Below are 288,358 nucleotides of genomic sequence, written 5' to 3'. Positions count from 1 at the left end.
CTCTGGTGATGAACATCAATATGGAAGTGTAAGATAAACCCTTTCTTTCCTCCCCAACTTGCTCCTTGGTCATGATATTTTGTGCAGGAATAGAAACCCTGACTAAGACACGGGCATAGCAAATTAAATCTAACCTTCTTCTAGGAAATGGGCTAGAAAGAGCCAAGGAATAACCATCATGGGAAGAGGCCTCTCAGGCAGCCTCAGAAGCCAGCATCACTTCAGTGTGATAGACAGAGGATGAGTCAAGAAGCAGCCAGGCACCTAAACAGAAACCTAAGCAGAACCAGTCTCTCAGAATCCCATAACTCAGTGGGGACTCTCCCTAAGACAGATTAAGACAGATACGATGCCAAACAAATGAGAAAGCAAAATAACAGAAGTCAAAAGTCATGAATAATACAATGGGACCATATGATTTGGTTGTGAACTTAAATGGAAATTAAATTTCATTATTTTAAAAACAAGACTCCTTTTGAAAAACTTTAATTTTGTAACAATTGCATAGATTCCCATATACATTCATACAATATATTTTATGCTCACCCTGTTAGCTTGCTTTGTCCCCATCCTGCTCCTGGTAAGTAATAATACCCTTTAATTAGGAAATATGATATACCTACAGTTAACTCCTATCACTCACTGCTTAGAAAGTACTCCGCATTGTGATCAGAACAGGGTGGGCTATGACTAAATTTGCCAAAACTCACAGGATATTTTGAAATATACATGAACTATATTTCAATGAAAGATAAATGTCTGCCCATGAAATTTAAGCCTTAAAAAAAAGAAGTCCTGAAGGGGTAATAATGAAAGGAAATTAAAGTGCATGCAGGCTAGAGAGATGGTTCAGTGGGAAAGAGCTTACAGTTCCTGCAGAGAGCACAAGTTCAAATCCCAGCCTCTGCTTCACATATCAGTCACCTATAATGGTAGCTCTAAGGGGATCTCATCTCTCTGGCCACTATGAGCATTTGTGCTCATGTACACAAACCTCCCCACAACATAATCTAAAATAATAAAAAAATATTTTAAGAAAATGTACACAGGCCATATGAGCAAAAGAAAACAATTGTGATCATCTTGGAGAAAGTACAGACAGCATGTAAGTCAGAACAATATCCAGTGCAGCAAATGCTACCATAATTTGTTGAAAACCAATGCAAACCTAAAAGAAAGACACAAATACAAATCTCCCAGTGCTATAGAACATCTCATCCAAACCTAAGGCTCCAAAGAAAGCAGCAGTAATAATCATACTGAGGAAAATTTTAACATATCATTGCGAATTATGGCCCAGATTAAGCAACCTAAAAACAAGATCACAGAGGCGTTTCGTTATGAAATCAACAAAGTTGAATTTGTGGCTTATCGTACTTTGAAAATGGGTTACTAATCTTTCACTAAAGATATATAGCTATTGATCAAATGTCTTTCCACAAATTCTCAAGTTGTGTAAATACAAATATCATACCAGCTCCTGTTTTCACTGACTACGTCATAAAACAGCGTTTTTAAAAGACTGCATTTCGTTTTAAATTATCTTGAATGAGGTGGAGGAGAACATGCACAAAAATGCAGTACTCACAAAGACCAGAGAGGGCGACGGGTCCCCTGGAGTTGTGATTACAGGAGGCTCTGAGCTGCCCAACATGGGTGCTGGGAACCAAACTCAGGTCCTCTGCAAGAACAGCAACGGCTCTTCGCTGCTGAGCCACCAAACTGGGCAGACCGCTCCACCCAAACTGATTTCCTTTAACCACTGTGAAATGTGAGAAGGAAATAAAACCTCTTCTTTAAAACAAATACCAATGGGAAAGTCAAAATTCCCGGAGCACCGACCACAGACCTTTACCCAAGGCTGCTGAGCATGATCAGAGGGCGCCCGCAAACTTTGCACGTTTTATTTATTAAGCCGTGCTCAAGAAAAAGACACTGCACAGTCACCTAAGAGAATTTAAAAAGAGAAAAGTAACTGAACTAATGGGGAGATGCGAGCCCCCTAAAAATAATAGAAAATATTGAAAATCATTGAAAGTATTGAGTTAGAAGAAGAGAGGAGGGAGAGAAGGAAGGAGAGAGAGGGAGGGAGAGTGGGAGGGAGGGAAGGAGGGGCATGGTGAGGGGGAGGGGCATGGTGGGGGGAGGAGAGAGACGGAGAGGGAGAAACAGAAAGACAGAGACAGAGAGTGCACAAACGTGATCATTAAATCTAGATACAGTCCTCAGACACAATGTAATAAAGGGGTGTGGGCCCTTCTCCTGTTGGGTCACATACAGTGTCTGCTGTAGTCTGTTGCTTTGCTTGCTTATGACACTTAAAAATATGAAGAAACTGATTTCCAGCTTCAGGGCTAAAGAAGAGCAAGCTGAGACCCACATCAGACAGGTGGCTACCGTTTACCATCACCCAAAGCTTCTCCTACCATGGCTGAACACCAGAACCTAGAGTATTTTAAATAAAGAAATACTGGAGCCTGGATCCTACCATTTCCCAATTTAAATCTCCTGATTGACATGGGGCAGCATTTGAGAGCCTCTGCAACAAACAAGAGGTTCTGCGTGTTAGAAATACGCATTCTCGGGACTTCCCTCATATTTAATGAATTAGAAGAATATGGAGTAAGGCCCAGTGACCCACGCAAGCTCTGTGCAACCCTCTGTGGCACACTCGAAGGCTCCTCAAAGAGTAGTCAGGGACCTACTGTAATCAGAAGTCTTTCCCGAGAGAACTTGATCCTTACATGGTGCCAATGGCCTATAAAATCAACAGCATAGTAGGAACCTGGAAAAAGCATTTTAAACAAACTCCTCTGGTAAGCTACTATGGTTCTTGAAGTTTAAGAGAGTACCGGGCCTGCAAAGGCTCTTGTCCTCCTGAGCCTGACTGCCTGTGTTTGATTCCTAGGATTCAGAGTGGACAGAGAGAACCAACTTCAGAAGGTTGTCCTCTGACCTTCATGTGTTCCTTATGGCATATGTTCATGTATGTACACACACACACACACACACACACACACACACACATACATACACACACACAGAGAGAGAGACAGAGACAGAGACAGAGACACAAAGACATAGACAAAGAGTCAGAGACACACAGAGAGAGAATGTTAATAATGTTAAACAAAAATATAGTAATAAAAATATTATTTTAATATTAATTAAATAGTAATAAAAAACAAATACTAATATTAAAAACATTTTAGACGTTTGAAATGACAGACTCACATTTGATTTGTGAACAAATGGAGGAATCTCTATATAGGTAATATGTTTGGATTTCTTGAAGACCAGACTTACCAGTTCCCAAGCATTGCACATTATGTTACAAGTAATCCATTTTTATATCTTCCAGAAACAGATAATTCCCATGCAGAGAGCCGAGTCTAACTTGAATCTGGCTCAGACTGTTGGCACAGCATTTGTCAAAATTAGGGTCTACCAACATCAAACTTCCCAGATAATTTCAAAGCTCCAGCCGAGACAGGGCGCAGACAGAAGCCGACCAAGAATGCTGTGGGACCAGAAAGATGCCAGAGAAAGACAGCATTTCATGTGGAGTCTGGCTACCAGCTCTCAAGTGAAATCAGCACTTACAGAGCCTCAAGGAGTGAGTCCAAAATGAGATCTGTTTAGTCTGTTTAGGAGGGATTTGTATGTGTCTAAAATGTTAAAGAAGCGACGGAGAAGAAACACACACACACACACACACACACACACACACACATACACACACATACACACACATTAAACCAGGCATGTGGTAGGGCTGAGAGAAGGTTCTGGTCTCCCACTTCATAAAGCACACTAAAAGGTTGAGACCGCAGAGGAAATTGAAACTGACCTGAGGAATAAGCAAAGGCACCGTCCAGGAGAAGCTCCACCCTACGCATGGGGGAGAGAATGCTGTGGGACCAGACACGCAGACTCATGATGTACTGCATCCTGCCATATGGAAAAGCAGGACAGAGAAACCATAGCAGGGGAGTGATGGCTCAGAATTGGTGATGGACTGGGAAACTATAGAAGAAAGGAAGAGAATTTGCTCCCAGCCGAGAGGTCTCAAATAGCTTGACAAAAGCCCAGCATGAGAAACACAAGAGTCATCACCTGACGTCCTCAGGAGGCGAAGGAGCTCCTGAAAGATGGATAGAGTATGACCCAGCACGAGAAGATGAGACTTGAACATGTGAAGGGCCACAGATGGAGGAAGGGAAATGACAGAGACCGACCACTGCAGCCTTGGTCGCTGGCCTGGTCCTGCGCCTGCCTTTCCAGGTATCAGTGAGAATGCTGAAGGGTGGAGACCGTCTCAATGAGCATGTCTACCAAGGATGAAGATGTGCCTGGCTTCTCTTCAGCAACGTGTATAAAAGGCTACCCAGGTTCTGATAAGGTTCTGTGCTGGTGTTATACACTAACAAGGAAAATGGGAAGTGAAGAGAGTTGGGAAGAGAAGTTTTCAGTCTCAGGGGAGAGCCCAAGGAGCCCGTGTAAGAGTGCAGAGGCTGGCGTGGGTTGCACTCTTAGAACAAGGGCAGGGACGTGCAGCCAGCAGGCACGGAAAACTGGTAATTCAGAAGACCAGAAGGATGAGACTGTAAGAGACAGACAGAGCCCAGCTTCGAGGCTGGTGTTTTAAACCACAGCACTCCAGAGGCTGAGGCAGAGAATCGTCAGGAGCTCAGGGTCAACCTGGGCTACTTAGTGAGCTTCGGTACAGCCTTAGCTACGTGGCAAGACTGTGTAGCCCAAGCTGTCCTGGAATTCAGTTTGTAGATCATGCTAGCCTCGAACTCATAGAGATACTCCTGCCTCTTTCTTCTGGGTGCTGGGATTAAAGGTGTATACCACCACTTACAGCTTGGCAAGACTGTCTTTAAAATGCACTAAGTAAATATTGAATTTTTGTATCCCTTGTCTACAGGGTTGAAGATCAAACCTCCTATTTTTCTCCTTGATTAGACTGCTGCTCTCTTACTTAGGACATTAGCGATAGAATAAGACAAATGTAGTGATAATTAATGATTATTCTAATAGCCAAAGCTCCTGTTTCAGTGTATGTAGCCAGCAGTCTGCCCCTTCAAACTCTTCACAGCGAATCCTCAGCTGATTGCCTCCTGCTTCCCCGGAAGGAAGATCTTAGCTAGGCTCAGCACTTTTAATAACATGAAAAGGACTGGTTGGGGGGACACACAAGTCCTCCCTCTTTCCAAACTTCCAAACTACAGAGCCAGGAGTGGCAGCTTCAGACCCAGAGATTTTTAAGACTCACTCATGAAATGCAAATTAAAACCACTTTGAAATGCCACCTCATGACAGTTGGCAAGGATACCATCAGGAAAACAGGCAAGACCATGGGGGAGGAGGAACACAAATACACCGTGCACTGGAGTGCAAATGTGTATAGCCACCGTGGAAACAAATTGGAAGTTCCTCAGGAAAATGAATAGAGGTACTATAGGACCCAGATCAACCACTCCTGAGTATCCAGTTCATCACACCATGGAGATAACAGCACATCCCTGTGTCCTGCAATACTGTTCACAGAGCCAAGCATGGTAACCAGCCCAGACACCCATTCACAGAGGCACAGTCACTGTGCTCATGGGCTCTGCTCAGCTGTAAACAAGAATAGAATCATGGCTTTGGAAGAAATGGTGCTAGAGACCATTGGGTAAAGAAGATGAATATGTATATGGGTGTGCGCAGATGTGTTTATGGGTGTATATATCTATGGTTGTGTGTTCATGTATGTATGGAAGGATGGGGGTAATGAAAGCAGAAGGGGGAGAGACCACTATTGATTAGTAGGAAGAGGATCATCGTACATAGGGAGGGACAGAGGACAACAGTGGTCCCAATAGATAGGTACAATGATGTGCATGTAGAAAGGTCATAATAAAGCTGGTTATTCTTCAGGCCAACTCAAAGCTAAGCTTTTACACCAGAAGTATTATGGAATGCATAGGCCATGCCAAGAAAGGTTCCCCTCCCCGTCTCAGCTCTACTCCTGAAACATTTCTAATTGAGAACTTACATGAGAGTGAGTTTTGTGTGAGTCTAAATTTGGAGGCCATGTGTATTGCCTCTGAGATATTTCTTTTTTTGCTATGTTACAAAGTGCCATGGAGCAGTGATGTAAGATGACAGACACTAATTTAGATCATTATTCAAAGAGTGGGTAAACTGGCCAGACCTCTGAGCCGGAAGGCACCGACCTGCAGTCCATCATCTCCCTACAGGAGAGTAGATACTAAAGAAGCTTTTGTCTAATGCCCCACATCTAAGGCAAGTCACATGTCCAAGGAACACAGAGAAACCAGAGATACATTTTTACCTCTTGATGAGGGGAGATAAAATGTTACATTGTAGGGCTATAGACAGTTGGCACTTGTGACCACCTGTGAGTCTTCCACAGAAGGTGAGCCATGGAGGGACTCCATAAGTCAGAACTTAGAAACTGTGGGCTCAACTATCTGTGGGCCCAGCATCTGCTAGGTAGACAACTTCTAGTCCACCTCAGAAGTGTGTGGGGAGGCATCTGTGTCTACTTGCCTCATTTTTTCTACATGCTTCTAGGCCATCAAAAGTGACTCTGCAACTCCAGGGAGTCATCATTTATCTTGCTTCCCCAGGCTTGTGCATTTGCCCTCACTATGCCAATTCCCTTTAAAGGCGGCCTTATGATAGAGCCCACAGGCTGCCCAGAGACCCTGGGGAATTAGGCTGCCTTTGAGGATAGCATATCCTGCTGATGCATTAGAGTGGTTCAAAGTATGATAAATTAAAGTTCTCGTTTAACCCAAAGAATGCATCTGTCTTTTGATCCACCTTCCAGTCTGACAAACGCTCCCTTCCCTATCACATTCAAACATGCACCCCCTTCAGAAGCCTGTAGAACCATCCCCTGGCACGGAATGGGTTTCTCCCAGATTACTCAAGCCGAGAGATAAAAGGGTTTAATGTCCCAAGTTCATTTTTCAGTAGCTAACTCACATATGCCCGACAAAGCAAAGTGCCTCAGCTCTTTATAAAGTTATTAAACTGTTATCCCTAATTCACTGGAGCTGCAACTCAGCAGCCATGATTCTGAGGTTACTTCCTATCAAATCTGCATTTTTGCAAAGAAAGATAAAGGCAGGCCAGCTCACCCAGTTACAAGGAAGACAGAGATGCTCCTGAAGGCTGCTGGGTATCAACATCTGTGCTCCATCCAGAAGACTGTGCAAGGTGATTCCTTACATCTCATGGCCAAGGCCCATTTGTTAAGTTTGCACAATCTGTGTAAGAGACCAGAGTCACCTGGCAGCAAATATAACCATTAAGCAGAAAATAGGGGATGCTCCTAGACACACCCACCCCAAGCTAAAAGTCAACAGTGTAGTGTAACACAGAAAAGGGGGTCTCCAAACAGTGCACACATCTCCAGATAAAGATTCGAGAGGGTACACTAAAGAACAGGGACAACATAGCATCATGAATTGCTGAATTACAGCAGATATTCTGCAAACTGTCTCCTTAGTTGCTTTTGTCTCTGAGCATCGTAGAGTAAATTTCATGAACACAGATGGCATGGCCTTCACACATGTTCTGGAGCAGAACCCGTGGCTCATAGATGATATAGCCAACTGGATGCCTTGGCCCCATGGGACAGCCTACTCTGCCTAGGCTGCAGTCCTGTACAGGGTGCTCCACACTGAACACCACAGGCACCTGAAAGCCAACAATATTTGCATACCTAAAAATATGTAAACTTGGAAAACTGTATGATTGTCCTGTAATCAGGCGTCTTTTTATGTTTATTTCATCACATAAAGATGGTATATTGGAGGAACATGACGAGACCCTTTTAGCCAGTGAAGGGCATTTAATAAAACGTGACTTAGAAACTCACCACACAAAGATCCTAACAGTCAACACTGTTGACCCATAAGTCTTTTTGTCCCTACGTTCACAGCTCCTGACCCTATAAACTCTGTCGTGCACCATGAAGCCACTAAGAAGTATAAACGAGTGAGCAGGTTATTTGTATAATTGCATTTTAACTCCCATTCTGCATTTTCAAACAGAATTCTATCATTCTAAATAGCTTGTGGACTGACAGGGACTTGATCTTATGGAATCAGATTCTCAGTCCAGGTTCCCTTATTTCAGGTGACTCTAGCTCATGTCAAGTAGACATAAAACAGATGAAAAATGCAGACCTGTCTGCTATATTACAGGTAAAGGCTAGATACTCTGCTCAGAACACACGGACAAGCCCAGCCTGGCCTGGAGACCTGTGCCTATGCTGGCCAGCTCCTTTTACAGCATACCTAGTAGCTGTAAACAGTACTTCTCCACTTGAGCTCCATGTTCCTGCCTACAGCTTGGGAAGAAATCCTCGGTTAACCAGGGGTCAAGCTGCTTCTAGGGACCCCAGAGGCAGTGTTGGCACCCAAAATGCCAGAGGTCATTCAGGCCACTGAAAATCCAGCAAAGACACTCTACAAGACCTAAAGACTCACTAGGCATCAGAACGCCATGTGCCTCTGGCCAGAAGACCAGAGAGAAAACAGAAACAAATGAGTAAAAAAAAAATAAATCCCAAAAGCACCCATTTAACGAAGAGAAACTTAGAAATCAGCATCTGAACCTATAATAACCAGAAAACCCAGATGACCAGAGGACATGGTAAGTCAACAACAGCCAGGACAATATGACACCACCAGAGCCCAGCTGTCCTACTACAGTAAAACCTGCATACTCCAACACAGCTGAAGCACAAGAAAATGACTTTAAACCTAATCTTACGAAGATGATAGAGACCTTTAAGGAGGAAATGAACAAATCTCTTAAAGAAGTACAAGAAAATACAATCATACCAGGTAAAGAAAATGAATAAGGTTGTTCAAGACCTGAAATGAAAATAGAAGCAATAAAGAAAACAAAAATTGAGAAAATACTTGAGATGGAAAACCTGGGTAACAGGAACTATAGTTTCGAGCATTGCCAACTGAATACAAGAGATAGAAGAGAGAATCTCAGGTGTAGAAGATATGACAAAGGAAATTGATACACTAGTCAAAGAAAATGTTAAATCTAAACAGTTTCTGACTAAAAGACATCCAGGAATCCTGGGACACTATGAAAAGACCAAACCTAAGAATAATAGGTGAAGGTTTTTAGCTCAAAGGTCTATAAAATATTTTTGACAAAAATTATAGAAGAAAATTCTCTAACCCAAAGAAAGAGATGGCTATAAACCTGTAAGAAACTTATAGAACACCAAGTAAGTTGGATCAGAAAAGACAATTCTCCCATCACATAAAAATTAAAACACTAATGTACAGAACAGAGAAAGAATATTAAAAGCTGAAAAGGAAAAGGGCCAGGTATCATATAATGGGAGACCTGTCAGAATCATACCCAACTTCTCAACAGAGACCCTAAAAACCAGAAAAGCCTGGAAAAGTGTCTTGCATACTCTGAGAGACCACAGATATCAGCCCAGACTACAATACCCAGCAAAATTTCCAATCACCATAGACTGAGAAAACAAATCCAGAAGATAGTAAAAAGAAAATTCTATCCTAAGGAGGTTAACTACATCAAAACAAAAAAAAAAAAAAAACATAGGAAATGAATCAATTCACTCGACTAAAACCAAAAATGACGGGAAATGAACACACACACACACACACACACACACACACACAAGCCAACAGCAAAATAACAAGAATTAATAATTATTAGTCATTAGGACACATCACAAAAACCATCCACCATGATCAAGTAGGCTTATCCTAGAGATGCAAGATGGCTCAACATATGAAAATCTGTCCATGCAATTCATATAAACAAATTGATAGGAAAAAGCCACATGATCATCTCGTTGGATGCTGAAAAAGTCTTTGACAAAATCCAACAGCCTTTCATGATGAAAATCTTGGCGAGATCAGGGAATCCAAGGCACATATTATACCAAAACACAATAAAGGCAACACACAGCAAGCCAATAGCCAATATCAAATTAAACCAAGAACTTAAAGCAATTCCACTGAATCAGGTACAAGACAGGGCTGCCCACTCTCTCTCTATCTATTCAGTATAGTACTCAAAGTTTTAGTTAGAGCAATAAAGCAACGGAAAGAGTTCAATAGTATACAAATTATGGAAGATCTCAAAGTATCACTATTCGAAGATAATATGATAGCACATATAAATGGTCCCCAAAATTCTACCAGAAAATTCCTACAGCTGATAAACACAATCAGTGAAGTGGTGGTATACAAATTTAACTTGAAAATATCCAGAGCCCTTCCACCTACAAATAATAAATGGGCTGGGAAACACATTAGGAAAACAACACCCTTCCCAATATCCATAAATAATAGAAAATATCTTGGTTTAACTCTAGACAAGTAAGTGAAAGTTCTGTATGTCAGGAACGTCAAATCTCTGAAGAAAAATTTGAAGACAACACAAGATGGACAGAGCTCCCATGCTCAAGGGTCAGAGGATTGTCATAGTAAAAATGGCTGTCTTGCCAAAAGCAATCTACAGATTCACTGCAATTCCCATAAAATTCCAACACAACTCTTTATAAGCCTTGAATGATCAATTCTAAGCTTCATATGGAAGAATACAAGAGCCAGGATATTGTAGGCCTCCTGCCCCTGGGATATTCAGGCACTGTTGGAGGCCAGGCCAGAAGAAAACCTACAGGATCAACTAACTTGGGACCATAGGGGCTCACAGAGACTGAACCACCAACCAGAGAGCATGCGTGGAACTGACCTGGGCTCTCTGTTCATATGTTACAGCTGTGCAGCTTGGTCTCCATGTGGTACTTTTTTAAAAGATCCATTTGCTTATATCTTCAGACAAACCAGATCAGATCCTGTTATAGATGGTATAAGCCACCATGTGGTTGCTGGGATTTGAACTCAGGACCTCTGGAAGAGCAGTCAGTGCTCTCAACCACTGAGCCATCTCACTGGCCCTCCATGTGGTACTCTTAAGAGTGGGAGCAGGGCTGTCTCTGACTCTGTTGCCTGCCTTTGGGACCCTTTCTCCCTACGTGGCTGCCTCATCTAGTCTCAATATAAAAAGATGGGCCTAGTCTTACTGCAATTTGATATTCCAAGGTTGGTATTCATAGGAGGCCTCCCTTTTCTGAAGATAAAGGAAGGAAGGAAGAGATGGCAGGGTAGGGGAAGATGGAAGGAAAAGGACTAAGAGGAGGGAGGGGAAACCTTGGTTGGGATGCAAATTAGTTAATTAAAACGCTTGGGGAGGAGAGGGTTTATTTCAGCTTAGAGTTTGCAGTCCACAATGAAGGGAGGTTAGGGCTGGAACTCAAGGCTGGAGCTTGGAGGCAAGAAATGAAACCTAGGCCAGAGGCCGTGAGGAATGCTGTGTACTAGCTGGCTCCTCATTGCTTCCTTATGTACTCCAGGACCACCTGCTCTGGGATGGCCCCGCCCACTGTGGGCTGGGTCCTTCCACATCAATCATCAGTTAAGAGAATGTCCTCCAAAGACTTGCCTACAGGCTAGTCTGTAGAGCAATTCCTTAGCTGATGTTCTTCCCAGATGACTCTAGCTTGCATCTGGTAGACAAGCAAAGGAATTGGCACATACAGCGAGTATAGAAGCCGGGGAGATTAAGGAGCAGGCGTTCAGTATAACCCATCTCTTTAGGACTGACTCAGCCTTAATCCCTAATACCCCACGTGACCTCATAACTTTGCATTAAGACGTCGTTTCTTAAAGGCTCCCTACTCTCGAAAACTGTTCTCAATGAAGCAAATGGTTGATAGGGAATATCTGTCTTTTCCACACTCCCGCCATGATGTCATCTGACAAAATCCTCTCCTGAGCAGAGAAGATATTGGGGACATGTTCTTGATTCTCCAAATTCAATGAGCCAAGTGAACCTTTTGTATATATATAAAAATATCCAGCCTCTGACATTTTGCTATAGCAACAGAAAATTGACTAACAGAGGTAGCAAATCCAACACCAGTGCCAAGGTTGTGGTACAACCTTTGTGCAGCATAAAGGAGGGAGGGAGGACTATGAAGTCACACCACTTCTTCCACAGCCCTGGCATCTGGGGAAAAAGCAAAGCGGTGATCACTGGCTCCAGCTGTCTGTGGCTCTGAATAAGCTCTGCCAATAATTCAAGTTTCCCCACAAAGAAAGGAGGAAAAATGAGTCTGTGGGTGTCACAGAGAGGGCCCTGGCATGGAAGTGAGGAGAATTGGGCGCTAAACTTCACAGTGCCAACTGGAACCGTGGGAACCTGAGCAAGTGACTTCAAACTCTGAGCCCCCTTCCTCTTCTCCAAAAAGAGGGCTCTGCGTTCAGTGATGGATTTTAAATCTCCAATTTTCCTCATAACTCCAAGATTTAATATTACTTAAAGCCCCCCTTTCCTTTTCAAAGACAGGCCAGAATGGGGCCTTCATTTCAGTGCCTGGTTGTGAAACTCAGGTGACATATTTCTTATGGAGAAAGCTGGGAAGAAACAGAGAAAGAAAGAAATCTCATGTGGTCAGAGACACAAGGAAGGATGGGAATAATAGCTGCAAAAAGGAATTCTCCCCCAACGCTATAGAAACCCTGAGCTCTCAGCCTGGGCATTTTCTGCCCACTGCCCGAGCTTGCCTGTGTCTTCCTTTCCCTCGTAGATTGAGTCCCAGCCTGCATGACAGCCTCATTTTTCACTGAATGCTCACAGTGAATGCTCAGCTGTAATCTCTTTTTGCATGCTTTGGTCCTAAATTCATAACTGGTGGAGCAGACCTCTGCAAGCAATCGCTTCCCGCTCCTCGCTGCTCTGCCCAGCAGAGCCGGGCAGGCCTCAAACCTCATGGTTTTCTCCCAGCTTCACACTTTGTCAAAACGCATCATGACTGACACAAAGAAACAGTCCTTGGAAACGTCCCCTTTTCCAATCCTTTTACTATATAATTGTTTGTCCTCTTCGAGGATTGGCCATCCTCAGAATAGGCCCGAGTCCTCCCCTGGATTGTTTCCATTTTAAAGCAGAATTCACCACAAAAGGGAAGGCCTTCCCACAGTTCAGTGCTCTCCCAAGCTCACCGGCATTGTCTGGATCTCTGCTTGCTCTGCCTGGGCATAAGTCTCCCCCACAGCAGTCTCCTGCCCCGTGACTCCAGGTAGCCAATCCCTTCCTCGTGACTCCTAAAATGTGGTTCCGTGAAGATAACCTGTAAGGGGCAAAGAAGGGCTACAGACCTCTAGAATCTTCTTTCCTTTGCATGTAGGATGATCTCGACACTTTGCCATCAAACCTTGCCCACCCCCCATTCTGCTCAGCAGGTCTTGGAGAGTCTAGTCTTTAGGTTCCTGGTCACCCACCATAACGTGCTAAGGAGTTTGTGCTTTCTCTTCCCTCTACCCTGAGTGCTCCTTGTCGACATTCCCAACACTGCTGTTCCCCTGCCTCGGATCTTGGGGTCTGTGCTCATTCACATCATCTCTGATAGAGCAAGTACCCCCACTGCTCACATGCCCTGCTTACATGCCCTGGCCATGCAGGTCCCAATTCGGACTGTGCCTCAAGCATTTTCTGACCATTGGCACCCAGCCTGCCCAGAATAGATCAAGGGGAATGCACCTGTGGATTCATAGCCCCAGGAGCAGCTTGAGTCAATACTTAGCACCTTGCCCATCAACAGCAACTGTGGCTCTGAGGGTTTGAGCTCCAGTTGCCTATGGGTAAACTGCCTGGCAGCATACCCTTTCTTGTCCCATGGTCCCACTCCTCTGCCAGTCTGGGACTTTTTGGTCTTGCCATTCAACTACTCACTCTAAAATATCTCTTCTCTCTCTCTCTCTCTCTCTCTCTCTCTCTCTCTCTCTATATATATATATATATATATATATATATATATATATATATATATATATATATATATATATGCTATCCTTATATGTGCTCTTATGTAGTATGAAAAAAATCTCTGCATGAATTTCCTGGTGTGTATCTGCTTATTTAAATGGGCATCTCTATGCAGAGTTGACCTTCGTGAAAGGAGTTTTTCTCTGAATGCAAACCGCATGGAACATAGTAGGTGCTCAAGAAATATGTTTGCTGAGAACTGCACAAGCTCTCCATCTGCAACCTACCCTTTGGTTTTTTAAGCAGCATTCCCAGTTCAAGGCTTAGGAGGCTAGCAAGCATCCTCCTGTGACCTGCTAATGGAGCCAGGAGCTCCTTCCTTGGAGGAACCAGAACATGATCTCCAGTGCCCTGGGTGTCACAGCCCAGATGATGCCAGCCTTACTCCTTACTCGCACAGATCTGCAGGTAAGTCATGCATGGGAGGAAGCATTCGTCTGGCAGCATATGTCTGAATTCTTGGGACAGTGTAACTATTGGAAGCCTGACTGCTTGACTCAATTTTAACTTTTCTTTCTATCACATGAAAAACACATTGTGCCCAGTGGCTGTCTCTCTCCTGTGGGTTTTTTTTCTGGTTAACTGGATCTTGGACTTCATCCTTTAATCAGTGAATGAGGTTGCCAGTTAGTTGACTCCTACAAGGCAGCTAAGTGAAGCTGTGTCTTTCTAAACAAACTTATGTCCTGAATACTCCATCACACTGAGTATCCTGGGCTGTACAACACCCCCGGGTGCTGATCACATCAGTGGTGCTGAATGTCACCCATGCCAGCTCCTCCATGCACACCCCATGCCTTGTCCATCCGTCTAATCTTCCTGAATACCTAGGATCAGAAATTACCATACACCATACCTACTAATTCCTCACTGTATACCCAAAAGTTACCATAGTTACCACATACAGTAGACACTCAATGCATGCACAGTGAGAGAATGTGCACTTGAATGCCTAGATCTCAAACTGCCAGAAGATGGGCCACTAAAGCGCTCCAGAATCACCCCTAATGTGTTTATAGGCAGCAGAGTCCTTTGGAGAAAGGCACTATGGGAAAGAATAGCCTGCTAAGAAAAGGCCACTGTGTTGACAGTGGGTGATAAATGGTGCTGGGAGAGAGGCTTGGAACAACACTGGGTGATGTGGGAACAGGCAACCACATCTTAGCTATAAACAAAGAGGCTCATCTAAGATCACTCCCAAGCCAGTACCTAGTTGCTATAGCTCTATCTGCCAAAGACATTAATGTCACCTTGTGATCACCCTAACACCCCAAGAGTCTCGTGCTCAGTGAGTATGAGAAGAGGACTTCGAGAGGCACGCGGCTAGGGAGGGTGGAAGACGCAAAAGCGGACTGGAGCTCGATGATGAATCGGAGGCATTTTGTAAACCGTAAATCGCTTCTCCGTACTGTATGTTTTTACGATGATGATAAATACTGCTGTTAAGTGTGCTCAGTGGATAATTAGTCCCAGATGATGTCCCATGTATGCGGAGTGTCCATGGGCTAGGAAGTTGGAGCAGAATATTTGAAAATGCAGGTAGATCGGGCTCTGTCCCTGCTCAAAACCCCCCAGAAGTTTCTATCTCACTTAGAACCGGAAGTCAGATTCCGCCCAATTATAGGCTGCATGTGCACTGTGGCCTGTCCACCCCTGCTGCCCTCTTCTTCCACACTCGTTTCCCCTTAGACAACCCTTCATGTGAATCTACTTGGGCCCTGTAGGGAAACACAAAAAAGCCCCCAGAGATCTGCTGGTTAAAGCAACAATGATTGTACCCCATTAGGATGTCAAGTGTCAAAGAAGACAGGAAACAAACGCAGTGCAGGGGAAGGAGGGAAATAGGAAGCTTCCTTTGGGGATGAGTTGGGAGTTAGTTGTCCATATTTCTCAAGCTCAGAGATTCTCACTCTACAGAGAACGGTCGGCTGACCTGATATGGACCCAGACTTGCCTTGTCTCAACCAGCCACAAGTTGCACCAACTCTTCAAACCGTGTTCAAAGGCTGTTCTTTGTGTGCAGTTTTCCTCATTGATTATAAATATGATCTGCTCACCTGGTGTGTTGGGACATTCATTCTCAACCATTTTTTTTCAACCAGACAGTTGCACAGTTCACAACTAGAGCCAATTATAATCTACAAAGGCAGAATTGCAGTAACTTTGTATCAGAAGAGAATGTGTAACTGTGGAGAACAGTAGGGCAGTGCCTTAAAAGCTAAAAACAGGAGGATGCATAATCTGGCCGTTCCTTTTTGAGGTGTACACCCCAGAGATTGAAAGCAGATGTCTGAGCAGACATTGGCACATTCGTGTTCACAGCCATGTTATTCACTGTAACTATTGATGGAAGTGAGTCAAGTTTCTGCTGATGAAAGGGTGAACCAACAAACAAGATGTGGTCTATCCACAGGACATGATGCCAGTCAGGATATGATGGAGAGAAATTCTCACATATACTGCTGCATGGGTGGAAGTGGAATATGTCAGACACTAAGAGAAAAGCACTGTGGGTCTACTTCCAGGAGATGATCACAAGTGTTGCATTCGTAGGACAGAGAGGGCAGTGGTGATGGCTAGAGACAGAAACAAGGCAGGACTGGGGAGTCCGTATTTAGTAGATAGATCTGAGTTTTGCATGATGCAACACTGTGAATGGGTTAGAGACCAGTTGTCCTCACTGTTTTTCTTGTTGCTGGGTGACCAAAAATGCATCTTAAGGAAAGAAGATGGTTGGCTCTGCCTCGTGAATTGAAAAAGTACAAGTCCATTATGACAGTGAAGAGATGCCCCAGCTGTGAGTAGCAGGAGCTTGCAGTTAGGAACTCCTCACTGCCAGAGGGCTAGGAACCAGAGCTCTGACTGTAACCAGTCTACAACCTTCCAACTTAGTCCATACAGCCCTATACCTGCTACCTGGGTCTCACATCCTAAAGGTCTCACAATACTACATAACAGTGCCACAAGCTGGGGATGTAGGTTGATGTCAAGGCAATGCGTGATTGGACAGTGGAGAGTGGGGCGGGGATAAAGGTTTTGTAAGGTGAGAGGGGGGAGGAAGGAGGAGATTCAACTTGGAAAACGGAGATGGTCCGTCTCTGTGTATGTGGCTCTGAGTAGCCATAAGTAGTTAAGTATACTTTCTAAGGGATGGATTTCTATAATCCATTTATCTTATCTAGGTGAGCTGTTTATTATATCTTTGTCAACTGGTTGTAAGCTTATCATGTGCATCTATTGTGGATTGAGAATTTAACGTGTAAATCTGATCGCTAAGTTATTGATTACCGAAGAATGATTTTACCGGGCTGTGGAGGGCAGTGTGTGAAAGCAATGGCTCAGAGGCAGTTGGAGCGTGCGGATCCGGCACAGGGCCCGCAGAATGAGATGTATGTGTGCCAGGCGTGGCAACAACCTGCCAAGAGAAAGTCAGTGAAAACAGCACCCTGGGGCGGTCGTGGTCCACCCAGATCAAAAGCAGCCAGGGCGGGCTGAGTGGACCGCGTGATAGAGACCAGGCACCTGGCTCCACACGGGAGCGCGCCCACGGAGTGAGACTGCGGGGGGGGGGGGGGACCGGTAGCTGCAAATTCCTATTTTAATATTTACCGCAACGGGGGACACCAGCCATCGGGATTCATGAGCCCACAGGGGACATTTTAGAACCAAACCACAATATCAATGAACAGAAAGGCCAAAAATTAAAGTTTGTTCTGCTCCCGTCACAGGGCAACGCTCCGTTTTATGATTCATACGACACTCAAATCAAGAACCTAAAGAGCAGTGTGAATATTTTTCATTGCATTTAAAGGAAGGGTATGTGTGCGTGGAAGTGGAGAACAGTTCTCAGAAGTATGTTTCCTTCCTCGGGAGGTGTCCTGGGATGACTCGGGTCATCAGTCTCAGTGGCAAGCATCTTTAGCTGCTGAGCATCTCACTGGCCCTTTATTTATAATCTTGAAGATTAAGCCTTCTCCCATAGTTACACTGGTGAGACTCACGGGCTGAAGCCCGAAAAATGTTACATGCCTTCATTTTTCCATAATGAAACCGCCATGTTCGGTAAGGACAGAAAAGTCGCAAGCATAGTAAAAACGCTGCTGTTCACGACAGTGCTGTGGCATGTGAGCGGAGGTGCTCAGTAGCACCTGTGGCGGATGGTATGTGTGACGCAAGGTGAACGCGCATGCGCTTAGAGCTAAGGCTGCAGTGAAGCCATGGGCTGCGTGAGTCTTGACCCGTTTGAATCTGAATTTGTCTTTGATCTCTGTATATTCGTTCAGCTTCTACTGGTGCCACCATGTTTGTACCCTTCCGTTCAGCGTGGGGCCATGACCTAAAGTCTAAGAAGCTAGAGGCTGGAGGAATGCCGTGTCCTTGAATGACTATGAACCTCCACTGCATTGTACGAGGTACTGCCGTGGCTCAGGCCTGCTGACTAGCCCTCCCAGCTACAGTGATTCTCTTACCTATTATATTGGGGGGTGTGAGCCCACGCGGCACTATACCTGCCAGGGTATAGACAGAGTTACCATGCCCGACATAATGAGAGGGGCTAGGGAAAACCAGCCTTCTTCAGTCTATAGCCCAAAACATCACCCACTGGGGGAATTACTGGTAAAAGGCAGTTGCAGAGCCCAAGCCCTTGAAGGTGCTGTGCTGTCTGGGCACGAGAGAACATGTTGAATGGTCCTCGTAGGCCCCGGAAACCCTGGGACGGGAAAAGCTCACCTTCAGTGAAATCAAATTCTAGCGGCAGTTTCTGAGAGTTCAGGAAAGGATGGAATTCAAGCTTGGGGGTGGGGAAGAACCCAGGGGTGAAGCAGCCGCTCCTGTCTTCCATAGGAGATGTGCTATGTGGTTGTGTTTTACACACCAAATATATGCTGTGCCTAGTTATTTCCTTCTTGTAAATCTGACTCTTAAAATTGAACAAGTCCCACAAATTGTCCTCTGACCTACACACACGCACACACACACAGAGAGAGAGAGAGAGAGAGAGAGAGAGAGAGAGAGAGAGAGAGAGAGAGAGAGAGAGAGAGAGAGGGGAGAGAGAGGGAGGGAGAGAGGGAGAAATGAATGGATACATGCATGAATGAGTGAATAAATGTATAATAATAAATAAATACAATAGACCTATCAGCAAATACTGAGCTCAGTTAATATTGATGTGTGTGCTATTGGAGTGGTGAGTTCTGAGGTCTACAACTTTGAAGAATAAGGTAAGGTGATTTAAAACAAACAAACAAACAAAAAAACCAAAAAGATTAACAATTGTACACATCTAGTTAGTTAGCCTTGACGTGTTCTGACAATTAGTCCAACTTTTCTGCTTGTTTAGAAAATTTCCAACAAAATGTTGGGAGGAGTAGGGTTACAGTGAGAAGAGTTTAAGGTGTCCAGCTCTCACCATCAAAATGTTAGGGTTGTGTGACCAGTTGGTGCCCTTAGAATGGAGATTCTCAAACTGTCCCACAAAGCACTGTGGGGAAGCCCTTCTACGAGCTAAAGTGCCTGTCCTTTAATCTGTGTCATATGTGACGTGTATTGCATGATCTACATTTGAAAATCATGTCGTCCTATTTAATACTGGGAGCACAAACCGCATCTGTGCTTGGCTGGGCACCACCGCCCCTGCAATCTAAAATGGCTGCACCCCACATGGCTGTACTTTTTTCAGTCCTGGTCTTCAGACCCCAAAGCACCTCCTGCATCAGTGTCCCCTGAACGTTTATGGCCTGTAGACACATCGGAGTTCAGAACCGAGAACCTCACGCATGCGGCCCAGTGTTCCACTGCCGGGCCCCATCCTCAGTCCTGTGACCAACGTTCTCAGATACCGAAACTGTTGAAAGAGATAACTGTCCGGTCATTTTGTGCATCCGGGTCAGCTGTCCTCAAAAGAAATAGGAGTGGTGAGTTAAAAATCTCTGGGTGCTTAGGACGGGAAGAAATGGTTGTCCTGGTCATACACACTTTTGGGCGTGCGGTTTAGGAAACCATCTACTGTTCGCTGTAAAGGAGTCAGCTGGCTTCTGGTGTCTTTAAAAAAAGGTCCCTGTAATTTAAAATATCTCTGTGTATAAAACAGTGAAACCCAGAGCGTAGTGACACTCTGCTAACGGTTCCTTTGCTTTTCTTCTAAGAATCAGGGAGTGAAAATTGAATGGAGAGAGAGAGAGAGAGAGAGAGAGAGAGAGAGAGAGAGAGAGAGAGAGGGAGGGAACAGATGTCTAATATCATTAAAGCTGGCTGCAAAAAACCCAGAACTCAGCTTGGTTTATTAATGCTCTATTTATCTTTAAACACAGATGGCTATTTTTATTGCTATTACTTTGTTTATCTGGTTTCAAGAAAGGTTAGTTCCAGGGGCAGATGCCTGTGTTATGGGAGCACATCCCTGTGAGAGGAAGAACAGGGCAAGGGCTTTAATTAGGAAAACCGGAGTTAGAGATCTTGGCAACTGTTTCCTGATCTAATGAGGCCAGTTTCAACCAAGAGCAAAAAGGCAAGCGGGACATTGATAAGCTTCTGCTTTCCTGCCTCTCGCCCTCCCCATCTGCAGAGAAAAAACACACTTTACTGCCTCCCTCCCCCACGCAAAATGGACCAGACAGATTCCAACTTCTAAAAAAAAAAAAAAAAAAAAAAAAGATAGCTGGTGAACAGCTGGTCATCACCTAAGCTGACCACAGCAAGAGCCCCCACATTGATGTCCTGGTTATGAGCATGTGAGCCTTCCAGAAACTTCCAGGCAAAGCAATTTCCACATGGCTTCCAGCTTTTATGGCTTTTATTATGTGATAGCCTGGCATTCTAGGGAAGTGGCAACTGTGTCCACAACTAACAGTCTGTGTGTGTGTGTGTGTGTGTGTGTGTGTGTGTGTGTGTGTGTGTTTTAAGCTGCAATTTATCTCCAAGTCACTCTTTTTGGAGGACTTAAATGGGATTATGGGCTAACATGTCCAGGAAATTCCTCTCTGGGTTGGACTAGGTGTACCCACAGTATGACCTAGAATACACCCCAGTACTGCCAGAGTACCCACAGTACCACCTGGAGAACCCACGGAACAACCTGACGTCCCTCTCAAAGTAATCGCCACCGGAGCCTCAGTGGATGAGTCTTCCTGTCAGCAGGATGACTCCTTGCTATTCATTGTCTTACCATTTAGTCTTCTAAAATCTATGTAGACACCAGAAACGCAAGTGTGTACGGACAAGACAGATGGCATGGGCTTCACAATCTAAAAATCTGAGCATGACAGTCGGTCACGTTATATGCCCTGTACCGAGGCCAGAGGCCACACACTTACCCTGTGTGTACAGTGAGAATCTTTAATTCTACCCCAGGCATCTTACAGAGTTGCTCCTTCTAGAACAAGGTCTCTGTCCATAGGGCATCATTTTCTCTTGATGATCTGGCTCTTGGTTTCTTCCCCGTTGTTATTATATTAGATTCTTCTGTGTCACTGTGGCCCTCACACCTGACAGAAATAACCAAAGGTTAGGATGTATATTTTGGATCTAGGTTTCGAGGGTTCAAAGGTTTCACGGGATCACTGTGGGGACCACCTGGTTGATCAGCTCAGTCCACAGACATGGAAGAGAACTTGGAAGGATGGCAAGAAGCACCTATCACACCCCTAAGGGCCTGAGCTCAAGTCCTAGCTCAAGTGTGCAGAACGTCCTAACATAGTGCCATCAGATGGGAACCAAGTGTTTAAGACATGAGCCTCTGACGAGTGCTTCAGAGTCATATCCTAATACTTGTGCCCCAGGCCAGGCATCTTTCCTCTATTCTCAAAATCCCCACTTTCATCCCATTCTTTCCAATACTGCAAACACCTCCTTATGTATCTATCACACCATAGTCCCTGTAAACTCACATGTTTCACAAGTGCACACCCCTCCATGACTACCAGTGTCTCCAATTAGCATACTGTATTAGCATATTGTAATATATGCAAATCACACACACACACACACACACACACACACACACACACATACACCACTTGCTAGCCTAGGCAAATGTGTATGTATACTTTCTTCCCTTTCTCCCACTATTGTTCCAGAATCTCCCCTTAAATAAGTCATGCTTTGGCTCATGGAGACTCTTGCCACCAACCTTGGTCTCACTGTTTCTCCTTTCTAGAAGGCGTTCCTTTCGCTCCCTTTGCAGGCTCAGCCCTGACCCCGAACACTGTCCTCACCTTTACCCCATCATCTCGCTATCCAATGCCTGCTTATCTCTCTCATTGCTCTTGTTTTCAAATCCCTATCCGTACGTTTGCTTATGGCACAGTTGTTGTTATCAAAGCATCCTTAAAGGCAAATCCTATACCTGGTTCATTTTTTCCCCCTAAGCATAGATCATAGAGGAGACACATTCAGTAAGTGCCCTTCACTGTGGAGTGGACATGTCAGGGCATGCCTTGCCTCACCAATGCCAGTGAGAAATAAGAATTGAGGAACCCTCTGGAAAATAACCCATCCTGAGGGAGCAAAGCTGAGGCAGCCACTCTTGGCCCCATAACAAAGCCTTAGTCATGGTGGCAAGGGCTTGGGTTTAGAGTATAATGCTTGTCTTTCAGCTTTGTCTGCCCACCCAAGAGCTTTTTACTGAAGGAAAAAAAAATCTAGAAGGTATTGGAACACAAACAGCCCAATTTTAAGATGCCTGGAGTGGAAAGTCAGAGTTCTGACTGCACTGACTCCCCACATGCTCCAGACACACAGGGCTGTCGCTTAGATGCTTTAAGGACAACAGCTCAGAAACTCTCATGGGAGTGGTAAGAGTGAAGAAAATCACAAAGACACAGGACCTGATAAGTGATGGGTCTGCACTTGGGGTTCCCTCCAGAGACCCCCAAAAGTAATTTGTGCAGAGTAAGGAATTGCTGCAACTAGGGTCCCTTTGATCGGGTAGATATGATACAAAGAATTAGCAGATCACATGGCTCAGGGGCCGGGAGGTAAGAGGGTAGGGTAAGGCACACAAAGGAATCGCCTCGGCCCATACAGCCATGGGTTTGGGTTGTGAGGATTAATTGGTTCTGCTGGTTTCTCCTGGTTCTGTAAACACAGTAGTACACTCTTCAGAGTCTTGTCGGTGTAGAATTAAACTGTCTCCCAGGACCATCCAACCCCATCATTTTCTCCTTCTGGGTTACATCTATTTCATCAACCCTCCAAGGCTGTCATACCTAAGTCTACTGAGCCAAGGGGATACATGTGCCTCACCCCGGGCCCTTCTGTTTATCATTGTAAAAGCGGGCTATCAGATAGGAACAAGGGGAAAACAGGGTCTGTGCCCTTGGAGTTCAGCAGCTGGTTGAAATGGTAGGAAAGGAGCTGAGGGGAACTGGCAAGACAGACTAGCCTGCCCTCTTCTCATGCCTGATGGTTATTAATTACGGTCCTGCCTTGACACAATCTGCTAGCATTCTGAGTAGGCGAATTGTGCTCAGTCTTCTTGGCATTTTTAAATGTAAATGAAAAATCACCCAAACTCTCCAAGCCAGAAGTGAGAAAGATAAATAACAGAAGGAACCTGGTCGTGGCCCGTCTGTCATGAAATTTCATTCGTTTTGACAGTCTACACAACATAATCAATGGATGAATGCTAACTCTACTTCCGTGCCTGTCCGTTCCAGTAAGTCATCAGCACAGCACAGGCCAGAAGGGGGCTACCTGAAGGGGCTGCCTATCTGGATAAAGGACCTCTTCCACGTTAGCACAGGGGGATCCGGTGGTACACAGCAGAGTCACACCAAGGCCACAGGTCCCGGCAGGGTGAGAGGAGGTTTTATTGAACCATTGTAAACAGCCTGTATGTGAGAGACAGAGCCACTCACTGGAGCTCTCTTCCAAGACTCAATGATTAAACATGTGCTGGGCCCTAGACTGAATACTGGAGATTTAAGAATCCATGAGGCAAATGCATTATAGTGGGAAAGGCCAGGGCAACAAGCACATAGGGATAGGATGGGTGTAGCTGGATAAACAGCAGGAGCAAGTTTCTCATTGGTCGTGGGGTAGAATAGGCTTTCTAGTCTCAGGGATGAGAGACATTCTGGAGTCTGGGGTCTTCTGTGACCGATGAGAATGAAGGTAAAGGCTCTTCCTTTCTTACAAAAAGCTCATGGTTAAGCTTCTGAGAGGGTAAGAATCTGCCCATATACATTGTAGGAAGGTGTTCATTGAATGAACGTGGTAGCTCAGTGGTGTCAGAGTAGCAAGAGTGGTCTGGGTTTCATGAGCCACAGGTTGTATGATAGGGACCTATTAGGATAAGAAAGGCCTCTGACCTCTAGAATGGACATGAGGATGGCAAGTTCTGAATACCTGGGATCTGAGTAGGAGAAGAACCATCTCCACAGAGGGGTTGCCAAGCCCAGGGGGTCATCTCCCCTTGGGTAAGCATAAAACCTACTCAGAATGACTTTCGGATAGGAGAATGGGACAGAGCCCTAGCAAGACCAGAGGAAAGCTTCCCATACGTGTGCGTGGGTTTGAAGGGTCTGAGGTCTGAGCTGGCTGGGTAGGATGCAGGAATATCTGGACACACTTGTCTATTCAAAGTATGGTGACCTATACAAAGTGAAGTGGGTGCCATGCAGAAGAACAGCTGGAGTGAGCAAGCCAGGAAGGTGCCACGTGGGACAGTAAGGACAAGAGGGATTGGGGACACTCCCTAAAGGGGGGTGAGCCAAATAAGCAAGCAAAGAAATGGAGACCTAGTATCTTCCTACCAGAGAAGAGAGGCACACATGGGGACAGAAAGACACAAGAAGCATACCCCATGGTGCTGAATGGTCCTGCAGGAGTCAGAATGAACACAGTTTCAACTCTCGGGACAGATGCAGAAATAAAGGCAACTGTGCACACATACGTAATCCCTTTCTGGATCTGTCCAGAACAGATGAGCGAGACAGTAGCACAGATAAGCCCATCTCACTTTCCAAGGTGTGGCTGAGAACATAAACCCTAGAGATGAGTGTGACATCTTTACCAGCACAAAGAGGGAAATGGTCTGGGAACGAGACTGGCACAGTAATTGTAAAAAAGACGGTATCATAAGAGTATCTTTTGAACCTCTGGATCCAGCTGTGCCTGAAACTCACTTGTGTACCAACAAGGTTATTTATTTGGTTTCTTCCTTCCTTCCTTCCTTCCTTCCTTCCTTCCTTCCTTCCTTCCTTCCTTCTTCTTTCCTTCTTTCCTCCCTTCCCTCCTTCCTTTCTTCACCTTTTCTCTCCTTTGTTTTTCTTTTCTTCTCTAAGCCAAGATAAGTTGAGTTCTTGTCACTTGTAGTAGACAGCCTTTCAGTTATTAATATTCTCAACAGATTCCTGATGACTGGTTTTAATCGATAACAACCTCATAGAATAGTAAGATGGATCCCAGTCATCCTAGTTTTTCTTCAGGTGTTACATTTCTTATTCATTGTGTCTACAATGTACCAGGTGCTGTTTAGAAAGGTGTATTCTAGGAGCCAGTAGACAGTACACATAAGCAACGAATTAGTAGCAACTAAATGGCAGAGTATAGATGCTGGGGGTGGGGGAAACGAGGCATGGTGTTGACTAGCAGTCCAGGAGCAGGACATGAAATCTCAGATAATGTAGATAAGATACAACACAGTGAGAAGGTTACATATCAACCAAGATTTGAAGGCATTGAACACACCAGAGGCAGAGCAAAGACTGGAGGCAGAGGCTTGTCTGGAATGTCAAGAAAGCACAAGACATCACTATAGCTGCAGCTGCAGAGAGAAGCTGGGAGTAGTGATCCAGGTATTATCTGGCTTGGGGACACTGACAACAGATCCTTGCTCCGGATCCAGTTTGGTCCTTACCTCTTGTTTCTCTCTTAAAGCTAGAAGTGAAACTTCACAGTTGCTCCTCTCCTGGCTTTAAACTGCTGCATGAGATGTAAACTTCAGGGATGTGTTGAGCCCAGTTAGAGAAAATCTACTTTCTCCTAGTCAACGGCATGCATCTGAGGTCGACCTCTGGGACATTCTGATCTACTCTACAGAATAGAACATTACATACTATTGCCTTGTCTCTTAACAGTTAATCTAGCTAGACCAGAGACCACTCTCTAGGAAGGCGGATTCGCCTGAAGACGAGCTAAGGATTATTACCCTTTAATGGGATGATGTATTTGTCCCTTCCAGAAGCCCCTGTGTACAGAGCTTCACTATGCAATACCACTAAGCGTGTTCACTCTTCTAAGTTCCAACTTAAAAAAAAAAAAAGAAAACAACTCTGTCCTTTCCTCCTTTCTATCATGTTTTCTTTGGGATCCTGGGATCCTGACCAAAAGCCTAAGCACGCTTTCCCTGATGCTTTGAGCTCCCTCACCCCTCTGCATCTCCCACTCTCCAGAGATGCGCCTAATGTCACCTAATACACCGACTTTCTCCCACTCTAACTTAAACGCCATTTCTCTTTTCCCCTTTTCCATCTCCCCACTCCTGCCATCTGCCAACATCTATAGCTTCTCTGTCCTGCTGTTTCTCTGTGATCAGTAATAAATTTTTCCTTGTACTTCCTCCCAAACTTGTTTCTAAACTCTTTTAATAATGAGACTCCGAACCCACAGAAGATTTCCCTGTTAACACTAGTGGGCTCAGCCAGGGCGAGTCGGGCTGTGGGTAAGACATTATAATCATTTGAAAGTGGCTGGTGCACATAGCATTTTCAGTAGCAAAGTGCCTGGCCTTGGGTAGTCAACAAGGAGCTGAAGGACGTTGGTGGGGAAGTCAGTTCAGAGACCGGGGATGGGTGACTCAGTGGCTTGAAGCAATAACACCAGGAGTCAGAATCATGTACTTGATCAAAGACATTGAAAAAAATCACTACAAAGTCAATGGGAAAGGCTACACCACACCTGGAGAACTCTGGGGACTAAAGGTCAGATCAGCAGTGGACACAGTGAAATGCCTCTGACTCATCAACATGGGGATGTTGCTAATCCATTATAAACAAGGAGGTGGTGTTATAAAGATGAACTGAAATGGTGATTTTATTCATTTTTGCACATTTTTTAAAACAAAATCAGCTAATATGTAATGGTTTGTTGGAGAAACAGCATCTCTGCTCAGAATTGCAGACAACCCCCACCCTGCTCCCACCACACACTCACACACTACCAGCAGTTTTGAGTCTCATGGAAGGGGAGATGTCTCTGTCCCTGTCACCTTAGTCTATGTCCCAGTCTCAGGCTGTGCTCTGCCACTCCGAAGGACCCTGAGACTGAGTCGGAGGACACAGTGAGTCAGAATTATTGTTGAGATAGTGTGAAAACACTGTTCGTAGGTTTTTATTGGTGTTCTCTCTTGATGGACCTGTAGAATTTTCCAGAAGCTACAGAACCAGTGCTGTGGGCAGCAGATTGAAGGTCGGAACGGCTAGCAGCCTTCTGCTTCCCTTGAGTAAACCGATACGGAAACAGATCTCTCCAACTGTAAACCGCGCTGCTGCTCACTAAAAGTGTTCACTGTGGTGGGTATGCTCATTACAGAGGCTGTTGGTATGAACGTGCAAGGAGATACTATTGTTCTTTTACATCAGTTAATAAAACTAATGTGCGGGGTCAGTACATTGAAGCCACTTGCAGGCATTCTTCCAGGGCGGGGGGGGGGGGGAGGGAGAGATTATCAATACTATTTAAGAGTCTAAAGTCAGACATGTGAGAGCCGCTCTGTCCTGCATTGTGTCTTTGAGATCCTCAGAGGGATGCCAGGCTCCGGGCCCCCCACACCCTCATTCACTGACTCTCTTCACTGACAAGTACCCTATTTGTGGGAAGCATCATCCACTGCACATTGAAGAAGCTTCAAGGGAGAACCCACGTCTTCTGTGTCCTGCTTGTTGGACTTCAGTGAAATGGAAAGCTCGTCTCAGAAGACTGCTCTCGGGAAGGGAACTGAGGAAAATTAACCCAGTTGATTTCACAAGTAGTTCCACAGGGATTCTGGGGCCAGTTTGCCTTACTTCCCTCTCAAGCTAACTTTCATAGAGTTAGAGTATGAAATGAACCCCTCACAAACACCAAAAAGATTAGTCACAAATTTTGCCTCTAACAAATATAAGTGTGTCGAGCTTGTTAATTTGGTAAAACTATGTGCAAACCAACATTGACTAAAAGCAAATACAAATTCATACCACAAGTCCTCCATCTGGTAAGGTGTTCTAAGTCTCTCTTGTTGGTTTCAGAGTATGTACACATAGCCTTTTATAATTTCTACTTAGTATTTTTATTACAAATATCTTGCTCATTACGGGGCTGGTAATCCTCCCACAAGGTCACAACACATACCTTTCCCAGAAGAGAAAAGGCTTAAGAGAAAAGCCCCTCCTCCCCAACAATAAACAAAACCCACCCCCACATGAAATAATTCACAATTCACTTCTCGAATGCTGTTGTTCCATAATGTAAAAGTTTAGTTGAAACACAGGGAATTTCTGATTTAAAAGGGCAGTTAACTATGCATAAGTTAGGCTTTTCCCACTCTTAGATAAAATACAGGGGGAAAGAAAGTCTTACCAAAAAAATTCACTCATTTCTCAGTAAGATCTGAGGAACAACTTAATATTAGAACCGGAGAGAAATTGGAGCCATCGAGGTGTAAAGGTGCTTGCTCTAAGGTCTCTTTCTCTCTCTCTCTCTCTCTCTCTCTCTCTCTCTCTCTCTCTCTCTCTCTCTCTCTCTCTCTCTTTCTCTCGCTCGCTCGACCACACACACACACACACACACACACACACACACTGTATGTATGTGTAGTCTAAATTTTCTTTTAAAAAGAATGGAAAAAATGTGATACAACTCACCATTTACCAGAAAAGAGATCAGTGAGAAAAGTAAAAGGATTTTGCCTGTGAGGCAGATATTGAATCAAATTTTAGATATGTCATGACCATAAAGAAAAAAATAGCTGAAAAGATAAAATCGTATCATATGCCAACGGGGGGGGGGGGGACACAAATGTCTTACAGTGGCACACAGAAAAAGTCCAAATATAAATGATAGGCAAAAGAAAGTGATGCCTCAGCAGGAATTAATATCAAAGAGGGAGGAGCTAGTTCCATTGCACACCCAGGGCTGTAAATTGATACAGCTCTTTGGGTCATATGACTTAGCAATATATATTGGCTTATATGCATACCCTTATAATTTCATATACATATTAACCCAGAAATTTTATTTTAGAAACTTCTCCCCAGTTTCATAATCAAAAGCGTTCCACATTTATGAGAAAAATGTGGAGGAAGATTTTCTTACAGGCCTGTATGTCATAATATTCTTTAAAAACATCTTTGTCTTCGGAGGTCAGAGCTATGACCCACTAACCAAAGTGGCGCCATGTCCCTCCCAAGGAACTCCATGGCAGGCGCATAAGTTCTGAAAAGAGGCCCTGCCTTAGCCTGGCCCCAGCCCTGTCACAGAGAGAGCCTCCTCTATTCTCAACTAATTTGTGGTGAGACAATCGAGTCTTCCACATGTACCCCAAACATTTTCCAATACCACTTAGGGCTTCTCTTCATGGAACCGTTGCCTTTGCTGTCTACGCAGAATTCCCTACTGGTGCCGCGATCACTCTGTGAATTGCGAAGCATAACCAACGTAGATCCATAGACCTCCATGGACACACATACCCTGAGACAGAGAGAGAAGAGCTCCTTCTATATAGTCAAGGATAGTAGTTAAAGCAGCAATGATCATTTGAATTTAAAATGTCAGTATGAGCTTCATGTGTTGTGTGTGTGTGTGTGTGAGAGAGAGAGTGTGTGTGTGTATGTGTGTGTATGTGTGTGTGTATGTGTGTGTGTGTGAGTGTGTGTATGTGAGTGTGTGTGTATGTGTGTGTGTATGTGTGTGTATGTGTGTGTATGTGTGTGTGTGAGTGTGTGTGTGTGTATGTGTGTGTGTGAGAGTGTGTGTGTATGTGTGTGTGTGAGTGTGTGTGTGTGTGTGTGTGTGTGTGTGTGTGTGTGTGGCCATCCTAGCTCTGTACTCTGAAGATACATAAAAGTACATCTTTTTTTAAGGGTTACCACTGCAACAGAAGCCATGGCTCCTCGGAGAAGCAAAGCAGGGTTTCTACATCTGGAACTTGAAACTCTGTAGGTCATAAAGCAGAGGTGTGTTTAGACTTATGGGGGTTGAATTAAAAGGCCCCAGGAATCACTTGTCAAAACTCACACTGGCCATTTTTAGCACAACTTGAGTGTCAAAAAAAGACTGACATCTTCACTTGACCAAATAAAAAATGTAAGAGTCTACGGTAATGGATAATAAGAAAAGAGAAAAGGAAATTTACGTGTGGCTTAGATGATAAGCTATGAAGAAAAACAAACCTCAAGCCAGCAGCTACATCTAACAAAGAGAACGCAGACAGTCTCCTTATCTACATGTTTTATGGGGGTTTCTGTATGCATCTGGCTGCTTAGTGACTAAAACAAAACACTTATATCTTAAATCTGCCGCCAAACAAATGATGGCGTGAAGGAACTACAGGGATGAAGGATGAGACCCCCAGAGTTGGTGGGTTACAGATGACTCTCACATCTCTTCTGAATCTCTGCAATGATCAAGTACCACCCTGAGAGCACAAAGCTTCCATCTTCAGCCACGACCCACACTCAGAAATCCTGCAACACTTACCTCTCAACTTCAGCAACCATACCTCTATTTATCTCTAACACTCAGCTTCTCTCTCTCTCTCTCTCTCTCTCTCTCTCTCTCTCTCTCTCTCTCTCTCTCTCTCTCTCTCTCTCTCTCTCTCTCAGAATAGAAGTAGAAAAAAAATTAGTTACAGATGTCTTGGTTAAGTACAATGCTTTGACAAAGCATAAGAGCTACTTTAGGCCTGAATTTCATGGAAGTCATGAAATTTTGTGAAACTTTACTACTTTACTCAAAACAATAAAACAAGCTAGTTTGGGTTTGGGTCTTTTGTTTGTTTGTTTTTTTTTTCAGTACCAAAACTACCCTGACCCACCCTGCTCGGCCGCACCTTCCTTAAGGGGCTTCCACAGCACGTACCTCTCGGCTATGAAGTAAATTTCATTTTGGGAAACAACCAAATGTTATTCAAAGTGAAGTCTGATAAATAAGATAGTTGACAAAGAATGACGTAATATATTGGTTTAAAGTAAGGTACAATCGTGGAGCAGCAAGACAGAAGATACGCACTAGCTTGGAAGTCATGCCCACTGGAAAACTTTATGCATTTGAAGCACCGAGTCTTTTCGACTCTTCTCATTTCTTGGTCATTAATCTCTACAAAGGAGGAAGTAACATCCCTCATGCTCACTGTCCTCTCTTGGGGACAAGTGCTCTTTCAGGACAGTCATCGTCTACTTCAGTATGGAGAAATGAGTTGGAAGTCACTACCTTCTCCACTAGGTCTCCAGTCCAACTGCCCTCCGCAGCCAACGACCTCAAGTTGTACTTTAATTTGCTAGGCAGTAGCTGATCTCTGAAGCTGATGTAGGAGAGCAGTGGCAGCCCCAGGAAGCCACAGAGTGGCTCTCTGTTAGATCAGAGCTCTAGAATGTGACTCAGACAAACACAGGAGGGTCAGAAGGTCTTGGGTACCATCTGTCTGTCCTGGACACTCTTTAAAGTAGAGCACTGAGCACCGTGGCAGCATAGCAGAATGCCGGATAGGTAAATCCCAGCCTATGCATCAGGCTGAGCTTGGAAAACAGAACAATGCTCGAGACAGTAAAATAAAAAGGGTGGGAGAGGGAAGACGGTATGAGGCCAAATTGACTGTCTCTTTCCTTGACCAAGGTCAGTATATGCTGCTTCTCCCTCAGGCAAAGGCTCGTGTGTGTGTGTGTGTGTGTGTGTGTGTGTGTGTGTGTGTATGCGCGAACGTATGAAGCTTAGTTTATAAATATAGCTATTTGCTAATAAATGTGAGTTTAAATCAGATTATCCAAATAGAGACTTACTCTGTGTACAGGGCAGTGGGTGGGGCACAGGGGAGGAGGAAAAGAGGAGTGGAGGGGAACGCCCAGGGGAAAAGAACCCTGAAGAAACCAAACCCAGCCTCTCCCTCAACCACCAAGGCCTTCAGCAAACCTCCGTGGTCACTTCCATTTAATCAACATGCATCTTTTTAGTCTCTTGAGTATCAAATGCACAGCAGGCATGAGGTGAATCTGGCAGGGGTACAGAAGTAAGTGGAGTGTCATCACTGTCTTTAGGGACTTTGCATATGTGGCCAGGAGACCCTCACAAGTAATATATTGCTGTGGCTGTGGAAAATGGTGACCTCTGAATTGACTCTAGAAGGTTTTTTTCTTTTTCTTTTTTTTTCATTTCTGGCAAACAGAAAGTGTGGGGACTGTTTTGAGGAAACAGCAGAGTCCAGCTTTGGAACCTGAGAGAGAATTAGCAGCATCGCACACAGCCATGCGCTGACGTCAGATCAGTGGTAGAGCACATGCAATGAGCTGCTCTCAGAAGATCCCCCAGTGTTGCCGTAGCCATCTTGGTTTACGGAAATGTACTCCGTAATATTCACACAACATTCAACCGCACATTGCTCAGAAGGTATCCATGAAATTTCATGCTGGTCTTCGTTAAATGCTTGATAGCCCAGCACAGACGCTGTCCTCTGCTACCTTTAAAAGCAAATTGGGGGAGAGAGGATCTGATGAAGCTACTTTGATTACATTTAGTCTAGTGTTTGGGAATGAAAAGATTCATGAGCTCAAGATAGCTACATAAAACAGATAACAGTAGGACAATTAAACTGATGACTTACAGCCAAATTTAAAAGACTATTGCGCCATCCCAAAGCATTCTGTGCTTTGTGACCCAAAATGTAGGGTTGAGTGAAACACAGGGAAAGGGCAATAAAAGCAGTCCTGTTATAACTCTGAGTACTCAAAAGAGGAATTTGTGGTTTGAGTTGAAGATCTTTATTGCAGAAAGTTTCCAAGACCAGGGACAAAATAAGTCGCTTGGAGACTGGGGACAGTTTAACACGGCAAGAAAACAGACAAGCACTTAGATCAAAGGAGGAAGGAAGGGAAGGAGAGTCGGCAAGTATATCAGGACATGCATTTACTGTCTTCAGTTCCAGCGCAGACCAAGCATCATCCTGAATCTAGAAATTCAGAACCCAAGGTCTCCATGTTCTTAAATTGTCTGAATGCTGATGGACATTACAAGCAAAACATTCCACACCATAAAACTAAGTTTCATGCAAAAAATAATATTTAAATACCATAAATTAGGTATAGGTGTATAAATTAGGCTAGGTGTATAAAGTGTATGCAAAATGTGAGTAAATTTCATGTTGGACTTGGGACCCATTCCCTAGATCTCTTGACATGTGTGTGTGTGTGTGTGTGTATGTGTGTGTGTGTGTGTGTGTAAGAGAGAGAAAGAGAGAGACAGAGAGAGAGAAATTTTCAAATCTGAAATCTAGTCTGAACCCTGAAACACATCTGACCCAGAATTTCAGATTGGTGACACGAGATCCGTGTGGCAGCCCCTGTCCCCTCTAGTCAATGGTGTACATTTGGTACGATCTCACCTTGCTTCCTTCTTTCTATCTAAAACGGGTGGTCACATTTAACAATAATACTCCTGTTCTTAGCCCATCACGCCCACCGACTGACTCCACAAGAGACGGCAGAGGAAGCAGCCAAGAGCCACACCCAGCTCTTGAAACCCAGTACAATTGTAGTAATTGTTTGTTATAGGAATCTCTAATATGTGGGTAAGAAGCCAAAAGCGAGGAGATCATACAGAAACGGATCAATTTCACACCACTATTAGTCTGGAGCCAGGCTCCCACCCTGCGTGTTTCCAACATGTTCTTGTTCTCCTACAGTGCTGTGTGCCCGCTCCTACTTACTCCTGTTTCCCATCCCCCTAATTTGGCATTTAACGATCCTTCCCCATATTTAATAAAGTAATGCAAACATTTCCCCCGCCCAGTAGAAGCATCTTGGTCGCATGATGTAAAGGTGAGTAAGGAGAAGCTGGCTAGAGTTCATATTCCACTATGTCCAACAAAACATGCACACTGTTCTCTCTGCAACTAGTGACCTGCCATTACCCATCTGGTAAACCATCTGTTTTCTTATACCTAGCTGTTTGCTTAGGACTTTTGGGCTCTTAAATACATGATTAACTATATTATTGTTCATGTTTCAATGTTTCTAGAGGTCCCTAGAACTTTTACACTTATGAATATTTAGTATCTGTTCTTCACCAATATACTGCTGAGTCCTTTGTATATAACCATCCATACCTGCCGGTATATTCAGGATAACTTAGTAGCGGTTCTCAGACTTCGGGTTGTGACCCCTTTGTGGATCAGATATCAGCTATCCTGAATATCAAATATTTACATTACAATTCATAATGGTGGCAAAATTACAGTTATGAAGTAGCAACAAAATACTTCTATGGTTGGGAGTCACCACGACATGAGAAACTGTAATAAAGGGTCATAGGATTAGGATGTTTGAGAACTATTGACTTAATGGGGTACTGGCACATACAGGTGAACATGTTCACACACACACACACACACACACACACACATACACACACACACATAAACACACACACAAAGAAATGACCCTATTTCTTTCAAATAGCAATTATCATATCTGTACTTTGGCCTTAGACACTTTTCCTCCATTGGCAATAAAGTCTCACCTTAGCCCTCTATGTAATAAGCTTAATATCTTCTGTAATGGGCAACTTCCCTTACTTCTAGTCCATTTAAACCAATGTCCATAGGAGTCGTGGCCTTTCACAGGCTTTTCAAGATTGAGTTAGATGAACAGTCCTATGGCAAGTAAGGCTGCAATGTTCTCTACAAACCATCAGTGTAGTTATTGAGTATATACTATCCTAAAGAATGTGGCCACTGTAGATGCACAGGGTGCATGCTAACCCTAAGGAAGTCTAGATAAGGGTAGCCTGCAAGTGTGTGTGTGTTCTGATGAGTGTTGGGCACGATGGAGTGTGGCTTCTAACCAGCTTCCTCTCACTCACCTATTCATCATGCAAACCATGTGTTACGGTGGTTCTCAGAAAGAGGGTATAGGGTACCATAGATGAATTCATTGGCTGAGCCCATATGAACAAGTGATAGGGAAGCAGTTTGGTTCATGAGAGTCTGAAGATTGGGTTTTCGTGGATGCCAATAATTCAAAAAGAGTTTCACAGAATTACAACCTCGCCATAGAAATAGTTACATTTCAGCACTGTGTGGGTTCAGCTTAAACACACCGCTTCCTCTGGCTGCCTTCTGGCATCTCCTCCTCCTAGATCCGAGTGCTAGATTAAAGAGGTCACACAACCATCTCCCAAGATGGTGCCTCATCATAAGACCCACTTTGCCAGCTAGTTTTTCAGTTATTTGTTGCATGTGTCTATCTCTTCTAAAGCATGAGCTCCACAGAGCAGATATACTCCACTCTATAGCATCTGCAGAACCTTAAAGATTGTTTTATGGAGAATACATCCTGGGTGGTCACCTTAAATGTAAAACCAGAGTGGGAAAGGCAAGGAAGAGGGAGAGGAGCCTGACAAGGTAAGAGCTGCAGACAAAGGAGTGAGTAAGTAAGACAAAGGAGGAGGGGAGCACAGACACAAACAGGCAGTTCACAAAATACCAAACAGAAACATCTAAACATACTGATCTTTGCTCTTTGCACACGCACGTGTGCACGTGCGCGAGAGCATACACACACACACACATACACACACACACACACACACACACACACACACACACACACACACACACACACAAACCCACAAATGGTCTCATAGCTATTAAAGAAGTGCTAACTAAAACAATTAGTGCTAAAACTGACACCATTTAGAACAGACTTTTGAAGCTGAGAATGGGTACTATTTCTCAAACTCAGCATTATTTCTGGAGGGTGGGGGTTCCTGGGGCGGGGGGGCTTCTACTTCCAATCCTAGGTAATCGATCACTTGACCCAGCAATTCCTCACTTAGAATTTATCTTAGCAAATAATTAGGCAAAATCGAGCCTCAGGAGCGCGAGTCTCAGGACTGTTTATAAAAGTGAAAAATTGAAAACTGCATAAACGTGTCACGATGGGCAATTAGTTTAATGGATTATGGTGTGTTCACGCAATCGGTTGGTATGCATCCATTAAATAGGTTGTTTTAGGCATGAAAGATGTCCATGATGCATTACTCAGAAGGGGGAAAATCATTTAAAGAACAGTAGATGGAGTAAGAATCCATTTTCATCAAAACAAAACAAAAATCAAATGTGTGCTCTGGGAATCAGTTACACTTCTGGGACCCAGCTGGTCAAAGAGAGGCACCCTGCTATGTCCATACACTCAAGTGACGTTTCTGAGTCTGCATATAAACTGTGGGGCCAGATGATTGGTACACATAGGGAAACAACTCTGAGAGAATATTAACTCCAGCAAGAACAGGAGTCAATAGCAAAGGAACAATAGCTTCAATACAGAGTGACCAAGCCGAGGACAATGTTTGCATGCCCTCGGAGTGCAAGTGCCAAACTTGGATATCAACGGAGAGCTACCCTTAAAGAAAAGCATGAGTTTCATTGAAGTTCCAGACACCTGAGTCTCCTCCTCCTGGGGAAAAAAAAAAGCCAAAGGATAATGTGTAATGGAAAAGCCAATAAAAACAGCAATTTTTATCATAAGCATATTATAGAGATATTGGTATGCACATACCCATGCTGATTTGATGAAAACAAAAACTGAAAGACAAGCTGGACATTTTTGCAGAGATTATTTTGATTTTCTGCTTAATTTGGACTCGGTTATACACCAACATGGCTCTATGCAATTAGAAAAAAATCAAATTAATAACAAACAGTGTAGTGAAGACTGGATCGGCTTTCCTTGGCTGTTTTTATTTCTAGGGCAATGTTTACAAAGATAAAACGACTCAAGAAGCAAAGTGCTTCCCCTCTTAAGGATGCAGAAAGCCCCAGTGAGTCAGATCAAATCAACAACGCTTGCCCCTTGCAGCAGAATGAAGGGTCTGGCCATCTCTACTGGCTACAGTTCCTCACTGAGGCAGGATTCCACTCAGTCTCCCCCACAGTGTAAGGAAGAAAAGGCATCAGGGCAGTGGAAGAGAAAAACTAGCAATGGAAGAGATGCTGGGGCCTGGGGAGAAGGTGCAGGTGATGCGGGGCATAAGCCTGAAGACTCCATTAGGTCTTTAATCAAAAGGCCAGGCACACATTTGTAATCCTAGCATTGAAGAAGGGAGAAAACCAAGGACCTCCAGAGTTCGGTGGCCACCCAGGCTGTTCTAATCAGTGAGTTCAAGGCAAAGTGAGAAACTTTGTCTCAAAAAACGTGGGAGCCTCCTGAGGAAGAACACATAGGTTATTCTCTGGCCTTCACATGCATGTGTACGCATACACGAGCGTGCTTATGTGCATGTGCACATAGACACATAGGAAGAAATGCTACATCTGTTTAAGACTCTCTCCTGCACACCAGGCATGATGCTGGGCTCTGGAGTTACTAACCTCCCGTTCGAGAACACTGGGCGTGTTCTGAACGCATGGCAAACGATATCTAAGATAAAGATGTTCACAGGGAACGGAGGAACACATCCTTCAGAACGAGAGAATTCTAGTTCACCGAAGGCAAAATAAAGGGCTAAGGAACAACGACTGTGATTGAGTGACTGAGACAGATTTAAAATGTGGGGTCCCAGCAGGAGACAGACCTTGGCTGTAATCCCAGCCCTATCGTTCATGGAACCAGTAGCGACTTAATTTCTCGAAGCTTTATTTTTCTACTTGTCCCTGTGGGGAGGGTAGCTGTCATTCTCAAGGCTGAGAGAAACCGTATGCTTAGTGAAAAGCTCATACTGAAAGAGATGATTCTCTAATTATGTGACCATTGGCATCATCAATAAGGGACGAAGGCTTCTGTCTATAGCTCATCACTTGTGTGTGTATGTGTGTGTGTGTGTGTGTGTGTGTGTGTGTGTGTGTGTGTGTATACATGTGGCCATTCCTGTGTGTGACTGATCATGATCATATTCATAGCAGCTTACACGGAAAGGTCAGAGCACAGGTCTGCGGAGTCAGTTCTTTCTTTCTAACCTTGTGTAGGTTCTGGGAACTGGACTCAGGCTACTGGGCTACAGAGCAAGCTCCTTTATCCACTGCTCATCTCACTGGTCCTGGGGGAGGATTCTCGTTGTTTAAGAGGACTGGGCAGGGAAAAGGGCTCTCTGTCCATGTTGCTGTACATATCATTGATCATTCTCTAAAGGAAAAGAAGAGAGAGAGAGAGAGAGAGAGAGACAGAGAGAGAGAGAGAGAGAGAGAGAGAGAGAGAGAGAGAGAGAGAGAGACAGACAAAGAGAGAATGATTCAGGGTAGGCTGTGATCTGCAGTGTATTCAAATCAGAAGGTAGGCATGAGCAGAGAGCCACAGAGGTAGCTACGTGACAGACGCTCAGTCCCTGGGAGAGTCACCAAGCCGGATTACTTGGGAATTTGTCCCAATTTCTCCCAGCGTTGTTTGTTGAGAGAAAATTGAGACTAGAAATCTGCCCACTGCTCCCAGACAGACAGTGAGGAAATTGTTTCAGCCATGACACTAGTTAGAAAAATAAACTTCATCAATAAATAATTTTCCCACCAGAGTGCAGCATCCCTGTCCTGAGTGTTTGGAGTTTATTTTACACAGCATGTGTGGCATGAGGAATCCGTAAGGTGAGTGGTGATGTGAAAATAGTTTTGGGCTGATGATGGGTCTGGGTTGTTCAAAGTAAACAAAACACCCCAAGGAGAGTTAGTAATGACTCAGGCTGCCCAGATTCCCAAAGCAAAAGAAAGTCCTTTATATTCCAAAGCCATAAACAGCACAAGGAAAATATTTATTGTGCACACAAGTCAACTGGAAGCACAGGCATGCAAAGTGGAGCTTTCATGAAAATCCCCACTGACAAGGATTAACAAACTCACTAATCTTTGGGTACAACAATAAATCGCTGGCCCTCTTGAAAGCAACTAGCTGTTGTGTTTTGGTTTTATAGTATATTAATCAAGTAACCTATACAATTGGTCAAGGTGCAGAGAATAAGACACTTAGAATGCTCGGCCATAATGGGATATCTGTATGACAGTCTGTCCTCCCAGGGACCGAGGATTACTTACAAAAAGGCAAACAGAATTGTGAGAGCCAGAAATGATGGATAATAGCAAGGAACCAGCGTCTTCCCTCACAGTGGGTATCCATGGGAACGTGTGTGCACATGTGAGCATTTGCAGCAACATGCACAAGAACTGTGCAGGTCAAAGCCAGACCGAAGCCAGGTATGGAGAGGTAGGAACGGAATCCCAGCCCTGACTAGAAAGCTATTGGCAACTGAAAGTGAGAGTCTATTTTCTTTAACGGTGCAGCCAACCATGCTCCAGTGGAGGCCACACATCGAAAAACATGAGGGCAGCGTTAACTGAGCTGAATGGAGTAAAACAACCACAAAGGGAGCGGGCCGTTAGGTGGGAGGATACGGGCCTGGGGTGGGAGTGAACCTGGGGAGATTGTGGGGAGCAGGTGAATATGATCAAAGTACAATCTATAAAAAAAAATCTCTTTAAAGGCTTCAGGGCACTGGAGAGATACTCAGAAGTGAAGAGTGCTAGGTGTTCTCCCGAAGAACCTGATTCTGCTCCCTGAACGGCAGCTCACGGCCATCTGTACCATGTGTAGCCCCAGTTCCAGGTGCCTGGTACACTCTTCCGGCCTCTGTGGTACACAGACATTCACGCAGGCAAAGCAGCCATGTACATAAAGTAATGAAATTAAATAATTAAAAAAAGTATTTTTAAGCAGGGGTGGGGGTGTGGGTGTGGTGGGCTGTCAAGAGTTACCGCCAATAAAAGAAAGCTAAAGAATAAAATGTTTAGAACTTGAGCAAAGTTGATGAGGCTCCGTGTAAACCATTGGTTTAAGTGTCGACCCAAAATATTTAAAATAACAATAAAGAATTGACTGGAAGGTTATCCTAAAAGAAAAAAGAGTCGCTTGTCTTGGTTCAAGTCATTGATATATAGTAAAAAGGTAACAGCGTGAGATAGAGTCCAACAGGCAGACAGATGCATGCACAGAGTCGGGGGGAGGAGGGAGAGTCTATACATCCCAAATAAAAGATAAAATACAATTTTATAAAGCTGTGTTCTGGATTCATTGCCCTGTGCTTTATTCTATTCTTAACTGTACAAAACAGCAGACTCCGGATTGAAATTCAGACACTAAATCATCAAGCAAACAGAAAGTAGAAAGTTGCAGGGAGTGGGTGAAAAAATATTCAAGGCATGAAAGTATGAAGAGACTGTCGTTAATCAGAAGACGGAGACTGGTATGGTGAGCATGCTGTGTTGGTTATGTTTCGGTGCTGTGACGTGGCACCATAACCATAGCAACTCTTATAAAGGAAAACATCAGCTGGGGCTGGCTTACAGTTTAGAGGTTCAGTCCATTGTCATCAAGGCAGCAGCATGGAGGCGTGCAGGCAGACATGGTATTGGAGAGGGAGCTGAGAGTTCTACATCCTGATCTGCAGGCAGCAGGAAGAGAGAAGGAGCCAATGATCCTGCCTTGAGCACCTGAGCCTGCTCCCCAGTGATACACTTCCTCCAGCAAGGCCACACCTCCTAATAGTGCCACTTCCTATGAGATTCTGGGGGCCATTTCCATTCAAACCAACGCCCTTCAAGTTGACCTCACAAGGTGAAGATATTTCCTTCAAGAATTACTGAGGAGAGGGAAACCTCCCACAGAGTGGGGCACACCATCCAGTGGCAACCCAGATATCAAAAGGTCTGCTAAAAGACAGTACTGCCTTTGCCTTCTCAGCTTTGCTTCTTGCTGATAACTTCATCTACGCTGTCGCAGCTCCTGTTCTGACATCCTTCACCAACACCAGGACCCAATTTCTCTGGTCTTTCGATGTGGGCCGAAGACTGGAGGGTCTCCAGCAATCCTCCAGCACCAGACAGTGATTGCTGAAGCATCCAGCCTCATGAATGGATCAGTCACTGGAAGTCACTGAGAAGTCATTCCAGATAGTCGTCGTTAGACGAACCAGCCTGTGCTCTGTCAGTGCCTCTCATCGATTTCCCTTGAATATGTGTTTATTCTGTTGGTTCTGTTCCCAGAAAGCTCTGACTCATACCTGTAGCCTCAGCATTTTGGAGGCAGATTCAGAAGGGTGGCAAGTTCAAAGTCAGTCTGGCTGCACAGTGAGACACTCCCTCAAAACACTAGTGGCAGGATGCTTGTATATAGCATGCCCCACCCTTGGGTTCAGTTCCCTGTGCCACAGGGTGTGGGGTGGAAACTCTTACACACACACACACACACACACACACACACACACACACACACACAAAGAAAGAAAAATAGATAGATGCTCCTTAAGAGAAACCTTCCTAAAACTTCATAGAAAAAGTGGGAAAAAAATAAATAGTAAACCAAGCAAATATTGACTGGTGTGCACACAGTGTCCCACAAAAGAATTAAGGCAAAAGACACTAGTAAAATAAAAAGGATGCTACTATAATTAAAGAGAAGCTTATCAGAAAGATCTTTTAGTCATACATATATCTAACAGTCTGGCCACAAAATATATAAGCCAAAACATCAGATACTATACTGTTAACCAACTCCAACAAATGCCAGAGAATTGGAATCCCTTGGTCAACTCAATAAAATGAGAAATAGCTCGGTGCAAAGTCAGGGGTAGAGTTCTTGCCTAGCATGGATCAAACCCCAGAAACATTCTTTTAAAAGATTAAAATATGAAATGGAAATTTTTCATGTATCTGGGAATGTAAAAGATAATGAGAATTTTAAGCAACCGAGGACAGGAAACACTGGGGTTTGGGAAACTGAGTCACAGGACAAACACTGAATGGCAGATCTAGGAAAGAAGGAGCGATATGTGAGTGAATCTTCCTGATAGGTCCCCAGGGTGGTAGGAATTCTCAGGGTGTGTGTGCTGTGGGGAGCAGCAACCCCTGACCATAGAGCTGGGGAAACAGACTGTGACCTCCAGGGCATTTCAAGCTATCAAAAGCATGGCTCCGGAAGGATTACTCAGAAGCAGCCAGCAGAAGCCAATGTGATGTTCAGGGTTCAGGTACACTGGTGTGAGCTGCTGAGGGAAACCTTCAAACAGTGTATTCATGCGGGGAGAAAGACTAAGGATGCTGACGGTACCAAGCGCAGGAATCACAGGCTAAACTTGAAATCAGAGGAAGATGTGAGAGAGGATTAATAATGTTCAAAACGAGAAGCCAGGAAGATGATTTATTAAGAAAAAAGAGTAATCTAGGAGACAAAGCAAGCATCACACTAACTCGATCAAAAGAAGTAGAAATAACAATTACCCCACCCCACCCCCATTATTCTACAGAGGAGAACGCGATAAAAAAATGTAGGCAGAATAAAAGGTGGATATGATAAACAGCTTCGTGGCAACAAATGTGAAGACTTAGATTAAAAAGGCAATTTTCCAGAAAAATAAAGGGAAGCTGATTCCAAAAGATCTATAGAGCACGACTGTACAAATGGCTCTCAAGGATGGTAGATTAATCCCCACACCCTGCTGTTGCCCTCCCTGGATACAGTCTCCAAGCCTGGCCGGTTTTACAGGTACATTCCGCCTTCAAGAAATGTGTAACAACATAATAAGATTCAGAAGAACAGGAGAGAGAAGAATGCAGCTCAGCTCACTTTATGATGTTACTAAATCTCAAAACAAGGCTGAAGAGCTGTAGTCCGGTGTCGTGGAAACACACCAGACACCCCATTTTAGTCACAACTTCTTACATCATCCCTAATTAATGCTTTTTAAAACATGTAAAAAATAGGTTCCACTAATATAAATTATGGTTCTAATAGATTAAAGAATTTAATGCAATACAATAACTACAGTTGACTAAGCAAACAGATCTCCAAATAGATTATCTTAACAAGCGAAGACTACGTGGAACTTTCTTAAAGTGGCAAAGTGTATTGTTAAAAAAATGTGTTGTCAGTATCAAAATTGGACAGCCAAAGTGTGTATGCTTCAGTCCTTTTTAAAAAGGGGAACAAAAATATTCTCAGGAGGAAATATGGAGAAAAGGTTTGGAGCAGAGACTGAAGGAAAGGCCATCCAGAGACTTCCCCACCTGGGGATTCATTCCATATACTGACACCAAACCCAGGCTATATTTCAGATATCAAGAGGTGCATGCTGACAGGAGCCTGATATAGCTGTCTCCTGAGAGGCTCTGCCTGAGCCTAACAAATACAGAGTCAGATGCTCACAGCCAACCATTGGACTGAGAATGGGGTCCTTAATGGAGGAGTTAGAGAAAAGACTGAAGAAACTAAAGGGGTTTGAACCCCATAAAAACAGCATTATCAACCAAACAGACCCCACAGATCTCCCAGAGACTAATCCACAATTCAAAGAGTACACATGGACGAACTCATGACTCCATAGCCTTGTTGGGCATCAGTGGGAAGAGAAGCCCTTGGTCCTGTCAAGGCTCAATGCCCCAGTGTAGGGGAATGCCAGGGTGGGGAGGCAGGAGTGGGGGGGTGGGAGAGCACCCTCATAGATGCAGGGAGAGGGTGGATGGGATAAGGGATTTCTGGAGGGGAATGGGGATAACATTTGAAATGTAAATTTAAAAAATCCAATCAAAAAAGAAAAAAGTGTACCATTAAAAAATGTGTTATCAGTGTCAAAATTGTATCAAAAACATAATCAGAACAGCTTAATTTTAGTGCTATGTAGAAAGTCTTGTTCACCATAATAGACAAAAGAAGAAAAAGGAGAAAAGAAGAAACACTGCCACGTTGCAATGTTTATTCACAAACCAACAGTCTCGGAACAACCCAAATGTCCATCAACAGGAGATGGACAACAGACCTGTAGACCGTAAAATGGTGTTCGCCCACAGCAGAGAGAAGAGATGTCCCTACATATGAGATCATGGAAGGATCTCCACAAGACGTCATGTCACATACAGCCATCTGTATTTTATACGCAGTTAGGACAGAGTTCAAGGACAGGAAGCTAAGAGATTTATAACAGAGAGAAGACCACGCTCACCTAGGGCAGGGATGCTGAGTGGCGGGGGTCGGGAGGGGGTGGCAGGTGACTGAAGCACTCTGTGTCTCAACTGGGGCTGTTAATTATGTGACTGTATATAATTATCAAAACCGACAGAGCTGAATAATTAAGACCTGTGCTTTTTTGTCTTGTGGTAATTAGATCTCAGATTTTAAAAGCAGAATAGAGATAATTTTTCACAAACTAAAAATTGAGAAAAGGAGGATAGTAAATGGAACATATGAGGAAATCTACACATAAATGTAAGTCCTAATAAAAAAAAAAGTTCAGCAAGGGTGCCAGAAATCAATACCTGAAAATCGATAGTGATCTTTTAAATGTAGTTTTTAATGGACATTATTAACTATGGCAGTAAAAAACTTTAGGATGCACATAAATAAATCTAACAAATGATGTGTGTGATGTTTATGGGGAAACAACAAAACTTTATTGAAGGAGATGAAGAAAGAGTCTTTTACCACATTTATGGGAGGGCGGGTTCCATATTTTAAAGATGACAATTTTCCCAGACTCACCCTTAAGTTCAATGCAATTTCAATAAAGATCCCAGTGGGGTTTTCATAAAACATACAAGATGATTCTAAAATGCATATAAAAACAAAAAGCCAAGAATAGGGAATTGCAGAGAAGAGAAAGGGAGGTGTGTGTGTGGGGCTGGGGGGGGGGCTCTGCTTTGGAATATTAACAGCATATCCTTATGCAAACCCACAATAATGTAAACAGTGTGATATCGCCACAGGGGAGAGTTTACAAATAAGCCACCTAGCTATGGAAGTCTGGGAGAGGACAACGGAGGAGGAAGCACGTGGCAGTAGGCCGAGAAAGCATCCAATAAATGATAGGGCCACAAATGAGAGCAATGTAGAAAAAGATCGGTCCTGCTGTTCATGTGGAATAACGCAGAACCAGGTACCTGACTCACAGCATCCACAGACCTCCCCCACTCCCCAACATGAAAAGCAAAGTCATTACAGAAAATACAGAACAGGGTAATAGCATTGGGTGCTGTCATGTTCTTAGGACATCAAAATCATAAACTGTGTTGGGAAAACAGACGGAGGCTCTGACGGCGTCATGCTAAGAATTCCTACGAGTGAAGGTGATAAGGGGGATGATCCAACGACCACACAGGGAGATGCTCCCAAGCTTGATGTGCAAAACCTACAGCCAGCACTCTGGCTTCTGGGTATTTGCCCCGGAGCGACAGGTGCCCTGGTGATGTGTGCAAGGCAGCTCACCAACACATTGCTTGCATTCGCCAAAGACTAAAGGGTAGCAATGGGATAAAATTGTGATTAAAAAAAAAATTCTACCAATAAATCCCATGCAGTTATTATGAAGGCATTTGTGTGGATACACGGTCACGTGTGTGTAGTGGTGAAATATAGGGGAACACTCTCAGGCCAGATTGCCTGGGTTATAATCCTCACATGCCTAGTTACCAATATATGGCCATGGAGAAATTACTTCTTCTTTTTTTTTTTTTTTCCTTCTTAACCCTTTGTCTTCAAAAGTAAGGGGCCATAGCAGCAGGCGATATGTATGTGCTGTGGGCATTAAAGGGGTTGATGTGTGTGAAGTGACATTGTTGCTGTCATCATCGCTGTCACCAGGTACAGGGGATGAGGAGATAAAGCCACCAGGCTCCTTTATATTCCAGCTGTTCATTATTATTTGTCACACCTGGTTGTGAGCAGAAGCAGAGCCCCTGACAGCATGGCCATTGTCATGGAACTCTCTGGGCTTCGTGGTGTGTTTCAAATACTTCCAAGCTGGAGAGGGTTTTCATTAAAAAAAGTGTGTGTTGGGCGGGGGCTGTTTAGTATGACGGGAGACTGCTGTATCTTAAATGATTGTGAGAACACACTTTTATGCAAACGCTGGGTAGCTAGCTAGTTACATACCCAGGAAAGTTAAAAACAAAAACTTCCAAAACCCTCTCATGCTGGAGGGGTAGCTCAGTGGGAGCATGCGCTGCTCTTGGAGAGGACCTGGGTCGAGAACCCAGCACGTATACCAGGCTGCTCATGGCCTTCTGCAATTCTAGTTCCAAGGGACCCAACTCCTCTGGCCTCCAAAGGCATCTGCACTCACACGCACATACCCAAACACAAACATATACACACATACCATTAAAAATAAAATACCTCAAGGGTTTTTCTTCCTTTAGATTTTTGTTTCTACTTTATTGTATGGGTGGTTCGCCGGTATGTGTCTCCAGGTACTACTGAGTGAGTATAAAGCCTTCAGAGCCAAACGAGGGTGTTCGGTCTCCTGGGATTGGAATTACAGACAGGTTTGAGCCACCACGTGGGTGCTGGGAATTGAACTAAGGTCCTCTAGAAGATCAGCCAATGCTCTTAACTACTGAGCCACCTCTCCAGCTCCCAAAATAAAATAAATCTTTTTAAACAAAAAATATTTCTAGGAAAATCTGATCCCTAAGCAATGAAACCATGTACAGAAATGGTTTCCAGGAAGGATTAGACACAAAGGTGTAGCAGAGGAATACTTGGTTGGTGTGGGTAGCTAAAAAGACAAGTGTTTCCTAAGAAAACCCTTGAGAAACTTATAAAAATTGCACTTATTTTTGAATGGATATTTATTAAGCCTGAACTCTTTATACAACTTTTTTGTTTTGTTCTATTTTTTTTCCTTTTGTTGTCTGTTTTATAAAGGGTGGAGAGATGGCTCAGTGGTTAGTAGCACTGAGAACCTGGGTTCAATTCTCAGCATGGGCGTGACATGTCACTACCACTGGTAGCTCTGGTTCCTGGGGAATCTAACACCTCCAAGATACTAGGCACACACATGGTACACAGGCATGGATACGGGCAAAGCACACATATGTGTACAAATAATAAAATAATTTGAACACAATTTTTGAGAGACATCACTTGAATTGGACCCGGGCAGCCATAATGGTCCTTTCTCAACTGTTATCGTCCAAATACCTCCTCTGAAATTGATAGGAAATGAAGCTCCAGTGATACACTTTCCCGTGAGTAAGGAAGTCTCCTGACCCTGAGAGAAGCCAGAGATTGACAGGGCACTGGGACACAAGAGGTGGGGAAAAAAATGATCCCTGGAGTCAAGGAGTTTAATATTCAGTTGACGGTGAGATTTGGATGCTCCCCTCGGTTCTGAAGAAGTGGCTCTGAGATGGTGGGTACTGTCACCTACCGTCCTACTACCTTACTCACGTCACGTCAGCCAAGTAGCAAATGGAGCTGTGGCACCTGTAATGCAGCAAATGGCTGGAGCCCTCACTACAGCAGCTCACTAGATCCTAGCGTGCACTGGACAAATCTTCAATTCCATAAGCTCAGTCTTCCTTTTGAAATTGCTGCTGACATCCGAATAGATTTCCTTCTCCCCTGAGCAGACTGAAGAGCAAAGCCAAAGTTACCATGTCCGTCTCTTTCCTGAAACCACGTATGAATAATCACCGTGGACTCATAATTAGTGAGGCTGAATGAATTGAGTCCTTGCTGTAATTTCATTCGAGTGGTGCCGTGTCTGACTGGATGATATATCTTTACATTTATTGCTCAAAGCAAATGGGGAGACACACCAGAGCAACTGACTACTCACTTCTGGTAGAAGCATCTTGTTTGCAGGGAAAGAGCCCAAGGCTAGGAGAACCTTAGTTAACCAGCACCCTGCCTCTGTGATAACCCCAGGGAGGTGAGAAATGCTGAACCACAAGGTAGCAGGCCAGAAAGGACTGGCTTCAGTTCTTTGTGTGTGTGCTCAAGTGTAAATGTATTGAGGCTTCGTGTCAGGTCTCAAAGAAATGCACCAGTACTGCTCGGCTCCCAGCTCCACCAGGTGTGCGCTGTCTTTTGTTGTAGGGCCCTTTAAAGAACCGAAAAGTGGAAATTGTTTAGCAAAGCTGGCCTTTCTTTTCATTTGAAAATACTTAACTGGCCAAAAGAAAGTCAGGCACCTCTTTGTATCTGCTTGCACGTGTGAGAGTGCTTAAAATCCAGTATCTTCTCAGAGTTCAATCGGATAACACAGTGTTATCTGCTATAATGGCCACGTCTGCAGTACAGGGTTCAAGCCCACTCATCTTAAAGCTGAAAACCTGCACCTTGGGGTAACATCTCAGCATTTCGCACCTTCCCACCCCCTGGTAGCTGCTATGTACTTCTTGCTTCCAGGGCTTTAACATTTCCTTAGTTTCCTGCTGATAGACACCAGGGCTGTTTCTGTACCTTGGCTATTGTACAACAAACACCAGCGCACAGACAACTCTGGGATACTTGCTTCACTTCCCTTCAGATGTGGCTCTCTAAGGATGGCCGGCTCCCATGACAATTCTGTGTTTCATTATTTTAAGGACCCTTCATGCTGTTTCCCATGATTCCAGCCTGAAAGGAAAAAGAGATAGCTGGTCGTGAAGAAATATAATCTCCTCACAGGAGGCGCCAAGATTGTTAAAAGGTGATGTCCCTGGTTTCAGCACCAGTGTTAGGAAAAGAATGAAGAGAGTGAGGAGGATATGGCCCATGGAGGTGTGGCGAGGCCTGGGGGCAGGGGAGATGTCTGGGGGGGGCATGTTGGAAATCCCTTCCCCCTGAGGAACCAGCCACACGACAGACGGTATAGTACAGAATAAAGTTTATTCAGGGCATGGGTGAGTTAAGAGAGTAGTAGAGGCAGAGAGAGAGAGAGAGAGAGAGAGAGAGAGAGAGAGAGAGAGAGAGAGAGAGAGAGAGAGAGAGAGAGAGGAATAGAGAAGTAAAGGAGTAGAGGCCGGCCATGAGCACATGGAGGGAGAGGGGGGAAGAGAGGGAGAAGAGGGGATATGGGGGGAGCAAGAGAGCAAGACAGCAAGAGAGAGAGGAGGGGGCAAGCAGCCCCTTTTATAGTCAGGTAACTGGGACAGAGCATACCAATTGCCAGGTAACTGAGGGGTGGGGTATACCTGGTTGTTGCTAGGTAACTGAGGGGTGGGGTTTACAGAATCCTAACACAGCCTCCTTCCCATAAACAGCAATCAAGGCTTCCTCTCCTTCTATGCCTTTCCCTACACCTCCTACTAGTTATCTTTTCGAATGCAACCCAGTTTCCCCACCACCGACTAGAGTGCAAGGAGTATAGGTGCAGAAGGGCCTGTTGCAGCCTTCCCCACAAGATCATTAAATTGCATTTTCATATCCAAGAAGCACGAATTGAGCCTGCCAGAAGAAACTTCACTAACAGAGGACAAACATTTCAGCTGAAATCCAACTAGGAATCCTCAGTGAGATTGGCAAGAGAATGATGGGATAACTAATCCTGATTGTCAACATGGTTATCTCTAGAGTCAAGCTGCTGGACTAGTCTGTGGGGGGGGGGGGGTTCTTGATCGGATCATTTAAGGTGGGAAGTTCCTCCCTGAATCTGGATCTCGATGTTTAGTGGCAGTCTGCAAAGGGGGGCGTGGAAGGAGGAAGCCTTGCTTTTTCTCTGCTTGCCCTCACTCTCACTGGTAATTCTGTCCTGATGTTGTGATTGGTCCTCAACATAGACCAGTAACCAGCATCCAGCCAGGATAGTCCAACATAGACCAGTAACCAGCATCCAGCCAGGATAGTCCAACATAGACCAGTAACCAGCATCCAGCCAGGATAGTCCAACATAGACCAGTAACCAGCATCCAGCCAGGATAGTCCAACATAGACCAGTAACCAGCATCCAGCCAGGGATCCTCTTGGACTCCACCATCATGCTGGGACTGCTGAGAGATCCAATGGCGAGATCATGGGCTGGGCACCTACCAGTTTCTCTGCCTCTCCATTGTGAAACAGACCTTGTGGGGTTACCCAGACTACGTCCTTGTAGGTCAGTCCCCTCTGCTGTCAATTCTATCAGTTTTGGTTCTTAGAGCATCTTGACTAATACAAGTGGAAAAGTCAGGTAGATTATGGAATGAGCTTCAAAGGACCCAGTGAATATTTCAGCTTCTAAATCCTCCTCCTCACCAGGCCATTTGCTCCTACAGACTCTGCTTCCCACCCCACTTTTGGCAGAGTCCCGAGATCCTAAAGCATAGTAACATCACACTCATATGTAGGTGAGCACAAACCCATGTCACAGTCAGGAGAAACAGGGGCAGAAGGAGAAACCGCCACACCGTGAAGAAAAATGGAGGACCAGCCAACACATGTCATAACTAAACACAATGTAATATCCTGGTTGAGTCCCAAAGTAGACAAAGAACGTGAGTGGGAAAGGTTTTAGAATCCAAATACAGTTCGAGGTGTATCTGACACTACATACCTGTTCATTTCTGTTTTCATTACTATACCCTGGTTATAGGAGATCTGACCAGGAGGGTTATAGAACACATCAAATATTCCATCTGGATTTTCCTGGACAGTAAAAACGTATGACCTAAGACCAAATTTAAAAGTAAAAACTTTTTCAAAACAATATTTTCTGTATGGCAAAAAAAAAAAAAAAAAAAAAAAAAAAAAAACTTCACCATGGTGCTCTCCAGAGAGAAACTAGAGATGACCACAGAATGATGCCTGGCTGAGGAACACACTGAAGAAAATGACTTATTTCAAGGTCGATGTAACATCTATTACTGGGCAATGTGACACAGCTCAGTGTCTCTGAACTGGGCTCTACAGAAGCGAGGGAAGGCTGCAGTGTACTTTGAGAACACTGTACCTCAGTATGCACTTTCCATTGCTTAATCTGTCTAACATCTACCTTCTGGGAGAGAACCGGAGTTTGAGGAGTCCTGTGGCAGGCAGGGAACTCCACTCAACAGTGAGAGCTGTGGGCCTTGGCTTCTCAGCCTTGTGCAGAACATCTGTTACTCAACCTGTTCTCATAGACTACATTCTTGCATAAGGCCTTATTTGGTAGAAAGCGTCTCTTTGCCCGAATCTGCCTGTGGGGTGTAAGGGAGGGCTTTGTTGTTTCCTCTTTAATTTTCTCTTCTAGGAAACTTGAGATATCTGCAGAGTAGAGAGGCTCCGTGTATTCACCACTCATTCAACTTCACACTTCCGTAATTACCATCTCGTGGTCACTTCTGTTCAGTCCGCACCGTTGTTGCTCCCGGGAGACTGCATTGCAGTTGCTCCCAGATGTTGCATCATCTGCTTGTAAACATTTCTTTATGCATCTCTAAAAGGAGATTTGCAGTTGTTTTGAAACTCAGCTCCGGCAGCTGTATCTGACCTGGGAAAGTAACACTTAACGTTTCCCCATCAAATACCCAGGCCACATGGAAACTGTCACTTTGACCTTTTACAGTTTGCTGAATAAGGGCCATGCCTTCCAAGTATCTCTTGATCACTGCATAATCCAACCGAGATGACTTGTCCCTTTGTGACGGGGAGTCCACCGTCCAGAGTTTCCCATCTGTGTTTGGCTCCGTTTAGCTCTTTCTGTTGAGACTCGGCTTTATTGCAGTCACATGACAGCCGAACAGTCAGCTAGCTGTCTAGAAGAGACTGCCATTGGACAGAGCAGTTCTCTTCTGCCATCCTCCATGTTGCGACCAAGGGGCCTTCTGCTGTGAGATGTTGCCACCTTGGCTTTGTGACTTCTCCTTCTAGAGCAGTGGTTCCCAACCTTCCTAATGCTGGGACCCTTTAATACAGTTCCTCGTGTTGGGGTGACCAAATTATTTAGCGATTACTTCATAACTGTACTTTTGCTACTGTTATTAATCGTAATGTAAATGTCTGATATACAGGATATCTAAATGCAACCACCAAGGGGGTCACGACTCGCAGGTTGAGAACACTGTTTTAGAAATTATCTTTCTCCGTGTTCCCTTCTCTTCCATGGATGAAGAACACTCTGCACAGACCCCAGGTGGAAATGCAGCAATGCGTTTGATCCTTTATCCTTCGTCCTTTGCATCCAATCAGCCCAGCTGTCCTGTGAGAGCCACCTCATGCACATGTGCTTGTCTTCTGGGAATACTCTCACAGGTGTCCCAAGTGTCTTGTGCCCGAATGACTTTCACAGGCTCTTATTTTCCTGCCACACCCTTATGCTACTTAATTGGTTTTCAGTTTTGCATTTCATATGCTCTGGAACACACTGATCGTGTTTCTCTTTTAGGAATTTTCCATGGCTCCTCATTGCTCCTGCAGGACTTCATGTGAAAAGCTCTTCAGAATCTGGTCCTTCACTCTCTCTTCTCCCACTTCAGACTCCCAGGAGCTCTCTCACATCTAAAGATGCCTCCAGACTCCTATGTCCTCAATGTATGTTCCCTTTGCTAGCCTAAACCCAGTGTGAGCTTCTCCACCCATGAAGCCCTCTCCACTGGAACTTCTCTGCAAGAGCATAGCCCTGCCCTGGTACCTATGAAAGCTGGTTGCTATAGCAACTCCTCCCATTGCCCCAACTACCTCTGATTCACACTTCTGCTCATCCTTCTCTAACATGCTATCCTCATACAAGGCCACTCTCTCTGTCATGACACAGAGGGCCTTTGCCAGATCTTGGTGTCGTGGTTTTGCAAATTTCCACCTACCAGAATCTAGACACACACAGGCCTCTTGTTTTAGACACTACCTAGTGTCAGACCTCTTAAGATAACACAGAGCAGATTTTAGCAGCCGCCGTCTAGGCCAGCGGTTCTCAATCTGTGAGTCGAGACCCTTTCACAGGAGTCACCTAAAAACATCTGAAAACACAGATATTTACATTACGATTCATAACAGTAGTAAAATGATAGTTATGAAATAGTAATAAAAAGAATTTTATGGTTGGGGGGTCTCCACAACATGAAGACCTGTATTAAAGGGTCGCAGCGTTATGGAGAGGTTGAGAACTGCTTATCTGGACATTATTCTAGAAGAGCTATGAAGTTCCTAGCAGGGTTGAGCATCAGTAGGAAACCAACAAAGCATACCAGGAGAGCAAACAGCTCATTCTCATGAGTCACAGCCGAATAAATAACAAAGTCCTCTACAATGTGAGCCAAGTGGAAATTTCGGTTCCGTTTTTTTCCACTGTGCTTGACGTAATAAACTGGAGTAAGCTTCATCTAGACTTGTGACATATAATTCCAAAAGGGTCGTTATTTCCAGATACTCAACATAAGTTATTTGGGAATGCTTTAAATGGCTGAGAAGCTGTAATTCTTGTGTTCTCCTGCTTCTTTGGGTTCTCTGTTTGTGTTTGACATTTTGTTGCATTTCGTGTCTGTATAATTCCCAAGTCGGAGGATTTACAGAGATTTGGGGAGAATGTAAGATGATGGGTGTTGAACTTTGATGTGACATGAAGATCCTTTAATTAGTTTTTCTGTTTATGTTGATCCTTGGCCATAGCAACAGTGATCACATGACTCTAGTTTTAACTTTGCAAATGATACAATTCACTAGATGTTTCTTGTCTTCTTCTGCATGGCCTAGTTCTTAAAGCCATCTTGTAAGGCATTCATAAGGAAACTCAAGTGCTTGAACCAAAAGTAGGGAAATATTCTGGGATCTTGTGTACTGAAAAGACAAAGCTCTCTAGCTGGACAAATATTTCATGTTTCTTGATAAAATAATTGATATGAAGTACCGCTTGTTCCGTTAATGTTTAAAACACAATAACTTGTTTACCATTGCTCTGTCAGTTCATTTTTAAAGGACAAATGAGTTTTGAGCCCAAACTGAAAATCTTATGGGAAAAAAATGTTTAATGAAAGGGACATTTTGACCTAGTTTAAAGCAGCCACCTGGTAGGTCCACACAGGCTTGATAAATACAGCTCTCTGGCTTTCTCTATGAGGCAATGGTAGGAGATGAAGAAAAACGGTCTTGGAGGCAGTAATTTTCCATTTGGCTCTTTCGCAGCCCCTTTCAGCTCTCTAGTATTTAAATCGGCTCACCCCGCAGCACTTGCCATTGAATTAAGACAGGCTTCCCTTTTTAATGTGGACCACTGTGATGTTCTCTGCGTTTGGTTGCCTCTGCCTAGTCTTATGCTGTTTACACATGAGAAGCACCTTTCCTGTTCACAAGTGAAAAATGGAAGACACTACATCTTTCTTAACATTCCCTATCGCAAGCATTTACATCTAGTGTACACACAGACCCAGACATCCCAGGTCTGCAAGCCATTCGCTGACCCTCGTCAATAGCTGTAGCTGATTCACACCTTCCAGTCAGAGCCATTTTCCTTTTTTTTTTTTTCCTTCTCAGTCTCCCTACCACCCACCCGAAGCTTCAGCACACTCTTACCAACCTCTGTGTCTTTCCCATTGTCCTGTGCCCTTCACTTGGAATTCACCTGTAAAATGGCCTCTTCCAGATGACCTCCCTTGGGTGCACAGTGCAGGACTCCTCCTTATCTGGGCTTTTGCTTTTGGCCATTTCAGTCACCTACAGCCAACAAAGCTGTGATATTAAGTGAAATATTAATCTGAAAATTTTTTATTGGATACTTTATTTATTTATATTTCAAATGTTATCCCCTTTCCCCGTTCCCTCCCTTCCCTCAGCTTCTGTGAGGATGCTCACCCTCTGAAAATATTAAGTAGGAGTAAGTGGTGAGGCACAATCTCTTGAGTATGGTCAACATACCCAGTGCCATTCCCCTGGACAACACTGATTTTCCCTTTCCCTTAGTGGGTGGGATCCTGTGTCCACCCAGCCTTCTCAGGGCTGGGATCTTTGTCTGGCTCAAGCCTGTGCTGGTCTTGTGGGTGCTTTCACAGCCTCTCGGTTCATACGTGTATCAGTCCTGTAGTGTCTATACGACAGTTTCCTTGGAGTCATCCACCACCTATGGCTCTTACAATCTTTCTGTCTCTTCTTCCTCACAGCTCCCCGAGCTGTAGAAAGAAGAGATTGATAATAGGTATGTGAGGTAATGTGTGTACCTTTATTTGATTTGCCCAGTTTGTTATATAGTCATATTTCAAAACATTGTGTCGTATACTAAAAATATACACATCTTTTACTTTTCAATTTAAAAATAAGAAAGGAGGGTGTTAATTAGTTAACTTTCAAAAACATTTTCTTTTGTTGTTGACTTAAAAGTTGATTCTGAGTATACGCCAACCCCAAAGCTGATAAGCACGTGTATTCACGACCCATCCACACAGGCTCCGTGCATACGAGCATGCCACCTTACTTTCAGATTTTCCCAAAGCTGCACAGTACCCACCCTTCCAGCCTTCTCACCCTATCTCATTTCTGCCTGTGCCCAAACCCCCTGCCTTCCCGGCTTCTCCAACTCCTTGATCTGTTTTCTAGGTCCTTGGCAAATGGATAACTCAGGCTGAACAGCTAATCGGGAGCAAATGATGACATCAAGATGCTCGCTTGATTTGCATGTTCGTGAAGTAAGAGCTTTTGGTTATGTCATGTGATGCAGCCCCACGTGGTGTTTTACTGAGGCAAGACCCGTGGTAGGACTTGTGAAGTTTGGACAGGGTATAAATAGGACTCAGTGGACAGTGACAGGGGGCTTGCATAGCTAGCCTTCCGGTGCTTCGTTGGTCTCTCATCTTGGCTAATTTTTACTTCGTTGATGGAGACACAACGGAGAGCTTTCCCTGGCTGGTTGTGGTTGCTCCCGTTGATTTGTTTGGGATTTGGCAGAGGCCTGGCTGTTTCTGCTGGATCATGCCATCAATGCTGATTCATGTTTAGCTTCCTGACACCACCAAACTGCACTGCTGGTATCCGGACAAATCGTCCCCCAAAACTACTTCTAAACAGGTCCTATTAACCATCTTTTCTCCCCTACCTTTGGACAGTGGGCTAGAAAGGGGGAGTCAAAGCATTTTAAAACCCCTATTAAAAGTAAGTTTTGAAAGAAATCTAAGGCTACATGTTCAGAACTTAACCCAAATAAATGACTGGTCATGGAGGGATTTTAATGCTCCACACAGGCAGCATTGAGGAACTTTCAGATGAAGAATGCTTATTTGCCCCTTAGCTGGTCAGGCAACAGCCTCTGATAACAATAAGGTACACCTGAAGATCTTACCCTTAATAGGTGCTCACTCACAAAGTTCTCGACACATGAGTAAATCCTATTTATCAGTCTGTTTTTTACTTCAACATTCTGGAAGACATTGGCTTTCTGGGTTTGGGCTTTCTAGTTTGAGCAGAGAAGCTAAAAATGGTAACCAAATAAGATGAAATACTTTCTAGATACAAAGGATGGTACTCTGTGCTTTAGAAAAACCATGGGTTTAATTTATAAATTATAATTCTACACTTTAAGTTCTACAAGTTTTATTTTGCAGATGTCATTCAGAAAGGCTGCCTAGGCAAAGGTCAATCAAATATGACAGTGGGCTTGGTTGGAGCAGCTCTGCTCGATTTGATCTTTCTTTTGTCAGTCACAATCATGCATGAAGAAGTAAGGCATTCGACTTGAGCTCCATGGTGTTTGGCATTAGGAGTGCCTAATAGCTGTTTCAGGAAAGTGGCTGTCACTACAAAGAAAATACGATTGGCCCGGAGTTATACTGACTCAGGTGGGAGGAAACCATATTAACCTCAGCTTTCTATAAATTTGAATTTTCTTAACAAGCAGAAGCTGGTAGGGATTTCCACATTCCATAAAAGCATCAAATAGTTAAACGCAGTTCAACATTGGCTTAAAGCACTGGCTTCAGTCCCCAACACCACATAAAGGAACAAGTCAAAATAGCAAAATCAAAGGGCTCAGAACCTAACCAGGACTTCAAAGGGTTCTGCTTGATATGGCTATACAGACATACATATTCACACAGTCACACACATCACACACACACACACACACACACACACACACACACACACACACATATACACACACGGGAGGAGGGAGAGAGGGAGGGAGAAAGGGAGGTAAGGAGGGAGGGAGAGACTGACCTTACATAGACACACACATTCACACAGACACACGCACTCATTGGGTATAAAGCATCTTCCAGCATCAATAATGCAAGTGTGGTATTAACCAATCATGAAGGCACAAACCAGGGGCTTAGAAGTCACGGTGTTTCTTATGTATCACACAAGCCAACGTTCCCATTTCGTGTGTGAACCAAAGCACTCAGAACTACTCCCTGACTTGTGTTCCTTTTCCTGTATCCAAACCCAGCCAAAGCAAACCAGGGCTCACCGGTGGAAAGAACTGCAAATGTTTGCGAGCGCTGAGCCAATGAGGAGAAAGTCTGAGATTTAGGGAGACTTGAATTATTGCATGTAGATATAAATAAACATTGTTCTCGGCTCAGGCTCTGTCAACACCCTGGCATGCCACACAAACTCATCCAAAGATGAATGAGGTAGTGTTACTCATGCCCGATGAGCCCTGAAACCTCCTGAAGGGCACTCGCTGTACTTGGCTAAGCGTGTTTGCCGAAGTCAGCCCTTGGAATACAAAGCCACCACAAAGTGTGCAGCCAGAGACCTGAGCGTGTTCAGCAGGCAGCCACAGGGCAAAGCAACCGTTCTCTCCTGCTGATCCACGCTTCGTGTCTCGGCACCGAGTACCCCTAGAGTACCATGCTTTCCGTCTCCACTCTCTCCGCTTCCCACTCAAGCAAGACGTGCTTGACTGTACAGTGTTTGTGAAAACTTAATCAAAGTAGAAGGGTGGATGTGTATTAACTCTAGCAACCATTGGGAGTCTGACTGCATGCTTTCAGACATTTTCAGTTATATACTCTTCAATACTAAGATAGGACCATATCGAAAGGACCTGAATTCAAATCCAGCCTGTGGACTTTTAGCTGCAGTAAGCATTCTTCTCGGGAGCCACAGAGTGTGCACCTGAGATTGTGTCATTTACTCATTCAATATGTGCTATTGGACATTCACCAAGGGTTATTGGTATGTTCACAAGATGTTCAGTTTGGGCCTTTCAAACCGAACTTGCACAAATATCTTTTAGGTGGGTATTTTTCTAATGCCCTTAGTATGAATGTTTAGAAGCAGACGCACAGATATGAATTTCTGGAGCTCTTTTATACAAATTGCCTCCAGGAGATAATGTATCTAGCTAGCTTTCACTCAGCCTGACCCCACTCACCAGCGGTTGCTGTCATTCGTGTCACCTTTTCCAGTTCAATAAGCAGATGAAGTATTGTCTTATTTGAATATATGCCTCTTCCAGTAAAATTGTCAATGATATTCACCAGCTTGGGTTACGTGATGAGTTCTAAGCCAGCTTAGGCTCCAAGAGATCCTGTCATAAAAGCAAAACTAGTAATAGCCTCTGTCTCTCTGTCTTTCTCATGAAGATACACACCTGCCTGTTTTCTATGTTTAAGCCTTGTCTAATTTTGTAAACACTGAACCTGACAATATATTTCTTGGTCTCAGGCTTTGCATTCTTTTCAATAATCTTGTCACCTAGCGTTGGGCAAACGCCCGGAAACTTTTTTTGATGTAAATATCAGTATATTTATCAATATAAATATATTATCAACATGTTACAGCATATCTCCTTGTCCCGGTTCATTTTTGTTAGTAAATTCCTTCCTTGGGGTGGGGGATTTACAAGATCCAGTCCTCCTCATGAGGTCCCAACAACAAACCAAGGCAGGACTACACCAGAGCCCCTCCTGGGAGAGCCATGGGTTTATTGGGCTTACTTATAGAGCATGGGTGAGAAGCTGGTGAGCACAGCATGAGTAACCCCACTGCAGCTGCACTGGAAGGCTGCGACCAGCAAGGATTCTGAAGGCTTCTCCAGCTGCATAAATGGAGTCTCTGTACCCCCACCTCAGTTAACCTTCCTGAACACTCTAGCTCCTCCCAAAGGCCTCAAGGTCCTGTGCAATTAGGGTAGCAATACACGCAAATTGATGGAAGGAGCGGCTGAATACCCTGCTGAGGGTCCAGTGATCCTCCCATCCACCCCTCTGACTCGATTTCAACAGTCCACAGACCCAGTTCTAAAGCAGACATGACAATCAGCTGGTGAAAATGGCCACTGTGTGCTTTGCTTTGGTTCGGGGGACAAGAAATAGTGCTATGCAACAACTGCGTATTTTTTCTAGCTTACTTTACACAAAACTCTTTAGAATCATTTTCTTGGTATCTGAGATTACAAATGTCATTGGACAAATTAACATGATTCCATTTCAACCCCACACATACAAAAATATGAGTATGGAGGTCATAAAAACACTGCCTAGTCTAGTACTCACTTGCATTTATAATATTACTTTGGACCTTGGCAATCTTAGTAGGACTCTCTGGTTAGTTTTAGTTTTAACTTGGCTGTGAGATAAATGCTATTTGCAACTTTTCATCTAAAAGAATCAAGAAATTGTCAAGATTTTAAAATTAAATATCTAAAACTGTTTCCCCGTCTACAAAACGGGCTTAGTAATACCTATTTCATATAGCTATTGGTAAAAAAAAAAAAAAAAAAAAAAAAAAAAAAAAAAAAAAAAAAATTCAGTAATACTAATAGTGACCGAACTTCGGTATGGTACAAGAGAAATAAGTAATATACTGGGTATCACAAGTTTTACACATTGCTTTTCCAATTATTCTCTGTTGTGTCTCCATTAAAAGATGAGCTAGTTGACGCACAGAAGGGTAGATAAACATCTCAGCAGGGTACAGACCTCAGACATGGAGGAGCTTGAACTTAAGTCTAGGCAGAGTTCTGTGTGATTTGCTTATTCCACAGAGCAGAGAGTGCGGAGGTCTATAGGGTAAGGATTGTGTGGATGTGCCCAGCTATTTCTATTCCTGATTGTGGTTCTAACACACAGGGCTTCAGGCCAATGATTCATGACAAAATCTTGCAAGTCCACACAGTTCTTAGGCACACACACACACACACACACACACACACACACACACACAATTAGTTTTAGGTATATGTCTATTACGTGTGTGCAGGGGCCTGAAGAAAGCAGAGAGGGCGCCAAAGCTGAGTTATAGGCAAGTGTGAGGCACCTGACATGGGTGCTGAGGAACTGAACTCCAGTTCTCAATGCCTGGTTTCAAAGCAGCTTCCCAGGCACCCTGCATTTCTCCAGAGAGAAAGCAATTCATCCCCAGAGGCCTCTTAGCCTCTTCACCCTCAACTACCCCCAACTCTGGCTGTCCTGGCTCTTGGCTCTATTGAACTGAGATTCGGGAACATGGTACTTCTTGATTATGCACACTGGCCTTTCTTCCTTCTCTGTGGGTAGGTAAGTCTCGCCCTGCATATGCCGAGGATCACGGACTGATGGGCCATTTTCTCGATGTGATCTCACCTATACCAAAGTTGCAGAAATTCTTAGCAAATAGAGCCAAATGAACAGCAGCCAGTTTTAGATTCGAATAAGCACTTTTGGGGGGGGGGAGAATTTGGGAGAATAAATTCAATAGCCAAATCATTTTAAACATGGGGTCCCTTCATAACAGTCCCACGAATATTTGAAAAACATGAAGTGGAAACCCAGATGTTGGCCGAGGGAAGAAGTTACCATCTCTCGACCCCCGCCATCCTCTTTATGTGGAAGGGAGTAGTAACTCAGAGATTTATTGTCCCACCGAAACCTTCCTTAGAAAATGGAAACGATTACAGTTAGTTTGGGATATTATTTTTCCTGCAGTGGCATAAATCTCAGAGTGCTAGCCAGTGCTCATTTCAGTTGCTGTCCTGAGTTCCTGGCACTTCCTGGATTTCAAACCCCCCATTCATGGATGAGATCTTATCTACAGGGGGTAAAAGTTCTTTATTTTTCCGGGGCACACAGATATTAAATAAAGATATTTTTCATAAAACTAAATTACCCAATGTAAATAGCTATCAGGTTCTATCCTTTGAATAATTTTTTCACATTAAGATGATTTGTCTTTTACAAAATGACTACAGTGTTTGTTGGATGATAGTTTGACTTACTTTAAACACCCTTACAAAGTTAAAAGTTGGCAACTCTGTGTTGGTTTTAAATTTATTTTTGAAATGTTTTCTGTTCTAAATAACCCCAAACCCACTGAACCACCAGAATGTATCCTCAGATAGTTTTTCAATTAGTTAGAATCATTGGCAAGCCCCTGCATTTCTGAGGATGCCTGCTGGTCCTGCTGAAAGACAAATCGCTAGCTGTAATGATCTCAGGTCATAACTCCCCCCCACCCAAGACCCCGGGGAGCCATTTGGCATGTAATTATTGGAAAGGAAATGTCTAAAGCGAACCCAACGTTTTATTCTCTTACAAATTTTTACCTAATACTTGATCCCCCCCCCCCACATTTACATCTCTCCCTTTCTGAAGACATTGGACACAGTCTTCCCTAGCACATGCTACTGAGACAATGCCTAGCATCTCCAAAGTCCAGGTTCATTATCCCCACTTTCCCATCCACAGCACCCTTGTGCAGCATTACAGCCTGATGTGTGTATCTTTCCAGAAGTTGCGTTCGCTTTCTAATGCACTATTAATTGGAAACAGGGTCTTGGAGATATAATCAAATCGAGGCTGTTACATTGGAGCCTAAGTCAAATTGACAGGTGATTTTTTTTTTTTTTTTTTTTGAGAAGTTAAACTTAAAGCTGGGCGTGGTGGTACATGCCTGTGATCCCAGCACTAGGGAGGACAAGGCGGGAGAACTAAATTCCAAGCCAGCCTGTGCTACACAATGACACTCTGCGTACGGGTCAGTTTTCTGTTGCTGTGATAAAACACCAGGACTAAAAGAAACTTAAAGAAGAGCTTACTTCCGTTTACTGTTTCAGAAGAACTCAGTCTATCACACCACACAAGACATGACATGCAAACTAGCTGATAGCATGTCCATTCACACACAGGAAGCAGAGAGAGAGTGAGCAAGAGGTGAAGTGCCCGCCCTCATGGACACTTCTTCCAGCAACGCTATATCCTCAAGGCCCCAGGCCCTCCCCAAATAGGGCCAAACATGAGCCTATGGGGGAGATTTTCCATGCAAATCATCACGCGCTATTTGAGAAATGCAAAAACAAAGAGGGTCAAAACTGGACACAGAGAAGAACACCATATGAGGACACGAAGACGAAAGATGAGCTCATTTGGGAGGGGTCTGAGACCGGGATTTTTCTGCTTTGTGTCAAATGATGCCTTGGGACTTCCAGAAGACCAAACTGAAAATGAACGCTAGTCCCCTAGAAGCTATTAAAGGGCATGGCCTGCTGGTATTTCTCACCTCCACAGTGGGACGACAATACACAAATGCTGCTTTAGGTTGGCTAGTCTATGGTGCTTATGAAAACATGCAGCTGTCTTATGAAACCAAGAAAGATTACCCAAACACTCAGCTTTAGTTACAAGGTGTAGATGACCTAAAGGGTTGTTGAGATGATGTATGTATAAATGTGGCAAATTGTATTAAATAAAAATATTATCTTGCTACCTTCAGCCTTGCCAGCACTACATCAGTGTGCTCTGTCCGGGAACGTTTTCTCAACTATGGTGGTTCGAATCAGTAATGCCCCCTGTAGGCTCAGGTATTTGAACACTTGGTCTTCAATTGGTAGTGCTGTTGGGAGGTTATGGCTTTAGTTAGGAAGAGCCTTGTTGGAGGAGGTGTCACTAAGGTCAGACTTTGAGGACTTAGAGCTTTACTTGACTTCCTGCTCTGCTCCCTGTCTATGCTTGAAATAAGATGTTTCAACTTCCGGTGGTTACAAAGCAAACATGTCTTGCCTTTCCCCCACCATGACTGACTCTCTGTCCCTCTGGGACTCTACTGACAGCTGGGCTAGAGGTCATTCATGTTAAAATTTTCAAAGAATCTGGCTGCATTCTGTCCCATTCTGAGAACCTGAGTGAGGTTAACTTTAAAGGTAATGGGCTCATTTCTTTGACAAAGAAAACTTGAATAAACTTTGTGTTGTGTGCTGGAAATGGGGCTGTAATGATTAAGATTAGCTCCATTAAAGAGATGTCTTTTGGTTTGCATTGGAAAGATATGAAAGCTTCACCTAGGACAAGGCACACTTAAGCTTGTAAAAGACAGCCAAAGAGGTTTCCTGCTCCTATAGAAGTTGCAACAATTGTGACCCAAGGAGGTGAAGGTCCACTCTAGATTGGCACCTGAACTTGGCAGTGTTTGGTTTTGAAGACAAGAAAGATAAAAGATGGAGGGGGTCACGATTCTTTCTCTGGAGTTTTAGAGAGCCACTGAGTGGAGGCAAGAGTGGCAGGCTGCAGTTCCTACGAGGCCCTGGAGGACCATTGTGTGAAGCTGTAAGGGTAAATACCGGGGTGCAATAGCATCAATATTTTGGAGATGCCAGAGCCATGAGACAACAAGCAAGGGGAGCTGCATGCAACCAGAAGAATGAGCAAAGCTGGAGGAGCAGGGTCTTCTAAGCCCCTGGAAACTGAAGCTCCAGATACTGGACAGGGAGCTACAGGATTTGGTGTCTGCCTTGTTGGGTGTTGGTCTTGCTTTGGTCCAGTCTTTTATTCTGTGCCGTTGTATGTCAAAAGTATGTAACTCACCTTTTCTTTTCCCTCACCAGGGGAGTCACAGTGAAGAGATTGCCTGGAGGCTCACCAGAACTTGGGACTTTTCAACAGACTGCAACGCATGGGAACTTACAAAGCTAGCTACATGCATTTTCTATGGTGAGATGGCCACAAGCTTAAGGGGCCAAATGTGGTTTGAATGGGAAATGTTCCCCACGTGCTTTTGTATTGGACTAATTGGTCGAGAGTTAGTGATGACCTTTGGGGAAGCTATGAAGCCTTTAGGAGGTAGAGCCTTACTGGGAGACATGCCGCTGGCCACGGAGCTAATTTTTGAGAGCTTGTGACCTCACCACATACTCTTTGCTTCTTCTGTCCAGTTGAGGTGAGCTTTCAATATTCTGCTCCTGCTGCCAAGTCTTCCCTTCCAGGAAGCCTCTGTTCCCCTGGGACCTGAAGCACTCTGTTCTTCTGAAACCATAAGCTAAATAAACTCTTCCTTAAGTTGCTTTCGGTCATGGCATTTTATCATAGCAACAGAAATGTAACTAACACAATGAGCTCTTACTTTCATATATATAGTTTGTTACTTTCAGAAAATTGCAATGATATTTGAAGCTGAATTGCCAGGTCCACAATCAAAACTTTTGTTTTAAGAGCTCTTAGGTAGGAAACTGGGCATTTTTGCAAAGGTTGAGATACTGATTAAGTACTAACAGTGTCAATTAAAGGTGCAGACCAGGTATTAGCATTCTGTCCTATCCATATACAAACCTGAACTTCAGTGCACTGGTTTGATGAAATAAAAAAACTGTAGAGAGAAGGAAAACAATCTAGATAACAGGGACTGTGTAAAACAGGAAATATGGGACATGGAGAACTGAAAACATGTGTACTGGTGTCAGGCTGAAATTCTAGCTGTGGCACTTTTTAGAATGTGAATTTGGAAAAATTGGTGACTTGTCTGAAATGTCAATACAGTGCATCTTGAGAAAAAGCAACAAGATCATCCTGAGAGGCACTGGTGGGTGCTAAAGGACACTGTTTTGCAAATATGTGATGTATCTGATTAACAAACAGACCTGGTATGGTAGATGCCTCAGCTAGTCAAATGTTTACCTGGTAGCCTGACAAGCTGAACCCAACTCCTGGAGTGAACTCATGGGAGGAGGAGAGGACCAACTCCTGAAAGGTGTCCTCTGATCCTCATACACATGCCCTGGCCATGGTGCATGCATGTGAGCATGCACACACACACACACACACACACACACACACACACACAAACTTAAAAAATTAAAGTAAAATTTGCTTGTTGTTGGTCTAAAGGTCAAAGGTCAAAGGTCAAAGGTCAGAGAAAAAGAGGCTCACGGACAAGAAGTAGTAGTTGGTTCCAGAAAACATATAAGGAGGTCCACACATTCTTAGTCATTTATTAAAGACTGCTGTCCTGGAAGTCAACTAACTGGGATTCTGCTGGCTAAATTATCTCCCCCACAGTTTGTACTTTGGACTTGTATAGTACTTAATACTGATGGTTCACTTATGAGAACACATAACCACTTTCCCATAGCTAAAACACAACAACCAAGACCCCTTAATCTTTAACAGGGTTCTTAAGGTTATGAGTTTCTCAAACATAGATTTTTATTTCTATGCTCTGAACATTTTACCATCACTAGGCTGCGAAATGGTGGAAACAAGGAGAGGGATGCCTGCCTCATGTGGTAAACCAGATATTCTGACATCACCAAAGGAGGCAGGTGCACAGTCACCAAGAAACATGAAACAAAGCTGTACAAAATGGCCTTTAATTTTTAGTGTTACCTAAAAGCATTATAGGTTTTATACTAGAAATGATTAAACACTTCAACCTGATGGCACATAGCTGCGTTCCTAGTACTCAGAAGGCTCAGGTAGGAGAAACACCAGTTTAAAGACAGTCGTAGGCTACATACTGAGGTTGTCTGAAAACTACTTGACTTGGTCGTTTTTCACTGGGCTTGGCATCTTTTTAGAGCTCCCACGATCTCAGCTGTCTCTATCTCATGCATCTTCCGCAAGCTTTAATGCAGGTTGTCCAGCCCTCTAGGCCACCCACTGAAAACATCACCCAGGATGCAAGAAACTGGCATTTATTTATTCTTCAGGCTTGTTACAGCTTCAGGATGGCTGTCTCAGCTCCGGGAATTTTCATTCCCAACCCTGTTTCCTGGAAATAAAACAGCCAAGATAGATCCCTGCACGTTCTCAGTAAACAACAATGAAAGAAAATTCTCTAGAACGTTAGTGACAGGCTCCTCTTTTTCTTCTATCTGGACAGCACAGCCTTCCTACTTTCTGAAACTCTGGAAAAGAGTGACAGGTGAAGGTGGATGAAATCATGCCATCTTCAAGCAATCGTGATTCCTCTTTGGGACTGGGAATTCTTCTCTCGACACAATCAGGGTAGGGTCTATTTATCACAAAAGTGGCAGAGAGCTTACCCAGTGCAGTTTCCTGCCATGCTAACACTCTCACTGTAATCTTCACTTTTAGTATCCCAAGACTCACAGATGAAGCTGAGCCCTGGAAAGTAAGGCTGGAAAAGGGTGCCGGTGGACTACAACTGAGGTGCCTATCTGGAATGATCTTAGAGGATGATCCTACCCTGGTGTGATCAGTCACCTTGGAGGTACAAGAGGAACTCTGACGAGCTGAGCTGGATGGCCAAGTTCCCAGGAGGCTGTAAATTGCAATCACTCAAGAGGAGAATATCTCCTCTTAAGTATGCCCAACAGAATCTAGGTGCCTAGAGCTGGGGATGGGCCAACCACATTGTAGCAGGTGCCCTATATGTCTCCCTCCATGAGAGCTACAATGTAGCAAGAGTGGTGGAAGGAGAAAGGACAAGTTTCTCTTCCTCTCTGCTTCTCATCTGCCTGTACTTCCTGGAAGCACCTTTTAAAGATGTTACTCCGTAGCAGTAGCTGAGTCCTCTTGCAGTTTTTTCATCCATCAAAGAATCGGCATGGGGCTGGAGGTAGAGTTTACCAGTGTTCGCCTTGGTCGAACCCTCAGTCCCAAGGAACAGAGGAAGCACCCCGACTCATGACCACTAAGATGTTTGTTTTCACTTATCCCTACTGTAAGTCTTTGTTGCAGAAGGGAGGTACACTTATGCCAGGGAACAGTAAGCAGAGGCTGGGGAGCACATACTTAGTGAAAAGCTGGCATTGATGAATAATGAAAACTGAGGAACTTTGTGGTGGTTTAAAAAAAAAAAAAGGCCCCACATAGAACCAAAGGGAATGGCATTATTAGGAGGCGTGGCCTTGTTGAAGAAGTGTGTCACTGGGGGCTGGGCTCTGAGATCTCAGATGCTCAAGTCAGGCCCAGTGTGGCAGTCTCTTCCTGCTGCCTTCATATGCAGATGCAGAACTCTCAGCTCCCCAGAACTATGTCTGCCTGAGTGCTACTATGCTTCCCACCATGACGACATGAACTAAACCTTTGAACTATAAGCCACTCTCAATTAAATGCTTTCTTTTATAAGAGTTGCTATGGTCCTGGTACTTCTTCACAGCAATAGAAACCCTAACTAAGACACAGTTGGACAGTCTTTAGAATATTTCTATGAAAACAATATTCATTATTATCATAATGTATTCATGTCTGAATGAAATATATGAAGGCAATTATATGTACGTATCTTCATGTTAAAAAGATGGCATCAACTGTCAACACTAAGGCTTTAAGTATACTTAGAGTTGTACAACCATCACCACAATCAATTTAGGAATATTTTCATTTTCTCTCTATCTAAATGAGCCCTGTACCCATCAGCAATGTTCCTCTTTTCTCTCTACCCCTTCTGCTAGCTCGAGGTAATTACTTACCTACCGCCTCTCTTTAATGATTTAAGAATTTTGGAATTTTCATACAGATGGAAACAATCTAATATAAGGCCTTTTGTGAACCGTTTCTTCATTTTAGTATTGTTTTCGCGGTTGGAGTACGTATTTACACTTATTTTTAATTTCGTGGCAAATAGACTACCATGTGGATATGCCACAGACTGTGTAATCAGTTGATGAGCACTGAAGTTATATCCACTTTGGGCTATTATGATACTGTGAGTGAATGAATGCTGTCATTTATCTCGGGTATATACCTGGCAAAGGCTCAACTGGGTCGTGAGGTAGCACTGTGTTTAACTTACTGAGGAACACCTAAACTGCTTTTCCAAAGTGGTTACAATATTTTATATACCCATAAGCAATGTTTCAGGATTCCTATTTCTTCACTAATTTTCCAGCTCCTACTATTGATTGGTTTTGTTTCTAGCCATCATACAAGTGTACAGTCTTATCACTTTTTGGTTTTATAACACACATTTTAAGAGACAAATATAAAAAGACAGGAAGCACTGCTATACAATCTACTGTTTGAATCACCCAATCTCTCTAGCCCTCAGGTTCCATATCATGTAACCATCCAGATAGGCATCTGAGGTCTAGTTTGTAAAGGGCTAATTTATGATGACATCAGCTTTCCAGGAACAGTGGGTTTAATTAGCCAAGACGGCTGCAAAACAGAAGGCCTGATTTGTCTAAGCAACGCTCAAGGTTGGTGTGATTATGTCCCAAAGTTGTGCTTTTCATTGGTGTATTTAAGGCTTGCAATTCGTGATATTTCACTTAACACATGTTCAAAGTGCTTGCAAAACAGTGGATTGTACAAAGTTGTTAACTTTTCAGTTATCCACCAGAAATCCATCCTCTTCTTCCTCAGTTTAACATTAATTTGATGGGGACACCCACTATCTTAGGTCAGCAGTGATGAACCGTGATGGGCTTCTGAGAACCAATGTCATTGTCTGCTCTGTCTTCCTGGTAAACTGGTAAAATCTCACAGTTCCTTCTACTGAGCAGCAAGTTGGCTCTTCAAATCCTTTCTTTAGCCTACTTCACAGAAATGCTAACCTCATTCCATATCGTTTTCTACCTTATCCCTCTCAGGGCGACTCTCACAAGGACCAGTTCTTACTGCAGAGATGCTGTGCACGCTCCTACTTAATCGGCGAGCCTCCGGTCTCAGTGCCCCCTGATGAGCACCTGAGGTGAACCACAGAAATCTCACCTCGTCGCTGAAAGCAAGCACAAACTGCCCTTGTAAGACGTGTTTCGCTCTTCTAAGGAGTTCTTCCTCGTTTTACTTACCGAACTCCACAAGCAGCCAGCCAATAGGCTGTGCAAGAATAGCCTGGGTGGCAACTGAGGACGCATTCAAGTCTCTAAAGCTCAGGGGTCTGCCGGGCCGAGCTAGACTCCAGAGACCTAACTCCGCCGTGACACGCCTTTCGCCCGCCGGCTCCGGCGATTTGTCCCTCAGGACCATCGCGTTCACCTAGTCTAGATCTGGAGCACTTGAGGGGAAGGCGAAGTCTCCACCGTTGGATCTCTAAAAGCTCCGGCAGTCTAGCTTTCAGTGACCGCTGGGAACCGGAAGTGACGAGTGGAAGTCCCGCCTCATTAAGAGGGCGGGCTAGCAAGATGGCGGCGCCCAGGAGCCGGTGAGGTGAGAGGACGCGGGAGTCCTGGGGACTGCTGCACCAGTGCGTTATGGCCGCGTCCCCGCACACTGTTTCCTCGCGCCTCCTCACAGGTATTGTACCTGATTGGGAACGACTGTGGGAGAATTCTTTTCTTTTTACTACGCGCGGGACCGTGTTTCCGGCTGCCTGCAACCTTGGAAGCCCTTGGCTTGTCACTTACTAGGGAGGTGACCTTTAGGGTAGCCTGAAGGGACGAGGCCAAGAACTGTGGGCCAGCTTTGCACTGTAGGCCAGGTGGTCCGCAACGTTTGTTGTCTCATGCTCTTTGGAATTTCAGAAGTGCAAACTGGAGGGCAGGGTAAGCCTGGCATAAGAGATCCACGGTTCCTAGCCATTGCCTTTAATGACAAGAGGCGCACCTGCCCCCCATTAAGGAGTTTTCTTCCAGTTTAAAGTGTTATGTTGATAACCATGATGATGGTAACTGAAGACTGAATCCCACTGAGACAGCGCTGGACCATCAGTATGGCTCCTCCCATCAGAAGGACTTTTGACAGATGTATATTTATCACAATCTCTTGAATGAGTCTTATATCTTACTTTTATAGAGAGGCCAACCTTAGCACTCCATCTAAAATGGGAGCCTTCATCCTTCTTTTCTTATATCACATTAATTTATCATGGTTAACACGTGCTGTAATTATTCACACACGCAATACAGTTGTACCACAATTTAGCATGTTTCTCCCAATTAGATGCACTCTTTGTGAAGGTAGAGATTGTCTGTTTTCCTGGTTCACAACTGTATCCTTCGTATCTAGAACAATGCCTGTGGACATTGATAATACTCAGTCACTTGTGAATGAATGAGATTGGCCTGGTAGAAATATTAAAGAGGAGGTTGGTTTTGTGGCTAGTATCTATGAATGGTAGCAAAGTGGTTCATAGTGCAGACAAGATAGAAGGCCAGGTGTGTATTCTCACATCCCAGAACTATTCTGTAGGCCTTCCTGTCACATATACACTGCCCACAGTGCTGGCTGACTGTGGTGATCACGGTGCTTCTCAGAAGCTCTTCTCCCGTGAATTTGTGTGATCTTGGTACAGATCATTTGACTTCTCCTTAATGAGTTGTTTACGTGTTTATAATGAGGTAAATGAGCCAGATGATCTCAAAGGCACCTTCTGGCTCAAACCAGGGTAGTGAGTGGAAGTGTGGGTAGAGGCGACAAGGGTGGGCAGTACTTGGTAAGTGTTGAGGCTGGGGATGAGTAATAGAGACCTCTACTTTCCTTGGACACCTCTGTTTTAATATGACTATCATTTTCTAAAATGAAGAGCTTGTGCGGTTTTTCTTATGTGTGTCTTGGGGTGATGGTGTTGGTTGTGAGTCTTTTTTGAGTCATTTCTTTGTTACTGTCTCTAATTCCTGATTGTGAGTATTCCTTGATGCTGACCCGTGGTACTCATTTTTAGAGGGCTCATCTCTTCTTAGTGCTTGACTATTCTCTCTGTATGGAAACTTCTTCTTTATATACATTTTCCTCAGATCAGCCTTTCTACCTTTCTGCTTGGCATTTCGGCTTCTTACTGGACAAATCTTTTTTGATTCTTAAGTCTCATGGTGCTAGGAGATAGGTTGCACATGACACCCCCCCCCCCCCCCCCCCCCCGCCGATCCAGGATCAGTCTCTGGGGTGGTAGAATAGAGGGAACTAATAGCTAATTTTTCTGAAATTGAGCATATCTTAAGAAAAATCTGCTCATGTGGAGATCTATGAAAGATCCCTGTTAGAAATTTGAATGAAAGAGTTAACAGAGAAGGAACATTAGGGTTGCTAAGTAACTAGCAGTTACTAGTAAGTTCTCATTTCCATTAAATATGGTTCAGGAACTTTAAGTCTCCTTAGTTGATTTACAAAGCCCAACAAGTTGCAGTCCAGGGTTAGTGATGGATTGAGGTGTTCTGATGATCTCTTTAGGTTTTAATGTATCTGTTATAAGCCCTGGGTATCTTAAATTGTACAAGTGTTTTTACCCAGGCCTGAAATAGCTTTCATTTTCTAGGTACTTGTTCATGGACACTTTGACTAAACCAAGTAATGCCATCATTGACAAATACAGTTTCCAAGCTGTGACACCGACCCCCCCCCCCAGGGGTGTAGTTAATCCCATTCTGTAAAATTTCAGCTTGGCCCATCTAATCTAGAAAGAATTTCCAGGGTGGTTCCAAAGCAAACATATATCCTTTCCCTTGAAGGTAAGAGTGTCATAATTGTGATCTGAGGATATGAATTTAGTGCCAGTTGGCTCACCTCTACTTTCAAATGATGGCCTATATTTCCGAGGGCAGGACTTGTTCAGGAAGTCTACTTAGGCTAGTTGGTTACCAAACATTTCACTTTGTTATGTGGCAAGTGTCTAGGAGCTGTGGTAACAGAGTCGAGTAAAGGAGAAACTCTGCCATGGAAGAACTAAACATGATGATGGTGTTTTGAGAAATCTTTCCTTGGAGGAAAGGAAACAGTGCCTACATTCTCATCATAAGGTACTAATCAAAAACTGAAGTATGGTTCCAACAAAGTTCAACCTAGGGAACCATTGTTTTTATTGCATTGCTTATAGAGCATGGCTGAGGGGGTTACTGGCAGGAGTAGGAGGGGATCTCCAAGCAGCTGCACTCACAAGTTTGTACCCATTGTGGATGATGGCTTCCGCATAGCCACAAAGGGAATCTTTCCCAGCCTTATTACTCTATTATCTCTAAGCCCTCAGGCCACATACAATTAAGGCAGAATTGCAAACAAATGGTTGTGAGGAGTGGCTGGAATCCTAGGTGAGAGTCCAACTCCTCCCTAGCCCTTTATGAGGAAATGTCTGCAGCTATCCAGCAGGATCCTGATGGGCTCTTGCAATCAGGTATTGCCAGTCTGATTAAGATGGAGGCTGTTTTATTCAGAGCACTGCATTCTATGAAAGATGGGAACAGTTTGCATTTGGAAGACATCAGCTATAGACATCTACAGTCAAACATTAGGCAGAAGTTGGGGAAACCCATGGAAGAGGAGAAGGAAGGATTGTAGAAGCCGGAGAGGCCAATGACACCATAGGAACATGACCAACAGAATCAGCTAACCACGGCTCATAGGGATTCATAGAGACTGAACTGACATTCAGGGAGCCTGAATTGGTCTTACTGAGGTCCTCTCTGTATAGGTTATGGTTGTATAGCTCGGTGTTCTTACGGGATTTCTAACAGTGAGAGTGGAGGCTGTCTCTGACTCTTTTGCCTGCTCGTGGGACCCTTTTCCTTCTACTGTGTTGCCTTGTCCATCCTTAATGTGAGGGGATGGCTAATCTTACTGTAACTTGTTATGCTATGTTTGGTTGATAACCCTTTGGAGACCTTCTTTTTTCTGAAGGGAAATGGGGGAAGAGTAAATCTTGGGGAGAGGGGAGGTTGGGGTGGGAGGCTGGAAGGGGAAACTGTAGTCATGGTGTGATATATGAGAGAAGAATAAAAGAAAGAAAGGTGCTATCACAAAACACGATATAACATGATAGAGCTGTGGAAAGAGATTGAAAATTTGATAGGTAGAGTAGGTACAGAAACGGTGTAAATAAAGTTGATTCAGTTATGTGTAGTCTGCTTAGTTGTAAGATCATGAAGCAGCATTGCTGTATTAAAGTAGATATCCATGTTTGTGTGAGTAATGTATGTTGGGTATGGTGGCTTAAATACAGGCACAGACATTTGAACCTTTGGTCCCAAGATGGTAGTGTTGTTTAGGGAAGTTTAAGGGGTGCAATCTGTGAAACATGGGTTGGAAAAAAAAGATCCATAAGGCTGGATGACTGTCTTCACTCTGACTGCTATTACTCTGCTCCAGTGTAAGATCATTGGTGGGAATAGAAAGAGAGGGACAGATTTGACGGACATGTCAGAGTTGAGCGGGCTTGTTGATTCACTAGGTGAGAAAGGAAGAGTTCAGGATGCTCCTGAAACCTGCAATAAGGGATAGGGATGCTTGTGAGAAAGAAATGTCCTTAGAGACATAAGACTATCCACTCACATGGAGACACCAAAAGCAATCAGATAGAGGCATACTGGGGCTTCAGAAATGAGTTAAAGATTAATAACTATCCATTTTTAGGGACAAGTAGTTGTCTTGGTTACTTTTCTGTTGCTATGAAGAGACACCATGACCAAGGTAACTTATAAAAGAAAGGATTTACTGTGTGGCTCAAGGTTCTAGAGGGTAAGAATCCATGACCATCGAGAGAGAGAGAGAGAGAGAGAGAGAGAGAGAGAGAGAGAGAGAGAGAGAGAGAGAGGGGAGGGGAGGGGAGGGGAGGGGAGGGGAGGGGAGGGGAGGGGAGGGGAGGGGAGGGGAGGGGAGAGGAGAGGAGAGGAAGAGAGAGAGAGAGAGAAACACAGACAGACCCCGAGAGAGAGAGAGAGAGAGAGAGAGAGAGAGAGAGAGAGAGAGAGAGAGAGAGAAAGAAACACAGACAGACCCCGGGGGGTGGAGGGGAGGAGAACTGCCACCTGCAGGCAGCTACATACAGGAGTCCCTTTTTACCTTGGAACTGTTACTGCTTGTATAACTCCAGGGAGGGATCTTTGCAATCTTATATTTTTGGTTGTGAGCCTAGCCTTTAACGGCTGAGCCATCTCTCCAGCCCAACCTTTGTAATTTTAAAAACTTTCTAAGCTTACTGAACCCTGTAGGTTTGCCAGCTTCTTAAGTATTACAAGCCTTCCTCTAGGAGGGAATACTTAAATCCAGTGGGAATAACTACACAATACATAGAAAATTGGAGCACACTAGGAAACGAAAAAGCAGAAAACAGAGCAAGAGAAACTAGGTTGTGGAAGCCACGAGAGGAGACACTTTTAAAAAGATCAGGTGGGGACCTAGGGGGTGAGCAAGGGGTAGCTGCAGTATATATGTATGTATGTATATTATATATTGTCCCACGTTGATTTGAGAGGTCAGGCTTTACAGAAAAGTATTTCTCCTTCCTTGTGGTTGTCTTAACTACACAACCACAATCAAAGTGTAAACCTTCATTTCAGTGTACTGGTACTTAGTAAGAAAAGGTGTATGCCGCCTTTTCTACCTTTTAAAAAATGAACGCACTGAGTTGTATTTTCTTAGAAACATCTACAGTCTCCACTCTCTGCTGAATTGCTACAAGCATAATGATGTGAGAGTGATGTTTCCTCGGTCCTCCTGCAGCCCTGGCCTAAGCCTAAGGCTGATGAGCGGCACTGCTCCCGGGTTGGAAGCAGAGGTGGGTTGGAGCCCAGCCTCACACAGAGCAGCAGTCTGCTTGGTTTCGCCTCTGGTGGATGTGGACACTGTCAATGAGCAGCTGTCACTTCTACATGTCTTCCTTTCCTTGTCTCTCTGTTTCAGGCTCAGTAGGAGGATGCGTCTGGTATTTAGAGAGAAGAGCTGTACAGGGATTGCCACACAGGGTCACACATCTGTTCAGGAATGCCAATAATCAGTGGACCACAGTCCAGCGCTTGAGCTTCCTCAAGTGCATGGTAAGTAGAAGCCACCCTTCAGTTGCTTTCTGCCTCTGCTTTTCCCTGGGGTTGGGGGTTGCAAGGACTCCTATAGAAGAAAAGCTTTAGGAAGTACTGTTTGAAGGGGGCTTTTATTTAGTGTTCTCTTAAGTTTATCCAAAACTTTAATCTCTTGTTTTGATTATTCTTAACTGAAACCAGAATAATTCTGGCATTTGAGGTTAAATAGATGATCTTGAATTTATTGATTAAGTTTGGAGAAAGATTGAAAACTTATGGCATATTTCAACCAGGCTAAAATTAAGAAAAGCTGAACTTGTAGATGTATCTTTTATACATTCTTTGAAGTTCTGTAAATTCGTCAGCAATACAGAAGTAGTTGTTTAACAGTGTGACCCCGTCATTTTCTTAGATCATCTGTGTATTTGAAAAGTCTTTAAAAGAGCTTCTGAGGGGCTGGGCAGGAGCTCAGTCAGTAAAGCGCTTGCATTGCCACCATGAGGATCTGTCTGTGAGCACTTGCCATCTCAGCTCCAAAGAGGCGAAATTAGTCCCTGGGCTCACAGGCCAGCAACTTGATAAGACTGTCTCAAAAAAATAAGATGTATGTCTCCTGAGGAGAGACACTCAAGGCTGACCTGTGACTGCGTTTGTGAATATGCACACATACACACACACACACACACACACACAGAGAGAGAGAGAGAGAGAGAGAAACTTCTGAGTCGACGACTAAAATAAAGATTTTGTAATTTGCCAGCACTATTACGGGACACTGATGATGTAGTTCTTTCACAGGCCTGTATACATGCTGACATACCATGATATCTCAATCTATAGGAAAGAGTCAGAGAATAGTAATAGAGTTGGAAATGCACAGCGCTACCGAGGATGGGTCCCAAATTCAGTCTAATGTCCTATCTGGAAGCATCTCACCCTTTCATTTAAAACACCCACTTTAACTTAAAATGTAAAGAATGTAAAATCTTACTAAGATTCAGTTTTGCCAATTTTAGAAGTTTAAAGTTCTCATTTATAAATAAAAGAGTTATAAATAATGCACTGTCTTTAAATCCTGTTGGGAAGATTAACTGAAGTATATATATTGATATGAGAAATAAGGAGTCTCATAGCGTCACTAGTAATTACCAGTGTTTGCTAGTCAGTGAGTGACAGGCAAAACCAGCCATAGCTCAACAACTAATGTCCTTGCCACATCCCGCATTCCCGTGTGGCTGTAGGTCGGGAGGCCCTGTGAAGCCCTTGGACAGTTGCTTTAGAGCTCAGAGGAGGACCAAAACCAACCTTGGTGACATCTGTAGTTGGCTTCCTTGTATTTAGAAGCCCATCCTGTGGAAAGGTCTGTGAATTGTTCTTTGCCAGGAACTTAGATTCCTCGATTTTTCTAAACCACAAATTTAAAACCATAGCCGAGGAATTAACTCAGGCCTGCATCTTTCAGTGCTGATGTCTGTGTTACACTCACTGTGGCTGCTTGCCGTCCCAACCAATCTGAAATGTAGGACGCTTTTCCAAGTACCACGAAAATATGACTGGTGGAAGCCATTAACTGACGTTCTCATTTCAGTAACATGTACTGTTTGTTTGTCTGTCCAGTATGTCACACAGCTGCACAGGGGCCTTAGCCAGCGAGTGAAACCAAAGCCAGAGCCACCGGCTTCTACTTTTCTTGAACACACATCTTCAGGGCAGGCTAGAGCGGAAGTAGATGAACTGCCGTCTTTCCCAGCACCCAGTCTGCCTCTGTCCCGGAAGCCAACTGAGGAGCTGATGGAGATGGAGGCGACCCCCACAGTGAACCATTCCCTTGACACAGCCAAAGAGAAAAAGGAAGAGAGGCAGTGGAAAGAGATGAAGCTTCACACTGACGATCTGCCTGGCATTTTGGCCCGGCTGTCCAAGATCAAACTCACAGGTACCTGGTTTTCAGATACTCTTTTATTTCTACTGAGCTGTATTTACTATGTCTCTTAAACTTTGAAACTCAAGGTTTTTCTTCCTTCTCCTTAGGATTCACACTCAGATATTCTGAATTTTGCTTATACAAGATTGTGAATTGTCTTACATTGTAACCTTTATGCCAAAATTAGCCTCACATGAATTAAAGTAGATGTTTGCTCTGCCTATTTCCCAATGTTTACTATGTTTATACCCACTGTGCATTTAAAATGCAGGACTTGCGTTCAGGAAGCCACACTGCACTGCCTAGTGTGAGCCTTGGATGACCATGGCGACATTAGCTATTCTGTGTCCTGTACCCCTTGGGACCTCTGGGGTTATCCTATGTGTATAAGGCTACAGACTAGATTACTTCAACAACGTTTGGGAGTGTTTCCCTTCTAATTCCTGTGTATTATATTTGATTTTATTGCATCTAGCTGAGTATTAACCAGTAGTGTTGTCTGTTGTAGGGACTGCCCTATAAGCTAGGTAAAGTATAGTTCCTGAGTCAGTGGATAGCTAGAGTTGGTCACGCCTCTCACAGCCACTTTACAAGAGTGTTTGGGTTACCCCACAGACTGAAGTTCTGCACCCTCTTCTTGGATGAAAACAAAGGGTCAGAATGTGACAAGCTGTGGTCAGGTTAAACCAGTTGCTCTTTGAAGGCACAAAGTGGCAGATAGAGTCTTCTCAGATAAACAGCGGTGAGGGCTTAGAACATAGAGGAGGATGAAAGAAAGAATAATATCATTTGTCTGTAAAGGTACAAACCCTCAAAATACAGGGTTAAGGATGGGGACTAGACAACTTCTTTTCTCGGTGACGTAAAGTCACTTAAAATTCTCTTTATGGTGGGAGTGGGGTAGGGTGTTAAGTGAACATTGTGTAATCTCGTCTAGCGAGAGTTCTGTGGTATAGCTAACAGCACAGTTCTGTATAGAGATGTATCTGCATGCCTCATTCCCACTAAGCAAGATCTTAACACCTCTAAAGCATGACTTTGTGGTCCTCACAGGAAGTCTGGTGTCATGTTGACATGTTAAGAATAAGTATCAATGAGTAATAGCCCTATGAATGCCACCTAAGAAGTTGGACCTCTCAGGAGGTCAGCCTCAGATGCGGTCCCTGTCAACAGCAGGGTCTTCTTTGTCTAGTGTCATTAAACACGTGTAGTCTGCAGATTGGTCCACTTCTCTTACCATCCTGTCTCTGTCAGGAACAGTAGCAGCATTCTGTCCTCAGCTGAGAAGCCAGTCTCTTTCAGCCCTATTCAGGAGTCTGAGTGTTACTAAGAGAACCTTTTGTAGTGCGTCTACACGTGCTCCTTTCTCTGTAACTGCTATTCTAATTCAGGTTGGGAGTGTCCAGGGCCTGTGCTTTTTGAGATTTATTTATTTTCAGTTTTATGTGAATAGGTGTTTTGCCTGCATGTATGTCTGTGTGCCATGTGCATCCCTGGTGTCCACAGGCTGAAAGAGGGAATCAGGCCTCATAGAAGTGGATTTACAGAGGTTATGAGTAGCATTGTGGGTGCTGGGAATTGAACTGTGGTCCTCTGGTGAAGAAGCCAGTACTCTTAACCACTAAGCCATCTTTCCAACCCCATCTATCCATCCATCCATCCATCCAGCCAGCCAGCCAGCCAGCCAGCCAGCCAGCCATTTGCTGTAGTTCTTATTGTCCCTTTGCCCCCAGTACAGTTCATGTCAGTCAGAGCTGCCAGCTACTTTTCCCAGATACCACTTCCAGTCAGTTTTTCTAAGCTATACGAGACCTTTGTATCTGCACATTACTTTCTGCCCCCACTCTGTCTGCTTCTGAGTCAGTGTAGTATAGTGACACCCAGTTCTTGCATCTCAGCTTACCTGTCCCATGCCACTATGGGACTGATCTGCACATCTCACTTCTAGTCAGACCCTCCAGGCCTCTCCAGGAAGCCTGTACTAGGTTCCAGTCTTGAGAGCCTAGATGGGACATTCACTCACCATTGGTTTTAGATAGTTTTCCTTCACCCGTTTGAGATAATTTCCACATCTGGAAAGGAGGAAATAAAACATGCCCTTCCGAATTTTGATGTTTGATGTATTAAAGTCACCCAACAGTGTTCCTTACAAATGAAAGGTACAAAATTTAGTATTTAAGCATCTTCTTACTGTGTATTTCTGGGGAAATTGTTTCTGTCCATGCAGATTGTGAATGAGGTGGGTGAGGGTTAAGTAGGCAGGGAAATGAGAGACTGGAAGCAGCAGAAGAAGCCTGAACAGAGGCCAAGAACATTGCTGCTTCCTGGCATGTGACTTGGGTGTCAATAGGAGAGGTGCTGAGGGCACTAATACTGTCACGTGGACACTTACTCTGTTGAAGAACTACAGTGTTAAACCACGGTGGTAACAAGTTCTGGAAGGTTTCTTAGAGAAAGATGATCACTTAGTGATTTGTTTCTGTTTTAAGTGTCTTGGTTACCATTAGATTACTGAGAGCTAAGTCAGACACAAACTTTGGTGCTGAGTTGTGCAGTTTCAGCTGACAGTGCTCACCTTTACAGCCTAGAACAGCGGTTTGGGAACTTGGACTGTGTTCACTCATCTGTCACCCTCGGCTGCACGCTCCCACTGTTTCCTTCCCTTTCCCTCAATAGTTCCATTTACCTTCCCATATATTTTTATCTAGATCTCATAATAGAAAACACATGACATTTGACCTTCTTAGACTGGCTTATTATAGTTAACACAATTTCTGGTTCCATCCATTTTTCTACAGACAACATGATTTCATACTTCTTAATATCTGGGTGTGTACTTAGCACATTTTCTTTACGTGGTTTTCCATTGATGGATACCTAGGCTGATAGAACTGGGCCGTTGTAAATGGAGCTGCATTAAGGGGGATCCATAGGTAGCTCTGATGTATGCTGACTCAGAGTCCTTTGTGCGCTTTTGGGTACACATTTGAGAGATGTACAGCTGGATCATAGCCATTTGTATGAAGTGCATAGGAGAGGAGGGGGAGGGAGAGGGAGACAGTGGGGGGGTGCTTTTTGAGACAGACTATCATTATGTAGCCCAAGTCACTCAAAACTTGCTGCACAGCCAGGCAGACTGTAATCCTTCTGCCTCACCTCCCCTAGTGCTAGGATTATAGGCATGAGCCACAAGGTCTGGCATGTCTAGTTTTTGCACTTAAGACTGATTCTGTGACTAACTTCTGTGAATATCTGTCCTTCCACACCTCTGTGCTTCTTGTCTGTCTTGCTCAGACTGTAATGACAGACTTTAGACATTTTAAGTTTGATAAATAAACTCATTCCTAAGAAAGTCAATGCAGTGTGCAGACACAGATGTGTGCAGACCACACCCGTGCGTGTGCTGTTTACTGATTTTTGCCAGTTTGATCATTGAAAAACTTTTTTGTGTTAGTTTGCACTACATAGACCTTGGTATACCTCTTTCTCAAATTTTGAATATTTTCGTCAGTTTGCTTCTTAGATCCTTGGATGCTGTTGTATTTTTCTTTGTATGCACACATGTATATATTGGTACTTGTGTGGAGGCCCGAGGTTGGCACTGGATGCCTTCCTCAGATACCCTCCACTTTACTATGAGGTGGGGTCTTGCTGAATTTGAAGCTCACGGATTTGGTTAAGCGGCTGGCTAGTGAGCTCCAAGGATCCTATGCTGGGGTTACTGGCATGCACAGTCACGGGGCTTTTTATGTGGGAGCTGGAGATTTGAACTCTAGTCTCCTGCATATGTGGCAAACACTTTACTAACTGAGCCACTCTCCAGCCCCAGTTGTCTTTTTAAAAGGAAATCTCACACAGTAGCCCCAACTGATCTTGAGCACATGAAAATCCTGCCTCAGGCTCCCAATTTCCAGGGTGCAGGCATGTGCTACTCTGTACAGCTTCTCAGTCTCAATTTTGAACTTTTGAAGTCAGACTGGGTATATTTTGTATCATGAGATGACCATGAGCCCATGGGGCAGGGAATGCTACAGTTTGGATGTGAAATGATTCTTGTAAGTTGTCTCCAGCCAGTGGCACTACTTGGGAGGTTATGGGACCTTTAGGAAGTATGGCCTTGCTGACAGAAGGGGCTTCCTGTGGGTGGGCTCTATGGGTTGAGGCAAGCAAAGTAGCCCTTCCTCCTGTCCAAATAATTGCAAAGGGAAGCATCATCTTACCATCAGGCGTGCTTATTGCAAGCATGAAGTTCCATTCTTCAGGTTTGCATTTGTGACACTTCACTGTTTTCTTTTATCTTGTCCCACTTACCTTTCCCTTCGGAGAGTTCACATCTGTCCTGTCTTATTCATGGTTTAGGAAGGGCTGACTGCCACATGGCATCAAGGCCTAGTTCAGGGCTCTTGTGATGTGCTTGTATGTTTGTTCAGTCTGTAAGGTTTTGCCTTCGGTCGTCCGTTAATCTGTTTCACTAGAACTGGAATTTAGGCCACATGGCTCACAGTTCTGCTGAACCAGACTCTCCTGTATCCCTAAATAAGGTTTTATTGGTGGCCAGTCACATCTTTAATCTTAGGGCTTTCAAGGCTGAGGCAGGCTGATCTCTCAGCCAGGGCTACACTTTTTTTTTCCCCCAAAGAAAAAAAGTAGAAAGGGAAATATGAGTTTAATTTTGGCAAATTTTACCAAATGTTTTTGGGCAAGGCACTTCAAAGAACAGAAATCAGACAGAATTGTGTAGTGGAAGTGCTAGGGGTCTTCAGATGGCATTATCAGGGACTCACAGGACAGGTGGTGGGGTTGGTAGGTAGATCCAGCAGAGCAGAGGGCCCAGAGCAAAGTTCCTTAACACTATTTCTTCTAGTTCTCACAAAGGCCCGTAAGGAGCCTGCAAGCAGGCAGATGGTCAGAGGAGAGGAAAATAAGAAGGGGCTCTGTCACAAGCCGAGGGGAACAACCTTCCCCACCAGGAAAGACTTGGACCACACTGCAGATGCAGGGGGACAACTCAGAATCCTGGCTGGAACCAGTCAGGAAGTCAGTGCCCACTGCCTGGTGAGTCGGGGAACGATGAGCCAAGTTTCTTCTAAATGCTTACAGGACCTGCTTTGAGTAACCTACTTCATTTTTAAACGTTTATCCCATGAGTATTTTATTAGTAGCAAATAAAGGGTGACTAATTTAAGGTCAGGTTTCTTTTTCTTTTCTTTCCTTTTTTTTTTTGCTACAACTTTCCTTTATTCTGGCTATTGTACTGTTTTTCCTTTTATGTGGCTTATGTGGTTGTGTATCTGAGTTGGCATTCCAGATAGGGCAGGGTTTAATATGTAAAACCTGATGTCTGAAATCTTAAGCAGGTGGTAATCATTTAATTTCTAAATTATTCTTCAGCATGCATGGATGCATTGGCTCCCAGGTGCCAAGGGGGTCAGGAGCACTGTATGCTTGGTAAATTTACCTCAGCCACCTTGGGTCAAGGGCACGACCAGAGGTCCTCATGTTTGATGTGTAACACAGGGTGCAGATTTTAGTTACATCCTTCTTGCTCCCTTTACACCCAGAAACCCAGGAGAGGCAGGATCAGTCATCCGCTCAGTCCCAGACCCCTTGGTGTGGCTGGTGCTGGAGAGAGCTCGATTATTGAGAGCCAGAGCTGCTGGCTAGGACAGCTGGCCACAGGAGAGGCAGCTGGGCAGAATCTGGACCACACAAGAGAGGCATGCAAAGGCAAGATGTTCCAAGGAAAGGGGGCTACCACCTTACCTACAGCCATGGATGGAAGAGACCCGGGCTCATAAATTTCCCTCATATGATTTTATTTATCCCACGTGACTAATTGAATTAAAGCCATTTCCTTCTGCTTATTCCATTTAAAGAGGTAGCACCCTGTAGTGACCCTTAGCCCTCTCATCTGACTGACCTTGTACTTCCCCCTTGAGTTTTTCTCTTGAGTTCATACAGCCTGAAGTCAGCAGGGGTATTTCTTTAAGGAGATCCCTAATATATGTAAACTGAATTCTCCTGGACTCTTAACATCTTAGAAAATTCATTTCTAGCTGATGGCAGCTGAGGCACGATTTTTTGGGAGTCAGCAGTCACATTATAGAATGACTCATTTCTGTGCTTCCTCTGTGAATATCTATACTATGCCAAGGAAGGGCCATACACTGATCAGATTAGATTTCCTTTAGGAAGGAATCCTTGCAGCCTGAATCTTTGACACTTCTATTAGGACATGGGCCAAACCTGTAAGACTGAGTTCATAAAGGAGTAATAGGCCTTGCTTGAGCCCCCTGCCAGCTGAACTATTTACAATATGTTTTTGCAGTTTATTGCGGGGTGTTCCATACCAGGGTGAGGAAATTTTATTTGGATTAGGATCATAAGAGGCTGAAGTAACTCAACTGAGTTTAGACTGAATATAGGTTAATAAAAAGCAGGGCTTTTCCTGACGAACATCTGGGCCGAAAAGTTATATTTCCCAAGGCCAGCATACTAAATGGATTGTTTATTGGAACCAATAGATGAAGCTGTTGCTGGAGATGGTAGAAACCACAGTGAGTATACCTTCCCCACAGCCCTGAACACTGCTTTTTATTCAGAGGAAAGTGGAAACAAGGCGCTGATGTGTTTCAGGTTGCTTTGTGTGGCGTACCATGGATTCTGGTGGTTGCTGGACCAGGCAGCTCCCAGTGACTCTCGCCTATTCTACTTGCACAGTCAGTGTGAACAGTACCTGAGCTGACATTTTGAATAGTGGGTAACAATGTGCTTACTCAATCTTGCTGTAGTATTTTAGGTCTCATAACTATTAAGTATTTGTTTTAGGAAAATACAAATAGGTTTTAAAAAATTGAAATGCTCTTATAACTCTACCAAGTCACAATAACTATCACTTTATAGATTTTGGTAAATTAGCTTGTAGAATTTAATTTCATACTCATCTTTTTGTATGACACTCTGATTTTGCTGACTTAGGTTTTTGTTTTCTTTTGTTTTTTAGATTTCTTAAGACAGAATATACAATAAGAGGGCTGGGCAGATGGATCAGTGGTTAAGAACACTGCTTTTCCAGAGGACCTAGATCAAGTCTAGCACCCATACTGGGTAGCTCACAACTGCCTGTAACTCCAGGTCTAATGTCTTTTTCTGGCCTCTTGGAACTAGCATGCAAATGGCATACATTCATACATGCATGCGCGTGTGTGTGTGCATGTACAAGCACACATGTACATACATATACACTAAAAAGAAATGATTCATTTTAAAAGATGGAAAGTAATATATAAAGAGTTCCATCTGAGTCATCTAACATCTCTGTGTACAATTTTCAGCCCCTTCCTACCTGTGCACACTCTGTCTAAAGTTAACTGTTCACACTGTAGAGTTAGACTGACTGAACTGGAATCCCCCATCTGTAAACTATGGATTGGTTGTACAATTATTGGCACATTTTTTTTGATGCCTTAAAAGCTCATTTTCAACTACAAAATGGAAACAGTTCCATCTGAGAGGATTTCTGTAAAATTTGTAAGAAATAATTTAGGTGAACAGTTCACTGCCTAGTTAATGTTCAGGGAAAGTTAATTATTATTACATGTTGCTAATATATTTATAAAACATTTGAATAATTTTTAATATCACTGTCATACATCTTTGCATATGTTTATTCTAAAAGTTAGGTCCCTAGAAATAAATTCCTTTTCAGACTTTTATTGTCATATATTAATTATTCAAAATAAAGGGCCTGTTGTTGTGGCATTTCCCATGCATATTGTGTACTTTGGATATGGTCACCCCCTTGCTGGCCTTTCTTGCTCCTCCTCAGCCCATGTTTGAGTAGACAGAGCAGGTAGAAGGCCACTGCATAGCTGGACCACGGTTTATTTACTTTCCTTCTGCCTTGGTTGGTTCTATTTCATTATCATTCTTGTAGATGGAAACAGTATCATTGTCTCATGTCTGGGATGATTCACCAGGGTCGATACATTCAAGTATCTTTTGGGGATAAAATATGCATGTGTTGGAGCTTTCTACTGGCAAATTCCACTGATGAAATGCTGTACCAGGTGATGTCATGGCCAAAGTGGGCAACCTACCATACCTTCAGCCCTTATTGCTGGCTTATGCTGTAGTTTTATAAATACCATGAAGTGAAAAGTTGGCATGCAGACTTGATTTACATTTAAAACGACGGTGATTGTTCGTGTTCATTGATGATTTTTATTTTTACTGAAGACAACCTTTTCTTCCAGCCTTCCCTTCTGCTTGTCATACTGTTTGCAAGGATTCTTTACATATTATAGTCAGTCAGTCCTGGTCTGTGTGTGTGGACATGCATGTGTGTGAGTATGTATGTGTCACTTGCCAACATTTGATATATAAAAGTTAATTGTATGGTAAGCAAATCTGTTTTTCTGAGGGTCTGATTTCATACCATATTTGAGTTTTTTCATATGAAGACTGATAAATGTTTACCTTCTTGTCAGTGTTATATTTGTATAACTTTATATTATGGATTAAGCATCTTTCTTTTCAGGATGTGCATTTTAGTTAGTGGTGTGCAGTGGGCTTATAACCAGATTTACTGTCCTTACGCATGTTACAGTATTAGATTCACAGGTTTCAGAATTTATAAAGCTTTATCTGTAGAACCTTCTTTTTTATCCTTTCCCGTCTCTGCCTTAAGTTCTCCTAGTATCTTAAGTGGAATTTCAGTATGTTCATGGTGTAATCTGGGTATATATTGATGTCTTTACAGTATCACATTATCTTCATTTATCTGACTCTTCTTTTATTTTTTGTAAGTTTTTTTTTTTTGTTTTCTTTAAATAGATCAAAATATTTGGTACTAAATTGACTTGATGCAGAGTATTTAAAAATTTATTTTCAGTTGATTATTTCTTGAATTTTTCAGGAAAGCAGTCTAATTGTGATCAGATTGTCTTCGTTTTCTTCTTATGTGAGTTACTTTACATTCTTGGACAGTTCCTCTGGTTTGGCCCCGTCCAGTAGCCGTCCTGTCTTTGGTTCTCACTCTTTGGCCAGGCCCTCTGCGTTATGTCCACTGCTGGTTTGAGTCTCCCGTTTCTGCTCGTGCTGTGGCAGGCGTTGTTTCTTCCCAGTGCTTTGACCCACTCTTGTGCTTGCTTCCTTTCAGAGTGTGACCTCTAGTCAGGTCATACTCATATTTTTCTACATGGTGGAGACAGAATGAGGTATGATGAACACATCTTTGCTCTCATGATCCTTTAATAAGTGTGCGCTTCATAAGTATGTATCACATGGGTATAAGCTGGTGGCTGAACGCAGGCATGCTGGATTTTTTTCCTCATCATTGAACAGCGTCTCTATGTCTTAGGACTCCTCTCATGAAGTAAGTTACGAGAATATCGATCACCAGTTCACATCCTTAGAATAACATTCCTGTGGCCTAAAGACAGACTTGTGGAATGGGGACTATTTCTCAAAAAGATATTTTCTTGGTGTTTCTGGAATCTCAGTGCTGTGTGTATCCTGGCCTTGAGTTTTAGTGTCATCTGTCTACTCAGAACATAGCCGTGTTTGTGTTTAGCCATTTCTCTGATGCCACCGCCTGCCGAGTTGGAGAACTGCCCCTGCGTGCCAAGGTGTGGTAGTTGCAGGTCACCTGCTGTACTGGATGAGGACACGAAGAAACATTGCCTGCTTTGCCGCAGCGAGAACTGCGCTGAGGAAAGGCCCTGTCGCTCTCTTTTGAGAGTGACTTCTACGCCCAGGCTGTGATAGCAAAGGCCTTTTCCCGGAGTCACCTTAGCCGTCATTCCGCTTGGGCTTCTCTGTTGTTCCTCAACAAGAAGGAATAAGGGTACTGTCTGGATAGCCTCTATTTCCTGTTTTTATCCAGATCTTTACTGTGACTTTTACTTCATTTTCTTTTCTTATTCAGATAATGAAAATAGAGAACAAGGTGTATCTTAGTTGTAGGTACTTGCTTATCAAAGACAGACCCTGGGTTCTACCCTACCATGACAGAGGCACCAGTTTTCAAATAATGAGAGTAGTTGGCCATCTCTCAGTAACTTCTTAAGCCTCATCTGACCTGTATTTAAAATATGCTTTCTGAGGCAGTTAGCTTCCTCTCTGTTATACTGAAGAAGATACGGGATTTCTTCATTGTCATTTTCAGTTTAGCTCAGTTCTGTCCGGGTTTGGTTTTGTATTGCTGTGATAAACACCATGACCAAAAGCAGCATGGATTATTTCATCTCAGTTTACAGTCCTTCCTGAAGGGAAGTCAGGCAGGTCGGCATCCCCCAGCACTAGCATCTCCACTGGGGTCTTCACTGCTGCTGAGGCTACATCATCACCGACAGCCTCTTCTGGCCTCTGACCTGCCTCACAGCACCAGGCCTTGGCTGTTCCCCATGACCTTTCAGTCCGCTGGCGTCCATGCTGCTTAAACTCATAAGATGTGGGAAAGTCGCACAGCACCAAGCTCAGCTGCCATCTTGTGATACAACCTTTCCTTCTGTGGACCACAGGTCTGCCCTTAAGGAAATATTTCCCAGAAGACTTCAACTCAGTGGTGCTGGTCTTTTGTTAATCATAGCTGATTCTTCAGTTCCAGCTAACCAGCATCAACATTTCCAGTAAAGGTTTTACTTCAGTGATGCTAGTCTCTTGTTGATCACAATTGATTCTTCAGCCCCAGCTGACCATAAACTGTCCTGGGATCTTAATACAAAATACCTCACGAATGGCCCTGGTAAGTCTTTCAGAGATTCTCAGCTTCCCTCTGAAACTTCACAAGCCAGATCACCAACATGTGCATTTCTCTCAGGAGTGTTTTACTTATTATATTTCTACAGAACAGCTCACTAAAGGCTCTGAGAGCTCAATGGCTTTTCCAGGCTGAAGTCCAAGTACTTCCACAGTCCTCTCAAGAGATAACATGGTCAGGTCTGTCACAGTAACATCCTACTCCTAGTACCGATTTCTGTTCTAGCCTGGCTTTATATATTGCTGTAATAAACACCACAACATGATCACATGCAACCTGGGGAAGAAAGGGCTTATTTTATCTCACAGCTTATAGTTTATCATGAAGGGAAGTCAGGGGAAGGAACCTGGAGGCAGATAATAAAGCAGAGACCATGGAGGAACACTGCCTACTGCCTTGCTCCTCATAGCTTTGCTCAGCTTGCTTTTTAATATAACCTGGACCACCTGCCACAGGGCTGGCGTGGCCTGCAGTGGGCTGGGCTCTTTCACATCGATCGCTAATCTAGACAGTGGCCCCACAGACTTGTGCACAGGTCAAGCTGGCAAAAACAAATCTACTATGTGTGGGGGTGGTGGGGAGGGGATGATGCGGTTTTGGGTTTGATTTGGTTTGGTATTTATGACAGGGTTTCTCTGTGTAGCCCCGCTGTCCTTGCTGGACTTGCACCATAGACCATGCTGACTTCCAACTCAGAGATTCGCCTGCCTCTGCCTCTTGAGTGCTGGGAATAAAGGCACGCTTGAACCACCACTTGTCTTTTTTTTTTTTTTTAAACCTTTGTTCTTTAATGGCATATTTATTTTTATTTTATGTGCATTGGTGTTTGCCTGTATCCCCTGGTACTGGACTCACAGATAGCTGTGAGCTGCCATGTGGGTGCTAGGAATTGAAACCAGGTCCTCTGAAACAACAGTCAGTGCTCTTAAATCTCTGAGCCTTCTCTCTAGACTTTAACCAGATTCTTTTAACTTAGATAAATAGTTAGCTTGCTCTGTTTTGGGTCACGTGACTATTAATTTGGGTTTTATGTTTTAAATTTAATTCATGTTGATTGAACTCATTGTTAAGTATAAAATGCCATAGTTGAAGCTAGACATTGAGGAAAATAAATTTCTCCTGGGGATGAAAGACACTTTCAAACAATGTTAGGGGCTGGGGGTGGGGATACTGAATGAACAAACTGAGAGTGTGCTCATCTGCATGATACTTTGTACCTCTTTATTACTGGTTGGTGGTGTGCAATCCTAAGGCTGCCAGATGTCTTCTATACCCTCCTTGCCCTCTAGGCAGATACATGAAAATGGTCAAAGCTAGAAGGTCAGAAACAACCTTACGAGAAGGGGAAGGAAAGCTGATGAGCACCTTCTCTGGCACTTTGGCCAGGCTTACATAGCATGTAGGGAGGTTATAAAGTGCGGCAGAGTTTCCATATTTACCATTTTAAACGCCTAAACACTGAAATTCCAGCCTAATAAACTCTCTAGTATTTCTCTAAAATCATATGCCTTTGAGATCCTTGGGGTCTTGTTTTAATGCAAGTTTCTGGGCATCTCCTCCCTAAATTCCTTCACTCTTGGCCTGAGTTGCATCCTAGGAATCAGAATTTCAACTGCTGAACCTGATACCGATGGTTCCCATAGCATACCTGGAGAGGAGAGCCCTGAGCTCCCTCTCCTGATCTCTCTTAACTCTCAGAAATCTATCTTATTCCTCATCCCACAGGACATATGGGCTTAGTTTCTGTCCAGTGGGAAAATGCTTTCCTGCCATTATCTTCCTTGATACCTGAGCCCCTGTTAGATTCTGCAGCTCTAAACAGGTCTCCTTCTCAGTCTACATGCTACACTTGGCTGTGTGCTTAATTATTCTTTAGAAGTAATATTGAAGGCTTAGTTTTCAGTTCAAGCCAAAACATGGTAGCATCGCTTTTATTAAGGTTAAGGGATGCAGTAAAATGGTTCAGTAGGTAAAAGCCCTTCTCTGCAAACCTCACAGCTTAAGTTTGCTATCCTAGAATCCATGTAAGGATGGAGCAGGAGAACCGAGTCAACAAGGTTGTCCTTTGACTTCTGACTCTTGCACCATAGCTCTTACATGCCTACATAATACACATATCATATATATATATATATATACATATATATACACACACACATATATATATATACATACACACACATATATATGTATATATATGTGCATGCTCACACATACAAACAACAATAACTAAAATGAAAAATGTTTTTTTTTAAACTAAGAAATGGAACACTAACAGAAATAATGAAAGAAAGTTCCAAGGTTGCTGAGTGCTGAAAAAAGATTTTTTGCCAATTGTTATTTTGGAAACCTTTCTATAAACTCTTTTGTAAGCTCTACTGAGAGGTAGAAATTTTACAAATGTCTTTCTTAAACCACAGATGTGAAGGAATAGTAAATGTGGATGTCAGGAAAGAGAATCACTGTTCTGTGTCTTTAAAGAGACAGAGGTGTAGTTTCATCAGTATTTACCTTCTGAGAGATTTCACTTCTGTGTGGGGAGGCACTGGCCCAGTCTCTCACCCTGGAGCTCTTGAGTCAGCCCTTCCGTCTGTCCAGAACACGTGCCTTATCTTCCTCCCTATCGGCGAGGCACCCCTGCTCTGTTCTTCACAGAGTTCTTGGCATCACACAGTGAAGCTCCATTACCAGTGTGTGACATGGTAGGATGACTCGTAGAATATTCTTTCAACTGAACCTGTGTTGATCTTTACCTTTCATTTGACACAAGGGTGTTCAGGAACTAGCTACTCAATAGTGAAAGAACGTGTATTGGACTTTGCTCCACCATTTTGCTCACAGCTCAGCCTTTTAATGACAAATCATCTGTTATAAGGTTGCAGCGCTTATCGATGGACCTGTTTTGATAGGTGACATTGTTGTGCAGACAACACAGAGTACTAATCATCAAACCAGAGTGAGCATTATGTCACTAGGTGATAACATTTTGTGAGCCCACAGTTGCATTCTGTTTTATCTGAAGTCAGTAATGTGGTCCATGGCTGTATTTTGCTGCACTGTAGTGATTTACTACCCAGGGACAGCTAAGAAATCCTTTTTCTAACCAGGTGGCTGTAGGCTGCTGTGTTTCTATCTTCTTAGTTGGCTTATTACTGGCACTATGTCCTGAAGTATAATCTGCTTTTTTTTTTTCAGTTCAGCTTATCTTTTGAGTATTGAAGGTGGCCCCACTTTGTTCCCCTTAAAAGTTCATCTTATCTAAAAATTGTGCTCTGAACCATTGAAGACTTTTATTTGTTCTAAATGATGTTCCTTAGTTGGTAATCGTCTTTCTTGCTCAGATAAGTAGTGAAGGTAAATGTTACTAGTGAATCCCACTAGGCTAGGCAAGTAACTCTTGCTATCCAGGATTACCTAAAGACCATGTCCTTCCAAGTGTTCTTTATCAGAGTGTTGAGTGTTGTTCTTGTTGGACGGCTGCACTGGCTGCTTAGAATGCTGCTCATGGAGCACTGCTGCCTCCTCACTGCCGCTGCACCACCAGGAGTGCAGGACTGTTGCTCAGGAGTCCTGAAATGGCAAAGGTGGGAGCCAGGCCCAGAGAGAAAGAGCAGTGGGCCAGTCCTGAGTCAGCAGTCAGATGTAAGGAAGTACTCAGTACCCTGGGGACCAGAATGAAGACACTCATTTAAATGCATGGCTATTGGGGTCTTTTGTTGGGGTCCATGGCCTGTGTTACCATCAAAGGCCATTGCTGATGTTGGTGGGCTGTGCAGTGATCTGAAGCCGTTTGTTGTGTGTGGGCTGTGCTGCTGCTGGGGGCCATACTGATCTGAGTGTCCTTCACTGCCAGCTGAGGCCATATTAATGTCTGTGGTCTGAGCTGCCTCCAAGGGCCTTGTCTGCGTGTGATCCTGCTGCACCTGGGGACAGTGATTGTAAACCTGTGCTGCCCTCAGAAAATTATGGAGGCCCATGATCCATCCTCTTGCTGATTCTGAAGATCAAGGAGGCTACTTTTGTTGTGATATAGATGGCAGTCAACACATAATTAAGAGGGAGGGACGTGGAAGGTTCTGTGACAACTAGCCTACTCCTCCCCCTCCCCTTCCTCTCTTCTGTGGCAGCCTGGACAGGAAGTCACAGAGAGAACATTTAAAAAGAGTGATGGGAATGCGAAGTGCAGCTATCTGCAGTGGACAACAGGAAAAGAACTTGGTTCTGTGTAAGGGGCCATGCTCCAGTGAGAGTGTAGATGATACAAACTGCACTTGCTTGTTTTTATTTTTACTTTCTTGGGGTGGCATAGGAGTGTGGGGCTGGACATGGAGGGACTGGGAAGTGAGTGGGATCTGGATTCATAATGTGAAATCCTCAGGAAGTCATTAAAAATGTTCTGTTGAAAAAAAAGTAAGTGTTTCTTATATAATACATTTGCATGAGTGTAAAAATAAATAAAATTCTTGGCTGTATGTGGTCACTCGGAACAGTTTTGATAAGAAACTGAGAGAAGCTTACTGTTTTAGTGGAAACTGCTTGGCTAACAATTCCTGTGTGCTAAACTCCTAGGGACAATACTCCTTACCAAACTCTACTTCTCAGAAGTTTAACCTTTGTGTCTGAGCTTTGGCTTTGGAGGGTCCATTTTATGGAAAGGTTGTAAATATATGTTCATTTATATCTCAAAGAAAAACAGCAAGGTTGTAAAGTTATTGAGTGTAGGAAACATATTAAGAAGAAATAGTTCATTGTGTGTGTGTGTGGGGGGGATTAGCCTAAGAATAGGGTAACAAAGCAGGAAAGGTCTCAGGTTCAAAGAAAATCAGTAATTGAAAGAGTTATCTGGGGGTCTCACTTAGTGGTGGCATTAGCTTAGTGTATAAACAACTCCTACTTCTATTTTCATGAGGGCTGGGGGACACTTGATTACCCTTTGCCAAATGCTGACTCTAAATGCAAACCAAATGCTTCTTGGTCAATTGCCGTGGTAACCATACTGAAACACCTCATTCTGGCAGCCGTACATCTGAAGGGAAAAGGTTTAATTTGGTCCTACGTCTTTCAGAGCAGCCTTAGTCATTAAGTATATAGAAGAGGAAAAAGGGAGGAGGAAGGAAGGGGGTGAGACCTAGTAAGTCCTGCAGCTGTGATTTTAAATCTCTATGAAACATTTTATCTTTTCACCCAAAGTGATTGTAGATAATCAGCTACTCCTGATTTATGTCCTGCCTCTCATCAGTTGACTTCTCATCAAGAACTAACAATATGCATAAGAATTTGATATGGATGCTGCTAAGAAGACCGTCCAAGGAAGCTTGGAGAAGGCTGCCAGCCTAGGAAGCCTACAAACCTCACTTAAATTAGAAATCCAACCAGTTGTAGCAAGCTGTTAATAGAAATGAAGACAAACATGGCTGCCACAGGAGCTGCTCTCGAGTGAAAGATACACAGTCCTTAGGAAGGCAGAAGAGACTGCATCCTGCCTCTGAACTAAGTTATATTATATTGAACTCTGAGATTTAGTAACCCAAAACTATACCACTTTCCAGGAACACACACACAAACTCATTGACCACCTGTTCCCTTAGCCCTAGTGAGAACACAGCGGCAGGTTGTAGATGATGGTGAACGGTGTCTGCTGCCAGTGACAATGAGATGTATTTAGCTCTAAGCAAGCTGACATACATCTACAGAAAGCTTCGGTGCTGTTCAGCTGATGACTTTAATCTTCCTACCAGATGCTGAGTCAGGACTGTCCGTTGTCCAGATTGGCTCATCACCGTTTCACTTCCCCTAATTCCTCTTGGAGTGACTATTAAAAAGTAAAGGGAAATTAGGATGTAGATGACCAGGGTGGAGCATGAGCCTTGTGGTCCAGTTGACCGACTGAGAAGGGAAAAGACATGTATTGATTATGTGTGTTTTCAGAGGCCTGTGATTCTCAGGGTAGAGGGCCTCTAAACATCTTGATGAAACTGAGTTTCTGAGGAAGCCTCTTACACATCAGAAAAGGGAAACCCTTCCCAGGAGCTAATTGCTGTTCTAGGGACTATATTGTGAGGCTGGAATTAGGGATGCTGGCTAAATCTGCCTCCATGTTCTGGAAGGATCAGTTTATAGTGACAATTAAGTCCGACTCTTTCACAGCTAACAGGATGTGCCCTGGGCTCCTGGCACGTGCTGCCAGCATTAGAATTTCTCCTCTCGGACCCTTAAAGCTCCCCTCACACCTGTGGACTTTTCTGTGCATCTACACAGGGGATGGTTCTGAAAGCTTGACTTGCCGCCTTATGATTTTCTAATCTGCTAGGCAAGTGTGTGGGTGTCTTCCCTTCATTTAGTGGGATTTTCATCTTTATGAAAACAAGTCTTTGGAGCACTTACTGGAGAATTTTCCATAAAACAGAGAACTAAATACTATACCATATGATTTTGCTGAGACCCTAGCTGATTGCATAGCTCCTTGTTTATAAAATCAACTGCTAGTACTTGTTGTTTAGAGCAGGTTTCTCGAACTTTGTTAACTACCTTCATTGCGTGAAAAGTGCTACTATATAGGAGTATATTTATAATCATTATATACAAATATCATAGAAGAAATAGTTATTTCAAATTGAAATTCATGTACTTCTATGCTGATCGATTCACTTTAAGATGTGCAAAATGCCAGTTGTAAAATAAAGAATTGGGGTTGTGCTTCGTTAGCATGTTAACCAGTGGGGTTCTGTTTCCAGGAGAGACAGACAGACAGACAGACACGGGGCAGGGGGAGGGAGAGAGAGAATCAAATGTAAGCAGAAGTTTTATTTCCTACCTCATGTCTGAGACCACATGCTACTGTTGACGTGCCATGATTTTGATGCTTGAATAGTATAAAGATCTTTGACTTTGGCATTGTGAAGTGTTTCACTTTCTTGTAAATTGTTTACCCCCATTGCTTTACCAACACCTCAGGCTAAGCACTTTGGCTGGGGAGCTTCCTTCCGTCCCTGTACGTGACACATTAGTATGTGAAGTCCAAGCCGAGTGGCCTGAGGAGTGCCACTCTGGAACTCTTGGGAGCTCATTTTAATAGTTACCAAAGCACCACTTAATTAAGCCCTTGACATTCACCATCTTTGTGCTGAGTGCTTTTGATGAAGTGAAACCCTTTGTGCCTCTACAGAGTGTCCTCAGCACTTGCAGGGACAGGAGTCTGGAATCCAAGCATGGTTGGTTACCAGGGATACTCCACTGAGAGGAGAGGGGACTTGGGGCACGGTTACTTGTGCATAATTGAAGCTTTGTATCAAGAAAGTAGAAGTTACCCAGTATTGTTGCGGAGGCAAAAGCTGGATCCATAGGTAAGTGTGTTGAGGACTTTGCTTTAGACTGGGTGTGTAAGGGCACAGTGGGATAACTCCTGAGCCCCAAGGGTGAGTCAGGAAGAAATAGCTTTTTGTCACCACACTTGGGGCTAACATTCTCCATTAAGTGACTCTTTTAACAGTAACATTTTATGGTTTTCCTCTTAACACTTGTCCCTCTTTGAGCTTGGGCGTTCTCTTTCTCTCCTGTACTCTAACTACTCATATTTCTTCAGTACTGAAGCCTGAGTTCTGTTTACTCGGCTGCCACTGGCACGGCCCTTCAAGTCTTCCCACCTCGCACACTGCAGAGGCCTGGGGGGGCCCATGAGTACATTCCCTCTGCTCCCCACTGATGCCATGCTTGTCTTGCTAAGCACCCACCTTGCTACGGAGTTACTATTCCACCATTTTCCTATGTGAACTGTTCAGACCTGGTATGTAGATCCTCTGCTCAATGGGCTGAAATAAAGGCAGCTGTTGGTTAGGACTGTCGCCCGCATTTAGAGCACAAGTTCAGTGCTGTTGGCAGATTGCATGTCCTCAAATGCATGAGTGGATCAAGTGCCCAGATCCTCCTGCTGGCTGCTGTGCTGCTCTTCTTAGCTCCTAGAAAACACCTAGAAGTCTTTGGCGGGTTTTCAGGAGCAAGTCTGAGCAGGTCAGGCAGGGTGTGCTTATGATTCTAACAAAATTAAACATTTTAATTTTAGGGGACATAATTTGAAATCTCTCCCTAGAGGAGGCAGGCAGACAAATGAACCTTGTCAGTGGCGGGCCTGCAAACAGGATGCCCTGGCCACTTAGTCTTACTCGTGGGAATGTAGCTGGGCCTCAGTACCTTGTACTGCAGACAGGCAGCTAAATGGAGCTGCAGCTCACTCTTAAGCTGACCATCCACCGCAGAGCAAAGGTGGTTTAGCTCTGAGACTGTTGTTCTTCTTTGGGGTTTCTCAGGCACCTGCTTTGCAGTGCCGCACTTCTGGGCCTGGATTGAACATGTTTACGCTTGGTTGGCAACATTGATTTTTATGTTTATTTGTGAAGGGACAGAATATGAGATTACCAAATAAAATATGATTTCAAAAGTGATTAATGAAAGAATATATTACATTCGCTTTTAATGAGATCCTGGTGTTGCAAAGTGATTCTGTGTAATGAATCCCAGGAAATCAATGTGAAGTTTAATTGCAGCTGCAGCCACGTTGTATAAGGACATTACTCTGCTCCGTGTTACTGGTACAATTCATCAACCTTCTATTCCTTTCTTCTTAAATTAATTGCTTTGATGAAGTTAGTAAATATATTTGTTGTTAGCTTGTGATCCTTTCTAGAAAGGTCTTAGCCATCCTAAATTCTACCACAGTAATAAGTGGTTGCTGCCATTTTTGTGTGTGTGTTACCATTTGTACATCCTAAAGCTCAAATTCTGTAAACTTTTCATTGTTACTTCTTTCTACGATATTTTTCATTTCCTTTGTTAGCCTTTTGCCAACCATTTTCTATGTTGTCTCAGCTTATTGGATAAACCTGTATGTGAGTCAGAACTCGGAAGTGTTTTCTCTCTCTTCTTCTTCTTTACCTCTCACCCCCTCCTCTCCCTCTCCCTCCAATCCCCCACTCTGTTTTCTAGACAGGGTTTGTCTGTATAGCCCTGGCTGGCGGTTCTGTAGACCAGACTCAGAGATCTGTCTGTCTCTGTCCAAGTATTGGGATTAAAGGCGTGCACCACCGCTGTCTTAAGTTTTCTTACGCTTGCATACCCTTTTCAATTTAAACAAGGCAGAGGCTTCAGGCTTCCTTTGGTTTTGACAGTTCATTGATTATAGTACTTTGTCAGCTACCGCGATGGTAACTGACACATCAGTTGTTTTCAAGGCCTGGAATCACCATGGAGCTGTCTTTGGAGCCTAAGCCATTACAGAACCAGAACTAAAAAACTGCTTCCAGAATGTTTTCTTTGACATAAATATCGTGTGAGTGTTGAGTATACTGCAGTGTCCCAGATGCTAGCTGCTGCCACCGCATCATGTGTCATGTTTGCAGTGTGCCTCTAGTATCTGGCCAGCCTCCTTTGTTCCTTGATCTCCTGACCCATCCTCTGTAGCTCTCATAGAGCTCTGCCCCTTGCCCCCTCCCCCTCCCCCCTTACCCCTGCCCCCTGCCCCCTCACCCCTGCCCTTGCTCCTTTGCTCCATGGTCCTTTGCCTGTCTCCTCTCCTATGAGAACAGCAGGTGCTCACTGCATTTGCACCCACTGTGCCAGAGGAAGGGCTCCTTGCCCAAGAAGCATGCTGTTAGAGACTGTCATTTGGGGGATGCTTTGATGAAGTCAGTAAATACGTTCATTGTTCTAGAAAGGCCTTAGAGACCCCAAATTCTACCACAGTAATGAGTGGTTGCTGCCATTTTCTTAAGTTGATTCTCCCGGGTGCTTGTTCTATTCACAGAAAGCTGGCTGACATAGTATTCTTAGCGTACACACTTGTTTTGCCTTTCAAACTGACATGGAACACAACTAAAGAAAAATAGAAATTTAAGAATCCAGATTGAGGAGATGACCTAGTAAATAAAATATTTGCTATGCAAACCGGGAGGGCCTGAGTTCGAATTTCCATTTCCCATGTAAAAGCTGTTGGGAAGGTGCATGCCTGTGGAAGGAAGAGATGAGAAGAACCGCATGGCTCGGTGGCCAGCTGACTTGTGAGCCTCAAGTTAAGTGAGAAAGCCTAGCTCAAGAAAAAGGCAGGGGATGGGTGGGGAGAACAGTGGGAAATGAGGAAGACAGTGGACGTCAGCCTGTGGCCTACATATGTGCATGTACCTGCGTACATACATGAACACACACACACACACACACACACACACACACACACACACACAGGGAAACTGTATCTGATCCAGGTATTAGGAAGGGGCTTGTCCATATGGTAAAACTGAAGGATTTCTGTAAGCCCCTGATGAGACTGGACTGAAGAACATTCTGTATGTGGTACTGTTACTTCTCTAGCATGTACGGCTTGGACTCAGTCCATGTTCCCTTCCCGTAGCATTTCATGTAACTCTTAGGAGTGATTCTAATCTCCAAGTCCCTGTACCTCCTATGCTTTCCCTTAAGCTGTAGATGTTTTCCACACGCACCTTCTCAGGGCATGCACTACTTGTGATTTCTGTCCCTTTCTGCCCCGTGCTCCTGTCTCCTAGTGCCTCTTCTGAGCTCCTGTTTTGTGCCTTGTCTACTTCCCATATGTTTGCCTTGTGCCCTTTGGTTTGACAGGAGCAGCACATTTCCTGACACACAGCTCTGTTGCCAGTGTTCTGCTGTGCTCTTCTGTGTCTCCTCCGTGCTGCCTGCATGTGAGCATTCTCCTTCCTTTTCCTCGTGATTTTCTCTCCTCCTCTCCTGCCACGGCTTTCTGACAGCTCTCTAATCCAAATCAAGGTTGTCATCCGCACAGCCCTTTAGTGTTCCCATTGCCCATCCCCCTGTGCTCGTTCACTGGGGATCGGTCACTTTGTAGATTGCTTCTCTGTCCCTGCATGGCCCAGGACGGAACTTTCCCAGTGTGTCTCCTTCCTGCACAGACTCCCAGGGACTCTCAGCTGGCTACCAAATGACATAAAGTCCCTACTGGCAGCCATCACCTCTGATTCCAGTACATAGTACTCTATTCCTGCCATGATGGTACCACTGAAAACGGAGCGAGGAACTATGCCCATAAGACTCTTGTTTTTATGGAGCTTACCCCCCCCCTTTTGTTCTTTATTTAAAATTGGATATTCTCTGCATTTATATTTTAGCTATTATCCCCTTCCCCCAATCCCCTCTCCCTCCCCCTCCCATTGCCTTCATGAAGGTGCTCCCTCTCCCAACCACCCTCTCCCACCTCAGCACATTGCCATTCCCCTACACTGGGAAAACGAGCCTTTGCTGGACTGAAGGCCTTTTCTCTCATTGATGCTAAAGAATGCTGTTCTTCTCCCATTGATGTCTGATTTCTATTATCCTGTGCTGCATATGCACCTGGGGCCATGGGTCTCTTTGTGCAAACTCATTGGTTGGTGTTTTAGTCCCTGGGAGCTGTGGTGGCTTTGGTTAGTTGATAATTTTGTTTTCCCACAGGTTTGCATACCCTGTCATCTCCTTCAGTCCTTTCTCTAGCTCCTTCATTGGGGTCCTCATGTTCAGTCTGATGGTTAGCTGCACCCATATCTATATCATTCTGGCAGAGCCTCTGAGGAGGAGTCCATATCATGTTCCTGCCAGTAAGCCCTACTTGGCATCAGCAATAGTGCTTGGGTTTGGTGGCTGCATATGGCATGGATTCCCTGGTGAGGCAGTCTCTGGATGATCTTTTCTGAGCTCATATTTCTATGAGGAGTCAGTGTGTTGTGAGTGCCAATAGAAAAAAAAATTAAAGGATTACCTCGGGCGGGAGCTTCCTGACTGGCCTACTCTAGATGAGATGACCAGAGATGTTTTCCCTCAGAAGGATATCTTAGATGGAACCCAAAGAAAGAGAAGGGGCTAGCTCAAAGAGGCAGAGAGCAAAGACCCTGAAGCACGTGGCTCTACATGACTGGGCAGTAGTGTGCCAGCTGAGGAGCAGTGGATTCACTTTAGTACGGCCGAGGAGAGTTTGAGCTTTATTGCAGGTAGTTTCAACCATTTCCATTGGAGGTGCTATGTTCTGTTCCGAGTTCATTCCAGGGAGAAGCATGGTGGGCTCGGGATACCAGTCAGAGAGGAAGCTCCCATAGTGATGGATTGGATTAGATCAGGGTGTTAGAATTTCTGGGTTAGACTGAAAGTTTGTTGTGGGCTTTCCTGTGCATTCATCTGAAAGACAGGGAGGAAAACAGTAGCCTTTGCTCTCCAGAAAACAGCATCTTCTCTTCTCCATATATATACTAACCAAAACTTAGCCCCGGGCCTGGGAGGGTAGTTCATTCAGCAAGTAGGAGGACCCAAGTTTTACTTCCAGAATCTAAAGAGAAGAAAAAGCCTAACATAGCGGACATTTGCAATCTGAGTACTGGAGAGGCAGAGACGGAAGGTCCCTGGGGCCTTATGGACCAGCAGCTTAGCCTAATCATCAACTCTTAGGCAGTGATGAAACACGTCTCTAGAATACATGTTGGCTCCACCTATACTGAAGCAACATATGAGGTTGTCTCGGACCTTCAGCGCATGTGCGCACCTGCACATTCATTGCCCATGTTCCCCCAGACACAGAGCTACTGAGTTGAAAGCCACTGCCTGGACAGTGCGGGTTGTGCTGCTTTGAAAGGCATTATCCATGTAGAATACGCAGCATTCCCACCTTCCTGTTGTGATGCGTACACTATCACACTCCGCTGTCTTGAAGCTTTCCTGACTAGCTCGCCATTGAGGGGTTTCCTGGGGAGTTCTCACTGCTTACCTCCATGCCTCTCAAAGACTCTTCTTGGTTCTATCAACTTCTGGAAACCCAAAGAAGGAACCCCAGGGCCTCCCTAGGGGCAGGAACCTCGGTGCTAGTGTGAGCCATATCGCTCTGTTTGCAAACTGATGGCGGCCATAATGCTGCCGCCTTCCTCTATTCCACTATGGCCCGTGCACTTCCGTTGCAGGCAAGGCCTCTGTTAGCATTGTCTGGAGTTTACTGTTTGCTGTTGTTTGGGACAGTTACTAAACAGTGTCCTACCTCTCTCTGTGAGTCCGGACACTAAGCACAGCTTTATCTTTTATAGTTGCCAGCATAGGTATATTACTACTCACAAGTTGCTAATCCATAAATGTTTGTTGAATGAATAAGTGAATCAGGAAACCTGTTTTATTTTTCTACCTATAAGTCTAGTGGAGTTTAAAAGGAAATATTTTTATGTATTCTGTATCTACAACTTTTAAATCTGAAAACTGCGTATTTTTAAAAATATATTACATTTTGTGTGTTTGTGTGTGTTTGTGTGTGTGTGTGTATGTGTGTGTGTGTGCATGTATATATCTATGTATGGTGTGTATACTTATAGGAGTTGGTTCTCTCCTACCATATGGGTCCTAAGGTTTAAATCAGGTTGTCAGGCTTGGTGACAGGAGCTTTTTCTCCTGGAGCCATCTTGCTAGCCATAATGTAGGGTTTTTGGATGTAAGAGTATCCATCCACCCAGAGTTTGTGCTGGCATCATCATCTGGTATGTGTGGGAGATGGCACCTGTACCCCATGCCTCATCCTAGAAGTCCAGCAACTGACCAGCATCTCTGTGTCTGTGTTGCAGCTCTTGTGGTAAGCACCACTTCAGCAGGCTTTGCACTGGCTCCGGGTGCTTTCGACTGGTCCTGCTTCCTGCTTACGTCACTTGGAACCGGCCTCGCGTCCTGTGCTGCCAACTCCATCAATCAGGTCGGTTGTCACTTGAGCCAGGTGATGCTGCTGTTGTTCACTGTTTGAAGAACTCCCCAGATCCTGTTCCCTACAGGACAAGCATCCTGAACCCACAGAGGTGGCTTGTGGAGGTTTCCGTCTGGTTTGGTTTGGTCTGGTCCGGTCTGGTCTGGTCTGGTCTGGTTTGGTTTGGTCTGGTCTGGTTTGGTTTTTGAAGCAAATAGTTTTCAGAGTGCAGCAGAGTATGTACTTAAAATGGCCAGGATTCCTTGGGTTAAAAAGTATTAAAAACTGCCAGGACTTTGTGTTCTGTTCATTTCAGAAGCAGTTCCTTGAATTCATCATGGTTATATTCTATTGATATAGCTTTATTTCTTTCCATTTTATTTTTATTTTATTTGCTTTGTCTTTTTTATCAAGGTCTAGCTATGTCACTACAAGAGGATTTAAACACACTATACAGGCTCCTCCTTCCACTGTCTCCTAGGGGCTAGTGTGAGAATATGCCACCATGTATAGCGTCTGCATTTTAAGCCGCCACTATGCAAAGCACAATATTTCACATATTTCATTTTTGTTGGTTTGTGTTTAGGGGTGTGTGTCTGCATATGGCCATGTGCATGTGAGTGCAGATGTTTAGAGAAAGCAGAGGTGTCACATTTCTTAGAGCTAGAGTTATAGGTGGTCGTAACTGCCTAACCGGGTGTGAGAAGATGAACTCAGTTCCTCTGGAAGAGCAACACATACTCTTGACTTCTGAGCCATCTCTCCAGCTCTAGGATGTTTAAAAGGAACATTCCCAGCTTTTTTTTGGGGGGGGGGGGGACAAAACTAGTAGTTCAGCACTACTGTTTGCTTGGTATGTAAAGCCAGATTATATCATAGAATTAATAGTAAAGTTATTTTTAATGAGCCATTTTTCTTCTTGCTATTTTAAGCACCCAGATGGTTCTCTGAAATAGTTTTTTCCTTGCTTGGCCACTGTGGTGTATCCCAACGTTGTGGGTTTTTCTTTTTCTTTTTTTTCCATAAGATACTCTAGTGAAAAAGTCTTGGCTAAAACTTAAGGAAAATTGCCTCATCACCAGAACACCCAGGAGCAGTTGGCACAATTTTCAAACAGGAATTCACATTACCATCAGGAACCAGCTGAACTGTTCATAGGATACCCTCCAGAAGAAGCTGTTCTGTAAAATATGGGGAAGTAATTTGATTATGCTTAAAATCATGTGCCTCTAGAAAGTATTATCCACTGTTTGGAGAACGTTATTTGTTTCAAATAAGGTTTCTTATTGTTGTTGCTTTTGACACCATCTCCCGGTGTAGTCCTGCCAGCCTGGAACTCACTATGTAGACCAAGTGGACCTTCCAGAGATCTGCTTGCCTCTGCTTCCTGAGAGCTTGAATTAAAGGCCTGTGTCACCACACACATTGGCTTGTTGTTATTTTCAATGCCAAAATAATCTTATAGCAAGGCCATCGTCAGGGAGGATGATGAAGTTATCAAGTCAGCAGTCTGTAGTGAGGTTGAGACACTTCAGCTGTTTCTGCTGACTTCCAAGAAGGAGCTCCACCTGGAGTCTGTCTCGTCATTTGTAATCATGACCTCCGTGCACTAGGGGATCTAGGTCAGAAGGAACTGCACATGGCCTTATGACTGATTATTGTCTTCATTTAAATTATATAACCTCAAAGAAAGTATTTTATATAAATGTGTGAGAATTGTGGTTTAAAAAAAAAGCAACTGAAAAGCATGAAATGGTTTTTAACCTTCAGAATATCATAAAATATAAAAGTTGTGAGCCAGTGAGATTCCGGCTCCGTGGGTAGGGGTGCCGACTGCCAGTCCTCAGGTCCATTCTCAAGACACTTCTGCTCATTCTTCTCCGACCTCCACACTGTCCCGGAAGGACACACACACACACACACACAACTAAATAAAATGTAATCTTTAAAAAATGTCACTTTGACTGGGAGCTAGTCTACTCACACATTTTCTACCCTTACCCTCCAAAATGTTAGCTCAAGGATTTTTTTTTTTTTTTTTTTTTTTTAATGAATACAACTCTTTTAGAGGTGGGAGAGATAGTTCAGTCCATCAAGTGATTCCCAAATCATGTGAGAAAAGAGCCAAGTGTGGTGGCAGGCTTGTAATTCCGGTGCCAGGGAGGTGGAAACACAGATCCCTGGAACTAGGTGGCTGCCTAGCCTAATCCCTGTGGCAAGTCACAGGCCACTGAACAGCACCTGAGGTAGGCCTCGTACTGACATGCATGTGCACACACACAGGTGCATGCACAGACAAAGAAGTACACACACAGGAAAACCCTAACCCTTTTAGCAATTGAGAGGACTGCCATTCATTTAGGCAGAAACTGACAGGAACTGAGTCCCTCCAAGGTGTTAGATACGGTAAAGAACTTCTTAGCTGCTCCGCTTCCAGCTCTATTCCTGCATATTGGCCACATGGGGTGGGTTAGGTTCTGTGAGATTTTAAAAACATGGAGGAAAACCACAGTATCCATGATAGAATTTTTTTTTTTTTTTTTTTTTTTTTTTTGGTACCACAAAACTGTATTGTCGGCCCCTGTGGTGATTTTGTCCTGCTCCGTTTGTTTCCTACATTCCCCTCACATCACAGCCCTCATTCCTGGGACATTTTGTCACATTCTTTCCCATGTGTCACTGGCCCCTGCCATCCCTCTTGAGTACTGTTAGTGATGTTAGTGGTGCTTGCTCTGTGAGCACATGTCAGCAGACAGGTTTCTTGTAACTGTTGTGAGCCTTCTTCCATTTATCTGGGATCTAGTTGCATTTGGAAGTGTTGCAGTACTTAAAAAACTTGGTGGTGATTCTCACAACACCAAAGTCTAGTGTGAGGGTTTTACCAGCTTCCCCTGCTGTAATTGTTTTTCAGTAGTGCATTGTTATTAGGTAGTCTCTTAAACTCAAGAAACAATGGGGTCCAGGGCCATTTTACCAGCAGCCTTAAATGGTGTGAGCAGAGAAAAGAGCAAACCCAGTAGGCACTAAACTAAGATTGATTTATCTTTATTTTATATCTGTGAATATTTTGTCTGCATTTATGCCTGTGCACCACACACATCCCTGGTGCCCGTGAAGGTCAGACTCCCTGGAACTGGAGGAGATATGGATGGTTGTGAGCTATCGGATGCTGAGAACCAAAACTGGGCCCTCTGTAGCCTGAACCAGGCCTTTGAACAAGTTAGGCAAAGATACAAATGTTTTGAGAGTTTGTGTTCACATTAAAGAGTGTATCAGCTACTCATAGGGGTCTGTGGGAAGGAAAAAATCCTCTTCATATTTATAAACAAATTCAAATAATGTCTTACGTATATTCTTAATTTTTACAGGCTGTTACTCATTTAGTCCTGTTTTTTCTTTGCACCCGGCTTCTGGGATCTCTGTGTGAAAGAAAACAGTAAAGCTTTGGAAAGCACTTCTTCCATTTGTTTTAAGGGTAGAAAACGGGGTTCGGTTTCTGAGGGACAAGACAGTAAGCAGTACTTAGGATCTGTGTGCGAGAAACCACAGACACTGACATGTTAAAGCAAAGCACTAGAACGTTCTGTGATGTGTATACACATGCCATTCAAAACCCGAGCATGGCTTTAAAGTGGGCATGCCTTCAGAGGATGAAAGCAGTCCGTGAGTGTTTCCAATTTAACAACTCAAAGACTGCACCGTGCGTGCCATCGACTGACCAGCTCCTGACAGATGACAGACATAGTCAGGGAAATCCAAGTAGAATGGACTAACAATAAAAAAGAAAGAAAGAAAGAAAGGAAGAAAGGAAGAAAGAAAGAAAGAAAGAAAGAAAAGTTGTCAGAAAAATTAGAATTCCGTATTGAATGTGATGAGCTGTAATTGGGTCTAGGGTTTTCCTTTCTGTGTTTTAGTTAGCCACCGTCTACTCTAAAAATTCCATAAATAAATAATTCATAAATTTCAAATAGCTTATCACATGTTGTTTTAGGTTTTGTTTTATTACTGCTGATGCTACTCTTTTACTTTACCTGGTGTGTAAATTAAGCTTCATCACAAGTATGTTCATCTGGAGATGAACACAGGGGTTTTTAAAGCACCCGGAAGAGTCCTCGGAGTATAGTCCCTGCAGATTGAGGAGGGCTACTGTACACAGCTTCTTAGGAGAGGTGTTGATAAAGGAGTTTATTTCTATACACAGTTTGCTAGTGATGCCTCCGTTTCCGCAGCTCTCAGTGAATTGTAGAGCTTTGACTGCGTGTTGTGTTATATCTGTTCACAGTATTCCTGGAAGATTGTCTTCTGCTCGTTGGTTCCCAAGGCTTTCTAGGTGGTCAGCTATGAAGAATGAAACTCTGTTCCTCATGTTGAATCCTAAACTTCAGCCATGTTGGGAGTGTCTGAGTGTTCTCTCTGCTTCCGTGTGATAGGCCTTGCAGCACATCACTTCTAACTGTGGTTATTAGGCACTTTGGTGTTACTATATCATAATTCATTTGCAGTCTCTTCTTGAGTGCTTAATTCCTTGAAGTCAATGACTGTGATTTACATATTTCATCCATCTGTCACCTCTGCTGATAGCGCGGGAGGACACCAGTAGTGCGCCATTTTGAAGGCAGATATAGGGAGACGAATGGCAGAAGATGTGTAGTAATAATTACAGACAGTAACCCTTATTTAGCACTTTCTGTGTGTCAAATAAAGTTCTAAGCATATACTCATTAGATTGTATTTGAGTCTGTGTTCACAGGATTTTTTTAAATGACTCTTTTGAAAGATCAAATGAATAAAGAAGGAATTTATAACTCAGACTTTAAAAAAAAAAGAACCATTGATGTTCTCAGAGACTTTATTTTAGAGAAGATTACAAGAAAGACATAAAACACAAATAGCCTCGGATCTGAGTAGTAGGCTGTAATTAGAAAGGTAAGTGTGATAAGGAATGTCATCTTTGGGATCTAGTGTACCTCTGGATGTTGAAATTTTTCATGAAGGAAATGAAAGAGATCAAGAGCTGTGAATAAAACAGGGTCAAGAAGAAACGTGATGTTTGTTTGCTACTAAGAGTATTTGAGAGACTTTCATGGCTAAAATGAGGGAAAAGGAAAGGGCTTTGGATAAAGAGCTCTAAATTATAGGGCAGTTAAAGAAAAGAAAATTCGTTGCCATTTAAACTCTGAAAGGAAAACCAAGCAAAGAGTTTTTGTTCTTGGTGAATATGAGATTAATATCTAATGCCTCTTTGCAGTTCTCTTTTCTCTGATGTCTCTTTTGTTTTGACTGCACAGTCTGCCCAGAGCAACAGCAGTTGACTTTCATCTTCCATGTTGAACAAAAGCAGCCAGAGAATTTGGTGGTGTGCTCCAGAGGAAGACTTCTGTTAGTGAATTAACAGTGATTGCATTTGGTTAACATCATCTGTGCAGGACAAATCAATGTGAAGTGAGCCGACTTTGAACTTGCAGTCACTCAAGTCTCTGGAGGTCTCAGCTTATGGCTTATTCAGATAAGCTACTGCACCACATCAGGTTTGCAGAAAGGATCTTTGAATGTAGTTGGAGAGTCTCCAGCTAAATACGGTTTTTATATAGAAGGAAAATGATGAGCATTGCTTAACAATGTCAGAAAGAAAGTGTGTTTTAAATGCAGTGTGTTTTCCTGAATTTCTATAGCCCTAAATAGCCCCTAAATTACATTTTATTCTCCTGTCCAGAATGATCAATCCAAGTGGGAGAAGTTTGACATTGGCATTCATTGCCAAAGTCATTTCAGGTGAAGTCCTGCCAGCAGACTCACTGATGATGATTTGAACATGATGTTTGTAGATAGCTTTTTAAAGTAATTTCTGTCACATCAACTGGCTGTTATTTTATTTGCTTCTTGTGATGAGTCTGTGCAGTAGCTTTATTTCTGTGTTTTAGAAAAAAATAAATGAAGCTTGGTGATGTCATTGGACACACATTTGAAAATGGCCAAAGCAGGCCTAGAATGTGTGGTCTCCCCTTGTGACTTCATCTTCTGAGATGAGATGTCAGTCCAGTCACCACCATAGAATCAGGCTGTTCTCATCAGCAAGTCCTGCTGCCTTCTGAATACTTTCCATCACTGCTGCTAGGGTAGGAGGTGGGCTCACTCAGCAGGCAGAGGCGTGTGATACTGTCTTGAGTGACAGGGAAGATCCAGAGCACAGAATACCCAAGCCAGTGTGCTGTCAGGGCTTTCAGTAAAAAAAAGTCTTGCTTGGGGTTTTGGCCACAACCATTGTACTTCCAGAATAGGCTGTCTTCTAGTTGTCCCCACGTAGGGTCTTAGTAGAGAACTGAAAGACACAATGTGCTTTACCCTAGTTTACCTGGAGACTTGGGTTCTCCCTTGTCTAAAAGACATGGGACTAATAGAAGGGTCTTGAACTTTAGATCCTTTAAGACTGTGTTATGTTTGCACATGTATATAATAACATATAATATATAAGAAACCTTTGAGGGGGAACACAAATCAAACATGAAACTCACTAATGTTTCATGTGTATCTTATACAGTAGTCTGAAGGTAATTGTAGACAAATTTACCTCAAGTTTTACATTTTGACTCTTTCGGGTAGGTATGGAATTTTTATTGTTGGCACTCAAGAAGTTTAAGCTTCTGGCTTTGGAGTAGGGAGCCCCAACTGTGCTTGTAAACTGTAATGAGTGTGTGAATATGGTACATATTTATTGCTAGTTTGTACACATTGTATGCTTATTATTTACTTGTGACTAAGGGAAAGGCAATTATTGAATTATGTGTACGGCTCTGGAAAGGTTGGTGAAAAAGTCGATATGGGAGCTGGATAGAGGGATGGCTCAGTAGCTAAGAGCTAAAAGTTGTGCTGCAGTTCCTGAGGGGCTGAGTTGATTTTCCAGCACCCAGACTGACCAGTTTGTAACCTTATGTAACTGAAGCTCCAGGGAGTCTGATACCTTCTTTTGGCCTCTGCAGGCACCTGTGTGCAAGCACACACACACACACACACACAGGTTTTAAAGAAGACATTTAGTTGGAATGTGATGGCAAATGGTAGCCATATGACTTTTGGCATTAGGATTCTTGGCTTGTGACTCTGTATGTGATAAAATCTGCTTTGGGTGGCTTGTTTCCTTCCTGCATATCTCTGTCACCCCCACCTAGCAGAGGTCAAGCTGAGGTTCTTTGTGATTATCTTTCTTTCTTTTCCTGATCTTTGGTTGTGTTTCGCCTTTCCTGTCAGTTTGTTCTGAGTCCCATTAGCCGGTGGTTCTCTGCTCTCAACCACATATCCCCGCCCCTGCCCACCCCCTGTCTTTTCTGCCAAGCTGACTCTTGGTTTACTGATGACTGATGGTGCTGATGGAGAGGCAAGCTGTGTGGCCGCTGCCTGGGAGACTGCTTCCTTATCTCTGCCCCCCACTCCTTTAGTGGTGCACAGCTTTTAAGGTTCTAATATGTAAAAAGCAAAACAAAAAGTCCTTGATGCCTTACTATATATTTTGAAAAGGAGTCTTGGGGTGATTCTGACTGCATGCTGAGTGAGCCCCAAGTGTGGCTAGAATAGGAATCGAGATGCTCAGGTACTTGAGAATTGTCTGTGGTGCCTCTGGTTTGTACTGGAGAGCCAGTCTAGCCAGGCTGCCCAGGCTGGCCGTCCCTGGGCTGGGCAAGCTGTTCAACCTTTACAATGTAGTGTGACTGATTTAACTCAGTCCTAAGATTCACATTTGTGTGACCACACAGTCCTGTCTTACAGATTTCCTAAGAAGTTTTAGAAAATATTGTTAGGCGAGTAGGGGAAATTACTTACCTGTGTGATTAATCTTAAGGAAAATTTCACTATGGCATTTCCTTCAGATCCAATGCCAGATTTCTCCCGGAAGCACTGATCACAGGGAACAAAGAGAGTCCAGGATCTGAGTGATGGAATGTGGAGATAGAGTGGAACAACAGAGAGATGTGGGTACTTAATACAATCCCCAAGTGCTTACAGCTTACGGTAGGTTTATGCTCTAAAACACACCGCGCAAACGGGAAATGCTAAGAGAACAGGAAGCTTTTGCTTTTACTCTGATTGAGATGTCCTTAGTAGAGGAGATACATATCTATAAGAAGAAAGTGCTATTGACCAATGTCTTATGTCCTTAGGTTCTTAGCTGAGAAAAGGATGCTTGTTCTATTAGTGCCTTGGTCAGTGTGTGTGTGGTAGTCTAGAAATGGCATTGCATGTGCTGCCGTTGGGTGAACTGAGTAGGAAGGATTAAGAGGAGCTCTATACAGATTTCTTATTCAGTCAGGGTGGGGAAGATCCTTCACCCAACGCTACTTATGTTGTCTGCTGACTTCAAATGATGGGGATTAAGTACAACCTCTGACTTTAAAGACGTAACTCACACTGGATTGCTGGTGAGTAAGTAGCTGACTTTACTGAGCCTGGTTTCTCTCAGTGATTTTCACTCGTTGTGGAGTGACTGACTGACTAACCAAATGGCTAGCTAGCATATGTAAGCAAGCATGTAGTTACATTTGAACTTAGAGTCATGGATAGTTACCCAATTCCAAGTCTGATGTATTTTGCCACAAGAGGAGATACTGCTTACAAGTTTCTAGTTGGCTCCTCAGCTCTGGCTTAAGGAAATACACTTGTTTCAGAGTCATTGCTTTGTAAGCACTCAGTGAACATTCAGGCTTTAAGTTTCTTTTTGGTGCCTTTTGAGAGTCAGGAAAATGTGGCCATACTCGTTACTATGAATAACTTCATTTATTCTGCTCAGTACAGGCTAAAATGATTAGGATAAGGAACTTGTTGGTCTCCTGCCTTTCATTGGCCTGTGGTTTGTCAGAGGGTGTTTTTAAGTAGTGAGAATACTTGCATTGTTGGTTGTTGTTTTCTGGACCTATCCTTGGATAGCTATTGATTGCTTTTGCTAGAGATAGAAAGATTGCTCCATCCTTTACAGAGACTTCAAAGTAAACTCTGAAATGTACTGGCAGAGTAAAAAGGAAGCCATGGGTGTGGTCGTTTCTACCTAACAGGCCAAGGAAGCTCAGAGAAGTGAGTTCTGTCGTAAGGATGAGGAGGGCTGGTTTTCCCGGTGTGCACAGGTAAGGACTGTTTCTGGGGCAGAGGGAACATGGTGAGTAAAGGCCAGAGATGAGAAGTTTTGCTTACAGACAGGAAGAACATTCTGGAAGCTGCAAAGATGGCAGTGCTGCATTAGCCAGAGGCACAAGGTAGGCAAATTATCATGGGAATAGGCAGAAGACACAGCAGAAGCAGACCATGGAGGGCTTCCTGTACTTTGCCAAGGCAGCCAGGTTTACAGTCTGCCAGGTTGATACCGGGAGTCTCAGAGTGAGTAAACACAGACATGACTATCTGAACGCTGTGGAAAGAAACAAATCCCCACTGCATGGCTCACTTCTCCTCCAGCCACACCTTTCTCCCGCCCGTTACTGTTACCTTCTGTCATCCATTCTTCTTCTAAGCTCCTCTTTCCTCCAGGCACTGTACTAGAGTGGGTACAGGCAGTTCCGATCTATGCAATGATCGAGTCAGAGGTGGAATGATGCATCAATGGTTAGAGCACTTATTAACAGAGAGGACTTAAGTTCAGCTCTTAGCACCCATATTACACCTTACTCATAACTACCTAGAACTCCAGCGGATCTAACTAACCCTCTTCTGATCTCTGTGATCACCATGTATGCACACAGTACACACACGTACACATACACTCATACATACATATATACATACATACATACATACATACATACATACAGGTGAAACACACATAAAATAAATGTCAGTAAATCTTTTTAAAATATCAGCTATATCACCAACACCGTGGGGTTCTCAGGAGACATCCCTGACTCCACCCACCTCCTGGTCAGTCCTTTCTCAGGGGAGCAGACTGTGTGTCCACTGGAAAAGCTTGCGCCCTTGGCAGCTTCTGTCTCCTCTTGATGTGAGCTCAGTGAGAGTGGGGACTGTTTGGGCCTATGAGTGCTGATGAGGTCACGCATCTCTGGCACACAACATGCTCAGCGACACCTGATTCAGTCAGAGCCAGGCCACTTGGCAGCCAGCCTATACCTGCTACTTGCTAGCTCTGTGGCTTTGGGCTGCTGATATAACCTTTCTGAACCTGCAAATAGATAAGGTTCTTGAGAGAATGAACTCCGTATTTTTAATGCCTGGATGTGGTACTTGTGGCCACTGTGGTTGAAAAATTATTCTCCCCACACACTGAAATATACACGCAAGAGCATTTGAGCCCCTGAAATTCCCTGTCTGCCTAAAATCAGAGCCTCTCCGGGCAGCTCAGTTCTCACAGGCCCCTCCCTGGCTCTTCTAGTCTCAGGAGAGTTGACACCGTACCACATGCCTACAGAATTCGTCACAAAACATCTTACCTCGTGTCTCTCTCCTAAGGGCCCACTTACCTTCCTTCACATTCGTCTCTTTTTCCCATTAGTGTTTTTCTCTCTCCTCTTCTGGTGAGATGATGTCTACACTTCCCAAATTCACAGCTCTTGGGGTGTGTGCCCTCTCATGTGAAGCCCATGTGGATGTTTGCACGATTAGGAAGGTAAGGCCAGGGTTTAACACAGGCCTATAATCCCAATCCTGAGAAACTGAAGAGATTAGTGAATGTGCCCGGCCTAGACTGTATAGTGATCTGAAAGCCAGCATGATTATACAATGGAGCCTTGTCTTAAATAAATAAAGGATAAGTAAATTTGTGTTCTTATCTATTAACTCACTCTCTGTGTCACATGCAAGTCCCTAGTTCTAAACCTAAGATTTAAAATCCTCAGGAGGTCTGAGGTAAGAGCCTGCTAAGAGTAAGGATGCAATTAATGTTAATTACTGCTATTATTTATCATGAAAACTATTGAATGGGGGATGAGATGGGGAGACAGATTTTCTTTAAAAATGTAGTTGGTTTCCTGTGATCATGAGAGAACATTGTTAGGGAGGAAGCTGAGCTAGAAGCTGTCTCACTGATTGTCCTTGTGGGAAAAGAAAGGACTATAAAGTAGCTTTTAGATTTCTGACATGGTTAAGTATATGGAAAGAATATCTATGATTCAACGAAGTCTTGCTGAGAAATAGTATTGATGCCCTTTGCAAATAAGATTGTGTGTTTTGTTGTAAGCTGTTCTTTGGTCTCAAAGAACCAAACTCAGTTCCCCATGGGTGACAGTTTTTATTCTCCGAGGTATGTGATCTTCAGTACCTAGTCCTGGTCTCTTGTTTTAGGGCTGTGGTAGTTTGGTATGAATGAGCCCTACCCAGAGGAAGCAGCTGTCATGACGGGCCTCAGCAAATGAAGGCCTGGTTTCTAACAGTAACTAGGCCTTTAGTTTTCCTCTAAAGTCGCATGATTTTTAATTTAGCAGTTTTTCCTCACAATGTACTGAATAGCACCTATGGGTGACTTGGGGCTCCTATTCCCAATTTTACCCTTAAGTGAAACACAGTTTTTAAAGACAGGAAAGATCTGTGTTCTGAAAAGAGAAATCCTTATAACAAAATAATGGCGTATAGCCACACCCCCTTTTTTTTTTTTTTTTTTTTTTTTGTTGACTAAAAACAGCAGGCAGAGTATCTGTGTTTTGAGAGCAAAGCTATGGTCCTAAGCCTCAGCTTGTAGGCTGTATCTGTACCAGAGAAGGCCTTGTTATTTCTAAACTGAGTACATTAGTATTTTAGCACTCTAAAGGTAAAGAATGGTCGATTCAAAATTGCTTCAAGAAACACCTGGAAGTTGCAGATGTGTTCACTGCTGATGGCGTCATGTTTCAGAGAGGGCCATTAATTGTCGTAGAGTCATATGGAGCTCTTTGTGAAACTTAAATCCGTTGGATATCAACACCTTCAAAGACAATAAAATTCCAGCCTGGGTTTGTTTGTTCCCATGCGAGGAGGTACTACAGCATGCATGCGCCACTCCATGAGAGAGCCTTGAGTTTACAGTCCTCTTGCTTACAGGCAGTTGTCTGAGGCCAGTTTCCCATTTCGCAGTTGTCAGACAGCTGTCAAATTAAAACACTAGGGCTTAAAGCTAATTTTCATCTCATGGCATTCCAAATTATGTTTCTTGACTTCAGAATTTGAAATGTTCTCCACATTTCATCAGAGTCCTCCAATTATTTCATTTTCCCAAAGGTCCACATAATATACTAAATATGATACTTCAAAAATCTTGTTTTCTAACCGTAGTTTCAAGAAGTTCTCATAAGCCTTTGACTAGGCTTCAACATTGAATCCCACTGCTCTCCAAAAAGAGAAGGCCAAATGTTTATAAGCCCATCACCCCTATTTTCAGGGTCACACTTTATTGTTATCTTCTTAACATTTCCTTCAAATTGAAATCATAATCAAACATGGAATTCTTACTTTCTAAATGCAGTGTAGGTTAGTATGATTTAAAAAAATAGAATTTAGGTTGGCTTTTAGTAATTCATTGATGAAGAGAAGTTTCTGACTGTTCTATTGGTGGTATGCTGGGAAACATCTCAGTTGCCTGTAGACAACATTAAAGTCACACCTTCTATAAGGTGAGCCATCAGAGATACCTGTCAAGTATGTTGGGGTTGTTATCTAGTGAAACTAGGAGTTATACAAAAACACCTTCAAAGGTACTGTTAAATTATGCTAAGGATTACTGTGTGGTCACACAAAGCCATTTCTAGGGCAGTTTATTTAACATTATAGATTCAGGTCCTTTCCAATTGATATTGAGTTCTTGTTCTTCATGTACTCCTAAGTTAGGCTACAGTTTAACCCATTCTGGGTCTCAGCTTGTTCTGTTCTGATGTCACGTAGCTCTATTTACGTTTGGTTTAATTACATGTTGTGCTTTGACATATCTGAAGGCCTCTTGCCTGTGCACCCCTCTGGCTGGCCAGGAGAGCCACTGTAGTTATTTGACAAGTATATTTGACAACTCAGGGAATGGATGGAATGGATGAGAACTGGTCAGCAGAGGAAGTAAACTCCAGTTAAAAAAGCATAACTTCAACTTATCAAAACTGCCATTTTTAAAATGAAATTACTGTTTTGAGAAAGTCTCTAACTCCTGGCTATCCTTGAACTAACTATGTAGACAAGTTGGCCTTGGACTCAAAGAGCTCCTCCTGCCTCTGCCTCCCAAGTGCTAGAATTAAAGGTGAGTGCAGGTTTTGGTAGTCATCTCTAAAAGGTTAACATTGGAATTATTATACAACATTTTGAAGATTATTCTTTACTAACTGGAATGCCAAAATGATTTAAGTTGCATACTTGTCCAGTGGGATTGTATCCAAAGCTACTTGTAATGTCCCAGCAATTGTTTCTCTTCGGAACCTTTGAAACTGGATGATGGATGATCAGGGAGCTGGTGTTTGGTTTTGCAGTCTAGCACAGCCACGTCTGCAGCTCACCTTCAGCCCATCCTCACACCTGCCCAGCTACCTTCTCCCAGGTGCAGTCACTTGAGCTGTCACTCAGGCCAAAAACTTGGGGGTTACAGACGACTCCTGGCTTTCTCAAACCCTACCACCCAATCATGAACAATTTCTGCGTACACATTCAGGTGCACACGCATGCATATTCTTGTTGGAATGCTCTGAGAAGTGTCCAAGTGGTTGGGTTCTCCCATGTAGCTCTGTCTCTTCCTTGCCAGGGATTTCTGTCTCCACAGAAGTGGTGGATGCAGGTAGATCTCTGTAAGTTTGAGGCCAGCCTCGACTACATAGCACAAGCTCTGGCCAGACATAGACAAAAAGATTAGGTTGTTATCTGAAGACTAGAGAATTACTTTAGGGTTGAATGTGAGAAGATCTTTGAAGCACAGCCCTTCTAAAAGCTGTTTCTTGGGGTTTGGGGTAAGGAATTAACAGGCTGACACGGAGGCAGAATTAGCAAGCAATGTTCATATGGGATGAAAATGAGTGTTACTCTTTGGCTGGCTAGATGCTAGAAGGCTTGAAGCTCATTGGGAATAGACTCCTCCCTCCATAATCAGCAGGGCTCAGAGTATTGGCCAACAGAATGGGATACAAGTTGCCTCTCAGGTCCAAGCTAAAGATGCCACATCTGAACTGCACCAGCTATAAGATTACTGTCTAGTCAAAGATTTTCTAGTAATGAGGAAAGTACATCGTCTAATCTATTAAGATTTAGTCCAAATGGGCTTGGCACTCCCCTGATTAGAACACCTGATTAGGAAGATAGGCGAGAAGCTGTCTTTTCTAGGAGCTCTGGAGATAGTATAAAGTCCTAAAGTTGTGGATTGGCACAGTGGTCTCTTTGGCTACTGTTTACTCTTTCCCCTCTAGCATGTTGTTGACAGTGGTTCTTGCTCATTCTCTAGTCTCACCCCTGAGAGTGTTCTACTTTGCCCTGTAGAGAATTAACTACTAGTCTTCTAAACTGTGCTCTGTTTCTTAACTGAATTCTATGAAGATTGTAAGGACCAAGGAGCTGAGGAGAAGCCAGAGTGAGATTCTGCTTCCAGTATGCCCATGCATTGTATGGCACAGTGGCCATGGGAAACAATAGTGGAGGGACGGAGGGAGAGAGAGAGGGAGAGAGGGAGGGAGGGAGATCAATGAAACAGAGGCAGTGAAGCCCAGCAGCTTCATGTGAGGACTTTCTAGCTCATGGCATTGCCACTTTAAAACTTGACCAAGTATGGCAGTCCAGCTCCTCTCAAATACTTGGGAGGCTGAGAAGGATCAGCATTTGAGGCATTCTCAGTGCTACACAAAGAGAGAACCTATCTCTAACAATAAAACAACGAAATCATTAGATTCTCAGACACGCAGCAATCATGATGCAGGGAGTCTGTCTGTCTGACTTCATTTCTGTTTTCCTCTGTGACTATATAAAGAAGCTGGGACCATGAGACTGTCCTACGACCGCCTGGCTTACTTTTCATTAAGACTTGTTCTTGAGAATTTCTAGTCTTGATCCCAGTTCTGCAACTACTTTTGAGTTATTTGCTTATACCTCCCAACTCTCTTGTATTCCTCATGTGCCTCACCCCACTTTTCTCCTCAGAACTTCTTACCTGAATTTTATTTTGAGTGGGGAATAAAGATCTGTATACAAAGTTTGCTTCTTAAAAAGAAGCCAGCAGGAAAGACAATAATGTGCAAGGGCACGAGCGGACTTGGTAGAGAGCCGTGGTGGAGGGTGTGGTGTGGGGAACATGGACCCTACCACCCCACTCACTACCGTCCTCACTGCGGCTCCTACACTGGGGCTTTAAGCAGAACAGTAGTGTGAAGATACAGACACCGTGTTGACAGTTTCGGTGTCCTGCTCTATGCCAGGATGCCCAGGAACAGTAACTAGAATCCTGTCACTCGCTGTGTGGCATGGGACAGATGATAGAACTGTTCTTTGTTTTGATTCGTCTGTAAAAGGGAGGCACCATTGTATAGTCTACCTGTATCCTCTGGCGTCGTTGGAAAAAGGCAAATGAGACATTATCTCTCCCCCAGCGGCATGGTGGGAAATGTAAGGAATGTTCACAGATAACGGCAACTCGGGGTAGAAAACACAGAAGAGAAATTAAGTGGTGTATAATATCACAGAGAAAAGATTATATCTAGCTTCTGAGGTAGAGAGAGGCCACCCATTTAGTTGGACTGTGTGGGGTGGGGAAAAGTAGGTTTTAGTCAGAAGAAATAGTCCAGCTAGAGAGAGAACTGGAAAGCATGTGTGTGCAAACATATGTACTGTGTGCAGAAGCCTCTAATATGCTAGGGTTCTGGGAGGAAGCAGCTTGTCTGTTCTTCTCATTGTCTTCATTGTGGACGTTGCCATGATAAGAGCTCTGATGGGGTTCAATGGGAAATAAGGAACCTGGAGTGAGGAAGGCCTAAGGTATATTCACCAGTTAGGGCATCACCACAGCCCAGCAGCTGCTGGGACAAGAACACAAATCTGGCGACAGTTCCAACCGGAGAAGGATTTAAGGAGGGCTTCCCCCTGAAAGCACTGACTTATTCAAGTAGCTTCATTAGGCTCAGGTCCCTCCTTGGAAAACTCCTGTGCCAGGGGCATGTTCACACACTGTTGGCCAGTTAGGTGAGTGGTATCAGGAGCTGCAGTCTTACCGTACCCTGTCTGCCTACTTCATACCGGTTACCTTTCAGCCACATTTCCTTAAAAACAGTGAAAATAAGAGATATTTAACACAGTTACAAATAAAATGTTCCTAATCAGAAGTATATAATTAGCAATGCTTTTACATGAAATTGAAAAGAATTCCGTATAAATTTAATCAACTATTTATTTGAAGGACATGTGCCATGCCATGTGTAGGGGTTGCAGGAGGTGTCAGAGGACCACCTATTGGAGTTGGTTCTAGAGTCAGGCTATCAGGCTGGGTGGGTAAGGCCTTCCTTGACCTCCTGAGCTGTCTCCCCAGCCCCAGTGTCCCTTTCCCTTCTCTCTCTAGTAGTCCTGTTTTCAAAGAGAAAGTGCTGAGCCTTCCATTTAAATCCTCACTTGTATGCTCTTTTTCTAGCTTTTGCTAAATAGAATTTTTAAGAATATTAAAGTTTATGCTTATTACACTGAAGCAGATTTGCCTGGCAGTGGTCACTTTTTTATGCATTCCTACTCTAGCTTGAAGTTGTAGTGTGGTTGTGGAAGTATGATCGTGTTTGATGCTGATGAAAGTCAGTGAGCCAACCAAGTGGGGAGCAAACCCAGCTAACTGCTCGGACCGCTGGGCGCTCCCCACTGTTCCCATTGGATGCAGGAGGGATGGCGACATGGTAAGAACAGCGTCTCTTCCAAAAGGAAGTCTGTGCTGTTGTGGGTTGTGTATTTTTTTTTCTCAATAAACACATTAGTTTTCCAATGCTGGGAACATAATTTCCAGGTAGATGCACCATTGGCAGAGTAACCCGAGGCTGCTGACCTTTCTCAGTCTACCCTGATTCTCCTCAGTAAGGGCAGTTCCCACACTCTGCCTGCCTCTCCTGTGCACTGTGCCCGGGCCTCTATTAGGATTACCACTGTGGGGCTTAGGCAGGGGGTCATAGGCCCCTTCTTCCTGCGGCTAGTTTCTCATGCCTCCTAGTTCTTGCTCGGTGAGTTAGATTTTGAATTTCTTACTTTGTCCAGCCTGCAAGGAACAACACCCCACCCCAGCTGTGCCTTGGTCACACCGAGTCCTCTCACTCGTAACATGCCATTTTGCAAATAATTAGAATCAAAGTAAGACTGGTGATAACAAAAAGAATGGTCTCACTCGAGGTCACTATGAACCTGACATTTATCATCTGATTTTATCTATATGGTAACCCTTTGTGCTCTGGACTGTCAACGTCATCTGACAGGTGAGAAATGGATGCTCAGAGGAGGTGCACAAATCACTTAAGGTCATTCGGCCAAATGCCAAGCTTGAAGTCAAACTGCCTTATCTTGTTTAGACTCTGACTGAGCCCCCTGATTCCAAGCCTGCCCACACACAGTGCACCTGCGCCTAGATGCTTACCTTCCGCCGGCTGCAGGCTTCTGGGCCTGACCACTGTTCCATGGTGTTCTCCATGCGGACTCCAACCTTGCTGTGCTGGAGGTTCCAGTGGCAGTGATTGTTGGGACTCTTAGGGCTAGAATAGTTTTGGTGAAATGAAATCACCTGTCTGAGGGGAGTGGCACTGACTGCCGACCCTTGACATGCCTACTGCCAACAAAATGCACTGCACTGTCTGTCACTCCCAAAGGCAAGTGCTTCATAAATGCCACTGTTTGAATAAATCATATTGAATTAATACCTGCCATAACTACACATCTTCCAGAAAGTAAGTTCTTCGTGTAGCCATGGAACCAAGAGCTTGCCTTTGCAGGCGCTGCTGCGTAGTCTGCCTGCTTCAAAGAAAGTTTCCGAGCAGAAGTCAAGCCCACTGAGGACCTAACGCTTGTGTCGGTTGGATGCATAGGGAACGGTGGCAGTGATTACTGGTGGCCTTGCCTTCGCAGAGCACTGTATAGAAGACCTGTGTCCTGTGCCAGGGCTTTGATTCTCCCAGAGTTCTCTAAGGTCAGATTGGGCACTTCAGGCTTCCTCCAGTGCCTCGGCTCAGCACCAGATCCCAGACCTCAGTTCACTTTCTTTAGTCCCGAACCTACTGGCTTTTCCCTCAGCACACAGTGAGCTTGTGATTTTGAGTAGCAATTGCTTTCCAGTTTTCTTTAGGTAAATGTTCACCAGTAGACTGGAATAATCTCTTAGCAGCATTAGTTTGACCTTTTTCTTGAAACTATTAGAAGTAGAAAAGATTCACATAGTCAATCTATTAATACTTAAGCTGAGAAAATGAAAACTTTGGGGGTGGGGATCAGGATGATTTTCACAGTATGGAGAAAGAAGCCTGCAGCATGGTGGAAACACATGAGACTAATTTGTCCGGTTGAAAAAATATATACAAATCATAAAATTAGGGAGGTAGCTTATGATAAAAGACATTGACTAGAAAATGCCAGTGTTATTTCTCTGGCCTATTTGGTATCACATCTTAATGTAAACAGTGTATCTAAAGAAACTGTGAAATTGATTAATAAATCCACTCTCCTTCACCATCAGGCAACGTGAGACGGAGTTGGCCAGGGCTTTCTAGCCATGGCGGGATTCTCATGGTCACAGGGCTATGCAAGGGCTGCCACCAGGAGAACAACAGGTGCATGCAATTTATGCTCAGAGGAGTTTAATATCTTTAATCAGTTGCTCTAAGTCAAACCATATGATGTGCAGACCTAGACAGTTTCCCTTTCGGCATCAAGCACTTCCCCTCCCCTTGGCCACAGCCTTAGCAGTGGCCAGCTGTGAAACCAGGCTTCTTTTGTTACTCAGGAGGAGATACAATGTTTACAGCAGTTACAGTTGATTGCATGGTGGTTAGTTTCCCATTTCTCCCTCCTGTCAAGGTGATGGCAGTCTCTGAAGAATAAATCAGGATGCCTGGCTCTTGTGTTCTGCTCATTTCAACTATAAATAGGTTAGTGGTTGCATCAAATGCTACACAGTGACCACTCATTAGGTTTGGCAGGTTTTTTTTTTTTTTTTTTTTTTTTTAACTGATAAAAAGAATGGCTTTATCTTTATCCCTCAGCAGACAGTCCGAGTACTGCTGACAAGTACTCGAGTGAGGTGGGCATCTAGAACGTACTGGACTGTCGCCTTTTCATCAAAGCTGGAGGTGGTGGAGTAGTTACTGTGAGCAGAGCTAGCGCCTATGAACATTCCACACAAGTGTCTCTTTGTTTTTCTAATTCCCTTTAGCATAAAATTAAATATGAGATTAAATTCTCTAAGACACAGCACATAGATCATTTTTCTTGCTCCATTCAGAATGGCTGTGGGGAGAGCTGGTGTGTTTGTTGTCCTTCTTTGGCCTGTGTTTGTCTTCTCAGTTCTTGTTGCCCTTGTAATTTGTTAATGAGCCTCTTGGTAATTAAAATGGTGTAGTCATTTCCTAACACCCAGCTGTTACCTGCGGGGATTACATGAGGAAGAGGAGGAACAGCCTGCCATGTTCTGTCCCTTGGTGGTCCACACTGGTGAGGGTTGAGAGAGCACCAGGGCACAATCTGCTTTCCTTTGTGGGCTTCTCCGAATTCTCAGTGTTCTTCCCCAGTCAAAGGCCATACAAGGGTTGGCCTCTGAGCACTAGGATTGCTGCAAATGATGGCTCTTACTTATGTAAGGCTGAGCTGGTGATAAGTTACACTGGAAACAAATGTCCCTGTTGTGTGCAGTGATTTCAGTCCTCTTCCTGTCACTTTCCCAGGTCTAGCTTTGGTTTGAAATCCACGAGAAAGCGACCAGTAAAAGCAGGTGACAAATTGATTTATGAGACGCTGGCTGGGCTTTCCCCCTGAAATGTGAACAATGAAATGCGAACTCCGTCTTTAAATATATTTACACAGGTTGTCACTGATGAATGCGCCAGGGGGAAGGAAGCAGGAAGGTTTTTATCTAGCCCCCGACAGTGGAAACCCTCACAGAGGCTGTAGTTTCTAATATGCTCAGAAAAAAAGAAGGCCCACTCCCAGAGCTCATAAAGTGACAGCTTGCCCCTGTGCACACAGCATTGTCATCTCACTAACAGAAATGTACTGAACCCTGGAACCGAGGAGGATGGACCTTAGGTCTCACTGAAATGTTTAGAGCACTACTTTCAAGGTAACGTTTCCTTATGGGGGTTTGTGTGCAGCTGAGAGGAGAAAAAATATCTTGACACCCCCCCCAAAAAAACAAACTTTTTTGCTTTCAATACTGAAAATCACTTTGTAAAAATCAGAGCACATTCAGAGGTGAAAGATGCAGCTCTTCAGGAGGCAGATACTCTTGAAAAACATCACAAAAAGGGGCGCAGAGTGTAAGGAGCTAACGCCAGACTCCTCCAAACATCAGCGGCTGTGTGCTTCATGGTTATTGATGTGCTCTGAGAAGCTCGCAGCTAGTGTTCTGGGTACTAGAAAGCCTCCAGCTCGCGTTCAGGTTTTAAAATACATGTGAGGACTTACGTGGGGTAGACAGCAGCACTAATCATATTAAGCACAGTGTCTGACTCTCAGGGAATGCATAATTAGTGCATTGTTTTAAAGGACCTAATATATTAGTCAGGGGCCAGAGCTTCGTGCATTGCTGGCACCGTGGCTGAGGCGCAGAGCTGTTCCCGTGCCGCCTGCACCACCACGTCTAACTACACTCACTGAATCTGTTTTGTTACATCTCTAATATGAGCCAAAGCCATCAGACAACCTCCATTAAAGTGTTTGCCACAGAGAACTCTCTCTGGGATAGTAAATGCTAATTCAGTGTCAATTAGAAAAATGCTTCTAACAACACACCGAGATTAATAAGGGGCGCTGTGTTGACTCATCCCTGGGACTTCCCCTAGTTCCGTATAAGGACGCGCCTTTCATTACCTTCTATTTATTATTTTAAATATGTTTAGTTTGAAGGCACTTTGCTATTTCATCTTTATTTTAAAATGGACCCAAATGTTTACTTCTCCATCAATATCCATTTAAACTTAAGCCATTTGGGTCTCACTGATTTAAATTCCTTTAGTCAAACCATTGAATAAAAGGGTCAGTATAAACTCGTGAATTATTGCATTCAAACACTTTTTAAAGTTTCTGATTTCTGTAATCCTCTTCTTAGTCTCAAAGAGGTATAATGTGTATTTCCAGAGTAAACATCCTGTTAATGTGTATTAATAAACATCCTGTTTCCACAGCAAATTAACAACGGAAAGCTAAGCCCTTTCTTTGCGAATTTCATACTTTTTTGTCGTGGATGGGTTCAGGTTTTTGTACAATGTTCTGTGTTTCTGTGTGTGCATATTTTATGCTGCCTAATTAAATAGAGTGCATTTTATGGTGACGGTGCTCTCAATTCTGTTTTTCTTAACTATTTTTATGAAAATCATTGTTTGTTGAGCTTGATGATGTGATGGGGTGGTGAGCCTAGGGAGGTGCCTGCTGACTGGACATGCGAAGGGTGTTCCATGACAGCGAGGATTTGATCAGGCTCCTGTAAACAGTTGGGGTTTTACTTGAGTCTCACAAGGCCCTGCCGAAGCGCTAGTGTAGTGTTCCGCAGTGTTCGGAAATTATGGGGAAATACTTTCAGTATTAATGTCAGTGTGAGCATTGCTGAAACATGGTAAACTACTGATTCAGTCTCACGTGTGTTTCGAACTTTAGAAAAAACTTAATGACTAATTTGTACCTTTTTCTAAAGTAAAGTCATAAATTCTGGACAAAGGACTAAATAACTCATGCATCATATTTATATATTATTTTTGAGCTTAAATCTCGAAAGAAAAGGGCCTGTGATTAACCAAGGAAGGAACAGTTTTTGTTCCTTAAGAAGTAGGCTATGAAGTAACTTGTAAGCTTAAGCTGTTTTCTTTCCCGAGCCAACTTCTGTACTGCGGGTGTGCGTTGGCTTTAACAACCACCAGATTCTTCTCTGAAAAGCATCCTTCCCGTGTCTCTGCGGTGCTGTCTCCAAGTGCAGTTACAGCATAGAGGCCTCTGAGTGCCGTTGTCCACACTACCAGAAGCGTTTATGTGCTGGGGGCAAACAGATCACAGTCCATGTAAAATAAGAATTTGTAAGATCATTGAGAACAACCTAAATGTTGTTTACATTTACATTTGTGTGGATCAGAGCTATAAATATTATGCTACCGATATTTATCAAATAAGTATCACATGTGTTAATGTAAGTGTTGTCTCTCTACAAGTTATGTTCTTGCTTTTTGCTTCCAGTTAAAATATTAATTCGTTTGCTGTCTTTCTACATTTAAAACAGGGAGGTAATTTATTTTTGCATACTTGGATTTAGGTGTCTTTCTAATGACTGTGTGCTGCTGAAGAGTCTGCCCTTGAGTGTCAAACAGCCCAGTTACATGACCACATCGAAGGGAGTGTGTGCTTGAGTTACTTCCCAAAAGTTGCATTTTTAATAGTAATTTGAATCTTTTTAAGAGAGAGAGAGAAAAAGAGAGAGTGGATGTTTGTAGTTTTTAAGTTACTACAAGGAACTTTGAAGGCATGAACACACACACACACACACACACACACACCCTAGCTAGGATCTGAGATTTATTGTAGATGCCGTTTATGAATCTAACTTTTCTTTTTACAGCATAGGCACTTTATGTTTAAATTTACTTTTTGTTACCTCTAATAGTTTAATCAGCAGGTTTTACTGAACTGAATTCTTAATTATAGAAACAGACTTAAAAATCTGAGTGGATTATAGGATTATGTTGTTTTATCTACATTTTAATGATGCAGTTTTGAGCAGTTTCATTTTCAGTTCTGATGCTGTTTATTTTTCTTATGATATGAACTTAAACATTTGCTTTGAATGTTGTAGATGAGCTCTGTTTGATAAAAGACTCCCCTGTGGTCATTGCTTTTGAACATTATCAGATATCTATCTTCTTTCATTATGCTATGACTGTACTTCCTGTCTTCTTATTCCTCTTGTATGTTTCTGAAAAGGAGCTGTCTGCTCTGTCATATTCATTTAGCCATAATATCCATTAGAATTTAATGGTTTAGAGTGTAAATTATCCATAACAACTTTCATAAGGAATGTGTAGATAGAGTAAGGATATTACCATGCTGTTTGCATGTATGAATCTTTACAAAAACATTATCACCCTAAATATTTAGTTAATTAGATAAAGATATTGGAGAAAGGAAATGGGGTGCTTTGAGAGGGAGAAGTTAGGCACCTTATGGATGGATTTATGGCCGTACAGGCTGGACTGGGATGTGGCAGGGCCGTAGAAGACATCAGTACTCAACTCTGAGAGAACATTTCTCAAGATACATTTCTAAATCGCTATTTCTACATCTATTTTTTTTATCTCATTTCACTTTCTTCAAAAAAAAAAAAAACTATTCCTTTTTGAATTTCAGATACTACACTTACATTTAAATCTCACAGTGAAGTTTCTTCTCTCTGCTTGAATAAGACTTTAGATTTCAAGACATGTGTCAGAACTGCATCAGTATCTAAGCACGGTAACCAGTGTGTAGCTTTCCGGCTGTTCCAGCCTTTGCTCTCCAGCGGGGCTGCTCTCACTTGGGCTTATGTGGATGACACGGATCCTCTAATTCTCACGTGCGAGCTTGCTTCAAGATCCCCTGAGAACATTTACCACCATCATTTTTCATCATCTTCTGTAAGCTTTGTAAGCCTTGTGCTCCTTTAAGGATTTTTACTCTTTACTGAAAAGCATGCCTGTAGAAAATCTAGCTGAAACAGTCTGCCTGAGAAGCATATGCATTTGACAGTGTTGTGTTTAGTTAATGAAGAATCAGAACAGAGGTTTATCTCTCCCCATTGAGCGTGTATACCAACCTGTCAAGATGATACTACAACCACAGTAAAGGAGCTGGTGACACTCGTCACTCCTAGGTGTCTCTAGTCAACCACAGGGTCCTCTCATTCCTTTCCCTGGGAGTACAATGAAATGCTGAAGCCAGCAGGGCCACTCTGGGTGGGATTCAGGACTCCAGGAGAAAAGCTGGCCTGTGGACATAAATGAGGCGTGTCAGTCTCCTCTTTACCCTGGAACTGTGAGCATCTTGAGAATGATTGAGTTCTGCCTCCTTCAGTGAAAGTCCTTTCTGAAGAGAACATTGCTGTCATATTTTTAAGATACTTTTACATGTAAAGGACTGGCTATATGTCATTTGGGTAATTTCACTTGTTTAAGGTAATATCTGAAGGGGCTAAAAAATGACTGGGTGATTTGAAACCCATCTATCACTGCTTCCAAAGTGCAGCTTCATGACTAGCTAAGAATTCCCAGGCATTTCTGAAAGAGTCATTTAAAATGAATAGAAAACCATGTGCTGGGTGGGGCCTCAGGGTTGAGAAGAGGCACAGATTCTAGCTATCCTCACCAAGAGGACGGCCTACACTTCGTCTCATTGAATCTCTTTCATTGTAAACGGGCTCATGAAGCGTCCACTCTAAGGATGGAAAATAGGTTGGCTTACTTTAAACTTTCTTCTGTTTTCTTCCTGCTCAGCACTGCCTTTCCTTGTGCGGTTGGCTGCACTGTGCCATCTTGTCTTTCACGTTGTTGTCTTCGGTCGTTGTTTCTCTCCCTCTTTTACAGTCTGTTTTTCTTCATCCGTTGCTCTACTTCCCCCATCACCTCCTCTCTTTGAACCTCCCTGTTATCTCTGAAGAGACCTCTCTGGACCTTCAAGTCCTTGAAAGCACTCAGGGGTGGTGCTGCTACTGAGCTACTACTGATCTCTAGACTGATCTCTAGATAGCCACCTTGTCCCCAGAGGCTCATAGCATGATTAATAAGGTTCCTCTCAGATGGAAATGCACAATGGGGCGTGATTTGCATGCATTCAAGTAGCTCAAATGGCCAGCTAATCTGGAGAAAAGTAAAGGCCTTGTCTAAGTGTTTGCTGCAATGTAGAATAACCACAAAGCAGCATGAGGAAAGACAGGACATTGTTTTAAAAGTACATTTTGGTGCACCTATTGTAGGAAAGTCTTGTTGGTGTTAAAGAAACAGGTAGATCTGTTCATCCATCCGTATTCTTTTATAGAAATTGTATTTACCATAAATTAAAAGAACATGTACAACATATACTTATGAAGACATTGATCAAACTAATTTTTCATCTGAAATTCAGGCTTATTTTTTTTCTTTGTGTTTCCTAATTTTATTACCAGAAAATATCACATAACATTAAAAACCAAAGAAGACTTTTTTCTGTATTAAATAACTGTAAATAGTTGCACTTAACCATTCTAAGAGGCACTCTAAGTAACCTGCCCAGCTTGAAATTACCATGAAAACAACAGAGTTTCTAAGTTAAATTGCATAGTCTTCAGTGGTCCACTTTTGGAATTTTCTCTGTCTAGAAATTTTGAATATATCCTTCACAATCAAAAACAAAACCTTGTCCCAGCTTAACCTGACAGATGAATTGAAAGCTACAGATTAGAGCTCTGAGCACAGGTTCTCCTCAGCGTAATTTCTGGTAAGACATTTTACCTCTCCATTTTCTATACATTTTGTAAGTTTGAGAGAGGACTCAACAAAGTATTTAATTGTATTCATCCTATTGTTAAGAACAAGATGGCAGGGCTACTAAACCCAGATGGAAAGAAGGACCAGAACAAATTGGAATACCCAGAGTTTTATTTGAGAGCTGATGTATAAAAGATGATGCTGGCACAGAAGACCATTTGAGGTCTTTAAAGTACATCATCTACAAGGAACATAAAGACTTCTGTGGCTCTCCAGTCAGGGACACCAGCCTGTAAGCAGAGCAGAGGTGGCAGTCCTGCATGTGAAAAGCTGTGTTTGGCTAGGCCACCAACCTCAGCCAACTATCTGGGCATTTCTTCTGTTTTCTTTTATATATTTTTTTCATGGCTGCTGCTGCTTCTGCTAACAGTTTAATATAGGTTCTCACTGTTACCCCGACTGTCTCCAGCTCAAACTCAGAGAGACCTACCTGCCTAAGCCTCCTGAGTGCTGGGATTAAAGGTGTGTGCATCACCACACCCAGTTGTTTTGTTTCATTTGAGGATTGAATGTTTTGGATTATTCTGCTATCTGTTGCTTTTGCATTACAGTTAAAACAAATCACATTTAAGTAGTTGTGTGCATCAAAAGCATGTGTGAATTTCCATACTAAAGCCTTTACTTCTTTTTTTTCTAGTCTGTTTTCTGATTTTGTTAACAGAAAATAAGAAAGGCTCTGAATGCCCCACCCAGAAAAGTCTCTGCACTCAAGTCTTAATTAATCCAGAAGAAAATGTAAAAGCAACATGACATGAAATACCCAGAAACAAAACGTAGCCCAAACTTAGGCATCTCCTTAGTTAAGATTATGTCAAATTCCATTGTAGAAGATGTGAAATGATACTTCAGTTAGCTCTGTGAAGCAGAGAGAGTTTGTGTTTTATAGAAATAGACTGAGGCAGCCAGGGAATGACTCGGTGAATAAGGGAGCTTGCTGCACCAGCCTGATGACCTGAGTTCAAGTCTCTGGCACCCATGTAAAAAGGCCCTGCCTGGCTGCACCTGTGACAACCAGTAGAACCCAGGAGCTTGCTGATGAGCCAGCCTAACCAAAATGGCAGGCTTCTAGTGTCTCCTGTCAGTGACTGTATCAAGGGAATTCAAGAGTGCGTAGAACAGGGTGCACAGTATCCTCCTTTGACCTTTGCACACACACACATAGACACACACACAACCAGATGCACTTCCCCACACACACATACAAACATACGGGTACACCACAAATGCATACCACACACATACACAAAACCAAATGCACTCCCCCATACACACATACAAACATACGGGTACACTACAAATGCATAACACACACACACACACACATGATTTTTTTAAAGAGTAGATTGATTGCAAGTGGCAAAGTGTTGTGTGATGACTGCAGAGTGGTAGGAGGAGGGACCCCTCACTGGGGACCCCTCACTGGGGACTCCTCACTGGTGACTCCTCACTGGGGACCCCTCACTGGTGACCCCTCACTGGTGACCCCTCACTGGGGACCCCTCACTGGTGACTCCTCACTGGGGACTCCTCACTGGGGACCCCTCAATGGGGACCCCTCACTGAGCACTTTGTTTATGCTGGTTGCAACACTCCTTTGTCTCTGTAACCTTATAAAGGACAAGAATTGTCTGTAGAGAACCAACAAGACAAATTCGGGAAAGCACAGAAGCCCCTGGGTTTGCTTGTGCCCTCTATTCCCTTGCTGAATTCTTATAGGTCAAGGAGCGACTGCCTCCTGGATTCCTCTCTAGGGAAACTACTGAGATGTTGAAACCTACCCCCATTCTGCCAGAACCCTTCAGCAAGATTTGCTCCGGCCCTGGCTTTGTATGATGAAAGAGTTTCATGGAACCAGAAGGCCTGGGCAATCACAGTGCACCATCAAGAGTGGACCAGAAACAGGCAGAAACTTTATACCCTGTGTCCTGGTGGCACTAACTGAGAAAGGAGAATTAGGAAATGTTATCAAGCAGATTATTTCCCCTTAAAACCATACCCTAGCGTGCCTGGTTGTCACATGGTAATACACACATCTAGGGGTGTACAGCCACCATGAGAAACACCACACTGCCATTGCCCCAGGGGTGGATGTGTGGAGAATGTGGCTGGTCTCTGCTTCTAGGGCATCTTCCTATGGAAAGCAAACACTGAGAATCACAGGGGCAGGAATCACTGGCAAGAACTTTCCCTAAATAATGCACCTTTTCACCATTTATGTCTATGTTAAAAATACTTATCCTTGCTTTTGTTTGGGTTTTAATGCCCATCACAGTTCTATAGCTCATGATAGAATTTAATTAAAAACCAAATACCTCATCATTCTTCAGCCAAATGTCTTGAAATCACTGTTGATGAGGGGAGGAGATAAAGTAATTGGATTAGAAATGGGTGGTTTAAGTTTACACCATTTTATTATATCAGGAATTTTTGATATTTGAGCTGCGGCTTTTCACAGCTGTGCAGTCACTTGTGCCTGGGATACGCATATAAGCCAGGTGCTGTGACTTTGTCGCCTTACATTCCGAAGGAAGATCCGTTGTGGAGATGGTGGAGTATTTTACTTTAGAAGCTTTGCATGAAATAAAACACTGATCTCTCCGCTCCCGCAGCACAGCGCTGTGTTCTGTCCAGTCGCTGGCTCTTTGTCCTCTGCGTTACTCCTCACTGTGAGGACAGGAACCTGTGGTAGTGGCCGCGTGGCAGCGCAAGAGTTTCTGCTCTTACATGCTCTGTCTGTAGTAATGTCCTAGTCACAAAGGTATGCATTTTTCTCTTGAAAATAGGTTGCTCTCACTAGAGTGTTCTTATGAAATATTAATTTCCTGGGACACACAGTCATTGTTTGAACTTCTAAGCAGTTGGTTTGTAGAAATAGAGAGAGAAATCTCAGAAGCATGAGGAATGTCTGTGCCATAGAGGATCCCTGGCTTTGTTTAATTTTCCTGTGCTCATTTTGATTCTATATCATAGCTTGGCATATTAAATTTAAAAATAAACACTAAAGAAAAGGTGCAATGTTACTCATAGAAACGTAATGTTGAAATGATGTGGAAGGGATTGTGTATGAATGTTAAGTAAGTAGTATTTTGCGTTTAGTTCATTTTAGGTTTACACAATTCTGAAGGGAGCACAACTCAGTCAATCTGAGCTTTTGCTCGATGTTGACATGTGATATGATAAGCAGCAGTGTGTGGGCGTGTATCTGAAATGACGCATGCCTAGAGACACTGGGGATGTTCCCCGAGAAAATCCCTGGCAACTCTTGGCCTAGTTCATTTAATAAAATTCTTTAGAACTCTCTGTATAAATAAGCCATGTGTATTCAAACAAGCCACTACTTACTTTATCCGAAGTGATGTGGTAAGGTGGGGAAATCTGTGTTCTCACCCAGTAGAATTGAGCTACAGGCCGTCTCTGTACTTCCTATAAAAAACAAAATGCAGAGACTGTGAGTGACCTGTTTTCAAGTTACTGAGGGTGTTGTGAGAGTGCACATTTAAATCAAAACAAGTGAATTAATTGTTAATAAAATATTTCTGACACTCTTTAAAAGAGGCTGTAGCTAAATTACAGAAAATTGAACTATCAGGGTTTATGAGAAGTTTATTAATTTCTGAAAAATTATTGTCATTTTAAAAGTGAGTTAGAACGATGGTCCTCAAAGAATTCCCGAGTGGGGGTCTCATATCTATTTTTGTATGCCTGATTTAGTTGAATTAACAGATTATAAATTATAATTGTATTCAGTGTGTGATGTAAGATGTACCATTGATGATCTAGCCTTTCAAATGCTATCACCAATACCAAATATATTAAAGCTATGAAGTTGTACCTGTTGATTTTTAACAGTTGCTAAATTGGGGATCCCTTACACTCTGCCTTCACTACGAATGTCAAACTGCTAGGATGTGTAAATTGAGAGACTTTTCTCATAATTGAAATGAAGGAAATACCTTTTGCTTAAAACTTGTCTTTGATTCAGATTTCTCATTAGTTCTCAAATAATCTCAAGTGAGGCTCCGTGGGACAGCCTCATAGGACACATGTGACATTTGCTATGTCACACAGGGTCCTTCAGTTTTGCATAGATGTTTGCTGTCAGGTGACCCTGAGCTGCTGCTCACAGACTGGGCCCTGTGGTCTGTGCTCTTTCAGTGGTACAGTCTGGATGCTTTCTGCTTTGCTATTAGAAAACCCTTCCATTTCATAAATGGTACTTTTAGTTTCCTCGCTGGACTTTTCCATGATATAGATTCCACAATGTCTTTGGTTTCAGCAACTGTTACAAACTAAAGAAAAAAAAGAATGAGTCTTTGTTAAAAATCCATATAAATCTTAAGGAACACAGGGATATTCACCAGGACGAGTTTACACGAATAGGAAAGCACTCTTAAAGAAAGAGGAGACAACGGTACAAGGGTTTTGTTTGTTTGTTTGCACTGACATTTTTAACTAGCTATCAAGAAATCTGGCAAACAACCTATGCTTTAAAAAAAAAAGTATTTGTTTCTAAAAAAAGAAAAGATTAACTAGGTCCTGGGGTGTTTTCATGTCTGTACCTCCTTTTTCAGCAGTGTTTCAGAGGCCTAAACAAGCCTGTAAGGTTGTGTATGGACCACAGGCGTTATCCAGAACAGCACAGATCGCACATAGAGGAGACTGAGCCTGCTCGTCACATCTCCGTGCTGGATGGAACGTGCCTGAGGAGGAAAAGCTACCAAACAGCCCTGTTGCTGAACTCATGGGGTGGACCTGCTTCAGGAGTAGTTCTGAGCTTGGCGTGGACAGATTATGCTGCCACCGTATTTTCCATTAAAATACTGGTTTGAGAGCATCATGTGACATGCAGCTGTAAGAAAAACCAGAGATTCCATTTGCCTTTGGTCCAGGTTTCCCCATCAGTGAAGTCGTACAGAACTTTAGGATAATGATCTGTCATGTCTTGAAATGTTCTTTAGTCTGTCCAAATGGCACTGGTTTGCTTATGGTTTTTGGTTTTGCTGTTGTTGTTTGTTATTTTGTTCTGATTATAGAATGGTACATAACTGTTCATGTAAATCATCTTTAAAATTAATAAATACCTCAGTCAGATTACCAATACTATTAGGCGTAAGTACAAACCCAGACTACATAGCAGTTTGTTTCTGAATGGGTAAACACTATAATTACACAGTGGAGTGTTCTTTCCTATGCAGTTTGTTTGTTCTTTGGGCAGACTTTAATAGAATCTCTTTGTAGATCATATGGATAGAGAGCTTATAAACTCACTGTGGTGCTTTTGCTAGTTAGCGATTGTAATACAGGGAGCTGCTGTGTCGGGTAAGCTGTGCTTGGTAGTGCTTTAACAAACTCATCACTTACTCTAGGCTGGATTAAGAGCTCTCCAGTTTTGTTCTGTGTAATAAACCCCTTGCAGTAGTACTGCCGGAAATGCAGGCCCTGTCTCTGCTGCAGGTTTTTCTGTTTTAGGAGACTGGGAATACACCTTGGGGCCTGCATAGGTCACTGAGCGCTGCAGAACCCTGTGCTGTGTTCACTTGGAGAGCCGGACTGTGGGGAGCAGTTCACTAGATCCTGAGGCTTGCTGGCCTTGTGTTGTTTAAGAAACAGGGTGCTGATGTGAGTGTGTGTATAAGGAGCATCATTTTATTCAAAGATTAACTCAGATATGGAAATACTGTCTTTCATAGGCTTAGTCTGTAAGCAGTAGGGATTTTTAGATTGGGACTTTACATCTGTACTTCATTTGACATATTTTTCAAACCCATAGTCAGGAACTCAGGAGGTTGAACAGCATTGACTAGACTTTCAGAGCCCAAAACCAATCCTGTGGGTGAACACATTTCTCTAACAGAATTCCAGTTGTTTGGGCTGGTTGGTTGGTTTCACCTAGCTTTTATATTTTTCTGTTTTAAGTAATAGAGGAAGACATTTAAATTAATGTGTTAGCTTATAGGCAGAAAGAGAGGAAGGAAGCATTGGAGAAGAGACTGTTAAAAGTCTTCCATCTCCCATAACTACACCAGTATGTTTCAATAAGAAAAAACCTGTGCAGTTGGATGGTCCTCAGCTCAGGTGTCACGGGTGATGTTCACAAGCAGTGTGCTGCGTTAGTGCTGTGTGGAGATGCAGTGTAAACACAAAGTGCTTGTGCTAAGCGTGCAGAAATAAGGCTGCGGAGAGTCATTTGATGTTCCATAATGAATAGTGCCAGAACTCTCCAGATTCATCGTGGGTTCACTCTGGTTGTTATCTGTTTACAAACCTTTACTGTGGTCCACATTCGGTGATGCAGTGTGTCGTGTGGTCACTGTGTAGAGTGCCGGATGTGGTGGTGTGGAAGAGAGGCCAGGAACCAAAGTGCCTGGGCAGGTGTGAGGGCCATGGCAGGTGTCCTCACCTTTGAAGTGCTATGGTCCCAAATAGAGCTGAAGCGAGGATTCCGTGAGCTAACACTCCAAAGCTTCTCTTCATCCTGGTGTGAGTCCTGGGGAGGAGTGTTGCGCTGGGAGATGGTTTCTGAGGGACAGTGGGGAGCCAGTGCCAGGCTGCACTGTCAGTGCACAAGCACTGCAGCCCGCTCTGGCGCGCCTCGGTTTGCTCGTCTTTCCTGCTTATCCCAGCACTCACCGCCTTGATGAGGTGATGAATGTGCGTCCTGAGTTAGCCTTAACCCTCCTGAGGTCCGCTCATAATTCAAATGAATTATTTGTTCCAAACAAATTTGCCACTTGACTCGTTGGAAAGAATATTTCTTTAGCTGAGAATGTATGTGATTCTTCAACTGGAAAATTGATTTTAAAAATGATTTTGCTAGGCATGTTGACACATGCTTTCCGTCCTAGCACCAGGAAGCAGAGGCAGGCAGGGAGGGCCATGTGAGTTCCAGGCCCGCCAGGGCAACATAATGAAACCCTGCCTAAATAGTTTCGGATTTTTATTAGGGAACTTTTTGTTTAAGACTTTCAAATGAAGTAACCTTGGCACATGGGGAGATAGCTCAGCAGTCCAGAGTACCTGCTGAGCAGCTCCCGGTGTAACAGGCTCACACCTGCAACTCCGGGCTCAGGGGGTGTGGCGCCTTTCCGGTTGCCTCAGTCACGTACATATCCATAGGTAAAATAAAACATGAGCTTTAAAAATTAGAAAAAGAAGTAACTCAGCACATTTTTATGTCTAAATAAATAATTATTTGTTAGCAGTTAAACTAAACATATATAAAACTTGCATCTTGGAACTGGTGGTCAGTTCATTCAGCAAAGTGCTTCTATTTGCTATGCAGAGCACACGTGACTAGACAGGTACAGTGTGTGTGCCCCCAGCCCTGCGGAGGTAGAAGCTCCCAGGTCTTTGGGGTCACTTGAGCACACCGCCCAGCCTACCCGGCAAGCTTCGGGCCAGTGAGAGACCCTGTTTCAAAAATGAGGTCGATGGTGCCTGATGGACAACACGTGAGCGTGTCCTCTGTGTGACCTCTGCATACTTGTGCACATGTGTGCATGTGCACCCCCACACACATACACCGAGAGTATAAACACTCACGCCATCTCACGTTATGTTTGCAAGCTTGGACATTTTGCTCGTAGTCATCACAGATTTCGGTGAAAAGACAGGGTCACAGAAGCTGCTCTCTTGCAGTGTCCCTCGGCCTGCTTTGCTCTGCTGTCCAGCGTACACGAATTGTGGAGTACAAGCTAACAACGACAGGAGGCGAGGCTCTCCGCAGCGGCGAGCGCTGGGGCCAGGGCTAAAGGGACAAAGCACTTTGCTGACAGTGCTGAAGAAACTCTCACACAGGAGCGCCTTCAACACAGCAGCTTGACCTCCGAGGAAAGACCCTCCTCACACTGACTTTCAAAGGGCTTTGTGAGGAAATTTTACGTTTCTAATGTGTTTTGGAAAAATCTAGATTTAATGTGGCTTTAAAAATGTAGTGTGGAACTTTGAAAAACTTTCCACACCAAACCATCCACAAATCCTTTGTAAGAAACACATAACCACATCTGTGTTATTTATTCTGTTTATGACTTGTCTGCAGCTTATTATAATAAAGGAAACTTTGAAAATGAGCAGAAAACCCGTAGCCCACCACTCTGGACCCAACACTGATGCTAAGTGCAGAATTAGTTTGCTGTCTCCCCAATTACTGAGCATTCCTTGGTTGTTTTTAGTCTGCCTGCTGTTGTAAGTTCTCGCAGCCTCTGCTTTTTCTTCCAGTTTTTACCCGTTCAAAGTGTTGCAGTACTGAGCACTTTTTAATCTGGCGTGTGACTCCTCCTAACCCGTAGCTTCCTTTGGGTGTAGTTTCAGAAGTGCAGTATCTGGCAGCAAGCTGACCACATTTTTTCTCCTCTCTGATATCATGGTGTCCCCCTTCCCTTCCCAAGTGACAGAAGCAGTATATGCCTGTTTGCGTAGTCTTATTTCATTTTTAAGCTCTTGGTATGTTGAATATTAATCCATCTGACCTTCCAGGAAGCAACCCCGACTTTCAGTTGTTACATACTGTGTGTTGTGTGTGTTCCACAGGCCCTCAGTCATCCTCAGGGACTCTCCTCACAGAGTTACAGTGTTGCAAATGATTTCTTTGTGCATAGCTTTTAGTTGTTTGACTTATTTTTAATTAGCATATAGTAGCATGTTCTGTTGTATAATTGATATTCTTCTATATATATAGATTGTAGAATGAACAAACTGGGCTAATTAGCATATCCCACCACAAATATTTTCCCTTTCTTTGTGATGAGACCATCTCAGTCCACTCTTAGCTCCTTGAAATGCTCGAGACATTAGGAAATAATTGCTACCATGCTGTGCAATATATCATGTAGCAGCAAATTTCTTTTAAAAATAACTTTTGGCTGAGTGACTGTCACACCATGATGATAAATGGTAAAGGAAATGATGCCTCAAATATAGTTACTTATTAGAACCATCATTTTGAAAAATCACATTCGTTTATGCTAGGGTCTCGTGGCTGCTGGTCATATATTATTTAAAATTTTTTATGCATGAATACTGCTTGAGACTTTTGACTAGCCATAACCTGTAGTGTTAATTTCTCTGTCTTCCATCACATTTTGTATTAGAATGTTTAAAGTAACCATTATTAAATGTCAGTTGACATGTGCATTTTTGCCTCTACAGACAGCCCCATGTAGGAATGAGTATTATTTTAGTTCATTGTCCTTATGGAATAAGAGCCACTAAACTCTAGGTTAGTGTGGTAATTGTTATAAAGTTGGGCATCACAGACTATTAGGTTATAGGGAATTTATTTTCTAATGTTGCCTTATATATATCTAAATAATCTATTTACCTTTCCGTTTTTTATACTTTGTGAGCACTATAATAGTTATTGTTAGTACTCTATTCTAGAATGTTTACCTTAGCATCCCATTGCCTCACATCAGAGAGATGGCTTAGCTGGAGATGGTGTGTCACTAAGCCTGATGACCTGACTTTGCTCCAAGACCTACATAATAGAAAGAGATTGTCCTCTGACAGCCATATGTACAGCAGGTCACACAAAATGTCCACATACCCACATACGTACACATTAAATGTATAGATGGATGGATGGATAGATAAATATATAGACAAATAGATAGGTAGATACATAGATAGATAGATAGATAGATAGATAGATAGATAGATAGACAGACAGACAGATACATAGATACATAGATAGATACATAGAGAGATACATAGATAGATACATAGATAGGAATAGTACATAATGTGGAAGGATTTCAGAGGTTATGTCATGGTTTGGTGTGTAAAGGTGACTTCCATCAAGCCTGGTGACCTGAACAGGAACCCATATGGGTAAAAGGAGAGAATTAGCTCCCCAAAGTTGCCCTCTGACATAGCACACACACACACACACACACACACACACACACACACACACACACAAATAAGTAAATATGACTAGAATTTTCCTTTGTTTCATTTTGTTTATGAGATAGATATATCCCTGGCTGGCCTAAAACTTAGATCTGCCTGTCTTTGTGTCCATGTACTAAGATTATTTATTTATACATACATACACATGTCACAGTTCATGTGACATTTCTAAGTCTGATGTGAAGTATACTTATCTGTATAGTTTGGTATCAGATATCACTTACTATGTGTCTTTGGGGTCTGTTTTTCACCATTTCTTATTTTAATAAATATACTGCTAATATCCAGCCTTCATTTGATGTCCCCTGGCCTCGCTACAAGAAAGTTAAAAAACAAGGGCATCTCTTAGAAAACCATCTTTCCAACCTGGGCCTGTAATCCCAGGTAACTGGAGGCTAGACGCAGAGGATTCTGCTTTCAAGACTTGCCTGGGCTACAAGGAAGTTCAAGAACAGCCTGAACAACTTCTGGGACCCTATCTTAAAATTTAAGAGCAGACTGGGCACACAGTTTCTTGGTAGAGTATTTATTTAGACAATTCACAATACTCCAGATTCAGCATCTAGTTAGGATATGGAGGGCCTCTTCCAATTAATTGAAATTAAATATTAAATTTAATTAAATATTTGAAAATAAAAATGTTAATTGTTTCCTGGCCTTTTAGCTAGGATTGAGTATAGTTGTGTTTTCATGTCATATGCAGCCTCTGAGGTGTGTAAATGGAGCTCTGGAGCAGAGAGATGACGAGGAGGCCTGCCCCATCCACCCCAAGCTTCACGGACCACAGCACTTACCGCACCCCTTCGAGGACTAAACCACTGTTGGGCCTGATTGTAAACTTTGATCTTTATCATGGCTTCATCTTTCTTAGCATCACCTAATATCTTGTATTTATTCACATACTAGGAATGACATTTTCACCATTACTGTTGGCAGGAAACTTGGATTGATTCAGACTTTCCCCTCATGGGTTGGTTGGCCCTGTTGCCGCCCCTTGCATCACACTCAGTGAATGATTTTCTGTGGCTTCTGAGAGCAAAGCCTATGAAGAGCTTAAATTCTGAGGCTGCTGGGCAGTTCCCCAGCATTCCTACTTATCCTGCATGACAAACGTCTGGCCCTGTGGTAGGAATTTCCAGCTTTCCCACATCTTTCAGTAGGAACTGCTACCCCCTTCTTGCTTACGGGCGATCCGCTAGTACGCATGCGCAGCTTACCAGCTTCCGCGGAGGCTGTAGGACTGGGCAGCGGCAGTTGTTGAAATCTGGTCGGAGTATCTCCATCACACATTCCGCCACCCAGATGTGCAGAAATAGCCTTTTCTCGTGTAATGCAAGTGTTATTCTGTTGCTGTTTATCATTTCAGGGGGATGTTTCTTGCTTTTACTTACTATTATAGTTTTCCACTAAGATTCCCAAGGAAATACATTTTGTAATATTGAAGTTTTGTTGAGGTTGAAATGTGCTATGATTGCCCCAGGACAGCATCTCAAGGGCCTGAAGAATACATTAAAGTGTCGATTTCTTGTAATAACCAGGTCATTTCCCACTACAGGTTCACAGGGTCTGAAGTTCAAAGATACTGTAATGTTTGGGGCAATTCATAGGAAGCAAATGTAACTACTATTTAAAAGGTCAGTGTGTAGCGCTGTGTGTGCTGATAGGAGTAAGAAAAGCTTGCATTCTCCCCCCGGCCCCTCCCCTTCCTCCTCCTGCCCCTCCTCTTCGGCTGCCTAGAATAATCTCTCACAGATGATTAGACAACAGGTGCCTGGAGAGCGAGGCAAACTGGCTTTGTGCCACATGTGCACTGTGGAGATCCAGTGTCACCCCAGGTTTGGTGTATCGCTGTGTCCTGCCACGGGAAGGGATAACCCAGTTGAAATACAAACTGCAGCTCCTGAGGGATTAGGTGTTTCCTTTGCTTTATAGCACAGAGTTTTACAGTGTCTTTGTTCGGGAGTTCTCAGATTGCTTAATGATTTCTCCAACCCCCACCCCCACCCACTGTGACCAGATGTGTATCATAGCAGTGTTCGGCCCTCTGCAGGTTGGCCGGTTTCATTGCATAGCTTGGGATATAGCTTTTCTTTATTTAACAATGACATTTAAATGTTTTTGCATTTTAGGGGGCCAGTTCAGAGTCAAGATGTTGTTCTATGGTTTAATTTTTAATCTTATATTGTTTAATATTGTGACATCCCATAAGATGCCTCTATAGTGTTTCAGTTGTGGATAGAGAGCTCTACAAGGATTTTACTCACTATTCAGATTTATGTCTATTAAACCACAACTGGAGTGGTGCTAATTGATCATCTTTCCAATCTCTTAAGGTCCAGGGGCTTTGTTTGGGTTTGCAGTCTCTGTTGATGTCAGTGCCTTTGGGTAAACTTTGGTGCATTTATTTACCTTTTAAAACAGCTTTTAGAACTCACCATTTTAAGAATAGACTGAGAGAATTACAGCCTTTGGCGGTTGTTTGAATGGGAATTCCTTAGAGCTTTCTTAGAGGTTTTAGAGGACTCAAGTCACACTGGACTCCACATTGAGGAAGCATGCCGAGTTGTGAGCTCAGCTCATCCCCTCTCTGCAGTTTGCCTTGTGCTGAAATAGATAGTGCTCTTGGAAGATGTGTGGAGCTAAGAAGAAGGGCTGACTGGGGAACACTGGTTTTGTTTAGGTACACAGGAGAGTAATCTATCACTGAGAAACACCAGCTAAATCTGCTGAAAGGAACACTGGTACACCGGAAGGTAGGAGACAGGAGAGCCAGCTCAATCGGGGACACTAGCCAAGGGTTAATAGTAGAGGAAGAGGCTACACTTGGTGGCAGGTTAAGAGTAGGAAAAGGACTTTGTCCTGTTAGAGGGAGCCAGTGCGCAGTAACAGAGTCACCGGTGTTGTGAGTGGAGGAAGGAGAAAGGCAGTAGCTGCTTGAGTGGCTGGAGTGAAAGACTCCCTACGGACTGGAGCACTGGAGTGAATACAGAGCAGTGGGGTGGGCACTAGGAGGACCTGGTGGACCTCGGAAGTGTGCGGTGAGAATGGTGATATCTCACATGGCAGCATCTCACAGAAAGTGCTTCTGTACAGGCATGGCTCAGAACATGCAATCTAGGGAAGTCTAGTCAGCCCTGATGTGGGTGAGCAGAGCCCCACAGACCACAGCATGGCGTGTGCACTGCTGAAAGAGTCTCTGAAGAGCTGGTGGGTTGCTTAGAACTGGCCGTGTGAGAGAGGTAGAGAGCAGAGGAGTCCAGAAACGTGCATGGCTGGGAGAACTTTGCAGCTGTGCTGGAGTATTCATGCCATCCCCTGGGTGCTGGACAGGGCAGAGGGGTTGTTTCATGCTGGAAAAGAACATGACCAGCCTAGCTCCTAGGAAGCTCACTGGCTACTGTATACAGAATGAAAGGAAGGAGGGAATGGGGCTGAGGGATGAAGGGTAGGGGTGTAGAAAAATAGCTAATGACTAGGAGGCCTGAGTCCTTGGAATATTCTGGGGATGGGATGGTAACTGTATGTGACCTGTTTAAGATTAGAATTTTGTCTTCCTATGTGACTCTGTGGGAAGAACAGATTATGGTTGGTTTGGGTTTCCTTGATGCTGGTTTTGTATTGGATGAGCTTAGCAGTTATTTTATTCAGTTAACCTAGAGAGGGGCTATCTAGGTGTAGTATCAGGTAGAAACTTTGGTTTTCATTCTGAGTCAGTTTGGTCATGTAGTCAGGGTAGGCACTAACTCACCATCTCCCTGATTCCGCATTCAAGGCTGTAATTAAAGGTGTGTACCAGCAGCACACCTGGCTTGGGATTACTTTCAGTTTTTCCCTAAATAGAAAATTCATAGTCTTTATAGACACTGAAAAATCGAGAAGATAAGAGTAATAAATCACCCTCCCTCACTACCCAGAGACAGCTATTATAAATATTTCCATTTCCTTCCATCTTTTTTCAGAAAGCAGTGTTTACAAATCGAGACCCTCCTAGCAGGAACAGAGGTCATTCACTTTATGGTAGAGGCACTGAGAGGTAGGCATAGCGGCTGGGTTTTCTTTTACTGTAGGATGTAGTACTTGCCTTTAATAAGGACTAAGGAAAAAAAGCCTCTCCCCCTTTTTTTCTTTTGAGGACAAAACCTTCATGAGAGATCACCTGTGTGACCTGTTCAAAGAACATTGCCCAGTCACCATGTACATGAAAGCCACTTTTGATGAATGCCAGACTGCCTGCATTTGCTATTTCAGATGCCTTGTGGGGAAAAAAAAATCTCAATGAGTAGTTTGTTTATTGGAGGTAGACCAGTAGGACATGAGACAAGTGACAAGTAACTACAAGGAACAAGTGACAATTGACTGGGCATCTTAACTGGTTTGTAAGAAGAAAGGATATGTGGGTCCTGCTAGTGCCTTTCCCTGAGCTTTTTTTTTTTTTTTTTAACTTGCTTTTAATCTGGTTGGAGATTGATGGAGATATTATCTTGAGCTGTTAGGAGCTGTGAGCTAGATCAGAATGGCAAACACATTGTCAGCTTTCAAGACTATGGATGAAGTAACAGGCTCTGAACTTCAGCAAGCTGCAGGATTTGTTCTGCTGTGGGGCCTTTGAAGGAATGTTGCTCCCACTCAGCGGGGGGAGGGGGGTCGAGTTGCTGGTTATCTAGTTGGATATTTTCCCTAGTCTGACTTATAGACATTGTAAGTGGCTTTAAGGTACCTGTCTGTCTAGCACTTTCATAGTTTCTTCTGAGTGTGGACTTTTTCTTTAATGTGTAAAAATTAGCACTTGTGGTTTAAGTGTGGGAGCATTGTGTCACAGTGTCTCCGCCATCACCTCCCTGTGCTGTCAGGATAGTTCCAGGGCCTGGGCTGGAGAGATGGCTCAGTGGTTAAGAGCACTGACTGCTCTTCCAGTGGTCCTGAGTTCCAATCTCAGCAACCACAGGGTGGCTCAGAACCATCTGTAATGGGATCTGATGCCCTCTTCTGGTGTGTCTGAAGACAGCTACAGTGTACTTATATATAATAAATAAATAAATCTTTTTAAAAAATTCTTACAAAAGACTAGCAGGGATTCAGCTTCCTGCGTGAGATACTGGGGATAGGAAGCAGAGAACACCTGAGCCCACTTCCTGCTTCCTGGAGCGAATGAACATGCAGGGATAGACAAAGCAAACTCAAGACACAGAAAGAGCCATAGCAGTGATGGCCGGTGTCACGTGAAAGTCACTCTGTAGGTTGCATGAGGTGCAAGAGCTAGCAAGGCCCTGGCCTCTGGGTTAGGCTGACCCTTGTTTCTACTGCTCCTCACTCTGGGAGTGTAAGCACACAGCTAATCTTGGAGTTGCTGGAGGGCAGGGAGTCTGTAGCTGAGGGTGTGACAAGGCTGTGAGCCTGAGGAAGAAAGGAAAAGTTCAAAATGAAAAATGTTTAAACAATTGGTAGGTTTTTGTAAAAACAGACTGAGAAGTAAAAGCTCTTTTGAAATTTTAATGTAGACAGAAAATGTGTTGTTCACTGAGGGGGAAAGTGAGGTATTCATGGCTCCCGTGTTGGGAATTTCTTCTTCCTCATGCTCCCAGGACAGTGCAGTGTCTGTGAAGCTTTCAACTAAACTGAGAGGTGAGGACCTTCCAGACCACTGCCCCCAGCATTGCTCTCTCCTTCCTTTTTGGATTTTCTCTGCATGTTATTCTGTGCTCTCTCCTTCCTTTTTGGATTTTCTCTGCATGTTATTCTGTGGTCATATTTCCCTGGGCACTGCCTTGTACTGACCCAGGAAAAGAGTGTAAGCTGGTCCAGTTTAGATGAGATAGGCTCTAAGGGGACCAGAGGAGTGAGGTTAAGTTATTGGCCCTGTGGCCACTCAAACCCTGAGCAGAACTTTCTATTGAAAGAGCAGCTTGGGTCCAAGAGAGACCTGTGAGTTGTCCGCCTCTCTCCAGCCTGTCACTCTCAGTGCCCTCTGAACTATCCTGGGCACAGTTATGTGGCGCGTTCCTCGACCAGCGAGGAAAGACAACCACCACGAGAGGATTCTTCTCAGATCACGCTTTATTGTGGGAGCCTCTTGGTTGAAGGGAAGAGCAGGAAGCGAGGGGCGCCAAACTACCCTAGCTGTCTGCTTATATAGGGAGAAGCGCATACGGGCTTGCCATGATTGGTTGTCACCAGTCTGCTGACACCAGAGGCCTCAGGATTGGCTGGAGATAGGTTATGTACTGCGCATGAGCAGGGTGCAGCGCCTTCGCTGACAAGAGCATTACTATATATGGAGTTGTTTACCTCAAACCGTGAGGGAGCCAGCGCCATCTTGTAATGGCGTCCGCATTCGGCTCCCCACACAGTTAGGTCATCCTCCTTGTTTTATTTCTTATTGCATGGCCCATAAATTTAAGCCTCCAAGTCAGGAGTGTTTGGCTACAGGACATGTGTCTGTGCTGAGTCAGCTCTTCCTTGTGCTATGCTGCAGCCAGATATACAGTTCAGCAGTCACTTGACAGCATTCACATTGTCATAGGTGGGACAAGGAGCCTGGCAGTGGGAGTGTGGCCACACTCCATATGCCTTATTTCCCATTCCATTGACGGGACTCAAATATCCATAGCATCTAGAAACCAATCTCCCTTGTGTGTCAAGGAAACCATATGTTCCAAGAGTTCATATCATATTTGCCTTTTATATTCAACACATTGCAGGAATTCAAGTTGTGCTTCAGAAATAATTAAAGCAATGAAAGCATCATAGACAAATATATATATATATATATGTAAACCACAGGGAAACATGAATAGGCAGAGGCCGCTACATGTAAGATCTGCAGTCTTAACTGCTGAAGTGCGTAAACTTTCATCTGAACATACTCTGTTCTGTGTTTTGGAAATGCGGTTTAAATATCTAAACCAGAGCAATGACCTAACTGAAAGAAACTCTATAAAATGCATGGAAAACAGAACCAAGCAGCAGGAGCTCTGAGTCCTCCGTGTGTGGAAGGGGCGTCATACCCTCACTAACATGAACCCCAAGTCTTAGTTAGCATGGAATTTCTGCCCAGATGTTGCTTCTGAGGAACTGAGGCCCTCATGGTGTCCAAAGCTGCTGCTGATTTGTGGCACCCTGGAGTTCCCTGCTGCTTTCTAGTCCCAGTTCCCATCTTTAGGTGGCTAACTCCCCAGAAATACAGAAACCATTCCATCTTTCCTCTCTGGATGAACCAATTCATTAAAATTTTTGCATTATGAGCAAGCACATGTGTGCATGAACACCCATAACAGAGCTCAAGCCCTAAAAAGTATGTACCACTAGTCTCTGTAGCATGTTAGAGTAACACCTTATAGACAACAACATAATAGTTTGTGACTGATAATCCTTAGTCCCATGGAATGAAACTATATACTCATTTCAGAACAGAAAGAAAAAGTAATTTCAAATGTCCAAAAAATGTGTTTGAAAGGGTGAACATGTACAGCAGAATCTTTTAACATGAGACTTTAGCTAATTCAGTACAGAATGTAGATTCTAATAGGCAGATCATTGTTAACACAAATTATATATCCCTTTTTACTGACTATAACAGTCCATGCCTATAAGCATTGCTTGCACTGAAGGCTCATGAAATGTTCACTGAGGACTCATTTGCAGAGTATTAATACTGTTTCTCTTTAATGTTAAGAATTTTATATTCACATGTCAAAAAGTCAGCCCCTTAGATTAATAGGTAATGAAAAGTCCCTTTAAAACGAATTTTAATTACATGTATGTAATTAATACATGGGTGTGTGCAGTTCATATGGAGGTTAAAAGCACCAGCCCCATAGAGCTGGGTTATGGGTCATTGTGAGCCACCTGATATCGGGTGAAGAGAAGTCAAGAGCAGTACATGCACTTAACCACTAAATCACCTCTTCAGTCAAGCACTTTAAAGAGTAGCCATGTTAAAAGTAAGTGCAGAAACCTGTGTCAATAGCTTGATCAGAATGTCAGTCCCACAGTGAGTAACTTAAGGGATCAGCTTTTCTGCAGCCTAAGCACTGAGCAGGTCGTGTAAGGTTGTTTTGCTTGTGCACGGTGCTAGGTCCATAAACAAAGCCATGATCCAGAAAGCAGAGGAGTAGGGGAGCAGTGTGGAGTCTGAAGCACAGTGAGCAGTGAGGGCAAGCCTGACCATCTGGACTCCTGCAAGCAGCTGCCACTGATGCTCCAGGTGCTCTGCAAACACCTGCACTGTGCCAGATTGCAGCACACAAACTTGGCTCAGGATCTTCAGAAGCCGGAAGAACTTGGAGACCAGCTGCAGCCTGAGGAGAGCTGTCTTGAGCTGGAGAAGCTGCAGGCCTGGTGCTGCTGGAAGCCAACAGTGTGTGGCCATTAGGTCTGTAACTGAGTGTGAGCTACAAATAGCACCTGATACCATACCAGCTTGCCAAGAATCAACATGGATGCTGCTTCCTGGCTACTTCCACATCTCACTAAAGCTCTGTGTCAGACTATCCCACACTACACAGGAAGAAACGCTGAGCAGTGTCCTTCCGGGATAGGCAAAGTGACATGGAATGGAGCCTTCATAGTTCTTCCCTTTGAGCATGGCACTCAGATACACCTTTCGAGCAAATTTAATTTTCAAATAGACCATAGCAGTATATTATGTATGCTCTTACAGCCCACACACAAAGGCATTAACATCTCCCCTAAAGGAGAAAAGACATTATCTGTCTTTGGGTGCTAGCCGTTCTCTTCAAGCTTTCTGGCTTCTTGATATTGTGCAGCTTATACTAAGTAAGATGTGGAAAGCAAACCAATTACCAGCACTTAAGAGACTTTAGATTTTTAAAGTGATTTTATATACTTTAAAGAGACTGAACTTTTAAAATGTTTGAATTTTTAAAGACTGTGGAACTTCCCAATTTCCAAAATAGTTCAGAATACAGCTTTGCTTGATTCTTAACGTGTGTGTCCTGGTTATTTCTTTGTCAACTTAACAAATGCTAAAGTTATTTCAAAGATGAACCTCAGTTGAGCAAATGCCTCCATCAGATTGGCCTATAGACAAGTGTGTAGAGCATTTTTGGCTCATGATTGATGTGGGAGGGCCCAGCCTATTGGAGATGGTGCTGCGCTTTTGACAGTTTCCTGTGGGTTATGAGAGCAAAAGCTTAACAAGAAGAGCCATGGGAGCAAACCAAGAAACAGCGTTCCTCCATGGTCTTCAGTTCCTGTCTGGAGCTTCCCTCAGTGTTGGAGTATGTCAGATGAAGTAAACCCTTTCTCCACAAGTTATTTCTGGCCAGTAGTATTTGATCTCAGTAATAAAAAGCAAACTGAGACAGAAATTGGCACCAGAAATAGAGTTATTGCTGTAGCAGACCTGACCATGTTTCTTTGGTGAAGACTGTAGAAGTGTTTGGAGCCTGGGGCTGGGAAGGCCACTGAGTGCTCAGAGCTTAATGAACTCTTAAGGAGAACTTAGAGGATCGGAGTACTTCTGATCAGATGTGATATTTCAGGAGGAAGCACAGAGACCCAGTGGAGACTGTTGAGATTGTTGACTAAAACTTGTGGCAATGAAGCCTTTGCTTTACTAGGACATTTGATGGTGAGTAGCTAGGCCTGAAAAATCAGCTTTGATTAATAGAGACAAGCATCACTGAAACAAAGTCTTTTTGAGTATCTTCTCAAGTTCAGCACACAGGTCTGACATAGAAGGGGCCAAGGCCGCTCATGCTGGCAGCCAAACTTGGTGTGCTAGGTGGTAAGTTTTAAAGGCATTCAGGAGTCATGGGAAGCATGTGGCTGTGAGAGGCCAGGAGAGACATTGGTAAGGGTGGAGCCTGAGCTGCATTGGAAACATTAGGGATGCAGGGGTCATGGAGAGAAGTTGATGCTTGACACCGTGTAGCAGGGTCAGTCTTTGAAGCATGTGCAGGAGAGGCTAGTGATACAGGTGCAGCCTGTGCAGACCCTGCCACATTGGAGGTGACAAACTCCTAGGGGACTCCAAGGGCAGTGGCAGGCATGGTGTGGAGCTGGTCTAAGCCTATGAGGCAAGCTGTGTGTGCTAAGGATGGTGGAGCGGAGAGGGGCGAGTTGCCTAAGCCCTTTGGAGCCCAGAACATCATGAGTGTATCCCAGATGCCAGACACTGAGCTGCAGGATTTGATTTACCCGCTGGAGTTTGGTTTTCATTTGGTTTGTTTGTCGCCATGTCCTGGCTCTTCCTCCTTAGAATAAGAAGTTTGTAACTTAGTTCTGAGTTTACGGGGACACTTGAGAGACTTCAAAAATTGTAAAGTGGTGTTAGGTATTTTAAAGAGGCTGAACTTTTAAAGTGTTCCAGTTTTTAAAGAATATGTTTTATCTTGTAATATTGACATTAATATGAGATCTTGGGTAGAAACAAGAAAGAAAAGTTATTGGTGTGTCAGGGTAACAGGCGGTCGATATCCTGGTTGGGTTTGTTTGTTTGTCAACTTGATGCACACAGGTGTTGTCTGGGAAGAGGAACCAACCTCAGTTGGGAATGCTCTCTTCAGATTGCTCGTAGACAAATCTATAGGGCACTTTGGTGACTGATGTGAGAAGGCCCAGTGTACTGGGGATGGTGCCATCCCTGGACTGGTTCTATATAGTCTAAGAAAGCAAACTGAGCAAGCTATGGGAAGTAAGCTGGTATCCGATGTTACTCCATGGTCTCTGCTTCAGTTCCTGGGTCCAGGTTCCTGCCTTGAGTTCCTGCCTTGGCTTCCTTTCCCTCCATAAGGAAGCGTGACCTGAGAGTTGTAAACTAAAATAAACTCTTTGCTTCCCAAGTTGCTGTTGACTGTGGAGTTTCATCATAGCAATATAAAGAAAGCACATGTGTTTGGTAATAGGCAGCATCGCATGGCTTCTGTAGGTACCGCAGCCCTTCCCACACTGCTCTCCATGGTGATGCGTTCCTCCAACCTGTAGAGACCCAGAGGACGAGCCCCACATTTGGAGCTACAGTCTGCACACATGTACAAGTGATTCGTATCCCTGACATAGACTCAGACCAGACATTACTGAAATCTGTTAAACATGTTTTTCTTGAAAAAAAGATTTCATGCTCAAATAAGTTTTGGAAACACTGAGTAAGCAGCATTAATTAGATTTATTCATGTTAGTGTTTCTCAGAGCCCTTATCGTATTAATATGACTCGACCATTGAGTCATTGTGGGAACAGCTCCCAGGGTTATTAAGGAACATGCTGAAGATAGATTAACTTCTATTGAATTACTGTTTCTTCTACTGATTTGCCTCCAGCCCATTTAACTAAAGTTTTTCTCCAGTAACCTGATCAGATTTGACAAGCAGGAGACATTGATAACAAAGTATAGAACCTATTTATATAGTTTATCACGGGTTTGGAATTTTCTTGGGCTGCCTTTTGACAGGTAAACAGAGGGAAAAAACTTCAGTGTGTGGTGTGCGGGATGACTGCTGAGTGTGTTCTCTGGGTCAGGGTGGGTGTCGTAAGCTTTGTGATCATTGTAACACATGAAGTGCAGCCTGTGCCAGGCAGAGCAAGAAAACCAAAATCATAGCCTCACCTTAGTGATTTCACCTGGGCCCGTAATGACTCCTGGTCTCAGAAGCAGTGCTGATAGCCCATATACATAAGGCTTTGGAGTGTGTGCTGGACTCAAGTGTGAGGGGCTCTGCTGCCTTGAACCTAAGAACAACACTGGGGTTTAAAGATTGTATCTGTGTATTTGGCAAACCATTTCCAATGAGAACGAAAATACATATCCTTTACAGTACATGTTAAAAAGCTTGTCTCTCCCAGAGAGTTTGTCTTTGGAAAATGACACAGTATTGCTCCATGTCATCAGAATTGAGATGAGAAGCAGGGTCATCCCAGTGGGCAGCAGGTCTCCAGCACCACCACCACAAAAAGAAGGAAAAAGGCTAAAATCTGCTAAGGAAAAAGCCAGAGCAGAATTGTTTTGTGTGATGTTTAATACCTTTTTGTTTTCTCTCTGTTCTTACAGTTTTTTGAGGTACCATTTGACTCAAACATGAATAGAACAAAGAACAGGCCTCTGGTTCGAGGACAGATAAGGTAAGTCATGACTGATCCTCCTCTACATCCATGGGCTTACTCGGCCTGAAGCTTGTCTTATTGCCTTGCTCATTTAGTGGGATAATTATAGTAAGATTTCCCCCAGGTGCCAGTACCTATCTTGTCTCAGGTTCTCAGCCTCATTAGCAGAGTCAGATATGAGTTCACTCGAAGAGTGAGCCTTAAACCCAATCAACAAGGTGGATGGCTGTTCCCATAATATTTGTGCTACTGTTGTACCACTGTCTTGCAGACAGGTCACTGCTGTAGCTCTCGGGGCCATGGCTGGGTCAGACTGATAACTGTTTTCTCAAGTAACATGTGTGGCACTCGCCAGCACTCAGTAGAGATGAACATCCAGTTGAGTGCCAGCTACATTTCTTCATGTTCTATGCCATAAGTAAATGGTATCTTCAGCAATGGGGTCTTACCCTCAGCTTGTGGAGGGTAATCAATTTTATTGGCAATTTAGAGTTTAGTGGGGAGGATCTCTAGAACCCCTTTGGCCAAAGACTCAAAAAGATGCAACTCATTTCCAGTACTAAGGGTTTTATTTGGTAGTATAATATGTCTAGTTGGGACATTGCCTTCCCCGTTATATGATAAGTTCATTTAAATTCTGTTCATATGTGTATATATTTTAGGAACTTTTTGCCGTATTAGGTTTTAATATGGTTTCCTAAGGCCTGCAGTGTTAGCTATTCCTCCTCTCCTACCCTCCCATCTTCTTCCCCATGTAATCCTTCTAATTTCCCATTCATCCTTTTATAACAGTATATCTCCCCTCCCGTGTGTGTGTGTGTGTGTGTGTGTGTGTGTGTGTGTGTGTGTTCGAACACTTGAATGCACTTACCAGACAGGCACTGTCATAGACTGAAGGGCAGTGATGACCTAAGTAACAGTTCTGTGTTTTACAGGATACCAACTTCTTAAGCAGCTTATACAGTGTGTCAGACTCTACACAGAGACCTATTCTAGGTGGATTGTAAATAAAGAAAAGAGTATCTGACCCGAACAGGATTTCCCTCGTCTCTTGCCCCATCGGCCCTATGTATTTTTCTGTTGCAGATCACTGAGCCCAGAGGTTCTGGAGAGCTCTGTTGAGTGTCCTGCATGCCTTGTAGGCTGTGTCTCCACTTCTGCCTTTTTGCTTATATTTCTTCATTTGTCTTCTAAAGCCAGGCACTTGGAGGCAGCCTTACTTAGGACCTCCTGGCCTCTTAGCCTCTGGACAGTCCTAGAATCTGTGGTGTCGCCCACACTTGCTGTGGACATCTTCAGACAGGTGCAGGTTGCTCAGCAGCTGGCTGGCTTCTCTGCCTTTATTCTCCCATCGTCTTGTCTGCACTCAGTTGGCCGATGCATCTTCTTTAAACGAGCAAATTGGCGCTCTCTGAAAACCTTTTTACAAAAATGAAGAAAGAATGTTTTGTTTTGATTCTTTCCGGTGTGTCTGAGGCCTTTTCTCTGCATTTCCCTGTGAGGTGTCTCTTGTGCTCATCTGCCCACTCCTTGCCATGTTTCTCCTGTCTGCAGGTACGCTGGCTGTGCCCCCAATGGCCCCGGGAGCTATAGGCTTTGTCTGCTGCTGTTACTGCATTCTGTTTTGTACAAGGTGATGTCTCAGCCCTGCTCAGTGCTGTCTGCTCTTGCCTCTCTCCCCGCCTTCCATCTCTCTCCTGCACTGAGTTCTGAGACCACAGCCTGATAAAAGTCATGTGATGTACAAAGACTAAGCAAACCTCAGGCGGCGGACTGCTGATGGCAGTTGTCTCCGTTAGAGTTTCTGTGGCTGTGATAAAACACCGTGGCCTAAAGCAACATGGAAAGGAAAGGGTTGATTTCATCTTACACGTTCAGGTCACACCCTATCTCTGGAGCAAGTCAGGGCAGAACAGAATGAGAGGCCATGGGGGAGCACCACCTACTTGCTTGTTCCACGTGGTTGGTTCAGATTGCTTGCTTAGACACCTCAGGACCACCGTCCCAGGGATGGCACCACTCACAGTGAGCTGGGCCCTCCTGCATCAATCATTCCAGACAGTACCCCACAGACTTGCCCACAAGTCAGTCTATGGGGTATTTTCTTCTTCCCAAATGGCTCTAGCTTATGTGAAGTATATTAAAACTAGCCAGCACAGCAATGATGAACAGATAGACAAACAGGTGGACAGATGGGAGACAGTAGAGAACAGAAATATCTCCCAGAGCAGTCAAATACAAAAGTCGGGATATTCTTTGATTTCCTGACATTTCTGTCAAAGCAAGCACACATGACACACACTGCCAAGGCACTGAAGTCAGGAGTGAAGGGTGAGTGTGTGAACGTTATGACTAGAGGAGGCCAGCCATACAAGATGGCAAAGCGGGTAAAGGCGCTTGCTGCCAAGTGTAATGACTTCAGTTCAGTCTCCTGGGCCCACTTGTTAGAAAGAGAGAACTGACTTCCACAAGTTGACCTCTGACCTCCACAAGCATGCTGTGGCATGTATGCATGCACATATAATAAGTAATAAATGACAAGTATATAAATAAATGGAATTGTAAATGCTCTCAAAGGGGATAAGAGGAGTGCACCTTCAGACTTGCAGAGTGCTCAGCAAAAACAGCTCTGGACACAATGGACAGGGTAAAGCAGCTGGCGCATGCTGAGGAACAAGGAAGAGTGCTATGAGATGCAGTTAGAGAAACCATTGCAAGAGCTGACTTAGATTCACCTGGGAAACCAGAGACAGGCACATGTGTGCAACACTGGAGCCAAGTTTCAGCTAAAACAATCCCTCAGGGGGTGAGGATCACTAGAGGGAAAAAAATGGAGGCCTGTTACAAGTCCCAGAGGAAGACCTCAATGATAGCTAAGCACAGGAAGGGAGTTGGGGAGCTGAGTTGTAATATTGAAGTCCCCGAAGTCCCGCTGTGTCTCTAACCAGGCTAATGAGAGGGTGGCTGGTGACTGCTCGCCAAGCCTCTGTCTGCTGTGTGGACTGCCTGTCCCCGGAAGATGAACTCTGCCCATCCCACTTCCCTGACTCACTCCCATGACGTTTTGCCTGCTTCTTTTTTTTTCTTCTACAACCCTTGTTCACTAAGGTACAATTGTTTTTCTCTGACATGGTCCTGCATCTACTTTTGTCAAGTCCTGCAGGTCTCAGGTAATTCCTAAGGCAGAGGAGCCAAGAAAGATTCGAATGTAATCATTGAGAGCTAGTGGGTCTAGTGTGGAGCCTAGTCCTCTGACCACTGCCAACTAAACCCTTCTTTAGCCCTTGGAGCTGAACCTACCTGAAGGCAGGAAGGAGTAGACAGGCGGCTGTCTCACTGCAGCCTTTGCTTTCATCCCCCTGTAACATCACTAGGCCATTCTCCAACTTGAGTGAGCATAGCCACTGCCCCCTAACACATTGTGGGGCTGGGGTATCTGGCCTCAGAAAGCCTTAGCAGCCCGGTACTGCTTACCTGTGTTTATAATCACTGCCTTTGTACAGCTTATTTACATGGGGGAGGGGTGATGCTGGTTGTAGTTGATAACTAAGGAATAGTAAGTTAATTCACTTTGTTTAAATAATGCAAATATACTCTTTATATTTTGAACAGAGATTTTCTTTATTTTTATTAGAATTGAAGAGTAAGACAGAGCTAAAAGATAGTCTAATGAAAACAAACTTACAAAACTATATTCTTTTTCTCACCTTCCCAAGATAAGTGCAGAGGGCAGGACCTCGGTTTTAATTACCTGCCAATAGCCCCTATAAAATGCCACTTGCCGTCCAGCATGGTGGTCCATACCTGTGGTCCTGGTAGTGATAAGGCTGAGAGGGAGGATCACACACTTGAAGGCAGCCCAGCTGTTCATTGACTGTGTCCTAAAACATTAAGTATCTACAATAGGACGAGTGCCAGCCGCAGCTGTAGCTCAGTTGGTACAGTCTGTATTCACATATGCTTGACACTGTGATTCCTGGCTCCAGAAAACCCCGCTTCCTTCACTTAGAATTTAAAGAGAATTAAACAGTGAATAAACAATTGTTAATCTTACCCCATTTGAGAAATACTGTTTCTGTTTTCTGCAGTAGTGAAAGGAGTGATGTCTTTGTGTTAAGATGGGTGCCTGGACTCGCGCTAAACCATGTAGACATGATTCTTCGCCATCTGAGTATGGGTCCTGGGCCAGTGGAGCCTTTCAGCAGCACCGGTAGTTAATGGAAACGTCTTTACAGCTTCTAGTTACCAGTGTCTTTCCTGTGGAAACACTTGACCCTGTGGCTTTCTGCTTTTTCCTTCAGCTCTGGGGCCTTTGTGGCAGAATGATTTATCAGGCTCTTTAGTGGCATGGGAGCCACCATGTGACAATGAGCATATCTCTCAGGAAGAGCCCAGATGCACGTGAAACCTCCTGGAGCCACAGAGCTCTTGGCTAAAGAGCTCTCCATCTGCCTGGAAGGAAGTCTGCAGAGAAGTGCTCCAGGGGGTTGGTAATGGAGCTGTCTTAACCTCGCTGTCATCTCCAGGAGTAGAGCCCTATTGGAGCCAAAGCACCGCAGCTGTTCTCCAGGGAACATGTGATCCCTGACTTCAGACTGGCCACTTCTATTGGCAGTAGGGGTTGGTCATGAACCAAGTTAAGAAGCGATTTGCTCCTGATGTTCCTGGGGCTCTGGTATCCTGCTGTTTGCATATTCTCACTAGATCTTTTCTTCCTACCCCTTATGTTAACAACTGTCTAGTGTTGTTGAATTGTCCCACCTAGTGAGGCTTCCATCTCCCTGAACATTATTCCTAATTGGATAAAATGGATTTAGTAGTCCAAACATGCCTGGAGGAATGGTTTAACATGAATAGTCCCAGTATTTTTTCCCCCAAGATGTACTTTAGTTCCTAAAAGGATAAGAACAAGCAGTTGTGTACGGCACATAGAGCTATGGCACAGAGGAGCTCTTGGGGAGTTGTTGGGAGCACTGACTAGTCCTCCAGGCTCTGCCCAGACTCACTCAGAGGCCTCTCCCAGGACTTTGCAGCCATGCCACCCCTGGGGTTCCTTCTTTGGTTTAACACTTAGACAGGGTGTCTTGTCTCCTAGACAGACGCCTGCCAGCTGTGTACAGTGACTCTTCTGTTTGTCCTCTTTGGATAGAGCATCCCCTTTAGCTCTTGCTGCTTGCAGCTAACTGCCAGTCCCCTGGCCACCTCTGCTTTTCTCTGCATCACCCCGCTCTGTGCTCTCTAATGCTAACCTTCCGCATCCCTCTCTCACTTAGATTCACACATTCCCAAACTGACCGGCGCAGCCCTAGCCCTCAGTCTTCAGTTTAGTTCTCTCAAGTCCAAAGCTTTAAGAGAAAAAAACCCCATAGCCCAAGTGTGAGCTGGTAGTTCACCCCTGACCCAGATCCCTGGGACAAAAGAAAAGCAAACTTGCAGTTAAATGTTAGAGATGGCAGGAGACAGAGGCTGCTGTGCCTAGGCAGCTTGTGCCTGACTTCAGCTGATGTTCATCTCCAACCCTGAGTTCACAAGATGGCTTGCAGGTTATAACCTACCTCTCCTGCCTCAGCACATACTTGGACCAAATCCTGGCTGTGCCTTATTCTTCATATTCAGTCCCAAACAGGATTCTTAAACATAGTAATACCTATGTTTGCTTCAGATGCAGAGGCCGGTCTCCCCCCTCCCCTCCACTCTTCTCCCCTCTCCTCTTCTCTTCCCCTTCCCTTCTCTCCTCTCCTCTCCTTTCTTTTTCTTTCCTCCCCATCTGGCAGGTCTTCCTCAGCATTGTTTCATTGTTCTGTCAGAGTTGAAACTTTGTCTTCCTTGTTTCCTGAGAGTGCAAGAGATATAATCACCTATAATCTACTGTGATCATCAAACTTGAGGAATTACAGTTTAAATTTCCTTATATGGTGGTAGCTCAGCAATACCCTGTTGGCAGTATGTCCAGTTAAATTCACATTTTTAATATTCTCAAGGCCTATTATTTCTTCTAAATGTTTTAGAATTCTCACTTTTAATTCAACTCATCAAAAACGTATTGATTAACTGTGGTAGTAACAGCATTGTGCGTTTTGTTTGTGTCATGGTGAACACTTTATAAAATGAACAGGAAAATTAGATGTGCAGAAGGCTTCGCATGCAGGGCTGGGCAGCTCCAACATTCAATGAAATTAATACATTGATGTGAAGGAAGGTCTCTGAGAAGTTGTAGAAGGTACAGAAAAGAAGAGAGTGGACATTTTATGCCTGCTGACCAGGACTGCTGGACTAACCCTTCCCTCCTGTTATTTTGGAAGGCATCTGTATTTTGATTACATCTCCCTTGAATTTTCCATTTTCCAGCTTGGTGATGCTGACAGAGAAATAATAGATGTCAACATTAGTTTTTCCAAGTTAATGGATCAGATGAGGGTGATCCATAATGCGTAAGCTTAGGTGTGGGCTGTGAGCAGGAGAGATTGCCTGATAAGAGGGAGGATAAATGGAAACCCTTGGGATCGGGTCAGCCATACCTGTCTTTAAGATGAATGATAAAGACTGAGTTTTAGAACGAAATGAATGGATTGTTTAGTTGGCATTACTAACTTAAAGAGCAGGGTTTAGCTTAAGTATTACAGAGACTTACAGAAGACATTTTTCAAATTTACTGAAGGTTTTACCAGTAAGCACTTAAGCAAATGTAAACATTGTGTGGGCTACAGGGGAGCTGTATTAGCCACCCCCAGTCCCTCTGGTCTAGTGGACGTGGACCCAACCAGGCACAGGCCTGCACAGCTTCGAAGGCTTGTTATGATTAGTCTCTCAGTGTGTGTATACTGCTAATGTAATAAGAACATAAACATATGGTAAGTATAGAAATTTCTTTCTGTAACGTTAACCAGTGATTTGAAACGGCAGGAAAAACAAATTTGGTCTCAACTTAGTTGCAGAGGTGTTAATGTAGAGAAGATTGTTCTGGAATAACATCATTCAGTATCATGAACCATGGAGTTGAAGAGTCAGCAGAAAGTCTTTATACATATCCTCATGCTGAGTCATTGCCAAGGATGAGCACCCTGGGAGTCTGTCTCTGAGACCACAGTCCCTGGTAGTCAGGAGAAAAGGGAAAGAGCATGCCTGACCATGAAGTACTCTATGTGTGATGGGTTCTGAAGGGCCCATGTCCCTACCTAGTAGCTGTAAGATATCCCGATATTCTAATAAAGATTCACTTGATGAGATAGCTGCTGTGTCTTAGGAACTTGGTCTGTTTTTCTTTTTGCTGTTGTTTGTTTTGCTTAACAATAGTCAAGGTACATGTAGGCTGATGTTCCTCTTCTCAAGACTGGACTGTACACATTCTGTTCCCACTGGAAGTGTAGGCTTCAGAGCTGTCTTTCCTGTGGTCTATAGGAGTTTATTGGGCAGCACTCTTAGGTACAGAGAACATCAAGTTGAATGCTGCAGGCTAACTACACTAAAGTATGCCCTGGGCGATGTACAGGCAGGATGGCGGACCCAGTATGCACAAAGACCACGAAGGGCTGCAAGAGCCTCAGAACAGACATGGAGGTCCCCCTCCCACTGGTGGAGGGGTTGAGGAAGAAAAAGGCAAGAGCCCCAGAACAAACATGGAGGTCCCCCTCCTGCTGGAAGATAAAGGTGAGGGGGAAATGTTCTTGGAAATGTTTATTGCTATTGCTATGCCATTGCCCTTGTCTGTGGCCGTGCAGGGGATGGGCCAGGGTTTCGTGCAGGCTGGAAGGGAGGTGTTTGTACACCTTCACTCTTGTCTGCCCGTGAGATGAGAAGCATGGGGAGCAGCATTCATAAAGTTAGCAGGCACCCAGACGCGAGAGAACAAACAAGAGACCACAGAGCAAGTCCAGACTGCATGGGCCTGCTGTGCTTGCCTTAGCTGCCAGCATTTAAAAATAGAAGAACCTCACATCAAACCAAGGTGATGCACCCCCACTTGTCTGCACAGCCTGGGCCACTCCCTTTCTTTCAAGTAAGCGCACCGCCCTCCAGCTGGTTGGCAGCCTGCTTCCTGCTGTGTCTGCATTGTAAGCACTGTCCCAGATTAAATATGCAGATTGCTGGGAAGAGGGGAAATGTACCTGTCTCAGGGCTTCCTGAACCAATTGGAGCACATACAGTTCCCATCTTCTCCAAACCTGTGGGGGTGATGTCCTGCCTTCATTTTCTGAGTTGTATTTATTAAAGCTACTCAAGCCTTGCAAAGACTCCAAAATCCATGAGCTCTCTTTTGCATAAGTGAATAAAGTTCTATATTTAAAAGGTAAAGCGGGAGTTAGAAAGTAGAAAAAAGGAAAGGGTCTCCTTGCAGTAGGCACAGGAGGGGAGGAAGAATGGGTGGTTCAGTGGGTAGCCCTGCTTAAGAAGAAGAGGCTTAAGAAGAAGATTCAGAGATTGTGATTCTGCTGGGGGAAAACTGATGGGAGGAAAATAATGGCCCCCATACAAAGCTCATACATTTGAATGTTTTGTTCCCAGTTAGTGGACTGTTTACAGAGGATTAAGTGGTGTAGCCTTGTTGGAGGGGGTGTGCACCTAGGGGTGAGGGCTTTGAGGTTTCAAAAGCTCATACATCCGGCCCTGTCTCACTTCCTGCCTTGTGGTCATATCAGATATAAGCTCTCAGCTACTGCTCCAGAGCCATGCCTACCTGCCTGCTGCCACACTTCCTGCCTTGACGGCCGAGGACTCAGCCTCAGCACTATAAACAAGCCAGTAAATGCTTCCTTTTATACGTTGTTTTGATCATGGCATCTCTTCACTGCAATAGAACAGTAACTAACATTGGAATCACCCCCTCATCACACACACACACACACACACACACACCAGAAATTCCAGTCTTTTTACAAACGTCTTTTCTCTGTAATTTAATGAGTTACTGTAGCACCCTCGAAAGCTCTCTGACTGCCTCTTCCTGAGAAGGTCATCTCAGAAGTCTGCCATGTCCTACAGATCTGGTCCTGGAAACCTGGCTGGGGTGACAAGGGAGTGAAGAGCGGTTAGAGACAGATATAGAGGAAAGCTGGGGTCAAGTGAGCTACCCTTATACAGCCCAGCACAGGAGGAGCTTAGTAAGGTCTGTCAGGAGCAGTCTTAGGCTACAGTCATGGAGGAGGAAGCTGTGCTTGGTAGTTTAGTGCACACTGGTCATCATTAGTAAACCGTCATCCTTGGACCGGTGGACGGCCTTGCCATGTCTCTGATCTTCAACAGGGAAGGCATGGCCATGTGGTAACCCACATTCACTCAGAGTGCCTTCACCAGCTCCCCATAGAGCTCAGCACAGGGCAGGGCTCACTGACTTTTTATACTGTCTTACAGCCTGACTTTTAAAGAGCAGATCCCTCGTATCTTTCTCCTACGTTAGTAAAAGTCTTCCAGTTGCTTTTTATATGAGCAGATGAACTGTTTTTTTCTAACACATCCTCCATGTCCTGAGTATAGTCAATAATAAATAAAAATATTTGCTGTTTGTTACATTTCTTAATGTTTGTTACACTCCTCTTAAAGGTGGTTTAAAATTTAATCTTAAAATAGGATTTATGCCTTGGTTTTCCTCAAGTTGTGAAATGATCCCAGTGTTCTGCTGCTTTGTCATATCATAGCTTGAGACGTACACACGATACCCAACATGATTCTACAGAGACATTTTCAGAGCAGTTATCTGTAAAGTCATTCCCCAAAAACTTATTCCAGAGCTCAACTGCAGAATTCACACAGGAAATTAAAGTTAAATTGGCTTGATTTGATGAAGGTTTAAGCTTTTCTTTTGTTTTTGAAGAAAGGAAATTTTATTTTGTAATTTAAAAGTCATTTATTCAGGAAGAATGGCCAAGAAGTATGAAATTAATTTTTGTATAGGCCAAAATTACCTGTGGAGCCATTCATAATGTAAAGCTTGATTTAATGCAGCGCTTCCTGGATCCCCAACACACTGCTTACAGAATGGCCCAGTTTCCTCAGAAGTTACTTAAAAGTCAAGTAATTTAAATTACATTTATTAAGTGCAATGAATAGACAAAATAAAACTTGTATTTCTCCGTTTCTAATATCTATAAAAAATTCTTCTTTAGTAGATCTGCATCAAAACTTGGATTTAGTAAACAAAGCAATGTTCCGTATAAGAGAGCACGTGGACCCATAGAAATGTGTGGATCGGCCCTGCTTTTGTCTGTCAGTTTCTCTTCTGTAGTAGCCTCGGGCAAGAAAGGCAGTTGAGAGGTTTGTGATTTTAGATGTAATTCAGTTTGCATGCGCATTTTGAAGTGAATCACTCAGCCCTCACCACGAACCATGACCCTGTCTGTCTGCAAGAGTGGACGAGTGGAAGAAGCAGTCAGTCCTTCCCGGCACCCACCGCGCTCTGCATGAGTCAACACTCGAAGTCACTCACGTCAGCGACTCTTACTGAAATTGGTCCATTTCCAATATTTCCATACAAATTCATGGCAGAGCCATTCAGAGCCCCTAGTGTCTCTGATCCTACTGGGTAGACACCGTCACAGCTGCTGTGGTAGAGGGTTTGGAACACCAATATGTTTTGGAGATCAGTCAGAGTTTGTCTATTGCTAGTTCATGTCTTATTATTTGGTAGGACAAAATCAAATTTTTATGCAAGTTGTAACTGTAAATACAAATACCTATGTATGTGTGTATGTGTGTATATATACATATATATATATATATATGTGTCTTAAGTCTGTAGGCTTCAAAATAAACCAGGGAAAGAATCAATGCATTTTCAAAATCCTGACCTATATCCAGCTCTGTTCAAAGGGTCCTCCCTATTTAAATAATGGTCTCATTGCTTGTCCTCTCTCATGCAGCTGATTTTACAGTGCCAGACCACGGGACTTTAGTCTGTGTCTGTGCTGTGTGTTTAATATCTATCTTCCTTCCTAAATAAAACATGCCTATTTTCCCATCTGCTCTGCTGCCAAGAAGCACAGTGATTGACGGTCCAGGCAGTGAGAAGTATGGATGGATGAGCGAGCAGACAAGTGAGACCCTGTGTGGCTAGTGAATGCACTGTGTTCCTTACGAGGGCCCATGAGGTTATCCCCATGTACCTGAAGCTCCAGAGTAAGGACTCTGCACCGGCAGCACAGCTGGGCACGGCAGACCCTCCCCTTCCCTGTGCTCTTGCTATTGAGGCTTTTGACCTGAGTTGAGCAGAGCTCCAGTAACAACACTAAAAGAGCCCTAACACACCAACACTTTTTTTTTTGGTGAGAAAAAAAGGACCATAAGATGTTATACATCAGGGCCTGAACTAGACTCAGAGTACCTGCATCCTGGCCAATGTGGTTAGTCAAGAAAGCAAATAATAATAAAATTGAAAGACTGTAAAATAGTTCTGTTTTAAGACTATTCAACAGGCACTAGAACAGAGGTACTAAGTCAAGATGAGGGCTCCCCAGACTCAAGAGTTCTGGTGCTTTTAATGGTACCCACACTTGAGGCTGTATGACGAAGTCAGTCAGGGAAGCCAAGGGGCACACTGTCTGTCTGCCAACAACTACTGCTGCCAGGTAGAACCCCATGTTCTTTCCACAGGAACTGCTCAGAAGGCACACATTGATAGTGGGTGCCCTTGCCTGGCCAGCCTCCGTGTGTGAGTGGCTCCTGTAGGCCCAGAAAGTATAATTTTATCTTGTGAGTGCCAACAGTATGTTGGCAGTGGGGTGGCATAGTTAGTGACCTGTAGCAAGTCTGTTTGGGTCCTCCCTGGTTTCCAGGTAGTGCCACTGCTGCTAGTCTGGGGACCACACCCAGAACTAGTGTGTGGAGGGTGGATGCAGAATTCTATCTCCTGCCTCTGGGCACAAAGAAAGCCAAGGAGTTTTGTAGAGCCTTTCTCTGGAGCTTACCCCTGGCAGCCAGACACAGTGCTCCACGTGGATGTGAGTTGCTGTAGAATTAAAGGATATGAAGAGCGAAGTGATGATAGGGAGGCTTAAAGGAGAGAGTTCGTAATGCAATGTTGGGTTAAACCGTGGGGAGGATGCGGGAAGTTCGACTGTGCTTGCACCACACCAGCGCCAGGGTGGGTGTCCAGACTGGCTTGGGGTGGGGGTGAGGAACGGCCCCAGGGTCTGTCAAAGGCCCCCGCCTGTCTGGTTCCCAGGCTCTTAGACACCCAGGCTCCGCTGGATGCTGTGGAAGAGCTGAGAACAGAGCGGGAGTCCACAGGCAGGATCTGGCCAGGAGCTGAGGGGGAAGAGGGAAGCTCTGGTTGGTCTCACTGTGGCAGTCCTTGACTTGGTGCTGGTATGGCTGCAGGCATGGGGTTGGGTTTGGCCATGGTTAGCAGGGTAGGGAGGCCTTCTACAGGATCTACACCTCGAGACTGCAGGTTCTGGTGAAAAGAAATAGTCCATGGTTCTAAGGCATGTGTTGTCATGGCGGAAAGTGGAAAAGTAAAACTGTACCCCACTTCTCAGGGTGGGCCTGAGACTAAGTACCTTTTGCAGGGAGGTGTCTTGGGAAGAAAGGCTAATTGGCTAAGCTTCCAAGCCTCTAGGTACCTCATTATAATGAAGATTTGTCTTGAGCCTAAGTGACCTGAGGTCATATCCTCACCTGTGGAGGAGGGGCTTGGGGCATAGTTGCTCCACGCGACCAACGGCCACAAATTTATGGAGGGTTCTGGCTAGTGACTGGCAGCCTGGTTACCTGGGAGTTTTAGGGAAGCACCTACTGTCCCTTAGGATCATGGGACTTCAACCTCTCTCAACCGGGAACCAGGATACCTTTCACAGTCCCACAGTGCAGAACAAAACAACAGAAAGAAAGTGGTTCCACACCCTGTGTCAGCTTTGTGTCTTCATGTTGGAAACACCTGTAGAACCTTCCGGGAAGAGGTGCAGATGGGCTTTCTGAGTGCTCAGAGTAACTGGCCTGAAGCCACACGAGTTGCTGCCTTCAGTCCGTGAGACATTACTCTCAATGTTCTGCTTAACAAGATGAGAAAGGAACACATTTTCCAAATGAAAACTAGGTATTGGTACAGCCAAGTTTGGGGTTGGGCTCCCACTCAGTGACACATCTCACTGCCTGTAGCCCTTGCTGGGCCCTGTGACCACACACAGTGAAAAATGCCAAACTCCTACAGCTTTAATATCGCTGGGGTATTGTCGCTGTCCGAGTAAATTGGTCTTTAAAACATAGCCCGATCACCCGATCACCATTTGCTATATATACACTCTCTTCCTGGAAGCACTGTCCTTGCCTGCTTCTTCCTCCACAGTTCCAGTGATCGCTGGCTTCCTTCAGCACTGAATATTACATCGGGTAGTTCTGTTTTCATTTCTAGATTACACTTACTTATGTAGTGGTGCATGCATAATTGCGTGCTTGTGTGTGTAAGTTGATGGTACAGTTTTCAACAGTTGTTTCTTTCCTTCCACCCAGAGAGCTGAGGTCAAAGTCAGGTCAAGAGGCTTTGAGACCGCCCTTACCCACTTCGCTGTCACACTGGTCCTTCTCTGCCACTCTGCCCTGCTCCCTCTCATCTGTCATTGGACCTCAGTTTAAATGTTCACTTCCAGTCAGATATGGCAGGACATGCCTTGAAACCCAGCATTAATTAAACAATTAAGTAAATAAAGAACAATAAATCCAAGTCCTCCTTGAGGCATTTTCACTCTATCCTGCCGTCGTGACCCACTATGGTAGATACCCCCACCCTACCGTTTCGTCTGCTGCTCCGGCTGCCGGGAGCAGGGCAGTGAGCACTGTGTCCGTATGTTACTGATGGCTGCTCTGCTTCCTTGTCAGGAAGAGCAGTCGGTGACACTGAGGAAAGTCTAAGGCACAAGAGACTGCTCCCCACTGACAGCTCCCAGGAAATGAGAGGCTCTGCAGGGGTACTCCACCAGTGTGTCCCAAGGGCAGTTGGAAAGCGCAGTAATCAATGAATGAACCAGTCTATAAACCCAGGCCTAGGCCCACTGCCAAGTTACTTGTCTTGAGTCTATTTCTCACCAGAAAATTAAAATGAAAAGATACTATATTCTCTCAAGTTCACGTTGTTGATTTTAAAAATGGTTGTTTGTTTGTCTTGTGGGAGGGGTGCTGTGGTTGTTTGAAGACAGGAGTCTGCCTTGCATGCATTCCGTTGGCAGTTTTTGGTTTCGTTTGACTTCATTTTCCGTGCCCTATCTACAATGTTAATGTGGATCATGGAGGTGTATTTACTTTTAAAGTAACTATAACACAGGAAGAGGCCAGAGAGATATACACCATATCTGTCTCTAAATAATTCAGGATTTTTTATTTTTATAGCTGCAAATTATCTGACTTGAAATTTATATTACATTTAGAATAAGAATCTTGGCAAAAAAATGAAATACAACAGGAAAATTAGCTTGTTGATGCTCTGAAGTTTGCCTCTTGGGGTGCTCTCTCCTGGTGCTGAGCTTCGTAGGGCATGCTGGGTAATATCTTCATTCTCGTTTGCACAGCCCATCAGCCTATTTGGTTTTCATTCATGCCCCTGAGCATGATTTAAATGCTAAAATCAAGCCTCGTGATTTTTTTGTGTTTCTAACACAGGTCAAAAAACTAAACTTCCAACCAAATTGCCTATCTCAATAAATTAAATTCATGTGTGCTTTTCTGAAAGGGCTTTTCATAGCACTAACACCCTGGACCCAACTACTTCCCTGGCCCTTGGCGACGGGAACAACCCTCTTCTTCTTCCTTTTTTTTTTTAAAAACACAAGGGCCAATTCAGGAAGAATAAATATGTTTATGAACTACATTTTTTCCACCCAAAATAAAACTAGCCTTTGGAGCTCCATCTATGGGAAGACCTGTTTTCATAAACTGGGAGCTACCTTACTGAAAGAAGAAGAGGTAGAATGTTTGCACTGGGTTTTAGCTACTTCTCTCTTCTGTGCAGCTTCCCAACCTTTCACCTGGAGATCCCCATCACATGCTGTGCCAGGAAGTCATATGGTCCCAAGGCAGCCAGTGCTTGTGACAGCCTGAGGGAAATTGCAGAGTGGAAAAGGCAAAGGTGCCTGTCCAACTCAGAACCACGCTCCATCTAGAGCTTCACTTTGACGATGGTGGTTCATAGCAGGAGCTCCTCCGGAGACAGGATGTGTGGAGTAGGAAGACCATGAGATTTAACAAATCTCCGGGAGGTGGGGAGGGATGTGTATGGCCTGGGACCGACAACAGACAGGTGAAGGGCGGAACTGAAAAGATGACTCAGCAGTTAAGAGCACTCAGTGCTTTTGCTGAAGACCCTGGTCCAGTTCCCAGCACCCAAATGGTAGTTCACAGCCATCTCCAGTCCCAGGGCATCTGATCCTCCTGGTCTCTTCAGCACCAGGAGCATACACATGCCGCGTAGGCAAACATTCACACACATAAGTAAAAATAAAGTTATTAGGAAGGAAAGGGAATAAAAGAGGGAGATGCAGAGCGCATCCGTGAGAACAAGGGCAGCCTGTTTGCTGTGTGAGGAAACATAATGTGGTACCATGCAGGGGCAGGAGTGAGAGAGTACCTGGAGTGCCCCTGCCAGGGTGTTCCCCAGAGAACCACACCATGCGACAGACTTAGTATAGAGAGGATTTATTGTGGGAGAGGGGAATGGGGACCTAGAAAGGGGGTAGCCTTGTTATTAGCTGCCACCTGGCTCCACAGCTGGTGAGCAGGGAGGGCTGGTGCAAGCCCAGGTCCCTGAGAGGAGCCTAGGAGAAACCTATGTTAATCCCAGTTTTGTCTCTGCTCTGTGAAGACACCTGGCCCTCTTGGGGGCTGGAGTAAAACTAGGGCTCCCAGAAAGGTGAGCAGTTAGTTCAGGGTCACACAGGACACAAGCTAGAGGTCAACTCTAGCCAGGTGCTGTGATGAGCCATGCTCTTGCAGTGGTCTGACCAGTGTGTTTGCAGGGCCTTTCCCAGCAGGAACAGAAACAACAGGTCACAGGAAGACTCCTTAGGGTTGGAATGACAGAGAAACGAGATAGAAGAAAAGACTGAGGATGCCTGAGTCCATCCTGAGTCAATTCATTGGCTGTGGGTTCCAAAGAGATGGCCAGGGACAGGTGGGTTCAGAGGCACTCGGGTCTTAGCAGTAGCTATGGTCATCCTGTTACCTTGTGACACCCACGTCCCAGTGTGTTCCCTCTTTCCTCAGAACACCGGTTCTGTTCTGTCCCACCTTCCAGGTAGGACAGACCACAGTCCCTGGGTGGAAGGAGGGCCAGCTAAATGAGTCAGAGTGGAAGTGTTTACTCAGTGCCCCAGCACAGTGGCTCTGGTGTCACATGAACTTGAGCTGCTGAACCCTCCTACTTCCCCATCACACTCTGGAGCTCAAGAGGCTGATGCTAACTCAGCCTCATGCTTTAAGGCAGTCCTTCTCTGGGAGCCCACCTCCCAATCCTAGCACCTCTCAGTGGAGGAAGCACACCACAGCCCTGACAACAGAGGGCTGTTACCTCAAGAGATTGCCACCTTGGAGAACTGACATCATTAGAACTAAGACCCATTAGAAGCTGCTAACTGGTGACTAGAACTTCTCATGAAGCATTCTGTGGAACCTGTAATTGAGTGGGTACGAGAATCCTGCAAACATGATCTTCTTGGGAGGTGAACTGTGGTTTTTGCAAAGAAAAAAACTTTGTAGGCTTAAGTAACCTACATTGATTCCCTAAGAAAAAATAAGTGTGTATATAAACAGGAACCAGGAGATCACACTTATTTAGACTCGAAAAAATCCTTCACATTGTAGAGTGTTCTTTTTTTTACATAGATAGCCCTCTATGACCTTGTTGACAGTCATATCCACAAACCAAATTACATCACTGACAGTGTGAACCAGCCCCCTGGTGTCGATTCTTGTAGCAGGACTGTAGGGCCGGCCTTAAGCATGTAATTTACTGGTGATGTATCATGCATATCCTCTAGGGCAGACATTGATGTTTGCTGCCCCTGCTTTGGTGACACTTTAAAGCACAAACAAATGAGTGGAATCTGGAAGGGATCCTGTTTTTGTCCAGAACTTGCGTTCCGTATTTAAAAGTAGCCCTGTCTAACCCTTCATGTCAGCCCTAGAAGAGATGAGCCCCCACCTCCCACCTGAGCTTCTTTAGTCTCAGGGAGTTACTCTCCGGACCTGGGAAGAAGGTCCCATCACTCTGTCCTCTGCTCTCTTCCAGCCCACTGCTAGCCGTGTCTTTTGCCACCTGCTGTGCTGTGCCAGGAGTGGCCCTTCTGACCTGGGGAGTGAATCCGCTCACAGGGGCCTTGGGCGTCTTCAACATTTTCCTGTATACCTGTTGTTACACACCACTGAAGAGGATCAGCATCACCAATACCTGGGTTGGAGCCGTGGTTGGAGCCATTCCTCCTGTCATGGGCTGGACGGCCGCCACTGGAAGCCTTGATGCTGGTGAGTGTCTCCTGGAGCAACAGTGGCTTTTCTCAACAGACAAGGTTGTCAGTGCCAGTTGTGAGAGCTCCTGAGTCTCCCAAGTGAACCTGGCACCTGCCGGTCAAAGGCTCTGTAGGGCTTAGGGCAGTTCCATCTGTTGACTCTTGCCGCAAATGTGTTGATGGGGCAGTCCTGAGCTGAAGGGGGCCCGTGTCTTCCTAGCGTGGGAGACATAGGGAGGCCTAAGAGAAACCAGGAGGCAATGCTGTCTCGGCCTGTGACTGCAGATAGAGGGAGGAAAGACCCTAAAAAGTGATAAAATCAGAACACGAGGACCCGCTGATTTATTTGGGAAACTCCTGTCCCCTGTTAAAGCCATGTCACCTAGCTGAAAAGCCTCCTTCCTTCCCCTGGAACAGGTTCATTTTCCCTTTCAAGAGGACAGATTGTCCTCCTTAGCCCCTCATTTGCTTTTACATGATTGGCTTAAATCGTTCATGCTGTCTACAGTAGAACCATCTGACAGGTCTAGTTTTTAGTGGTATATCACAGCTGGATTTGTGGGGTGAAATAGCTTCTTTTACCATCTGTGAGGGAAGCGTCACAGTCTGATTAGTCAAGTAATTGGTGTTTTGACCGACACGTAGGAAGGAAGTGGTGAGGTTTCCTGCAATATCTGTAAGTACATAGTTTTCACATGAGGGATCAAAAAGCAGTGGCCACACACCGTTGCCCTGTGAGCCACACTTCTGAAACTTCATAAAAGCTCACACACTCTGATTTGGCAGGCGCACATATGCCATTACACCTTTGCCATGATCGTCTCCTAGAATGGTTTTAATATCCTGTAAGTGGTGGGTTTTAACGAATATATAAATACAGCATTCTGAAGCTTATGTGCTCTTTGCTCTGTGATAAACTAAGCTTGAGCCTCATCCACGTGGGAGGCAGCAACAGCAAAGGGCTTCAAAGCAAGATCTGAGCCCCTGTTTGCTGCTGACCTTTGACCTGAGCTTGGCCCCTTCTGGCAATCTCCTGGTCTGCCACTTGGAGCTCATAATAGTCTCTCCTTATAGAGTGGGTCTGAGGACAGAGCGCTTGTTAGTGTAGAGAATTAGATGAGGAAGAAATTTGTTTTGTACAGTTACAGAAGCTGGGACATTCAAAGTTTTAACCCAGCAGCTAGGCTATTAGATAAAGGCATCTGCCACCAAGCCTAGTGACTTGAGTTCAATCCCTGGGACCCACATGGTGGAAGGAGAGACCAGCTTGAGCAAGTTGTCCTTTCACCTCCATGTATGCACACACACATTAATAAGAAATATATATATATTATATGTGTGTGTGTGTGTGTGTGTGTGTGTGTGTGTGTGTGTGTGTGTATTTTAATCTTAAAGAACCCTGCATCCAGTAAGGGCCCCAGACTGTGAGTGCATAGTGGAAGAGCAACAGCAACAAAAAGACAGTGAACATTGATGTGTTTTATAGAGCCAAGGATATGTTTTGTAGAGCACAGTGTGGTTGTGGGGGTTGATTCAGTGGGCTCACGCTGAGCCCCCCACCTGGTACCAGCCATATATCAGGTGTAGTATAAATAGTGACATGGGAAGGGGAGCTGAGACAGGAGTAGAGGCAGAGAAAGAGATGGGGGGTGTGGCCAGGGACACATGGAGGGAGGGGAGATGGGGAGAAAGGTATCAGAGAAGGAAGAGAGTTAGAGTCACAGAGAGGGAGAGTCCCTGTTATAGCAAGCCAGGTCTGCGTGGCTGTTGCTAGATAACTGTTGGGCGAAGTCTAGAAGGAATGCCAACAAACATAACACTCAACTTGAGATCGGACTCACAGTCACAAGCCCTAGCGTAGCCAGCGTTGGTCTGTGTGTGAGAATGCTCCCAATGTTTCCAGCCCATCCTTTGTGGAATCACATTAGTCTGAAGTGTTCTGGGCTGTGTTATGGCTCAGCTTGCAGTAGCTGCCGCTGCCACTGTCCCAAGTTCTTCCTTAAGGCGTGAGGTGACAAAAGTGGGGAAAGGGAGGACATTCAGTTTACAAACCTGTTAGTCATTGTTCCCTGGCTGTTGTTTTGAAGACTGGGATCCCCCAAGCTTAGCAGATATAGTGCTTAGTTCTAATGAAGTCTCTTCTCGGGGACAAGGGGAAGCATTCATTTGGCATCCCTGGACGAGGAGAATCTGAGTCTTCACTCTGCTTTACCAGTTCATGCAGAGAGCCTTCCATACATGCCACCAGCCCTTCCACACCAGCCAGTATTCCACGTGTGCCTGTGCTGGCTAATGTCTTGCAACTTAACAGGCACTACAAGTCATCTGGGGAGAGGGAACCTACTTCAACTGAGAGAAATGCCTCCATCAAATTGCCCGTAGGCAACTCTGTGGGATGTCTTATTGATTAATGATTGTGGGAGGGTCCAGCTCAGTATGAATGCCATGTCTGGGCTGGTAGTCTGGATTTTATAAGAAAGTAGGCTGAGCAGGCCACAGAGAGCAAGCCAATAAGTATTCCTCTGTGGTCTTTGTCGTAGTTCTGGACTCCAGATTCCCTCTTGCTTGACTTCCCTCAGTGATGGGCTGTTGCCTAGAAGTATAAGATGAAGTAAGCCTTTTTCTCCCCAAGTTAGTTTTGATTATAAAGTTTATCACAGCAACAGAAAGCAAACTAGGACAATACACACTTACCTTGACTTCACTCACCACGTCCCCCACCACCACCCAATTCAACCATCTGTGCACCCCTAAATTGAGTCCTCGTAGTAATTTCCTGGAGGAGACCATGAAAGTAAGTGGCTGCCCAGGTTCTGTATTGTTAGTACTGCGTTCCTCAGTGAAGTAGGCCCACTCGGGAGGAGGTAACAAGGACACAGGTGATGGCAGTCTAGTCCAAGACCATGGAAAACTCAGAACTGTTCTGCAGCATCCTGACCTAGGGGCTGGCTCTCTTCTCACACTCCCAGAAATTCCCTTGTGATGACTTGAGACATAATCTCTGTAGATTACTGCTGCCTCCTCAAAGGCCAGAGAGGAGAAATTCGGAAAAGCCCCCACTTTAAAGTATGTGTGCAGGAGGGAGCACTTTTTTAGTGTAAGGTCAGACTAGACGTAGCTAAAGTGCTAAGAACCGTGTTTAGAATTATTGCTTTTAAACGGTGGGAAGATGGGTCAGTAAGTTGAGTACAAGTGCTGATAGAATTCCCAGAACGCACACAAAAAGACAGACGTGGCTGTGTCTGCCTGTAACCCCAACTCTGGGTGATAGAGCCTGAAACATATGATTGCTGGAGCTTGCTGGCTGTCACCTTAGCTCTAGGCTCAGTGAGAATCCCTGCCTCAAGGGACCAAACCAGAGTAGGACACCTGACATCCTCCTCTCGCCTCTGTACACATATGTACAGGCACGTGCAACTGGGGACACACACATGAATATACCACACATGTCTGTCCCACACACAAAAAGCTAAATAAATTGATCATTTATGTACATGTATATTTATATAGAGAAATAGATTGAGTTTGACATAGTCTTTCCGTAACCCCAATTTTAATTGTGTACGGATGTGTAAGGGACGGTGGCAGAGGGCCAGGCATGCCTTGTTAGCAGATGAAGAGTGGAGAGTCTTCGAATTTTCTAACCCTCCCACACAATGGAATGGGGAGGAGGTCCAGAAAAGGTAGTTCTAGCTCTGTATAAGAGGGTTCATGGTGTTCATCCAACCCAGCCAAGATGAGAATAAACAAATCCATGAGTAGCTGTCTCCACTGCAGAGAGCAGAACCTAAGAGAATGTGTTACAAGTACTTACTGCTGACATTTAGGACCTAAGTCGAATGAAATTTAATACAGTGTACTCATAGAACTGCCCTGTTCAGAATGGTAGCCACCAACCATAGATAGCTATTTAATTTTTAAATCAAATAAATGTAAATGTCCTTAATCCCACAGTGTCCAGGTGTCCAGAGCCACATTTGGTCTGTTGCTGCCGTACTGACAGCACAGCGCAAAACCTTGGAAAATGGAGTGGGCTAGATAAAATAGGTTATTGGAACACATCCTTGCAGGGGCCAGGGCCTCAGTGAGCAACCTCCTCTGCCACATGCTGCTGCCCTGGTGTACTGCCTGCTCAAGATCCAAAGTGACTGGACAGGCTAACTGTGTCTGAATTGTGAGCTCTGATAAACCTTTCATTTATTTATCATCAGTGTTTGTCACATTGAGTTTCTATCCATAAAAAATTCATTCAGAAAGCACCACCTAGAAGCAAAGACTGAAGATGTGTCTGAAGATGTGTCTGAAAATGTGTCTGTTTCTTGGTGTGTGTGCCCTTTAACAGTGGTTACAATATGGACCTGTCCCTGTTTTGCTAAAGAAAAGCACTGATTCACAAGCGCAGAGCTTATCCATTTTTCCCAGAGTGCTACTGGGCTTTTATGTGGCTCCAGTATTGTCTAAGAATGTCACATCAATAAGTTCCCAGGTGTTACTAATGTCCCTGGTCCAGGAACCATACTCCTCAAGTTCACAAAGACAGAATTAAAGGGCCCCAGCCTTAGGGTACCTCAGAAATTCCTAGAGAGTGGGGCTGGTGTCTGTTCAAACGGTATGAACAGTATTGTGTGTACTGTCTATTGTGGTGGTCTTGGGGGACAGAGATGGAAAGAGCTTTTCTGAGAGGAAAAAAAAATGGCAAAGCTTTTCCTTTCTTCTGTAGTATCTCCAGACCATTTAACTTTTGAGCCTCATGAGTAGTGACTTTAGAGAGTCCGAAGTAGCAGTCTTTGGAACACCTACAGTAGGAGGAGTCAGGAGGTCAAGTAGGTACTGAATTAAAGAAACAGGAGCAGCGGGGAGACTGCTCACGGAGCTGCTCAGCTCAGACCGGGCACTGACTGTTTACCATCTTAACAAACCAATGCCCACCTCACTCCACTGTGCAGGTGCTAAGGCTCTATTTGTGCTTGGCTTTGAGAGATACAAAACTGACTAAAACTCACCCCTGACCTCATGAAAACCATGTCTGAACTTCTAGGCAGACAGACATTACTAAGCCCTAGTTTAGGGTCTTCTGTGGGCGTGGGCTCACCACACTTCCCCAGATGAGTCCCGCAGAACTTGAGATGCTGCCAGTTGACTCTTGAAGGAATGTGAGCCTTTTATCTGAGAGCCAGAGAGATGATGCTGTGAGGGCCAAGACAGGACCCATAGTGACACCTTCAGAGGAATTGATAGTTGAGTAAAAGATGATAAAGACCCATGGCGAGCACCAGCAAAGTCTGGAGTGGTGGGGTGGCTTACACAGGGATGTGCAGCAGGTTCTCCATAAAAACCAGCACCAACATTTTAGTGGCCCTGACCACGTCTCCCTCTGCAAAATAATTAGTTGGGCTCAGTAGCTAGAGGTCAGGACTGGAGGGGAAGCTGCTTGGAAGCATGTGACGTGTCAGTCCTGTGGACTATGGTCCTTCCTGTAGAGAGGAGCCTGTATGTCATGGGAACCCATGGAGAAAGGGCAAGAACCATGTCCAGAAGCACTCTCTGTCTGAGGGCATGGATTTGTCTGGAGGGTATGTGCTAGCCACAGGGTTGGTGATGCCCTTCACAGGCTCCTGGGCAATGAAGTATTTCCCTGGCCTCACACTCCTGCAAGGACAAAACCACCACAGAGGGAATATATCGCATGGGATTCTGAGTCTTTTCCCACAACTACTTTGATCCCCCTTCTTTGTTTCCTATGGTGGAAAAGAATTTGTGTTGAGGGTGCTGTGGTTGGGAAGGCCCTGGCAGCTTCAGATCTGCCTGGGCTGGGCTGTTGTCCATCACAGGACAAGTGAGGTGGGATTTGGGGGTGATGAAGAGGATTAAGCACATTAGCAGGCGAGAATCGTGAAAGCTAAACAAATGTCAGTTGTTCTTGATACTTGCTATTTTATAGCTGCACGGAGGACTGGAAACCACTCAGCTCTCTCCCAGCCGCACAGCCAAAGGCTTTGTTTGTGGCTGTCATATCAAGGCGGTCAGGGTGCGGCAGCCAACTGCTTCTGTGCACTCGGGGTGGGGAGGGGGATGCCTGCCTTTTACAAAGCCCTTCTGTCTTCAGACCGAGCCGTTAAGATGGGATTTTACCTGTACCCACTTTCCTCGGCTTCAGACATGGCCTTTTCCTCCCACCTACCTAATCATTCTGCCTTTATTTTATTAATTTTTAAAAGCAGAAAACATTAAAAATGCTCTGTGGCTAGATAGGACTCAGGAAGGCGGCCTCCGGCTGCTGACCAGGCTAACCTGCAGCCTCAGGAGCTGACGCACTTGGTTTGGGGTGCAGTGACAGCAGTGGCAGAAGTGACCTGCTGGAACCCCAGTGAAGAAGTCCCTTGGGGGCCTGGTCAGATAAGTGGCTGGCAGCTGACATTTTAGCCCCCAGTAAGCGGCCTGGAGCCATACACATTAGCTCTCTCAGCAGCGTTTATCTCCAGAGACTGTTTCTCTGAGGCTTGCTCCCTTCCCCTTTCCCTCCACCTCCCTGCACCACCGCATCTCTTAGAGATGCTAGGATTCTGCGTTGTCATTTTCTAAATCTAGAGAACCCCCCTTGTTTTATGAGTCTTTATTGAGCCTCCTTCATGGTGAAGATGCTAAACGTCTTTTAGAGTTGATTGTTAGTCTGGTTTGTAATCCAGGTGCTGTGTGGTAAACATTAATTATGTCAACCAGCATTGAGTTACAATTGAGGACTCAGAAATGCTCTTATCAGAGGGTGACACTTGGCAGATGGATGGCTTTAGCAACAAAAAAAGAGTGAGTTGTATTAACCCTGGCTGGTAGACTACAAAACCTAGCCGCTTCCCACGTTATTTACCTCCGGTACCCAGATGAGAGAAGAGAGCCAGAGGGGACTCCTCCAGCCACTTATTCCACAAACATTTATGAAAGGCTCACTAAGTACCCGGCACTGTCGAACCCAGGCCTTTGAAAAGATTTCCTTTAAAATCCTGTCTCCACTTGACTCACACAGAGGCAGCAGTGTCTGTTCCTGAGAGGTTACCTTAACTGGCCTGGAGCAGGACTTAACTAAGACAAACAGCATCTCTTTTTCCTTCTTTTGTGGGGTGGGTGGGGGTGAGACAGGACAGAGTCTCAGTGTATGGATCAAGCTTGCCTTGAACTCACAGAAATCTGCCTGCCTCTCTCCTGAGTGCTGGGATTAAACGCCAGTACCACCACAACTGTCAATAAACCCGATCTTTGTAATTCAAAGAAAATAAGTCTGACTTTTGTGAAAATATGAGCAAAGGCTATTTAGAATCTATGTTTTACCCAGTGTTCAACATCAGAACAGAAAGTGGTTGTAAAAGAGATTGTACGTGTGTCGCTGATAGTGCTCTTGCACACAAGCTTCGTTTGTTCAGCTCTTGTCGCTCTCACTGCAGACTGGAACTAGTCCCATCTTTAAGGGTGCTGGACAACACACAGTACCTAATGCAGAGTGCCCATAGGGTTAGTACTGGTGATGCCAGGCAACATTGGAGGTGAACCAATGGGGTTCTGACTTCTGGAAAGAATTGGGGGGGGGGCCTCAGACTTCTAGGGAGGTGGTTAGAGAAGGGTCAGAGCTTCATACTTCTTACCCTTCAAAGGCAGCATCTCCAGAGTCTGATGGGAGACAGAAAGAGCACTCTGTCTTAGTTAGGGGCTTTACTGCTGTGAACAGACACCATGACCAAGGCAACTCTTTCAAAGGACAGTTTAATTGGGGCTGACTTACAGGTTCAGGGGTTCAGTCCATTATCATCAAAGTGAGAGCATGGCAGCATCCAGTCAGGCATGGTGCAGGAGGAGCTGAGAGTTCTACATCTTTACCTGAAGGCTGCTAGTGGAAGACTGGCTTCCAGGTAGCTAGGATAAGGGTGTTAAGCACATACCCAGACTGACACACCTAATCTAAGGCCATACCTTCTAATAGTCCCACTCCTTGGACTGAGCATATATAAACCATCACACACCCCAAGGTAGAGAGGACCCCAAGCACCTGCCATGCATCCTCCTCATTATTCCCAAGTCTCTTGCAAAGAATTCTACAAGTTGGAAATGCCCTCTGGTGTTCCTGTTTCCAGAGGACTTGTAATGTGGTCTTTTGTCTCTCCTGTGTGGTTGATAAACTGGCCCCACTTCTTGTTTCCTATATCTGTCTCTCCATTGAAGTCTTTTGCACTGAGGGTGATCACACATTAGTCCCCCCCCCCCAAATAAAACAACACAGCTTTAAGGCCTGTGACCCTGGAACTCTGGGACAGCTCTGCTTCCACTGCTGTTCAACCCTGGAAGTACAAGTGTGACCAGCCATGGAGCAGATGAGCTTCAAGGACCACATTTAGAGAGGAGACTGTTGGACCAAACCCAACCTCAGCTATCAACACAGTGAGGTTTTTATCCTTCTGCGGCCGTGTGGATGATGAACGCCAGTGAATGAGCTTCATTAAGGGCAGTAGGTACCCACCAGGCATCCCCAAAGGGATTGCCCTGGGGAGAGTACATGCCCACGGTTAGTGCTCCTTCTTTAGGGTCCTCCCCCTTCTGGGAAGGTACCGTGTGGATGGATTGCTGAGCTTTCTTTGTCAATGGTGATAGAAGACCTTTTCTGGACTTGGGCTAAGGTAGAAATGAGGGTGATCCCCTCTCCCCCATCTGTTTCCTGTAGTAATAATAAATAGTTTTGAAGAGAACTGAAAAATCTCCCCAAGTGTCACTAGGAAGACAGTGCTGAGAGCAGGACTCTGGTCGGGCCAGCATTCTCTCCTGCTGTTCACGCATGCACTGTGGACGTGCTTCTCTGTCTCACCCATAAGCACGGGGATTGGTTGTTGTGCTGGGTGCCACACAGCCTCAGAAAGCTAGTGTCCTAAGACCCATTTCCACAGATAGACGCACCGCTGTAACACAGATTGCTACTGTGAGCGAAGGAAGGAAAAGGTGATGTTTCTCCCAGGTAGGTCTAAGAAAATGAGAACACTTATTTAAAAGAATCAGAAGCCAGGGGTAGTGTCATGTGCTAGTAATCCTGACACACAGGAGGCTAAGGCAGGAGGATTGCTTTGAGTTTGAGGTCACCCTGGGCTACAAAGAGAATTCCAGCCCACACTGACCTGAGAATGCTGTCTCTAAAAAGAAAGGAGGAGAACAAAGTCTTCATGAATGAGTAGGTGTCTGCTCACCCTGTACCATGCTTCTTGCAGGGACTGTCCCTCACTCCCCAGGCCAAGTGAGGTGCCTTCTCAGTATGGCCTGTATGTCCCTAAGGCATTACTTCCCACAGTCTGTAACTCCATTTGTGTTGTCTCCTTCCCTGGCCGTAGTCCAGCAGAGAAACCTTAACCCCCCTCTTCCTGCCCGCCCCCCAAAACGGACTGTGTCCTCTGGCAGGCAGTTGGTATCTGCTGTCAGGGAAGGCAGGCGGGTCCAATAAAAATGGGCTTCTTGGAGGAGTGAGGCTGACCGGGTGTTCAGAGCACTTTGTTCACCCCACCAAGAAGGTAGGCCCCTCCGCAGCCCTGAGCTGACTCAGGCCTTGCTGCCCCAGCTCACCTTATCTTGATGAAGAAAGGGGTTTGTTTGCCTTCTCTTCCGTGAGCAGAAGCAGTTGAAGCGTATCAGGCAGAGCTGTGGGTGGTTTTCTGACTGCAGTCCATTAAGCTGTGGATCCTAAAGTGATTTCATTTGTGACATGAGCCAAACCCATACCAGCTTCCTCTCAAAACACAACAGCTTGCTGCTCTTCCAAAGCTGAGCTCTATCCGAGCTCTCTTGTTCTGAGTAGAACCAAAACTCTTCGTTGCACAACACAGACTGCTACCGTTGGCACAGCAGAGGCTAAGGGGACAGTGAGGGGCAGTGCTGGAGAGAGTCCCCACTGCTGCCATTTGAGCAGTGTCAGGTTTGTTCTTTCTCCGTCGTTTCTAGAATAAAACCGTCCTGGAGCTTTGAGCCTTACCGTCACCTCCCCTGTGTCCTCCTGTCTCCCCTCACCCATGCTCTGGTTCTGTTGCCACAATGAGTTTTTCTTGACAAGACACTTCCTCCCCTTGTTATAAGCCCCTGTGCTGGGGCTGTCATTGATGTATTTCATACTCAGTCCAAGGCCTGAGGGTCCAAGACAACTCATGAGGTCTACTAGAGCTTCCCCAAACGTGAAGCTCCGGGGCCTGAATGCCACCCTGTGCCCTGAGAATCTCTACCACCTGACAGTCGCAGAGTTCGCTGTATTTTCCCATCAAAACACAAAGAAGTCTTGATCACCACCATTTGCTCCCTCAGCTGCTCCAGCCTTCCCTGCCTGCCTTCCAGTTCCCAAGAGGACTCCATGTCCTATGTTTGTCACTAAAATGGGTACCAGGACTCTTATCTTAATGAAGTAGAAAGTGCCTCTTGTTACATCCAACAAGCTTCTCCCTTGGGAATCCCTCCTGTGGGAAGGGTACTACTGGCTTGCTAGAATAATCTGCGAGGAGGAACCACAACTGAAAATGCCTCTGTCAGATTGTACTGTAAACGGTTCTGTTGGGACATCATCATCATTAATTAATTAATATGGGACGGCCCAGCCCATTGCGTGCAATGCCACCTCTGGTCAGGTGGTCCTGGGTTATATAAGAAGGCAGACTGAGCAAGCCATGGAGAGAAGCCACTAAGCACTGAGTGTTCCTCATGGTCTCTCAGTTCCCGTCTCCAGGTTCCTCCTAATGTCCCTGCTGCGACCTCTAACCTGAGATTTGTAAGCAGAAACAGACGCTTCCCGGTGTGTTCTTTGGGCATGGTGTTTATCACAGCAATAGAAAGCACACTGAGACAGAAGGGCTGAGACGGATGGATTGCTGGTCACCTGAGCACAGGCTGCCCAGGGTCACTTTGAGGCTGAGAGCGCCTTGCTTTGGAGCTCTCTGCTGGCCCCTAACTCTTTGCTTTTCTCCCCACACCTCACAGGAGCGCTTCTTCTGGGAGGGATCCTGTACTCCTGGCAGTTCCCCCACTTCAATGCCCTGAGCTGGGGCCTCCGTGAAGACTACTCCCGAGGAGGGTACTGCATGATGTCTGTCACCCACCCAGCCCTCTGCAGGCGGGTGGCGCTGCGCCACTGCCTGGCCCTGATTGCTCTGTCGACTGCTGCCCCTGTCCTGGACATCACCACGTGGGTCTTCCCCGTCATCTCCCTGCCCATCAACCTGTACATTTCCTACCTCGGCTTCCGCTTCTATGTGGACGCGGACCGCAAGAGCTCAAGGAAACTGTTCTTCTGCAGCCTGTGGCACCTGCCTCTGCTCCTGCTGCTCATGCTCACCTGCAAGCAGCGGCCGGGTCAGGAGGGGGACGAGGGACAGGCTCCCAGCTGAAAGCCAGCCGGCCTGTGGGGAACGTGAGAGCAGACACATGCAGACACATGCAGGTGCAGCACTGCCCTGGGCCAGCCGGAAGTGCATTTTGGTGATTCTGGCCAAAGGAGAATTGCGTGGTGTCAACCGGAAGCAGATCATCTATCTGGTGCTGTCATCACTTAGCAGTTCTTTTAATATTAATATCCAGACTGCTTCCAAATAAGAAAGGCACTGGCATGCGGGGTCAGTACAAAAAGAAAAAGAAAAAAAAAAAGAATAGTTCTTCTCAAAGGTCTTAATGCATCTTTCCTCAGCCCTGTGTTCTCTCACCCACATGATGTATATGCACATCTTCCTCCCTCTCCCTGCCCAAGCCCCTGTCACACACACATACACACACATACACACTCACACATATACACACACACACAGAGACTCATACACACACACACACACACACACACACACACACACACACACATTACCTAGAGGCCACCGTGGTCATTGCTTAAACAGGCAAGTGCTTCAGCCTCTGTAGCTCTACATCCTGAAGCTCCTATACACTGCCTCAGAAGAACACATTGTGTGGCCACAGCACCCTTCTCTGCTGGTGAGATGGGGCCTGACTAGCTTTCTCCACCCTATCAGTGTCCTCAATTGCATATTCCCTCAAGTAACCGGACACCCAGCCTGGGCTGCTCACTGGGAGTGAGGATTCCAAACGATTGGCTGCAGAATCCAGGCTGCATTGCCAGCACCCACCATCACTTCCAGTCCCACCCCCTATCAGGACATCAGAAACCCCAGGAAATACACTGCATGTTTGTCACTCGGGCATGGTCTGGGCATTTCTTTTTGGAAGGGCACCACTCAGCATAATCTGAGGGAGAGGGTGAGCTGGGCCAGCGGCCATTTTGTGCCCATTCTTCCCCCTTCCATGCAAACCACATTTCCACAATGGTGTCTCCTGAGTCCAGAAATTGGCCTCTGCACCCAATGGTGTTCAGTGAGGACCAGCTGGGCTCCTAGTGGCCATGGGTCCAGTTCTGGGACTTCATGGCCTCCACTACAAAATGCAGGTACCTGAAGTCAGTCTCTTGTGTACTCCCCCAGGTCCACAGAGAAGAATGTCGCCTTAAAATTGTGGAGCTCAACAGTGTCTGATTCCCTTGACCTCCCAGGGTAGGATTCCCTCAAGGGGTTTAAACCTCATAAAAAACGGTTCTTGAATTTAGACTGTTCTCTGAAAATGTGGAAGGCTTGAGCCATAGCTCAAAGGGAGAGCACTTGCTTAGCTCTGGGCTAAGGGTTTGAACTCAAGCACCACAAAAAAAGGGCACTGAGGAGGGCACTGCTGTCAAATGTCTGCAGACCGCGTGCCTGGTACCTTTCTACCTATTGGAACGTTACCTTCTGGTCGTTTCCTATGGGAACAGGGAATGGGGACGTCTGCAAAGAGCATCTAGGACCTGTTGCAGCCTTTAAGTCTGTAAAATGTGTTGATTTTCCTCCTCCTGCAATAAAGCAGTTAAAAGAATAGGAGTGTGTGTTCTGTGTTACGCAGTCATCCGAGCCCCCAGGACTCTCAGCGCCCGCATCCCTCCTCCGGGAGCTAGCTACCAGCTACAGCCTGTCCGTGTTTCCTTCTGTCATTGTTTCTAACTGTAAACTGGCAAATTATACTTGTATCTATTTATAAAGCACAGAGAGATGTGATTTATGAATCCACATAACAGGGTCATAGCACAGCCGTTGTCTTAAGTGGGCATCACTGTATGATAGTGACATTTGACATTTAGTGGGTTTTGAAATGTAGTATATGTTATTTTTTTACTGTATTTACCACACAGTACAGTGTTTTTAAAATAAATAAATAATACCTCTCCCTTCCTCCTCCCTCCCTGTCTGGACATCATCTCCCCTAACGCCTCAGCCACCAGCCACCCTCCTGTTGTGGGTTTAAATAGTTATTTTCTTTTGGTTTGGTTTGATTGTGATAGTGATTTTGAGATAGCCCAGAGATGCCCCTGTATCCCTGATGTGTGTCTGCCTCCCGTGTGCTGGGATTGCAGTGGCAACAGGGCAAAACCCACATAAAAGTGAGATTGCGTGATGTTGGTCTTTCCCAGCCTGACGTACTGTCACAGGTGATAACCCTTTGCTGTTCTTATGTGATTGTTCTGCTGTAGTATGGTCCACATTATCTCTACCTGATAATTGCTACCATTATTTGGATCTAGGATGTCACCCAAAGACCACAACTACCTGATCCCCAGACTGTGCTGTGGGGGTGATGGAGCCTCTAAATCACAGGACCTGATAGAATGTCTTCTGGCCTTTGGGAGCCCTTGAAGGGGCGATAGGACCCCAGTGCCTTCCTGTCCGCCACTCCCCTGAACATAAGGTAGTAGCATTCTTTTGCCACATGCTCTCCTCAGGACAAGTTGCCTTTACCCAGCCTGAGCCAACACACCTTTCTTCCCTCAGCTCTCTCAGTCTCAGTTCTAACGTACATCTTCATCCCAGCACCTTCTCAGGGCTGTCTAGTCTGTGCCAGCTGCCTTCTACTGTTAGTCTTCCATAGGGCCTCGCCATCCTGTCTTCCTACACAAGACATCTCAGAGGTATGACGAGATTTCCTAACACTCAGACCTCACCGTGTTCTCCAGTGTTCTCTGCAGCCATCTTCCATGTAGAGCCCCACACCAGGCTATTGTCAAACTTCCCTGAAGACTTCCTGTGCTCAAGTTGGCCCCACAGCTCCCACAGACATCAGGGTTTGTGTGTGGCCCATCTTCCTGGTCACTCTGCTTTTAGATGCTCTGCAGTCCAGTGTCCTAAGATTCCTACCCAGGAGAGATCTCTTAGAGTCTAGGGGAGCATGAACGGTGAGGCCTTGGGGGGCTCAGACCAAAACTTGAAAGGCTGGGCTTATGTGAACAAGTGTTCCCTGCCTTTCTAGGCCTAGAACCTTCCTGTATTGACACCCCTTACTCTTGGGGCCACAGAGTGGGCTGTGATGTACGGTGCTGGCTGGATGCAGGCGCCACCTGGTGTGGAAGGTCTAGTAGCTTCTATGAAAACTGACATGGTAGAGAGAGTCTCCAAACTTGGGATCTGGAGCTTCTCCACAGTATGGAAACAGTGCACGGCAGACAGAAGCTTACAGGGAATTTGAATCTTGAGCCTTTCCAGGACTGCCAGACACTTTTTTGGGTGCCAGATGCTAGGCACCTGCAGCAAGCTGTGACTCTTAAGTCGGCACAGACCTGTGGGGGACAGAGACACTGCTGTTCCTATCGTATTGTCTCAGGCAGTGGGTAGGAGACCCCGTGCACTTACTGTATTTTCAGCTTCTTTATGAGTTTACAGAGGCACAATCCTATTGTAAGCCGAGCAGAATTTATAGTATAGTGTGTGTGTGTGTGTGTGTGTGTGTGTGTGTGTGTGTGATGAGTCTGAGTACCTGAGGACACCAGAGGATAGCTTCAGATCCCTAAAGTTGGAAGAGCAGATATACTATTAACATGGGACCATCTCCCCCTGGGCTTCTTTATTGCTTTGAGAAAATTCTGACAACTTCCTTTTTTAAATAAGCCATCTGTGATGAGTGAAGCCGAATTTCAGACAAGACAGATGGTTCTGTGGGTGAAGTGTCTTCTGGCACACAAGCATGAAGACTGTAGTTGGAATTCCCCAGATCCTATGTAAAGCTGTGTTAGTGCTACATGAGACTCGGATACAGAAGACACCCCCCACCAGAAGATTGCCCGCCAGCTAGCCTGGCAAACACAGTGATTGGTTACAGGGTGGAAAGTGTGAGCCAACACCTGACGTTGTTCTCTGACCTCCACAGGGCACCATCTCATGTGTGTCCCCCATCCCTCTCTCATTCACCATACATGCATGCACACACACACACACACGCACACACACACACACTGATGTTCGTCTTTGAAAGACTTTAGCTATGAGAGGATGCCATTTCTCCTTAGTCAGTTTATCTTTTCAAAAAATAAAAATGGGGCTCTAATACCCAATAGAAATGGCTGTTAATAAAGATTTTTTAAATTATATATGTATGTGTTTATCTGTATGTGGATATATGCACATGTGAAAGCAGTTTCCTGCAAAGGCCATAAGAGGGCATCAGATGCCCAAGAGCTTGAGTTAAAGATGATGCTGAATTGCCCAATATGGCTGCTGGAGACTGAAGTTGGGCCCTCTTGGCAGGTGCACGTGCTCTTATCTGCTGAGCCATCTCTCCAGCCCCAGCAATCTCTAACCTTACAGTATTTTAGATATGTGTTAGGGGTCCCAGGCACTGGTGTTGACAGCCAGAAGCAAGAGTGTGGAGCGCTATGGCGCTGTGTGCTATGACCCTGTACCAGGCTATGCATCTGCTCATGGCTTTTCCCTTCTGTCTTCCACTGTCCATCAGTCCTCATCTCTTACTGGCTTTGCTAAGAAATAACTGGGCCCCTGTACATCTTTGCCCAGTGGAATGCTGGGAACAGACCAGAGCCTTTCTGCTTACTTCACGAACACTTGCTGCTCTGCTGGTGCCAGGATCCTAGTCCTCCGATACCCTCTCTCCCTTCTGCTCCCAGCACCCTTCACGTGATAAGGCAGTCATGAGGATGCGGCCTCTATGCAGTTCCAGCTGCAGAACCCCACAGGAAACAGATCAAGGGGCTTCCAGTGGCAAAGGAGACAGCCACCTCCATTGACCTGGCTGGAGAGCAGGCTGGGGTACTGGCCTGGTTCTTTCTCTGGAGTTGAAGCATGCTGTGATTACCGAGGAAGGTCCCCAGTCACTCCATTAGTGGCACGTGTCCTCCATCTGTCTGCTAGTGGAGTCAGCCAACCAGGTACTAGACACAACTCAAGGAGGAGATGAAAAAAGCCCACGAAGCCCCCTTAACCTGACACACTGCTTCTCCCTTTCCCCACCAGCTACTATGCCTTCTTAAATACAATTATATTCGCTAAGGTACTTCCTAGAGAGGCACTGAAGAAGATCACCTTGCAAACCCAAGTTTAAGTAGCCTCATGGAAGGCAGATTACACTCCCAGCGTCTTTTAGCCACAGTTCCCAACTGTGAGAAGTGAAGATAACATTCTGGATCAAAGAGCCTTTAATACTCTCCTCTAATGTCAGCTTCTTTCCTTGTAGATAGACCCATTTGTATTGGCTGGGTTTGTGTCAACTTGACACAAGCTGGAGTTATCACAGAGAAAGGAGCCTCCCTTGAGGAAATGCCTCCAGAAGATCCAGCTGTAAGGCATTTTCTCAATTAGTGATCAAGGATGGGAGGGTTCATGGGGGGGGAGGGACGGTTGGCAGTTGCCATCCCTGGGCTGGTAGACCTGCGTTCTATAAGAAAGCAGGCTGAGCAAGCCATGGGAAGCAAGCCAGTAAGTGACATCCCTCCATGGCCACTGCATCGGCTCCTGCTTCCTGACCTGCTTGAGTTCCAGTCCTGACTTCCTCTGGTGATGAACAGCAATGTGGAAGTGTAAGCTGAATAAACCCTTTCCTCCCCAACTTGCTTCTTAGTCATGATGTTTGTGCAGGAATAGAGACCCTGACTAAGACACCATTCTATTCATCACAGAACATACGAGAGACAAGGCATCTGACCAAACCTAAGTTCTGATTGGCTAGCCTGGTCATACATCAGTGTGGCACCCTCACCCCTTCCTAGGCTTTCTAACATGGCAACCAGAATAATCCTGACACTCGGGTCACCATGTCTCTGGACTACAACCTGTACACATTCGGGGGATAGGGGCATCATACATGATGGAATAGATTCCAGAGAGCTCTCATCATGACTGCCAGGCCCACATGATCTGACCCTACTCCATCCGAGAACCACCTTCCTTCCATGCCTTCCAGCCTCCTCCTCCTCCTGGGCTTTTCCACCTCCTCTTTTTGCCCATCTCCCTGCCCCCAGCATCTTCATTCCTAACACTCATCACTGGTGGACAGTTGATGTATCTCTTAATCTCCTTTTTGTAAGCACAAAGGTTTACACCACTCTACCTCCAGCACATCAAAACAGTCGCCATACAGAAGACCAATAACCACCCCCAAGACTGACTCACTCACCTTACACTGGAATGTATCATGAACCCATTTCTACCTTTTCCTTCGGGATAGCATCTCCTCAAGTTCCCCACGGTGGCCTTGAACGCACTCTAGCCCATACTGTCTTCAACTGTGATCCTGTCGCTGGCTCCTGAGTTCTGGGGGCTCTAGGCCACCAAATTGGGGCTCCCTGGTGTCCAGAGTGCAACAAGAGTCAGCATCAGACATGGAGCCTTCCAGGTTGACCAGAGGAGGAGCAGCTAGTGCAGACAAAGCCAAGGGCCCAGAAACCCCAGGTGCAGAGGAAACACCAAGGCCAGTGGCTTTGCTGTTTAGTGGAAGCCATGAAGTTCCAGATCTTAGGAAGAGCAGGCCTCTTGTTTAGACAGCCAGGGGGCACTGCAGGAGGACTTGTGAAAAGAGAGTTAAGTGTGTGGCTGGGTAACCCTTCTCTCCCCACCCTATCTGCAGGGGAGGGGGGTGAGGTGCCTAAAACAAACAACTCAAAAGAATATCCAGGCAAACACAAACAAGGCCTTCCCCCTTCCCTGCTAGGACAAACACAAACACAAGGAGAAAAGCCCAAAGCAAACAAAGCCCCCAGGAACACCCAGAGAGGGTGGAGTGAACCCAGTCCCATTCACTCATTCTTATCCTGAGCCACTGATTAGCAGATTGCAGTGGCAAGCTGGATCCCAGAGTGTGTGCTCTCAGGCAGCAAAGCCTTGTGGGAACAGAAGGTAGAAAGGGTCCTTTTCCCCATGTCTTTGGACTCTACTTCTAGGCCTCATAGCCCGGCTTCACCTTAACCCTGATTCTGTCTCTTGACCGTTTGTCCTTCCTTGCTTTTGGGCTCTTACTGGTCATCAGATGGGTCTGGCTGTAAGCCCTAACTCTAAGGGAATGTGTTAGCCAGACTCAGAATTCAGTCGGCCTACAGGGGACTACTTCCCTAAAGGGAAGCCTTTGTTGGTTTAGTCCAGTTATTGTATGGACTCCATTGGCTTGTGTTTACCCAAAAGGACTGAGCATAGGCAACTGCTACCACATCGTGCTGAATACTGGAGGCTGGGATGTGCCACAGGGTGTTGAACAAAGGTGAGGCAGGAGAAGGAGCTCAGGTGCCTAGAAACAGCTTAACATGGCTGGAGTTTAAAAGCCAGGCAGGAATGGGGGAGGGAAGTCAACAGAGAAGCAGAGGGACCCATCTGCCAGGCGGCTGAACAACCCTAGACTTTACCCAAAGGTAATGGGGAGCCACAGAGGAGATGACCAGGAAAACAGCATCAGGTGAGTGCTGTAAGAAGAAAACTCAGTCCACACAATGGAGAAAGTGGACTTGAAGATTTGGAGAAAACGGGAGAAATGGCAGGCCCAAATCTGGGCCAACAAAAGAGGTTGGGCGCAAGGGAGAGAAACACTCAGACCTGATTTGGATCTTCGGCTGGAAAAAGAACTTGGGATATTCCTAGTTGCAGACTAGCAGTCAGACTCCATAGTAGGCAGACAGAGGAGCCATGGTTAAGTAATAAAGGTAGTGAACTCCCAGGATGGCCAGCTTCTTCTTTGCCCTCCTGAAGAGACAAAAGCCTAGCAGCTGAAAACAAAGGCCTTCTTGGCTTGTGTCTCCCACAGACAGGCCCTCTCCTGATGGACTGGCTCCACAAGCCCAAGGCCTGCTCAGGGCATGTCACACAACAGTTCTGGGCCCATCAACCATCCTCCCTTTCTAGAGGAGAATCACTTCAGAGGCTTTAAAACCTCCCATGCTCAACAAAAGACAGGATCTTTTACCATTCCAAATCCTCCATCTGCTCTCCAGAGGGTCTTTTCCTGTGTGTGTTGGCCCCGTGTGTGTGTGTGTGTGTGTGTGTGTCCCCTCACCCCCCAATAAATATTTTTCTACAACTGCTGATTCTGTTTGCTGTGGTTGTGTTTTTTCACCACTGCCTGCTGTGCACCAGATTGTCCCTGCCCTTTAATTCTTTAACGGGCAGAAGCGATGAACCCATAGACTGTATCACCAGAGCCCCAGCCAGGGAGACAGGAGACAGGGTGATTGAACTCAGTACACAGGACATTCCTCTGCCATCTCTGATGTCCCCTTCTGTTGCCTAACATCATGGGCACCCTTGATTGCTACTCTCATGCCTGAAGAAGCATGCCACCCCCGGGATGTCTCTATACCATCAGGCATACACTAGGTCTTTGGAAATATGTAGGCCTCTGGCAATCCCAGAAAAGTCACCGTGAGTGACTGGCATTCAAGGAAAAAGCTTCCTACCCATGCAGCACGCTGCTAAGAGCCAGCTCGCCGGGGACCCAACACCGACTGCTTCCTAGCTGATGGGAGCCCTGGTTCACCAGTCAAGTACCACAGATTAGAAGCTTTCCAGGAGAAGATCTCTTCCCACCTTCCTCACCCTCACCCTGAGCCCTACACTGGAAAACCCGCCAGTTAATTCAGTCAGAACATGCTTCTTTTGCCCTAAAGGGGAAGAATGGGAAGGCTTTAACCTGCCTACCCCAAGATCTGAATGGACAGATCTGAGACAGAACACAAATGGCCGCAAGGGCATAGGAAATGCTCAGTGGAGTTAGCTGTGGGGGGGGGGGGGGGGAGGACAGACCAAAGCCAGTGAGAGTCCATGTCAGCCTAGCAAGAACAGCTGTGTCCCAAAACAAGCGCTGGCAGGGTGACAAGCAGCCGAGATTCACTGGTGGGGTGTAGGTTAGCGTAGACACCTGAAAATAGAGGTCAAAAGTAGACACATGGTCACTAGAAACTGGTAAGGAGGCGGGGCCGGGCAGAGGCGGGGCCGGGCAGAGGCGGGGCCGGGCAGAGGCGGGGCCGAGACTGGGGTGGGAGTGCGGTTGATATGGTCAAGGGCGATGTATGCATTGTGTGTATGAAACCAGCGTGGTAGGTCCCGTTAACCACTACAACTAATACGATGTTGGTGATGTTAACCATTTTAAAAATCTGACCCAAATCCTAGCTCAGATCCAGGGCCCTCACACTGCTGTTTGGTTGAAAATACCAAGCATCTGCCCAGGACCAGACTAGGAAAAAAAAAAAAGTCTCCCCACTAAGCCTATTGTCTAATCATATGCAGCTTATCCAGTCTGATAGCTGAATGTCTCCCTGTGAGGTGACTATGCGACCAGCCTTGTTTCAGTCTGAGTCTATCTTGCGCATGACAGGAATCCAGCTAAAGTGGACTCAGTGAAGAGAAGAAACGGGCAGGTTTGGTTTTTTTTTTTTTTTTTTTTTTTTTTTTTTTTTTTTTTTTTGTGATTGAAAGTGCAAGCAGTGTCCACTTTTAGGAATGGCTTGATCCAGGGGTCAGGTAGGTCTCAGTGCCCTCTTGGCAAGATCACTTCCCTCAAGCTGTTAAAGCCTCTGAAATGATCATTGTCTGCCGTACACCACTACGTCCTGCTCTAGGTGCTGGGGATGCCACCAAGCATTTACTTTTCTGCCTACAGTATCTCCGGAGAAAAATGCAAAGGCCCTGCTGACCATGGTAGGGAACAGGAAGGCGGGGACAGTTTCTATTGCAAACCAAGTAAAAATGAGCTTAAATCTTGGAAGAGCAGGTACAGGCCTCAGTGGGCTTGACTTAGCTTCATGCTTACTTTGACTGTCAGTCACAGCCCCGTTGCCAGAGTGACTTGGGCCAACTGCTCTAAGGAAATGGGGGCTGTAAAGAGTCCCAGGGCCTTGGGGAGGTATGCTAGCCAAAGCAGGGTCACACTGCTCTCCACACCCCCACGCTCCCAGCTCTCGCTAAGGCAGGAAGGTGTGTCCTTCCTGCTCAACCGAGGCCTGAGCTCTCCGCAAAGAAAGAACAGCCCAGACGAAGGTGACCCAGATGACCTTGGTATGAGGTCATTGACTAGGTGACAGCCTATGCCTTTTACCACCCACTAGGATTTCCCAGGGCCGAACCTTGTTCAGAGTCAGATTAAAGCAGTCCCAAGGATCAAGAGTGCCTTCGAACTTAAGCACCTATCTTTTCAAAGTACTACATGCTTTATAAGGCTCTGCTGCTTCCTCAAGGCAGCGTGGAGTTGGAGGTTCTCGGAGGGAACCTTGAGAAGCCAGCAAAGTCTGGCAGAGAGACAAGCAGCCCTGATTCACTGTTGGAGTGTAGGTCAGTGTAGACACCTGAAAATAAAGGTTGAAGATAGACAAGCGATCTCTAGAAACTGGGAAGGAGGCTGGGGCGGGGCGGGGGGAGGGGCAATTGCATGGGGAGCCAGGCATGGAGTTCCATGCTCTCTGATCTTGAGTCTGCTTGCAGGACCAAGGACAGCTAGTGCCCAGACATTGGAGAAGGAGGAAAACACCAGCCATGAACAAGGTTCTTCCACAGGAAGTGGTCTGCTCCCTCAGAATTCTCCCTGTTCCTTCATCTAGAAACGGACACTTGGCACTCTCCAGGAGCCATTTTAATGCTAATGTGTTTAGTCAAACCAAGGAGGCCAGACAGATGTGGGCCATTTGGCAGGGATGCAGTTCATTTGTTAGCAAGTGCGAGAGGCTGGCTGGCAGGATATTAAATATTACCTTGGTTATTCACAAACACTTCATATTTCAAGAGAGGCAGGGAGGCGAAGAACGCATCCGATACACCGGCCTCTGTCAAAGAGACAGAAAGAGGCAAACATTTGATAAAGCTGTGCCCGATGCGCTCCAAGATCAAAGGCCCGAACATATGTGTTTGTGCAACTGGCATTCCAGCAGACAGCTAGAACAGACCCAGCCTGGACAGCTGGACACAGAAAGAATTAGCCGATTCCAGTCTGTAATTAGCTAAGTCTCTGGAGCTGTCTGGGAGTCAGCGGCTGAGTCCTCAGCCCTGCTGTGCCCTCAGGAAGGAGTGTCAGTGGTGAGTGCAGGGTGGACTGGGGGCATCGCTCAGCCCCTCTGCTGAACCGATGGTGAACTACGGTGGGTTTTAATGGCAACTTGACACAAATTCGAATCTCCTGAGTAGGCAGCCTCACCTGACTGATGGCCTTGATTGACACTAGTGAGGACCATGCCTTCTGGTAGCAGCTCAGATAAAAGGGCGTGGCCGAGGAAGAGGCTTTCACTTGGCCTGGCCCCCCTTTCCTCTTGCTGTGGAGATGACACACTCAGTTGCTGCCGCTGATCAGGATCAGCATCTCCAAGCTTTAGTCATGGATCAGGGACCAGTGGCTCTCTAGGAACATTCCTGGCCTTTGGCATCAGATTGGGACTTCTAAAGCAACCGTGCTGGTGGACTAAGCAGCTACAGGTTGTCTTCCCCAACCCCAGCAGTGAGAGACAGCCTTTGTGGGACTACTCTTGATTACACAGGGACTCGGTAACTACTAGGCTCAGGCTCTGGGGTGTATTCTGTTGTTACTATTTTAAAGCTGAACCAATACATTCTTAGACACACACACACACACAAACACACACACACACAAACACACACACATACAAACACACACACACACAAACACACCCACACACAAACACACACACACAAACACACACACACAAACACACACACACAAACACACACACACAAACACACATTCACACACAAACACACACATACAAACACATACACAAACACACACACAAACACACACACAAACACACACACAAACACACACAAACACACACATACAAACACATACACAAACACACACACAAACACACACACACTCACACACAAACACACACACACAAACACATACAAACACACACACACACACAAACACACACACACAAACACACATTCACACACAAACACACACATACAAACACATACACAAACACACACACACAAACACACACACAAACACACACACACACACAAACACACACACACTCACACACAAACACACACACACAAACACACACACACACACAAACACACACACACACACACACACACCAGTCAGGCCACTCTCCCGGCTCTTCTGTCTTCCATCACTGATGGAGGCCGCAGAGCTCACCCTCCATGATTACCCTTCTGTCTCTACTTATCCCTTTGTTGTTCCCAGCCAGGCTTGAGGCTACCATGGTTTGAATGTCGCCCTCAATGTTTGTATATTGCAAATGTAGCCCTCAAACTCAAGTACATAATATCCGGAGGTAGTATTTGGTGCTCATTTAGAAATAGAGGAATCCACACCGCTGGTGCTCCCGTGATGGCTTCGGTAGCTCTATGAAAGGAAGAATGACCTTGCACATCTGCTCCATCTCCTGTGGGCTACCCTCCCCCTCCCCTCACCCCTCACCACATGGATGTGCTCTTGGACTTCCCAGCTTCCAGAAGGACAAGCATAAATAAGCGTCTTGTGTTTTGTCAATCCCCTAGTCTGTGGTACACGTCACAAGTCAGAAAACAAAGATGCCGTCTGCTTGCTAGTACCAACAGCTTGGACATCACTGGCAACCTCCAGTCCTGTCTGCCCCAGTCTCATCTGCAATTCCGTCAGCCCAGGATTGTTTGCAAAGGACCTGGAAACTCCTGTGCTCTCCTGATCTCCGCCTTCTACCTCCCGGAGGGAACAACTGCTGATTCTGTTTGCTGAACTCCAATCTCTAGACATCCCTTTTTCTGTCCAGCTGCAGGCCTGACTTTCAGGAGTCCCTGTTGGTGGTGCCTTCAGGATGTGCCCAGAATCCAGATGCTCTCCACTTCACCACCCACAGCATCTTGCCTGCACTGCTGCAGTGGCTTTCTTCATTCTCAACCTGTCCTCTGTCACCTCGTCTTGCCACCACAGTTGGGAATCTTATTTACCATGCTATGTCTTAGCACTACACTCTTGGTATTTCTCCAGTCTCCTTGGTTCACATGACCACCAAAGCCGTACATGACTAATGCCCCATGACCACCTGACCCCATTTCCCCTTCTGTCTGACCTTCATACCCCCTTACTCCCCCTTTCTCCCACTTTTAGATGGTCACTGTTAGTCTGGGTGTCGGAGTCTTGGGGACATAGCAGCATCTCAGTTCACTTCTTTGCCCTTCCTTAAGTGGATTTTAGAATGTATTTCACCTTTGGTGGGCTACGCTAGCTACAGTAACAAACACCCTTGGAATCTAGCTTATTTTGTATATGTTTGTTTGTTTGCCACTGTGTTTCTCTGTGTAGCCCTGGCTGTTTGGGAACTCACTATGTAGACCAGGCTGGTCTTGAATTCAGAGATCTGCCTTCCTCTGCCTCAGGAGTGCTGGGATCAAAGGCCTGTGCCACCACCATACCTTCTGAGACCTGGTCTCACTCTGTAGCCCTTGCTGGCCTGGAACTCAAGAAAAGATCCATTTCCCTGTTTCCCAAGTGCTATGATTAAAGAATGCACCACCACATCTGGCCTAGAAATATGTTGTTGTTGTTACAATCTCCACCCCCCCCCCCAATCCAGTGATAATGGTGATGTCATCCATAGGCAACAGGGACCTGCACATGGCAATCACCATACATTCCCGGCGTCCACCTCATCCACCTGCTTACCTTTACCTGCACCAGCACTATGTAAGGTTATGTCACAGTACAAGTAAAACGCAGACTTCCTCCCTCTCTTTCTTTCCTTCTTCTCCATTACACCCTTTGACCTTTCCCCCACAATAAACCTCTCTCCCGTGGAATTTACTGGTCTGGTGTGATCTGTCCTGACGAGCCTCGATTCTAAACAGGTGCCACAGGTGACACGCCACATGGGGCTGAGCAATGGGAGTATGCCATATCCTCTTGGCCACAGTGACCTGTCTCAGCACTGATTCCTGTTTCAGGCATTGACTCCAAGACCCAGTGATCGGGCCTTCTTCCACTTGAGCTCCTGAGCCTGCACTTGTGGGGATATAAGCCTGGAATTCCTGGCTGCCATCCTACTACCCAATGGAAAAATCTGTCTGGGAATGCAGCCAACACAAGGGAAGGTGAGAGACAGTTCCTGATGACAGCATCAGAGTCCCCAAGAAATGTCTGTCTAGTACAAGGCCTCCTCCCTTGGACTCCCGTTTATATGGGCCAGTCATCTTCTCTGGGGATTTGGGCCGTTTGGCTTGCGTTTTCTTTCCGTTTCAAAAATTCTCGGTGCAGGATTCAGTTAGAGCTGATCTGAAGACCATGTACAATCATGGCACCAAGGCCTTAGCTGCACACCAGCCATCCCCCGAATGCCAACTGGGGATTATCAGCATATCTGGTCTTCCTCTCATGTATTCTGTGGTGCTGGGGATGGAACCCAGGACCCGGCACGCACTGATCAAGCTGTTAAGCCCTGAGCTAGACCTGCAGCCTGCTTTTGCTGTAGGCTGCATCCTAACTGTGTCTGCTGTTCCCCGGGGTGGCTGCTGAGAAGTAGAGCCCAGTGGTAGGTTTCAGGTGTTTAGGGACACACCTCCGAAGAGATACTGGGACCCTAGTTTCTCACGCCTTGATCAGACTAGCGCCTTTGCTTTACCCTGAGTTCTCCATCTCGACCTGCTTCATGACAGCCAAAAAAAAAAAAAACAATGGGGTCAGCCAACCACGGAGAGACACTGCAAGAACAGTGGATGAGGTACGTTGATGGGCTTGGGTATTTGTTATGTTGACTGAGGTGGATGAACACACCTGCCTTTAGATGACTACTCTGCAAGGATGCTCAGGGTAGAAGGATAAAGATGCAGGCACATGAAGGAAAACATGGACTTCTCTCTGGGCCTGGAGAGTTACATGGTTTGCATATCAACTTCACTGAACCCCAGGGTGCCCAGATGTTTGGTTAAACATTATTCTAGGCGCTCGCGCACGCGCGTGTGTGTATGTGTGTGTGTGTGTGTGTGTGAGAGAGAGAGAGAGAGAGAGAGAGAGAGAGAGAGAGTCAGAGAGAGTGACAGAGAGACAGAGAGTCAGAGAGAGAGAATCAGAGACACACACAGAGAGAGACAGAGTCAGAGAGAGACACAGAGTCAGAGAAAGAGTCAGAGAGAGGGAGAGAGAGAATCAGAGAGAGTGAGAGAGAGAGAGTCAGAGAGAGACAGAGAGAGACACAGAGAGAGTCAGGGAGAGTCAGAAAGAGACACAGGGTGAGAGTCAGAGAGAGAGTCAGAGAGAGGGAGAGAGAGTCAGAGAGAGACACACAGAGAGAGTCAGAGAGTGAGAGTTAGAGAGAGTCAGAGAGAGAGAGAGAGAGTCAGAGAGAGACAAAGAGAGGCTAGTGTGTGTAGAGAAAAAGCAGCCCTCCTCCCTGGTTTGGACTCTCTCTGTCACATCTGTTTTCACTTCCCCCATGCAGATGACACCATCCTACTCATGGACTTTACAAAATCACCTAAAACAAGTCCTGAGGCTCAGAGAGTGTTGGGAACAGGTGGATCACACGGACAGGACACTTTTGTATAATCTATGAGGCATGGGAATGTGTAAGACCTTGCTTTCAGAAGCCTTCTAGATCTTTCTAGCACCCTCAACTGTAAGAGAACTACCTGCAGAAAGAAGTCCCTAAGGTGGGAAGTAAAGCATATTAATACATCACTAAATGTAAGTTCCTCTTGAACTCTTTATTTGCAGGCTCTGAGTGGCTGATGTTATATTTTGAAAGATAGATAGAAGTCTACTAAAAAATTCTTGAGTGGCTTTCTCTGCCAAAAGTGGTGGGATGGATATAGTTTGAGACCTCAATAAGAAGTCAGAGCCTTGCCACCCAGAAAATGAGCATTTGGTAGTTTTGCATACACCATGGGGGCGTAGCTCCCCCAAGCTGTGGATTTCCTGAAGACCTTGGGTTGTGGAGGAGTCCAACTGACCCCATGGGGTGAGGGCTGCCTAACAGACTTTGCTACCCCCTTCCCCCTTTACAGTATCTTAGTTCCCTGAAGCATGCTTCGTGGCAGCCAGATCACTTCTAAGATTTAATATGCACCTAGATTCATTCATCCTGAACAGAAATGGAGTCATGACTGGGGCACTAGACCCAGGTTCCAATTCTAGTCTGCCACTCAGCTGTGACCATGGGTGTGTGCGTCACTGGGAGCGCCTGCCTTTGTCTGTACTAGTGTGTGATCCTAGCCATACCCAAATTAGAGAAGAGAAGAGAAGTAGCCCATGCTCTTACCTCCTGTGTGGGAAAAACACAAGAGCTAACATCCCTTGGCTCCACCACTGGGTCCCAAATGTGTGGGCATTTTTCTTTACTAAGCAGTTCTCTGAAGATTGCAGCAGGCTTAGTGCAGGATGCCACTGTCTGCCAGGAGTCAATAGAGACCAGAAGCCAGGCTTAATCCTACTGGACCCCTTCTACTCCACAGGCCCCTTAGTGGCTCAGGTTGTTAGGTCTGTGCAAGCATCTATAAATTACACGGTTTCCTTAGGTTCAATCATTGGCTAAAACAGCCAAGTAGGACCACTTTCACAGCAGGCACTAGGAAGGCGGGGCACGAGGAGTAGTCTCACGGCTTCCCACCTTCTCTTCTTGTTTGTCTTCTGTTGCTGTACTAAAACATCCACAACAAGCAATGTGGGAGTGGGGGTGGGAGGAGCATCTCTTTTCAGCTGCCTCTCCTGTATAGCCCAGGCCCATCTGCCTAAGGATGCATGCTCCAGCATGAGCTGAACCCGCCTATCTCAATTTACATGATGAAAAATCCCCCAGAATTGTCTGGTGGAGGCATTCCTCAGCTCAAGTTCCCACCTCCCAGTGTGACTCTAGCTTGTGCCAAGTTGACAAAGATGAGTCAGCTCACCTGCCTTGGACATTTCACCTCCCGACGGCAACCACCCTCACTTGTCTGAATCCCTGGAACCCTCTGCCTGGGGCTTTGTAAAACATTTGTTAATGTAGGCATGACTGACTGTAACATAGGCCAGTGGTGATGAAGTCACCCTCTGGCCCACCTCTCAATCCCTCAGGAGATGGCGATGCCAACCCTCCATTCCGTAGCTGGCTTCCCTGGCAGCCAGCCTCTCTGAGGAGACTGCCAAGATGTTCTGTCAACATAATTTAGTGTTTCATGACTGACAAAAGATTTGACTGACAAAAGCTCTTCGTCCACTTTTAGGAAGTGTGCACATATACATGAGTGTGTGCATGCATGTGTATATGTGTGTGTGTGTTCTCGTGCATATGTGTGAATGCATGTGTGTTTCTGTGCATCTGCATGTGCACATGTATGTGTGCATGTGTGCCTGAGTGTGTGCATGTATGTGTGTCTGTGTTTGTGAGTGTGTGCATGCATGTGTATCTGTGTATGTGCATGACTATGTGCATGTATGTGGGGGTGTAGGAGTATGTTTATATATGTGTGTCAAGGTGCACATGTGGAGGTCAGAAGAAAACTTGCAGAAATCACTGTTCTCTGTGACCTCTGAGTCATCAGTCACCCAGCCCACCTTTAGGATTTTTGTTGCTTAGAAAACAATAAGGTCTTAGGAAGAGTGAGAGAGAGAGAGAGAGAGAGAGAGAGAGAGAGAGAGAGAAGGAAGATTTGTATTTATTTAGAACTATCCTGAATAATTCAGAATAGTCTATCCCCTGAATATAAACATATAAAGAATACAACATATTACTATAAATCACAACATCTCGCCCCTATAACAGACTGTCTCCTTGAGCTGTTGTAGCTGGGTTTGGTGGCAAATGCCTTTATCCCAGTACTTGGAAGGCAGAAACAGGAGGATCTCTGTAATTCAAGGCTGGTCTGGTCTACACATCAAGCTCCAGGACAGTCAGGACTACATAGAGAGAACCTATCCTTAAAAACACAAAAACCAGTTTACAGAGTTATGCAATTGTGCTCGAGCGCGCATGTATGTGTGTGTGTGTGTGTGTGTGTGTGTGTGTGAGTGCATGTGTGTGCGTGCATGTGTGTGAGTGAGTGTATGGCTTGTTGGGGGGTACGGCATATGGAGGATTGAACCTGGGGGATTTGCTGGGTAAGTTGTTACAGATGACCTCTGGATTTTTACTTTTTCTTTCCAGCTTGAGACAGGGTCTCACTAAGTTGCCAGAGTGTTCTTGAACTCATTCTGCAGCCCAGACAGGCCTTGAACTTACCATCCTCTTGCCTCAGCCTGTAGAGCAGCTGGGATTGAAGGTCTTCCCCACCAAAACTGGCTGAGTCAACTCGGTTGTTTTGGCCTCGTGTAGACACAGCTGGAGGCTCTGATGTTGAACACAATTTGGTTTAAGTCATTACACTGTAAGCAATGGGTGTAGGCGTGTGTGCATGTTTGCCCGTGAAGTGTCTGGCTGCCTTTCCTTGTTTGCTTTCCTCATTCCTCCTGGGCATCCAGCCCTTTCCACTTCTGCTAATGCTAACCCCAGATCACCCTGCCCTGTCTCCCTTCAGAACACTTCCTAAAGTCGACTCAGATCTTCTCCTAATGCTGTTCCCTTAAAATCATCCCTACTGATTATTATTATCTCAATCACTGTACAGAATGAGATGGGTTTCCTTGTGATATTGTATACTTGTGTGTTGTGTGCTGTCTTTATATTCATGCGCTCTGGCCCTCTCTCACCCCCTTCTTCCTGCAAGTGCCCCGTCTTTGCCCAAATAGTAACATGTGCCATGAATATATTTAATAGGAACACATACATTAAAATCTATATTCTCTAAAATATAGAATAAAGAATAAACAGAAAAATAAGCTAGATTTTTTATATGAGAGAAAAGATAGTCTTTCTGAACCTGTCTAATTTCATTCTTCTTCCTGATGAATAAAACTCCATCACATATATATGCCCCTGCTTGTCTGTCTGTTTGTTGTTTTTAATCTAAGTAACTGTCACTGGCATCCAGGCTGATCCCATATCTCAGCTGTTGCGAATCATTCCGCAATCATTTTGGCCGTGCAAGTGTCTCTATGATATGCTGACTTAAATTCTTCAGGTGTGGGCTGGAGAGTTGGCTCAGCAGAGCACTGACTGCTCTTCTAGACATCCCCATCCTGAGTTCAATATCCAGCAGGTGGCTCATAACCATCTGTAAGGGGATCTGATGCCCTTTTCTGGTGTGTCTGAAGACAGCTACAGTGTACTCATATATATAAAGTAAGTAAATAAATCTCTAAAAAAAAAAAATTCAGGTCTCTACTGCAAACCATGGAGAAGCTCTCACTTCAAGAGGTTCCCCTAAGAGCAGAGGTGTAGGATACTGCCGCTGTCCAGCATCTCGAGAACTCACACCTGCGTACCACGAGCCCAGGGAAGAATCAAACCCAGCACATCTCCACCAAATCTCACCTTCCATGTCATTGAGAAATGAGCAAACTATGTGACCTTTGGCCTGCATAGTCATGAAAGTGACTCTTGCTTCTCAGAAAGAAATTGCCCCCAAGTTTAACAAAGTTTAAACTACCTGGCACTCACTGTAATATAAAAGGCAAACCTAGCTCTTCCCTGCCAGATCCCATAAACTGACCCTTACCTTAAACCTCAGCCTGGCCTTTGAAGGTCCTAGCTTTAATGGAACCAGCATCCCCAGTCCCCTTTCCTGCACCCAGGGGAATCAGGAGCTCAGCTTCTCTTCAGCTTCCTTTGCAAATCCTTCACTGACTGACACACTGAAAGTCAGCAGCAGTTTATGTATACTGGAAAGGAGGAAGCAAGGGAGAGAGGGAGAGAGGGAAGGAGGGAGCAAGGGAGGGAGGGAGGGAGGGAGGGAGGGAGAGAAGGAGTGTCCAGTGGGTGACTCAGGCTGTGGATCATGAAAGGATGACTTACGGGTGCATGTGGAGGAAAAGAAAGCTGGATAGATCGAGAACTCAATTCAGTATCAGTTAGATGTTCCAACCTTTAGTTAGATCTGGAGGTACACTCCTTAAAAATCGAGGGCAGAATGTGTTGTCCAAATGCCACAATAAACAGAGGATCCTCCGGTACTGTACTGTGGGTGGGTGTGTATTAGCATAGCCACTAAGGAAATCAGCGTGAAAATCCTCACACAAAGGTCCTACCCCTCTCTGCGACCTGTGCTCTGCATATTCATGAAAATGACTCTTTGCTTCTCAGGAAGAGCTGACCCCCAAGTTTAACACAGTTTAAACTAACTGCAACTTGTGGTAATCTCTTCCTCCTCTGCCTGGCCCCCTGTACTGGGGCAAAACTGACCTTAAATCTCAGTCTGGCCCTTAGGGGGCCCAGCCTTTACTAATCCATCCCCACACTGCTTCCCCTCACTTAAGGCTCCCCATTAGCCTGACCTGAAATTCAAGCCCTTTGCCTGGTCAGATCTTGCCAAGTGATCAGTGCAGTGGTCCTCTACCTCTCCCTCTTAGATCATCTCAGGCTTATTCTCTCTCTCTCTCTCTCTCTCTCTCTCTCTCTCTCTCTCTCTCTCTCTCTCTCTCCCTCCCTCCCTCCCTCCCTCCCTCCCTCCCTCCTTCTCCCCCTCTCTTTCCATCTCCTGCCATAATCCCCATTGACAACACCATCCATTTTTAATGAACCAGTGTTTCTCTTTGATCTTCCAGGCTCAGCCTCCCAGCCTTCTTGGGTTTCTAGCTTTACTCTCCACCTGCCGCCCTGCCGCCTCTTTAAATGGCTCTTGGCATCCTCCGCTGGCTGGAGCAGCAGGTACATTGGACAGATGCGAGTGGTACTCCTTCACCATCACATTTACCCCAGCACACTCTTCTTTCCCTGCCTCTGAGGACACCTGGGCCTTGATGCCCTGCCCTGTGTTTGTCTAGGAGCTCTGTGACACTCTGCCACAGTCTTGGTGACTTGGAACGGTGAAATTATTGCCCCAGATTGGGAGCTGCAAATTCGATCTGGAGGCCTAGGTGAGAATCTCTCCTCCAACCCCGGCTTCCAGGAGTCACGGGCGCCCTTCAGTTTTCGGGAACACTACACCAATCTCAACCTAAGCTCCACATAACCATTCTTTGTGCCTCCCCTTTCTCCTTACTCATTAGAGTATGTCATAGTCCTGGAGGATGGTCTGGGTAGCCATGCTTTGGGGGGAGGGGAAGGACTACCGTTCAAACTACTCTACCTCTCTACCTTCATATTTAATGATATACTCACACAAACCCAATGTCCTAATTGGCCAACAAGGGGAAGAAAAAAAATGGGACCTATCACTGGCCAGTGAGCAATAGGAGAAGGACAACACTTGGGGGCTAGCCTTCCACCTTCCATGAGCACCTATAAAACTACTGGGAAAGGCTTGGGTGCTACTTGAGGAAGCCACAGCTAGCCCACTGTTTGCCCCTCGAGCTCCTCATGGAGAGTCTACACCTCTCTCTTCCACAGCTCAGGACATCGAGAGCTGCAGCCAACACACCCAGGCTATTGCCAGGGCGAAGTTACCGCTTACTGCCCCCTATGACTTGGGACCAGACCCCAGCCATTGAAGAGCTGAGACCCGAAGGCTATACTAGAATCCCGCAGGGGGCCCCACAGCTACAGTTCTGTCCACCAAGATTCAGGCTACCCAGAAGGGAAGACCTGGACTGGGGACCATTGTGAGAACCTGTGCTGTAAGGGACCAAACAAGCAGACAGCCAGGAGAGGAAGCAGGTGTGGAAGCAGGAAGCAGAGCGGCCATGAGGCTCACTGGGCATCCATGCTTCCCACGCCTGCCTTGCTCTGAGTCTTCACAATACCCCATGGGGGGGGCAGTGGAGGGTATCCTGCTCATTAAACCTTAGCACAGTGCCCCAGGCCCTTGGCCCTCGTGGATACCGTCTAAACATGCCCTGGGCATACTTGGGCATCAGTCGCATTCAAAAGGAACCCCGTTGAGATGACCCAGCCATTCACTTTATGCCACTATGCTAGCATTTCATGCCATCTGAGTCACAGGTTCAGGTCTGGCTTCTTCAGTCTTCTTTGCTGTCGCAACAAAGTATAGCATATTTCAGTCCATGGTTCCGGGACTTTTGGGTACACAGCTAATATGTTGCTGAATCCCACAGTGATCCCAGGGTTAGTGATGAGAATCTGCCCATGTTTCCCCAGCAGAATTCCCACTAGCAGCACACAAGGACTTCTGTTTCCCACTTTTCCATATCTTTGCCCACACTTGGTGCTTCCCTGATTGTTAAAATCTTGAACTAGGAGATTTTATGCTTAATCAAACATGGGCCACCGCTACCCACCATGCTGTCCCCGTTTGAACTTCTGTTCTATTGTTTTATATATATAACTGCTTATCCGCATATATGTCTGTGTACCACGTGTGTGCCTGACCAGAGAGGGTACTGGATCCCCTGGAAATGGAGTTACAGAAAGTTTGTGAGCCACCAAGTAGGTTCTGAGAATCAAATCTGTGTCCTCTGAAAGAGCAACCAGTGCACTTAACCAATGAACTACCCCTTCAGCCCAACCATTGCCCTTTGTGCCCCCAACCACCCGTGTGTGTTTTCCTGTCTGTCTGTCTGTCAACTCATCCTTGGATGCCTATAAATGACATTAGTTCACGTCGCTGAGCCCATAGGCTCCTCAGGTTTCTCAGGTTCATGCTTATTTCTTATATCATAATCTGATCATTTTACCTGTCTTGTCTTTGAGTCTGATCTCTGTCTCTCTGTCTCTCTCTCTGTCTCTCTCTCTCTGTCTCTCTCTGTCTCTGTCTCTCTCTCTCTCTCTCTCTCTCTTTCACCTGATCAAATTTGCTCTTGGGCTGGGCATAGTGGTACCTACCTGCATTCCCATCATTTAGAAGGCTGAGACAGGAGGATCATTATTTCTACACAGCAAGAGCTTGCCTCCAAAAAGGAAGATAGGAAAAATCTGGAAAATGTGGTTTTCAATGTTTCTTATAAGTTTTTCATGTAAGGTTTCTGTTTGGTTCTTTGATGATGATTATTATGATGATGATGATGATTTCTTTCTCTTTAATGATATTCTCAGTTCATTTGTTGTTGGTTTTCTTTTCTTTTCTTTTTTCTTTTTTCTTTTTCTTTTTTTTTTTTTTTTTTTTTGGTGTGAGAACATATTTAAGATCATTACTTTTAAAAGGTAGATGTGATTTCTTTGGTTCTTTAGGAGTGAGTTTCTGTCCTCTCACTGCCCCTCCCAGGGAGTCAAGCCTTCCTGTCCCCCTACTGCCTTGTGATTCTGTTGTCTCTGACAACTTGATGTTTAACTGCATGAAGCTCTAATTGTAGAGATCAGCCATCTCCCTTCCTGGGGGTTTTATTGGTTTGTTTGTTTTCTTTGGGTTTTTTGCTCCTTTGCTTTGATTGTTGAAGGCTGTAATTGTCCATTTAAAAACAACCACGGCAAAAAAACCCTACTTTCTAAGTCTCTTTGCCAGACAATTACTCCTGTGTGGACACTGGCCTCTTCTTTTAGCTAGTGTTTAGCTAATGTTTTGACATGGATTTCCTTGAAAAGCTAGAAGTAAAATGTGTACACAGAATCCTCCTGAGCACAATGGAGAAGGAGACCTGTTGGTGTTTGCTGTTGACTTTGCTCTGGGACACTCTCTCACTCTCATCAAGGATTGCCCTAAATGACAGATGGGCCTAAGACCAAATCCTGAAGTCCTTTTGTTCTTTTTCAGCATTCAGCCAGCCTGAACGCTGGGCTTCCTAATCCCTGCCATACCTGTGGCTAGTTTCATAGGCCTTTGTTTCCTGCAGGCACTGGGTGGTCTAACTGTTAGACCTGGCCCACCAAATCTCCCTCAAGCATTTCTTGGTTGGTCAGTCTGGTTTGGGATTTGGGGGAAGGTGTTTGTTTTGTTTTCAGAGTCTTCTGATTTGAGTCTGGTAGCCCAGGTTAGCTTCCTGCCCCTACCCCTGCTGGGATCGTAGGCAAGTCTCAAGCACCTACTGGTGTCTGTGGGTCTCTGGACTACACCTCATGATCCCTGAGAGGTGCTCACGTTTCTTCCCATCAGAATGAAATATCCCCTCCTTCAAGTTCCTCCGGATGAGTTGGAACAGACCTGCGTGCTGGCTTGTTCCCCTTCATTCAAACTGGAAGCTGTTCCTCCTTCAAAACCTCAAGACTGCCAGCATGCTAGGGTTGAAGTGGGGAGTGGGGCCTCAGGATGGGTGGTGTACCCTGCTTTCTTGCTGGTTTGGAGACAAATGGGATTGCTTTCTATTATTATTATTGTTGTTGTTGTTTCTATTATTTCTATTATTTGTCATTCACATAGTCAATGTAAAATATTAAGCTATTTCCAAGATTCTGACAGAGTTGGTTTTGTCTGCTTCCGCTTGTCTGTTCAATGTCGTCGTGAAGGAAACGACACTCTGCTCTGCCTCCACCTTCCGGTTTGCCACTCTGCTCTGCCTCCACCCTCTGGTTTGCCACTCTGCTCTGCCTCCACCCTCTGGTTTGCCACTCTGCTCTGCCTCCACCCTCTGGTTTGCCGTTCTTTCACATCCAGAAGAGCAACGGCATTTCTGGTACATTCGCTATGTGACTCTAAGCATAAGAGACATCCTCACAAAGGAGAGAGATACAGTCACTGTCCTCATACAGTGTCTTTTGCAAGGCCTAAATTTGTTGGGCACGCTCTGTGAGTCTTAGACTGGGCCAGGCAGTGGGGTGGAAAATGGAGGGCAGTTTCCAAAGAGACTATGAAGTTATTCCCTGGGTGGTAAAGCTAGGTGCATGGGTACAGAGAAAAGGCCAACCAGGCAGAGACAGACGAGGCAGTAAAACTGATCCGCACAGCTCTGAGAAGCTACTCCTGGTACCAGAGTCCCTTGGGTGCTGGGCACCCCCTAATGGTCTGGATACCCTTCAAAAATTACGTCCACAGTGACCATAGCATTCCCTTCTGTGGGAGATGCTCGAATTCTGTGCACACGGGGGCCAGTCCTGCCCTCATGCTTTCTTCTCCTGTGGATTTTGGGGTCTGAAAAGAAGGGACAGGCTTGTGTAGGCCAGAGGTTGAAGGTCAAAACTCCACAGGTCTTATCTGTAGTACAAGCCATATTTGACTCAACCATGGATGGCCCTGTGCATGTTTTCGGTTCAGTTCAAATTTGTAACAATTAAAGTCAGTTACCGTTTAAACTGCAGGGAACTTCCCGTGAATGCCAATCTGACAGACCCAGGTACCCTAGCCTGCAAGGCGCAGCATTGCACCCTTCAACTTCAGAATAAACACGGTGAACAGGAGTTGTGAAAGTGTCCTGCAAGAAAGTGACTCGAACCACGCTGGTGGAAAGAGGCAGGAGACGGTGTTCTCTGGTGTCGGTACAAGCTGAATTGGTTATGGGCTGGGAAAGCAATTACTAAAGAAAAGCATTAGTGCATGTTGCTTCTGTGGAGGGGGAAATATGGGGCGTGGGGGGAAGGTTATGGGAGGTATGAGGTATATGTGGAGGGTATGGTGGAATGCGGGGATGTGGGGCATGTGGGAAATATTATGGTATGGGGGGGTATGTGGTGGGGGTGGTGTGTGTATGTGTATGGTGTGTTCTCGTGTGCAGGTATGTGCATGTGGAGGCCAGAAGACAACCTGTTCCTGTTGTTGGTCAGGGACCATACACCTTTTGAGATACAATCTCTCATTGACTGGGACCTTGGTGATTGGGCTGGGCTAGGCTGGCTGGCCAATGAGCTTCAGGACCTGCCTGTCTCCGCCTCGGAAATGAAGCTTGCCATTCAGAACACAGCCATCTTTCATGGATGGCTTCTCACAGTCAGCGCCGATGCTTCAATGCTCACTTACGTCAGCAGAGTGCCAAGCACCTGTGTGTGACACAGCTCTCCCAGAAGTCCCAGGTTAAGGGCCTCCCAGCACGATTTAGGAAAGCACTGGCAGGCTGGAGTCGGAGTCCAGCCACAGGGCATCTAGTGATGTGGGGGAGATGGTAGCACTTGTAAGGACAGGAACTCGTTTATCTGTTTCTCCAGCTTGTTTTGACGAAGCTCAGAGGGAGAAGGAATGGGGAATGGAGAAGCCACATTAACAGTGGGAGTGAAGGGAAGAAGGAACCCGCAGCACCTCAGCTATGAAAGGAACCAGAGGAGTTTAGAACCTGCGCTTGTTTTGTTTTATTTTTAACCCGATTGTTGTTCTGTGTGGATTGTGTTCTGTCTGAATGTATGTCTGTGTACTTGCATGTACTGTTCCTGAAGGCCAGAAGAGGGTGTAGGGTTTCCTTGGAACCCGAGTTAGAGGGGATTGTGAGCACCACATGGGTGCTGAGAATCAAAACTGGGTTCCCTGAAAACCAAGTGCTCTTCTGATAATAAATTGCAGCCCCAGAATCTGCATTTATTGAAGTCAAGCTGGGTGCAGGGTGGAGCTCTAGGACGGAACCTACAATGCTCAAGCCCCTGAGTCTGATGGCCAACAAAACACACACACACACACACACACACACACACACACACACTCACTCACTCTAGCTGAAGAATATGGTGGCTTGTCAGAAATACAAGCAACACATTCCTGGCTACAGGAGGATTCTGTAGTAAATACATCTCAAGACTCAAAAAAAGACCTCCAGCTTGAGTTCCATTGGATTGTTAGTCTGGACTGATAGCCAGCAGGACCTAAGTCGATAACTTCTTGTTGCCTTCAGCCACATCACCTTGGAATGTTGAATACACAAATGCAGACCTTGGGGAGACATGTTCTGAGTGCCTCTGATGCCTCAGATACCTCTGAAGATTTTCTCTTCGATTAAAGCACCATGATTCCTTTTTTTTGCCAATAAGCAAATAGAATCTGGTTCAAAGACTTGCAAACTGCCACCTGCTACTTCAAAAGCTTCTTCAATTCCCTGAGCAATTTACTAAGGCATCTGGACTCCTGGGTGTGGCTTCACAGCTCTCTCTCTCTCTCTCTCTCTCTCTCTCTCTCTCTCTGTGTGTGTGTGTGTGTGTGTGTGTGTGTGTGTGTGTGTGTGTGTGAAGGATCTGCTGCTGAAGGCATGTTCTCAGTGAGCACATCCTCTGAGGTAGAAGCCTTTGCGATAGAAACAGGAAGAGGGCTGATTTTGATGGTCTAAATCTTTAAGGGCATAGAGAAAATAATCTGGATTCTGCTGGAGTGACTGGAAAAGCCTCACTGGTGGGTGGTGCGCCAGCTGAGTCTGTAACCTGTGTAAAGAAAGTATCCTTGGTATCAGAATTATTAGGGAGCGAAAACCAATGCCATGTTGAAAACTTCACACCTTTGAGGACCACTGCTGCTAAATAAACAGAATAACTGTGTAGCCCAGGCTAGCTTTGAACTCCTAATCCTTCTGCCTCATCCTTCTGGTTGCTGGGAGTAGATAAAGCCCACATTATGGAGACAGTGAGAGGCTGCACTCAACTCCTCCAGCTCAGGTGAGATGGGACAGAAAAGCTGTCCTCTGGCTTCCTTGTGCATTGCGACTCTGGAAACATGCTGCCTCAGATGTGTTCAGCTTCAAGATGCTTTCAGGAGAAAAGTAGCAGGGCTGGCCCTGGGTCTTAGTGGTAGGGCACAGAAGACTGACTAGCTTGACCTACACAATATCCTAGAGTGTGTGTGGGGGGGGAGGCAGGGGGGAGGCTTCAGATTCACTCCAGAGAGAAGCTCAGCTATTGTCATGAGGTGAGCAGAGTGTAGGCTGTATCCAGTCTTCTGTACAGGAGAAGTTAGGTCCGATTAGGTCCGGTTCTTCCTCCCAGCCCCATGCTCCCAGAAATAAGACTCGGTCTCAGAATATATTTACAAATACCTTGGACGTATAGCTAGGCTCTTCTCTGACTAGCTCATAACTTAAAATAACCTATTTATTCAAATCTAAAAATCTGCCACATGGCCGGTTACCTGTGTTCAGGTACCATGCCTCATCACATCTTCCTAGGTCCCAGAATCCTCTCTGCCTCCTGGATGTTCTATCTCCTATTTCCTGCCTAAGCTATCAGCCATCAGATTTATTACTGTCAGGTGCTACATCCGTACAGACATATTCTCTCTATGCCGTCCCTGTTGACCACTCCTGAGAAAGACAACACTGCCTCCCTGAAGGCATACAGCGACAGAGGCTACCTCTGAGCTCAGGACTTCCCCACTGCAGGGTTTGACATCATTAAGCAGGAGGTATCCCCACTGAGGAGCCCCAGGAAAGAGGCAATGCAGCAGGGGGACCTAACAGAGAGAAGGGGCACAGAAAGCAGAAGCAAGAAACCCCATCAAGCCCAGGAGGGTGTGGCCTCTCAGTAGCATGGGTGAAGGAGTGTCTAAATTGGGCCAGCAAAAACAAATTAATTAATTAAAAAACAAACAAACAAACCATTCAGCTGCCACCGATGCTCAAGAAGTAATTACAAGAATGAATAGAAAGAGCAAGTAGAACAGAATAAATGCAAGGAAATCTGCAATTCTTGTGATAACGTCGCTGGCTGGAGAGATAGAGTGGTAGCCAGGGGCACCAACTGCTCTCACAGAGGACCCCAGTTCAGTTCCTAGCACCCACATGGCAGCTTACAACTGTCTGTAACTCCAGCTCCAGGACACCCTCTTGTGGCCTCTGTTGGCACTGTGCACACACAGAACACATACATACTCATACTCATTAAATAAAATTGAAAAACTAAGTTCACTGTAATTGAAAGATTTGAGTCTTTAAGCAGAAGAGTTTTATAGGCACAGCCTTGTCAGCTATATAAGCCTGAGATTTACATGCAACCAAGAATTTGAAAAAAAAGTAAAATTTCCTCCATATTTGGATAAAATTTCTTCGGTATGTGAGGATGTGCTATTCCGTTATCAGCTGCTTCAGAAGAATTCACTTCAAAACTGAATGACTTCAAAGCCCGATGCTCAGAGAATAAAGGTGCGCGCTGCCGAGCACGAGGACCCGGGTTCGATCCCTGGAACCCACATGGAAGAGGACGCGAACCAACTCCTGCAAGTTGTCCTCTGGCCTCCACGTGAATGCTATGGCACATGTGCATACTACCCCCAAATGAATGAATGAATGAATGAACGTAAAAACTAAAGTTAGTGACTTCAGATTACCACCATTTGTTTCGTCATTAGGTGGTGGTAACATCCGGAGGCAGAGGCACTGGTCGGAGTCTGGTGTCCTCTTGCAGTGGGGCCTCATTGCTTTCTCCTCTGGAGGGAGGGATGCTGTGTCACAAGTGACCAAAGAGATGGGGGGCGTGGGTCATGAGGCTGAAGCTTCATGGCTCCATCAGCTCCCAAGACCATAGAGTTAGGTACTGATGTTCAGACAAACACAGAGTCCCCTGTAGTGACATCTGGGGAAAAAAATGAGACTATAGAGGTATTAAAGGTTCAGAGAGATGGCCAGTGCCAGGGGACTGGTCGTTTAGGGCAGGAACCTGTTCTGTGGGTTCTTAATAATGATGGATTCTCACCATTACCCACTTGTCAAACCCTGCAGAATGTTCTATACGGGGGCCAAAACCTAATGCAAACTGTGGGTCTTTAGTCAATACCCTATCAATACTGGCCATCAACCATGACAATAGTGTAGCACTAAAGTTACCTATATTCACACACTGATAGGCCATGGTCACCCATGTCAGGGTAGAATTGCTATTTAATACTCTCAGCTTTTGAAAATGTAATGTAGGGCTGGAGAGATGTATCCGCGATTCAAAACACCCGATGCTTTGTTCCCAGCCCCTACATGGTATTTCATAACTATCTCTACAGTTCCATGACGTCTAGTGTCTTTTTCTGACCAGGCACCCACATGGCACCTGTACATACATGCAGGCAAAATAAACTCATACACATTAAAAAATAAATGTAAAATACTGTAAAAACTGTGTACTTAGAAACTAAGGCTGTGTCTGGTTTGGTTCTAAAAGAGACTTACTTGATCATACTTCTTGTACATTTGACTTTATCAAGAGCTCTATGATTTTCCATCCTTAACAGATAGAAGTAGTTCAACACAAATGAACTAACAGGTGTGAGGATAGAAACTGCACATAGATGTTACTGGGAAAAAATAGGAATAGGTCGGGGGTGCTGGTATGAACGATGCCAGAAATGGTGGGCACAGTGGGTCCTCTGAATTGTGCAGGTGACCTGTCTATCTTTTCTCAACTGCAGAAGGACCAGGAAGCATGTTTGGGCAGAGGCCAGAAGGGCAATTAGATGATGGGCCCACACCCTTTACCCTTTCCTGACCCTGTAGGAGGCTCTGAAGGCAGATGGAGTCAGCCAATCAGCAGACAGAGGATGCACTTAAGCCCCGCCCTGCTTCTCTCCCTCCTTCCCTCCCTCCCTCCCTCCCTCCCTCCTTCCCTTCCTCCCTCCCTTCCTCCCTCCCTCCCTCCTCCCCTCCCCTCTCTCTCTGTAGAGACTCTGCAATAGCAAAGGGCAGAAGGGTGGACAGCCTGCCCTCAGTAGATAGAGAAGGTGTGCTCAATGTCCTGCTGTGCGAGTGCGTGTGCGTGTGCGTGTGTGTGTGCACGTTCTCAGTGAAGCTCCAGATATCCTTGTCTTGTTGGAGAGAGTTAAAGCTTTCTTCAGTACCTTCTTTAATTCCAGCAGTCAAGAGGCAGAGGCAGGAGGATCACTGTGAGTTCAAGATCAGCCAGAGTGAGTTCCAGGACAGCCAGGGCTACAAACACAGTGAGACCCTGTCTCAAAAACCAAACACACACACACACACACACACACACACACATAGCCAAAGAAACAAATGAAGAAAGCTTGTTTTAGACACAACTGGGTATCCTGAAGACACTTAGTAGGGCTGTAGCACAACTTTGTCTCCAGAGATAGTTCCTAGTGGGAAAATGAAATGAGGTTGGTTTTCTCAGACTTCTGTCCCTCCATCGGTGCAGGGCTTCCCTGGGAGAACTAAAGACAGAACTGACAGGGATGTGGGGTGTGTGTGTGTGAAGAGGGGGGTCTGCTTCTAAGAGGAAGGGCTGAAGATAAATCAATGGCCTGCTCTTCTGTGGCTCAGGAGAACTACTTGACTTCTGCCAGTCCCAGGGCAGGTAGCAGGGATGCTGGAGCACAGATCAATGTCCTGGCAGGAAGAACCACACCTTCCAATTGAGAGATCTCAGGAAAGTACAGTCACAGAACTCTTTAAGGGGTGGGAGTCCGGGCTTTGTGACTTGACTAAAAGTCTTCAGCCTGAGAAGACCTCCGGATAGGGCCTGCTGACAACCAAGCTACAAGTGGAGGGCTTCCTGACAGAAATGGTGACTTCCAGAGCAGGAAAACATCCATCCTGAAAGGCTCCTGGTGGTCCTGGGCTCTCCCACTCCCCAGGCCTCGGCCAGGTCTCTATCTAAGGTGCAGGGAATCCGGGCCCAGTGTGCAGTGCATGAGCTACAGGATGAGGCATCACTTACTCCTCACGTCATAAATTCAGTTTGGGCATCACATCTCCTTTCCGTATGAAATGAGAACTCGCATCTCCCTAGTGTGGCTGGCAACTGAGTCCCTCAAAGACCCCACTTAATTTACTCAGAGTCCAGACGCAGCTCTCTGCTGGGGCTGACTTTGCCTCTCACAGAGGGACTTGGGGTCTGAAGCTTTATTGGTCAGCCACCGCCTCCATATCCTTCCCTGCGGTCTCCAGGAATTCCTTACCCACCCTCCTCATCCTATGCTTAGCTCCTAGGCTGCAGTGCCCATCGCCTTTCAGGGGAACAGGCAGGACACTGGCGATCGAGATGTCCAGGAGGCGCCAGCAGCAGACAAACAGATGGAGGCAGCCACCAGTCCAGCAGCAGCACAAGCCGGAGCGCTCCCTGGTGGGCGGGCAGGGTACCCGCGGCCCCACCTACAGCCAGTCCCAGCCTAGGAGAGCAGATCCGGCTCGCAGCTGCTCAGTTCCAGGGGCGGCAGAGCTGGCAGCGGGCAATGCAGAGGGTTCCGGAGGCAGGAACTGGGGCTCTGGGCCACCGGTTCAGGACGCCCAGGAAATGCTTGCTCTGCCGTCCCGCGGGGAAAAGCGGGGGATGGGAGGGCGAAGCCATCAAAAAGAAGGCGGGTCAGGCGCAGCTGCTCGACTAGCAGTCCCAAGCCTAGGATGGAAGCCTAGAACATGTGTTGCACCGGAACCTTAGCTCAGGCCATTCGTTTGAGAAAGTTTGAGGTCACAACAGGCTGCTAGCAGGAGGACCCTGGGGAAGAAGGCAAGGACCACCGCTACCTTGCAGATTAGAACCTCCCTCGCTCTTATTAGGTAACCATGGATAAACCAACACGAGTAAAATGTAAAGCTTATAGGTGTGCTGAAGTTGAATTCTCTCCCCTTAACATATTTTCCAAAGAGTAAACATTGTGGCTAAGTTTATCGGAAGACGATCTTTTCTTCTGGTTCTGGTGGCGGCATTTGGTGAATAATCGGAAGCAACAGATAAGTGTATGGGGTCTAGCTGGGCTCTCAGTTTGGCTATCAGCTCCGCCCAAGAGCGAATCTCAGGCGTCGCATTTGATGTGTAAGGCCAAGCAGGGAATGGCCTCTGCTGAAGTCTGGACAAGGGGAGCTGCGGCACTGGAGTGACTCCCCAAACACTCCAGGACATCTGGGGAGCTTGAAGGCCAAAGGACCAAAGCGGTCAGTCGCTGCCGGCAACTTGGTCCTCTCTGCAAATTCTGACCCCGCCCACCCGCTGACCTTGGATGGCCGAGGCCCTAGCTTGGCACAAAGAGAGAACTCCCCCACTGTTCTCCGTAGTGGGACCTAGTGGGCCAGGCTGCGATTTCGCCCTGAGGCGCTCAGCTCAGCGCCACACTCTTGGCAATTTCCGACGCCCACGTCTTTGCTTCCACTAACTGGCTTCCTCCCTCCACCCCCGGAAAAAGAGACTCCAAATATATCCGGTGGGTGGCCTCGATTTGTAATCGCTCACTTGCTCACTTAATGGCCTTTGCTAACCCACAGGACAGGGACCATTTTTATTTACACGCAGTCAGGCCTTCTTTCAGGGGACCACGTGGGAACTGCAACTCACCACTCTCAAATCGGCAACCTCCTTCCATCTGAAAAAAAAAACGAGAACGTGAAAAGGCACACTTCTCAGACACTAATGTTTCCTTCTCCATCTGAAAACAAAAGGCTGGACTAGCGCTCAGAAATTCATTTGTCCCCTACATTGAATAATTAACTTTTTTAAAAAGCGGGGGCTATTAAATCACTTCGAAGAACACACAAATCAGCGACGGCGGTGGGGAGGGGTGTGGAAACTCTAGAAATTCTAACAGCTGCAATAAAGGAGAAGAAAGAAAAGTGTCCTCCGACTAAATGATTTCCCTCTCAACAGTTTTGTATGAAATTGGGCTTGGGCTCGAGCTAGACACACAGGGATGTCAAAAGAACATAGCAAGAGCGCATAGGTCCGGTGGCGGTCGCTCTGGCATCTGTGTCCTCTTTAGTCACCGCTACAGCTAGGATGCACTTTCCAATCTGAGATGCGCAACTCAAACCCACTTTTGCAGCTTGGCTCCACCGGCCGGAAGCCGGACTGTGGAGGAACTGCAAGAGCTCCTGACACTTGGGACATTTATTCCGGAAGGGAGAGTATGCGCTCTGATTACACGCACACTGGTCCCAAATAGTGGAGTAGAGGGAGAAAGGATAAAGTCGGTTCCGCTTCGCCCACCTGTGCCCACCGGGAAGTGCAAGGCGCCCGTGGCCGCGGAGTGAGTCACCTCCTGCATCCCCGTGGCCCGCGCGGGGGTCGGAAGGAATGAAAATTCGGTCCCGGAACCGCACGCAGCCTGGCGTTGGAAGCTTTTTGGTCTTGTGGAAAATGGGTTCCAGGCACCGAAAGGCTCCCAAGCCACCACCTGGGTGAACTTCAGCGTCCCGACTTTCCTAACTCCGATCCCCAGCGCAGAAATTTGGCCGCGCGCAGCACCAGCGCCCGCGCTTCCTGCCACTAGCGCTGACAGTTTCTGAGAAGACCCTTTTCCGGGTCGCCCACCTGGAAAAAGGTGCGGTGCGAAACAAGGAAGAACCTCGAAGTGGATTTTCACCACTGAATAAGAGTTAACCCCTACTCCTGAATTTACCCCATATCGACATTCGAATAATAATTTTAAAAAAGTTACCGGAGAAAAACTCCTCTAAGATCCAGTCAATGCCATAGGTCAGAAAACCAACCCATCTTCTAAACAGCGGCGGATGCCTGCTTAATTGTTTATTCAAGAGAAAGAGAAGTTAGAACATTTATCAAATTAATGTTGCCAAGCAACATTGTCCATATAAAACCTCCGACATGTGACTTAAAGTTTCAACTAGTGTCTTAAAACTAAACAACCTCCCTTCCCTTGCTCGCCTCCCCCGGCCTTTTCAAGAGTTTGGAAAGCGTGGGGTAGCGTTTACGTCGATCGCAGTTAGGCACCAGTGAGATCATTCTCAACTATACTGAGAGACCCTGAAAAGTTAGTGACTTCCGACGAGGTCTCCCCTCCCCCGCTTAAACATCCGAAATTAGGGTCTTTTAGTGGTCCTTCCCTGAGCCCCGATTATGGGTCTGGGTTTGCGGCTGGGCTGGAAACACGTTCGGTCGGCTTTCCCTCTCCCATCCTGTCTCTGTTCCGCAGCTTTTACACTCGGGAGCTGGATGGCGGGACACTTAAATGGGGGACTGGCGTCTTGTCACATAGGCGACTACGGCCAAGGCTGAGAAGCGAGTGTGGAAAAGCGCGCGTGTATAGGAGAGCGCCACTCAACCGGGTGGAACGTCTTTCAGCATCGGGTCACTGCAGCATCCTCACTATCTGCTCCTGTCACCAGCCCGTGGCCTCGCCTCCCTGAACCCGCCCCCTTGCGTTCTGAAGCCAATAGTAACCCCAGACTGCCTTACCCCCCTTCGCGAACCCTTTCCACACCCCCACGTTCCAAGAGACGATTGGCTGTTTCGACTTGGGCGAAGCTCCGGTATTTGCATGCCGCTCGCGGTCCCTGGTAGGTAGCGCAGCCCGTCACTCGGAAGGCCGGGACCGCCCACTCCACCTCAGTGCCGGGCTCTCTTCCTGCGCAGTTCTCCGCAGCCTCAGCGGGCGAGCGCCGGGGCTGCTCTCAATCTCCTGGCTGCGAGGAGGCAGCCCCGGCGAGCGGCCGTGCGCCCCGTCCAGTGTACCTGGGTGCGGGGTACAGCGTAACGACATCACATCTGCTCACAGTTCCCGCCGCCCGGACTTCGCTTTCCAGCCCCGGCTTCTCGTGGGCATCATGTCAAGAGCCGCCGCCGCCACCGGGGGAAGAGCCGCAGCCTCGGCAACCGCGCGCGCACGAGGGCAATAAACCGAATCACTCCGGGCTCGAAGTGGCAGGGGACCGTCGGGGTGCTCTCTGTTCCGGCGGGACTCGTGCCATGTGCTGAGCCATGCCCCTGGCCGCGCCCGCGGGCCGCGTATGGGGCAGCGCCTGAGCGGCGGCCGGTCCTGCCTCGATGTCCCGGGCCGGTTCCTGCCGCAGCCGCAGCCGCCCCCGCCACCGGTGAGGAGGAAGCTCGCGCTGCTCTTCGCCATGCTTTGCATCTGGCTGTACATGTTTCTGTACTCGTGCGCCGGTTCTTGTACCGCCGCTCCGGGCCTGCTGCTCCTGGGCTCGGGGTCCCGCGCCACACACGCTCAGCCAGCCCTGGTCACCGCTCCGAATGCGACATCCCCTAAGATGCCCTTCCGGGCACCTCAGGCCAACTCACTGGCTGCAGGCAAGGATAAGACAGTAGGCGCCGCGAGTCAGGAGGAGCAGAGTCCAGAGGCGCCGGACTCCCCCAGTCCCATCTCCAGCTTCTTCAGCGGCGCTGGGAGCAAGCAGCTGCCACAGGCCATCATCATCGGCGTGAAGAAGGGCGGCACACGGGCGCTGCTGGAGTTCCTGCGCGTGCACCCCGACGTGCGCGCGGTGGGCGCCGAGCCCCACTTTTTCGACCGCAGCTACCACAAGGGTCTTGCCTGGTACCGGTGAGTTTCCTCTCCGAGGGCCGCTGCGCCCGGCCGCGATCCCGACCGTGAACCCCCACGGGCCGTTGCGCGTCAGGTGGGGAGGAAAGCAGGGGTACAACTTCGGTCAATCTAGGGCGGGCGGGGACTAAAGTGAGGGTAGATAGTTGTGGAGAATTCGGATGCTCCGGGGTAGGTTGAGACAGCCACCTACAGAAACTTGTAGCTTGGCACCCTTGGCTGGCGTGCTACGCCCTAGAACCTTTCAGGCAACCTCTCCACAAAGACACCCGGCAGCTACTGGGAGAGCGCCGGAGGAACGGGTTACCTTTTGGCGGTGGCCGCACCCCACTCAAATAAACTCGTCATGGCTAGGATTCTCTCTTGCAGCCGGGACCCGAGGAGGAGTGGTGTGCGCCTCTGGGTCACACAGCCCCTAAAGTGCACCAACCGCTAGAGTCGCTTCTGCTGCCCAGATGGGGAGAGGGGCACCGGCTAAGGCGCAGCGCCAAGGCTGTCTCGAGTCTGTTAACTTTTTGTTACAATTCTCCGAAGGGGGTCTGACCCGCTTGGCTGGCGAGTCGCTCCTGCTCGGGAGGGTAACCGGGACGCTGCGCGACTTTCCTGGCTGCGGCGCGCCGGGCGTGGAGCTGTGCTGGTCCCTGTCGGGCAAAGGCGTGCACTGCAGCCCGCAGCCTCTTCCAAGGCTTCTGGGCGCCCGAGGCGAAGCCGCTGTGCGGCCGCCTCGCCTCCTAGGCCTCTGTGCTGGGAGAGCCACGATCGGGACCTGTGTTTTCCACGGCTCAAAGAATATCCCTGGACCATTGATTGAGAAATGAGGGTTGCTTCGAGGTCGTGGCTTCCGGCTGTGAGTCCAGTTCTAAAGGGACCGAGGCTCCCGGGTCACATTCACGACCTCTGCCCACTGCAGCTCGGGCTGCTAGTATGGTGTGAGCTGCTGGAGGGGGGTCACACCCCAGTTTCCGGAAACCCGGCCGGGTCCCCAGGCTCTTAGGTCATCACCCAGCACTCGCGTTGTCTCCCTCGATTTTTTCCCCCTAGACCCAATTACTTTCAAAGAAGGCCATGACTTCCGAAAACAAGAAGAAACACAAACCGAACCCAGCTCTCTGCCTCGACCATACTTTCTAGGACACGGATGGCTGGCAAATAAAAGGGTCTGACCCTGAGGATTAAAGCGGCTCTTTTCCCAGCCTCTCTCGTCCCCTCCCCTTTGTCCTTTATGCTTTTTTTTTCTTTTTAATTGTGAAGAGTTGCCCAAGTCCGGAGGTTTAAACCAGCAGTGACTGTCTCCCATCTCACAATTCCCAGGACGCTGCGTGTTAAGAATGGAGACTCGGGTACAACGCTCGGATTCCCGCCCGGTGGGTCCCGGTGCTCTCTCCCGGCACTGGGAATCACTCGGATTCTGGGTGGGCCGGGAAGGGCGAATATTGGGTGCAGCTAGGAGCAGTTTACCACGAGGGCCTTCACTAACTAGGCTGTTACCATCTATGCGTTGATGCTATTACCGCTTCCCCGCCGCTCGCCCCATTCACACCCCGTTCCTGGGATAAAGTTCGGAGGACCGGGAGGCAGGTTAATCGTTAAAATCATTTTTGGCGGAGCCGAACCCGAGGCCGCCTGGGTCTTTTTTTTGGGGTGGGGGGTCAGATCCACTCCAGGCTGGATTGGTAGAAAGTGGCGGGCGAGTCACTGAGCCCTTGAAGGTTTTAGAAGCACCTGGGGAAGGTGGTGGAAATCCCCTCTGGAAGATTCTCGCGGAGGCGGAGGCAGAGGTGGCTGCCTCCACCTGCCACCGCCCTTGGGGTTCTAGAGGCCCTCGCTTCTCTTGTGCGGCGGCGGAGAGCACAGCCGAAGAGCGGCGGGGACCCGCGACCCGAAGCCGCGCCTCCAACAGTCGCGCGAGCCACCCGGTCCCCAAAAGGCCGCGGGGGGCCCTGGGTCCTTTTACTTTGGACACCACGGGGGGGGGGGTACAGACCCCGCGGCGGTGACCTTGTGATCTAGCTGCAGTAGCGCAAGTGTCCGGTCTGCGCGGCCCTCCCTGGTTGTCCCATCAAGCGACCAGTGTACCCGCAGTTACTGGATATTTTCTTAAAGAAGTTTTTAGTGCTGTTTATTTAAAGCTTGTAAATCATTTTAGACTGTTCTGAGTGCCTGGAGCAATGTAAAGACTTCACGATTAATTTGAAGGCAACCCTGAAACTCTAAATCTAACAGGCTCAGGAGACGCTGACCCAGAGCGCTGCGCCTATCCCTTCCCGGCTGGAGTCCACCGGGCTCTCCGGGCTGTGCTCCCAACCAGGCCTGCGGGGTCCCTCCTGCTCTGTCCCGAGATAGGCCGCCCCGCTGGAGAACAGCATAAATAATGATTAACCAGAGAGTTGCAAGTTGGTTAAAACAAGCCCTCAAAGCCTGAGTGTAAGCAAGGGGAGGCGCTTTTAAAGCCTTTGAGACAAAATGGGAGGGGGTGTGGAATGGATGGTTGAGTTCTGGGGTCAGCCGGCAATCGGTTGTAGAACGAGGGTCGTGGCTGTGTCTGAGCGAGTTGTTAATGAGTTTAGTGGGTTAATACACAGACCTGCCAGGAGCCCAGGGTTTGGTGGATTTTCTAGGATGCCAGAGAATTTGTAGTCCTTAAAGCTCCCTACCAAAGCACCATCAGCCAGCGGGTGGCCCAGACTCCTGGGAGGCCAGGGCCTGCCTTGGTGGCAACTTGGAGCTGACCCTGCCGCTGCCACCACCCAGACAACAGGAGTCTTTACAGCGCCCACGTTTGCGAAATCAAAGCTAATGCGAGCTAGTTTCAGTGTGCTTGAGGCCCAGTTTGTACAGAGCTCTGAGCTGCCTTTGCAGTTCATACCCAAGATTCTCTAATCACCTTCCAAACTTGGTGTTCGATGGTGATATCTGAGGGGCTCATGGGGCTGTGGTGTCTGAGAAGTTTGGGGTTAGGGGACCAGAAACTTATAACCCTCTGGTGGAGCCAGCCCACCAGCCAGCCAGCCGGCTTGGTCTAAGGATTTAAACTGGTGGAGAGGCAGTGATGAAACGATTTTTAAAAAGCATTTTTTTTTTCTTGATCCAGCTAAAGTTTTTGTAAATTTCCAAGAATTTGATGACCAGAGTTAAGGAGTTAGGTTAGTCAGACCTTATATGATTGTCCTTTGCCTCACAGTTGTGGAAACTGATTTTATAGGATCAGGTCCCTTTCAATTTCGGCTGCACAAAATAGGTGTGTGTGGGGGGGTGTCGGTTGATATCCCACACACACACCCGCCCCGCTCCCCCCATGTGTGTGTTTGTGTGTGGTTTAACAATGTTGTAGTTAAACTGTACTAAACGTTTGTTCCAGGCACTGTTTCAAGTGTTATGATTAGCTAGTTTAATCCTCATTACCACCCCGTGAAGTGGATACTTTGACAGATGAGGAAACACAGGCATGAACAGAGAGGTTAATCAACTTGCTTAAAGTCTCACAGCTAGAAAGTGACATGACAGGACATCCTTCTGTGCCAGGTTCCCTGACTTTAGTGACCAAAACATGCTGTTCGTCATGTGTGATTCTTCAAAGTGATGTCTGCTCTAATAGCGTTTGAAGGTTTCCTGCCCACCTCCGGCGGCCCCGTGCAGAGTGCCCACTTTGTCATTTATCTTAAAACCTTTGTAATGCTGGGACAATTGGCTGGGACTCATCTTGCACTGGTTTCTAACTAGATGAGGATAATCATACCGTTCTGGCACTTTTATTTCTCTGCACAGGACAGCTAGAATCAAAGGAGTCATTAAAACGACAAAAATATCCTTCAAGTATAGTGGCTGAAAAAAAACAGCCAGTGTCCCCTGGAGGAAGTGGTTTATTCGATGCCATTTCCCCCTTTCAATCTGGGAGGCCCAGGTTAAGTGACATGTTCCTAAGCTCTTCGGAATTAATTTGTTCATTTAAAACGATAGAATGATCCCAAGTCAAGAAGGACACAGTGATTGCTTTGTGCTCATTAATCAGAGGACCGATGTAGCTGGAACTCTGAGGTTTTCCTAGAGATACTAAAATCCAGTAATAAATGTCTTCCAGTGACAGTTGAAAACAGTAATTTCTTTTATATTTTTAGCTGATCTCCTACCTCCATAAACCTAGTCTGCTTCTAAAAATTCGGTGGCCAGTCCTGTTTCTGAAGTCCCTGGAAGCTCTGATCTCATTGGGGATAATCTGTTTCTAAATAATCGTGCTTCCTAGGTTTTGGAGGCTCATTTCCAGGCTGCTGGGAGAAGGTCAGACATTCACATTGAGATGCAACAATTTGAAATATAAACCATTTTGTTAGAATGCTGTCAAGACTTACCAGCAGGGCTGTGTAGCATGTGTTCAGCTCTGTTTTTAATTAGGCCCCTAAATTACACCATAAAATGGTTGATTAATCTTTTACAAGTGGGGGGGCAAATATAACATAAATTAACCTAATCATAAGTGTTTTTCCAGATGCTGAGTTAATAAAATTGTCAATATTTAATAGTGACCTGTTAGTTTTAGATAAATAAAATGCCAAGTGGTAGGTTATTATCCATTAGGTCTGTGAAAATTAGTTTCGAGTCCTTATCTTAAGAGGCATTCCTAAAAGATAAGCTGCTACAGGAAATAGAAATTAAATGCTGACTTCTTTAGATTTTGCTTTTTAGAAAGGAGTCTCCTTATTAAAAAAGCAGTAGTTTAATGTCGACCAGTTATGGCAAAATTTATCCTCCCAGTCAACGGTCTCCCATTTGCCACTGCAAAGTAATCTCACACATCTCCTATTTCTCTGATTTTTTTTTTTTTTTTTTTTTGGTTGTTGTTTTATGTTTCGAAAATCAGCATCTCACAAATTCTCGTTCTAAATAGGCGTGCTTCAGTCTGAGCCCTTCAGTTTAAAACAGATTTAATGCAAGTTTTTTTTTTTCTACAAAATGACTATTCAAACCATTAAAACCACTTATAATTGAAACTTCACTAGGAATAAATAAAAAAAGAAAGAAAGAAAAGAAAATTAAAGCAAAACAAACAGCACAGGCAGCTGTAGATTGGAGGTGGTGTGTTTACCGAAGCCCAGGACCAAGACAGTTTACTCAGTGCTCTGGGTCACTTGGGGTGTTTTGTGTTCTCACTCCATGAACACGGAAGTTAAACCTATCGACAGAATCACAAAATGCCCATCCTACAGGCACAGCACAACAACTCCCATTGCTGTAAAGAAAACTTCAACAGAACTTTACCCCCCTTGTGTAGTAAACAAGACTATTTCAGAGAGTCAGAGAAACTTGAGGGTGGGGCTGGTGGGAGAGGCTCGGCCCCAGCAAGCACAGGGCACAGTGTCAAGGGTAATAAGAGTCTGTCCTGCCTTCCTCAAGTGACAAGAAAGAAGAGATGGGGTGCCAGTGTCATTGAAGACCAAAAAAGGTTTGTTTTTTATTTTTTTTAATATTTAAATCGTTACCTTGTTAGGACTGTCTTATTTCTTATGCTCAAGAGTATCCAACCTCAAATAAAACGCTGCTTCTAGGCGCCAGTTTTTTCCTTGTCCAGAGGTGGGAGAGGCTAGCCAGGAGGAGCAATAATTATTCTTAGTAACTTGATAGCAAATTCCGTTATAGCCAAGAGGCTAAGTGTTACAGCATCCCTGCAGTTCAAGAAACCCCACAGCAAAGTTCTGAGCTGCCGGAGGAGTGTTTCTCTCTTTAAAATTATTTTATGTCTGTATTTCACACACTCTGCTGTTTTTTGACAGACATTTAAAAAGTAGCTAAGGCTACTGACTCACTCAAAAACTTACTTCAGCCGGGTCTTTGCCCCACAACATTATGCTGCTCTGTAGAACAGCAGGGAGAATCCAGTTAACAATAGTACATTATAACAGAATAGGAGAACTTCTATGTACCCACCACGAAGATGATAAAAGCTTAAGTTGATGGATATGCTAATGACCCGAGACTATAGGGGGTTGAGGGGGTATTAAGATATCACATTCAACCTCAGGACTACTACAGTTTCAGTCAATAACCAAATGTAAAATTAAGTGTGTAGTCATGTAAACAGACCTGTGTAAAGAGGAGTTCGCTTTTCCCAATATTTAAAGGACCGTGTGTTAGAGATATATTCCTCATAAGCCTGGCAGCTGTGAACCTTGTCCCCCTGTTGATGTCAGGCCTCTGGCACTTGAGCTCAGCCAGACTGCTTTGAATCGCCTTTGGAGGAGACCGTGACCATTCCGATGTGTGCGTATCCGCGACTTGGTGGGGCGCAGGACACAGAATTTTTTGGCTTCCATGATTTACTGCAAACTACCCTGCAACCTTTTATTAAACTAGGGGGGAAAATGTTTTGAGGCGGTTCTGGGCATTGAGATTAGGGCTAGCCAGTGAAAAGTGAAAGGTATACTGGGAGGAGCCGAGGGACGCCGCATGCCACGCCCTCTCCTGATATAAGGGAGGAGTCTCCCCCTTTCCAGACCTGGTGACATTAGTGTGCCATAAGGCCCACGTCTGCTGACCTATGCCACGCGTGCGCTTCTGGCGGGTCCTCACCTGTGGGGCCGAGCTGCCTCGGCCCGCGCTGACTGGTTAGAAGGACCGCCCGGAGACCAATGGCGTTGGACTTGTACGGAGCTCCGCCCACGTGCTTTTCTCCTAAGGATTCTCTGGGCAAATCTGCCCAACTCCAGCCTCTAGTTAGCCTTGCTTCTCTGTATCTGGCAGCATTAGACTCTCCTGCCGTGCAGGGTCGGCCTTCAGGACTCTGGCCTGCAAGAGTTCAGTGCAAACTAACTTCATTTTGACCTTGGGAGAAAGGAGGAGTTGTTTTCTTATGGTGGCACTGGAAAACACAACAACCAAGATTCATTCCATTCCGTTCGTTCTTCCTGCTCTAAAGTGCACTCAGGAAGCTGACCCCTCCAGACTCCTCTCCCCCACCCCCAGTGCCTTATGGAAAATGGTCCTTGTTCAGCCCAGCCCTTACTCTTGGCTGGCTGTTTGGCTAGTCCCTGGAGCCCTCCCATTTGATTGTTCCAGAGGCTCCAGGCATCTAGCATATGCCAACGCCACCAGTTTACACAGATACACAAAGAAGAAACATTCTGTTTCCACCCACGAGCTTCTCAGAAGCCCCAAATGAGTGTGTGTGTGTGTGTGTGTGTGTGTGTGTTAGAAGGATTGGAGCATAGCTTATTTCCGAGGCCGATTCCAGTTAAGTCAGCTGACCTTTACCTTGGGGGTCCTTCTGGCGACTGAAGTAGGTTGGATTAGAGGTGTCAGAAGGTTCGGTGAATAATGCACTCTTATAAATTGTATTTACCCAAACTGATCTGACAGGGGCGTACTTGCCGTTAAAACGATAGACTTCATTTTCTGGAGCAAGTGTGATGCACAGAGATTTCTACATGTCATTCTCCCAAGACCCACTCTCCAGCAAGGGATGATTTTGCACAGTGGACGAGCCTGTGCTTACAGGTCTGCCCTCAGGCCCTGGTTCGAATCATAGTGCTGCAATAGGGGCCTATGCCACCAGCCCGGCTTTTTATAGGAGTCTGGCAGCCTGTAAACATGCCACCAGTGTTGAGGATGCGGACTGCAAACAGCAGTCCAGATATGGTGCTACTTTGACAGAGTCCCGCTGGGTAGCCCCTCTCAGATATACTGGGTGTGGAAGACAGTGTTGTTCATCTCTGCTCTTTCCCTTGTCAACCCACAAATAGCCTGTTTCCCTCGTTTGTAACCTGGCATAGGACAGAGAAACATGCCCTGTTCCATGTCAAGAATATGCTTTTTATGGTTCAATTTCTCTGTTTGTCACAGACATTCTGAATGAGGTTGTTCCTCACAGACAGACATTCTGAATGAGGTTGTTCCTCACAGACAGACATGCTGAATGAGGTTGTTCCTCACAGACATTCTGAATGAGGTTGTTCCTCACAGACAGACATGCTGAATGAGGTTGTTCCTCACAGACATTCTGAATGAGGTTGTTCCTCACAGACAGACATTCTGAATGAGGTTGTTCCTCACAGACAGACATGCTGAATGAGATTGTTCCTCACAGACAGACATGCTGAATGAGGTTGTTCCTCACAGACAGGCATGCTGAAAGAGGTTGTTCTTCACAGACATGCTGAATGAGGTTGTTCTTCACAGACATGCTGAATGAGATTGTTCCTCACAGACAGACATGCTGAATGAGATTGTTCCTCACAGACAGACATGCTGAATGAGGTTGTTCCTCACAGACAGGCATGCTGAAAGAGGTTGTTCTTCACAGACATGCTGAATGAGGTTGTTCCTCACAGACAGACATTCTGAATGAGATTGTTCCTCACAGACAGACATTCTGAAAGAGGTTGTTCCTCACAGACAGACATTCTGAATGAGATTGTTCCTCACAGACAGACATGCTGAATGAGGTTGTTCCTCACAGACAGACATTCTGAAAGAGGTTGTTCCTCACAGACAGACATTCTGAATGAGATTGTTCCTCACAGACAGACATTCTGAAAGAGGTTGTTCCTCACAGACAGACATGCTGAATGAGGTTGTTCCTCACAGACAGACATGCTGAATGAGGTTGTTCCTCACAGACAGACATGCTGAATGAGGTTGTTCCTCACAGACATTCTGAATGAAGTTTGCCATCTATTTTCATCCACTTCACTTCATTTGCATTTTGAACCTTTGCAGCCATCCTGGGACAGGTGTCTTTAGTTCGTTGCCCTACCTAAGTCAGTTTTAGTGGGAAATTTTTGTTTTTAATATTTTTAGTTCCCAAATAGAATTCTCCCACCTGTTGGTACATCTTAAGGTTGGTTGTTTGCTATAACACACTTTTGTATTTGAGCAAGTCACCTGTCTCTGAGTATTCCACTCACACAGCTGAGGCAGGGCCCAGCAGTGTGGCTGAACCAATGATACACGGCCTGTGTGTGTAGGTAGGTAGCCTCATTCCTACCACTCTGCCCTGTAGAATGGCCACATAGAGTGTTGTGAGTTAGTGGTGTTTACAGAGCACATTGGTTCACTCTCTGTCCAGCGAGCTTTCTGGCTAAAGTTATTGGAATCATGAGTGTTTAATTTTGTGTGTGAGAGAGATCAGATCTATGACACTTATATAATTATATGCTTAATTTCATTTATCCCAACATTTGCTCTTGAGCCAGAATCCTGAATCTTGTGTGCATCTTGCTTTTATTCATATCAGCCATCATCTTGGAAAGTGCTGGTTTGGATGCAGATTCCGAGTGTGTTGGTGGAGCAAACCTCTGAGTTCTCTTGCACTTAGTTGACCTTCTGATTTTGTTCTCCGTCTCTGCTTTTGCCCCCTCCCTCCCTCCATCTTTGCCCTAGGAACCTGGATTTGTCTGAATCAAATCCCCTACATAAATCTACTTCCTGGGGTATCTGCTCAGACCTAATTTGGCTGCACCCTCCAGGACGTTTATTACAAAATGAACGGTAAAGGAGAAGCAATGCACAGTCGATTAAAGAAGGGGCTAGGAAGTGGCCGAGGCTGAGGAGTGGGAAGCAGGTTTGCTAGTGAGGGTTTCAAGTCAGGTCTTGCCACCAGCTTCTTCTGCAGGCCTACCCTGCCTGTTGTTCTCCCCCTTACTTGTCCCCCCCCCCCCAGCTGGCTAATTGCAGGTTCCCCTTTCCACGGAGCAGCTTAGGTCTGCTTTCAAAGGCAAGTGTTGTGAGTCACTGGTGTTTACAGAGCAGGATATTTGCCTGTGTTGGAAACGATGGAGCTAGGCTCCGCCCTGCTCAGCTCAGTCCTGTGGTCTGGTCTGTGTGATCAACACTTAGAAACATCAGCAGCCTGGGGGCTGGAAACAGATCCAGTGACTTTAAAGAAGACAAGGAAGAAGAGGAGAAGGAGGAAGAGAAGAAGAAAAGCACATGCTCTGTTTTGGTGTTTGCAGTCGCAGAGAGTGCTTGAAAGGGGCTCTGAATCCCACAGCACCTGAGACAGAGGAGCTCTCTGGATTAGGTGTCCTTAGGACAGGAGGCAGGTGGGACCTTTTAGCCGAAGGACGTGGGGTTGATTACTGCTGAGGTGCACTTAGGTTTCAGGGGTGTCTGCATTTCAGCCCGCTGGGATCACCTTATCTCCTGGCTCGCTGTCTTGAGTAGGCTCCTCCCACTTAGGGACACTCTAGCACCTGCCAGGATGCTCATCCCACCAGGCAGAGGCAGGCGTTTGGCAGAGCCAGTCCACAGGGCAGAGGGTGAGCCGCCTGGCACACACTGGATCTTGTTTTCGGGTCCCTGGCTAGCTTTTCACACTTATCTCATTTCTGGCCCTCTAGAGTTCCATGCCTGTATCAGGAACATTTAATGCGCCCTTTCTCTTTCCTGGGGGCCTGGGTGGAAGTCGGGCAGTTAGTTACAGGGCAGGCTTACTGCCAGTCACGCCTAGGGGGTAGTTCCCATGCCCGTCTGTCGTTCATTCCTGATTCTCCCCTGTTACGTTTTGAACATCCAGCCTGGACCGAGCAGTAAGCTGGCACTTAGGAAGTAAGCAAGCTGTTGGTTTCCTGTCTGGCTCCTCAAGGAACTCACACTATTGGTTAGGGTTGAAGGGTGGGTATAAGTTTGTTGGCTGCTCATTTCAGAAACTAATAAGATGTCCAAGGCTGAGAAAAAGGCCCGAGAGTCATGGTTTGTTGGTGGAAGTCAGAGTTCAGGCATGAGAGGGATCTGGAGGCAGGAGAAGCCTTCATTTGACCAGTCAGAAGGAGCTTTCAGGGCACTGGGTTCATCTGTGTCAAGGATTGTCTCCAGCTTTGCTCGAGCTGTATGTCTGAATTGTTCACTTGTATTTAGGAGAGAAATGAAATAGTTTGATATGTCAAGGCAGGGTAGACATGGAAATTGGTAAGGGTCATCCTGTGGTAGCACTAAGCCTGCAGGGCCAGGCTTGCTCAGGCATCTTAGGCAGATGCTATATTCTCACCGGCTGTCAGACCAATGCTCACACACTGCACAGCTTTTGGGTGCCCAAGTGCTCCAGGTCCACGGATGTCTCCTTCCTTCTGGGCTCTGAAGCTCTGCAGGGAAGGACCATGATCTATTATCTCTGTCCACTCTTGAGGCCAGGATGTGCATAAGCACATGGGCCATAGGCTGCTGTGGGCCTGGCTGGCAACTTCCGACTGTCCTTTACCAACTTCTGTGGAGCTAGGGCCTGGCATGCCTGGGCAGGGATTCTCTGCCAGTGCATGCGCCAGGAGGCCAGTGAAGGAATGCCACATGGGCAGGGCCAACCTTCACGCATTAGGGCTCAGACTTCTGGGGCCTGGAGAAGTCACACTGGCTCCCCGTTGCTCTTATTTCTACATGGCTTAGGCCTGTCCCTGCCCTGACTAACCCGGTTCTGTCTGGAACCTTCTGTGAGGGCATGCATAGAAGTGATCGAAACTGCTGATCCGCACTGGCTTAGAACTGCGCCCCCATGTCCAGTGCACTGGGTTATAGGACGCCCCACGAGAGGTGCAGCCCCTGGGTAGGGCTGCCCCACCCCTGCCTCCCTTCCCACCATCTCCTCCCCAGGGCACAGCCGCTCATTCATTTTTAGTTATTCTTAGGATCGCGTCTTCTTCCAGTTGCAGCTGGGAACCCCAAAACAGGCTCCTGCGGATTTTGTGTTGTGTATAAAGAACATTTTTGGGGGAGTGGCTGGGCAGCTGACTGTGTGCATTTCCTTATGGAAGGAGATGAGAAAGGTGATTAATGAATGCAGGTGATGGACCCCAGTTATCGAAGAAGATATAAAGCTAATTGTTTTTCTACTGATTAATTCTGGAGAGGGGTTTTTGGTTTGGGGTGGTGGGTAAGTGCATAAAACATTGAACACTGAAAGTGTAAAGTTTCTTTTTTTGTTGTTTTGCTTTTTAAGATTTATTGATTTTATGTATGTGAGTACATACCAGAAGAGGGTATCGGATCCCGTTACAGATGGTTGTGAGCCACCATGTGGTTGCTGGGAATTGAACTCAGGACCTCTGGAAGAGCAGTCAGTGCTCTTAACCACTGAGCCATCCCTCCAGCCCTGAAAGTGTAGCGCTTAATGTGAAACTTCACAGCATTCTTTTTTGAATGCTGTTCTAACAGAATATGTGTTTGTTAGGTTTTATTGACTTTGGGATCTGGTTAATTATAATGTATGATTTGTTTATTTATGCTCAAGTTTTTCTTAATAATAAGTTTATGCAAAACAATGTTCTACTTGATGCCCAAGTTTCATTTGTGTTATGACTTGAACTTAATTGGAATTTTGCCCCACTTCTAAAACTTCTCTGCTTCTTCTTCTTTCATAGAATAACTTGTAGACTTCTCTCTGCCTGAGGACTGTCATTGGGGACCAGCAATGGACCCAGGAAGCAAGAAGGAGTGAGGGGGGTCTTCAGAAGGGATTTTGTTTTGTTATTTGGATGCTCCCTGTTTTGGGTTTTGTTCTTTACAGTTTCTGTTGTGTTTGGATGTGAGATACTCTCCACAAGCTCACAGCTTTAAATGGTTCTTCACAGCTGCTGTTGCCTAGGGAGGTCATGAACCTTTAGGAGGTGGAGCCTGGCTAGAGAAAGCATTCTTCAGCAGGCTCCACTTCCTGTCCACACTGTACTTCCTGTGAGTGCTCTGTGACCAGGCGACTTCCTGTTTCTGCCACCATATCTTCCTTGCCATGATCGATTATCTCACTCTGAAACTACAAGCCCCCTAAGTACTTTCTCCATGTGCGTTCAGGGTATTTTTATTCACAGCCACAGAACGAACATGTTTTATGTGTTCTGCAACATATTGGCCGCTTGCTTATTGTTCCTCCCAACTAGCACGCTTTTGCCAGTATTTGAGGTGAGGGTTCAGTCACTCCTGTACACTCCTGTCACAGAGGAGCTGTCTGTGGCCGTGCCTTTTCGCTCTGTAGAACCATGTCCCTTGGCAAGTCCTTCCTCTCTAAAGTTGCTTCTTATCAAGTGTTTGGTCACAGTGACGAATGACTCAGACAGGTCGACTAATGAGGGCAGTCCTGTACTTCCATGTCCATTCCCGGAAGCCATGTTTCATCCCGGAAACCAAAACTGCAATCCTCTTGAACAGTTTTCAGCAAGGACTGCTTTCACCGTTGAGCGGAAAAGATGGCCCCTAGCATAAAAAAGCCATTGCTAGAGTGCTAGAGTGATGAAGGAGAGGGTATACATCCTCAAAGTGGCTGCTGGTGGCTGGGGTGGAGCCTGTCATTAAAGAAAAGCCCTGTAATTAGAAATTCTACTTCCAAGAGAGACCTGCAGCTGGAACAGCTGCAGACTCTCCACACAGCATTCCTGGATGCTGAAGAGGGGATGTTGGAGCCAGGGTACCCATCCAGCAGTAGCCATCTGTCTGAGGATGTGTTCAAACCCCTGCCTTTGCAGGGGCCAGGGATGAGTACATATACGTCTGATTCTCTCCTCATTGGCTCCTCATTTGCAACCCCACCCTCTTGGTTCTTTCTTCCTTTCTGATCAACATCCTTTTATTTTTTTTCCCCTCTCAATGCCAAACTTCTTCCTGAGGATTGAACTCAGTCCCTTGTACATACTAGCCAAGTATTTTCTGTAGACATGAGCCATCAACCTCAGGCCTCAGTGCCAAATGTCATCAAGATGTCAAATCTGGGCAAGACTGGTTGTGCACACCTATACCCCCTGCACACTTATACCTCCTACACACCTACACTCCCTGCACACCTACACCCCCTGCACACCTACACCTCTTGCACACCTACACCCCCTGCACACCTACACCCCCTGCACACCTACACCTCTTGCACACCTACACCCCCTGCACACCTATACCACCTGCACACCTACACCCCCTGCACACCTATACCACCTGCACACCTATACCTCCCACACACCTACACTTCCTGCATACCTATACCCCCTGCACTTGGTAGGGAGTCAGAAGGATCTCAGTGTGAGGTTACTTAGTGCAAACTCCATCTTAAAACATGATAAGAAAAAGCACTTTCTTTGATCTTTTGAACAGTGTAACATGTTTTGCTGTGCCCTTTTATCTGACCACCAAAGGAGAGGCTGGGTCAGGGGACAAGAAATTATAGGGGCCTAACCAGTGACTGGATTTCCCCCAGGATCACTGGCTCAACAGACACATTCACTGTCTGGTTTATAGCTAGGCTAATTTAATTTTCAGCTCAGAGGCCACCCCCACCCCCATTTGGTGGTAATCTCAGATAGTTAATGAGCTAGAAGGAGAGAGCCAGCCTATGGAATGGCCTCTCACTCTTTGCCTTGGTGGCTTAGCAGGACTGATTTATTAGCCGTTTGTTCCTGGTGTGAGTGGGACCAGGCAGTCTGGCCCAGCATCCTGATTCTCCCCTCTTCTAAAGACCCACTGAGCTCTGGCTTCTGGCCTTAGCTTTTGGACCTCTCTCTTCCTTTCACAGCTGGGGTTGGGTGGAAGGGAAGAGAGCCTAGGACCCAGAGAGCCTCGGGCCAGCTCAGCTGCCCAGCCAGCCTGCAGTGCCTGTGAAACTCCTCCAGCTCTTTATTTCGGAAGCATTTGTCCCCAGCTGAGCCAGCATTGAGCAATTCTGGCCTAAAATTCTGTCTCAACATTTGGGCAAGTGTTCTCCTTCTGTAGGACTATGGTACACTTGAGAAAAGACTGAAAGGCTGTTCAGAGGGGTGGGATTGTTGGAGCTGGGGAAGGCAAAGAAGTGGGCTTTTAGCTTTGTGACTACTGGCTTTCCGGAAGGCTTCCCTCTGCTTCCCGAATTAATCTGCCGTCCTTACACACAATGGTTCATTCTGCCATCACACCCTTTGTGTCAATATCTGAGAACACTTACAGATCCCTAAATGGGATCTGGGACCCTCTGTGGGACTCTGGTTATTTGGATAGCTTGTTAATAACCAACCACTGCTGGAGGCCCATATCACCTCATCTACGACATCTCACGGATATGAACACACAATTCTGTGTAATAAAACAAACACGCTGTTTGTTTGATGTGGTTCTTATCATTACAAACAACATCAATCTGAAACCAGACCTTCTCAGGTTTGACTGACTGGCAGGCAGGGAGGGCAGGGACTGAACTCTTTAGAAAGGAGATTGGTGATAATGGGTGGGGTCAGAGAGCAATGGGGATGATATTTGTGCATTTTTGACCCCATCAGCTGGCTCCCCTTCTAGCTCATGAATCATCTGAGATTATCACCACATGGGTGGGGGGTGGCCCCATCTTAGAACCATAGTCCCGGGATGGATATGAACCTAGAAATTCAGCTGTCTAGAGTCTGTGTTTCTACTCCCTCGTTGCCTTACATAAAGTTTGGGGTCCAGAGGCTTGCCCTCCCTAAGTTACTTTACCCACACCTTTAAATGTAAAAGACCAGAGGGTCTCCCTTTGTTCATCCTTTGCTTGCCTTGTCTGAAGGGCTCCATGGTAACATGGCTTATGCAGGGTAAGGCTTCTTCTCCCAGAGACGGACTGCTGTGTTTCTGTAGCAGGGAATTTGAGCATCATGCATCTTTGAGGTTTGGCTGAACCACTTGGACCTCAACCTTTTAAAGCTTAATGAAATACAATGGCCTCAGCCTCACAGACAATATCGAAGAATGAGCTGAGCCCATGGGTCTCATGTGATGGGATCAGAAAACCAGGCACTGTCTATGCGCACTCTGGCCTGTTTGCACCTTGAGTAGGCTAGTGGCCAGTGGCCAGCTGCTGTGCTGGCATCAGGAGCTCTTACCCTGTGAGGACCCTCTGATTTCTCCGGTTCTATAGCTCATAAAAGCTGAGGAACTGGCCCAAGGCATGGCGTTCAGTCACCATCATTCTTGTTTCTTTTTTCTTTTCCTTTTCTCTTTTTCTCCCCAGGTTACCCTCCAGCCCCCGCATGCTTTTGTCCAGCAAGAGTCAGCTACACCCCCGTGTGCATGGCTGCACAGTCTTCTTGCTAACTAATTTTTAATGGGTGGAGTTTGGACAGGAGCTTCAGCAGCTATGACTTTCCCTCTGTGATGTGTGATACCCTCAAACCACAAACAAAGCAAGACCTTTCCTTAACCTGCTCTTGTCAGATGTTTGCTAACGCAACAATGAAGGCACAGCTAAACCCACAGTCCTGTGGAGCTAGGGCCCATGCTGGATGAGGGGGGGCTGAAGCAGGGACTCTTCATACTGTGCGTGGTCCCAGGGCTGTCTGTCACTTGGGAGTCCTGAATGACCAAGTTACCCTGCATTTAGCCAACCCAGGAGAGCTTTCAATTTGATTTGTTTCCCAAATGTGCTAATAGGGCTAAGGAAAACAGGCTCAGACCCTTTCTTGAGGTGGTGTTTACTTATGGGCTTAGAGTGTGTTCTTAGCCCAGGGACTTGGGAGTGGATTTCCAGGGGAGAGGTGACACTTAGAAGTTAGATCTGACTTTGTCAGACCCCAGAACTCAGAGGCTCGGTGGCGCCTCTCTGCAGGAGGCAATCACTGGCTTACAGGGACAGTTCCTAGCTCACACCAGCCATCTCCCCTACCCCACCCTCCACCCCCACCCCCACAATGGCCAAATGTCTTAGCAGCATCTCCATGGCCTAGAATCTGAAACACCACTGGTCTTCTGTCTATTTCTGTCTAGGCTCACTTGTGGATTGAGAGCCTGAAACTTCTTGGTTTAGGATCTTTCTTGATGACCCCAACCATAAAACTTCTGGGGGAAGTGGGAGGGGACAGTTCCTTAGGTGGATCAGAGCACACAGGTGCCACATCAGTTTCCTTCGGCCGTCCTCTTAGCTCTCCTTTGCCAGCTTTCCCCTCTTTCAAAGTCATTTTTGAGTGACTTGACTTTTGCTCCTGTTGGCTCCCCACCTGTCTTCAGAAACACACCATTTCGTTATTTTGATATATCTTTCTGCGAAGGTCCATAAAGTGTTCAGTGGGGTGTGTGTGTGTGTGTGTGTGTGTGTCTAAGTACATATATAAAACACAACATTGAAAGAAGATGTCTAATAGTTAGAAATATAAAGTCAAGAATCGTCCACATTTGATGCCCCTCACATGACTGCAGCTTCTCAGCATTCCTGAGAAGGTGGGCAGCAGTTACGCAGGCTCAGAGTCCTGCTGTGGAGAAAAAACAGCTCAGGTTTATCTCCAGCTCCAAATCCTCCTGCCCCGAGTTACACGCACACACACACTCGGGCACATCACCATGCCTGGCTGCACACCATTCTTCCTTTCTGTAATATTTAAATGAGGCTCATGTCTTTTCTTCCCAGACAGGAGCGCTGGGACCATGACTTCCCCTCTATGACGGATACAAGAATATTCTGCTGTAGAGATGGGAGTATGGCCACTGGCATACACACACACACACACACACACACAGAGAGAGAGAGAGAGAGAGAGAGAGAGAAAGAGAGAAAGAGAGAGAGAGAGAGAGAGAGAGAGAGAGAGAGAGAGAGAGAGAGAGAGAGAGAATCTTAAAGTTCATTCAGCTTTATTGTTCAAGATAATGAAAGGAAGAGAAGGGTGTACGGAGAGAGGAGGGGGAGAAGAAAAGAGGAAGAACCACTGCCCCTTTCCAGATGGACAGATCAAGATCACACTAAGGGTTTTTTACCTCATGTCCTTAGTGAAGGAAACAGGCAAGTCTTACTGCTTTAGGGGAAAAGCCAAAAGAATTTGGGAGTTTGTGAGGGATGCTGACATGCATGTGCACATGGATGATGGAACTTAACACATAGCTAAGAAGGAAGACCCATGGACCTTGGGCCAGAACAGCTGGCTGTGCGTCACCATGTTTATGACTTCCATCCTGAAGAGACGCTGTGTGCAGCTTCGCGAGCTCCCAAGTAGCCAAGGCTCTAATCTTTCCAGTGGAGACATCTCTTAATGTTCTCTTACTATTCTAAACAAGTTTCTGGACTTCTGGATTGATTTATTTAAAACTAGTCTTTTGCAATTGATAATTGGCTAAAACCTCCAACCTTTTTGAAGACCCCTCCTGGTGTCTCCTCCTGAGATAGCATGTCATGGTACTCAGCTCCTGCACTGAGTGACTTCTCATTTTCATGGAGGCCAAAGGCAGGTCCTACCTGCCACTTGTTCATCTGCTTACTCTTCATTTCTCTAGCAATCATGTACTTTGTCAGCATGCAGCCCAGTCTTCAGACTCCCTGAGGACAGGTCATAGCGGATGGATAAAGGTCATGGTAAGGTTCACATGTTTGCTGGGAGGAAAGTGGTTACTAAAGCCAGCAAGAGTTGCATTCAGATTTATGACACTGTTCCTGGAAGTTCTCTGGGGAAACAAGGAACATCATGATGCCTTGAAGAAACAGCTCTTAGCTAGGCTGTGTGATTGGAGAGAAAACTACCAAAGAAACTCATCACTCACTTGGAGAAAGCGCTTGGAAGTCATGCTTTGGAAATCAAGTACCATGAAAGGCTTACAGGGTCTTGAGATTTGTCATTCAAAAAATACCTGTCATCAAGTAGAAAGGATAAGCAAGGTAGAACAGGGTAACATCAGCCTGCCTCCCCATATTGTTGGGAAGTAAGAGACACTTTGTTCTCTGAACCTTCTGTGGTAGTATTCTCAGGTAGTCTCAGCACCCAGTGGCTAAGGCAGGAGGATGATGAGTTCTGAGCCATCTTGGGCTACAGAACAAAATCCCAACATTGAGAGAGTGAGGGGATGAGAAGTGTGAAATAGAGCAGAAGGGGGAGGTTGTGTTCCTTTTTGGAACCAAATGAGTTATGAACCAACAACAGAAATTCAGGTTGCCTTGCCTCAAATGGCATGGTCTACCATCAATATGGTTACATCTGCTTGTATAGTCATAGACCAAACACTCTCACGAACCTATGCGTTTCCAGATTCGCTCGTGGGGACAGCAACACAGCAGGCAGCTGTAAGAGGATTCTGCAATAGTTCTGATGCCATCTGATGACACTACCCTACCTTTTGGGTTGGTGGCATCTGGGGGTATGCCGCGTTAATCCATTCTGTAGGTTTTATCTGATCGTCTGGAGAAGGTCAGTTCGAGTACAGAGGAGAAGAATAAATGGCTATCGATAATAATGATAGCCCAAGATTATTTCAGCTTTTAGCCTGCAACAGTTCGATGTGTCACACTCACAATGTTCAAGTCAGTCACTCTCCAGTCTCCAACATAAGTGTGGCTTTTTTTCCAGGAACTTAGTTTCACCCTCTTGAATGGGTTCAGTCCATTGGGAGGTCACATGATGAGCATTATCTATTGGGAGACTTCCAGAAATTGTCTTACTAACTCATCTTCTGTGGAGGATGTACTGGTTAAATGCCAGCCTGCTTTTTCTCTTGCTGCTGGTTCCATCAGACATCTTGACTAGCTCAGCCTGCTATCACCTGACATGAGCCTGGGCGTGCAAACCCATGCTAAGAGCAACTGAAGAAGACGATACACCCTGTGGCCGCTCACCGCAGCCATCTTCCTCACTGCCACTAACCACTGTATTTTATGGGTTTGAACCAGAGGCTGTAGCTTATTAGCAGCCGACACTCCAGGGCTGCTTGCCCATGCCTCTCAAGTGGCCTAGAACCTCTGATCTCAGAGCACATTTGTTCTTTGCTTTTGATTGGCATGCAAGCCTGGGACCTTCTTAATGTCGATGGCCTCTTAATGTAATTGTGTCACTTAATGTAATGGGAGTGGTGATACATAAACGTGACATCGTTGAGAGGTGGAGGTTGGGACCCCGTGATAATTTATCCTTCCAGGATGCCCTCAGTGCTCCTTACTTGTCTGCTCTATGACCTTCCGTTCTGGGTTGCAAGCATAGCTCGCCGCCTGCTTTTTGTCTCCTCGACAGCTTTCCAGTGTTCACTGGTATTTGGCTCTTACCGATTCTTATTTCAGAGATCAGCATCTTTAAAATTCTTAGGGCAATTAAGTACAAAGCAAAACATGGAAGTCTGTAAGATGTACTCAAATATTTTGCTTTCAGACATATTGGCTTGGGTGTGTGTGGAGAGGCGATTCATCAGATCAGAGCATGGGGTGTTCTTCCAGAGGACTGAGTTCAGCTCTCATAACCCCACACGCTAGCACATATCTGTAACTCCACTTCCGGGAGGATCCAATACACCTTTTGACCTTCGAGGGCACCAGGCAGGAAAGCGGTACTCAGACATACTTGCAGGCAAAGCACCCAGATTAATAAAAGAAGAAAGAAATAAAAAACCAGCTACATAGGTTTAGAAAGAAGTTGCCAGGTTTCAATGAGACTTGTGCAAGGCAAATGGCTCATCTCTTGTCATTCGTAGCTCCCTTGGTAACCGTGTAACCATACTTGATGTCCTTGTGTCTACTTTTGTCCCCTTGGAGTAGATAGGGTAAGGATGCTTTCTTAGAACACAAAGGATGCTGAAGATTTTTATCTGAGAAGTCACCAGTCAGGCAACACCGCCTGCAAAGTTTCCATAGGCTACAATAACGGGTGCCAGAGCATGATCAGATCCTGTATGGTGTTTACCAATTGCTTTGGCCACCAAAGTCTCTCCCCTTTCTCTGTCTTCCAGGGTGGCATATACCAGGCCAATTGGAGTCTGTAGCGATCTGTTGCATATTGGCCTAGCTTCTAGAAAACATGGCTAACTATGGAAAAGTGAGCCTAGAGGGGTGGGGTGCCCTTTTCTCCTGCTGAAGGCTGACTCTGGGGAGCTTCTAGTTAATAGCAAGCTGAAAGGGGGAGCTAGAGGGAGCTGAGCTTGGGTTTGCAACTGCTGTTAAGAAGGTCCTGTCCCCCCTCCCTCACCCCCTCCACCACGTGCTCCCTCCTCTCATCTTCAACTGTTGCTGTTAGAAAGTTCACTGATGGCTTAGATTGTGACTTCTCCAGCCTCTGTCGACCTCTTTCTTGTCTACTGCCTCATCCCATGTCCAGCCCCAGGTATCTTTGTGTCCAGCATCCTTGGGAGGCCTGAGAGGAGAATGTATGCCCTAAGAGGGGATACAGGGAATCAGGACTCTTCCAAATGATTGTTCTTAAACAAGACATTGACCGTAAGAACTGAACCCGGGCAGTGTCTGTTTCTCTCCAGTTGTCTACACCTCACCCCGCCCAGAACTAGGAGCCATCCTTGAGAGAATTATGTTGCTTTCAAAGCTCATTCGCCTTCAAACTATGTTAGATTGAAGGAGGAGGAGGAGAAAGGAAGGAAGGAAGAAGGAAGGAAGGAAAGAAAGTTAAGTAAATGGAAGGAGAAAAAACACATAGCCAAACCTGGACTACTTTTCTTCATTCTACAACCAGACAGCTTATAATTAGGTGCCTGGGTTTGAGGCATATTTGACACCGAGCTCTCCCAGATTACATCTCCTGAGAGTCTGTACTGTGTCCCCGAGGATCATCTTGTAAAATGTTCATCAAGTGTGGATGGTTTCTGCTTACCCTCCATGGGCTCTTGCCAACCTAATGCTGGCTACAGGGGAAGGCGGGTGTGAAGGTGGCAACTGTAAGGGTTACTTTACACAAACTTTACGCTGATCTGTTAATTTTATTAAAAAGTTAGTGTGTGATTATTGTTGTTACTTATGTGTAAGTGCCCGCATGTCCCTGCTTGTGTGTGTGTGTGTGTGTGTGTGTGTGTGTGTGTGTGTGTGTGTGTAAAGAAGAAGACAACTTTTTGGGAGTTAGTTCTCTCCTTCCACCTCTGCTCCGGGAACTGAACTCAGGTCATGGGATTTGGAGACAAATGCTTTCAGCTGCTGAGTGGTTTCACTGGTCCAAATGTATTTATTTGTATGCATTGGAAAAACTGAGTCCAAGGCTTGGTATGGTTGGCTCAAGGTCCCAGTCTGCTGCAAGGCAAAGCAGCAACAGAAGCCCAGACTTTCTCAGGATAGTGGGCCACTGTGTAGAGAGGCTGACTTTCCGTCTCTAAATTTTTGGGGTCAGGTGGGGTGGGGTCTTACTCAGTGTTTTCCATTGGCTCCTGAGTGAGCCTGTATACACACACACACACACACACACACACACACACACACACACACACACACACACGTAAACTGCCTAAGTCTGGAGCCAAAGTTTGAAGGTGAAGGCACAGGGTTGGATCTGTACCACCAGGGGTATTCCTGACTTCTTGGGACCAATCATCCTGTGGTGAGACTCTGCAAGTGGGCTCCTGGGCCATTCAGTTTTTCTTTCTGGGTTTCCAGCTGCCCTTCCCACTGTCTGGGCCTGTTTTGCTGTTTTACTTTTGCTTCTGCTTTTCTGCCAAAAAAGTTCTGTCTTTCTAATGATTTTAAGGTTCAACCCCCCCCCCCCCGCCCCAAGGAAACGGGACCTAAATCCCTCAGATTTTTTTTGTTTTGTTTTGTTTTTCTAGGAAAAGGGACCCAGATCCCTCAGATTTCGCAAGATTTGTCCTTCTCAGGGCTTGGTGAGGTGCAGTAAACATCAGAGAGGAGCTCGGAGCTGGAACACAAAAGCCCACTAGCCTTTCACTCCTGCTCCGAGGCCCAGCCCATTCCCGGAACAGGAACCACCCCCTTTGTGAGCCTAAGACCCAGGCAAAGGCCTGAAGGGAAGGGGGCTCCAGCTGCCCAGGCAGTGAGCTGCTCATTTGCTCCCTCCCCCCAACACTGAAAAGCTTTTATTTCAGAGCAGCATTGAAACTCCAGGACAATGGAGGCCAAATCCTTGGGCAGTGGTTGGGGCCAGGACTGGGGAGCCAGCCTTTGTTATTTCTCTTCTTTCCAACCCATTACCTTAAAAAAGAAGAAAGAAAGAAAGAACGAAAAGAGAAAGGACGAAAAGGACCCATGACCTTTTGTAAGCATCGTGACATCACTTCCGCAAGACCTGAAATCTAGACTATTTACAGTTTCATTTGAAATTAGTTAAAACTCTCCCAAAGGAGTGCTTTGATATGCAAACATCCCCCCAAACGGAGACAGTTACTTATGGAGATGTGACCCTTTGAAGGGGAGCAGCGCTGGTGGGCTCCAGGCCTCTGCGGAAGTGAGAAGGCTCTGATGAAGGCCCACTCTGACAGCTGATAGCACTGGCCTCCTTCACCAAACGGAGTCCCCTGGGAAGGAAGAGGAGTGTGCCATAAAAGATCTGGCTTCCCCTTCTCACTGGCTGCCCTGGCACACTCAGGCTGACTCTGCCAAGCACAGCTGGGGCTGGGAACTGTCTTCCTACAGAAGAGGACAAGGGAGGCCCCCTCACTCCAGAGGCCCCACTGTCATTTACCCCTGTCACCTGGTGCTAACTCAGCAGAGAACTTGGAGTTCCCAGGCAGGCTTTGGGGGGGGGATGTTAGCGTGCATGCCTGCCACTGTGGAACAGTCTGTTGAGGACTCTACTGGCTTTGGTGCATACTGTAGGCCTAGAGAGCCAGTTGCCCTCTGCCCAAACGCTTCTGCTCGGCTGGTGGTTGCTAGGGCTTTTGGAAGGTTACCCCAGTAGAGGGAAGTTATAGGGAGTGTGCCCACCTTGCCACTTCCTTCACTGTCCTGCCACAGGCCTAAAGACGACAACAAGGGACTGTGATAACAAAAACCTCCGAGATAATGAGCCCACCCTTTCTTTTTTCCTGGAAGTCACAGCAATAGGAAGCTGGCTAGGACTTCTACTACTGCTTTAGTGTCGTAGGAGGGCTTCCCGCCCCGGAACACCTCCCACCTACTCAGCCTCCCTCCATAGATCCCAGGACACTTTCCTTTCCACTACTAGTGTTTATGAGCTTGCCAACTGCTCAAAAAAGGGACGCTTGGTTTACTTTCTTACTTTGGAAGGCACCTTCCTCATTGCTGAGACCTGCCTGTGACTTCGAAGATTCTGTGGAACTCTCCCCGTCCTCCGTTGCCCCCCACCCAGGGGTGTGAAACACAATCTTCCTAGAAACCTTCGTTCTTCTGTTCCATGTCTTAATTATCAGAGGCCAGGAAGCACGGGTTTCTGGGAAATGCTAAATACTGTGGCTCATCACAGTTTCCTGGCCCGGGCCTTGAGTTTTTGGTCAGTACTGTGGAACCGAGGGACAGAGCCATTTAGCTTCTTCCGCAGCTAGTTTAACAGATGTGGACTCCAAGGCCTGAGAATTTGGGAATATAGCCAAGGGGTTATGCCAATTAGAAGCACTGAACCTCACAAAATAACTTCACTTCTATGCTACAAACACTATGGGTATTTTATCGAAACCTCTAAGTGCTGGGTGACCATTTTTTTATTTTACACGTATTTTCCCTGGAACGGCATCACAACAAGGACTTGTGAGCCTTTAGCCCTATATTAGGGGAGGTGCCAAGCCTTAGTGGGCAAGGGCAACAGGGGGAGCTTGGGTACGGTAGGGCTGCTCTGACGTGATTGTAATGGTGGCGTTTCAACTGGGCACCTGTTGATGTTCTTAGTTCTGGGCACGGATCTAAGTCTAAAATCTTAAACATTTTTAAAAAAGGAAAAGTCACCGTTGGCATTCAGAAAACGTGGAGTATTTCCATGACTTGGCAAGAAAGCGATTGTCCGTGGAAGAGGAAGAGGGGGTTCAGAGGGGGTTCATAGCCTCCACTTGCTCAGCCCTTCTCTGTTCACTGCAGACCAGACCTATCCCACACCAGCCTCGTCTCTGAATGACATTAATGCACATCAGCTGTTCTGTGTGACTGTCCAGCAGCTGCGGAGAGCTACAGTGAGGGGGTTACACCCATTTTAATAATCTTCCTTTATGTCGCATTGTTATCCCATTCAAACAGTAAATTCAGTTGCTGGATGGTCAGACTCAGGGTGTTGCTAAGGGGAAGAAAAGAACAAAGGGAGAATAACCGGGCAGTGTTTGGAAACAGCAAAATGGGAAGCTGCGTGGAACTCCTGATCATTCTCATTTCTTCCTTCCTTGGGCTTTGTTTTTTAACAACCCACCCTCAGCAGCTCCTGGAAGCTCTGCTGGGGCTTGAGATGTTGCTGGTGAACTCAGAACCTCTTTGGTTGGGAAGGGGGGGGACAGCAGTGATTGACTCCACTTTTGTACTGAGTTCTCCAGTCTTCGGACAAAGGCACGGAGAAGCTGATACCCTGACCCCAGAATTTAGTCATCACCTTTTCCTTCCCGCCCAAGAGGAAGACCAAGTCTGCCCATGCAGGCCTGTAAATGCAGTAGCTTCAGAAGTTGAGGCAGGAGGATCACAAGTTCAAGACAAGGCTGGGCGACTTGTGTCTGTCTCAAAATAAAAAGAGGATTTAGAGTATAGTTTGGTGATTAATTTAACCTTGCACATGCAAGACCCTGGGTTCAGTGTCTAACATCACCACCAAAAGAGGGACAGTGAAACCAGCTTCATAACCTCTCCTCCCTCCCCTCCCTTCCTTTTGATGGGCAGTTGTACTGGCCTCCAACTGGAAACAAATTTCCTGCCCCGGCTTCCCAAGGTCTGGGAATCTAGGCATGTGCCACCATGCCCAGCTCGGGTAGCCGACTTCTACATCCATTTGAATTCCGAGGAACTTTACAAAACACAGAGTAGAAGCCACCAGCTCTGGGCAAAGCACAAGACTCGGTGGTGGAGAGTTTGTTCTTTCTTCAGTTTGGGACCGTGCAGGACGACTTTGGGCGATGAAAAGACAGACCTGTTGGTTTTTCTTTGTCCCCTGAGAAAAGGTGTAGTTCACTGACTGCAGCTTTAGTTCGCCTCATAATACATTACTCATAGTCAGACCTGTGTGGGGGGGGGGAGAGGGAGAGAGAGAGAGGGAGAGAGGGAGGGAGGGAGGGAGGGAGGGAGGGAGGGAGGGAGGGAGGGAGAGAGAGAGAGAGACAGAGACAGAGACAGAGACAGAGACAGAGGGAGGGAGGGAGGGAGAGAGAGGGAGGGAGGGAGGGAGGGAGAGAGAGAGAGAGAGAGAGAGGGAGGGAGGGAGGGAGGGAGGGAGGGAAGGAGGGAGGGAGAGAGAGAGAGAGAGAGAGCCATTGAAGACAGAAGCATCCTTCACGTCTGTGTGCAGTAAGCCACACTGTATTTGTCTGTTCTTGTCTGAAATGGATGGACCACCAGGAGCACAGCGTCATTCCTATGAGTTACAAAGGAAGCTGGGAGAGCATGGCTGGCCCTCCCTTCACCTGACCTCTATAGTCTTTGACCCAAATAGTCTTAGACTCACCAAATGACTTGTATTTCTGCTCACAATATTGTGCCTGTGCACGTTTTTAAAGATTTATCTCATTTGTGTGTGTGTGTGTGTGTGTGTGTGTGTGTGTGTGTGTGTCCACAGAGGCTAAAAGAATGCATTGGATCCCCTAGGGCTGGAATTACAGGTAGCTCTGAGCTGCCTCCTGATGTGGGTTCTGGGACTCAAACTCGGATCCTTTCTAAGACATTGCACACTCTTGACTACTGAGCTATCCTCCCCAGCCTCCTCTCTCCTCTCTCTCCTCTCTCTCTCAAGACAGGATCAGTTAACAAGCCCAGATTGACCTGGAATTCATTATGGAGCTGATGCTGGCCTCAGGCTGTGGGGTCCTGAGTGTTTACTTCCCTCTTTCCTTCATAGTAGCCCTAAGTACCCAAGCAGCACCTCTACTTAGGTGCATGCAAATGCCAGTGTGGGAAGGGGATAACCCTAAGTGCATGTTAGAATCCAAGGTCATGGAAGCCCCATCCTGTCTGCACAGGAGGATCATTAAAGAGTCCTGTCCTGGAGCTGTGCCCAGACAGGGCCTGGTTCATTCAGTCTGTCTGGGTGTAGTCCAGGCATTTAGTCCTCGTTAAACCACCCTCAGTGGTTCTAATGTGCACCCAGACGTAAGCCTAGCCAGCAATGAGACACCATGACTTTCCTGTAAATACTCCCACAAGTTCAAAGCCGTCTGTGCCCCTGTAAGCCTGCAGAGAACTGCTTTAAGATCTAGCTCTTTTAGGGCTCAATGTTCCTGGACGTTCTTGGGCATTTCTAGGCCCTATGATAGGGTGACAAGCCTCCCTCACTCTGGTTTCACCGGACACGTGGGTCCTTTCTGCTCTCTGTCACTTCTGTTTCTGTTCTGTGGTTTTCAGACAGCGTCTCCCAGGCCATCCTTGGGGACTTTTGCATGCAGGATCTATGTATGAGTGACATCTCAGCCTGGAACTGAGCTGTGTCTTTAGCTTCCCAAGTACTTATTCTCGCCTGTGTACCACGTTTCTGTGCTTTCAGAGAGGTGTACTTTCTCACCTAGGGTGACAAAGAGGAGAGGAGGGGCAGAGCCAGTGGTACTGGAGGTCAGGGGCTGTTGAGCTCCTTGGTGATTTACCAAACATCATAAATTGCAGCCAACAATGGGAATATGTGAACCAAAGAGGCTTTTGTTTGTTTGTTTGTTTCGAAATCTGGCTCCTATTTGAGCAATTACAATCAGCAGTGATCTGATTGGGACTTAACTATCTACCATTAAGATTATAATCTTTGAGCTAGAGGTATTTAACCTGTGAGCACACACAGGTGTCTAAAGGCTCTGTGCACTATTCGACTTGCTCAGACACAGGAATGGCTGAAAAGGAGACATCCCGATGCGCAGAAAGGGATGCACCAGAAGTCTCAGGCTCTGTGACCTGTGCTTCACCCTCTCTGCTTTAGATTCAGCTTCTTCATCAGTAAATTGGGGATTACATACCTACCTCAAAGGCCTGTGGCGAGGGATTAAATCAGATAATGCATGTGAAAGTTCCTTTGTGAGCCTCCAAAGCACAGTATAATTATTAGCTGTGACTATCCATTTGAGAAACTGGCTTTCGCAATGAACAGCTCAATTACCCCATGGGATGTGCTTCTGTGGGGGCCAATCTGGGGCTGCAGTGACCTCTCAGATGCCTGGGATGGGCCAGCAGCCTTCTCAAGAGGGAAGGTCTTGCCCTTGGCTGCAAGCTTATCCTTTTTTCTCTGACCCCCACTGTTGAGGCAGAGAAGTTATGGAAGATGTGTGTGTGTGTGTGTGTGTGTGTGTGTGTGTGTGTGTGTGTGTGTGTGTGTATGTGCGGTGCATGGGAAGTCAAACTTGGTTTTGGAACTTGCTGGTGGGATTGGGGTGAGGGAAATGAACAGCTCTAAGTAGAAAGAAGGGACATATCTGTAAGTACCTGGAAAGTTCAATGCCAGGAGCTCTTTATATTCTTAGATAGTGCTCTGTTCCCTGTTTGAGTTCATTGCTAGACCAAATTTGAGTCAGTCCTCTGAGCCTTCACCTACCTGTTACTGTGTATGTTGGAGATTGATGCCTGATCTTTCAGATCTCTGAGCCTGATATAGATTTGAAGTCTGAAGTCTACAGAGTGGGTTTTGGAGGCTTTTAGTGGTGGAGAACACCAAAACACATTCCTGACTACCTACTGTCTGCCTTCAGTTTACTGGAGAAAGCTGCCTCAGAGTCTCACAGTCTCCGTCTCAGAAGTAGGTCCCCTGGCTCCATTATTTTAAGAACGACCAAAGCCCTGTAGCTTGAGGAGTGTCTGTGAGATATGTCTGGAGACAGGGGTTTCCCCAGTCAGTGCTCCATAATGCTCTAGCAGAATACCAAATGTTTGGGCACAGTTAAGTGCCCATAACTTGGGGACTGTGTAGCATATCCACTGTTCCTTTTTATTAGTCTTGTGTGGCTTCCTATTCACAAATGACTGCTGAGACATTTTTGTTCAGTTCTCACCAGACCCTCCTTAGGGATGCTGAGGTTCAAAGGAGGCGGTGGAGCCAGGCACACTGAGAGCACGTCCGCGTGTTTATTGCCCTTTGTGGGAAAGAGCTGGTCGAGTGACCAGCACTCTGTGTGCATCGGATACTCTTGCTCTGTCTTGCCAAGATCTTGGCAGAAGGTGCTGGGTACCATTTTCCAGGTGCCAGGGAAGTACTGGTCTAGGTACCAAGGTCAGCTTCCCAGTCTCCTAAAACCTTCTAAGAGCAGATGCCATCCTTGCTGTCAGTGTTCAGGAAAATGTCACACGGCTGGGCAGGTCACCCGCCCAGGGTTACACACACTTTAGTACACACTGGTCTCTTCAAAGTCTATGTCAAGTCAAAGTGAATCACTGAAGTCAGACATCCTCTTCTCTACACCCATTCCCAGTGACTGTGGCCACGGTGGGGGCAGGGGATGGGGGTCTGATTGTCTCTCAGGATGTCCATATTGCTTTTATTTTGAGTCTAGATTTCTTATAAGCTGCCCAGTTGCAGACAGCTCAGCACAGAGAAGGAGCCCAGCCCCTGTCTGAGCTGACCCGTTTTTTAGAGACATGCTAAGTAAGTTGAGAACTGGAACTCCTTAATCCTTGATTACCTTAGCCTCGTGGCACTGCTGTTACTCTAAACTGAGTGGACAAAGTGGGTTAATCTGGCTTTAGCACCCAGCGGGGCTGTGAGGAGCTTCCTCTAAGCCAGGCTAAGTGAGCTTGTGTGGAACTCCCAGCAGGCTTGTCCTGGAAGGAGCTGCTGCTCTCCAGAAAACCAAAATTTCTGTCTTGTGTAATAAAGTTCATGTTGTCACTTCAAAAAAAATGTGCTCTGATTACTGCTTCGGGCAACACGATGGCTTGAAATTAGACATTTAGAAATGTTTTACCGGGAAGGAAATATTTACCAAAGCAGCAGCAGCAAGAAGAAGATGTGAAAATTGTCTCTCTTTTCATTTCAGCTTTGTGCTCCGGCCAAAACTCAGAATCCTACCCCATAGCTCGTGGGTGACTTTAGATTTGTGACCAGATATAGTTCCTACTTATTTAATGCTTAACTTTAATAGTTAATCCTTTTATATGGTGGAAGTGTCAAGAATCATGTACATGGGATGGTAACGAGGCTAAAGGGATGTTTATCAGGCATGTGCCGGCCATGATGTGTGTAACATGGGTGCTCTGAGTATATTGACTACTGTTTACATCTCATGAAACTCCTGTGAGGTAGCTACCACTCTCCCCATTTTCAGATGATGAGAAGACATCCCCCCACCCCAAATCAAGATAACAAGCCACAGGGCCTGAAGGAGCTGAGCCTAGGCTCGAACTCCAGATTCATACCCTTCAGGCGTTGAGCTAAAGCATTGCGGCTGTGGAATCCTCCTTAGGTTCTCTCAGCAACTAAGCAGGTAGATGGGATCGTTCCGGCTTTGCACGTTCGGGTGCCAACGCTCAGAGATGTTCAGTAACTCATCCTCTGGCCACACAGCTGTGAAACAACAGAGAGGGATTCCCAGTCCAATTCACGAGTACTGCAAAATGCTGGGGGAACACATGGCTTCCGCCTTCACCTGGACACCATAGGAGGATGCATCATTCAGATCCCCTCTGCCCTTCAGTTTGTCACCTGCAGAGATGTTACCCAACCTTAACTCATAGGCATGTCTGCATGTCATATTCATGTTCTTGTCTGCCACCCCCACCCTCAGCACCACCCCCACCCTCAACCCCACCCCCACCCTCAACACCACCACCCCCCTCAGCACCACCCCACCCTCAGCACCACCCCCACCCTCAACCCCACCCCCACCCTCAGCACCACCCCCCCCTCAGCACCACCCCCCCCTCAGCACCACCCCCACCCTCAGCACCACCCCCACCTCTGATATCTTGAAATGATTTTGCCCTAATGGAGGAATCCAGGATGCTTCTGGAAGCTTCTAACACCTACAGTGCTTGAGAGTTTCGTTTGGTATATTTCTGTTTGTGCCGATTTCGTGGAGCTTTTGGACAATGCCCGCTTGGCTGCTTTTTTTGAACATGTTTTTTTCAAGTCACATTTCTGGTGCCCAAGACCATCCGGGCTTGGTGGGCATGTGAAGAAAGGGCAGCCTGAGCTCCTGGTGCCAGTTTTGAGGGAAGACCCAACAGGGCTGTGTGTGACCATGTGAAAACCGAATATTTTGAGTTAACCTAGGGAGAGGTAACACCTATAGCAGCAACTTAAGAGAAATTGGCCTTGTTCTGCTCAAGGGGAAGGAGCTTCCGCCTGGGGCTATTTGGCCTTCAAGTAGAGATGAGGGGAGTGTAGACTCTTAAAGCATTCTAACTCTAAAACTCATTGCATTTTTTTTTTTTGTTTCAAAAAAGCCAACCTCAGTAATAAGGGAGTACTGCAGTTAGATGTGATATTGAGCCCAGAAGCCCCACTTTCTGACCCTAGATTGTTTCTTTGCCTCCTGCAGGGACCTGATGCCCAGAACCCTTGAGGGACAGATCACCATGGAGAAGACACCCAGCTACTTTGTGACCCGGGAAGCACCCGCGCGCATCTCGGCCATGTCCAAGGACACCAAGCTCATCGTGGTGGTGCGAGACCCGGTGACCAGGGCCATCTCGGACTACACGCAGACGCTGTCCAAGCGGCCGGACATCCCCAGCTTCGAGAGCCTGACGTTCCGCAACCGCAGCGCGGGCCTCATCGACACGTCCTGGAGCGCCATCCAGATCGGTCTGTACGCCAAGCACCTGGAGCCCTGGCTGCGCCACTTCCCGCTCAGCCAGATGCTCTTCGTGAGCGGGGAGCGGCTGGTCAGCGACCCGGCCGGGGAGCTGCGCCGCGTGCAGGACTTCTTGGGCCTCAAGCGCATCATCACCGACAAGCACTTCTACTTCAACCAGACCAAGGGCTTCCCATGCCTCAAGAAGGCGGAGGGCAGCGGCAAGCCGCACTGCCTGGGCAAGACTAAGGGCCGCGCGCACCCCACCATCGCGCGGGAGGTGCTGCGGCAGCTGCGTGACTTTTACCGGCCCTTCAACCGCAAGTTCTACCAGATGACCGGCCGCGACTTCGGCTGGGACTGAGTCTCCCCTCGCAGCGTATCTATTGAGAGAGAGAGTATATGTATGTAAAATGTACAGAAATCTATTTTATAATAATTTATTTTTAATTCACGAGCAATTAATTCACTAAGCTGCCTAGCCACGATCTGCAGAGAGTTCGAATCACGGTCTGTTAACATTCCAAAGTGTTTAACTCCGATATTTTGTTCTGTCCCTCACAATCGATGGTGCTTCCGTGTTCTCCTCCCCTCCCCTACTGTATTTAAGAAGAAGAAAAGCACAACTTGAGATTTTTTTGTTACGGGTATTCAGCCTTCAATCACCTTGGGTCTTCCACCCGCTATCTCCTTGGGTCTTGGCTGCCTCTGCCGGTTGTGGTACTTTCTTGCCCGGATGCCTCCTGGAAGTACTGAGCTGTCTCAGCATGCTGTCCTCTGAAGGTGGAATTCACTCAAGCAGTTCATTACCCTCAGTGATGTAGCACCAAGGTGCATTTCTCCCGCTTCCCTTACAGGGATGTCCTTATGACCCCCCACTGGCCTTCTGCGCCACCCTCTGATCATTATCCAGCTTGGAGTGTATGCAAACACCCAATCCCTTTCCCAAGTCCCATTAGTGAGAGGCTGCTTCAAAAAAAAAAAAAAAGTGACGTCCCCCTTGCACACTCCTTTCTTCAGTCAGACCAAAGAGTCTCCCAGGATTCCACACATAGCCACTGGCACAAACCTAGGAAGCTGGATGTTGAGACCCATGGGGGTCAAATGTAACCCTTGATATGCAGCACTTAGAGAGATCTTGCTATGAGTAGATACACTTGGTGTTGGACAGGAAGCTCATGGCCTCAGTAGAGAGATATGTCAAGCCACCCAGCAGAGGAAGGGGGATGGCCAGCATTGCAGCCAAATGCCTCTGAATTCTTAGCCCATCCCAGAGATTATGACATGGTCTGTAGGCAGTGTTCGCAGCAGGGTTTGAAGGATGGTCCCTTTGGGCCCAGGCTGGGAAAGCTGGCTGCGTGCTGCTTGTAGGTACTCAAGTCTGACAAGCTTTCTCTGAGGTAGTGGAGTCTCAGTGGGAAGTCACCAGCTTCCCTGGCTAATATGCAGATGATGCTCCCTGTACCTCTGCCTTTGGGAGGACATCCGAGGGTCCTTCGGCTAGTTAGTGGCAGTTGGCTAACCGTAGTGACATGACATCATGATGTATTCAGCTAATCCTCACCTTCCTCAGCCACGATGCTTCTACGCCACACGGATGGCTAGCTGAGTTAGACTTTCATCAAGAATGCGTAGATGGTTAGAACGACCGCATTGTGATTTTTGCAGAGGATTTTTTGGGGACACTTTATAGGCTAACTTGACGGGATGAGCAGAGACACATGGGAAGAGAGGACACATCATCTTTAGAAACTAGTGAGAGGTGTCTCTAGGGATATTCTGATAACCTAATTTGTGGGCTTCTACAACTTATAGCCCAGCTAGAGTTAGCTTATTTTGGCCAACAAAAATGGTCCCTGGGCTACTTTCATCCCTTAGATGTTACATCTGTTTCTTTCTTTCTTTTTTTCTTCTTCTGCAGAGCTGGGGGGTAGAATCCTGGGCCTATTGCACAGGCAAACACTGAGCCACATTCCCCCAGCCCATTTCACGGTCGCTTGCTCATTTTCTTCTGTCTGAACGTAATAGCGTACTTCACCTGCATGTAGGCCAACCCCCGCCGTGCCAGCATCATCTCCTGGCTGGCAGGTGTGTGGAGACACCTGCATGCAAGGTGCTCACCAGCCAGTACTTTTCTGTGCTGAAGGCTGTTTGACATCAGAGCGAGGGCACCTCCCCCCACACCAGCAGAATCTTGCTCACAGGCAGAGTCAGTTGTCAAAGGTCTTCACTAAAGCTTTCTGGCTGCTCCCCGGGTCTGATGTGGCTCATGAAGAAGAGAAAAGAGTTCAGAGAATGGTAGGAGGGAAGATGTGTGAGCCTTCCTGCCCTCTTCCCAATGGACACTTTATTTATTTTGTTTTAATTAAGCTGTTTGTTCTTTGCTTGTGCAAATAGGGCCATCCTGAGGTAGACGGAAGTCATTTAGTCACGAACACTGAAGTGAGTCAAGGTTCTGTTCTGGGTCAAATTTTTGGATCTAAGCGGATGTCAGTGATGAGTGCTGATGGAACAGGGTGAGATGTTCAGTGTTAGTCAAATAAATCAAACAACATGCGTACCTCTTCCTCGGGCCCCAATTGCTTGTAGTCCCTGGCCGATCAGAATGCCACTTCTCCCCAAGATGGCGCTTCATCATGTGGGAGTCGATGCGGCCTCTTCTCGGAGGACTTAGGCAACATGGAGGATTAAGCCTTAGGTCTGTCTCTCTCTGTCCTGGCCATCTGCAAGGCCCCTGAGTGTCACTTCTGAGCTGCTAGGAGACAGACACCATTTTATGTCTTGGCAGTTTGACCTGCCCAGTGTTAGAAGTTGTTTTTTTTTTTTTGTTTTGTTTTTTTTTGTTTGTTTGTTTGTTTATAGTAAAGCTCTGGCACATTCCTGGTGTACTTTATTTCTAAACAGTCACATTTCTTTCCTTGGTTGAAAACAAACAAACAAAAAGGAAAACACAAAAACTTGGAGTTTTTTTTTTTTTAAGTTTGTTTTCTAAATTCCTATCCTTTTGTTTAGGGGTGTTTGCACTTAGGTGTGTTTGTTTACTCTGTAGCACCTACAAAGGTACTTCAGGTAGAGTGACTATGGAATGAACTCTGTTGGGTGGTGGAGAGTGTTCTGGGGGAGGGGACTCTTTGGGAGTCATTCTGAGTGACAGACACACTTCAGTCTTTGGGAGAAACCCAGTTGTGGATCCTGCCTGGCTGCTCTTCTAAGAACAGTAATGGAGGCTCCAACAAGTCAGTGAGAATCAAAGGTGTTGATGAGGGTGCTGAGGGTCAGTTCTCGTTTCAGTTTTCCATAAAAGTGGTTAATGAATTTTGAAGGTGTGGTTAGTTTTTTATTTCATTTTTATAACATTAATTTATGACTGAGTTTCATTCAGCCCAGTAATCAAAAAAAAAAAAAAAAATGTTGTGCAAATCTAGCAGTATGTCATCTGTAACATGGATGTTAGAATAGCCAATATGTACAAAAAATTAAATCAAGTATTTTGTCCTATGTATAACACAAATTAATTTTACACAGAGAAAGATGTTTCTAGGAAAATGAAATTCTGGTAATTCATACTTTTTCTTTGTATGAACAAATAAAATATATTTTACCAACATGTGGGTATGTTCCTGTTTTGCTATGTATATCAGTTGGAAAAGGCGGTAATATTTTTCAACAACTTGCAATGTGTGGGCGTGTTTATACACTCTCAAAGGCAGGTAGATTACTTTGAGGGGGGGGCTTCTTTGTTGTTTGTGTTTTTCAGACAGGTAGCCCAGGCTGGCTTCAAACTCCTGATTGCTGGGATTACAGGCTCTGCTGATTTGTCAGCCTAATGTGTTATTACATTAAAATAATTCTGTTTAGGGTGTATGTGCGTGTGAGTGCGCATGCACGAGTGAGTGGGTACGAGGGGGGGGAGGGGGGGAAGGAGAGAGAGAGAGACAGCCACAGTATCTGACTCTCTCCTGTCATGCAGTCTTGGTTGAACCAAGGTTATCAGAATTGGTAGCAAGAACCTTTACCCAATGAGCCATCTTGCCAGTCCTGATTGTTCAGGAATTTTTTTAAAAAAGCGTTATTTATTTTTCTGAGTATGGGGTAGCTGTCCTCAGACACACCAGAAGAGGGCATCAGATCTCATTACAGATGGTTGTGAGCCACCATGTGGTTGCTGGGATTGGAACTCAGGACCTCTGGAAGAGTGATTAATGCTCTTAACCACTGAGCCATCTCTCCAGCCCCCTTGTTCAGATTTTTAAAGGCGAAATAACAAAAGCCAATGAATCCACACGTATTGTGAATGGACTTTCTGGTAAATGGCAGTGAAAGTAAGACAGACTGTGGGAGCCATGTGGTCTGGGCAAAGCTTTTACCACCCACCGAGTATCTTGTCCGAAGACTCAGAATCCTACCAGCCAGAGCCAAGGTTAATAGGAGTGGGCAGCCACATATTCTATAATGGTCTGGTGTGAGCATGCACTGTGGCTGGGCACATTGAAAAACTCTCTTCCTCACATCTGCAGCATGTGCACATGTTAAGCGGAGCCTTTATCTGTGAGGTAGGGACAGATTGGACAGGACAATGTAGATCTCCAGGTTTTCCAGAACCACCTTAGATTTCTACCCGATGTAGCATAGCATCTTCATGACGATAGGTTTCCACATTAAAAATTAACAACGACAACTAAAAATTAACAATGACGATGGATTGTTATTGCACTTAATTTTCAAGCAAAAACCTGCTTCATTTTCCCAGATCCAGAAAGCTTGTGCACGCTGCACTGACATTGCACTGGAGCAGCGTTTGTGTGCATGGGGCCTCCTCTCTGTGGCGTGCAAACACAAACTCGTCTCCCAGCTGCTGTGTTGGCTCAGCAAGGATCCGCCTTACATACAATTGCTGTTTAAGCAAAATGACTAATCAAACCAGAACTATCTGTCAAGGTGATTTTCCCATAGGTTTATTGTTCCCAGGAGGAAAAAAAATGAACTGTAGGCAATGTGCATCTTTCTAAGTGGTATTAGTATTGTTTGCAAATGACAGATTCAGGGTTTCCAACTTAGGCGCTAATGCATTTTGACCCAGGGATTGGACTGTCAACATGGCTTCCGGGTAGGGAAGAATTGCAGTTCTCAGAACATGGGCTGTTGCTCTTGCTTCTCTAAGAAGAAAAGTCACAGCGAAACCAGTTTTTCTTCCTTCACAAAACCTAAATAATAAACCCAGTAATGATCACTTGGTAAAATTAGGATTGCTTAATTTCTCCTTCTGTCTTTGATCAAGATATAAAATTGACCGCCATCAAAGTTACAGCTTCCCCAGATGTGATACACTATACTCAAGTCATAAAAGAAAAATCTTAATTTAATAAGCCTTGTTATGTTTGCTTGAGTGTGTGTGTGTGTGTGTGTGTGTGTGTGTGTGTGTGTGTGTGTACGGTTCTTTCCTCCTCTACCACATGGGTCCTAGAGATGGAACTCAACTCATCTGACTTGATTTCTAAAGGCAGATTATAATTTTACCAATACTCACTCAGGTATGACAGAACACTACTACTCCAATCTCAGTACCTGGGGTGCTGGAGTGAAACTCTAGATTTGAAATCAGCATAGACCCTACCAAACAAATGCCTGCTCCCCAAGGATGTAATAAGGCATGTGAAAAATAATATTAATTTCTACATAGACAGTGTGGCAAGAGCCCCGTTAGTCATGGTTGGCTCACCATTCCTTGCACTGTTAGCAAAATGGACACTTTATGGGATCACCTGATACTCGGTGTTATTTAGGGTTGAACCCAGGCATGCATTAAACAGGATCACCCTTCCCCCAATCATCTGAATATTCAGCTTTCCCCTACACTCTGTGAAAACACAGATCTTCACAAAGAGAGAGTAGGGACACAGAGATGAAGGTGAGAACTCTATTTAGGGGAAGGGGTGAGAGAGAAGAGGAGGCAAGCTGCTTAGCCCAGCATTCATGTTTGTGGAGAGCAGTTCACTAGTAATATACTATGAGGTTGACCTGTGTGTCAACATTGTGATTCCTCATCCCAGCCCATCAGTTTGTGGAAGTGGAGTGGGCGGGCAGTTCATGTGCTCATTAATCCGACAGTGCGGGTTAGAACAAAAGTGTTTGATCTTGGGCAATAGATAACCTGGCCTTCATCCTAAAGTTCAAGCAGACCCCAGACTATTTTACATGTCTAAGCTCTATGAGCTGAGAGTCTAAACAGTCTGATGACATATCTCATCTAAAAACCTGACATCCACAATGCTTCAGAAAATGAAACCTTTTCAGCATCAACAGGAAGTCCCAGGAGTGCCCTCGTGACTGGCCATTGTCAAAGCAAGCACAGTGGAAGAGTGGTTTGTGTTCCATACAATTATGTTCAGGCCATGGGACATAAATGAGAGTCTTGTTTAGATCTATGTTTCATTCCCAACAGATTCTGCCATGCAGACACAGATACCCCTAGATCTGAAAAACACCCACAATTTGATGTGTACTTTTAAAACCCAGTCCCACATAGTTCAGATAAAGTTTTCAGTCTGTGTTGAAGGAACATCTTCATGATCCTGGTGGTTCTGTGTGTCAGAAATGTTCTGTTTTGGCCCCTCCTCAGACCTCCTGATTTTATTTTATTTTATTTTATTTTATGTTTGAATAAGCTTTCCACGTGTGTAGTGTGTGTTAACTTTTCTCATGCCTTCCATTAAATGTCTGATGAAAACTGACTTGAGGGAGTGAAATTTTCTTTGAACCAAGGTTTGGGGAGTGTTGTGCCCCGCCCCCCAGCCACCCCCTCTCCCGTGGAGTGGAAGAACTGTAGGGTAAGGAGCTCAGAGGCAGCTCTTACACTACTGTGCCTGCTATCAGGAAGCAGACAGGCAGTGGATTGGATTATAAACCCTTAAAGCCCTCCCTCAGTGACCCATTTCTTCCAGTGAGACTCCACAAAGATTCTTCAACCTTCTAAAACAGTGCCATCAGCACTGGGGACCAAGTAGTAAAACATGAATTCGTTTGGGACTGTTCACTAAAGGGGGGGAACAGTGGATGTAAGTCCGGAACTGCACCAAAGCGGAGCCACACAGTACGGGGCTCTCAGAAGAAACTATTTTTCCTTACTTTGCTGAATCAGACTTCAAGTTGCACATCCAGTGTCTTGTGGATTATCAGTAACGGATCATTATTGTATCCTATCTCTTGCAACTGAACACGTCTTGGTTACTTACTGGCTATTCAAAGTGGCAGCATCCCTGGTCCCCTAGCCATCTTCCAGGGTAATAAGCACACTCCTACCTGCAGTTCCCAGCGTTGGCGTGTCTTTTAACTTTTGCTCATTATCCTTTTGTGCAAAAGATGGCAACATGCATAATGGTACAAAGTCAACTGTGTAGTCATGTCTACAGATTCACTGCTAACCTACAGCTGAGGATATGGGATGCTTTCATTCCTATCCCATACTCTACATTTTGTGATCTGAAAGTAGCTGTAGGGCTTCCGAGGGTTAGGGAATTTTTGAGAAAAGTGACTGGCAAGAATTGAGACTATTCCCTGAAACCTGCTTTTATCCTTTTAAAATATTCCCTTTCTCCACCCCTACAGCTGCCAGCTTCTTCCTTAGTGTCTCCTTTCCTGTGCAGAAGCCATTCATAATTCATCCAAAAGATCTGACATCAGAGCATCTGGGACTCCCCTGATTCTCTTGTGATGTAGTCTCTAAGAGAAGAGAGGGCTGCAGCCTCCCTTGGAGCAAGAAACAGCAAAGCTTTTCTAGATAACCTCTTGCAGGGAGGTCCCAGGGATGCTGGGAAGAACATTTGTGGAAGATGGTTTCACCATCAACTGGAGCAAGAGTAGAACAGAGATCTGTTGCTTCATTCATGGCATAGATTTGCCAGAGGCCTGCTATACTGGGGATGTGCATCCTGCCTCAAGGAATCTACTTTCCACGGTGAGGTAGAAGGACCCACAAATAATGTCACCGAAGTGCCTGTGACTAGGGCTATAATGGGATGTAGCCAAGGATAGGTCATGTTCTCTGGGTAACAATATTGAATAAATACACTTAAGAATGACACAGAAGATTTCAGGGGCTGAGATGTTTTTACTACAGGTCACTGGAAAGAGGAATTGGCTATGTGACCCAGTCTACAAACTTCAGGAACAGGGTTGTGTGGTCAATGCTGCCTTCTCTGGCCCAGGGTTAAAAGTCTGAGAGCTCTTGAAGGAATACCGACACAAGTTTCAGAGGCCAAAGGACCCGGCGTCTGATGTCCAAAGGCAGGAGCCGGGGAAAGTCATCTGGAAGGACAAGTCACACGGTCACCCTCAGCTCACTCTCCTCTTCCACGTAGACTCCCAGCGGAACAGATGATGTGATGCCCACTCACAGTGGGTCAGGCCGTTCCCTTGCATTTGCTGACCCACAAGACAGTCTTCTCTGGAGACACCGGTCTGCTTACCAGCTGTCTAGGCATCTCTCTGGCCAGATAGCACTAACTCCAGGTCACTCAACAGAGATGCAGCGTGAAGCTTTCCCAGAAGAGGAAAGGGGAAGGTTAAGGGGAAAAGCCTGCAGGTCCACCGCAGCCCAGCCATGCTATGGCTCCAAAGCTTTCTCTGTTTATGTGCCTGGCACCATTTACAGTTTTCACTGACTCCCATCAGGATGACTTCTGTACAAGCTCCCAAACCCGTTCACTCCAGTCTGTTTCCACTGAAACTATTTTGTCCTCTGTGTGGTGAGCCATGCCCCTGACCTCCCACGCAAGGCCCCTCTGCCCTCCGATCAATTCTGTACACAGAGATTAGGGAGCTTTAGATCACTAGTTGGACTATGTGCTTCCATGTGAATACCCCTTAGTTAATCTTCTGTTTCATCTCAGACACACTTATAGTCTCACCTACTCAGGATACTGAGGCAGAAGGAACATCTGACCACAGGAGTACTAACCTCTAACCTCAGTACTAAGGAGGCTATGGCAGGGGGAATCACAAGTTTGAGTGCAGCCTGGGCTACACAGTGAACTCAAAGCCAGCCTGTGCTGTATAGGAAGAGTTGTCTCACAAGTAATCAAGATGTCCATCATACTAAATTAGATTGGGAACACCATGTTTAAGGAGGGCCAGTACGAGCATGTAGTCATTCCATTGTGTTTGTAGGCAGATGTGGAAGGTTGATCCTACATGAAGAAGGAAGGGAGGTCATGGGGAATGATTTTGTCTTAATCTAGTTACATCTGCAAAGGCTCAGTGTCCAAACAAGGTCATCGGCACAGGTACTGGGGGTTAGTACTTTAATATGTCTTTGGGAAGGACACCATTCTACCTATAGAAGCCTCAGATTCAGTGTGTTTATTGGAGGATGCTTTAATTTCCTTTCAGTGTGCAGCCCAGAACCTGGCTGAGCTGTGATTACTCTGTGACCCTTTAGAGTGGAATAGCAGAGAGTCTAGTTCTGCCTTTGGAAAGAAAGGGGCTACTTGGGGAACCGTGCGGGAGGGAATGATATACAGCAAGACCCCCAGGAGATACGAGACTCAACGTGAAAGATAAGCGTGGGCCTTCCTGCAGTTTCATCTGGTTATTTTATTTGGCTGTGAAATAAAAGCAAGGACTTGGAAGGCTGTGGGACTTGGGGGAAGCTCATGTTGCAATCAGATTAGCACTTTAGAAAGATGGTGCTGGCCAGCTGCTCTAGAGACTAGATTGATGAATTAGGAGCCGAGGCGGAGAATCCCTTAGGGACTTTCAAGGACTCGGAGGATGGGTGTGGTGACCAGGATATGGAAATGAGTGGGAAATGGAGGGAAGCCAATAGTTTTGGGAACCACAGAAAGTAAACTGAAAGATTTAGAGGTAAAAAGTCCCCAGGAGGACAAATGGGTTGTTGGGCTTATGACTCAAACGCTTGGGTGGAGAGCAGAGCTCAGATGGGAAACCGGAGGAGCACGCTGTTGCAGTAATGGGCTCTGACTTGCTGATTAATCCTTGATTTTCCAGCTGGCCTGCTGCTCAGATGTCCCAACAGACTGTCAGATCTCAGGAGCTCTTAGGTGCTTAGACTGTTGAATGTCGGGTGGGGCCATCAGAAGTCAGGACACTGACACCAGCCTACCTGGAACTGTAGAAACACGCCCAGATGAATATTGATTTTGACTTTTTGAGGGAACTCTAGTTGACCATGCCCCAGGAAACCAGCTGAGGATTTATTGATACAAATACCATCATAGAAAAAACATAAGTAACAAAGCATGGTCTGTATGTACCCCCAAGCCCTAAAACCTGAGTCTCTGAGCCCCCTTCTGTGGGAGGTCCAGGAGAGGATCTCAAACCCCAAACACCAAGAATACCACATAGCTTCAGAATCCTCAGGATCATCTGGGTGCCACCTCAGCACATCTGCCAGTCGGTGGGACAGAAGAGCTCTCATGTCCAGGTGCATGGGGACGGTCAGGTCATGATTGTTTCTGGTGTTGGGTCACACACTGATCAGGTATCAACGGTCTCTTTGCTATCTTAAGCACCGGGCACTATTTTATTTACACTGTTTCCAGGGCATGTGTGGGGACATGGGACTGGTGGGAAGCAGGTGAATCCAGTGTCTAAGTAGGCTGACAATGTGAGCATGTCATCACTTCTTAGTCGGTAGAAGTAGGAGATCAGGGTTGAGCCTTCTACACTGATAATATAGATGCCCATTTTCTATATGAGGCTGGAATTGGTGACCAGATGCTTTAGGTTCACCATGCCTACCAGAGACTGTGAATGCCCAAGCCATATATTTTTTTCTTACCAGTGGCTTTTGTAGTCTTTGTCCTGCTGGTCTTTGATGGCTGTGATGTGCAGGGTCGCCATGTCTGGGAAGGCATTGGATGCAAGCTACATGTCACAGGTATGCGACATAGTATTGAACAGGAAGCGGTCTACATTCTTCACCTTGACCTTGATAATGGTCACCACATGGCCTATGTTGCCAGCTTTGAAGATCTTAGTCTAATCAAAGATGATGGAACATTCATTTTCAAAGACCCATGGGCCTGGACATGCTGGTGAACATGCGAAGGATGCCCATACTTGAGCATATGTCCCACATTACCTTGTCCTAGGAGAGATGGTGCCAGAGACACAGGGGGTTATAGCACATGAGGATGAATGGCTCATCTTTTAGCATCATTTTTGGGGATGTCACAGTGGGTACAGAATCAAAGCAGAAGTCTTTGCATGTCTTATTTGCTGCTTTTGGCCTGGCCAGAAGAAACCTTCATGATGCACTTTGTGGCCTTGGCTGAAGCCATATTCATCAAAGTCTCTCTTCCTTTCAGACCCCCGGCCCCTTATTGAGTTCTAAAGGTTTTCATGTTTTCTCTGTAAGTAGAGAGACTGCTCTGGACTTTGATCTGATTTGAGCCTGCATTGGTCAGCTCTCTGTTGCCAGCCAAATACTTGGGACAATCAACAGAGAGGAAAGACTGATTGAGGCTCATAGTTTTTAAGCCTAATAAACGACCAGTTGTAATGACAGTGCTTGGCATGGAAGATCCTGCTTTCTTCCCATCTATGAGGTGTAAGACAAAGAGACAGACCAGCACCCCACAACTTTTGACTCCCATTGACTTGACTGCCTTCTTTCCCAGGCTCCACCTCTTAAAATTTTACACTACAACCCAATCAAAACAAGCGAAAGACCAAGCCTTTAGCACATGGTCTTCATGGAATGTTTCATATCCACATGGCCTGAGGTGCCCAATACCCTAGGCAACCCTGACTGCCAATTCTCACCCCTGATGCTCTCTAACCACAGACTTGACTTGAAGCAAGTTAAAGTAAATCATAAGGTTAAATAGTCTAATGTGGTAACACACTATTATAATCCCAAGATTCTGAAGGCTGGAACAGGAGGGTTGCCATGAGTCTAATGTTTCCCTGAGCTATATAAGACTCTTATCTATCCTGGGTATGGTGGTTCATACATTTGATCCCAGCATTCAGGAAGCAGAGGCAGATGGATCTCTGTAAATTTGAGTTTGAGGCCAACCTGATCTTCATAGAAAGTTCCAGGACAGACAGGGTTACATAGTGAGACCCTGTTTCAAAAAAATAAAACACAATGCAATAGACTATTAAAAAAAATGGGGCTGGAGAGATGGTCTGGCAGTCAAGGGCATGGTACACTGCTCTTGAAGAATCAGCCATTAGATTCTCGGCCTTCACGTTGAGGAGTCTAAGTGTTTCACAGCTATGTGAAATTCCAGCTCCAGGGGACACACAGACACACACACACACAATTTTAAAAGATAGGCAAAAAAAGGAAGTTAATCAGCTTTTGAGGGCTGAGACAGGGACCCTCTGAAGTCTGTTTCTTTGCCCTATCTTATAAAAACAAACAATCAAGCAAGCAAACAAACAAACCATTAAGAATGCCCAGACATTTTGGCTCATGCATTTATGCACAGCACATGGGAAACAAAGGCAAGTGGATCTCTGAGTTCAGGGTCAGCATGGTCTACATTTCAAGTTCCAAGATAGTCAGGACTACACAGAAAGACCTCATCTCAAAAAGAAGAAGAAGAAGGAGAGGAGGAGGAGGAAGGGGACGAGAAAGAGAAGAGGGGGAGGAGGAAGAGAAAGAGGAGGAGGAGGAAGAAGGAGAAGGAGAAGGAGAAGGAGAAGGAGAAGAAGAAGAAGAAGAAGAAGAAGAAGAAGAAGAAGAGAAGAGAAGAAGAAGAAGAAGAGAAGAAGAAGAAGAAGAAGAAGAAGAAGAAGAAGAAGAAGAAGAAGAAGAAGAAGAAGAAGAAGAAGAACTAATAAAACAGGAACGATAAAATTAGAGGTTTGTTATTGCACCATTAAAATATCAGAAATTAGCTTTATAATCCAGGAACTCTTGGCTCTTACTCATTGGTCTGCTGAACAATTCCTTTTGTAGAGACAGAATTATCATCCAAAACTATGCATGGGCAGGACTGCATTACTTAGAATTAGAAGCAAGACTCCAAAAAAAGTAAAATTTTGACCTGAAAAGTCTGTAAAACTCAATTTCCCATCATCTTTGATCGTTTTTCGCAGTCCCAACATTGGTGAAATAACATTTCAGTATGTTGCAAAATCTTGCCCTGGATATAAGGGTTGAGCCATGCGCCTGACAGTTCGGAAGCTTATATTGGGATTATGAAGCTGAAGATTAAAACTAAACCCAAGGAAGTTTCCTTTGAAGTACTACCATTCTACCTAATGAAAGACAGCCACACAGCTATGATTTACTAACTGCTCTCCCTCCTGAGGAGAATACGATGCTCTGACAACCTAATGATCTTTGTGCATTCACTGAAATGGGGGCATTTGTAAAAGTCATGTATTTCGTTGAAGATTAAAATAATTAATGTCTGCTTACACGAAGCTTAGAAATTACAGAAAAAAATTACCAAGAATGTAAAAGTCATTAGAATGTAACTAGATGCAATCATAGGAAACACTTAAGGCCTTTAAAATTTTTTTAATAGATAGTAACACATGAGTTTACATATGTGTGTTATAAATTTAAAAAACATGGGTATGGATTTTGCTTTACTTAGCTAACATTGTATAATAATCTTTCAAGTAGTGTTCTTAGAAAACATTTTTTTATGACTTCCAGGATATATATTTGGCTTTTGTCTTAAACATTTGTTTATCTTTTTTTTTGTGTGTGTGTTATCAGAAATTCTAATTACTCCCAGTTTTCTATTTTTACTATATGAGCAGTATTTTATCGACTGGTCTGTGTTACCAGTTTGAATTGTTTTATTATTCTGGATATGAGTAATTTAGTAGGATGACTATCAATCAAGTTGTTTGACATTTGGAGAGACTTTGAGGAGGCAGCAGCTGCTGCTAGGCATGGCCTGCCATCACCTGGGGCAACAGGTGAGTGCCTCTCACATCCAACTTTTTTTTTTTTTTTTTAATGTCTCTTGTAACAATAGATACTTGAGAAAAAAATGGCTTCACTGCAGCTTCTGAAAAGAGCAGTCTTCTTTTTTAGCTAATTAACACACACACACACACACACACACAGACAGATACACACACACTCACTCACTCAGGGAAATGTCCCCAAGTGACTGTCAAAATGGCCAGGGTCCCTTTGGCTTGTCAGACTTCCGGGCAGCCAAGATTTCTCTGGTTGGTGGGTCTGAACTTGTCTTCAAGTGATACTTTGTTGCCACCGTCGTTTCTTTTGAGTTTTTATTTGCTCAGACGCAGGTCTCGTGCTGCCCCAGTGGCCTCCGCCTCACTGTGTAGCGGAAGATGACTCTCCAACCCTAGAAAGTACAAGCATGCAGTGCTGTGCACAGGTCAGACATTTAATAAAAGTTGTATTATTTTATTTTAAATTACATTTATGTGTGTGCCTGCCTGTGGGTGTGTGCACGTGACTGCAGGGTCCATGGAGGCCAGAAGAGGGCAGTAGATATCCTGAAGCTGGAGTTACAGGCAGTTGTGATTTGCCTGAAACAGGTGCTGGGAATCAAACTCGGGTTCTCTGGAAGACCAGAATGTGCTCCTAACAGAGGAGTCATCTTACAACCGCCCATTTTTAACATACATACATACATACATACATACATACATACATACATACATACATACATACATACATTTGTTAGCATACTTCTTTTCTTCAAAATAATGGGAATGATTAAAACATATTTGTTCATTTGCATAATGTACTTTACTCAAATGAACACCCCTCCCCCATGACTCCTTGGTCCTTCTCCCTTGGTCTTGCCTCTTGCTACATGATACTTTTATTTTATGGCATTAAAAGTATTTGTGACCTTTGCACAAACGCCTACATGGCACCTTTTTGTGTTGTCATAGTACACCACACTCATCTCTGGCTATGAGCTGGTTGCTATTATTTTTAACTTTTAATATACTGTTTTCTTTTCTTATTTCCCTTTTCTTTCGTTTATTGTTGTTGTTTTGTTTTGAGGTGTTCCTTTAAGATGTCTAATTCAAACCACACTGTCTGATGTCCCTTCTTTCCCATCCTCAGTTAACATGGTTTTGTTTGTTTGTTTTTTTGTTTTTTGTTTGTTTGCTTGTTTGTTTTTTTTAAAAAGCCTACAGCACCCAGTAGCCCCAGAAAGTCTCCCATCCAAGTACTAACCAGGCCCAACCCTGCTTAGCTTCAGACAAGATCGGGCGCCTTCAGGGTGATATGGCCGTGGATGGTTAACATGTTTTAATGCTTACTACACAGCTCATCTCTCTTAAATCTTCCTGATGCCACGTTACCCTAATACCCTGCTCTGTTAGTGTCAACACATAAATGAGTGCCCAAGGCTCAAAGGGTTTTTGATGTTAATCACCGCAAAGACAGAGTTCCCTCTGGCTGAGGACACAGCAGGATTAGGTCAAAGCATGACTAGGAACCATTGGATCCGTGGAGAGAAGAGCTAAATTATATGTAACATGACTGTAAAAGGTTTGAATCAGTACATCTGCTTAGCAAGACTCTTCTTTTCTTGAAGAGCAACCACATTCTCAGCGGTTGCTTGTAACGATGGGGAAATGGCTATGTGCGAAGGGAGGGATTGTCTTAAGACAGAGAGAGAGAGCAAGGGAACCTCAGGGACAGCTTGACTCCATGTTTTATTCTTGATTATTTTGTATACCTATGTGATGAAGTAAGATTACTCCCAGCCTATTTCCCTCCTTCAACTCTTCCATAACCCCAGTCCCCATACCCCATCTCTTCCTTTTAATGACCCATTCAGTCTAATTACCAAGCCCAATGCCCAGTGTGTGCATGGGTGTGGGGTATCCATGAGGCTCACCCAAGAGGCTCACTCTTTTTATACTAGCACACTTTCCTGAGAACTTACTGGGATTCCCTGAGAACACATTAGTTCCCTCTGATCATGGCCCTGCCCCCAAGGACCTAATTATTCCCACCAGTTTTCATCCTATGGATTTTACCAGCTCAGCACTGTCATAGCTGGTACTGACTCGCAACATAGCAACATTTGGGAGACATGCCCAAACCACACCTAACAACTGCGACATCCAAAGGAATGCCTTTCCCTTTCAGAAGATGCCAATCCAGAACCACACCCCCACACAGGGGACCTGAGCACACTATAGACAGTGAACAATGCAGACCACAAAAAGAATCATGCTTAGCTGGGCTTGATGGCAAATCCCTTCAATCCCAACTCTTGGGTGGCAGAGGCAGGTGGATCTCTATTAGTTTGAGGTCAGCCTGGTCTATACCATGAGTTTCAGGACAGCCAATGCTCCACAGTGAGAGCCTACTTAAAACACTAACGAAAACGAAAATCACTTTATAGTTTCAGTTCCTTGAGATGGCTGGAGCAGTCAGAGTCCTAGAGACAACACTAGGGTAAGGACTGCCCAGCAGCAAACTGTGCTTAAAAAGTGGTCAACAGAATGTACTATAGAAGCATATGATTGACACATCCTAGAGTTATCACAGAGAATGGAGCCTTCGTTGAGGAAATGCCTCCATGAGATCAGCTGTAAGGCATTTTCTCAACTAGTGATCAAGGGGGGGCGGGCCCAGCCCATTGTGGGTGGTGCCATTCCCTGGGCTGGTAGACCTGGGTTCTATAAGAAAGCAGGTTGAGCAAGCCAGGGAAAGCAAGCCAGTAAGTGACATCCCTCCATGACCTCTGCATCGGCCCCTGCTTCCTGACCTTCTTGAGTTCCAGTCCTGACTTCCTTTGTTGATGAACAGCAATGTTGACAGTGTAAGCTAAATTAATCCTTTCCTCCCCAACTTGCTTCTTGGTCATGATGTTTTGTGCAGGAATAGAGACCCCGACTAAGACAGTGATCAGAACAAAACAAGCCAATAAAGAAAAAGAAAGGAAGAAAGAAGCAAGGAAAGAAAGACGAAGAACAACAGAAGTTGTTGAAACATGCGCCTCTGTGACAGTCCCAGGCTCAGAATGTGCAGGTGTCACATGGCACCCTAAGTGATGAGAGCCTCCAGAGACCGCTGTCCCCACTGGACAGCAGAGGCATGCTTGGACTGATGTAATACCTGCTCCTCAGCTCTTAGGGTGAGGACACTGGCACAGACCCCAGAGCTGCCCACTCTTAGCACCCAGTATGAGAAGTGGGAAACTCAGAGCAGGGCTGGACCAAACAAGGAGGGGTATGAGCATTTAGCAGAGGCAAATGGAAGGATGGACTAGAAGGGTAGCCAGTGAACCATCTGAGAGGGAAATGTGAAAGTGTAGAATTGTACCAACCAGAGAGCTTCTGTTAGAGCAGAGGCAGCTCTAGGGGATGATGCTCATAGGAGATTCATGTCCTTGCTGACACTCATGAGGAACTGTTGGTGCATTAAGATACCACTGTGAGGGAGGAATGCCCTCTGGGTACAGATCAAGGAGCTGCTAGAAACTCTAGAAGCAGCAGAGACAGACTAAAGAGAAATGTAGTCACTTTGCTCCTTCTCTGAAAGTCTCCCTCCTATGTTGCTCTTTTCTGGTCTCCTTCAGGCTCAGGACCCAGACCGGAGTCCTCTCAGTTACAATCTCCATGACGTTTCCAACTCACCCGGTTTCTCCCAGTTATAGTAGATCATCTACTCTCAACTGCTTGGCTCCACCCATTGTGCTTCTGTTCACACGCAGCCAGTCACACAGCCCCGTGGTTCTGAGTGTTAATCTCAGGTATTGAAACTGCATTGCAACAGGACACAAAATCAAGAGGCTTAAGTTTCCGGTTCTGAAGTCATGTCCCCCACTCTGTCCTCTGTCTTCATCGAATGGTCTCAATTCTTGCATGAGAAAAATCAAGACATGAGCTCTGGGATCTCTAAGCCACACTTCAGCTAGCATCTTCTCATCCCTCTTGGTTACTTTAGCAAACACACAGACATGTGATGGATGTCCATGTTTCTCCCTCAGCCAGAGGCAGTCTTCGGGTTGTCCTCTGTGTTTGGTACTAACTAGCTGCCTGGTGGGCTAATGGTTGATTACGCAGCCTGTCAAGCGCACTGAAAGACTTCTAAGTGGTATTGTCACAGGTCTGCCTCAGAAAGCACAACACTCTAGCTGTAGCTACTGAACACCATTCAACTTAGTGCATCGGAAAAAGTCAGTTGCTGGTGGGGTGGGGCATTGATCCTCCGATTATTTTATATAAACCAACTCCTGAAGATGATGTCTTTATGCAGGAAGGCAGGTCCAGGATAAAGCGAGACCTGCCATTGGATGAGAAGGAAAGATGGACGAAAACAAAATTTGGGAAAGAGAATGAGGAAAGAGAGCAAGGAAAGCAGCAGGAGCTGGGAGCAACCACGGAAGCAGATGTTAGATTCTTTTCTACATATAGATACAGGTTTTTATGAATATTTTAAAGGGAGGGGTGTGTATAAGATTTCATGCTGTCTAGATGGGAAATTATATCTTATCTGTTGGATCAAAGGTTTGGTGTGGTGTATTCATTCATGTGGCGATTTAATTGAGTGCAAGAGAAAGTGTGGTGACAGGGCGCACCAAGCCCACCACGGAATTGGGATGTGTGAGCCTGGCATGGTAACAACCCACCAAGGGAATTGTGAGTGAAAGCATTGTGGTGGGGTGCCATGCTGGAGAGGTCATGGACCACCGGGGTCAGAGAGAAGGGCGTCTGCATGGAGCATAACTCACCAAACCCAGGTGCCATCTTTCTAAAATATTTACCACAACAATCTCTTATGGAGAAGAGCATCAGGAATAGCTCAGGATGAAAGAAGTCACTTGATGAAGTAGAGATGAAGCCACTGGTTGGTCTGGCCGTGTGTTAACTGCATACCTGTGCAGTTGGTAAGTACAACTCAGCCCCAGGTCGTTCTCACATGCAGCAAACTGCAGCCCAGCACGCAAAGGAGGCTTGATGAATGGAGACTGAATATTGTGGATGATAAAGAACACAAGCAACTCCAGAGATGTCAGGAACCCACTGTTCCTTTGAGGACGCACAGCATGTGGTCTGCCTTAGATGGCCTGGTCAAGAAAGGAGGAAACAGTATTCTTCTCAACAGAGCTCAGAGAAACTGAAAAAGTCCCAGATGCAGAAAAGACTGGATGTGCTCGGAGGTTGAAAGGGCATACGGTTGACCAGGTGTGGTGGCATCAGCCTGTGTGTTGGCAACTTTCTATTGCTGTAGTAAAACCATGGTCAAAGCAACTTACATAAGACTATTTGGGTTTCTAGAAGGAGAAGAGTCTATTATGGTTGGGAGACATAGCAGTAAGTAGGTGGGAATGATGGCTGGAGTTAGGCTGAGAACTCACTTCTTTAATAGCAAGCAACACACACACATACACATGTATACACACACACACACATATATACCCATACACATACATACACTTACACACATATATACCCATACAATATATACACTTACACACATATACACCCATACACATACATACACTTACACACATATACACCCATACATATACATACACTTACACACATATATACCCATACAATACATACACTTACGTACATATACACCCATACATATACATACACTTACACACATACACACAAACATACATACATACACACATATACACACATACACACATATACACACTTAGACACATACACACATACTTACACACACACACACACACACACACACACACACACACACAGGCCAACAGATTGCTTTGAACATCATATGTACTGCTTAGAGGTTTGACGTTTCTCGCCTTACTGGGCTTTATGCTGCTGATCAGGTTGGACCTTGTAGGGTACCTGCAGGTCTGTTATCAATGAGCTTAATGTCACAAAGGTTTTGGACATCCAAATTGAAATCCAAAATGTGCTTTTGTTTTGTTTTGTCTTGGTTTTGTTTTTTTAAGGAGGTTTTAATAAAAAAAAGAAACAGTAATGTCTGCTATGGAGTGCATACTGTTTGGCATTGCCAGGCAAAAGGGTTTTCAACCATCTTCAGCACCTTCATTTTCCAGCTAAGTGAAGGGGCACTTTAAACCTGGACCAGCTCCCTGCAGTTCAGTCACACAACAGCTAGATGTTGTCAGTAACATCTCCACATGCCTCCCTCTTCTGCAGATTCTCCGGGGATTCACGAAGAATAATTATGTAATCCTACCACACAGCCTTTACCTTTGTCTCTAGAAAGTCTGAGAGGGCTTCCCGATTGAGTTTACAGTGAGGTCAGCGCATCCTTCCTGTGTCGATAATTCTCTTACAAACAGGTTATAAAGAAAGTGGGCGTGGCCCTCGGGCTCCTGGCTCCGTGTTTCTCTGGAACCCTCTCTCTGATGTGCCGGTGGTGGCTCCGTCTCCTCCACCCTGTTCTAACACAGCCAAGGAGCCTTTCAGAAGCCAAACACACGGTGCTTTCTGGTCTCGGAGCTTTCTAAAACGGAGCCAAACAGACTTCCTTTCTTTTAACACGTTCAGCCTCAGGCGTTTTGTAACAATGGACTTATGTGCACGCCACACTCTCTTTACTCATCCCTTGGCTGGCAGACACTGGCGTGAGTTGTGCTCATAGGAATATGCAATGTAGAATCTGAGCCCTTGCTTTTGCCTACAGACTCTTAAGTAGTCTGTAGGGATACATTCCTGCTATTGAACACAGTAGGACCGCAAGCAGGTTGTTCCTCAATTCACAAGCTGGAGGTGAAAGGGGTTAATTTTCAGATGGAGCCTCTGAGACATTTTCAGCGCAGGCAGAAGGAAGATCTCTGTTGTAGTCAGCGAGGCAGTACTGGGGATTCTGGGTTCAATGTCATGACCGACTTCATCCACCTCCCTGTAGATGGTTGTACACAGGGGGGAGTATGTGGGTAAAGGATTATTTTTACCATAATTATTTTCAATTCTTGAGAAATTAATCTGTGGGGGTTGTTTACATTAGGCCGTGAAGAATGGATTCCAGTCCAGGCAATGCCTCTAGCTGTTCACAGATGTTGAAAGGGACCATTCAGAACATCTGGGAGACTTCTGAAGGGTGAAGCCCAGGATATTTGTCTAATGATGAATCAAACACAGGCTATGTGGTTCTACCTCAGTTTTAGGTTTTAGTGGTAACTTTTCTTTTTTTTGTCAGAAATAGTGGGTCTGAAGAAGCCAAACTCTTTTTATAATTTTTTGAAAATCATAAAAAGCTTCCTCCTCTTTTCTCTCTTCAAACACTCTGTCTTAGTTAGGATTTTACTGCTGTGAACAGACACCATGACAAAGGCAACACTTACAAGAAACACATGTAACTGGGGCTGGCTTACATGTAACTGGGACTGGCTTATAGGTTCAGAGGTTCAGTCCATTATCATCAAGGCAGAAGGGAACATGGCAGTGTTCAGGCAGACATGGCACAGGAGGAGCTGAGAGTTCTACATCTTCATCTGAAGGCTGCTAGGAGAAGACTGGCTTCCAGGCAGCTAGAACAAGGGTCTTAAAGCCCAGTCCACATTGGCACACTTACTCCAACAAGGCCACACCTCCATATAGTGCTGTTCCCCGGGTTAGGCATATTCAAACCACTACATCGTCCCATTTCCCCCACATTGTGATCTTTCAAAATCATGGCTTCTGATTTCATTAATGGTTGTTATACGCCCCCCACATACTCTTAACACATATTCCTAAACACATAAATACAACTGTCACAGTCTGTATTAACCAGTGGTTCTCAACCTTCCTAATGCTGTGACCCCTTATTACAGTTCCTCATGTTATGGTGACCCCTACAGCTACAAAATTATTTCATTACTATTTCAGAACTGCAAGTTTGCTCTCATAAAAAATTGTAACACTTATATCTGATATGTGACTCCCAAAAGTCAAAGGTTATGACCCCATAGGTTGAGAACCACTGGTATAAATCCTTTTGAACATAGCTCTCTTCCTGAGTGAAATGAAAACTTCCATTACTGGCAGAATTTAGTCATAGGGTGAAGGTCTGGACTGCCAGAACTTTTTTCAGCTGTGCATGTAACTCACAAATGGCATTGCATTGTTTTCTGAGTCAAACAAAACAAAACAAAACAAAACAAAACAAAAAAAAAAAAAAAAAAAAAAAAAACAAGTTCACCCCTGAATTTCCTTTTACTGATCCCTCTCATAGGCTGGTTTATACCAATAGTGTCATGTTATAGGCCAGAAAGGATTTCACAACACACTGTTCCCAGATCCATCATGGTGAGAGTAGATTCAATCATTCCCCCCTTTAAAAATAAAAATCCCTGTCTCAGCCCTCCGGTTAGCCAAATGGCTCAGCTTGATGCACCCAAGACAGGGGGCTCGGAGACAAGAAATGAGGGTTCAGGAAGGGTATTTGGTGTGTCACTCATCAAACAAAAGTAAGATAGATAGAAATGTCAGATTACTACGATGGGGAGCCCGTGAGGAACACATCATCGAGGAGCTAAGTGTTGCTGTGGTCACTGGGAAAACACACAGGGCACGCTCCACAGAGGATGCTCTACATGAGGAAGCAGGCAAGGTGGGATACCAAGCCCTGGCCCTCAGCAGCTGAGATTTAATCTGGGAAACATTGATTTGTCTGTGCCCTTATGGTACCACCCTAGATATCAGTGGATACTTGAGATAGAATGCTGTCGAGTCTTAGGTCAACTCAGAAGTGCCAAAGGTGTTAGGGGGCTAAGACATTGTCAACATCTGCTAGTGCCACAGACAAGGGGGTGCACGAATCAATATTAGTATATCAAAGATATATCTGCAATGGTAGGAATTAGTTCAGCTCTATGATGTCGAAGAGATGTGCACACTCCCAAGCTCATTGCAGCACATCCCATGGGCATGGCAAGATATAGAATAAGCCTAGCCATCCGTGGGCAGAGGACTGACAAGGGAAACGAGGTATGCATGCATTATGGGGCACTAGTGACAAAGAAGACACAATTCTGTCATTTGAGGAATGTGGGCGGAACTATTGAGCCATCTGAAATAAGCCTGGTATTGGAAGCCGGACCCCACCTCTACTCATCTGTCACAACAGCAGACATGTAAAGCTCACAGCCCCCATGGTGAGCAGAGGTAAGAAAGAGGGAGATAGTTACTGATCGATGGGGAACAAAGTAAAATTAGCACACGAAAGCAGGACAGTGAGGTCACTGTAGTCTGTAACTGTCTATAGTGTATTTAGAAGGACTAAAAAAAGTCTGAAGGGTCCTGAGAGAGAAATGACAAATGCTCATTATGATATCTCAAACATAGGTACAACTGTGATGAATGACCTAAATGTAGGAACAGCTATTACCAACCCTGTCCTGGTCTCTCCGAGGCGACAGGCTATGAGCAAAGACACACACTTGCCACGAGTGGGGGGCAGCCTGTAATCCCAGTGCTGGGGGGGGGATGAAGCACAGCTAAGCCACTGTGTGTGACTCTGTCTTGAAAGAGAAAAAGAAAGGCACAGAGAATAAAAATGATGGGTCCTATGTAGGAGATGCCCAAGGTAGGCAGGCACAGGATGAGAAGTGAGGAGCTTGACTTTCTGGGGATTAACATTCTTTTGAATTCCAAACACAGAGAGCCCTGATTAGCATGACTTATTGAGTGAATGCTGAAAGTGAGCTTTTTAATTGGACATCATGACAAGTTCCTGGAAGGTTTTTTATGCTCATCCTAATCTTTCTAAGAGTCATAGAAGCAGGAACTCAGATACCAGGCAACAAGCTAATTCTGAAACTTTCTGGAAGTCCTGGCAGCTTGAAACCATGCCTACACTGTTCTGTTTGGTAAGGCTGGACTGTTCCAAGAGAGTAGTTTACACAGGAACACAGTTTAACAATCACTTCATATTTATACATGAAAACATACATTTTCTAGTTGGATATGACTTCTCAATTGTAAACAACAATAATAGGTTTGTTGGATAATTTAAGAGGTAAATGCGCAAAATATTTGTTAATTGTCTTACTTGCAAACATGTAGTACGTATTCATATAGTAAAAATCATTCAAGAGAAAACATAACTGCTGGAGTGGAGTCTCATCTCATACGTATTTTATGTCCTAGGTTTGGCGAGCCTCTGGCGGTTTGCTTTCTGTTCCTGTGGATCAGAAAGGACACGGGTCTGTGGATCTTCTGCTCAGTAAGCTGCAAAAGTGCAGAAGGGTAGGTGTCAGTGATTCAGTGATATGCTGCCAGAGCAGATGCTCCCAGCCAGCCAATGAACAGGCTCCAGGCACACAAAATCTTCTGTTCTTTGGTACTACTTGTCAATTTGGGAATATCTGCAAGTGCCCAGGCTTCCTGTCCCTTCCATGTGAGTATTCATAGATATATTACATATGACTACATTGAGATCATATATGGGTATCAAAGCACACATATGTGTATATTCCGTGTACTTGAAATCATATAATGTGTAATTTTATTTCTTTTTTTAAAAAGATTTACCTATTGTATGTATATGAGTGCAATGTAGCTGCCATCAGAAGAGGGCCTTGAATTCCATTACAGATGGTTATGAGCCACCAAGTGATTGCTGAGAATTGAATTGAACTCAGGACCTCTGGAAGAGCAGTCAGTGCTCTTAACTGTGAGCCATCTCTCCAGCCCATTTGTTTATTTGTTTGTTTGTTTTGTTAAGCTCACTTTCTAAGCATTACAATTTTCATGGCAAATTTGAAAGCTGAATATCATTTAGTGACAGTGTGTGTTCAAGCCTAATTCTACTAATGGAAGGTAAGGCACAGATGTTAGGTTTCAACCCTGGGACAAATGGCCGAGGTGTTTATTTAACACATCACACAGACATGGTTGACAGGTTCTCCTAACATTCCTCAGTCCTTACCCATTATAGGGTCTTCCTGGCTGATATACCCTGTTCCCTACCCTAAACTTTTCCATCCCAGTGGTCTAGGCTTTTTTCTCCCTATAATCCAGACATGTTGGTTATCTGCTCCCCTTGTACTTTTGGGCCTCCTGGTTGCTGCACCTGGTTTCTCCTCCCTTCTCTTTCTCACATGACTCAGGTTCATGTTCCCCACATGACCCAGATGTCCCTGCCTCTGGCTATGCTCTCCCACATGTCTGTAATATACTTTCTCCTTCACTGTTCCTAGGACCAGGCATGCTTCTTTTTTTTCCTTCCTTCCTTCCTTCCTTCCTTCCTTCCTTCCTTCCTTTCTTCCTCTCTCCCTCCCTCCCCCTCTCCCTCCCTCCCTTCCTTCCTCCTTTCCTTTCTCTCTCTCTTTCCTTCTTCTTTCTTGTTCCTTCTTTTCTTTCTTCTTTCCTCTTCCTTCCTTCTTTCCTTCCCTCCTTTCTTTCTTCCTTCTTTCTTTCTTTTTCCTTCCCTCCCTCCTTTCTTTCTTTCTTTCTTTCTTTCTTTCTTTCTTCTTCTTTCTTTTTTCTTCCTCCCTTTCTTTCTTTCTTTCTTTCTTTCTTTCTTTCTTTCTTTCTTTCTTTTTTCTTACCCAACCTTCATGTTTCTGTAACTGTGATCAGAACTGGGAATTTCCAGAGTAATATAAGTCAAAGTGTAAAATAATAGTTTGGTATAGACATATAAAATTGTAAATTTCTGGGGCAAGGGACAAAACACCTTTAAGGCTTTTAATTAATGTCATCAAATTACTTGTTGGAAAATATAAAGTGTGAAAGTGAATTTAAAAGCATAGATCCTGGTGTGGAATTACATGTGCACAGCACTGAAGGAGGGGGCATTAGAAAGTTCAGTGGCAGCCTGGGCTATGGAGTAAGAGCTGGTCTACAAACACACCAACCAACCCTCAACCAGTCAAATTACTGCATCATATTACTTTGTTTTGTCAAAAAAAAAAAAAAAAAAAAAAAAAAAAAAAATCAAGCGGGAGCCAGAGAGATGGCTCAGCAGATAAAGGAGCTTGCTGCTAAGCCTGGGGATCTGAGTTCAATTCCTGCATCCCACACGGCAGAGGGAGAGATGTGACTCTGCCAGCTGTCATTCTGACCCACACACTAATAAATAAAAATAAACTAATTGGTATAAACTCAGAGCTGTTAGAGGTTTTCGTTTCTGTTACCGAGAAGAGAGAGTGTAAAAGAAAGGAAGAAGCAATGTCTAAAAAGCAGTTGTCCAAACTCGAAACAGACATTTCTAATACATTCATTTTAAACTAAAAGAGACTGCACTTTCCAGTTGTTTCTTTTTGCTGTTTTTTTTTTTTTTTTTTTTTTTTTTTTTTTTTTTTTTTTCAAGTCCACACTTTTTCTGGGCTCCAGTCTGGCTTCCATCCCTGTTTCTGACTCATGTAGGGGAACACTTACCCCTGTGGCCGATGTCACCCAGGGCCCATCCTCCAGTGTTTGCAATTTACCTTTGGTATAGGCAGGGTTTTGCTTTGATTTTTTTTTTTTTTTAAAGTCAGAAATCTGAGTTAGTGGTACACAGAGAGATCTCACAGACCTTTGCTTTGAAGGCCAATAATACCTAAGGCCTGGATGGAGACCTTAGAGAAGGATTTGTTGTTTTGTAAGCAAAATGTTAAGAATGTGTTTTCAAAACAGAATGTTTAAAAGGGGTGGGAGGATAAGGCAGCCGTTCCTCTTTCTTTGTGGCTAATCTGAAGTAGAAGAAAGAAGTCCTTGAACCCATGCTCTCCCCTATTTACTGACTCTATCAGGCTGCCCCAGGGCCCCTGGGAGCCCAGGTCAAATGGCCAATCAATCCAAGTTAAACAAGTTATTTGCTTCAAGAAGAAACAAAGAAAAGCAACCTTTCTTTCTAACCACTCAGCTGAGCCAATGGAACCCCTCCCCCTGTCCTACCCCTTCCTTTCCCTTGTTTGCTGTGCTGTTGACAGTCAGCTCAGTTGAACAGGACAGGGACAGAGGGGTGACTTGAACAGAAAGATCAGGATAATGCTTGAAAGCAGCAGACAGTGGGGTTAAAGGCCAAAGGACCAGACCAAGATCAAGGGACACAGATAATAGGGTCAATGCCTACACTAACCCTCTAGTCATCAGGAGGGTGTTGGGGACCAGGAAGCTGTACACACACGGGGCCACAGCCAGCCAGTCAGGGTTGCTGGAAGTCCTACAGCAGTAGCTCACCCAGCCCAGCAGAAGGTCCTCCAGGGTTTCTTTTTGGAGACCCCGGAGGTGCAGAAACTGGATATAGCTGTCCAGTACATGTCGAGAAAGCTGGAATCCCAGCCCTTGATGAAAGCGGTTCCCTGCTATTGCTCTGGCATCTTGGTCAGGATAGGCTGTCTTCAGGACAGTTGGGGTCTCCTGAAGAGAAGGCACAGACTGCCAAGGCAGGCCCTTCATTTGAGAGCTGGTTAATTCCTGCTCAGCCACACTTAACAGGAGGAACGGGGAGAAAGACACCAAAATAACGGAAGAAGCAGTGCTTGATGTGCACTTCTTGAGGTCCTAGCCTTAGCGTGCAATAACAGGAAGGGAAACTGCTGCTGTGCAGGTAGTCTCTGTTTGGGAGGTGGCCGTAAGGAACCAAAGCAGGAAGCTGACAGAGTATGCGTTGTTGCACAGAACTGCACAGTGGGCAACTAGGCTCAAAATTCCCCAAGAATTCCAAGGGATCCTGGAAGGCACTTTATCTCTCTCAAGAGGAAAGGAGGGGCAGTTTGTCAGTTCTTGCAAGCCATCATCTGGGGATTTTCCAGATGAGACTTTCTAGGGGTTTTCTTGGCCATGTGGGTATTCATGTCCAGATAGAGACCCCAAAGAGGGCAGAGGGGATGTGGTTGAAGCCATTCTGGTTGGTACGCATGACAGAGGTGGGTGGCAGAGTAATGGTTGGTGAGTAAACTTGACATTTTATGCAGAGACTCTCTGGATCCCTGGCGGAAGTTCTCAGTGTCACTGGTCAAAAGCGCACTCCTCCTGTGGCACCCTCGTCTCCAGCCCTTCCGTCTGCTTGGGTGGGTTTTCCTGACAGCCCAGGAATACATCTCATGAGATTTTGTACAAATCCCGGCTTACAAGGCAATGAAACATAAATTACGGCAGCCTCTCGTGGCAGTCAAGCGTCTAGTTAAGATGAGGGAGGACATGACCTCAGTGGGCAGCCGTGGAGCCTCGTAGCCCCGCGTGCCAAGCTCACAGTTTCTCAGATTGTGGTCTTCTGACAGTTTTGACTCATGTTTTACATAATCATCTATTATCTTAATTTGTAGCATTTCTTTGAAACTCACCCGAGGGCATGTCCTTTCAGAAGCTCAATTACATGCAGTTGGTTGTCTGACAACCTCTTGGCAAACCGTGTTTTCGAGACCAGAATTCGCGTTTTGACAGGCGGGAGGGCACAAGTGCCTCTGGGAGGGTACTCTAGGTGTGTGTGGGGAAACCATGCTAGAAATATCTTGGGACATATAATGTAGTGATTAGTGAAGCTATGGAGGTGCCCGGGCTTCTTTTCTCTTTGAAGGACTCCCCCACCCCCAAAATATTAATTTACTTACTTTTATGTATATGGGAGTTTTGCCAGCATGCACATGTACCATGTAAGGGCAGTGCCTGAAGAGAAGGAAGAGGATGTCAGCTCACTTGGAACTGGAGTTACAGATGGTTCTGAGCTGCCATGTGGGTGCTGGGAATTGAATTCAGACTCTCTACAAGCAGCAAGTGCTCTTAACCATGCGGGTATCACTTCGGCCCCTTCAAGATTTATTTTCATTCACATGTATGTGTGTGACTGTATGAATCTCAGCCACGTGTGTGGGGTTGACCTGCAGAAGCTAGAAAAGGCTATTGGATCTCCTGAAGCTGGAGTTACATACAGGCAGTTGAGAGTCTCTCAACATGAAGCTATGTTGGGTCTCCTAGAAAAGCAGCAAGTGCTCTAACCGTTCGGCAACCTCTCCAGCCCCCAGGCCTCCTTTTGTTAAAACAAAAACCAACCAAACAACAACAACAACAAAAAAAAACTTATGTTTTTGTTTTTAATGGTCACACAGTAATTTTGCTTTATGGTTTCAGTGTGAACGTTCTTCCATAGGCTCCTGTGTTTGTGTACCGGCTCTCCATAACATAACCACCACCGTCACCTAAGTGCAGACTTTCTCATCTTGCACAACTGAAACTCTGATTAATTAAACACCAAGTCCCTGCTCCACTCTGCCCCCAGCCCTGGTAGCTTCCATTCAGCTTCCTGTACCTATGCACTGGACAACTCTAAGTCCCTCAGGGGAGTGGCCTCCTGCAATGTCTGCTGTTTTGAAACTAGCTTACTTCACGCCCCACAATATCCTAGACATTCACTTATGCCATCAGACGCCTCAGAACTACCTTCCTTTGTAAAGATGCCCAATATTCCAGAGGCTCATTGTTGCTCAGTGCAGCCCCAGGGTCTTGCTGAGCAGCTAAGCCCTGCTTGGGATAACCAAACCCATCCTGCTGGGCACCAGTTAAACCTGGACAAGCTTCCGGTTCGGACCTGGATAAGTGTTTGTGCTCCAAATCTGTAGTGAGAGGGACAGAGGAAACCCACTGTGGCTCTTTGTTGTGCCTTGTTTTCAATGACAAACCGAGTGTCTCTGATTTGGAAACATAAACCTTTCTGAACGGTGACAGGGAGCCCACGCCAAGTGCAAAACTCCTCTGCTGAGATCTATCTGGGCATAAAATTATTAAAAATGTTTGCAGTTGCCTTTGATTTGGATTTGTATTGAATGAAGTGCATATGAGGCAAGGAAGGAATTTTGCATTTTGGCCTGAGTCTCATGCCTCAAATACATCATGTTTATGCAAATACCCCAAACCTAAAAGCAAAGCACCTGAAATTCCACCCGTTTTGGGGAGTAGGTTATTTAATTCCTACTGTTGTTTTTGACAGTGGCGTACCACATGAAGCTTATCAATTTACCAATTTCCTTGTGTTCCGTTGAGTATCCGAGCACACTGACTGAGAATGCTCGGGCCAGCACTACCCCAGCACACAGGCAAACCTGGAACTCCACACTAGGAAGCAGTCCCTCTCTACTGATGGTCCCTGAGCCCTGCTGTCTCTAGCTGGTTTTGTCTACTCTGCTATACAGAGAAATCACCGGTGTATCACACACTCTTGTCTACCTGGTATTCTGTTCACAGCTAGCTTGCTGCAGACATCCTGTTCTCGGTCAGAACAGCATTGGCATGATTCTTGTGAGTGTTTGCACAAGGATTTGTCAAGATTCCCATGCTCCCAAACAAATGCGGCTCCAAGTGGGCTGTGCCAACAGGGTTGTTTCGGTGAGGGATCATTTGTCTAAATGAGGTTTTGGAAGAAATCACACAGAATTGTCGATGATGGGAACCTCAGAGAACATCTAACAACAGGCCAGCGCTTCAAGCATGTGCTTTCTGGTCCTTTTCTGCGGTGAGAAGAACGTCATCCCAGGTTAAGAGAATGTCACAGTTTCTGGGTTTCCTTGGCAGGTTGGGTTATGTGCAGCTCACACCCAAATTGCTGGATCAAACACGGTCTACAACTTTATTTCAAATATCTTAAGCTAGTCACAAAGCTGAAAGAGTCCTGTTTAGTCTCAAACCCTGGGACAAATGACTGAGGTGCCTATTTAACACATCAAAGCCGATGGGCCTCCAGGTTCTCCCAGCATCCCTCAGTTCCTACACTGGGTGTGGCTGGCATACCTCACCCTCTATCCTCAACTCTCCAGTGCTGGGCTGCCTTTCTCCCAGAGGCTCTTCCCTATATAATCCAGCCACTTTAGCTACCAGTCCACATTTTACCTCTTGTCCTCTTGGCTGCTGCACCTGGTCCCCCTCTATCCCCTCTCCTCCCCCTCTATCCCCTCTCCTCCCTCTCCCCCCTCTCCTCATCTGGGTCAAGGCCACTCTGGCCTTTCCCAGATGTCCCTGCCTCTGGCCATGCTTTCCCTTTCATCCACAAGAAGCCTTCTCCTCCACTGTTCCCAAAAGATCAGTCAGTCCTTTCCTGTTCATTTCTTTCTTTTCTTTTTTTCATCCAAATCTAGATACTCAAAGGATCACAGAGCGCTCTGTGTGAAAGTTCAAGATTGTCTGTGTGGAGAGAGGTTGCTTTCATAGCAAGAATGGCCTCTGTGGGCTCCGGCTTGAGCTGGGCATCTTTATTGAGTATCAACTCACTTCTTCCTAATAAAAGTTCTTGGCTACTTACTAGCTGCCTTCCTGCTTTCCAGGGGAGAAACAGGACAAAGTATTCAGTAACGTTTTAAAAACCACTCAGCTGGAAGCCATGGCACAGGACTTAAATTCAGAGTATCTGGTTCAAGACTTGGGGGCTCCATAAACCACCCTCAACAGAATGCTGTGTATTTGTTAAACTGATTGTTCAAGAAAGAAAACCTCTTAAGAGTGCTCTGGTGTTTTGAATTCTTGGTTCTTGGGTTGTGGAACCACCTGAGGGCTGTGAGTCTTGGTTTTGTTTCAACTTGACACAAGCTGGAGCTATCACAGAGAAAGGAGCCTTTCTTGAGGAAATGTCTCCACTAGATCCAGCTGTAAGGCATTTTCTCAATTAGTGATCAAAGGTGGGAGGGTCCACTGTGGGTGGTTCCATCCCTGGGCTGGTAGACCTGAGTTCTATAAGAACGCAAGCTGAGCAAGCCAGGGGAAGCAAGCCAGTAAGTAACATCCCTCCATGGCCTCTGTAAAAACTGCCTCCAACTTCCTGCCCTGTGTGAGTTCCTCTCCTGACTTCCTATGGTGATGTACAGCGATGTGGAAGTGTGAGCTGAATAAGCCCTTTCCTCCACAACTTGCTTCTTGGTCATGATGTTTTGTGTGGAAATACTGACTAAGACAGGAAATAAGGCTTGGCTGGCAAAATAGAGGAGCTGCTAGGGAAGACTGTCTGAGAACTGTAGGCACTACTGATTCCTTTCTTGTGACTTGTATTTCTGAAGATGCTATATACTTTCCACCAAGGGTTGAGTCTGTCCAGTATGGCTTCTCAGTGTGATGTGCAGAAGCTGCTGAATCCTGAGCCAAATAAAGCCCTTCTTTTCTTGGGTTGTTTATGTCCAATATTCAGTCAACACATCACAAAAGTAACCAATGCAAAGAATGATAATATAGTTTTATTTTAAACTCTCAGTAACCCTGGTACTTATGTAAACCCGTGAAGAAAATGTTCTTTATAACTGTTTTTTTTAAAGTAATGGAGGAGAAATCGGGAAAGCAAAAGAACTGAGCAACCCTGTCCTTGTTACAGATGATTTGGGGGAGAAAATGAATCAAATAATCTAATCTGATTATGAGTGAGAAGTAATAAAAGAACTATTTCTAACACATAGAAAGTAACACAGTTGAGTTCACTTTGATGGCCTGGAGAGTCAGAGAAATGAGACAGAGTGAGGACTGTTCTCATTACAACACAGTTAACATCATCTCTTTATGAGACATGGTTTTGGGATGTCTATGCTATAAGGAAATACCACTAAACAGGACTAGGCACACAAGTGCCAATATAAATGAGAAAAAAGAATTAATAACCTTCCTTTATTGATCATGGTATCTGAGTACCTACTACTTTTTGTTTGTTTTTGAGACAGGCTTTCTATACCTAACCCTGGCTGTCCTGTCCTGGAACTCACTATGTAGACCAGACTGGCCTTGAACTCAGATCCTCCTGTCTCTGCCTCCCAAGTGCTGGGATTAAAGGTTTTTACTCCCATGCCAAATTTACCCAGTACTTTTTTTTTTTTAACCCAGTGCTTTTTAAGATAAGCAAATTTAGTGGAATAAGCATCTACTTTGCACCCAGTATCCAACAATGGATTATGTGAGTCTCACAGAGGGAAGTCATCTGGTTGGCTGGTTCCCAACCACCTTTCAAACATTTAAAGACATTTTCAGAGTTCAGAGCTGTGTTACATTCTCCACTTCACTGCAAAAAGCAAATTATTCCAGTCATCTGGGGCTCTGGACAAAGAGGCTATTTAATTCAATTACAAGAATATTGGCTGATTGTGCACAAAGAGGGCAGAGCTGTGGTACATGAAGGTGTGGTAGATGAAGGTGTGGTAGATGAAGGTGTGGTAGATGAAGGTGTGGTAGATGAAGGTGTGGTAGATGAAGGTGTGGTAGATGAAGGTGTGGTAGGTTTAGAAGTGATGACAATGATGGTTTAGGGAAAGGAAGCAAGAGATCATGATGTAGAAAGAGGAAATAGAGGGAGACAGGAGGAGAAAGGGATGAAGAAAGAAGAGGAAAGGAGATGGGGGAAGGGAGAGGTGAAGGGAAGGGAAGGGGGGAAGGAAAAGGAAGGGGAGAGAAGGGAAGGGAACATAAGATATGGTGTTGGACAGTCTGAGACAGGCAAGTTATGTAGATGTGTCTAACATCAGTAATTAAATCCTGCTTTTTATCCCTCAAAGCAAAACAAAGCCATGGGACAGAACTAATAATTATCATTCAAGATAAGCTTCTTGAACTAAGAATTTGGAAACTATAGATATTTGAAAGCCACCATATTCCTGAGAGAGATTATTAACTCAGGGTGACCGACAATGAGACAGATCTATGAAGTTTAGAACGTAAGAAAGGAAAAGAAGTTCTTTGGACAGAAGACAAAATCCCAGTAAACACATTTGATAGTAATTTGTTTTGCCAGAAGGCCCCTTTCTGAGGACTGTTTTAGAAGACAAGCTGGACTGGCTAAGCACACTGTTCAGGGATGGTGACAATTAGGGATGATGATGAGCTTCCAGCATTCGGTCCCTTTATCCTAGGGACTCAGAGGCTGATGAAGAGCCAGGGCAAGGCAATGTGGACAGGGAACAGCCATAAAATGGGGAAAATTGGGGAGAGGCCATTAGGTTTAAACAGCTTTCTGAAGGGAACGCTTGATGCTAGGGTGTGGTACCTCTTCGCTGAGATCTTGTGGGTCACATGTATGATGTCACCTTTGCCTGTTTCCCTACCGGCTGCTAAGGCTACCAGCACTAACCTTTTACTTCCTGTTTTCAAGATTGTTTGGTAGCTTGTTTGTTAGTTCCTTCCTTCCTCCCTCCCTCCCTCCCTCCCTCCTTCCCTCCTTCCTTCCCTCTCTCCCTCCTTCCCTTCCTTCTTTCCTCCCTCCCTCCCTTCCTTCTTCCCTCCTTCCCTCTCTCCCTCCTTCCCTTGCTCTCTCTTCCTTCTCTGTTTTTCCTGTAGCCTATTCATGGGACTTACTCTTTAGTGACACTACTTCCTGAGTTCCCTGAGCTAAGATCCTGGGCAAAGGGCTTTTGATTTCTATTACATCCCTGCATTTTAAACTTCAGTACATCTCTAAATCTGGAAGCATCATCACCCTCAGCTGTTAAGGACTGTACTTTACCAACGTCTGAATGTCTGTTCTGGACTGCTACAGCCACTGTTGAACTGTCCGTTTCCACCCTGACAGTTAACAGGATTAACCCATCACCTTACTAAAATATTCCCCCGAGGAAAGTCTCGATGCCATCCATGTGAATGTACCAGTTCCTGGGCTCCCTTCTGTCCATGAGGAAGCATTGGTTATTTGTTATTTAGAAGAATTTCTTTTATTTTTCTCTACAACACATCCTCCTAGATGACTATTATTATCAACATGTTGTTTGATTGTATCGCTGTGGGAGCAGGGACTCTCTCAGAGGCTGGCTTTATAGCATCTCAATAAGTATGTATGAGATGACCGGGGAGCTGCCTTCTGACAGTGGTCCTTCCATAAGCAATCGAGTGTGCTCTTGGAGTAGGCCTCACTAAGTGCTGGGCTTTATCTCAGGCATAGTTCAGTAGGGGTTGACTCAAATCACAGAAAAGCGTTCCCCATTCACTTCTAGTAACTACAGTTCAGCAAATGCCTTCCCACTGACCCGCAATTGAAAGACCTTTCCCATCACATTGCCAGCTGCTGTGTGATACTTTGCCTACAGAGATAACCACAACAGATATTGTTGTTATATTTAAGTCAGCAATGTAGCCCAGGCTAGCCTCAGACCCACAATTCTTCTGCCTCAACCTCCACTTTAAGGGCTGGGATTATGAGACTGTGCTACCATGCCTGGCACTTAATATGGAGTCCCATTGTTGTAGTAAATATTAAAAAAAAAAAAAGATGAACCTTTCCATGGCACCATACCACACTCCCCCCAGCTATCCTCTGTTCCCAGTGGTCTCTCTGCTCCCATTGCTAGCTGCAAGCTGTGGCCACCCTCTCTGGGCTTGCTCTCTGTCATGAACTCTGCCAACACTCCCAGCAACTGCCCCCGGCATTCACTGTCACAAGTCCCACCAGCCCGACAAAATCAAAACTCCAGAATCTTGTAACTTAACAATCAGATCTCAGCAATTTGTCCCAGTAAATTTATGCTCCACAAAACATCCACACAATAAACTCAGAGCCAATTGATATGATAGAATTTGCCCACTTAGACAAGACAAACAGTCCTATAGTGATCCATTCCTTATAAGACAGTCATAGCTACCTGTGGCTAATTAAAGCCACATGGAGATTGATCCTCCTCGTCCTCATTCATCTTGCATTGTTTCCTCTCTTGGCTTCTCTCCCCTTTCTAAAGCTTTGTTCCTGCCTATCTTTTTTACGTTCCAATAAGAGGTCTTGAATATTAACTACAACATCCCATTCTTGATAATTCAGCAAGAATAGATCCTACAGTGAAACACTATTTTTCAGAAGGAGGAAGGAGGGAGGAGGAAAATGAGCATTCTCAGCTATGGCATGAGGGAGGGCATTCCCGAGGTTCTGCCGTACTTTAGTTTCACTGTAGTGCTCTGGCCCCGAGGCAGACTATAGGGTTAGTGTGGCTTTTCAACTGTGGTTAGTGGCAGCTTAGAGGTTGGTTATGCTTTTCAGAGAGAAAGAGAGAGAGAGAGAGAGAGAGGTAAGGGGTAGAGGAAGAGAGAGAGGTGAGGGTAGAGGAAGAGAGAGAGGTGGGGGTAGAGGAAGAGAGAGAGGTGGGGGTAGAGGAAGAGAGAGAGGTGGGGGTAGACAGAGACAGACAGAGAGATAGAGTTCTGATTTGTGCCCATGTTGGTGCCTGGTCAGACCTGTCAAATCGTGGTGAAAAAAATTAATATAAAAATGAAAATACATATTTAGATGCTTCAAATTTCAAAAGCAAAACCATAGACTATGACACCAGCCATGCCTGCTGCTGGTGGTCCAGGAAGCTGGCCCCCCCATCCAACAGCTGTCAAGGGGGCCATCAGGGCAGACCTGCCTTCTTATGAATCTTTCCAGCTTCGATCTGTGTAGAAAGGGAAATGCACACAGGGTATTTTTCTTTAAGAAATGAGTGAATGAAAGGTCTATATGTGTGTTATTTTTACTTAGTGCTTTACTGTTGTAATTTTAAAAACAATTCATTTTATTTATTTGTGTGTCTGCCTGTCTGTCTCCGACTGTCTGTCTGTCCAAATGAGTGCAGAAGCCTGAAGAGGCCAGAAGAGAGCATTTTGAAACTGAAGTTAAAGGTGACTATAATCTATTCTGGGTAGGTTCTGGAGTTCAAATGAAGGTCTTCCGCCAAGAGGAATACACACACTTGATCACTAAACCATCTCTCCAGCAACTACAATGTTACTTTCTTCCTAGAAGAATGTGGCACAGTTTTCTCATCTGTGGTGGCTACCATTCATTCTACTATGTGGACCATCCACAGTGCATTTCTTCATCTTTTTACTGTCTACCTACCTACTGACAGGCAGTCACCATGCCAATCTGTTATTGGAGTCTGAGGGGCAGTGAGTACCTGTGGGCAAAGTTCTGGGAAGTGGACTTTCAACAACGGGCACACGTGTTTGTGAGTTTGATTAATTCTTACTGAATTGATCATTACAAAGGTCAAATCAATTTATACATGGGAAAGTTTTGAGTGAGCCCCTTAACCACTTTTTAATGGCCCTTGGGGCCTTATTGGTGGTCACAGGAGGACTGTTCAGGATCCTGAAAATTTGGATCTTTTCTGGACTGATGTGACTGTAGTAAGGACCAAGTAAAGAATACTTGGAAAGTTTGACTTGGGGTTGCTCTGAATTTTCTGGGTTTATGGCCATGCCAGCAGACTTGAACAGTAATTTACTAGGCTTATACCTATTATCTGAAGTGTATTATAAATTGTGCTAAGGTTCTAGAAAATGGGACCTACTGCCCTCCAGCCTCAGGACAAGCCTTCTGGCCGCAGATGGAACAGATTCTTAGCTGGTTTTAGTTCAGTGTTTGAGAAAGTGTAATTGCAGGTATGTATACAGCATCAATGAGCCCAGTGCTGGAACTGGTCCAACCTCATCATCACAGCAGCGTACACATGTGTGCCCCTAGACTGGGGAAGCAGTTAGGTGGCTCTTTAAAGTTAGGTGACTGACTGCTAGAGTTGATGAGAGAGTTCCATTAAAATAGTCCATCCAATTAGGCCTTGCAAGGTGATTGAAAATGAAGGATCAATAGTTTCTGATCCCGTGTTCTATTCAGTGCGGGCTCAGCTGTGGGAATTTGAGGTGTGGTCCTGACACCTGTCTCTCATTTTGGCACGTGGGTGGCCCATGACTGGGGCTTCCAAAGTGTGTCATTTAATCCTGTAGCAAGTCAGGCAGTGCAAGCAGAGGTCTCAGTCAAAATAGCAATAAGAGAAGTTTATGAGTGCTTTTATTGTATTTTGAATCACAAAGGAGTGGGGGTAAGCATAATCTTTTAAAGATGTGAATTCTCTAATGCTTTTGGTTTAGACCCATACAAGCAGTGGTACATATATGTGCATATATTATATCAGCATTTACTTCTTTGTTTTATATATATATGATTGTTTCTATTTATATGTATGTTTTTATTTTGTAAGCATTTTCTCCTAAACTCATTGCCCAGGAAACTTGTGGTAAAATTCCCTTAGAACCTAGATACAAATACCTACCAGGTGTCAGGGAGATCCAGGTTATATGTCAGCAATTGAATGACCAGCATCACATGGTGGTTAGAGCAGGTTCTAACACAGAAGTTTTCCACTTGGAAACGTTGGCCTTTATCAAAACAACCAATTCCCACATGTATTAAGTAGCGTCTTTAATATTTTTTACTGTGAAAGAAATGATCTCACCAAATTTTAAAAAGCCAAGAGTGAGTAAAGATAAAACTAACTCAAAATCCTGATTTGGGAGTTAGATCCCCTGTCAAAGGTGACAGGGGGTCATCTGTAAGTTCTTAGATCCCAGGATTTCTGATTACCTAACTGTTTACCTACCTATTTATCTATCTGTCTTAGTCTCCCCCCCCCACCCACCCAGACAGGGTTCTCTGTTTGGCCCTGGCTATCCTGGAACTCACTTTGTCATCTTGACTGGCCTTGAATTCAGAGATCCACCTGCCTCTGCCTCCTGAGTTCTGGGACTAAAGACTTGCACTTGGAGCCTTTATAACTAGAGAATAGGCATACATTTTCTCAGGCTCTTCATTAGTGGGGGAGGGGGGAAACTATCTCATGGCTTTAGATTTTCAACAGCAAAGCCTTCATGCACCAGCCTTGACTGTGTCTGAGGAGCTGTCTACCTGGTAATGCTTTCTGCAGACACAAGGCCAATGAAGGTTTCTTTGGTATGAGGTCAGAATATTTGGACATTTGTCTCAATGGGACAGAGATGTGGTCCAGTTTTAGTCCCTGCCATTTGTGCTGATAAGTGCCACTTAGAAGCAGATCTGTGTTTGAAAAATCTGTTGATTTTTCTTCCGTCTTTTTGCTGCCAGTTCTCCACCACTTTACTGGTATATATTTTGTAGAAAATAAAGAGTTTCATCATGGTATTTTCATACAGGTCTATAATATACACTAATCTCACAGCCTCCCCTATTACCCTATCTTGTTCCATTGGTCTCTTTCTTTTTTCCAAGTAGTTTCCTTTCTACATCTACCCCTACCTCCCCTCCTACTGCTCCCCCCACCCCACCTCCATTTTCTAATCTAGAGTCTACAATGTTTATCTTCTGAATCTGACTTACTTTTCTTAACATGGGTCATAATTTTGTTCTGCAAAAGGCATTTTTATTTCCTCTACCCCGGGCTGCATTCTCCTTCAGGCTGAGGAAAACTCTGTTATCCAGATGTCCTAATAGCCCGGTAATATTTCTTTCCTTTTTTTTCTTATTTATTTAATTTTTTAACTTCTTTTATTTGTTTGGGTGTTTGGGCTATACATATGCAAGTGGACAATGTGTATGCCTGACATCCATGGAGGCCAAAAGAGGGCATCAGATGCCCTGGAACTGGAGTTATAGATGCTTGTGAGCTCCAGTGTAGGTGCTGGGAAGTAAACTGAAGGCCTCTGAGTACCAGTCAGTGCTCTTAACCACTGAGTCATCTCTTCAAATCCTGGGTGCTATTTGTTAGGAGTCAAACAAACATTATCTTTTAAAGCCTTTCCCCACCCATGAGTGTGGTGTTAGCATATTCTTAAATCATGTGATTTCCTCAGAGAAGCACTGCATCTTTTAGCACGAATAGTCTTAAACACCCTTAAAAAGAGAACAAACCAAAAGAAGAAAGGTTCTCACTGTGTATTGCAGCAGCCTCCTTTCTATACAGACTATTAGGGGAAGGAGATGTCCATCTTTCTGGATGCCTACTAGGAACTAGGCCTGTGTACTTGGCTTCTAGTATATGAGCATGGGTGGGTGGGAGGGCATGATTCAGAAACCAAGGAGAGGAAGAGAAGGTGGAAGTAGCAGAAAGGAGGGAAAACAGGACACTGGTTTCTAAAGCATGAGTGTACCTTTTTATTATGTCAAATATATCGTATAAGGTTGGCCATTTTTACCATTCCTGCATGTAAAATTTATGCCACAAAAGATGCTACAAGTATTCGTCAGATCCAGTGCTGACTTCCACCAGTGCCAGCCGTCTCTCAAGGGCATTTGTTAGCTCAGAGCCTCTGGGACTACTAAGCAATATTTCCCCACTCCTGCCAGACCTTCATGTCCTCACTCTCAGACTGGAATCACGGCAGGAGGGCAGAATCCTGGAGCTTCTCCTGTGTAACTGGTTTAGTTTATTAACATAGGCATCTACAAACAGCTTTTCTGAGAAACACTGACACCCAGTGTGAGGGAACCCAGAGCAGAATGAAAGTGTGGCCTCTCTGCCTCCTTCTTCTTTCTCTTTAACTTCAGTTTGGACTCCTGATTTACCATTGTAGACAGGCTCATCAGTCAAGGATAAACCTAAACTGACTCATTGCCAACTAGAAGCTGAAGGACAAAGGTAAGCGTCAGTGCCCTAAACGCAGGGTGGCCTTGGTTTCCGGGAACAGCATGCTAGGTCATTCTTTAGCAAAGCAGTTACCTACGAGGGTGAAGCTGTATACAACAACAGGAGTGCTGACTTTGTAGCAACTGGGTTGATCTTTCAAGTGAAGATAGAACAGTTTCTTAGTGGACACCCTTGCCTAACTTACCTGAGGGAACTGCCAACCAGATGTGTTATGTCATGCCCTGACCTAAATTGCTTCTTTATTCAGAGTTTGCCCTGCCTCACCCAACAACATGCCATATGTAAACCTAAACTCCATACCAGCATCTCTAAGATCAATTTGTAATCACTGGCCTTTGTTACTGATTCCTGCCAATGGTTACAAGTTGCTCTGCTTTTCACAAGGATTTCCTTTATAACTTGTGTGCTGGGGTGCCTAAGGCTAGCCTGTTGGGTGGCCCAGAGGAAGAATTTTGTCCTAAACCTTGTTCAATGTGACTTGGTGCAATATCACCGGGGGTGGGTCATCTGTGATATACCAAGGGCCAAGTCTTTGTTATTTTTTTTAAGGCTGGATAATGTTCCATTGTACACATATACCACGGTGTTCCCTTAACTGTTCACAGACCGAGGGGTTCCTGAGCTGTTTGTACCTTTTGGTTGCTGTAAAACAGGGCTGATGGGGACAGAAATGTGCAAGTATCTGTTTGAGTCTTTCTTTCTATTCCTGGGGGTGGGGTGCTGGGGAGAAATGTAGAGGCCTGTCAACTTAGCTTTTCATCTTCCCTTTCCGGGCTCCTCTACAAAGGCTGGCTGTGTATCACAAGGGCGTGGCTGAGCCCGCATCAGGAAAGGCTCCTGGGCATCTGCAGCAACCGTTTTTGTACTTTGTGTTTAAACTGAGATGTGTACGAAGGAGCGTAGAACCAAATCAAAGCAGAGGCTCCCTCTCTCCCTGCCCCCTCCCCTGGCTTCCTTTGTGGGGCTCTATCCCTGTCCTCAGCCACCCCTTTCTCCACCCAGTCAGTGAAGACCCACCTGGCCTCCTGCATTTATAAGGTGGCTTTGCAATGTCACTGCTCCATCAGGACTTTGGTAATTGTCATTTACAATTCCCATAACAACCAACCATGCTGATCTCCAAACACCAGGCCTTGGAGAAGTCATTACCTTGGCGATCTTGACAGCAAAGTTTAATTCTGCTGGGCTGCCTGCTGGTGAGATCTGCTGTGAGTAACTCCCTGTGTTCCTGCAGTAAAAACAAATTAAATTAAAGATCCCCACTCACCAAAGGCCTAATTCTCATTCTTACAAAGTTTCCATTAAACAATGTTGTCTTCAGAAACTACGAACACATGTTTCCCCCCTGGGAACTACATGGAAGGGCAACCCTAATAGGAGAATTATTAAATTTGCCCATTAATTTCATGTTACACTCTCTTAGCATTTATTAATAATATTAGGAAGAGTCAAAGATCTGTTCTCTTTGGATTCAGTAAAGCATTCATGGGTTTTTAGATGTTGCTGGAGAGACACTAATCGCTTAAAAAAATCACAGATGAGCAACGTAGCAGATTAAAAGGGGGTTTGTTCTGGTGGTGCATATGAAGAGGCTGCCATTCATTTTTCAATGGCATGGAAACCTTCTGGAGAGAAGGAATCTCCTTCCATGTATTCCCTCATGCATTCTGTACTGGTAGTGACTCCCGCCTTGCACTCTACTTAGAGTCCTTGGATGCAGTGCGTCATGTCTGGGAGAAGCAGGATGGATGTCTGCAGGGTGGAATGCAGAATGGGTGGGGCTGTGTGGGTAAGTGGCCTTCTGTCGACAGTTATTGCTTCACATGACTGTGGTGGATCAACCAGGGTCTTCCTGCCTTAGAAACAGATCGCGGCATCTCAGACAGCCTTCCCAAGGACACGTGTCTTGCTCTGTGCTTTAACGTAAGCTCTAGAGAACTGGGCACAACAAGAGGCAAAAAGCCTCTGAGACCCTACCAGGGAGAGACACACCACTCGATGCCTTTATAGGCATTAAGGGTTTCTTTCTTTCTTTCTTTCTTTCTTTCTTTCTTTCTTTCTTTCTTTCTTTCTTTCTCTTTCTTTCTTCCTTCCTTCCTCCTTCATTCCTTCCTTCCTTCCTTCCTTCCTTCCTTCCTTTCTTTCTTTCTTTCTTTCTTTCTTTCTTTCTTTCTTTCTTTCTTTTTAATGTTCACAAAGACTGTTAGATGTGCTTTTGCCCTATATTGTAGACAGATTAAACGTGACTGATGCTATAAATACAGGGGTAATAATGGATAGATACTCATTTGCTCTGCATAATTTTTGAGAACTTGTCCTGTACTGGGCCAGGGTTGGACTTTGTGGTTAGACAACAATGAACCAGAGAGATGGATTTATTTTTTAGTCGGGGAGTAAAACAAAGAGACAATTATAAAGACCACACACAGCCTTTTGTGGTAGCACATACCTATAATCCAGGCCTTTGGAAGGTGGGGACTGGAGGATCAAGACTTTAAGGCCATCCTTGGTGACATAGAAGGGTAAGCTCAAGGTCAGCCTGTGTGACATGAGACCCTGTCACAAGCAAACGAACAGCAAGCTTAGTGGCACTAGAAGTATACATTTTAGACATTTAGTAAGATCTGTATCTCTTTGAGAGACCTTGAAGAATGTTATCTCATTGTGGGCATGTGAAGTCCCACAGTGACCAGTTCCCAACCCCAGCCCCCTTTTCCTGATAAGAGTGAAGTTGATGGAAAGATTCCTGAATCATATAACCACTGAAATCACAAACCGGGCTGACTTGTCATCTCCACCATTAAGGCTGAGGGAAGACACACACCTTAAGGCTGTTCAGATGACAAAGTCTATGAAAATATTCCCAAATCTGAACCGTCCATGGGACACTCCTCATTCTGAGCATTTTGAATAAGAGATGCTTAATGTGTTTTGAGATGAGCAGTGAGCTTCCTGTCCACCTGCACTCTAGCTGGGTCTGCCCGTTGTTTGGCTCTTTGCACCTGCTGATTGAGGGGCCATGCCCCTTACTGACTCTCAAACCCTCGGTCTGCAAGTCCAGGCTTCTCAGAGGCAACTGTAACCATGAATCCCAGCGCTGGTAGCAACTGAGAAAAATCCCTAAGAGCCCTCAGTATGTTCTTAGTTCCAGGCTAAACAGATATAGTTCTGTCCAATAAGGACATGGGTGGTAAATGGGTCTGAGTGAGGAAGGAAAGAGCCATTTTGTAGACATGTATCTTTACCAGAGGAAAAAAACCCATCTGGATCTTCCAGAGGGGGCCAGAATAAGAACTCAGACATTATTAGCACAGACAAACAGGGTTTCCCACCCCCACCCCCAATAGTGAAGTGTGTGTGCAGAGAATAATATCCCTGGTGGGCTCTAGGATCGGAATCTCTAGAACATGGGGATCCCAGTTGTATTGGAATCTGGGAGAAACGGCTCCTTAGTATCTTAAATAATTTAGCAGGGGGCTGTGGTGTTTGCAGTTCAGGTGGGTGGGGTGGGGT

At 45.3% G+C, this 288,358-nt stretch overlaps 2 protein-coding genes across 2 annotated transcripts; both read left to right on the top strand.

Moving 5' to 3' along the window:
* The first annotated feature begins 68,988 nt into the window (after nt 1-68,988).
* On the top strand, nt 68,989-178,869 carry COX10 (cytochrome c oxidase assembly factor heme A:farnesyltransferase COX10). The gene is made up of 7 exons (XM_080923565.1): nt 68,989-69,115; nt 74,429-74,562; nt 76,162-76,480; nt 100,835-100,959; nt 148,485-148,555; nt 165,744-165,976; nt 176,944-178,869. Exons 1-7 carry the CDS (start codon nt 69,073-69,075, stop codon nt 177,348-177,350), a joined length of 1,332 nt encoding a protein of 443 aa, XP_080779691.1. The 5' UTR covers nt 68,989-69,072; the 3' UTR covers nt 177,351-178,869.
* A 33,810-nt stretch (nt 178,870-212,679) lies between these two features.
* Nucleotides 212,680-245,022, top strand: HS3ST3B1 (heparan sulfate-glucosamine 3-sulfotransferase 3B1; the record flags this gene model as incomplete). Its single annotated transcript, XM_080923566.1, has 2 exons — nt 212,680-213,233; nt 244,404-245,022. 2 exons carry the CDS (start codon nt 212,680-212,682, stop codon nt 245,020-245,022), a joined length of 1,173 nt encoding a protein of 390 aa, XP_080779692.1.
* Nucleotides 245,023-288,358: the final 43,336 nt, after the last annotated feature.

The sequence above is a fragment of the Micromys minutus genome (assembly GCF_963924665.1).
Source record: "Micromys minutus genome assembly, chromosome: 10".
In the NCBI taxonomy this organism is placed as follows: domain Eukaryota; kingdom Metazoa; phylum Chordata; class Mammalia; order Rodentia; family Muridae; genus Micromys; species Micromys minutus.
This window is presented reverse-complemented; position numbering and strand designations above follow the sequence as displayed.

Bases quoted from the DNA above. Each gene is read 5' to 3' on its own strand.
- COX10 (XM_080923565.1), top strand. From the start codon at position 69,073: ATGGCCGCGTCCCCGCACACTGTTTCCTCGCGCCTCCTCACAG. The intron at 76,481-100,834 runs GTACCTGGTTTT...TCTGTGTTGCAG, and splicing joins GTCCAAGATCAAACTCACAG to CTCTTGTGGTAAGCACCACT. The intron at 165,977-176,943 runs GTGAGTGTCTCC...CACACCTCACAG, and splicing joins CACTGGAAGCCTTGATGCTG to GAGCGCTTCTTCTGGGAGGG.